The sequence below is a fragment of the Caretta caretta genome, chromosome 1 (genome assembly GCF_965140235.1).
Source record: "Caretta caretta isolate rCarCar2 chromosome 1, rCarCar1.hap1, whole genome shotgun sequence".
NCBI lineage: Eukaryota > Metazoa > Chordata > Testudines > Cheloniidae > Caretta > Caretta caretta.
Window position 1 is genome coordinate 218,345,653 of NC_134206.1, and position 254,810 is coordinate 218,600,462.

Below are 254,810 nucleotides of genomic sequence, written 5' to 3' on the forward strand. Positions count from 1 at the left end.
TGTGATGCTTTTGCCGGGGACAGAACAGGAATGGAGTCTTAGAACTTAGTAAGTAATCTAGCTAGATATGCGTTAGATTATGATTTCTTTAAAATGGTTGAGAAAACAAGCTGTACTGAATGGGATGTAGATTCCTGTTTTTGTGTCTTTTTGTAACTTAAGGTTTTGCCGAGAGGGATTCTCTATGTTTTGAATCTGATTACCCTGTAAGGTATTTACCATCCTGATTTCACAGAGGTGATTCTTTTACTTCTATTAAAATTATTCGTTTAAGAATCTGAATGCTTTTTCATTGTTCTTAAGATCCAAGGGTTTGAGTCTGTGTTCACCTATGCAAATTGGTGAGGATTTTTATCAAACCTTCCCCAGGAAAGGGGGTGTAAGGTTTGGGAGGATTTTGGGGCGAAAGACATTTCCAAATGGGCTCTTTCCCAGTTATATACCTGTTAGATGTTTGGTGGTGGCAGCGATCAAGTCCAAGAGCAAAAGGTAAAATAGTTTGTACCTTGGGGAAGTTTTAACCTAAGCTGGTAAAAATAAGCTGAGGGGTTTTTTCATGAAGGTCCCCACATCTGTACCCTAGAGTTTAGAGTGGGGAAGGAACCTTGTGAAAACCGTAAACTAGGATGTGGTACAGCTCTGTAGGCAAAGAGCAACTGCTGCAACGCTAGTTCCCAATCGTTGGAGTGCTCTTTTACAAATTTACGTATCATGGCTCCCAAAGTTCCATTAAACTTCTTACCACCATCAAACAAATGGCATGGTGGAGGAGTGGCAACCAAGTGATTTGCCCCATGAGCTTCCCAAAGGCTTTCCATAGTTCCTGCCAGAAAATTAGTTCCTGCGTCTGTGAGGATGTCGGAGGGCCAACCTACAAAACACCCTCCGAACCTCTCTGGCCCTTGCTAAAGAAAACATGTCAAGGTTCCTTCCCCACTCTGAACTCTAGGGTACAGATGTGGGGACCTGCATGAAAACCTCCTAAGCTTACTTTTTCCAGCTTAGGCTAAAACGTCCCCTGGGTACAAACTATTTTACCCTTTGCCCTTGGACTTTATCGCTGCCACCACCAAACATCTAACAGGTATATAACTGGGAAAGAGCCCATTTGGAAACGTCTTTCACCCCAAAATCCTCCCAAACCCTACACCCCCTTTCCTGGGGAAGGTTTGATTAAAAATCCTCACCAATTTGCATAGGTGAGTACAGACTCAAACCCTTGGATCTTAAGAACAATGAAAAAGCATTCAGATTCTTAAACGAATAATTTTAATAGAAGAAAAAGTAAAAGAATCACCTCTGTGAAATCAGGATGGTAAATACCTTACATGGTAATCAGATTCAAAACATAGAGAATCCCTCTAGGCAAAACCTTAAGTTACAAAAAAGACACACAGATAGGAATATTCATTCTATTCAGCACAGCTTATTTTCTCAGCCATTTAAAGAAATCAGAATCTAGCTAGATTACTTACTAAATTCTAAGACTCTATTCCTGTTCTGTCCCCGGCACAAGCATCACACAGACAGAGAGAGAGGCTCTATTTCTCCCTCCCCCCAGCTTTTGAAAGTATCTTGTCTCCTCATTGGTCATTTTGGTCAGGTGCCAGCGAGGTTATCCTAGCTTCTTAACCCTTTACAGGTGAAATGGGTCTTTTCTCTAGCCAGGAGGGATTTTAAAGGTGTTTACCCTTCCCTTTATATTTATGATAAGGCTGCATCGAGGTTCATAGGAATTGTTGTTCAGGCTCCATATGCCCCCATTCTCCCTATGGGGCAAGAACCCTTGACCGATTATATCTTCCATAATGCATCATGGTGACCATCTTACTGAGCCATGTGATGCATCATTAGAGTCATATGACTGCAGATGCATTATGAGATATGTAGTCCTGCCGGAAGCCTGACCTGGGGTGGGGAGAATGGGGGCATATGCAACCCAAATTGCATCTCTTGAGGCACCATGCACCTTACGCAGATGTAGTTCAAAGGGGGACTGATTCAAAGCTAGACATTTAGATTCAGTTCAACAACCAAGCACAAAATGTGTTGTTTTGAGAATATGGAAACATTCCATTTCACTAGAAAAGATTGAAACAAAATATTTTGTCATTTCTGAATCAATTGTTTTTTTGCAACTTTTTATTCTGCAAAAAATGTTATTTCTAATGTTCATCTCATTTTCTCTCAGCTCTCATTTAAACCCAGTTCATTTTATAGACAAAGTCTTTTTAAAAGCAAAGTGCAGATGGGACCGTTAGTGAGTGATAATGGGGAATCACAGCAGGAGACAAAGCACTTATCTTCATGTAAAGCACTGCAGCAGTGCAAATGTAGCACTTCAGTAAAGACAGTACTATGCCAAAGAGAGAACTTCTCCTGACATGTGGTTAATCCACCTCCCCAAGAGGCATTAGCTATGTCAACAGGAGAAGCTCCCTTGTCAACATAGAGCTGTCTACACTGCAGGTTAGGTCAGTATAACTACAGCGCGAGGGGAGTAGACCTAGTCAAGGACACGTGAAATAAGGTGAAAAGCCAGAGAATCGGATGCAGGGTTTTCTTTGTTCAGAGAGAACACTCCTAGGACAGGTTTCAGAGGAACAGCCGTGTTAGTCTGTATTCGCAAAAAGAAAAGGAGTACTTGTGGCACCTTAGAGACTAACCAATTTATTTGAGCATGAGCTTTCGTGAGCCACAGCTCACTTGAGCTGTGGCTCACGAAAGCTCATGCTCAAATAAATTGGTTAGTCTCTAAGGTGCCACAAGTACTCCTAGGACAGACATGCTGAGAGAGGGCTGAATAAAGTAATTTACAAAGAGACTTTGAAAGAATTAAATATGCATAGTTTGGATAAATAATGAATAACTAGAAGGCATAATAATTCACTACATGCATTTAAAAAGGGTAAATACCAAAAGAAGAGGCGACATTATTTAGGGGACTTGAACAGATAAAATTAGGTGTAAATGGGCTGAAACCAAGAAAAGGGGAGCATTTCAGGAAACTTTTTCTGTGAAGGGGCTCCCAGACTGTGGAGTAGTTTCCCAAAGGGAAGGGGGTCAGAAGTCCCATTAGCTGAGGCACTTACAACTAGTATTATATAAATCCCTGGAACATGCCCTTCAATTCTAGGACAAACCACTTGTCACAATGCTACATGCTGTGGCCGGTGGCACTTCATGGAAGCAGCAGGGATGGAACTTACAGGCTGGTGTTCCAAACCCCCAGGCCTCGACCACTTCATCCAAAGGAGACCCCGTTACATGTTAGCCGTATCAGGCCCTGGCACACAGCTGAGTATTTCTGTTTCCATCCCGTAGCGGGCAGAGAACATCTACAGTCCCACAGTTCATGTTTACAAGTAAGGAACAATCCCACACTAGTCGCTAACTGGAAAAGGTGAGGGCTACTGGACACAATGGTGCTTAGCAGATCTTTTCCCACAGACCCTTTCCCCCTGGCTGGCTGTGCAGGGCAGAGCCCTAGCTGGATGGGACACATGTTGGCCTGAGAAGTCCTGGGGCTGAGCAGGGATAAGGGGGTTGGGAACAGAGAGGCCAGGAGCCATTGGTCAGGTTGGTGAATTCATTTATTTGTAATGTTTGTTTCCCTCTTGTTGCGGCTGTTTTCTCTCTGTTGCTACCTCCAACCACCTCAGCCTGCGCAGAGGCTAAGTGGGTGGGACGAAGGAGGCTCAGAACACGACTCCATCCCTCACACATTGCTCTGCTCGGCTCCCACTGTGAGGGGGAAAGGAGCGGGAACAGGAGGGGTTTAGAAAAGAGATTGGCTAGGCCTCCCCTGGACTTGGGCACAGAGCCAGCAACACACATCCAGGGTTGGGCACAACTGCTCTGCCGCAGGGAGCAGAGCCCTGCCAGGGCCCCAGGCAGGAGATTCCGTGGCCCTGATCTCTCCCTCCCAGGGACAGGGCCTTGCCTCATCTGCCTCCACACGGAGCGTCTCATAGCGCCGGGGAGTTGCAGCACAGGATCCAGCGCAGGCTGTGTCAGCCTAGGGTCTGTCTGGAACCATCTCTGCCGTGTCTGACACTGCAGAGCAGGGATGGACCTGGGGCCACAGGATGCATAGGCTCAGCTCGGACATTTGCTTTAGGAGCGAGGTGCAATGTTCCCTCTAATTTTTGACAGGCCGTGTGCACAAAAAATTTCTTCTGTGCAAATTTGTGCGCACAGTGTTTCGCCATGTGCGCGGGGTTTAGGATCTGTGGGTGCGCGCACACGCGCACAGCTTAGAGGGAACAGCGGCGAGGTGCTGATCTGGGGAGCACGGCCTCTCCCTGACCCTTTGTTCCTATGGGACCCGGCCCAGAATGGAGTTAATCCATTTACACCAGAGCCATCAGTGCCCACGGGAGGGAAGGGAGCTCTCTGTATTGGGACTGAGCACCTGCCTGTGGATCAGCACCAGGGGCATGAAGTCCAGAGAAGCCCTTGGATGCTGAGATCCTTCCCTGGGCCTCTCAGTCCTGCAGAACAAGGGCTGGGAGAAGGAGGCTTCTGCTGAGTCCTGCTGCTGGGAGACCCTCCTTTCCTCTGTCTGCCTCGCTTTCCTGTGCTTTGGTTCTTTCATTCACTCTCTGATCCTCCCTGTCACAGATATTTTGGCTCCTCTGATCCTAGCCTGAAGCAGGAAGCTCAGACCCAACTGCTGGGGAGAGGGGTAAAGAATCTGAGCTTACAGGACAGGCTGAGAGGCCTAAAGTTCTTATTTGATCCGAGCCCAGACAGCCCATCTCTGAAAGCTTCACAGAAACAAGCTGCCCAGTGAGATGGCAGGGACTTGTTGGCTCTGATTGGGCTGGAGCCCTCGCCCTGCCCCAGGAAGAGCCTCTCACAAACCATTGCAATGGCCCAATTTCCATAGGGCTCACGAGGCAGAGGCTGCGGGGTGAATGGAGCATCTATCCCCCGGAATAAGCAAAGACGCCATCAATGCAGGCAACAAACCCCTGTGCAGGGGAAAAAAGCCACCAGCTCCGAGTGCACGGGGGATGCACTGCCTGGAGCTGAGCTCTCGCAGCGGGGAGTAGATCTGGGGGTGCTGTGGGCAGGACGAGGGGAGGAAATGGCTCTTCATACGCTACCTTTGCTGCAGGGGGCACTGTACTCGGCGATGGCAAATTCATCTGGAAGGCACAAGGGAAGGGAGATGTGACCAGGGCTGTGTGAGACCCAACCAGGACTCCTCACACTTCCACCAGGCCCGCGGCAGAGAGCTGGCACCGCACCAGAGATCTCAGGGAGGAGGGGAGGGAGCCCTCTCTCCAGGGGCACTGGGGGAACCTTGCTGGGCTCCATGGGAGGAAGGCAACGGTTACCCCAAGGTACAGCGCAACAGGCATCTCCAGAGGGTCTGTGCCAGGTGCCCTATGTCCGTTTGCACCTTGCCTGACTCACGACCAGAGCCCAACGGCACCCCGGCGGTTTTGTCACCCAATGTCCTAGCTGGGAGCGGAGGAGCGAATGTGCCTCCCCCAGGTCAGCTGGGATCTCAGGGCAGGATCTGAACCCAAGACCCTCCCAGATCCCTGGGTTGGCACCTTCCCTCTACAGTGCGGGAGGGGTCTGGGCTCATGGTGTGAGCATGAGGCCAGTGGAATATGATCCCTCGCCCATAATCCCTGTGTGTCCCACATTCTCATCTGGGAGAGGGGAGACACTGCTGAGATGGGCCTGTTGTGTCCAGAGATGAGAGGGGGACGCTGTCTGCGTGGGGCAAACCAGTGTCAGGGATGGTGGCGGCAGGGCCGTTCAGGTTGGAAGCAGGAGGAGAAGGGAATGGGGTTTGCCCTTGAACCTGCACGGGCAGTCGCTGAGCAGGCACCGCTGGCGTGAGGTTCTCAGCTCAGCCCCAGGCCTGTCCCCACCCTCAGGAGGCAGCCCAGGGGTGGGGAGGTGGATCATCAAGAGAACGAGGCCAAACACAACCCTGAGCCCAGCGGGTCCCCCTGTGGCTGTGACTGTGGCCTCTCCCCTCCCTATGACAGGCCCATGGTGGCTAACGTCCCCCCAGCCCTGCCCCCACACACACCTGTCTCGTAGTAATCATAGACTTTCACCAGCGCCGGCTTCAGGCTCTGCACGGAGAAGTCCTGCTCCACCGTGAAGGAGAAACTCTGAGTCACATTGCTCACCTGAGGTGTGGGGGGGAAACAGACAAGACTCAGGAGGACGCTCTGAGCCACCTCACCCACTCCTTCCCCATCTCTCCCATGTACCCCCATTGCTCCCCCCCCCCCCATGATCTTGCAGGTCCAGCATCTGCCCCCCTTGGCTGCAGGGCCTGGCAGGGATCAGGCCCTGGGGGAGGAGGGAGAAGCCCTGCCCCCTAACCCCCGGGTACGTGCCGCTCTCCCTGGTACCCGTAGGCTCTGTATGTTGGGGGAGCAGAAAGTGCTGAAGGGAAATACTGAGGAGCAGCAGCAGCTGGCGGGGGATACATGGGTTTGTCTTTCCTTGCCCTGGCCTGGGAGATTTCCTCCATTCAGTGCCTCTATCGCGGGTATGTTGTGGGTGGCTCTCTCCTTGGCCCATCCTGGCCCCATGTGGCCGCTTACCTGCTCCATGTAGAGCAGCACGTGGTTGGTGCTCAGTTCTGTGCGGTGGATGTGGTGATGTCCTTCCAGCTGCCAGCAGCCAAGGGAGAGAAGCAGGATGTTACTGGGCCCCTCTTCAAACTACCCCAGAGCCCTAAGGAATGGGATGCTGGTGCATTAAAGGAATGAGTGGAGTCTCTCGTGTGGCCCTACCCACCTAGTGGACTGAGGTGTAAAGTGCCTCAGATTGAGAGCATCTGATTTCCAAAACCTGACCCAGGGACCATGCTGCCACCATCCACCATGCTGCCCACCATGTGGCACCCTGTCCGCGGCTGGCCAGTGGCAACAAGAAGACTGTGACCATGGCAGAAAGCCAGGATGGATTGGGAGACAGCTCAGCAGACAGAGAGGACTTAGAGGAGCAGTAGCCTGGACTCCCAGAACTCTGATATTCCAGGTAAGACTCAGGACCCCAGCCAGCAAAAACCAGACTCCCTCCGTGCCTCACTGGCACTTGGAGTCACCCTTATCCATGCCAGAGTCCTCCTACAATGACTGGGCACAGGGGGTTGTGTTAGGAGGTTCTTGCTTAGAGATGCTGGCAGCTGTATGGCTGGACCTGGGGCCAATGTCCTGACCAGGCAGTCCATCCCCATGGGTGGGTGCACGGCTCTTCTAATGAGTCAGCCCCATGGTGGGCAGGTCCCGACTGGGCCACCTGCCACCGGGGATCATCCGGTTTGGCTAAGAGTGTGGAGGGTGTCGCAGAGTGTGTGTGGGGATGTTATGTGGGGGAAGGTAGGAGAAATACACCCTCAGTGCTTATGGTTGGTTGTTCAAGGAGTGGTGCATTTGCAGCTTGTTTTGAGACTCATTTGGGCTTGTCATTTTGAAATATCTGGCAACCCTAAGTCACCCTGAGTCTCTATCAAGTGCAGCATCAGCTCAGTGTCTGACCTGTGCCCAGAGTGGAGGGTTGTGGCTGTGAGCACTGCCTTCCCTGTTCTCACAGGCTTCATTAAGATGGTGAGATCTCACCTCAGGGCCCCTGAAGGGGCACCTCCCACCATCTGGGTCTCCCTGAGGAGATGTAGGGCCTGGGGTGGGCTCAGGAGTTTCAGTGTGTGTGGGGGGGGGGGTGTTAGAGCTGGGGGAGCAGAGAGGGGCACAGGGAGATGGAGGCTCCTCACTCTCTCCCCCAAGCACCCTGCAAGCCCAGCCTGACTTCCCCTTACAGGAACACTGCCCCCTCCAGGGGAGAGTGTGAGGTGCCTCCAGCCGGGCCTGCTCCCCCTGTGCGTAACAGTTTACCAGGGAATCACTGAGTGGGAGCTCAGGGGGATGGGACAGGATGGGGAAGGAGTGGGGGATCAGGGGAGGGTCAGAAAGAAGAGATGGGGTCAGAGAGACGGAGACAAGGGCCGAGGGGGGGGGGAGCCTGATGCTGGAGAAGGGACTAGGGAGTGGCCAGGCTGCAAATGAGGGGTTGGGGTTTGGAGTTGACCTAGGGCCAGATACCCCTCAAGTGGGGTTGGAGGCAAAGTGCCCTGGATGCCCACTGGTTGGGGTTGTGGGGAGCTGGATTCCACTTGGGTGTGGGGCAGATACCCTTGGCTGTGGCCCATACACAGAATGGGCCGTTACCTTCCTCACTGATGTCTTCACAGGGATGAATCCTGAGAGCATCTTAACGTCAACGATGACCATGTTGGAGACAGGGCGTTTCCCTGTGTATCTGGGAGACCAAGCGGGAAATGAAACAAAGTTTAATACATCTCAGCACAGAGCTGATGCACCTCAACCCTGAGCTGCAGCACCTCACACCCTCACTGGCCCCCTGTCCTGCCACTACCTTTCATCGCTGCCCTGCAGCCCCCTGCTATTCCAGTCCTGTTTTCCCCACACAGCTCTGCCAATGTCCCTCAGTTCTGCCCTGGAGCATGTAAGTTTGCTGAAAGTCCCTCAAGCACAAGGCTTCCCATCCAATAAGGGGTTTAGTTAAAATACGCCCATCATTGGTGGGGGCAGGAAGAGGGAGCAATTTAAATAACTTGATTTTTTAAAAATATAATTGATTTATAAGTGAGTCAGGTTTTGAAAAATCAGTGTAAAGGTTTGCGCAATTAAAACTTTAGATTACAGTGTGTGCTGAACTAACTTATAAAGCTGGTGTTTCTAAATGCTGCTACTGCTAGGGGATCCTATTTGAATTTTACAAAAATTCTGCACACAAAAACCAAAATGTTGGAAGTGAAGGTGCTGTTCCTACAAACTTTTTAGCAGGTACCTACTTCCAGTCACATGAACAGAGGCACAGGTGAGGAAACTGGAGCATGTGCAGAAATGTTTGCAGCATCAGGGGCTAAAACTGTATTAATTATTATTATTATTAAAAACATTGGTTTTATTGGGATAGAATTTCTGTCACTTCAGATCCAAACTGGTTTAGTGTTAGCCCTGGGAAGTTATTTCAATACAAAGCAACTGTGAGCTTCTTTATATACACTCCTAAGCCCATATTTTGGCATCTAAGGGTGGGCTTTGTAAAAGCACCAAACTGATTTAGGAGCACAAGTCTGATTGAACTCAGACTGCAAATCCCGCTGAAGAATAATGGCCAGGTCAAAGCATTCAGCTCCTGTGACTGGGGGCAGTTCACTCAATGGGAGGGTAGTGGTGGTTGCAGATACAGAAAGGGCTACTGGCCGGGCAGTTTTGTGTCTGAGTTTGTGTTTCTCCCATACTAAGGATGTTACTGAAGTTCTTAGCCCTGGTCTACACTAGGACTTTAGGTCGAATTTAGCAGCGTTAAATCAATGTAAACCTGCACCCGTCCACTCGATGAAGCCCTTTTTTTCGACTTAAAGGGTTCTTAAAATCAATTTCCTTACTCCACCCCTGACAAGTGGATTAGCGCTTAAATCGGCCTTGCTGGGTCGAATTTGGGGTACTGTGGACACAATTCGACGGTATTGGCCTCCGGGAGCTATCCCAGAGTGCTCCATTGTGACTGCTCTGGACAGCACTCTCAACTCAGATGCACGATTGTTTGCCGTTGCTCTGACGCAGGGAGGGGCGACTGACGACACGGCTTACAGGGTTGGCTTACAGGGAGCTAAAATCAACAAAGGGGGTGTCTTTACATCAAGCAGTATTTCAGGCAGGACTTCACGGAGGGTTCCAATAGGAAATGGTGCACCTAAGTTATTGTTCTTATTGGAACAAGGAGGTTAGTCTGGCCTCTGATTGATAACATGGCTAGATTTACCTCGCTGCACCTTCTCTGTGAGTGACTGCAGTGTGACCTAGAGGAATGAGTCCCCTAGACGGGGGGCGGGGGGTTTGCAAATGAGTACAAAACAAATCTGGTCTATTTCTTGTTTTGATCCACTCCATCTATCTTTTACATCTTTGGCTGGCAGCAGACGGTGCAGAAGGACTGCATGCCATCCACATCTCATGGCTGCTCGGCGGAAGATGGTACAATAGGACTGCTAGCCATCCTCATCTCTTGCCTGCCCGGCAGAAGATGATGCAATAGGACTGCTAGCAATCCGTATCACCTGCCTGCTCACCATAAGATAGTTCAATAGGACTGACTGCAGGACTAAAGAGAATGACTTGATCAAGTCACTCCAAATTTAGTCCCTGCGCCCGTGTCTGCCCAGGCGCTCCTGATCGACCTCACACAGGCAACCAGGAGCACCTCGGACATGACGATGACAGCTACCAGTCCTATTGCACTGTCTGCTGCCACACGGCAATGGGTTGCTGCTGCTGTGTAGCAATGCAGTACCACGTCTGCCAGCACCCAGGAGACATATGGTGACAGTGAGCTGAGCGGGCTCCATGCTTGCCGTGGCATGGCGTCTGCACAGGTAACTCAGGAAAAAAGGCACGAAACGATTGTCTGCCCTTGCTTTCACGGAGGGAGGGAGGGAGTGGGGGCCTGACGATATGTACCCAGAACCACCCGCGACAATGTTTTAGCCTCATCAGGCATTGGGATCTCAACCCAGAATTCCAATGGGCAGCGGAGACTGCGGGAACTGTGGGATAGCTACCCACAGTGCAACACTCCGGAAGTCGACTCTAGCCACGGTACTGTGGAAGCACTCCGCCGAGTTAATGCACTTAGAGCATTTTCTGTGGGGACACACACTCGAATATATAAAACCGATTTCTAAAAAACCGACTTCTATAAATTCGACCTAATTTCGTAGTGTAGACATACTCTTAGAGTAACAAGCACAAAACAATCACTGTAACAATTTACGGGGGGAGAGCTGGCAATACAGAAGTACAAAATCTGATTGACATTGAAAAGAGCAATTGCAATTAAGAAAATACCATGATTTAATGTAAAAATCCATTTTTAATTTTTGGAAAAATATTGATTTGTATCTACTTTTCTGGGGTTTCCCCTCCCCTTTGGGAGCTCTTGGAGTGACTTGTCCCCAGCCCTAAGGCTGCTCAGGAAGGCCTGGCCCTGTGAGGGGAGTTACCTGATGCTTATGGCGATGTCAAAGGTCCTCTGAGCCCTGGTGCTGTCACACGTCTCAGGGACCGTGTGCACCTCCAGCGCGAATGGCGCCTCACCCGGCTTGGGGAGCACATTGTACCTCAGGCTGGTCTGGAAGAGAATACACAGTTCTCTGTGTCTGTCCATCTGTCCATTTCCTCTGTCTCCTTCCCTCTGCTCAGTTTCATTCTTTTCTTTATCTCTTTTCTCTCTCTCTCCCCATTCCCCAACTCTCTCTGTCAACTCTCTCTCCTCCTCACACCTCTTTCCTATTTTCTCCTCCTCTCCCCCATCTCTTCCTCTCTTTTCCTTCCCTCCCTCCCTCCCCAGCCCACGCACCGTGCCATCTCCATGGGAATGAGACAGGATCCCCGCAGCAGCAGCGTCTCCCTCTCTCTCTGCCCCAAGGCCCTCACCTGCACATAGACACATCCTTCTCCTGTCACCCCTGTGCTGTAGTCCCCTGGCACCTCTGGCAGTGCCATACGCTGGAGCAGCAGACGGTTCGTGTGATCCACCTGGAACTGGGCCTGGAAATTCCCTGTGGACTGCAGGGTCACTGTGGACGCTCCTCCGCTCTTGGCATAGGTAGATGCTCCGTATAGGGACAGGGCCTGGAGCGCCACCACTGTGTCCTGCCAGACAAGAGATGGGCCCAGGCACCCAAGGGGATAAGTTAGCCGTTTCCATGGGCCTGGAGTCCCATCCCGCCAGCTCCTCCAACACACTAATGCCCTGCTCAGGTGGAGAAGGGAGACAGAAAGGTCGGCTTTTCCCATTTCCACCCATTCTCTCCCCATCACCAGCACGTGCCATGCTCCCTATTCCCTTGGGCTCAGATCCTCCAAGGTATTTAGGCACCTATCTCCCATTGAAAGCAGCCAGGTGTCTAACCTGGGAACCTTGGGGATCTGGTATCTCTGATACTCCACTGAAAGGAGCTGGGGGAAGATATCACCCACTCTCCCCTGAAGACACCCTGCCTGAAGGGGCAGCTCACGACAGACAGACCAAGTGAAATGGCTCAGAGAGGACCATGGCGAGGCAGCCAGGAGGCTCAGTAATGGAGTATGAGAAAGCCCTGTGGGTATCAAGCCAACCAGGGAAATGGTGGAACATGGGGCCAATGACTGGTCAGAGAGGTCACTCCGAGAGGTCCCAGCCTCCAAGCACCAGCATGGCCTGCACCTGCTCAAAGCAGGAGTGGCGCCTCCTGTTTGGTTGTCACTCAGGATGGTGCTTCCCCCGGGGTGTGTCCGGAAGTGACTGGCTGCTACTGCTTCTCTGGAGAGGCCTCAGCTCTCAAGATGAATTGACCTGGCTGGATGGGGTCAGTGCTGGGGATGGCACTGCACGCGTAGGTGCTCAGGGCGAATCTTCTGCTTTCCGTACACAGGAGCATCATTTGTCCAGTCTCCAGCATCATTAGCCTGCCGGAACCTGTGGGGATCGGATGTAACTATGCTCCATGCTGTGCCTAACCCATGATCTAAACTGTACAGTGAGGGGACTGCCCGCTCCTCAGGGCAGCCTCCCACGTCTCCCGGGTAGCTTATCTGTCTCCTGCCCTCTCCTGTCTGCCTCTCCCTCCTGCCCTGGGTGTCTCAGGCTGGGGATGGGAACAGCTCACCTGGGTGGAGGAGAAGCCCCCATTGGGATTCTGCTGTTTGCTGATCCACTTTACAATTTGAGCTGCTAATGACACATCTCCTTGGGATGGTGCCGGCCGCGTGGTGAGGTAAGCGAGGAGCACATAGGACGTCATCTCCACCTCGGCAGAAGGAGCACGGGGGTGATAGAAGGGGAGATCTGCCTCCGGCTCCTTCCCGGGCCTCTGCCAGTGAATGGAGCCATCTGCAATGGGAGAAGGGAGAGAAGGAAATACAGATGCTTAGTACATGCCATTTCTAAGGGGGTTATTGACCTGCTGCTGCTGCGGGTGGGAGAACAGAGCCCCCCGTGCTAGTCTGGCATATTGGTATGAGACGTGAAAGGATTAAATAGTCCCTCACTTGCTGGTCTAGTGCATTTATACAAATCTTGTGGTATGAACACTCAGCAACTAATCAGGCTGCCACCTCTGTGCCTACATCCCCTTTATCTTATAAAGGGACATCCCAGGAATGGACAGTAGCAGCCTTTATTGGGCTTTTTGATCCAAAAAATGTGAGGTCACTAAGTGGCCCCAGGCGCTCAAGGCCAAAGGGTTACAGCAGTGACGGTCACACCCCACTCCAGCGGCGTGAAGAGCCCATAAATCCTTCTCTTACCAGCACAGTCCCAGTTCTTCCTGGGATTTCCTGGGACACCAGGACCCTTTTTTGGGGCCCCCCGGAATGATGTATTTTTTTCATTTGATCAGTCCAAACATCAGGCTTCTCCTCTTCGTTTGTCTCTTGCTGTAGGGAGCAGATGTCACTCTGTGCGGACCAGGGGCCATCGCTCCCAGGGAACGAGTGTCCAGAGCGAGGAGCAGCGCTTGGAGTGAGGAGTGGAGCGGAGCCAGCGAAGACACCGGCAGAGCTATGCTATTGCTCAGTGGGAATGGTACCATTTATTCAGGGGTTCAGGATATGCTCACTCACAGCACTGAGGTGTCGGGGGACCCCCCAGATACACCTGTGTCACTGCAAAGTCAGGCACCGGCAGCCCTGGCCCCAACTCATGTTTTTTAAAAGTTTCCTTTGTCTTTACATGAATATTTCAACGCCTTTTTTTTAAAAAAAGCCACCATCAAACCGTCCCCCAGGAACTAGCCCTAGGGAAAGGGGACTCAGCCCCAACTCGCTGTGCCCTGGTGATGCCCCCTCTGTCTGGGGAGCTGTAAGGCATCTGCTAGTATCCTAAAATGTGCCCCTTGATGCTTCTCACCACGTAATGCTCCTTGGACCAAACCATCCTCTGCCTCACCTACTGCCCCCTGAGCTGCTCTCAGTGCTGGCCCACTCCTGGGCTACTGTAGACAGCAGAGCCTGCGGGGGGTGGAGGAAGCTAGATGCCACTGAGATGCTTCCTCCCCCTGCAACAGACTCCCTCCTCAAAATGGGCAACAGTCCGTTGGTGGTGGTGGGGGGAACAGGAATCCTCCTGAGGCAAAGGGGGAGAGGAGGGTAGAGACGGCCTGGACCCAAAGGAGTGGGGAGAGGGAGAGGGAAGGAGAAACCAGGGGAGAAGGAAAGAAAAACCTTGGATGAGAGATCCTAGGGAGGAGGGCAGGAAAGGGAGGGAGAGACATTCAAGGAGGGTGGAAGGGAGAGAAGACGCCTCTAAGACCTGGCCAGATTCTGTGCCACGACAACTATTTTGGCTAGGGCTGTGACTTTTCTACTAGTACCTCTAGTCTGGGCACGGTTATACCAGCATAAAGGTTCCTTTTGTAAGCAGAGTCAGAATGAGCTCTACCCTGACATCTGGTGGTGAGCTGTAGAAAACGACTTCAGGGGCTGATCTCATTTGCATGGGCACACCCACCCCGCCTAGCATGATGGACTGCTTGCCCAAATGGTCACTTTGGCTGCTGTGGGATCCCCAGTCTCTTTATAATTCGGGCAGAAATAATAAAGTGTTGTTATCCTGGTTATGTAAATCAAGGACAGTAGAACTGTACTTGGCATTTTAGGATGGAGGGATGAGCCCTCAACTAAGGAGCACTTGCTAGGCAAGGGACATGGGTTCCAAAGCCCAGTACATGGATAGAGATTGGGGACAGGAATTTGTGCCTAGCAGTGTAGGCCCTGTTTAAGGGCCCCAAAGACCATTTTTCTCTCCACTGTGTAATAACAGAGCTAATTTTGACTCTATTAGGAGTTTTGTTACATACTGCAATTGATGACACCTAGGTCTAAGCATTAGACTTACTTTGGGCTAGTAGTTCTGAGTACACCAGCACTGAGGATCCTCTACCAACAGTAAAATCACTGAGAGCTGTGTTATGTAAGGGGGCCTAAAGACATATTGGTCAGCAGATGGCTGGTTGTGAAGACTGCAACAGAACCCCACAGAGGTGTGGCAATTGGCCATCAACCAAGCAGCAGAGCATGTAAGGTTCCTCCATACCTATCCTCCCTTCCACCCAGGCTGGGAGGTAAACTCTGCAGATGAACTTCTGAACTCTGGGGGCTGCAGTGACTAAGGACAGAAACTGTGAGTGGGGTGACTTTTGGGTTGCCAAAAGGACACTACCAAAACTTACCTGGGGGTGGGTCTTTTGCTCATGGTTTGTTATGAATCCTGTTTCATGCCGCATTGTTTCCCTCCTTTATTAAAAGGCTTTTGCTACACTCAGACTCTGTGCTTGCGAGAGGGGAAGTATTGCCTCTTAGAGGAGCCCAGGGGGGTGGTATGTAATTGTCCCAGGTCACTGGGTGGGGGCTCGAGCCAGTTTTGCATTGTGTTATTGAAAAGGAACCTCTAGATATTGAACCTGGCCCTTGTTGCTGCCAAGTCTGATGGGCAGAAGGGTTACACTTATACTGATAAAAGAAAAGGAGTACTTGTGGCACCTTAGAGACTAACCAATTTATTTGAGCATAAGCTTTCATGAGCTACGGCTCACTTATACTGATAGAATCATAGAAAATTAGGGTTGGAAGAGACCTCAGGAGGTCGTCTAGTCCAACCCCCTGCTCAAAGCAGGATAGATCTCAACAGGAACAGTTCTATCAGTATAAACACCTTCACACTGCTATAACTGTGTCCACACTGGGGGAGTCACACCGCTTTAACTATACCAGTACAGATACAGCAGTAAGACATGTGCGTAGACAAGGCCTGAAGCTCCATCTACCCTGGAGAAATGCTCTGTGTTAGAAAAGAAAATGCATTAAGCAGCACACTGGTAAACATGACTTGGCACCTAGCATAGACAGGGATGGCTGGACTTGTAAATTCATTTGCTGTTTGTAAACTTAAGCTATGGGGTGCCCTCAGGTGAGCCACAGACAGCTAATGTGATTGGGTTGGCCACAACCAGCTGCTGTTTTTCACCCCATCTGACCCTGTGTAGACTAGGTACTGAGTCATCTTTAGCAGTGTATGAGCTAATGCATTTTCTAACACAGTGAGTTTCCTCACCTGCATAAGGCCTATGAGTGTGGTGCTGGGGGAGGAGAAAATTGTGGGGGAGACTCTGTGTTTGTGGGGGCTAAGGCAGGGGACAGAGAACCCAAGTGTCTGTTGTGAGGGGAAGGGAACTTGGAGTGTGCGTGTGCTGGGACCCTGCATGACAAGTCCCATGTGCACTAGGATTGTGGGCAGCTTGCGAGTATGTGTGAATGGCTTTCGGGTGGCGGAGAAGGAGCCTGTGTGTGTGAGTGGATCCTGGGGCAACCTTGCACGTGCTTGTGCATTACTTTGTGCCTGGGGCAGGCTGCAGTGTGTGTGGGGGGAGAGAGATTTGGGGGGTGCAAGGCAGCGGGACAGTATGCCTGTGATTTTGTGGGCTGGGAAGTAGGGAGTATGTGAGAACTTTTGGTGTGGGAGGCAGGAGAAAGATTTGGAGACTTGGGGGAAGGAGGAAAAGAGCATGAGGAAAAGAAAGGAGAGACCAGCTATTTCACGGTATAGAAAAGGGGAAAACAGACTGAAACAAACAGAGGAAAAGCTAACAAGCTCCGGAGTAGAGGAAGGGGGCAAATGGAGGGAAGGCAGGGACAAGGAAAACGGCAAATGCAAAGGGAATGTTGACATTTTACCTAATAGATTGGTTGCACCCTTCCATATCCAACCTATGACCCAGTTTAAAAGGGCAGGGATACAACATGCTGTGAGTAGAAATGTGTTGCGGGCCGGCCCTGGGTGCCTCTCTCTCAATCTTGTTTCTTCATGTCAAATAACATTCTCCCACCTGGTCCTGGTCCCTCCTAACTTTCCTCTGCTGTGGTTTCCCCTCTGATCACCTGTATATGATTCTCAACACATGGTCACCATACAAATGGGGGATGTAGGGCCAGTAGGATGCAGGAGAAGGGCCTGTCAGGAATTCTCACCCTCTTTCACAGCTTCCTTGTCAAGCGAGTCCAGCAGTACCCTGCGGTTCTCCTCCTTCCCCGCCAGGGCGAAGGCATAGGCCAGCAGCGCCCTGGTGTACACGTGGTTTCCTCCCTGCTCTGTAGCCGTCTCCAGACAGAACAGAGCATTACGGACCACAGAGTGCTGTATGGGGAGAGAGACATGAGCTGAGGGAGGAGAGAAGTCGCCCACTGCAGTCCCACAGTGCAACATTGCCTTTAGCAGAGATGGTCTGGCAGCTCTTTTGAACCAAAGGGTCCCAATGTTGGGAAGCCCGCCTGGCTTTTACACAGTCAGCACATTCTCCACAGCCACAGCTATTCCTGCTACTTGCTACCTTTTCCCACATGCTGAATGAACATTTCCCATAAGCACAGAAAAAGCTACGCAGCAAAATTTCCCCACAAGGCAGTGCCACTGAAAGCGGCACAGAGGACACTGGGATGCCTATCCACAATGCACCACACTTTTGCCAATCTGGCCTGATAGTAGGTGAACACAACACACTGGCACAAGTGGTCAGTGTGAACTCACTGCACCAATATAGTCTTTTTGGTTGCTCGCTGGTGATAAAACTTTTAGCAGTGCGACTTCTGGGTGTGGAGCAGACCTAACTGAAGGAGAACAGAAATCAGCCCTCAATGGGGACCCATTTGGCTGGTGCCAACTGCCAAGGGGTTAAGTGTTATTTACCCAAGTGTTAAATATCTGTAAAACTCGGACCTGTAGGCTTGTAAGAGAGGATCAAGCAAACACCAACTCAAAAGTTTTTAAATAAAGATCATATAAAAGGATTAGAGATGAGAGAGAACCAGTGCCCTGGACTGGAAGGGAAGCTGCAGGGAAATCCAATCCCAGATTTGGACCTCAATTTAAAGTCTTTTCTGACTGGATTTCCCCCTTTTTTAAAGGCTTCTCTCTCAAGATGGGAGCTGGGGACCCCCAAGTTGGCAGCCTATGTCTGGCTTGAGGGGTTACAGGTACGTACAGTGACGGGCAGAGGAATCTCCAGCAGTGCGATGGTGATGTAGGCAGAGAGCGTGAACTCATCGTCCACCCCGCCCTGCAGGGAACCACAGAGAGAGACATTAACCCTGAAACCCTGCCCACTGGCCCCTCCTCCCAGGGGTGTTCTACATCCCTGTTCTTCCCACACTATGGTAGCTTCCATGTATCTGCTCCTCTTCTCCCTTCCCCTGCCCATGGTCGCTCCATGTATAGTATTGTACCCCCTGCTCTTGCCTCCCTTAGTAGATCCCATCTGCCCCAACCCCATGTGCGGCAGTGGCTGAGCTGTTCCCATGAGGAGTTGCACGCTCTCTCTGTGTCACTGGAATCCTGTATGGGTCCCATGAGGCCCATGGGAAGCCGGCTGGGCAGATACGTCACCTTTATGGCGTTATTCAGGAGTGTCCCAGAGCTGCGGAAGCAGCCGTTGTCCTTCTGCTTGCCAGCAAGCCAGGCCAGGGCGTCCTGGATGTGCTTCTCCTCGATGAAGATGTGAGAGCGGGCCTGCGCGAAGGACTTGAGGACGAAGGCCGTCAGCCTGCGACAGAGAGTGGGCAGCAGTGAGAGCTCCTTCCCATGCCCTCTGCTCGCTGGAGGGGTGGGGTCCTGGGGCATCGACATCCTGAGGGGAAGCAGCAGGGGCCGGAGAGCTGGTGGCCATCGGTCAGGGAACCATTAGCTCACTCAGCCACCTACTGACGTGCAGCAGAGCCTGGCGGCAAGACCCAGCAGTCGTCTGACAGGGCACAGCTAAACTGCCCGTTTTAGGACAGGAAGTGAGCCAGCTTCCTGTGCTGGTTTCAAATGGCTGGGGCACAGTTTAGGGGTGGGTTTAGGGGGTGGTTGTCCAGAACCCTTGGGAGAACAGACCTCAGAATCTTCAGTGACCAGGAATGGCCAGGACGCTGGCTCTGCACTTTCTTATGATAAAAACAGCAGCACAGCGCCCCCTAGCATCAGACTGGGGTCAGCACTCAGAGGGAGAATGCCCCTTACTGAGCCACCCACCCCGCTCCCTGCAGCACAGCGCCCCCTAGCACCACACTGGGGCAATAGAGTCAGTAGTGGCAGAGGGAAGAGCAACCCCTACAGAGCTGCCCACTGCCACTGCCTGCAGAACCTGTTTGTTCACCCGGCAAGGCATTCACTAAGCATTGAGGGGCTGTGATGGCTCCACCCTCAGTTACCAGCCTCTTCATTATCCTGAGGGCAGTGGTGGCCAAATTTTCTGGCTGAGGATCAAACCCATAATTAAAGAAAGGTCAAGTATCCACAGTCTGGACTTTGGGATGGATTCTCTGCCCTGTTCTGATCCCTGCACCTTACTCAGGTAACATAAAGGGAGCTGAAACTACCAACAAGTCACCCAGCAGGGGAATCTTTGGCTGGCACTTTTATGCCATCCTCCCTATAGCCCCTGGTACAGAAAGTGAGTGGCTGGAGTGTGCAGTGTTCTGGATACACCTAGCTGATGTATGGTCCTCAAGGAATTGTGACCAACTGGAGCAAGTTAGAACAGCCCCGAGGCTGCTCTGAGCTGAGCAGGGAATGAGGAGGCTGTAAATGGTTATTAATCCAAAATCAAAGGCCTCTAGCATAAGAACTAAAGGAGATCTCCCTTCCCTACCACCTCTCATAGTTGCCTTATCCCACATCATCAGCTCTAGAGCTCCTCCCCTTTCCTCCACACCTTCATGATCAGCACCTGTTAACAGTGGGCAAGCTCCAGGTTATAACAAGAGGAGGGAAAGAATTCAGCAACACTGAAATCTTACCAGGTGTTCCCTGATTGCCCATAACGTGGCCCAAATGTGCTGTAGGAGCCGTCCAAGTGTTTGTACTTCAGCTGTGTCTGGTAACCTGAAAGGGAGAATGCAGTTGTGTTTTACTGCAATAAAGTCCAGCTGTAGACGTCAGCCAGGAAAAGAGAATTTTCAGCCCTGTCTACACACAAACATTCTGCTTGAATTATACCAGTAGTGTTAAAATGCTGCAAATACCCCACTGTGGATATAGTTACGATAGTATAAAAATGCTAATACCAGTACAGCTTGTTCCCAGATCGGAAAGGGGTAGAGCTGCATCCACACTGCGGGTTGTACTGATTAAATTATTTTGGTAAAATATTACCTCCTAACTGAAATAGTTACACTGGAACAAAGCTGGGTTTAGATCAAGTCTGAGACCCAGAAGCAGGTCCGATGTAGAGTACACAAGCCAGGCAGGCCTCCCATTCCTAAAAATAGCCTCAGTCTCTCAGCAGAGAGGCCTTGGTCTTCTATTAGGTGTTAAATGAAAGTACAGGGAACAGGGTTATGATGTGCATCTACAAGCCACCAGGTTCAAGGATCCCTTTGCAGCACCTAAAATAAATGGGAAGACTGTCTCTGAAAGATTGCTGAACCTCATTAAAAACAGGGTGGAGCAGAAATGGAGAATGAGGAATATCAAAGGTGTGACCCAAAGTGGGGCTGTTGTGAAAAGTGACTATGTGCAAAGGGCCCCTGGTCACTCAGCAGCTCTGCCCTGCATGTGTTCAGAGTCATGGCTACTGGCTTTACTGGCAAAGGTCATGTCCACATTAGGAATAAAGGAGCATTACCAACATTGCTAGCTAACACGTGTTTAAATCCTAACACAGACAAGGTACATGTAGTTTCACACATTAGCTGGTCAAGTTAACCTTAGCGAGGAGCCTAGAGTTTACCTTGATCAACATGTATTAAAACTACAAGTCAGCTAAATGTGTTACAAATAGACAAATCTCCACTAGTGAAAACAAGGCTTAAACCCACGTGTCATAAACATACAGCAAAGGGCAGCATAAAATCCCTCCTTTACCTGTAAAGGGTTAAGAAGCTCAGCTAACCTGGTTGGCACCTGATCAAAAGGACCATTAAGGGGAGAAGATACTTTCAATTCTAAGGGGGAAGGTTTTTGTTTTGGGCTTTTGTTGTTCTCTCCGGAGACAAAGAGAGAGATCAAGCAAGTAATCCAGCTCCTACTGAACAATACTTCCAAAATTACAGAAACTGTAAGTAATAGCAAGGAAATGCGTTAGAGTATCTTTTGTTTTAGCTTGTGAATTTTCCCTATGCTAAGAGGAAGGTTTCTTCCTGTTTTTTTATAACTTAAAAGTTTTGCCTAGAGGGGAATCCTCTGTGTTTTAAATCTTATTACCCTATACAATTATTTTCCATCCTGATTTTACAGAGGCATTTCTTTTACTTTTTCTCCTTATAATAAAAGTTCGGTTTTTAAGAATCTGTCCTAAAAACCCAAGGGTCTGGTCTGTGCTCGCCTTGTTTATGCTCAAGCCTTCCCAGGAAAGGGAGTGAAGGAACTTGGGGGGACATTTTGGGGAAACAGGAACTCCAAGTGGTCCTTTTCCTAAATCTTTTTCTAACTCACTTGGTGGTGGCAGTGATACCGATCCAAGGACGGGAAGAATTTGTGCCTTGGGGAAGTTTTTAACCTAAGCTGGTAGAGATAAGCTTAGGGGGTCTTTCATGCAGGTCCCCACATCTGTACCCTAGAGTTCAGAGTGGGGAGGGAACCCTGACACCAGGTTTTGCTCCATTTACTGCTGCCAGAGCTGCAGAACCAACCCAGCTCTTCTTCTCTGCCTTGCATGTCATCAGCAGAAATGCACCCAGTGCACCCTGTGCAGTTCACCCAGTGCAGTGCAGCACCCAGGCTGTGTCATTCAGTCATTCATCCACTTGGACCCATCTTCTCCCATCAAGCACTTCCAGAGAGTAGAGTTCTCTACATTCCTAGATGTCACCCTAGATCTAAGCATGCTACTGTGCTATGGCACCCCCTGTTGGGAAGTGATCTATTGTAACACCAACCATTAAAGGAGTAACTCCTCAGCGTAGCTCCTGGGAAAGGGAACCGCTTTCCTCTGGTGCGGGAGGGGGGTGGGGGGGTGTCAGAGGCCCTGGTTCAAAGGTGTGTGTGTGATGAGGGGTCAGCTGTGACAGTGCTGCCAATACACTGGTGGCTAGGAAAGGCTTATAGGCCACCTGGGAAGCCGAGTCTGGTTTGCTGGGGTAAGAGTGAATTACCACTGGGCTACACACTGGGGAGCAATGGGATGACAGGGCTGAGAAGGTTCAAGTGGGCTCCGCCCGAGAGACAGGTGGTCCCCTCAGTCCATCCATCCTTCCCAGTGGAAGCATTATCTGAGCAAGGCGGACACAAAAAGCTCCCAGCACGACCTTGGAAGGGAGTAAGTGAAGAAATAAAAGCCCCGTCCCTCCTCACCGCTGACTAAGTATCCGACAGCCTTGGATTTGGTCTCCTCGCTCAGCTGCCCTGTCTTATTCAGATAGTCCAGGATGTAGATGTTGGGGGCAAACAGGACCATGTTCTGCTCCCCGCAGCCGAAGGGCATTTGGAGAAGCTGCTGCAGGTTCTGCATGGCTGTGCCGAGGATATCGCCTGGGGATGGAGACACAGGGAGTCAGTGTGGCCCAGCCGCCTGCCTGCGGAGGCAGAGTGCACCGCAGAGCAAGGATGCTAATGTGAGACATCCGTAACAGGCTTGTGAGATCACAGGCAATAGGAGGGAAAGAGAGACACACACACAACCCAGAGAAAGGAGGAGACAGAGAAATATGCTCTGAGAGAGAAGGGACACATGAAAGGCAAAGTGAAGGGCACCTTAGAGACTAACCAATTTATTTGAGCATGAGCTTTCGTGAGCTACAGCTCACTTCATCGGATGCATCCGATGAAGTGAGCTGTAGCTCACGAAAGCTCATGCTCAAATAAATTGGTTAGTCTCTAAGGTGCCACAAGTCCTCCTTTTCTTTTTGCGAAGACAGACTAACACGGCTGTTACTCTGAAAAGTGAAGGGCGTGCTGCTGGAAGGACAGATGGGAGCACTAGGCTGGATGAATAGCTAGAGACGTGGGCCCAGAGGTAGGGGGAAGGAGAGAGAAAAAGGGGTGAAGTGCTAGCAAGAGACTACAGCAGTGGGCAGCTGGGGGATAAGTGGAGGGGCTGTGATGGGTGCACAAAGGGGTGAGGAGTGGAACGGGTAGAGAGACCAGAACCGTCAGGAAGGGGGAGAGAACGGCAGCAGCACCCCCAGCTGGGCTCCTCGGACTGCCTCACTTACCCAGCACTGAGAAATAGGCTCTGGCCGAGCCCTGCACCACGTTCTCTGGGAGCTTCAGGGGCATTAGCTGCGGCACTGTTTTTCCTGGGGAAAAGTGACATAGATGGGCTTGTAGTAAAATCCCCCCCTGTGTAGCAGTGAGCAGACCCCAGCACAGGAGCTAGGATACTGCCCCTGCTGCTGTCTTTCCCCTGGCACTGCACAGGGGCTCCCTGCCTTTAGCAGCTCCATTCCTCCATAGCTTTATAGTGAACCCATCTCCAACTCCCCTCTCAGGAGTGGATCCCCTCTCCTGCCACCCCAGCCCTCCACATGGAGCGAGGTGTCACCACCTGGCGAGACACGGGAACTGTAGTCTCCAGCTCTTTCTCTGGCACCTTCCAGTTTGTAATTTCACTCCATGGAATCACAGAGTGAGAGAAGGGGAAAGCCCCATTAAATCCCATCTAGCCCATCTTCCCAGCACCCGGGTCAGGAACGTTCCCTAAGACCTACGCTTCCAGCCCTTCCCTTGGGCACCATTCTAGACCTTCAGTGTTAGGAAATGTTTCCTCGTTATCCAGCTGGAGGTGTCCCACTTTCTTCAGTCCCATATTACTACTCTCGTTAGCTCTTCCCCTCGGACACCCGGGGTTTCCACCCTTCCCTTTGCAGAAGCAGGTCAGGAGGGGTAGGGCTCTTACCAGCTGCACAGAGCAGGAAGTTGTAGGTCGTTTCCTTCTCAAGCCCTTCAGGCTTTCGGTTGGGGAGGAAAAGGGAAGGGGAAGAAAAATCAGAAAGGTGAGAACCTGCAGAGATATTGAGCACCTGGTTTCAGAAACATCTGGGCAGGGGTGATGGAGAGAGATGGGGAGGAGGAAAAAGTTGGGGAGAAGAAAAAGAAAGAAAGAAAGAAAAGGAAGTGAATCAGAGAAAGAGGGAGACTTGCAAATTCTCATGTAACAATAATTCTCATAAAGCCAGCAGATAATAGTTGGAAATCAGCTACTAAGAAGTTATTGCCTCCTCACTCCTAAGGGGAGGATATTGCAGTGATCTACCATGGGTGATTAGTTGCTGTTAGCACACTGTAAAACATGGGCTTTGCTTGTGATACAGAGAGAACTTCCAGCTTTACACCAGGTGCTGGTGCTGATAATATGCTGTGATGCTAATGAAGTATTGTAGGGGCTGAATCCTGCCAAGTGTTTAACTTTAAGCCTGTTTGAGATCAATGGGACAACTCATGTGCCTAAAGTAAAGCAAGCTTTGCAGAGTCAGGGCCAAAGCGCTCAGTGCCCTGAAATGACATATTGTAATGACTGCAGGGCCACCTAGAAATTCACCATTACACACTGTGGCCGATTAGTCCTGTAGGGCTACAGTAGGGATAGAACTCAGCTCCTCTTGCTCCAAAGGCCTAGACCCCCATGGCTTGAGCTAAGGAAGAAGCCCTGTTATTTATTGAGATGACGAGAACAGTTTTGACTAAAACTCATGAACTAAATGTTGTGAAAAAAAAGAGGGTTTAATCAAAACAATTTTTGGTTTTGGAACACACCCCTCCCCCGCAAATTTTTATTCTGAGACTAGTCGGTTTTCCCCCTTTTTATAACTGTTTTCCAACTTTTGCCAGGTGGAAAACAGTAGCCAAGTGTGAAAAGGGGCTTTCCCTCTCTTTCAAAAAACCTTTCCCTCTCTTTCTTCAGTCGAAAAAGGTTAAAACTTTTTAAAAGTGTGTGTGTGTGTGTGTGTGTGTGTGTGTGTGTGTGTGTATGGCAGGGGGAAGGGTGAATCCAAAAGTTGAACACCCCCCCCCACACACACACACACTAAAACAACATTTGAGGTTAATATGAACATTTTTGTTTTGTTTCAAAATGTCTTTTCAAAATTAATCTCAGTGACAAATCTGCTGTTGAGTTTCACAGGAAATTCAAATGCAGTGATCAAATATTTTTTAGACTTTTTTTTTCTGGTGAAAGATTCACTGGGGAAAAAAATCCTGTTTTTCAACCAGCTCTAACTTTTTGTTAGCCTAGCAAACGCAGATGAGCATTTCTGATTCCATCAGGTAGAGGGCAGTGGTGCTCTAGTCAGTTCTTTAAAATAATAGGGCAAGACTGTAGAATCTCAGGGTTGGAAGGGATCTAGTCCAACCCCCTGCTCAAAGCAGGGCCAATCCCCAATTTTTACCCCAGATCCCTAAATGGCCCCCTCAAGGGCTGAACTCACAACCCTGGGTTTAGCAGGCCAATGCACCAACCACTGAGCTATTCCTCCCCCCAGTACACTCCCTAAAGTTGCTACTAGTCTCCTATTATTTTAAGCCCAATTTTCATCTCCTTCATAATTCTGAGAAAAATAATCTGTGTTTACAGAACTGTCAGATCAGCCCAAGATAAAGTTGGACATTTCCACTAATGCGACGGAAGCAAAGTGAATACTTCTTCAGCTGAAGCCATTTAGAAATCACTTATTTCAAATTTTTTTGTGAAGTGTTTCACAGTTCTTTGTGTCCCTATGTATTGAAAAAGGAGCCAAGTTAGAATTCAAATTTCACTTGGCACATAGGATAACTTTAAAGCAAAAGCCAAAACAGATTCACTGTAACAGGACAGAATCATAGAAATGTAGGGCTAGACGGGACCTTGAGAGGTCATCTAATCCACCCCCCTCAGAATGTGGCAGAGCCAAGTACACCTAGACTATCCTGGACAGGTGTTTGTCCAAACTGTTCTTAAACCTGCAATAATGGGGAATCCGCAGCCTTCCTAGGTAACCTGTGCCAGAGCTTATCTACCCTTACAGTTAGAAAGTTATTCCTGGTATCACACCTCTCTTGCCAATTTCTTCTTGTTTTACCCTTGGTGGACATGGAGAACAACTGATCACCATTCCCTTTGTAGCACATATTTGAAGACTGTTATCTTGTACTCCACTCAGCCATCTCTTCTCTAGACTAAATATGCCCAATTCTTTCAACCTTTCCTCATACGTCAGGTTTTTTCATTTTTGTTGCTCTCCTTTGGACTCTCTCCAATTTACTCATGTCTTTCCTAAAGCGTGGCACCCAGAACTGGCAACAGGACTCACTCCTACCTTGAAGCTTACAGAGTTGTTTTTTCTGGGTTGATACAATAATGTGAATTGTATCTTACTGAAAAAGGTGGGATCCATTTCTGTAACTCAGAGAGGAGCTGCAGTATTAGATCATGTGTTACAGCTTACATCAAACAATTTAAAAATGATTAGTGCTTTCCTATAATGGAGAGAGGAGTGGCTACCTTCTATCACGTGATATTGCTCTGATCAGACTACGTAACAAATTATCACTACTTCCCTATTACATAGAATAGCTGTGGAGGTTTATATTATGAATTATTATTAAGTCTCGTTGGGCGTCATTTTTAAAAAAAATGGGAAAAGCCAGGGGTTCCTCATCACAAAATACTGAAAGAGACAAATTTATAGAAAACTATACAAAAAAAAATTGGCTCACATTACCTTGAGATTTTTTTTTAAATTATGAAGCTAAATGATTTAAAATAAATAATGATAATTCACAAATAATTCAAAAATGTTCTAAATGCAGTCACTCTCCCATATTCCACTACACTGGTCACATACAGCACAAGATTTGTTACAGGTCCTGGAAGTGTCCTATTTGGGGATGGGCTGGCAGGGTTTACAAGAAAAGAAGTAAATTTTTGGAAAAGCTTTTCTTCGCTGTAAAATGAAGATTCAGGTTAACCAAAACATTTCTCATATTTGTGCTGCATTCACCAAATTGTTTCAATGAAAAAAATCAAAACATTTTATTTGGACATTTTCGAAATAAAATGTTTTGATTTTTCAATTCAAAATTGCTTTTTTCATTTTAATTTTAGTTCAACACTATTTTTTTTAAAATGGTAAAAAAGATTGAAAAAGAAAGAGCATTTCATGTCAGGTCAAATCAAACATTTTGTTGGACTTCAAACTACATTTTTTGACTGTTTCGGTTCACCAAAAAACCCTGAAACATTTCTATTTGGGTTGGCCCAAAACGATTCTTTTTTTGATTTTTCAGTTGGCCAGCAAACCAAAAAATCAGTTATTCGCACAGCTCAATTTACAAGGACCACGGTCCACATTCACAGCTGGTGTAAATCCGCAGAGCTGCATTGAATTGAATGGAGCTATGCCAATCTACACTGCTGAGGGCTTGATCCCATGACTTGTTATAGACAAAACCGAAAAGTCATGGTTTCTGTCCCAAAAGACATGGCTGTGGCAAACGTATCACCTTTGCTCATTATTTCAGTCACACGGTGCAACAAGGTACCAGTATTTTCCTGTAAGAAGTGATGCAGTATTACAGTTTATATTGGCCAATGTAGTGACTTATCGCTGCTTCCCTTTACAGCATTAGACAGTGTGTGATCATATGAAGTCATCAAGGTTTCTGTAAGTGGGGGAATAGTCCCGCTCTTGTGGGGAACTTTCCTGGCTTCTGCACTACCCCGGTGAAGTGGGCTAGCAAAAGAATCTGAGTCCTCGCTCCCATTTCCTTTACCCAGTGGCCTCCCTGCCCTTGAGGACTCCCCTTCCACTCTTCTGTCTGGCAGAGTCCTCGTAACCCCAACAAGGCTGGGCCCAGGATTCCTGGGGGGCTCGACCCCCAACCCTGCTGTGGTCACCTAGGACAGGGGCTAGGGTGTCCCCACTCCGGGGTACTCTCTCTGCACTGGGCACTTCTCTGACCCACTGACCATTACATACATGTTAAAGCAAATCCAAGTTATTTAATCAACAATTAATTTTAAAAAGAATAAGGGAAAATGGGAAAGGTGAAAGGAAACACATCAACCCGCTCTGTGGCAGGGAACATCACAAACAGTGTCTCTGGAATGTCAGGACAGTTCACAGTCTGTTCCTTGTAAGTCCCAGGCCTTCTTCTCAGGCCCTGGTTGTGCTGCAGGGATGCTGTGGTTTGGACACTTGCTCTAGTGGTGGCCACACACTCTCAGGCTCTAAGTGGTAGGACCCTTCTTCCCAGTGTCGCCCCCGCCCTGTCAGGGTTACGATCCAAGCCTGGCCTGCAGAGCCCCTTGGCTGAGGCGTCTCCCTGTGCTGGGCCTGCTGCCCAGGGTCCCCCTCACTCTCCCCAGCTGCTCACTGCACCCAGCTCCGGACTGCTCCAGCCCCAGCAGCACCACTCGGTCTCTGCACTGCTGCTGCCTCCAGCTCCCTGGGCTGCTTCTTTGGCCCCTCTGCCTCTGGTTGCTGCAGCTCTGCTCCCAGGACAGGTCTGCTCTGCAGGCTGCTTCTGTGACTCTGCTCCCAGCACTGACCTGCTTCGTGGGCTGCTTTTCTGGCCCCTCTGGCTCTGGTTGCTGCAGCTCTGCTCCCAGGGCAAGTCTGCTCTCTCTGGGCTGTGCCTCTGGCTTTGGGGCTGCAGCTCTGCTCCCAGGACAGGGTCTGCTCTCTCTGGATCTAGCACAGCTCAGCTTGGACCCCTGCTTTCTCCTTAGCTTGGCCCCACTCTGTCTGACCCAGGCAAATCCAGCTCACACGGAAGATGGGACCTCCCTGGCCTCCTGACTCTTTGATTAGCCTGCTCACCCTGTCATTCAGGCTGACCTGGAGCACTGGCCTCTCTCCATTGTACCTGGAGGCTGTCAGTCTCAGGGTCCTGATTCCCCATCGACCCTTCCCCCTTTTAGTACTGGGAGCTAGCAACTAAAACACCCCCACTGAATGTTAGTAAGGGGGCAACAGTCCCCTTACATTTCCCAATAAAACCAAGAAGACCTGCAGCATTATATCAGTTGTCACTACACAGCAGTAAGTTATCATGGCTTCTCTATTCCACAGGGACTAAACAGCCCACCTACCTCCACTAACAGCTGTTTGATCACCGTGTCCCTCCGCCCTTTGTCCAGGGACTCCACTACCTCGTTCCCGCAGGGCAGATCTGTCTTCAGGGCCTCAGCGCTCACTGAGAAATTCACAGTACCTGGAACAAAGAAGGATAAGTGTTCTGCCAGGCACTGCAGCTACAGGGGTGTCAGAGTCATTCGCTTGATGTTGTGCTTTGCAGCACCACGGATTACATGGAAACCTCTCTAAAGAGGGCAGAGCTCAAGTCACATGTAGTTAGCACTATAGCACAGCTCTGCAGAAGCCTTAGTTCCAACCCCTCGGCTCCAACAGCTACGCTGAATGGGGCTGGGCAAGATGGAGAGGAGGGGAGTGCAGGGGCAGGCCTTCAGATTCTGACACTCAGACCCCTGCATGGTGTCAGAGCCATCATCTTTCTTTTCCAGAAATTTCAGACCCAACCAGTCTGTCAGTCCAGGTATTTATATGGCCCTCATCGCAGTCGTGTACTGCACCTCCCATACATGGATGAATGTATTATTCCAATTTTACAGATGGGGAAACTGAGGCACCGGGACATTGACTTTCCCAAGCGCTGGACACTGAGTCTAGGTCTCCTGAGTCCAGTCCAGTGCCTCAGCCATAAGGCCAGCCTTCCTCCTTTCACAGCAGATCAGTCCCTTCCAGAGAGGTTGGAAACGCCAGAAATCTTATCCAGAAATTTCGGTGCCATTTGGTCCCTTTCAAAGAGGTTTTGGACCCATCCATTAGTCCCTGATCCTGAGATTTTGAAGTTTCCAGGTCCCTTACCCAGAGATTTTGGGGTCACAGTCCAAGACACTGTTTTCCGTCCGTTCACACAGAGACAATAAGATTCTTCTTCCTTCTCCACAGGGGTAGCCCGGAAGTCATTAGATGAAACCAGTGAGATGCTGACCTGTCCATTGTACAGAAAGGTGCCATCAGGCAGGGAGAGAGAAGGGTTCAAGGGGGTTGTGGGTAAATGGAGATGAGACAAGGCAGGGGAGGAGAGGGGGCAGGGAGTTTGGGGGCCACAGGGATTTGGTGGGGCAGGGATTGAGGTGGGGAAAGCTGAGGGGTACCGTGGTTTGGGGAGGTGCAGGAGACTGAGGAGGGGCAGAGAATTGGGCGCATGGCTCTGAAGAAACAGGAGATTGCAGGGCCTGAGGGACTCAGGACCAGTTGTGGGAATAAAGACAAAATGGTGACCTCAAATTTACCACCTTGGCATGAGTCTGAGACCCCTCTGATGTCTTGTTAGGGGAGGAGGTGAAGTGCTGGCTGTGGGGGGCGGGGGGCTATCTGGGAGTAGCTGAGAGAGAACAGAATTGGGGACCATCAGTGAGCGTAGCGAAGGGCAGGAAAGGGATGGGGAAGAGGATGAGAGTGCCTTGGGGGCTCTTAACACCATAGAGCTTGTTCCCGCTTCACTTTATCTAGAATGAAACCCATTTAAATAAAAGCTGAGAGAAAAGTCACCACAATTTTGCAGGGACCCCCTTCCTGAGTCCCCTCCAGTCCCTTGTGCTGGAGCAGGAATACACTGCAGGCCAGTGGGGCTAGAGAGTCAGTGCCGTTTCCATGGATGCAACAGGCCAGTGAGTTTCCCAGCAGCCGTAGTGCAGCTGGGGGGCTTGTGTGGCATGAGGCCAAAGGCCAAGCACATAATGGATGGTGTCCATTCCAGGAAGCCGGGAGTCTCTGCTAGAGTAAGGGGTGATGCACAGTGTGTGGTCACGCCAGGTACCTTGCTTGCCATGGGGTCATGAGATAGGCACAGGAGGTCTAAGGTCAGGTGCCTTCAGCCACACAGGAAGTTGGTCTCAGGTATATCTGCAGCTCGCAAACCTTTGTCAGCCAAACAGATTCCTTCTTTCCTAATGCCCACTCTGTACCCCAGTAGTAACACACACCTAGGAGCCAATCAGATTCCTCCTTTCCATCACCCATTTCTTACCACTGTAATAAGACAATTTGCTAGAGGCCAATCAGCTGCCTCCCCTGGATGGGAAACCATGTTGCAACTGGCCCATGTGGTCTCCTCCCTGCCCCCTGCTGAGGAAAGCTGCAAACGTCCCTTACTCTGATGCAGCGGGTCAGGTAGTTGAAGACAGTGGCCTTTAGTGTGAAGGCCTCGCCGCGCACCACAGAGTAGGGCAGGGTGAGCTCCACGAAGAAGGGCTGGAAGGCTCTGAGGCACACGGTCGGGGACAGGCCAAAGCCAGTATCACTTGAAGTGCAGAACACATTGGCTTTCCATTCTGTGATGGTGTCGGGGATGGTCACGGCCAAATCAGCACTTCCATCAGACCTGGTGACCAAACAAGGAGATGGGGGGAGCTTTCCTACCTTTGCGGGAAACAACCGTGCCCCGCACAGCATCCTGAATGAACCCCCACCCCCCATTTGTAACTGCAGGGTCCTTTGGGAGCACTGGGGTGTGCATGCCGGTTGGTTATTGTAGGCTCACTGCAGAGCACTTCCTCCCATCCCATCCTACATCCAGCTCCACAGAAGAATCATTCAAGTAACAAGACAAGGGGTGGGGTTCCACGGTGAACAGAAAATCCCTCAGACACACGGCTATAGAAAAGGATGAGATGCATAGCTAATAGTGACTTCTGTACCAGAGCTGGGACCAAAAAGAAATTACACCTCCTCCGACACACACACACACTTCCCAGGCAGGTCACCTCGTGCTGGATCACTTAACAGGGGATTGTCCATTGTGATCCACACAATTAATTGTCTCCCAGTTACTGAGAGGAGAAGGAGTGGCTGTGGTGTTTTAGTAGAACTAGTTAACTTACTTCCTGCCTTTCCTCTACCTGCCTATCCATCCCTCATGCTTGTCTCTCTCTAGTCTATCTACAACAGGTACTGCATCTATGACAGAAGGATATAAGCACATCTCATGGTGTCAGAGCAACTTCTTCTGAGTGTCTGTGTAATCCAGTTGACCGCATTCACCACATCCCATAAACATCACTTACTTCACTGGAACTAAATCCCAAATCCACGTCTCAGGGAAATACTTCCGGATGGTCTCCACTGGGCCATGATCGATGATGTAATCCAAAAGGGATGAAGACATCCGCGCAGATGTAAGAGCTTCTTTCAGACATTAGGGGTACAGGGTGTGGCGAGGGCAGAGAGGACATAATATGTTAGACCTTATTCTAAACCATGGCATTTTGTTTCCAGTTAGTGATAGGCCTGATCCTAAACTCTAGATCTAATAACCCTTCCTCACAAACTTCAGCCATGTTCAGACCCAAACTTAGACTATCTCTGCTTGCAACCAGTCATTCTTTTCCCCACCCCACTCTCCCAGCGTCATCATCTTTTTAGAACCTCTTTCAAAGCCCCTGAAAAAATATCTGTATTGCCCGATTGTAATATCAAACTGTCTGCTTTCTAAAGACTTCAGCACCCCTTACAGGGGCGGGATAGATGGACATATTTATTCCCACACCTCCAATCCCAGAGTGTATGGGAAGCCCAGCTGTAATGACTGTGTTGAAGCAGCCCCTAGAGCCCTGCCTATATCCATATCAATGTGGAATTATCCTGTGGAACTCACTGCCCCAAGACATTATAGATGCAGTAGCGGAGTCAGAGTCACAGGAAAAAAATTGTATCTGTATATGACAAAGAGTAGCAGCAACACTAGTGACACCAGCTAGGATTCAAATGATCACGGGTATCAGTTCTCGTGCATCAGGATACAAGCTGATAAGAAGCCCATAGGCAGGAAGAAATTTACCCCACAGTACTGCACCGTGAGGTGTATTACCAAGGTTTTCCACCTTACTCTGAGGCAGCCACCATTGACCACTGTCTGAAGAGGGATCCTGCACTAAAAAGACGACAGTGTTGATCCAATATGGTCAGGAGGCAGGACATGCCATATATAGACCAGTAGTCTGATGTTCTACAGTAGGAACAGGGACATTGGATTAGAGGGTCAGTGATCTGATCTGGTTACTTTTCATTTCCACTGGTATAACTGAGAGCATAATTAACATGAATATTTAGCCATCTAATCTCAGAGCTCTTCACAAGGCTGTGTAAGTATCATTAATCCCCTTTTACAGATAGGAATATTAAGGCACAAAGAATTGAAATGATTCACCCAAGTTCAAGTTGATGGGAGAGCTAAGAATGGAGTACAGATTTCCTGATTCCCAGTCCTAAACTCTCCCCATGGGTTCACACTCCCTCCCCATTGAACCTGGCTCTCTTTCTGCATAGTTTTTTCTCTAGCACTTGCTGAAAGGTGAAAACAAGGGAGTGGAAATTATCCTGTTCCAGGTTGAGAGAGCTGTAACCAAATTCAACAAGATTTAGCAGCCAATTTGTGCCAGTGCAGCACATCTACACTGGGGGGGGTGCAAGGTGCCACTGCATCAGTGTAGTTACAACAGTGCACATTTTCTTAGCTGGTGAGCAAGCAGGTGGAAATGGACCAGATTCCTATTTCAGGCCTGACTTTCTTGGATTTTGGCCAGCATAGCTGAGAACAGAGTCTGGTCCTACTGGTCTAGTTTCCATGCAGAGGAGAGGGTGAAAGGGAGGGGAGCAGGAAAAGCACCTAACAGGGGGGTATCAGCAGGGCAAAACAAAGCAGGCTCATTTACCAGCAACACCATATGCTTCAGGTGCACCGTACATTCTCTCTATGCAGAGTTTGGGCTTATGGACCTTGGTGCTGGTGAAGACTTTTAAACCCATCTCCTGTAAAAAGATAACCCAGACAGACATGTGGTAAAGTAAACCATACGTCGGGAGATAAACATGCCATCTGGACTGGATCGGGATGTGACGGGCTTATCACAGTGCAGGGATGGGTCATTGCAAGAGCAGATACTAAGGCCTGAGGGGTCAATGCCTGTGTGGCTGGTGGGAAGCCAAGGGCAAGGTCTATGTCAGTGAAAGGCGCCGGACCAGCGGCTGGAGACGGACGTCCTGTGTGTCCTCAGAGCAGGTTCATCAGAGGCATCAGCCATGCAAGCTTCCGCCATGCACTCAGCCCCTGCCGGCTTGCCTCAGCCCTGCCCTGGAGGGAGATCAGCCTCTCTGGCCCAGTCCATCCCCTGCCTCTCTGCTGAGATGCCTAACAAGTCATTGTCAGATGTGCTGGGGATTGGGTGATTTGGGAGTGAGTCCCACCGGCAACAAACCTGAGATCCCGCAGGACACCAAACCTTCACCAGCTGGGGTTGGGTAATTACCCTGGGTGCTGGCTCAGAGCAGCACTCCGCACATGTGTGTATGTGCGTGCGTGTGTGGATAAAATGGGGACTGGCACTTCACAGAGACCTACATAGATGGGAGAGAGAGCGTGTGGGACAGGATCTCTTTGACAAAATGGCTGCAGAGGCTGAGTCGCTCATTTCTGCGCTCTATTTCTTTGCCCCAGCTATTAGGACGTCTCCTTGTCATGTTTAAATTAGTGATGGGAAACCTCTAGAGTTCAGTGGTTGAGAGAGGCATTCAGTCCTCAATGCTGGGGGATTTCCATCTGGGGTCTTCTGGGCCAGGTTTAATTATTACCTTGAATGAGCTAGCTAACAAGCACCCAACTAAGTATGCTCAGACAGCACCTATGAGATATGACAGGAGTTTGCTCCGCCAAGAACACGGTGGGGAAATCTTCTAAACTAACAGCGATTTCACACACTAAAGGGAGACGTGGCGCTACCTTGAGAACGTTGTAGGCATCCCCTTCACCGTCAGGAGAAATGGGTCCGTAGATGAATCCATTTAAAATGACGTTCTTGAGTGTCACACAAGGGTTATCGTCTTCTTCCTCCAAATGGTGCTCCCGGTAATTATAACCCCTGATCTCCTTCACCGGGAGCAAATCATACACCTGCGGGTATGACATGTCTCGATGTCAGTGACCACAGGCCCAATAATAATAAACCAGCGTGTGCCACCCTAGTGATCACAGACAACTTTAAGCTAACACATCTGTGCGTGCAATCCCAGTGACCAAGGGTGATCCTACAATAACAAAACCCTACAGTAACAGAGCAGAATGTCTGACTCCACGGCTCAGCACTGACTTTTCAATAATCATAGGATCATAGAATATCAGGGTTGGAAGGGACCTCAAGAGGTCATCTAATCCAACCCCCTGCTCAAAGCAGGACCAATCCCCAGCTAAATCATCCCAGCCAGAGCTTTGTCAAGCCTGACCTTAAAAACTTTGAAGGAAGGAGATGATCTTGTCTCCCTAGGTAACGCATTCCAGTGTTTCACCACCCTCCTAGTGAAAAAGTTTTTCCTAATATCCAGCCTAAACCTCCCCCACTGCAACTTGAGACCATTACTCCTTGTTCTATCATCTGCTACCGCTGAGAACAGTCTAGATCCATCCTCTTTGGAACCCCCTTTCAGGTAGTTGAAAACAGCTATCAAATCCCCCCTCATTCTTCTCTTCCACAGTCTAAACAATCCCAGTTCCCTCAGCCTCTCCTCATAAGTCATGTGTTCCAGTCTCCTAATCATTTTTGTTGCCCTCTGCTGGACATTTTCCAATTTTTCCACATCCTTCTTGTAGTGTGGGGCCCAAAACTGGACATAGTACTCCAGATGAGGCCTCACCAATGTCGAATAGAGGAGAACGATCACGTCCCTCCGTCTGCTGGCAATGCCCCTACTTATACAGCCCAAAACGCCATTGGCCTTCTTGGCAACAAGGGCACACTGTTGACTCAGATCCAGCTTCTTGTCCACTGTAACCCCTAGGTCCTTTTCTGCAGAATAATAATAACCCAGTGTGTGCTGACCAATGCTCACCAGCGGCCCTCCAGTAATAAATCAGTATGTGTGGTTGTGTCCTCACAAGCAGCCCCAGAACTATAAATCACTGGGTGCAGCAACAGTTTTCATGAGCGCCCTACATAGATCAAGCAGTGGGCGCAGACCTTGTGCTGACGCAGGACCCTACAATAACAGGCAGACTGCTCTGCCCTAGCTCCCACGAGTGATTCTCTGCACTTTCCAGACAAGATCATCTCTTGTGCCTGTTCATCACCAGGCCAGGCTGGCACTTACAGAGCTGGGTGAGAGCTCAGCTTCAGGCTTCATGAGGAGGACACTCTTGTCCACAGCACGGACGGCGCACAGGGAGCCCGGGGAGGCTTCGACCTGAAGGTGAGTGTTGGAGGCGGGGAGGCCCTCAGCCAGTGAGAAATGCAAGTCAACCTGCAACCCCAGGAAAGGTGTTAGAGGAGCTACTTCTCCAGATACCTTCACATGCTGCCCCACAGCTCTGCCAATGCCCATCAGTCCTGCCCTACAACCCCCCTGCTATTCCAGCCCTGAGCTCCCCCCACAGCCTTGCCAATGCCCCTCTGTCCTGCCCTGCAGCCCCCTGCTATTACAATGCTGGGGTCCCACACAGCTCTGCCAAAGCCCCTCAGCCCTGACCAGTGCAATTCAAACATGATCAGCAGCGCCCCCTATATGTCAGTTCTGTTTCTACCCTCCATAATTCTGCCTATGGAAATTAGTCCTGATGTGCACTCTTCTCTCATATTCAATTGCTGATCTATGGTCAGTGCCTGATGGGTCATGAAGCCATTGAACATTTCCTGAGTCTCCCTTGAAATTTGCTATTCCAGGTTCCACAGGTGGGCCATTGTCTATGGGGTGAATGCGAGTTATAGAAACCGGATGCTCACCTTATTGGCAAAGCAGTTTTCAATCTTGAAATCTTCGGAATTGGCGATAACTTCCCCGCTGGGTAAAGTGGTGTATACGAGTACCCGGGCCAGGGGGGCAATATCAGGCCTCACGGGGAGCCTCAGCTCAAATACTTGGATAACTGGGAAACAGAGATGGGGGTGGCTAAGCTATAGAGAAGCAGCTCCAGGGCCACACATTTCCTTAGGCTCCCTCATGATGGCTGCAATATCAGCCACCCTGAAAAATGCGCTACCCAAGGGTAAGAGTTTTGGCACATAGTTGAGGCTTTTGACTCTTACTGCAGACACTTGGTGTGGGATATTCAGGTGAGATGGGTTTGGTGGATCTCAGCATGTCCTCTAAATTCATGTCAGCTAGAGTCTAGCACTGTCCTCCATCAGTGCAGGATGCCCCTGCCCATGCAATAATGAAGGCGAGGAAAGAAGTGCGTGTTGTACAGTGGCTCTGTGCGGAGGGTTGTGCACACAGGGCTGCAGAGGGGGTGGGATTCCACACTCCTGCTCCTCAAGGTGGAATTTGCCCAGCCAGCCTGAATCAGTCAAACTGGGAATCCCTTGAGACTGCCATTAATGAAATGAAATCGGTCAGGGGAACTGTGTGTGTGTCAAAGGGAGAGAGAGACCATGACTAGTGAGACAAGGAGGAGAGAGAGAAAGTGAAGAGGAGAGAAGGGTGCTGTTCTCGTCACCTCCTTCAGACACAGCAGGTCAGTCTCCCAGGACAGACAGAGAAAGGCGTGGGGAGAGCTCACAATGAGAATGGGCCGAAATTTTTCAGATGATTTTTTGTTGTTGAAAAATGTAGACTTGGATAAACCAAAAAACATTTCACAAATTTGTGTGAAATTCACCAAATGGTTTTGTTCAGAAAAAAAATTGGCAACAAATCAGAAAGTTTTGTTTCGACATTTCCTCAATGAATGGTTCCATTTTTCAATTCAAAACAACTCCTCATTTACAATTTCCCTTCAATTCTATTTAAAAAAGATGAAAGCAGCTCAAAAGTGAAATGGTTCAGCTGCTCCCAAACAATTATTTTTTGAGATTTCTGGTTCGGCCAGCAAACCGCAAGGTCAGTTATTCACACAGCTCTACTCACGTTCTCCATCCCGCATGGGATGCACCTCGGTGCTTGCCCTCACAATGCCTCCCTTGGCCATCACCTGCCAGGAAGAAGAAACCCACCTGTTACAGAGGTCCTGGTGGGAGGTGCGGGATGCTCCTGGGGGAATGCTGGGGTTGAGGGGGTGTCTATACCGATGCCTTCCTGTGGGGAAGGAGCAGAAAATCCCGCAGAGCCATACAGAGCGTCCCAGACCCAGACTGGAGTTTACTGGGACCTCGAGCAAGTCAGAAATTCTCTCTCCCAGCAGAAACCATCCACTTGCCAGCCAATTCTGCATTTCCTTCACTGGCTTTTACATGTAAATGTCAAGGTCAAGTGAACCTGGCCTCAGGGCAGTTTGGTGGCCTGGGACATATATGGGTGTCTGGCCTCCAGTGCTGTGTCATGTGTACGGAAGTAGAGGTCATGAGGGCTTACCAAATAGTAAAAGACGATTTCCTTCTGCTCCCCCACGGCCTCTGGCTTCAGGATGTAGTGCACCCGGACCACCACGTTGGAGCCACAGCTTAAAGTCTGAGACATGGGCTCAATTTTGAGAAAGCTCTTACTCAGGGAGTAAAAGCGTGTTGCTCTGTGAACGACGTTACCATACACAGGGGTGACCCAGTCTGTGTCATAACAGTTCAGTTCAGATTTATGGTTTGCCTGATAAAGAAGAACATTTTTACATCAGATCAAAAAGTGAGTAACAAGTCTACTAGCATTTCAGAAGGAAAAAGTGGGTAATTTTAAAAACATGTTCTTGGCAGATTTTTCAGTGCACAGTGCATTGATCTGCATTTTCCATGCTCGTGTGGAGAGAGAGAGATGGAGAATCAGAGGGAGAGCGACAGTGTGTGTGAAAGACACAGAGAACAAGGGACAGAGAGAAAGAGAGCAAGACAGAGAGGAGGAGACTGAAATTCCCAGCCAACAAACTCTTTGTTTTATCTCCCGATGGGCAGAGAGATCAATAAACCCACGGACATCTCCTCTGGAGCTCAGCCAGTGACACCTCCCATCCCCTAGCTCCCTGGATTCAGCTACTCACGGTGATGTGAATGGAGGTGTCTGTGAAGTTGACAGTGTCTATGGAAAACCAGATTCGGCCCTCTTCATTTGTTGTGTAGTTGGCTTTGTATTTGTTTCCCCCTATGGAAATCCGGATTGTTTCATTGGTGATTGGAGCATCGGTCCCGTCCACCAGCTTCACCTAAAGGAACAAATCCAATCTCCGTTGCTTATATACCAGGCAGGGAAAGCAGTCCCCACAGTCCTAATGACACTTTGCCCACATTATTCCCCTGAGGCAGCTCCAGAGGGTGTTTCCTACAGAGCTGACCACGGGGCAGGTATATGTGAACATGCTGGGTGAGTCTGAACCACCTGAGGAGGTGGCTTGTCCTCCGAGAGTGTGTGATTGGGAACATGGGAAGGACTGTGCCAGCCACACCAATGGGCCTTTTCCTCTGTATCCCGTCTCTGACAGCACCAGGGGGTCAGAGGAAGGTGCTGCAATTCCCACTAATGGCAAGGATACCACAGCATGTGTAGAGGCAGAGGGAGATGGCTCCTGTTCCCATGGTTTGTGATCGTCCCACATTTTCCCTTTTCCATTTGCACGTTCTCATTCTCCACAGACAAGCACACTCGTGTCAGGTAATTTCCTGGGCTCTCAGAGGTTCCCTACCTGCCCAGAGAAGGGGATCCCTGGTATGTAATGAGAGTCCACCTGCTCAAAGCTGATTTTGCTCATGGTGCCTGTGATCTCACTGGAGCCTGTCCCAGTTAACTCCACCCCTGCAAAAAAACACGGCAAAGAGGGGTTTGAACTAATGCACTGACCTGCAGCTCCTCTAGATGCTCCAATGCTGCCCCCCACGTTGTCCAGCTCTGCCAGTGCCCTTCAGTGCTGGCTTGCAACACCCACTTCTATCGCAGTGCGGCCCCACAGCTCCACCAGGTCAGCATGATGCATACCTGTACCCTCTTCCGTGATCTTGCCTTGCACCTCAATTTTCATCTCATAACCCTTTCGCTTGAGCTGGAATATTTTAGTCTTCACCACATTGGAGACACAGCCTCGAACGTCCGCCTGAGCCAAAGCCCAAAGAGGAAATTACCATGGAAATCCCTGTACAATTCAGGTCTGTGTGGAACAGGAACAGAGACCCCAGTACCCAAGACATTTGCCTGCTGCTTAGTTTGCCTTAATCCCATCCTCTTACTGGCTTGATCCGGCCTGACTCCCTCTCTTCCCTTCTTCCTCAACAAACCAATCAAGGCGTCTCTCGTCTCAGTGACTTATCCAATATGCAGCCCTCTCTGATGCATTTCACCACAAATTCTCCTAGTTACATGCCTGGTTCCCTGATTGTTCAGATCACACCCCCTAGAACTGCAACTTCCCATCAGTGTGATAAATCTCCTTGTGTCTTTTATCCACCCTTGGAATCCTCTCTCGTTCTCCATGCACAATCTTGCTCTCTTCTTCCTTCTCTCGTTCTTGCTCTCATTCTTCTCCTCCTCCTATCTCTGTCTAACCTACTTCTATTTTCTCTCTCTTACTTTCTTCTCCTTCATAGTCTCCCTCTCTCTCTTTATTGCTCTACCCCTATTCTCTCTACCTCCTTGCCCTGTCTCTCTCTTTCTTCTTCCTCTTGAGTTCTCTCTCTCTCCCAGATCTTAAAGTTCCCTCTTGCTTTCTCCTCTGCTCTGCTCCCCTCCCCATCTCAATCCCATTCACAGACACAAAAACCTCTCAGGGTCTTTTCTTTCCCAGTTAGAAGAAACATCCATCCAGGGGTAAATCCTGACCTGACAGATGTCAATGGGAGTTTTGCCATTGAGTTCAATGGGGCCAGGATTTCACCCGAGGGGTTTTTCTTCATAATTTATATCCCCCAGCCCTGGCCTCACCTCCTAACCAATACCTCCCTCCTGTGAGACAGAGCCCAACCCAGAACACAGAATCCCAGCTGAGGTCTAACAATCCCCTTTGACAGACACAGATCACCCTCCTCAAGACAGTCACCTCCTGCCTATGGGATGGGCCTTGGACTTACTTGTCTGGTGAATTCCTCACACACAGCCTCGGCCTCTCTTCCATAGCAGTGTGACCTGGACTGGGAGAATCTCCGGCACACACGGACATTCACCAGGCCGGGGACAGGGGTCCCATAGGTGTATCTGTAACCAGAGAGGTGTTAAAGAGACACAAGGTGCTTAGACGGGGAGACAGTCAGGCAGAAGAGGCCTTTTGGGGCCCTTTATACCATTACCCCTGAGGACTCTGTTGCTGGTTTCCTAATGTCTATTCTCCAGAGCTTCATCTAGTCCTGTTTTCCAATGACTCAGGTGACGGGGTTCCAGCCATTTCCCGGGGGAGATTATTCCATTACCCAGCAGGCCTCCCCATTAGGAAATGTTGCCCGATAGTCAGGCTCTTCTGCCCCTTAAATCAGTTGTGTTTCCCTTCTCCCAGCTCCCTCCCATTTGGCCACACCTTTCTGGTACGGAAGAGCCCAGACCTGCAGACAGTATTCCAGGTGCAGTCTCCTCAGAGCTGTGGGGCCCAGAGCTGAACACTGTCTTCCAGGTGGGGTCGCACTTTAAGGCTGTATAGAGAGGGATTATCATCTCCCGTCAACGCTACACGACACCTCTGGAGCACTGTTTTCAGCTCCGGACACCTCTTTACCCAAAAGCCATTGACAAATTGGAGGGAGTTCAGAGAAGAGCAAGAAATACGAGCAGGGAGCTGGAGGGAGGGATTTATGAGGAGGGAAGGAAGAGTTAAATCTGGCAAGTCTGGTTACGGGATGTCTAAGAAGGGACGTAATTTCTACCTACAAGTGTCTGAAGGAGGCATCACCAAGGGGCGCCGGGATAATTTACGGAGGCACTTGGGGGTCTGATTAGGAAGGATGGAATGATGTCAAGAAAGGGGAAATTTGTGTTGAATAATGGAGAAAACCTTTCTGAGAGGGAGCTGTACGGGGCTGAGGCATCGTTTCCCGGGGCAGGGGAGGAGCCCCATTGCTTGGGATGTTTAAAACTTGGGCTAGATGCAGACTAGACAGTAGGGAACAATCCTGCCCAGGGCCCTTGGGGATGGAGAGAAAGTGACCCAAGGGGCCTTCTCCAGCTCTGGTTTCTGGGGGTAGCAGCAGGAAGGCAACGGTGGATGAGCACAAAAAACGGTGACTCAAACCCTGAAACTCACAGACCACAGACGGCCACTTTCAGCTCCTCATCCTGGATGGTGATTTTCTTGGGCAGCTTCACAGATACCTCGTACTTGGGCAGCACTGAGGGAGAGAGACGGGCCAGACGTTGAGCAGAGCAGAGGGATCACGTGTACATCACTGTCACTACCCCATTGAGTGACAGACACAGCCTCTCCCCATCCCCCCCGCAACGCATGGTGCCAGATCCTCAGCCTGCTATAAATCACCACAGCTCCATGCCCCTCAGTGCAGCTGAGCCAGTTTACACCAGCTGAGGATCTGGCCAGGGACTGTGGAACTGAAGAGAAAGACACCGTAACCCCTGCTCCCCTCCCCTTCGCTCCCCTTGCCCAACCCTGCCCGCCGGGCTGTCGTTGCTTCAGAGACTGTATTCCAAACTATGCAACGCAAGTGATACCTAGTGAGGGCCGGACTCCCCAGTGCACCATCATCACTCATCAGATTTAAAGGGCCACATTCACTGTGTGCTCTGGCTCTTGTGCTGCTCCGGTGAAGCAAAGCAGCCATAAGCCCGCTTACTTTGCATCCCTGCTGGAGTGGTACAAAGCAGACGGACTGCACCAGTGAATGTGACCCTGAAAGTTCAGCCATTTTAAACTTATCCCTGCATGAAAAGAGTTGGATAAAAGCTGTTTCATAACACGGTAAAAGCAAATATTGTTTCCTGCTGGCTGAGTTCACAGACTGCATTCCCCTTCTGGCTGGGCACTTCAATGTCAAGTTTCAGCCCCAAAGTGAATTTTCTCAGGAGTTCTGAACTAACTGAATGAGGGGGTAATAATGGAAGAGAGACACTGACTGGGGGTGTGTGGAGGGGAGTGGAGAGCAAACTCCATAAAACAATGGTTCTCAAACTTTTGTACTGATGACCCCTTTCACATAGCAAGCCTCTGAGTGCGACCCCCCCCTTATAAATTAAAAACCCTTTGAAATATATTTAACACCATTATAAATGCTGGAGGCAAAGTGGGGTTTGGGGTGGAGGCTGACAGCTTGCGACCCCCCATGTAATAACCTTGTAACCCCCTGAGGGGTCCCGACCCCCAAGTTTGAGAACCCCTGCAATAAGAGCTGCTGTAGGTATAAGGCTCAGGCAAAAGCCAGCTTGGCTCGGAGTGGCACACGCAGAGGCACCCCAAGCAAGGAGGTGGCAGACTGTCCAGAGCCAGGTCACACTGGAACCAGTGAGATCGGCCCAGCTGGAGCACAGGCTGGTCACAGTGCCCGCACTGCCATGCTGACTGGTGTTCGGAGCTCTGCGGGTTTGCCTACAAGAGCACTGCTTTAAAGCCCTTCAGTTGCGATGCCGTGTGGTACCTATCTTGCAGTTCCCAGCACAGACCCCAGAAGCAGTGGATTCTGGGAAGTTTCAGAATGCCCTGTCGGACAGCAGCGAGAGGCCTCGTGGAGCCACTGTTACTAAGCCGTTCAGAATGAGCTGGCTCTTAGGCTTGCTGAGAGTAAGCTCTTGGAATGCATGTAAGTGGCTGGAGCATTTCTGTGGGACAATTCACAAGTGGTCGGGGTGGGGGCTGGAGTGGTACATTTCCCTAGACTAGACAGAGCTGTACTTTCTCTCTCCTTGGGTGATTCGTGGCAACCACTGTAATTAAGGTTGCAAAATGTGTTCTCTGAGAATCTACCACTCCTGCTGGCCTCATTTTCCTTTCCTCATAAACCTTCCAAAAGTTTGCCCTTTGAGGCTGATGTTTTCCAGGCTTGATCTCCAGCCAAAGTGTCTTTATTTATTTATTTTGAATGTTTGAAGATGTTCTGGGTGCCAGGGGCTGCAAGGACAAAGGTGTGAAGACCAGAGTGGGAGAAGGGGAGAAAGGAGAGGTGAGTTAAGCCAGTTTCATTGGCAGAGCACAGGGGAAGCAAACTGTGCCACTGTAATATAGCATTCACATAGTTTGTTCTGCATCCGTACCATATACTGCACACAACTGGTAGGAAAGACCCTACACAAAAATAAAGCTGCATTGTACTGAGACTGGAATCACAGCCCAAATCCAGTAGGCCCAAGGGATGGGCTTTTGTATTCAGACCCAGATACGCCCAGGCTTACAGTGAACAGTGACCCTGACAGTTCAGGTGCTGAAGAGAAAGCTACACACCACTGGATGTGGGCTCAGATCCTGATCCCTTAAAGTATCCAGTGTTTTCCTGGCCCATTCCTCAGATCACTCTTCACACATCTATACCCCAGACAATCCTGAACTGGATTTTTGTGCCTGGAATGGATGAATCCCAGACAGTTGCTTCTGCTTCCAACACCCCTCGCCCCAGCACGAGTGGAACCCTTCCTTACCGTATTCCTCCACAGTAAAGGAGTGTTCTAGATTGGTCCCTGTCTCTTTTTGTACCACCACGTTGTAGGTGCCTTGAATGGGCTCGGAGGTGAGGGGGAAGGAGAGCTGGGTGAGGCCCCCATTTAACTCCACCTCTCGCCACTGGTACACGCGGTTCCTCTGCGGGTCCTAGAGGTGAGAAGAGCATAAGGTCATAAGACAGGATGACTCTTAACCTTTCATTTACAGGCAGGGTGTCTACACAGCATGAGGCTGCAGAACAGGGCAGTTGCAGTCCAATGTTTGGCAGAGATACAGGATATATACGATTATCTCCCTCTCCTATAGCTGAGGTTAGGGCACCTGGTGGCCAGCTCTGTACTTTCCCAGTAGCCTGTAAGGATTAACCAGTCAAATCCTGTGCAAACAGTGTGTAATTAAACAGCCAGATACCAGCACCGAATCTATTCCATTGTCTGCCCACCTGATCAACATGCCCACATCCATATGGAGTGGGCAAGGAGGGTGGGAGAGAGCAAGGCTAAGAGACCAATGCACAGACAGCAGGATGTGATGAGTTTCTAAAGCCTGGAAGCTTTAATGTTTATATTTGCAGTTCGAGAACTGGCAACTGGTCTGGCTGAGGATTGAAATATTCAGGTTACCTATGGGGCTGAGAAAACCCACCCCATGCAGGTATGTGGAAGAAAATGGGCCATGGAAATACTAATCTGGACTTAAATATGTTGTTTTGGGCTGCTACTCAATGCACAATATGTATGGGGGGTGGGGAATGTGGGAAGCCAATCTGAATAAATTAGACAAGGTCCTGAGTATGGTTTTGGGCAAGTTTGAAGGCAGGTCCAGAGGCTGGATCTGAAACTTCATCTCTGTAAAAGCTGAGTATTATTAATTACAAATTGATTATTAACAGGCCAAAGCAATGGACCAAACCAGGTCTGACGTGACTAGATCCTAACCTGGTTCTGAATTCTGCAGCTCAGGCCCAACTCTAGTAGAAACCATCAAAGAGATTAAACTAAAAGCAATATATAGTTTGATGTGCTCTTTCCAGACTGCTCAGGAACATGTTTAATCTTCACACTCTTTCATTTTCTATCTGTTTTCTCCTCTGTATCTTGGCTACCATCAAAAGTCTATTTACTTCAGATAGCCCCAGGTGACTGACTGACTGGAGAGGATTTATTTCATTCCCACTTTATCCCTGAGCCAAGTAACGGGGGATGTGAAAAGAAAAGGAGTACTTGTGGCACCTTAGAGACTAAAAAATTTATTTGAGCATAAGCTTTTGTGAGCTACAGCTCACTTCATCGGATGCATGTAGTGGAAAATACAGTGGGGAGATTTTATATACACAGAGAACATGAAACAGTGGGTGTTACCATACACACTGTAACCAGAGTGATCACTTAAGGTGAGCTATTACCAGCAGGAGATGGGGGGGGGGGGGGAGGGCGGGGAAGGGCGTACATTTTGCAGTGATATTTAAGGTGGACCATTTCCAGCAGTTGACAAGAACGTCTGAGGAACAGTGGGGGGTGGGGGGGATAAACATGGGGAAATAGTTTTACTTTGTGTAATGACCCATCCATTCCCAGTCTCTATTCAAGCCTAAGTTAATTGTATCCAGTTTGCAAATTAATTCCAATTCAGCAGTCTCTCCCTGGAGTCTGGTTTTGAAGTTTTTTTGTTGAAGTATTGCCACTTTTAGGTCTGTAATCGAGTGACCAGAGAGATTGAAGTGTTCTCCAACTGGTTTTTGAATTCTTGACGTCTGATTTGTGTCAATTTATTCTTTTACGTAGAGACTGTCCAGTTTGGCCAATGTACATGGCAGAGGGGAGTGACCTCTCATGGCTGACGGGGAGAGAGCAGGCCCTGTTTCCAAGAGACCCCACTAGGTGACACCGAAGGCAGAGTGGGTGAAAGGACCTTCAGCTGACAAGTCCCACTGCGCTGTCGCAGTTATTGAGAGTTGGCCCCACACTTAAGTCAAGTCAAAAGCGGGTAGCCTAGTGTGAGGCGGATCTGGAGATGAAATGACTATATGACTCAGAGGAGGCTGGGAAAGAAGGTTTATCATTGGGCTTGTGCTGCCTTTGCCATCTTTATGATGGATATAGACAGAAGGCCTGAAAGCTTTTTCCACATGAAAAAAAAAAGTGTTTTTTCGCCCCCCTGCTTATTGTTTTAACTTCAGAAATAGCAGGAATGCCACGTCTGATCTCCCCTGGTTTCTCACCAGATCTCAGATGTATTTATTGTGAGCGGCCACATCTTAACTGAAGGGGTGGGAGTTGGAAACAATTATAACAATAAAAAAAATACCTAGCACTTTGCATCCATAGACCTCAACCTGCTTTACAAAGGAGGTCAGAATCATTATCCCTGTTTCACATCTGGGGAAACTGAGGTAGAGAGAAGTGAGCTTACTTCTTAAAGTCACCAGTAGAAGGGTGGGAGAGTTACCAATAGAACCCAGGTCTCCTGAGTCCCACCACAGTTGTCTATCTAGGTCACACTGTCTCAACAGAGACAGCCTTTATCCCAACAGTTTTTTAATCATTGGAATTAAACAGCTGGCCACAAAAACAAAACAAACAACCCTAAATAATATTAGAGTCCTAAAGATCCCTTCCCATCTGAGGGGTTCAGTTTTCCTGCCACGGACTCGTATCATATCATCAACTCTCTAGTTCTCTTGTGCCCGCAGAGACTTCCAGAGTGGACAAGATCTGAATTTCTAATGGAAAAAGAGGCAGAAATAACAAACATAGGGCCCGTCTACATATAAAAGTTGTACTGCTTGAGCTATACTGGTGTAATGACACCAGTTCAATCCCCTAGTGTGGACACAGTTATACCAGGATAAAGGTGCCTTTGACCAGTATAGCTTATTTCTGTATGAGAAAGGGAATGAGCTATGCCAGTATAAGGCACCTCTATGTTGGTATAACCGGGCCCATGCTAGTGGCTGCACTGGTTTAACTATTTTGGTATAAAATCCCACCCCTGACTGACACAGTTAAACTGGAATGAAATCTGTGTGCAGACCAGGGCTCACTTTCACAAAAGACCCTTTTCAGGCTCCTTTAAGCAACCTAAAGAAGCAGAAAAGGTCACGGGCCCATTTTCCCCCTTTGCAGGTCACGTTCCAATGCTGCACTGCAGCTGAGGACTGAAATCTCTAGGGTGATCCAATGCTGAGATGATCCAATGATCACCCAGGGTGTGTGGGGTGAATGCAGGACTCTTATTTCCTGTTCCCACAAACTCACCCTTACTTCCTTGCTCTGAGCCCCCTAGTGGCCGCACTACCCATTCACAATGAATACCGCACTACACACCCCCTTTGCTGTGGAGCACGGGAGTCTCCCCGGCCCCGCAGCAGCCCCAGGTTTCAGCTAGCGGCCGTGAGAGTAAAAATCAACGTGCCACTTACCTTGATGAAGACCAGTGGAAACTGTGGGGAAAACAGGGAAAAGCAGAGTTAGAAATACAGGTCAGACATGCACTGAGCTCATCTACCCTGTTCAGGGGACTTCTGTGTCTCTGCATTTCCCTCTGCCCCTTGCTCTGTTACTCAATGAGAAACTCCAGCGGGGCCTTTTAATGTTTTAGAGCCTGAACTGGTCAGTTTAACACAGCTGTGAAATTAAACACTTTGTTTTGCATTTAGAGGATTCAGGATAAAAATGTCAAACCCACCCAAGTGACTTAGGAGCTGTCAAGGTTGATTCACCACTCTGGCACTTTGAGTGCAGAAGGTGAGGGCCTGCAAGGATTGCAAAAATTAATACTGGCCACTCCAGGCTGGTATTAAACTCCCAAGGTTATAGCTTCTCTGTGACCTTGGATGGGTAGATGTTGCCATGACCCAAATGCAAAAAATGCCTTTGAACCCAGGAAGGCACACTTGGGAATTCCTCCCTATCGGGGACCCTCAAGCCCTTTCACCTCCGCCCCTGTCCAGGGAAGAGCTGAGAAGGAAAACAAAGGAAATCAGTAGTTGCCACCAGCTAATTAAACAATATATGCACAAACCTCTTAGGACACAAAAACCCAATCCTGTTCTTAAAAAAGGTAAATTTTATTAAAAAACGAAAAGAAAGAAAATACATCTGGAACATAGGCTATGGCTAGATTTTAAAAAAAGCAAATATAATAATAAGCATCAAGATTGGTTTTCTTGAGGTGCTGCTTAAAGGTTACAAGCAAAACAAAAGCACCTGGGGTTAGCACAGAGGAGTCCACAAGCCATAAAGAAATAAACCTAATCCTAGACATTCCCTGATCTACTTACATATCTGGGTTTTCAGATAAGTAGTTTCAAGGTATGATTTGATGATTTTTCATAATGGGTTTAAAGCTTCTTACAGCATTGCTGCTCTGTGTCTGCTCTCTCCGGAGAACAACAACAGACAGACAAAGGGAAAGTTTTTTCCCAATTTTAAGAAGTTCTAGCCTTCCCATTGGCTCTTTTGCTCAGGTGCCCACTCCCTTCCTTTTATTTATGGGCTTTTTTAACCCTTTACAGGTAAAGCAAGTAGAGAACAGCTACTAACGGATTTTGTACCTAACTGGCTGGCTGGGTGCCCATAAAAGGGAGCTACTCCCCTCCCCCCGCTTCATTTATCATAGGAGCCTTTTTCAAAAGTGATTTAGGCACTTTAGGCCAGATCCACAAATGGACTTATGTATCTACCTCCCGTTGATTTCAATGGGAGTCAGGCACCTATGTACCTTTCAAGTTCTGTGGCTTAGGAGCCAAAGAGCCACTGACTTTCAGTGAGACTTGGGGCAGATCTGTAAAAGTGTTTAGGTGCCTAACAATGCAGACAGGTACCTAGAGGAGTTTCCAAGAGCTGAGGTACCTAGTTCCCACCACAGCCAATGGGAGTTAGGCTCCTAATTGCCTACGTGCTTCTGAAAATCCACTATGCGCCTATCTGCAACTTTAGGCATCTAAATCCCTTTGGCAATCTGGCCCTGTCATAAACATACAGCTAAGGGTAGCATAAAATCCCTCCTTTACCTGTAAGGGATTAATCAGTTCCATTAACCTAGTTGGCACCTGACCAGAAGGACCAATGGGGAAAGAAGATACTTTCAAATTGGGGGCGGGGGGTTGTTTGTGCTCTTTGTTGTTCTCTCCGAGACAAAGAGAGAGATCAAGCAAGTAATCCAGCTTCTACTGAAATGATAATCTAAAATTACAGAAATTGTAAGTAATAGCAAGGAAATGTATTAGAGTATCTTTTGTTTTAGCTTGTGAATTTTCCCTGTGCTAAGAGAGAGGTTTATTCCTTTTTTTTTTTTTTTTTTTTTTTTGGTAACTTTGAAGTTTTGCCTAGAGGGGAATCCTCTGTGTTTTTAAATCTTATTACCCTGTAAAATTACCTTCCATCCTGATTTTACAGAGGTGCTTCTTCTACTTTTTTCTTTATAATAAAGTTCTGCTTTTAAGAATCTGATTGGGTTTTTAGTGTCCTAAAAACCCAAGGGTCTGGTCTGTGTTCACCTTGTTTACCTATTTGGTTGCTATATTATTCTCAAGCCTCCCCAGGAAAGGGGGTGAAGGGGTTTGGGGGGGATATTTTGGGGAAACAGGAACTCCAAGTAGTCCTTTTCCTGAAACTTTGTCTAACTCACTTGGTGGTGGCAGCGATACCGTCCAAAGACAAGGAATTTGTGCCTTGGGGAAACTTTTAATCTAAGTTGGTGGAATATAAATTTAGGGGGTCTTTCATGTGGGTCCCCACATCTGTACCCCAGAGTTCAGAGTGGGGAGGGAACTTAAGTTTCTAAGTCACTGAGGCCCTTTGGAAAGTTGCTGGTTTTCAGGGCTTTCAGGTGGCAACTCAATTCTCTGTGTCCTGCTCTGCAGCATCAGGCGGGGCCTGCTGCTGGGATGTCTCCTGAGGGACCCCTGCTCCTGCACATGCAAACTTGCAGTGAGGTTGTGGAGGCGGGTCAGCTAGGTCACAGTGTACGATGTGCAGAAAGGTGTGACAGAGCCAGGTATAGGGGTCTTGAGGCCCAGTCACATGCCTTCCCACAAGACAGAAGTGATCTCCTCAGGGCCTGACTCACTGCTGGCCCACCCCTGGTGCTGTCACTCACACCAGTGCAAAGTAAGGCACACAGAACAAGCCTCATTTGACGTTTTATGGCCACTTTGCTCTGGTGTTAATGATGCCGCAAGGTGCACGGCACTGGGGAATCAGGCCCTTAGGATGTTCCTAAAGCCACTACTGAAAGTCTCTGATTTGATCAAATGGAGAAGCCCAGTGCTTAATTTGTGCCAGGGCTGAGCCCCAGTATCTCCAGGCTTGGCAGTTCATAGCCCCGCACCTCTAGCTTGGCAGTAAATAGCCCCGGCATCTCTACGCTTGCCGCGTCACGTAAAAAAAAATTGTTTGAGCCCCCAGCACCTTTACAAATTAAGCACTGGAGAAACCAGTTATTCCAATCTTGCTCTGCATGTTAAGACCAATGGTTTCTTCTTTGACAGTTATTCTTTACAATTCTGTTCAAAGAACTAACTTCTCCGGTAGAGTTTTATGTTTCCTTGTGATCAGATGAAGTGATCAGAATCTCCTTGTTACACTAGCATGCTCCTTCACCTTCAGAATAATGATAATCTTTTGCCTCTGGAGATTCGTCTGCCCTGCTGCTCATTCCCTCTGCCCCGAATTCCTGTTCCCTATAGTCAGAGGGCCCATAAGGATGCCACAAACAGAGGATTATGATTTTTAAGATGTAACACAGAAGATAGAGGGAGGTTCTTAGCTCCACCAACTGTGAGCAATTTATCATGTAGGACAGAATTGTAGAATCACAGAAATGTAGGGCCAGAAGGGACCTCCAGAGATCATCTAGTCCATTCCCTGCACTGAGGCAGGACCAAGTTAACCTAGACCATCCCTGAGAGTTGTTTGTCCAACCTGTTCTTACAAACCTCCAATGATGGGGATTCCACAACCTCCCTTAGTAACCTGTTCCAGTGCATAACTATCCTTAGAGTTAGAAAGGTTTTCCTACTTTATAGTCTAAATCTCTCTTGTTGCCAACAAAATCAATTACTTCTTGGACATGGAGAACAACTGATCACTGTCTCCTTTATAACAATGTTTTACATATCTGATTATTATTGTCAGGTCCCCCCTCAGCTGTCTCTTCTCTACACTAAACAGGCCCAATTCTTTCAACCTTTCCTTATAGATCAGGTTTTTGAAACATCTTATTATTTTTTGCTCTCCTCTGGACTTTTTCCAATTTACTTACTTCTGGCAACATGATCCTAACAGGACAATTTCCATTCCCTGCTCCAGGGGAAAGATGAACATCCTCCCCAAGATCTTTGCCAAGACAATCTCAGAATCAGCTTAGCCTCACAAGCCAAATTTTGCTCCCAGTAACTGGTCTTAGTCTAAGGCATTACTAATGCACTAATGCACAATTTAGGCTCTCACATCAACTCCAGTTCCCATGAAGTCAGCGGAGTTGTTCCAGATTGACAGTGGTACAAATGAGATCAGAATGTGGCCCAGCATCTCAGAGCAAGGATCATCCCATCTAAACATTTCTTTAACCCTACTTCCTCTTGGGGTATTTCCAAGAGGCAGGAAGCAGACAGGAAGCAACCCCATAATCTCCTCTGTAGCTGGGCTGCTTGTGGAGAGGATCCCATTTGGGAGCCAGGATTACTGGCTATTTTAGTAGATGTCCATAAATCCACTTCAGAGGGATTTAGTCTCTGAACAGTCACTCTGGAAAAACATTGTGGGGTTCCACATTATAGCAACTTTGTGACCATCTCTGATGTCATGACTGTCACTCTACCATACACCATGGCCTTTCAAAACTCATGGCAACAGCAGAAGGCACAGAACTCTGATCCATTTGCCCAGGCCTCAACCATGGAATCCAAAGAAGAATCTATGTTAGCTGTTCGCAACATAAGGCCTATGGCTAACGCTACGATTTCAGCACAGAAATTTTTAGTAAATTTCACAACAGCGGTGTGGGAGAAAAAACAGTAAGTTATGGCAAGGTTACCAAATAATGTAGTTTGCACTACATCAACATGAAAAGAGTATAGTGAGGGTGCTGAAAGGGGAGGCCCGGGGTGGTGATGGGGGGCATGCTGTGCTCACCCTGCAGCGGCAGCTCCTGTCCTGCAGTACTTAGCCCGACTCCCCATTTTGGGCATTGGGACCTGGTGCATGGGGTCACAGTTCCACTCAGGTTTGGCCCGTCCACGCCTCCACAGATGGAGAAGGAGGGTCAGACGGGCCCAACCTGAGTGGGGCTGCATTCCCATGTGCCAGGTCACAACACCACTTGGTTTGGGGGCTAATCAAATGAGTTTTTACAGCCATATCCAAGATTTCATGGATTTTATTGAAATTCACAATTTCTGTGACCACTGTGGCAACAAAGTAGTAGCCTTATGACACACAATTGTGCATTTCAGATTCCAACCAGTAGAGGGCAGTGGTGCATTTACACACTAGCCAGCTTTATAGTATTGTAATATAATATAATAATTCATATTGTGCCATAAAGGGACATATTCTGTCCTATGTACACGCTGTCAAAGAAGGAGAATGGAGTGTAAATCATGGCAGAAACTGATCCCCACATAGAAGATGTGGGGAGTCAGATGGGATTATTTGATTTACCGAGTTGCTTTTACGGCTCTAGAAGGATGTTTATAGAAATAAGTTCCTCAGGACTCACAAAGGACTTTAACGGGGTCATCATCAGCGCTCACCAAGTCAGCCATGGAAACTGATCAGTGATCTGACCTACCTTCACATTCAGAGGACGGAAGTCTTCGTCCAGAGAGACGATCCGAAACAGAACTGCAGAGGGCATGATTGAGAGAGGAAGAGATTTTCACTGTTACACCTGCAGCCACTCACACAGGGACCATCAGTCATTGAGGCAGCTGCTGTGTGCATGCCTGGCCCAGATACAATGATCCATGGACACATGGCAAGGTTGGACGCATGCACCACACTCCCCTCTGTGACTAGCGGGGAGGCGGTGGGAAGGCAGGTTTACTGCCAGCCGTACTAACTTGGTGATGAGTTGTGGGGTCTCTGGGGAGGCAGGGAGGATTTCCTGCCTTGTATATAATTCCCCACCCAACTCCTTGTACCTGTTTGTCCCGGTTTGTAGATGGGTTTGTCCGTCTGGACAAAGACCAGGCTCTCTGAGTTCTTGACCAGCACCGATTTCCGGCTCCTGAACTCCAGTGTCGGCCCCTTCACCAGCACCGTGAGAAACGCTGCTGATGAGCTGCTGGACTTTGGAACCTGGAGAACAGCAAAAGAGCCGCTGCCTTAGAGGCTCCCCCTTCTGCACTGAGCCTTTGGAGGCTGGAGTTGTACATGAAACCCAACCAAAAAGGTCACCACATACCTACCAGAATCAGGGATTGTGGGGTCTGGGGAAAGAAAGCCAGGCTCTGCCAGTCTCACCTCACCCTGGTTTTGCAGGACTCTTCTCCTCCATCCCCACTAATGTCTCCTTTATGCTGCCAGAATCTTTGCAGTGATGGGGCCTCCACCATCTCCTCCAGAGGAGACGGTGCCTGCCACCCACTGCCATCCCCTCCCAACCAGGAGTCTCTGACTCCTCCACCCCAGTAGCTCATATCTTAAGAACTTCCCCCAGTGTCTTAGTCTCAGCTTTTCCTTCTGCCCATCACCCCTTGTGCTGCCTCTTGCCAAGATTGGGGGTCATTTCTCTTCCCTCATTATGCTCCTTCCTCAAAGGGATTGATGGACTGTGATCGTGTCCCCCCAGCTGTGGATCCCAGTGATGGAGGAAAATGGGAAGCTACATCTGATTCATTACTTCTGTGCTGGGTCCATTTTCTTCTACTGTCCCCGCAGCCAGCCTTGAGAGCTGCAGGGAGAAATCCTGGACTGGCCCCCGGGAGAGGCACCAGATGAGCTCAAGGACGTTGATGGTCTGGAGGAAGTTCTGTAACCTCCTCCGTCCATGGCTTTCTTTCCAGTCTCACTCAGAGGCTTGTGGAGCCCCCTGAGAAATGGGAGGCCAGCTGCAGCCATAAGGTTAGCACTGACTCAGAGAGAAAACCACCCAACAAAGCCAGCCACACCACAGCCTGTAGCAGAGCCTCTCCCAGCATTGTGCCAGGCACTGAGCTCAGCACCGACTGAAAATCACTCCTCTGAGTCACCCACAGCACTGCCGGCAGGAACTGTGGGGTTTTCCGTGAATGTCTCCTACCTGAGCCTGTCTCCGTTTGTGATTTCTGATGGTGTCAGGCCTTGCAGAGGTTGGTCCCAGGCTGTCACTATCTTACAGACTCAGGTAATAAACCCTGTGGGAGTCAGAGACTCACCGTGAATGGGATGCACTTGAACACGTCCTTCTCCGACACCACGTCTGCGATCAGGCTCCTGTTCGCCCCTGCGTATTCCAGCGTGGCGCTCAGCGTCACAGACTCGTTCAGGTGGGTCAGCTGGATACAGACCTTTTCAGGAACGTTGGTGTGGATCAGAAAGGGCACTAGCACCATGTACTGCCTGGGAAGGGGAAGGGCACAGGTCAGAGAGGCGGGGATGGGGAATGGAGAAGGTATTGATGAAAGGGCATGGGCTAGTGTGACAGCCGAATCCCCGACCATCCATCCACACTGTAATTTGTACATACAGGATGGTGAATTTCGTTTTGTTTTTGTAACATACTAGCTGGTCTGCTCAGTCAGCCAGGAACCTAGGACACCACCTGGAGCGAAGGAACTAGTTCTGTGCTAGCAGCGATTGCTGTCCAAGGGCTGTTTGTTCAGGCTCCCAGCAGGGCGTGGAGATGGCTTGAAAAGTTCCAGGCTGTTAACTGATGTTTGTGTATCCCACAGCCCCTCGCTGTATTATCTGAACAGCGGGGAGGGAGCTCAGATGAAATGCTTGTTGTACCTCCATGGAGACTGGCAGGCAGTTACAGAGGAGTGCGGATCAGGGCTTTTAATCTAACCCCCTCTCTAGCTGTCTGTGGATCTAGGTGTCACCAGCTGCCCTCAGTAATGGAGAGATACAAATGTAGGGATGGCTGTGTGCGATGACATCTGAATGTAGGGAATGGCCATTCTGCTAAAGGGGCAGAGTGACCTACTGTACAGGGATTTGGCCAGAAAACTCATTGCTATTGCTGGGTCTGTCAGTGATCTGCTGTGTGCTACTGGGCTTCACTTCTCTGTGCCTCAGTTTCCCCATTTCTCATATGGGGATCCTGAAGATGCTGCTTATGCCCCCCTTTAATGTACATGTAGATCTCTGGATGAAAAGTGCTAGCTTACAAGTTCAAATGTTAATGAGGACTTTACCCAGGTTGGCTCGCCCCTCACCAGCAATGACAACAACAGAGTAATTTGGGCTACAGAATAAGGTTGCCAACTTTCTATTTGGCAGAAAACCTAACACCCTTGCCATACCTCCTACCCCGCCCCTTCTCCGAGGCCCCACCGCTGCTCACTCCATCCCCCCTCCCTCCATTGCTTGCTCTCCCCCACCCTCACTCATTTTCACCAGTCTGGGGCAGGTGGTTGGGGTGTGGGCTCAGGGGTGGAGACAGAGTTGAGGGGTTCAGAGTGCAGGAGGGGACTCTGGGCTGGGGCAGGGGATTGGGGTGTGGGAGGGAGTGAGGGCTCCAGCTGGGGGTGTGGGCTTTGGGGTGGGGATGAGGGGTTTGGGGTGCAGGAGGGGGCTCAGGGCTGGGGCAGGGGGCTGGTGTGTGGGAGGGGGTTTGGGATGCAGGCTCTGGGCGGTGCTTACTTCAGGAGGCTCCCAGAAAGCTGCCAGCCTGTCTGGCTCCTAGGCAGAGGTACAGCCAAGTGGCTCTGCAGTCTCCATGCTGCCCCTGCATGCAGGTGCCACTCCGCAGTTTCCATTGGCCGCAATTCCTGGCCAATGGGAGATGCGGACCCAGTGCTGGGAGGAGGGAGGGAAGCAGCGTGCAGAGCTCCCCTGGCCACCCCTAAGCCTAGGAGCCAGATGGAGATGCCGGCAGCTTTCTGGGAGCTGATTCTTCCCTGCCTGGCACCTGGTGCAGAGTGAGTGCAAAGGGGGCCTGAAATCAGCCCTTCTGCTCTGATAGCATTTGACACCCACTCTGCCAGACACTGCATGGCACACACACTTCTCCCTCTGGGGTGAGGATGACAGAAGGAACAACATGTGACAGTCGTCTGGCTTAACACTCTAGTGGCAGGCTCGCTGGTACTGCAGTGATTAGCACACTATGAGAACCTACATAGAATAGAGACCAACGGCTGAGCCGTAAGAAGGCAGCAGGCAGTTTCCTGCAGTTGCACCTTATGGCTGCTAGAGGCAGCTGTGGCATTTGCTGAGCAGGTAGCCAGGTGCCTCCTCTGTCCCTGCTGGATCAGAGCAAGCGGCCTCGAGGTGATGGCAGAGGCTGTTAGGATATAGATATTCAGGCCTGTCTGCAAAGGCCTGTACTTTAAGAATTTAGGGGTATTCTTATCACTTGGCTAGTTCTAGAGGTATAAAAGAAAGAATCAAAATCACTGTCTGCTGGTGTAAGGGCCTTCTCTTACTGTGACAGTTTGAGGCCCTGTTCTTAGGCTAAGGCCTTTGGCTAAGCAACAGAGGCAGCCATAAGCTGTGAAGCGAACGGTCACATCCTCACATTCCAAACTAGTCACATTGAAAGAAGGTGCTATTGGGCTGTTAGGAATACACTCCTGTCCTGGTAATGCCTATCGCCTCCAGAGAAAGGGAAGTGCCTAGAAGATGTAAAAGGAAACTTAGTTTGATAGCATCCTGTCTGGCAAGAACTCACTTATCAATAGCTGGGATGTGAAATCCTCACTTCTGTATTGTTTTGTCATTATAGTTCCCACTTTGCTATTGTTTGTCTGTATAATCTCTGTCTGGTTCTGTGATTGTTTCTGTTTGCTGTATAATTAATTTTGCTGGGTGTAAACTAATTAAGGGGGTGGGATATAATTGGTTAGCTAATCATGTTACAGTATGTTAGGATTGGTTAGTTAAATTTCAGTAGAATGATTGGTTAAGGTATAGCTAAGAATATTACTATATAAATTAGGGGCAAACAGGAAGTAAGTTGGGATTCGAACATAAGGAAAAAGGAACTTGTATTTAAGCTTGCTGGAAGTTCACCCCAATAAACATCGAATTGTTTGCACCTTCGGACTTCGGGTATTGTTGCTCTCTGTTCATGCGAGAAGGACCAAGTGGGAGAGTGAAGGAATAAGCTCTCTAACAGAGGCTGCAGAAGCTGACTGGGGCAAAAGCACAATGTGAATAGGGTTACCATATTTGAACATTCAAAAAAGAGGACAGTCCACAGGGTGGCGGGGTAACCTTCGCTGTTGCAGCTGCCCTCCCGGATGTTTTTAAATATTTAAATAGGTCCATATTTTCCCGGGAGGAATTTTTAAAATTTAAAAATTCCTCCCGGATGCTGATTTAAGAACCAAAAAGCCGGACATATCCGGGAAAATATGGACGTATGGTAACCCTAAATGTGAGGGGTCTGATATTGGCCGCCACCACCCCCCTGTACAACCCCTCAGCCCCCATCAATCTGTACAGCCCAATGCATTGCAGGAGTTCCAGCCCCAGCAGCCTTACCACTCCAGCAGCTCTGCCCCCAGAGACCTTTCAGCACTGACCTTCCATAGCGGCCATGTGTTGTTGAGCTCCTTGGCCAGCCCTCCCCCCCTCTGCTTGGGGCAGGGTTTGTCGACCATGAGCTTAAATTTATGCTCATATGCAAAGTATTCACAAATATGCAAATTATTTCATTAAAATGTGCATAAAATGCCTCACACAGAGCAGAATAGACTTGGTGACAGTGCCTCATATTGTGTTCTTCCTCTGCCCTTTCAGCAAGAACAAATTTTCGTCTAGACTAAGAGAATGAGATAGGACAAAAGGCAGGTCTTGGTAAGACAGATGGAGAGAGAAGAGCGGGGCCTCTCCTGTAGGATGCAACTGAACACAAAATGGCAGCTGCTTCTGCAGCACAGAGGGGGGTCTTCTCTCCATTTAAAGGTGCAAGACGCAGACAAGTCTGACCAGATGAAACTACATGCTCAGAGTGGAACAGAGCGAGGCAAAAGAATTCAGAGGGAACCATTTTCTGTCAGAAAATGCAGTTTCATCATAATGGAGACAATTTGCAGGAGCGTGTCAATTTTGACAATATTTTGAATGGGAAAATGTCTAAATGAATTGTTTTGACATTCTTATTTAAATAACGTAAAAATGTTTTGACTTTTATATTATAATATGAATGTTATAGAATATTAAATATAATACATTATGATGTGCAACATTTTATATTACAGGTTTCAGAGTAGCAGCTGTGTTAGTCTGTATTCGCAAAAAGAAAAGCACCTTGTGGCACCTTGGAGACTAACCAATTTATTTGAGCATGAGCTTTCGTGAGCTACAGCTCACTGTGAGCTGTAGCTCACGAAAGCTTATGCTCAAGTCTCTAAGGTGCCACAAGTACTCCTTTTCATTTTATATTACAGTACAATGTTTTGACATTATCAAAAGGTAAGTGTTTAGATTTTCTGAATAAAATTTTTCTGGGATTTCCATTCCATGAAAAATTTGGACTGTGTGTTCCAATTTGCAATGAGACCAATTTTTGAAATGTCAGAATTTCTGGCAGGGTGGCAATTCAAAACAATATGGAGTGAATTGGATTAAGAGATCTGACATTGGAGTTATGGGTCTAGATCTATCTAGAGTGACCAGGTGACCGGAACACCTGGTCGAAAAGGCATACTGGTGGCTCCGGTCAACACTGCTGACCGGGCTGCTGACTGTCTGGTTGGCGGCGCCACGCAGCGGGGCTGGCAGGCTCCATGCTAACCTCCACTCCACACGGCTCCCAGGGAGCAGCCAGCATGTCCCCACTCTGGCTCCTACGTGTAAGTGCAGCCACGGGGCTCTGCACTCTGCCTCCGCCCCAAGCACCGCCCCCAGAGCTTCCATGGGCCAGGAACCATGGCCAATGGGAACGGCAGGGGCGGTGCCTGCAGATGGAGTAGTGCTCAGAGCTGCCTGGCCGAGCCTCTGCGTAGGAGCCGGAGGGGGGACATGCTGCTGCTTCCAGAAGCTACTTGAGATAAGCGCTGCCCGGAGCCTGCACCCCCAACCCCCGCCCCAGACTCGATCCTCCTCCTGCCCTCTGAACCCCTCAATCCCAGCCCGGAGCACCATCCTTCACCCCACCCCATCATCCTCAGCCCCACCCCAGAGTCCGCACCCCCAGCTGAAGCCCTCACTTCCCCCCACATTCCCCAACCTCCTGACCCAGCCCTCCCGCTCTCCAAACCCCTCCCACTCTCCAAACTCCAAAACTCAGTCCCAGCCCGGAGCACCCTCCTGCACCCCAAAACCCCTCATGCCCAGCCCCACCCAGAGCCTTACCCCGCATGCCTCAACCCCAGCCCAGAGTCCCCTCCTGCACTCTGAACCCCTCAGCCCGGAGCCCCTTCCTGCACCCCAAATCCCTCATCTCCAGCCCCACATCAGAGCCCTCACCCCCAGCCGAAGCCCTCACCCCCCCCACACCCCAACCCCTACCCAGGCCTGGAGTCCCTTCCTGCACCCTGAACCCCTAATTTCTGGCCCCACCCCAGAGCCTGCACCCCCAGCTGCAGCCGTCACCCCCTCCTGTACCCCAGTCCCCTGAGCCAGCCTGGTGAAAATGAGCAAGTGAGTGAGGGTGGGGAGAGCGAAGGAGAAAGGGAGGGGGGATGGAGTGAGCAGGGGGCGGGACATGGTTGGGGCCTTGGAGGAGGGGGAAGGGCAGAGGTCAGGGCAAGGGTGTTCAGTTTTGTGCAAATAGAAAGTTATCAACCCTAGATCCATCGCCTGCTGAATCAGGGCATTGTAAATTGTACCTGCTCATGTACACCAGCGAGGAGGGGTGCTGCCCCCAGGACAGGGCAGTGCCCACTGGAGGGCAAATGTTCTAATCTATGCCGGGCTCCAAGAGAAGTCTCTGCCAGTCGACACTGCCAAAGGGATACCCTGAGTCTGCCCAGCTCCTGGCTGAGCTTGGCCACGCGCCCTCTTCAGGCCCCTCAATGGAGGCGAGGTTGCAGCCAAGTTGCTAGTTTGCAGTGCCCCAGGTGGATATTCCGGCAGAATGTGCCACAGCCAGGGTCTGTGCTGACAGACAGGAATCTAGGTCACTGACTCTCTTTGGGAACAAGCACAGTCTGTGGCTGCCAAGGGAAGCAAACTGGCTTTAAAGAAGAGGAGAAAAGATCAACACTTTTCTGAGCTCTCCCTCACAGGCAAGGAAACTGGAATAACAGGGGGGCTGCAGGGCAGGACTGAGGGGCATTGGCAGAGCTGTGTGGGGAGCCCAGGACTGGAATGGCAGGGGGGCTGCAGGGCAGGTCTGAGTGGCATTGGCAGCGCTGTGAGGGGGATGAAGGAAAGAAAAGAGAAGACAGCACGAGCCCCCTCTGCGTGTGCAGCTTACGGTTCGGTGGTGGGTGACGTGTCTACAGGGAGGAGGAAGAGGAGCAGGAGGAAGATGTTCGGGCCTCCGGGCAGCCTGTCCTTCCCCATGGTGCAGAGCGAGGATGGTGAGTGAGGCAGACACACAGCCTTGTCCGCTGGCTCCCTGCACCCTGGCTGTCCGCTGGGTCCGCCCCTTTATACCTCTCTCTGCAAACAGCCCCCGGGAGGGGCGAGACAAGGGCAGGGGACCAGGACCATTTGGGCAATGGAGAGAGGTACGTGAGGAGGAGCCAGAGCCAATCTTAACTCATGGCACAGAAAATATCCCTGGCCAGACCCTGAGAAACTGATCACTCTGGTTACAGTGTGTATGGTAACACCCATTGTTTCATGTTCTCTGTGTATATAAAATCTCCCCACTGCATTTTCCACTACATACATCCGATGAAGTGAGCTGTAGCTCACAAAAGCTTATGCTCAAATAAATTTGTTCGTCTCTAAGGTGCCACAAGTCCTGCTTTTCTTTTTTTGGGGAGAAGAGTATTTATTGGAGGTGTTCATGTGAGACACTGTCCTGTGTCTGAACCATTCACCCCCATCCCCTCTTTGTATCCCTCCAGCAGCACTCTGCGGTGGTTGGAGAAGCCCTTTAGCTCATTACTGGGCCAGTCCAGCATTCTGTGGGGACTGGAACAAACTCCCCAAATCCTGCCCAGCGTTTCCAGAGAAACCTTTTCCGTCCCCATTCCCAGTACTACCAACCACAAGAGATCAAAAAGCGCAAGTCAGACCCTCAACATCATCAGATTGGCCTCCCCAAAATCTAAGGTTCTATATAAAGAAAGACACCATTGTGGTTTTGGTCTTTTGAACTCCCCGTGCCCCTCCCCCGTGTGTGTGTGCAACTGTCAGTCTGACCCACTCTACCAGAGGTTTGGGTTAAGGGGATTTGGGGCCCTGCTGCAGGAGCTCTCACCCCCACATCTGCCTGTCCCATGTCCAGGCATTAATCCTGTTCCCCAGCCCCCATCAGTTCCCCAAGCAGCCCCCTTCAGCCTCATGTCAGTTCTTACTGGGTCTCTTCACCCCTCTTTCTCCAAGGCCTGAGGGGGAGGGGCTTGCAGTGGGGTCCCCACCCCTTCTCCCAGGCTGGAGGGGTACCAGGGCTCTTCCCCCCTCCCCCTTCCCAGACCAGATGCAGAAGGGAGGGAAGGGGAGTGGGGAGGAGCAGAGGAGCCATCTGGAGCGGCTGGGCTCTTTGCTCCCCTCTCCCCGTTCCCCTCCTGTGAGAATGGCGATGGGAGGGGAGAGTCTCCAGACCTCTGGCCCCAGGTGGGTGCCTTGTGTCAGTGTGAGGCGAGCTCCAGCCCCTCTCCCCCTGCTCCCCCCCCCCCCCGAAGTCCCATCACTCACAAAAAAAATCTCAAGTGTTGGCAATATTGCATATCACATTCCACTGGCAGCTTAGCCAGTTACCTCTAATAATAGCCCCCTGGCACACATGCAGGCAGGCCCGTTGAGAGAAATTGGGGCCCTGGGACATCACGTGTGTGGGGGCCCCTCCCCTTCCCATTTACTTTATTTATGCAGATGTTACCAAAGTTTTGGGGACCCCTGAGTCTGGGGACCCCGTACAATTGTCTCCGTACAATTGTCTTTCCTGCCTCTAGTCAGTCCTGTCTGTAGGGAATGACAGTGAGAGACCATTTTGTGTACCATTGCCCCCTGCTGCATGGTGAGTGTCAGAGCTGGCCATGGGTTTAAAAGTGCCCTTTGCTGGCTGAATGAGTGGAGCTGCCCCTGTAGGGGTGTGTTTGTGCCACTGCCCTTGCAGGAGTGCATAGAGCACACTTGCTCACGTCCACAGTACTTGCCTATCCTCGCTGAACAGCTGTGCTAGAGTAGGAGCTGGGATGCACCATATTCCAACCAGTGGGAGGCAACATCAGACTAGCTCTGTGCATATCAGCGCCCTCAGTTGTTCAAGGGAGTGGGACTGCTTCTTTAGCTCCCCAGGAAGCTGGTGCTAGTTGTGAATGGTCTCTTTGGAACACAGTAAGACTGGCACACTGGGGCTCTAAATGGAGAAAGGAGAGTCTTGTGAGCAAAGACATTGGAGTTTGGAGAAGTGGGTTCATTTCTCAGCCCTGCCACCGATTTACTGTTTGACCTTGGGCACATCTGTTCCCCTCTGTATCTGACTTTACCCATCTGAAAAATGGAGGTAATGATCCTGACCCACCTGGCAGGGGCGTGTTGGGCTCAACTGATTAATGGTTGTCAAGTGGTTTAGGATCTTCTGGTGGGAGGTGCAATAGAAAGGCAAAGGAAGAAGCCCTTTTTGTGGCACATCGGAAAACAGAAGTCAGACATTCTGATGGTTAATCCCTTACCCCATTAGTGAATTAAGGTCATTCAAGGAGTGTGGGAAGCCCCTGCCCTGCTTCCACGAAACGGAGATCTGAAATACAAGGGGAAGCCTTAGTCAGGAGAAGGATGGATCCTATTTAGACCAATAGACCTAGGAGAATAAGTAATTTTTTGATTTGCTGACAATTGCAAATTTTTTTTAATTGGTTTGGATTGAACCAAAACCAAAAGTTTTCTAAACACTTAGTGAATCAAAAGGTTGAAAAAAAAATTGGGGTCAATTGAAACATTTCATTCAACCTGAAAGAAAAAAATTCATTTTGATTTTGAGTCTTTTTTAATGTATTTGAGTATTTTTAAAATACAATTAAAAGAACTGTTGCAAGGAAAAGCAATTTTGAACCAAAAAAATCAAAACATTTTATTTGAAAATGTCAGAACAAAATGTTCTGGGGGTTTTTTGGAATTTGGTTTAAGGGTTTTTTTTAACCAAAATAATTTGCAAAAGTTTTGCTGTTGCCCAATCTTCATTTTTCACCAAAAAGGAGTTTTGTGTAAACAATGTCACTCTGCTGTAAACCCCAACCTGCACGGGCCTAGCTCTAGTCACTTCCAGTACAAACAGTTGGAAAAGGTTATGCAATTGGCTGTGGATGATAACCCAGCCTTCACCTCCCTGTGGTCCTGGCCAAGACGTGGGAAGTGAAAACATGTGAAGAGTTAGCACTTGAATAGTCCTTGGAGCATGGACTCAAAGTGCCCTGTTAACAGTGGGTTAATACCCTGCTGCACCCTATTTCCTCTCAAAGGAGATTTTTTAATTCCCCAGCTGTCAGTTTGTGTGAGATCGACCTTGCTTCCACTATCCAACTCCTGAAGTCATTGGCTGATTTTTTTACGGTACCTGAGGGAAGCACTTGCACTCCTTGAGTCCCAAAACATAAACAGCAGACATGTGAATCCAACACACCAAATACAGAGCTGCAGGGGCCACAAAAATGTGGAATAGAAACTTTTAACATCATAATTGACCCTGACATAATTGAAAATGCCCCTGCAAAGTCGTCTGGAAGCTTATTGTGATGGATTCCCCCCCAGGGTGCCACCTGGAACTGGGGTACCACTTAGCCCTGTGACACACCAGCTGGGGCTCCCTCTCACACTGTGCTGCTGTGACAAGCTGCAGACACGCTCCTGATTTTACAGTTCCACCAGCAAACACACAGGTAGGGACACACCCAGCTGCAGTTACATGCAGGCTCTCTGACCAGCCACTGCGTGTGAACAAACAATAGAGGGGCTACCGCCAAAATAACCCCCAGATCCCCAGCCTAGGACCCCAGAGCGGTACCATGCTATCCTGGTCCAAACCCCAAACAGTATGAATTTATTATCCAGTTCACTTCCCACCTGCTCAATGTGGAGAGGAAATGCAACAGCCCCTGCCCCTTGAGCTAAGATTTCCAGGCACTTCACTCTAAACTCACTGGTTTAGATTGAAACAAGTTTATTAACTACAAAAGATAGATTTTAAGTGATTATAAATGATAGCAAACAGATCAAAGCAGATTACCTAGTAAATAAACAAAAAATGAAAACTAAGCTTAATATACTATATAGATTGTATATGAATAGCAGATTCTCACCTAAGAGATGATACAAGCAGACGTGTAGATTCTTAAGGCACAAGCTGCATTAGCTTTACAGCTTGGGTTTCTCAGGTCTTCATATACAGGCTAAAAATCCCTTTAGCCTGGGTCCAGCAATTCCCCCAATTCAGTCTTTTTCCTCAGGTGTTTACAGGAGTCTTCTTGTGTGGGGAGTGAAGACCGTAGATGATGTCACTCCCTCCTTTATATAACTTTAGCATATGGTGGGAACCCTTTGTTTCAAAACTTGGTTCCCAGACCGATTTGTGGAAAAATACTGATATCCGAAGATAGAGTCCAGAATCATATGACCTGATCACATGTCCTTGTAGAGTCTTAGCAGCCATTACTTACAGGCTGTCTGGAGTGTTCTCAGGAAGGCATACCAGGTAGGAGATAAGCTTCTCCTAAGGCCTATTGTTTTGCATAATGGTTCATTGCCCTGAATAGGCCCTTCCCAACCAGCTATCTAGACTGAAAGCATCTTGTCTAGTGGGTGTTACCCAAGTGTAACAACAATTGAAGTACCAATACATAGTCAGTATTTATAACTTCAGATATAAAAATTATATCTGCATACAAATAGGATAATCATATTCAGCAAATCATAACTTTTCCAATGACACCTCACACGATATCTTATACAAAATGCATCATAATTATGCCATAACCATATTATAATAATATTACTTTGATGAATATGGGGTGCAGTGTCACACTTATTTTCATTTATTTAAGGATTTTGGCTCCCTAAACAACTTCAACAATATGCCGCACACTGAGATTTCTTCTGCAGCTGCAGCTTTGTTTGCAAAATATGCATCTGATCCCGAAGCAACTTTTGAAGATGAGTTTGAACAGTTTTGTTCTTTTGCAAACAATGAAGATTGTTACTTGCCAGCTAACCTACTAGAGCAGCTGAAGGCTCCCTACCCAGAATCCACTTTTCCAAATGTGGGCATCACTCTTCGTATTTACCTCACATTGCCGGTTACAAATGCTGAAGCGGAACAGTCATTCTCCAGGATGAGGAGAATTAAAACCTCAGACCGCGCAACAATGGGGACAGGCCAGAATAAACACCCTAGCCTTAATGTCTGTTCAGAGTGATGTGACGTGAACCCTGGATTACAGTGACATAATTGAAAATTTTGCAAGCCACTGATCTGGGAAGAAGCCTCTGCAGTACTATAGTTAAGGCCATGTTTCTGTTGTGCATTTATATAGTCAGTTTGAGTTGTTTGGATTTAATGATCTAAGAATTCAATAAACCAGCAGTTCTCAAACTGTGGGGCAGGACCGCATTTTAATGGGGTCGCTAGGGCTGGCTCAGACTTGTTGGCGCTAGGGGCCAGGGCCAAAGCCCGAGCCCCATCACCCGGGACTGAAGCCAAAGTGCAAGGGCTTCAGCCCTGGGTGGTGGGGCTCAGGTTACAGGCCCCCTGCCTGGGGCTGAAGCCCCTAGCCTTCGGCTTCGGCTTTGGCCCCTCCACCTGGGACAGTGGGGCTTGGGCTTTGGCCTCACCACCCGGGGCAGCTGAGCTCAGGTTTCGGTCCCCCCTCCTCGTGTCATGTAATAATTGTTGTTGTCAGAAGGGGGTCGCGGTGCAATGAAGTTTGAGAACCTCTGCAATAAACCAATTTAATGAAGTACACTAGGTGCATGTTATGTTCTGAAGCTATGCATCCTATAAAAATAATTATTTGTTGAAAAAATGTAACAAAGTGAACTATATTGTGATTGTAAGGTTAACAAAAACCCCAAACAAACAAAACATTTTAAAATATATTAAACATACATGTTTTCTTCTGGTTCATGAATGTGCAGCTCTACACACTGTAATGCTTGTTCTCACTCAGTGAGGCACTATACAATTTTTATTCTTATATTCAAATTCTGCTTGTATTCTTTCTCATACTCAGAATACAGTACTGCTCAAGTTACCATAGGAGCAAACTCTTTTCACTGCCAGTGGAGCTTCTGTGTTTTCTGCTCAGAAAGATCTAGAAATAATAATAATGAATGAAGGCGTTCTCATATTTACAGATGTTGGTTCACATGCGCGGTCTAATTTCCATAGTGCACAGGGCCGCAAAATTCTTTAACCCATCGTTGAATATGCCAGACTCCTAGGGTGCTAACAGTTGTACCACAGCTCGGAGGCAAACCATGTAGGTGCTTCAGCAGCTAGGCCTTTGCATGCTAGCCCTGGTGAGTCCCACTAACCACTCAGACACGTGGCTAAGGGAAAGGGTATTTTACTCGGGCTGGCAGGAAAGGGGAAGATTGTAGATGCCCTAGGTCCAGATGCTTAAACAGTTACAGCTCCCAGTGAGCAATAGTGATAAATGTTTGAGTCTCTGGGGCTGGCCAGTTGAGAGTCAGGGCTCTTCTTGCCTAGTGCCTGGGGTGACCTCTTTCAGTCCATTCTCTATTCAAGAAAATGAGTGAGTGAGTGAGGTTGGGGAGAGCAAGCGATGGAGGGAGCGGGGTGGGGCCTTGGAGACGGGGCGGGGCAAGGGTGTTTGGTTTTGTTCAGTCAGGAGGTTAGCAACCCTAGCAGGTTTCCAGGCCAGGTTTACTTAGTGTCTCTCATTGGGGCCACTCTGCACTAGCTCTCTGCTGCTGCTCCCTCATAAGCCCCACACAGACCTGCACCCATCTGTAACCTCCTGCAAACACAGACTGTTCCATATGCAGCTCTGCATCTGTTCCTGGGGACTGCCCTCTGCATCCAGCTTCCTTTAGCTCCTGGCTAGCCAAGCAGCCACCACTTCCCAGGCAGATTCTGGTCCTTTTCCTGCACCTGGCCGGGAGGAAGGGGAAGTGCAGTGTGGAGGTGGCTGATGGGAGTTACAGTCCCCTGCTGAGCAGAGCCATCACAAGAGAAAGGTTCCATTGGAGATTTTCACCAGCTTTAGCCAATAGCTGGCTGGTCCACCTGGACACCTTGTACTTGTTGAGCATATTGACGGTGTGGGAGTTTAGGAGAAGACAGGAAAGCAGTGAGCAGATATCAGAGGATTTGGAAAGTGGGACAGGACAGAATTTGCTGGTTCATCACTTAATTACTTGGCTTTGTTACAACAGGGGCCACGGGGAGCACAGTGGATTTGAGCCAAGCAACAGAGCAGCCAGCTGCATATTTACAACTGAGGCATTGACTTGCTGTAGGGCCCTGGCCCACATAACCTGACTTTGTTCTAACAGGAGGGACATGGAGTAAACAACCAGGAGACTCAGCAAGGACATGCAGGCTGCCTTTGTGCCAGCTTCCCTGGGGCCAGACATTATGCCAGTGGGTCCTGCAGCCCTTTCATTCTGGTGCCCACATTGGGAGGAAGAGAGGCCCACGCAGAACTCCCGTCCCTCACCATGTGGCTCTCAGCACATTCCATCCTGCACAACACTGGGATGGGCTCCGTGATGCAAGCCTACGGCCCAAACCGAGGTATAAATAAGAGTAGTTACAGCCATCATTAGAATTTGGGCCAGAATCTGGGTTACTGGCAGCAGTTTGTAATGCTGAGAAGAGTCCCCTCCAGTGAGGCAGTAGGGTTAATGGATAGGAAGTTCAGAAGTAGATTTATGATCTACTGTTACATTCCCCAGTGGGGATACTGCTAGTGGAGGTGGCAAGGGCCAGTGTGGTTCCTATTAGCCCTCTCCGCCATGCCTCTAGCATGTAGAGCTCTGGCTCAGTTACACCTTTGAGAAGGAAAAGCCGGACTAACTCCTGAGTGTGTGGAAGAGGGATAGTGATGATCTTTAGAGACACCTCAGAGACAAGGGGAAGGGAAAAGGTTCTTTGGACATGGGCAGTGGTGGATTTAATCCATGGAAGGATTCTATAGTCCTGTGGGTTTTGTCCTGCCTCTGTAACCTCAAAAAATCGGCTGCTTTTTAGTCGTACAAGCCCATATCTCAGTGCCTCATCTTGGCACTTCTAAAGAAGTTTTGGGCAGAGCTGTGGGGGGGACTGGACTAGCAGGGGCTGCAGGGCAGGACTGAGTGGCATTGGCAGAGCTGTGTGAGGAGCCCAGGACTGGAATAGCAGGGGGGGGGGTGTGCAGGGCAGGACTGAAGGGCATTGGCAGGGCTGTGTGGGAAGGACCGGAATAGAAGGGGGGTGGGGGAATACAGGTCAGGATTCAGGTGCAGTTAGCAATTTAGCAGATTTTTGCACTTCAGTGTGTCAGTAGTATTGCTGTCAGCCCAAGAACCTTGGGCAACTCTTCTGCCCTTTTGTGACTGCCTGGGTTGCTGTCTCTTTGAGATGGCCTCTAGCTCTAACTAGAAGTCGCACGTTTTGCTGTGTTTGTAGGCAGAGGTGTACACCCACTGAAGATATGGCGACACTTGCAGCCATGGGCAGAGTACAAACAGTGCACACCGTGCTAGCACGGGTATAAACAGCAGCATACACAGGGAGGCATGGCTTGGACGGGTAGAGTGGAGTGCTCTACGTACCTGAACCTGCAAGGTGTATAATCCACACAGATCTCTACACACCCGAGCTGTGCCTCCTATGTCTACACTGCTACTTTTAGTCGTATAGTTCCTGCTGCTTCCCCGCTTGCCAGGGCCTTTCACTGCAGTGTATATGCCAAGAGACTCCAGCAGATCAAACCTGTGACCCCTGGAGCTTAATGCATGAGGTTCTATTTCTGAGCTAAAAGATACTGCTCTCTTAGCCAAGGCTGCAGCAGGCTCATCAATCTCTAGCTGGTCTAGCCTCCACTAGAACGGGGCAGAGTGTCACACCACACAAGCATTACAACTACCCTTGCAATGCATGTACTCTACGTGCCACCATAAGCAGACAGCCTGTGAGCAGCACATTAAGCTGCTGTCTCTGATGTGGGTATGCAGCAGCAGGGGGCACTCCAGATATTCCTCTGCCTGCAGCACCAAATGGGGCGTGCTGTTAGTTGATTTTTCCCACACACTGGTGGAAATCAGGATTTTCTGGTTTTCTGAGTATCACCAAAATTAAATAGGCCTCTTCTCATTGATGCCTCGAACAGTTCCAGAAGTTCTGGAATTGATCAGCTGTGGTGTTCAAAAGTTATCCTGTTACAGACAAAAAGGGAAGTGCCACTGAGTTACGTGCAGGGCCCCACTTTGCTTAGTCAACGAGTGATAAATGTGCTTCAGTTGCAGGTTTGTGCTGCTAAAAAGTGTGTAAATAACTAGGGCCCAGGCACTTGGAATTTGAGGATTGGGGTGCAGGCTCTGGGAGGGAGTTTGGGTGAGGGAGGAGGTCTGGGGTGCAGGCTCTGGGATGGAGTTTGGGTGCTGGGTGCAGACTCTGGGATGAAGCAGGGGGTGGGGTTTCAGGAGGAGGGGGTGGGGGTGGAGGCTCTGGGAAGGAGTTTGGGTGCAGAAGGGGTGAGAGGTTGGACTCTGGGAGGGAGTTTGGGTGGGGGAGGAGGTCTGGGGAGCAGGCTCTGGGATGGAATTTGGGTGCTGGGTGCAGACTCTGGGCTGAGGCAGGGGGTGGGGGTGCAGGAGGAGGGGGTGGGGGTGCAGGCTCAGGGAGGGAGTTTGGGGCTGGGGTGTGTGGGGTGGGGGTGCAGGCTCTGGGAGGGAGTTTGGGGGCCGGGGGGGTACGTGGGGAAGGGGTGGGGATGCAAGTTCTTGGAGGGGGTGGAGGGGTGCAAACCCCGCAGCTTCCCATTGGCCACAGGGGCGCTTGGGGCAGCATGCAGAAGAACAGCCCCACCCCGGGGCCGCAGGGAGGGACCAGCAGACAGGTGGAGCAAGCAGGCAGATGCCACTCAGCTCCGCTGCGCTGCCAGGACCCCGGGCCACTGTAAATCACAGGCGGTGGCAGTGGGAGCTCCCGGGGGCGGCAGGTGGGGCCAAGGGAGAGACCCGGCCCCAAAACTGCTGGAGCCCAGCGGGCCACATTGGGGAGGTTCGCGGGTCACAGATGGCCCAGGGGCCGGGAGTTTGAGACCCCGATCTATGTAGATGTAAGGGGACTTTTGGCCACTTACTGAAACTTAGTGGGGTTTATTGGTTGGCTAGCTCCCAGTACAGAAAGAAAGGGGAAGGGCCAATGAGAAATCAGGACCCTGAGACAGTCCCCAAGACCAAAGGGGAGAAGCCAGTGCTCCAGGTCAGCCTGATTGACAGGGCAGGCAGGCTGCTGAGGGAGTCAAGAGGCTGGGGGTCCTGTCCTCTATGTGAGTGGGAGCTGCCTGGGCCAGAGCGGGCGGAGCTATGGGGAGAGCAGGAACCCAAGCTGAGCTGGGGAGCAGAGCCGCACCAGCCAGAGAGAACCAGAGAAGCAGCCTGAGCTGAGCAGAGCAGCAGCAGCCAGAGGGGCCAGAGAAGCAGCCCAGGGAGCTGTGCTGAAGGCAGAGCAGCAGCAGTGCTGAGGCAGAGCGGAGCTGGAACAGTCGGGAGCTGAGTGCAGTGAGCAGCTGGGGAGAGTGAACGGGCTCTGGGCAGAGGGCCCAGCACAGGGAGATGCCACCAGCCAAGAGGGCTTGCAGGCTGGATTGGGAGGGAGATTGTGACCCTCACGGGGAGGGAGAGGGAAGGGCGGGGCTGATGCCGAGGAGAAGGTCCTTCATTAGCTTCGACATAAATGGGGTACTTTGGTCTGTTAATATCTCCTTTGGTAGCCCCACTCGGGAAAAGATCCCCACCAACTCTTTCGCTATCATTTTATAGGCCGTCTTCCACAGGGGGACGGCTTCTGGGTAGTGAGTAGCATAATTCAGAACGACAAGTATATATTGGTGGCCCCGGGCTGTCTTCTCCAGGGGTCCCACTAGATCCATGGCTATTCGCTCGAAGGGGACCTCTATGATGGGAAGGGGTACTAAAGGTGCCCTCAAGTGGGGACAGGGACTGTGCAGCTGACACTGCGGGCAGGATGCACAGGACCTCCGCACTTCTTCATATACTCCGGGCCAGAAGAATCGTCGCAGGACCCGTGCCAGGGTCTTCTCTACCCCCAAATGCCCCCCAAAAAGATGACTATGGGCCAGACTTAATACAGCATTCTGGTGTTTTTGAGGTACTCGGATCTGCTGTACCTTCTGCCCCTGTACTGGTGCAACCCAGTATAAGAGATTCTTCTTCGTTATGAAGTAGGGTCCTGGTCCCTGGGTTTTCCCTTCTGCGGGGACCCCATCTATTTCGGTCACCTCCTTCCTAATGTTGTCGTACCTTGGGTCTTCAGCCTGGTCCTGTCCAAAATTTCCTTTCCCGGGGCTAATCTGCCCGAGATCTACGGGGCCAGTCTCTGTTGCCTCTACTGGTTCAGAGGCGTTAGGGTGTGGGTCAGACTTGGGTGCTTCTCCCTCCTGGATGGCCTCCTTTTCAGCTGCTCGGGTCCGCCTACCTACGAGAGCGACCCTCTGGCTTTGGGCCAGTATTCGGGTTCCCAAGGCCTTAGCTGCCCTTCTTTCTCTTTTTGTCTTTCTACACTGTCTGGGAGTGGAGAACAAATCTGGGGATATTTCAGAGAAGGTTGGGGGTTGACAGTCTACTGTGGATGCCTCACTACTTTCAGGGCTTCCCCCTTTCTCCAATTCCCCTACCGGGAGTAAGTCTCCAAACCCTGGGAAGTCCCTCCCTATGAGCACTGGGTATGGGAGTTTAGGGACTACACCTGCTGCTACCTCAGTAGTGTTCCCCTGAATCTCGATTTTTACTGGGATGGTGGGGTAATAACCAACTGTCCCATGGACACGTTATCCCCGTATGCTAAGCCCACAGCAGCTGCCTATGCTTCACGAGCTTCCCCGAGACAAGCATGATAGCACTCCCTGAATCAACCAGTGCTGTTGTCTCTACCCCATTTAGCTTCACTGGTCTAGTGTACATATGTGGGGTTAGTGAGACCCCCACAAGGTGGATTACGGAGCATGGGTCTGCCCAGTTCCCCAGGTTACACTGCATAGGCTCCTCGGCATTGGGACACTGTGCAGCTATGTGTCCCCACTCCCCGCAGGCGTAACATCTGAATGGAGCCCTAGGCATTCCCCGGTCTCTTGGTTTGGGTAGTCTAACATCACGATCCTCTTCCCCCTCAATGCTCCGACTCTTTGTGGCTTCTGGTGGGCCTTCAGCTCCGCTCTTTTTCCACCTGGGTTCTTCCTGGAGGCCCAGTCACCCGAGCTCTAAGGCTTGGTGCTGCTAGTCTAACCTGGGGTGCTTCTTCCTTAACTGGTCCGATCAGCTCCCTCACCATCCTTTGCCTTTCTACAAGTGCAACAACCTCTTCATAGGTCGAGGGTTCATTCTGGCCTACCCAGGCGCGAAGGTCTGGCGGTAGTCCTCTCATGTACCGGTCGATGACCAGAACCTCTAGAATCTCCTCCGGACTCCGGGACTCAGTTCGTAACCACTTTCATGCGAGATGGATGAGGTCATATAATTGGGACCGCAAGGTTTTGTTTTCCTGGTACCTCCACTCATGATATCGCTGGGCCCGCACTGCGGTCGTTACCCCAGATCTGGCCAGGATCTCTGCTTTCAGCTGGGGTAGTCTGCTGCAGCCTCTTCAGGCAAATCATAGTAGGCCTTCTGGGCCTCCCCACACAGGAATGAAGCGAGGATGCCAGACCACTGTTCTTGGGGCCGAGCCTCCCGCAGGGCTGTCCTCTCAAAGGCCAGGAGGTATGCCTCTACATCATCCTTCTGCATCATTTTCTGCAGCCAATTGCTGGCCCGCATGATCTGCGTCCCATCATGGCTGCGGTTCAGCTCTGTAAGAGCCTTTACCTGGTATAACAGTTCCTGCAACATAGCCTGGTCTTGAGCAGCATGGTCCATCAGCAGGTGATTAGTCTCTTGCTACAGCCACACTGCCTCCTGTTGGGCGGCTGCCTGGACACAGGTAGCCTCCTGCTGGGCAGCTGTGGCTTGTATCAGTGCCCGCAGTACCTCCTCCATTGTGGTGAAAAAAAATAAAAATAGACCCTCTTCCCTTTTTTTTTCTTTCTTTTTCCCTTCCAAACACCCTCCTTCTTCTGCCACGCTGTGGACACCAGATCCCACTTCCGACACCAGTTGTGACAAAGTTCCTGCTCTACCTTGGTGGGTCTTGCGCTTATTGGCGGATTTGCTCACCTTGGAGCTTCACGGCAGCCCGCAGCTTGGCCGTTTTTCTGAATTCACAGTCCAGGTTGACTCCTCCTGTGTCTGACCAGGAGTTGGGAGGAACCTGGGCCCGCCCTCTACTCCAGGTTCCAGCGCAGGGCCCTGTGGAATGCAGCTGTCTAGAGCGCCTCCTGGAACAGCTGTGTGACAGCTACAACTCCCTGGGCTACTTCCCCATGGCCTCCTCCCAACACCTTCTTTATCCTCACCATAGGACCTTCTTCCTGGTGTCTGATGATGCTTGTACACCTCAGTCCTCCAACAGTCCATGTTCTCACTCTCAGCTCCTAGTGCCTCTTGCTCCCAGCTCCTCAAATGCACACCACAAACTGAAGTGAGCTCCTTTTTAAAACCCAGGTGCCCTGAATAGCCTGCCTTAATTAATTCTAGCAGCTTCTTGATTGGCTGCAGGTGTTCTAATCAGCCTGTCTTAATTGTCTCCAGAAGGTTCCTGATTGTTCTGGAACCTTCCCTGTTCCCTTACCCAGGGAAAAGGGAACTACTTAGCCTGGGGCTAATATATCTGCCTTCTATTACTCTCCTATAGCCATCTGGCCCGACCCTGTCACAGTAGTTATATAGTAATATATATGCTACATTAGAAAATTTTAACCGTAGGCCTAATATAATGGCAGAGGGCAAGCGTCAGTATTCCTACACTGTAGAAGAAAAGCTAGCTGCAATAGATCGAGTAAATAGCGGAGAAACTCAGGCCAAAGTTTCAAAAGATATTGGGATTGCCGAATCTACTCTCTGAGGATGGCTAAAAAACTAATCTAAACTGAATGGCTTTGTACAAAATATCGATTCTGCCACGGGGCTTAAGCGAAAACATATGCGCTATTCAGCAAAACCCACAATAGACAAAGCCATGCGCACGTGGTTTGCTGAGGAAAGGCTGAAAGGAATGCCGCTAAGTGGGCCAGTTCTTCAAGCCCAAGTGATAAAATTCGGAAATTTAACGGGGGATGAATCATTCCAAGCCAGCAAGGGGTTTATAAGTCGTTTTAAAAAGTGTCATGGCATAGCGCAGGTATCGATTTCTGGAGAAAGCCGATCAGCCGACGAATCGGCCGCAAACACGTTTCCCGCCAAGTTAAAATCTATTTTACAAAATGAAGACTACCACGAAGAACAACTTTATAATTGTGATGAAACAGCTTTATTTGCAAAACTGCTACCTGATAAGACTTTAACCTTTAATTATGAGACACAGAAAACAGCTGGATTTATAAAGATAAAAGTTCGTGTGGCTCTTCTTTTTTGTAGTAATAAGACGGGCAGCCATTAGCTTGCCCCTCTTCTCGTTGGCTGCTTTCATAACCCTCGCTGCTTTAATCACCTCATTAGAGCCAAATTGCCAGTAATATATGCTAACAGCAAAAATGCTTGGATGAGGAGACACATTTTTGATGACTGGTTCTACAACAGCTTTGTTCCAGCTGTTGGTAAGCATCTGCGGTCAAAGAAACTCAAAGCCCTCAAAGCCAAAGCACTTTTGCTACTTGACAATTGTCCAGCCCATCCTCCAGCCAAATCACTGGTATCAAGCGATGGAAAAATTCGAGTGCTATACCTACCATTCAACATAACATCAAAAATTCAACCTTTAGACCAGGGCATTATTCAGAATTTTAAAAACAATTATCGACGGGAGCTGATTTTGGTGATCGTGTCATGCTCGTCTTCAGGCATTTCTGAATTCCTGAAACAGTTAAACATGAAGGAAATTATTTATTTAGTTAAAAAAGCTTGGGACGGAGTAAAACAAAAGTCCATTGAAAACTGCTGGATGAAGGCTCTCGGTGATGCCTTTTCTGTCAAAGATGGCTCAGGCTCAGAAAACTCCAGCAGTGGCACTGATTCAGAGCCAGACTTTGAAGGATTTTCAGAAGAAGACATCGCTACAAACACGCATGCAGACAAAAGAGGATAACGGTAAACTTCTCTTTCAAATGATAAAAGATTTTAGTTTGTATACGTCTCTGGAAATCATTACCGAGTGGCTGGAGATGGATGAAGATTGCCCGACTTCAGATTTCTGTCCGAGGAAGAAATATTAACGGGCTGCGAGGCTACGTCGGACCACGAAAGTGATGGCGAGGATGTCATTGAAAAGGTCAAAATTTCGCCCACCAAAGCCCTTAGTGCTGTAGAAACTGTTGTAAGATTTATGGAGGAGCAAAATGCGGAAAATATTGAAATAGTTCATCTGCGGCGAATGACAGACTTCATAAGAAAGAAAAAAATGCGAGCCAGAAAGAACAGAAAATAAGGGTGTTTTTTTCTAAGTGAATCATAGACACTTTTTTCAGCATGGCCCTCTTAACCCGCGGTCCATTAACATGCGGTCGTGACGGCTTGACTCCTGACATCTGTGTGTAAACAGGTCTGTACTGTAAATTGTATTTGCTTATAAGTATATCTAATGATCAGTGGATCAGGGAAGTGTCCAGATTGGAGAAAGTACCCCGGAGTGGGGATACTCTAGTCTGTGTCCTAACCGACCACGACAACGTTGGGGCTTGTCAGGGTTCCCTCCCCACTCTGAACTCTGGGGTACAGATGTGGGGACCTACATGAAAGACCCCCTAAGCTTTTTTCTACTAGCTTAGGTTAAAAACGTCCCAAGGCACAAATCCTTCCTTGTCCTTGGATGGGTACTGCTGCCACCACCAAGTGAGTTAGACAAAGATTCAGGAAATGGACCACTTGGAGTTCCTGTTTCCCTAAAATATCCCCCCCAACCCCCTTCACCCCCTTTCCTGGGGCGGCTTGAATATAATCTACCAACCAAATAGGTAAACCAGGTGAGCACAGACCAGACCCTTGGGTTTTTAGGACACTAAAAACCATTCAGGTTCTTAAAAACAAAACTTTATTATACAGAAAAAAAGTAAAAGAAGCACCTCTGTAAAATCAGGATGGAAGGTAACTTTACAAGGTATTCAGATTCAAAACACAGAGGATTCCCCTCTAGACAAAACTTTAAAGTTATAAAAAACAGGAATAAACCTCCCTCTTAGCATAGGGAAAATTCACAAGCTAAAACAAAAAATACTCTAATGCATTTCCTTGCTATTACTTACAATTTCTGTAATATTAGATGTATCATTTCAGTAGGAGCTGGATTACTTGCTTGGTCTCTCCCTTTGTCTCGGAGAGAGGCCCCCCCCCCCCAGCACAAAGCAAAAACCTTCCCCTTTAGATTTGAAAGTATCTCTCCCCTTATTGGTCCTTTTGGTCAGGTGCCAACCAGGTTATCTGAGCTTCTTAACCCTTTACAGGTAAAGGAGGGATTTTATGCAACCCATAGCTGTATGTTTGTCAAGGTTCCTTCCCCACTCTGAACTCTAGGGTACAGATGTGGGGATCTGCATGAAAACCTTCTAAGCTTACTTTTACCAGCTTAGGTTAAAACTTCCCCAAGGTACAAATTAATTTTACCCTTTGCCCTTGGAATTTCCACTGCCACCACCAAACTTTAACTGGGTTTACTGGGAAATGTAGTTTGGACATGTCCTTCCCCCCAAAATCCTCCCAACCCTTGCACCCCACTTCCTGGGGAAGGTTTGGTAAAAATCCTCACCAATTTGCATAGGTGACCACAGACCTAAACCCTTGGATCTTAGAACAATGAAAAAGCATTCAGTTTTCTTACAAGAAGACTTTTAATAGAAGTAAAGGAATCACCTCTGTAAAATCAGGATGGTAGATACCTTACAGGGTAATTAGATTCAAAACATAGAGAATCCCTCTAGGCAAAATCTTAAGTTACAAAAAAGACACACAGACAGGAATAGTCATTCTATTCAGCATAGTTCTTTTCTCAGCCATTTAAAGAAATCATAATCTAACACATACCTAGCTAGATTACTTACTAAAAGTTCTAAGACTCCATTCCTGTTCTATCCCCGGCAAAAGCAGCATACAGACAGCCACAGACCCTTTGTTTCTCTCCCTCCTCCCAGCTTTTAAAGTATCTTGTCTCCTCATTGGTCATTTTGGTCAGGTGCCAGCGAGGTTACCTTTAGCTTCTTAACCCTTTACAGGTGAGAAGATTTTTCCTCTGGCCAGGAGGGATTTTAAAGGGGTTTACCCTTCCCTTTATATCTATGACAATGTTTATGACAGGGCTCAAGCACCCAGGAATCCTGGGTCCAGCCTTGTCAGAGTTACAAGGACAGGAGAGTCCTCGAGGTCAGGCAGGCTTCTGGGTAAAGGAAGTGCAAGCAAGGACTCAGATTCTTTCACTAGCCAATTCCACCAGGATAGTGTATTAACTAGGAAAGTTCCCCACAATAACAGGACCATTCTCCCCCTTATATAGCGTATCACTTGCAAGTAACGCCACCTGGAGACTTGTAGCAGGTTTCAGGTGGGACGCCTGACCACAGGCTGTATTGTGCTCTTCAAGACATGCTCGTCCTCAAAAGAAGAAACCCAAACATCACATTCAGTCAAACCATTGCTGTATCTACCACATAAATATCTTCTGCCCCCTTACAGAATATTCCCAACTCACAAACACCTTTGAGAACCTGAAGCCTCCCTGAGAAAGATTTCCTTTTGCGAGTCCTGGAAATGGCAGGACAGAGGAAGGTGTCATATTTTCCTTTAATATCAATTTCTCTCCACCAAAGACCCACAGTGGTGGATTCCAAACACATGGAGCTCCCGCCTTGACACAATCCAGCAAGAGAGTCCCAGTTCACCTAACTCGGTTGCTTTACAGTTGCTTTATTTGGATTTTTGATCTTCAGGAAAAATTTTAAAAATATGTACAAAATCAAAAAAAAAATCCCTAAAACACACCTTTCCTTGAACTTATGTTGTCCACAAAGAAGAGGAGATGGTTTGTTCTTAGTTTCCACCTGCATCACTGTACAATCATCCTGGAGCTTTAAACACAGAAATGGGAAAGAGGTTCCATTATTAACACGTGACATCCCAGAACCTGCAGAAATGGGGACCTGGTGGCACCAAGAGACATCACATTCTTAGCCCGACTATTGGCAGCTCTGTTCTTATGGGATTACAGTGGCATCTAGTGGCCAACATTGGAACTGCAAAACAATCACTGGGGGCAGATTTCCAAAGGTGTTGTGTAGGGGTTATAGACACTGCAAAGACCCCCCTGCGTAGAGAGACTGAAATCATACTATGCACACAGCAAACAGATTCCAATACACAACGACAGCCCGCAACTCATCCCTCTCCCACTAGGAGGAGAGGGGTCATACTGCAGCCCCAATAGCCCCATACCCCCCCCCAAGGACTCCAAAGAATCTCCTTGAATCACCTCCTGACTGGAGCTGGCTTTTCAGCCCCTGGACACCCTAGAGCAGTGGCTCTCAACCTTTCCAGACTACTGTACCCCTTTCAGGAGTCTGATTTGTCTTGCGTACCATACCTCCAAGTTTCACCTCACTTGCTTACAAAATCAGACATAAAAATACAGAAGTGTCACAGCACACTATTACTGAAAAACGGCTTACTGTCTCATTTTACCATGTAATTATAAAATACATCAGCTGGAATATAGATATTGCACTTACATTTCAGTGTATGATATGTAGAGCAGTATAAACTAGTCATTGTCTGTATGAAATGTTAGTTTGTACTGACTTTGCTAGTGCTTTTCTTGTAGCCTGTTGTAAAACTAGGCAAATATCTAGATGAGTTGATGTATTCCCGTGGAAGACCTCTGCGTACCCCCAGGGTACATGTACCCCTAATTGAGACCCACTGCACTAGAGAGCCCAAGAATGTGTCCCCAGAATCCCTTGCAACTGCCCAACCCCTTGCCAGCAGAGAGAAAGTACTGTCCCAACCCTCTCCTCCTTCACTGTGTTGCCGGCACCCAGTGCCGAGAGGCTAAACAACAGCTTGGGTTGGTTCGCTACCCGGTGTGCTACACCCAATGATCACAACGGGGTGGAGAAGCAGAAAAGTTTATTTGCAGCTGCAAAAAGGTACAGGGAGAATAGAATTTTAAATCCTGCATATAGAGCAGGAAGTTACACAGGCTTTTATACATTCTTTTTTTTAGCATACTTATTGAATAGAAAGCTGCCTTAAGTATTTATATAGCTAGCCAATCCAGTTCCCAGCTAGTTTTTTTGTTTTTTGTATTATTTGTTAAACCATACATAAACCTGCTTTATTTAGCATTGTTTTTTTATATTTGCCCTGTTTGGCCTTGCTTAGTTTTAGGCAGTCTGACTCTGCAACATATTGTTGCAGATTCTCAGCATAACTGCTGTGAGTGCCTCCAGGCGGGAGGGGGGGCCAAGGACACCTGGGCCTAGTGCGAGGGGGCTTCATCGACACTCATGGTCTTCCATTCCCTCAAGTTACCTAGTGGCCATGCCCCAGTGTCCCCAACAATTCCCTTCTTTGAGAACACTTAAGAGCCTTGGCTTTGAGTTTTTTTATTTGGGCTATTTATTTTTTAATAATAGGATTTTGCATAAGCACTTTGTGATAGCCCTGAAGAGAATGACTTATTAACTTTTGCAAAAGGGCCCTGACACATGATACTGCAGAGCATAATACCAGTAATACAAGCAATACAGGAAAAAGAAGTTTTAATAACAGGCTAAATAAACCACCAAGCCAAAACGACAAACCCCAGCCTGAAAACAAGGTTTGCAACCAATCGCTCTCTGGGGCAGTATAGGCAAACTGTGCTCCGGCTCGGGCATGGGCCTTAGCCTGTACCACTTTTTTATAGATTTTATAATTGGTACTATTTACATATATACAATATTGGGGCCCGACGAGGGCACAAACCCCTTCTTGGGATGCCAAGAGATAGTTCAAAGCCAGCCTGTTTTGGAGGGAAAACGTCCTGAGCTGCTGTACTTTTTTATTTAATGTTTTTATTGCTGATTTTAAATTATTAACTGATTTTTTTAACTTTAAGGCTATTTTTTTAAGTATCATTTGCAGCCTTACAGTATAGCGGCCTATGCATGCCATGGCTGGCCTGGTAAACAGTGGCGCTATTTTTAGTACAGAGCACCCTACAAGCTTCTTGGTTGTGAGGGAATTTTTTATAATGCCCTCCAATGCCGTAGTCAGTCGCCGCAGGGTTTTTTTTTTTGTGACGTAACAGAGGTGTCCTGGGCATTTCTAATTTTTTTTTGGGCAGTGTGGCAATTATGGAAAGATGAGGAACTCCATGAGCTATATAACAGCTACCTGTCCAGTTGGCTGGCAGCACCTTGTAAGCCTTTCGGCCACATACAAAATAGTGACCCTGTAGGGCCCAGTAAGGACTGTTTTTTAAGAGGATTTTTGGGATATTTAAGGCTGCTTTGGCTGCTTTTTTAAACAGTTTATATGCCCCTAAGGGGGCATCCCAGTTTTTTGATTGGGTACAAGTGGGGGCGTTTTTAATTGTGCCGTTTAAATTACACTTGCCATAGGGACCACTATAAACCCACCGTTGGCTTGCTACGTTGGAGATATTAATTGGACGGCAAGTTATATTTTTAGACCTTTTTTTTTGTGGTAAGATTATTTGTAAGAGTTTTTTTAAAAGGGAAGGAACCATTACACCCACACTACTGGCCTCCCCTTTTGGTCTTTATCCAATACCCATCAGCCCACTGTGTAATAACACAGGAGCTTTTTTTTACAGGACGCTCATAGTGATTAGATTGGTTTTGGGTAAAACATAATACTCCCTCAGTGAGTACTGCAACTGAATACTCCTGGTCCTGATAGGTGGCTTGCTGTAAAGAGGTCTTATTTTAGAATGGCGAGTCCGTTCTTTCCTGCTCTTTGGTGGCGGCTAATTCTGCTAGGATCAAGGGCTGCATGTCAAGGGGCATTCCCGTTTTGGGGGACAGTGGAGTAGGAGCACATACCCAGCAATCAGTCTGGTTTGTTAAAGTAGCAACATGGTGTGCAAGCGAAACAAAGGAGTTACGCTCCCGATATGCACAGTTTGGAAATACCAATACAGAGAATAACAATGTTACCCAATTAATTATCACCAGAGTTTTTTTAACCCAGGGTCTCCAGTACCTGGGTGGGCCCATTTTAACGTTAAGGTGCTTGCTATTTGTGTCTTTTAAACAGTAGCTTTAGCCCGAGATCGTTACTAGATGAGGAGTCAGCAGGTTGGACGGTCCACTGTCCTGCTGACGAGGGGGCGGGTACTGCCTTCAGACGAGAGTGATGGATCCAGTTTTTGTGTCCCTTGATTTTTGCGGCTGTATGGGAGATCAGCAGGATGGTATAGAGTTTTTTCTACTTTTTTTTGGAGAGGCTTGTCTTTCCAGGTACGAACAAGCACAGAGTCACCGGGCTGTAAGGAGTGGATGGGAGAGTCCAAGGGGAGAGGCTGGGAATCCTTGGTATACCTGTGAAGAGATAAGAGAACAGCAGACAGGGAACACATATACTGTGACAAAAAAACATTACCCAGCTCCCATTCCCGTGACAGAACTGGGGTGCCATTCATAGGCCATGCCCTTTTAATCATAATTTTAAAGGGACTAAGCCCTAATTTACCCTTAGGGAGAACATGGATACGAAGTAGGACAAGGGGCAAAGCATCAGGCCATCGCAGTGAGGCTTCTTGGCACACTTTTGAGAGATGCCGTTTAAGGGTCTGATTGGTACGCTTCACTACCCTACTGGCTTGCGGTCTCCAGGGCATATGGAGTTTCCAGGGGATCTGTAAGGCATGCGAGATGCTTTGAATGATTTTTGATGTGAAATGTGTCCCGTTGTCAGATTCCATTCACAGGGGGAGTCCAAAGCGAGGAATGATCTCCTTAACAAACTTGAGGGCCACTGTTCTGGAAATGCAATTACGGCATGGGAAGGCTTCTGGCCACCCGCTGAACTGATCCACTATGACAAGGAGATATTTGAACCCTTGAGTCCGGGGAAACTCAGTAAAGACTATTTGCCACACTCGTCCGGGGCCTGGAGTGGGTTCTAGGGCAACTGGTGGCACAGGATGTCCTGGTCGGGGGTTATTTTTTTGGCAGACTAAGCAGTCCGCTTGTACCTGGGCAGCCAGGGGTCGGACTCCGGAAGTGATAAAGTATTTTTCCATTAGCTGGATAAGTGCTTCCCTGCCAGCATGAGTGGTTTGATGTAGTTTCTGCAGTACCGGCCGGATTAGGCCCTTTGGTAAGAGGACCTTCCCTTCTGGGGAATGGAGCCATTTCTTCTTTTCCCGGAGACTGAGTTTGTCAGTTATCTGTCTTTTCTCCCCAGAGTATTGAGGGGTTGGAAGCTCTCCTACTGATGGGATAAGGGCATGCATATGGGCGTTCTTAGTCTGAGGGGATGGCAGGGTGGCAGCATGCTTAGCCTCTCTATCTGCCCGGGCGTTACCTCTGGCCACATCTTGATCCTCCCTTTGATGGGCTTTACAGTGAACCACCGCCACTTCCGAGGGAAGTTGTACGGCATCTAGGAGCCAGAGGATTTGGGGCCCGTACTTGACTGGGGAGCCTTGGGCTGTCAGCATTCCCCTTTGCTTCCATAGGCCAGCATGAGCATGCAGCACACCAAAAGCATACTTTGAATCAGTAAAAACGTTGACCCGCTTTCCTTTTGACAGTTCAAGCGCATGGGTCAGGGCTATTAGTTCGGCAAGCTGGGCAGAGGTCCCAGCAGGCAAACCTTCAGCTTCCACAGTGTCATGGAGGGTCACAACAGCATAACCCGTCCTCCTTTGCCCATCTATTACAGTACTGCTACCATCAGTGTACCACTCACAATCTGCATTTGGGAGAGGTACATCCTTTAAATCCGGACGGCTGGAGTACTGGGCATCTATGATTTCTAAACAGTCATGCTTTTGTTCCTTTATTTTTGGCAAGAGAGTGGCTGGGTTAAGGGAGGGGCCAGGCTGTAAGGTGACTTCAGAGTTCTCTAAGAGCTTAGCCTGGTATGGAGCAATCCGAGCCTGGGTGAGCCAAAGCCCTCCCTTTGCATCCAATAAGGCTCGGACCATACGGGGAGTTTAGATTTGCATAACCCCTCCCAATGTTAGCTTCTCGGCTTCCTCAAGCACTAGGGCAGTAGCTGCGACCGCCCGTAATCATGCCGGCCAACCCTTTGCAACCTGATCCAGTTGCTTAGAAAAATAAGCCACTGGACGTCTCCATGCTCCTAACAGCTGTGTGAGCACTCCTAGGGCCACCCCCTTTCGTTCATGTACATACAACTGAAATGGCTTAGAGAGATCCGGCAGGCCCACTGCCGGGGCTTCCATCAATTTTCTTTTTAGGATTTTAAATGCCCTGTCAGCCTCTGGGGTCCAATAGAAGGGGTCATGATCTGCTCCTTTTACACAGTCGTACAGGGGTTTAGCCCACAGTCCAAACTTTGGGATTCATATCCTGCAAAAGCCTGCCATACCCAGAAATGCCCTGAGCCGCTTACAATTACTTGGGGTAGGAACTTAGAATCATAGAATCATAGAATCATAGAATATAAGGGTTGGAAGGGACCCCAGAAGGTCATCTAGTCCAACCCCCTGCTCGAAGCAGGACCAATTCCCAGTTAAATCATCCCAGCCAGGGCTTTGTCAAGCCTGACCTTAAAAACCTCTAAGGAAGGAGATTCTACCACCTCCCTAGGTAACGCATTCCAGTGTTTCACCACCCTCTTAGTGAAAAAGTTTTTCCTAATATCCAATCTAAACATCCCCCACTGCAGCTTGAGACCATTACTCCTCGTTCTGTCATCTGATACCATTGAGAACAGTCTAGAGCCATCCTCTTTGGAACCCCCTTTCAGGTAGTTGAAAGCAGCTATCAAATCCCCCCTCATTCTTCTCTTCTGCAGGCTAAACAATCCCAGCTCCCTCAGCCTCTCCTCATAACTCATGTGTTCCAGACCCCTAATCATTTTTGTTGCCCTTCGCTGGACTCTCTCCAATTTATCCACATCCTTCTTGAAGTGTGGGGCCCAAAACTGGACACAGTACTCCAGATGAGGCCTCACCAATGTCGAATAGAGGGGAACGATCACGTCCCTCGATCTGCTCGCTATGCCCCTACTTATACATCCCAAAATGCCATTGGCCTTCTTGGCAACAAGGGCACACTGCTGACTCATATCCAGCTTCTCGTCCACTGTCACCCCTAGGTCCTTTTCCGCAGAACTGCTGCCTAGCCATTCGGTCCCTAGTCTGTAGCTGTGCATTGGGTTCTTCCGTCCTAAGTGCAGGACCCTGCACTTATCCTTATTGAACCTCATCAGATTTCTTTTGGCCCAATCCTCCAATTTGTCTAGGTGTCAGATAGCTTGACAGATAGCTTTTTTTTTTTTTTTTTTGCTTGAACGCTGACGCTCCCCTTGCCTTAGCTGTAACCTGATTCCTTTACCTCAGACAACAGAGTTCTTATGAGGATATTACAGTCGTCTCAATCCGGCTTGTGACTACTGAGGCACCCCTCAAAGACTGAAATAAACCTGCTTGGGTTCGTTGAGAATTCCCCAGCCTGTGTTTTAAAAGCTGCTAAGTCTATGGGATTGAATGGCACATGGGTGTAAACTTGCATAGTGGTAGCCTGACATCCGTCTGCCCCTGGGCAAGCCACAACAGTCTCGGTAATCAAAGGATAGAGTCCCACCGAGGGGGCAATCTCTGTAACCCGAGGCATACTACCCTTATAAGGTGGGGGTGTGGAGGCTGAAGGGGACACCGGCTCTGCCATTACAGTGGGGGTGGGGGTCTGGGGACTAACATTAGCTACTACTGAACCAGTCGGAGTCAGATTACAGCTCTGCAGAATTACAGCTCTGTTCTATTTCTTAAAGCCATAAACACTTGTGCATACAAATATTCATTCCATTTACCCATTCGCTGACAAAACAAAACTAATTGGAGGATCGTGTTGTAATTAATTGACCATCCTGGTGGCCACCACTCCTGGTCCTCTAGTTGATATTGAGGCCAGTCAACTGTACAGAATCGTTTTAATTGGCTCTTAGCTATCGGATCCGCACCAGATACCTTCCAGTTTGCTAGAATGCATTCTAGGGGCGTACACCGTGCCCTAACCCCCAAGCTCTGTCCCTGTCCCATACCTACAGGGTAACTCTGGACGTCCCCAGGTTCCAACAGAGCATACAATCCGGATTTCAAAAGGTTCCTACCTTATCCAAGGGACCGGTTCCTCACCGTCATCCGCAGCTGCTCCTCCCCCATGTCCAAGGGACTGGTTCCTCACCGTCGTCCACAACTGCTTCTCCACTATATGAGTGCATTGCACCGTTGTGCCCTCCGGGGTCGATCAAATCGCGTCTCCTCCAAGGCCCCCGATGAACTCACCGGTGCGCGCTGGGCATTGGTTCTCGCCGCAATCCTCGACCTCCAGGAGGGGTCCGGGCAAGGCTAAATTGCAGCCTCGTCGCTCACCCAGGGATGCCAAAAGCTGTTGCCGGCATCCAGTGCCGAGAGGCTAAAAAACAACTTGGGTTGGTTTGCTACCTGGTGTGCTACACCCAATAATTACAACGGGGTGGAGAAGCAGAAAAGTTTATTTGCAGCTGCAAAAAGGTACAAAAAAAAATAAAATTTTAAATCCTGCATACAGGGCAGGAAGTTACACAGGCTTTTATACATTCTTTTTTTTTTAGCATACTTATTTAATAGCAAGCTGCCTTAAGTATTTATATAGCTAGCCAATCCAGTTCCCAGCTAGTTTTTTTGTTTTTTGTATTATTTATTAAACCATACATAAAGCTGCTTTATTTAGCATTATTTTTTTATATTTGCCCTGTTTGGCCTTGCTTAGTTTTAGGCAGTCTAACTCTGCAACATATTGTTGCAGATCCTCAGCATAACTGCTGTGAGTGCCTCCAGGCGGGGGGGGGGGGGGGGGGGGGCAAGGACACTTGGGCCTAGTACGCAGAGCTGCTGCAAGTGCCTCCAGGCAAAAAGGGGAGCCAAAAACACCTGGGCCTAGTGCGAGGGGGCTTCATCAACACTCGTGGTCTTCCATTCCCTCGAGTTACCTAGTGGTCATGCCAACACTAGGCATACAGTGTCCCCAACAACTGTATGCAGCACAGCTGCTGGTACCTGTCCAAGGGTGGCGAGGCTGCTGCAGCCAGTCCTCTTTGGGTCAGGCAGAGACCCCCTTTGCTTATGTGGGTCTGGAAAGTCCTCACACAAAGACCCAGTGGCGTTCTGAGACCATTGCTCTAACAAAATATTAGTCAGGGGGATGGGAATACACCAACCAGCCAACCGGCAATCGGGGAATTCACAGCAACAGTGAAACATAGCCCAGTCCCTCCCTCCATCTCTGGAGGTGGCCAAAACCTTCACCCGCCCTCTGAAGCCTCTAACTCCACATAAAGCTGGATGTGCTAGCCTGGCGAGGTAGCAGCTTGCTGGCTGCTCAGTCAGAACTCCAGGTTAGCGGGGTATGTTGCTCCCTAGCCTCTGCCTTCCCTCAGGACACAAACGAATCTGAGCCCAAAGGATTCACTCCCGGTCCGCAGCCCCAGTCTAGCAGCATCCATCACAGCCCTTTCCCCAGGATTGCACATCCCCACACCCAGGCCAACACAGTCCTTAGTCCCTCCACAAAGGCTCCCCCCACACACACACACACACTACACCTAGAGCCCCACCCTCCGACTCCTCCCAGCTGTCCTGGAGTCCTGCTGCTTCTTGCCCCTCTCAGCTGCTGCTCGTCCAGGGCTTCGTTGCTCCCTCTGACATCATCTGCTGCCTGATGACACTGCCACTAGGAAACAGTAGGGCCCATGCTGGGCAGTGACCAGTGCGGTGCCCACAGACAGTTTCAGGCCCCTTTTCAGTTCTCATCTCCATTCCCGAGTTCTGCTCCCGTGGGACCCAAGAGACCCCTCCATGCAGAGCTCTTGCCCCACTGAGGCCTGCTCCTAGGAGGCTCAGGAGCCCTGGATGATAGCTGTCTCCCCCTGCTGCCTCCCAGCAGTGCTTAAACCCTTCTGCAGCTCACACGCCATCGCTAGGGTTGCCAGGCGTCCAGTTTATGACCAGAACGCCCAGTCGAAAAGGGACCCTGGCGGCTCCGGTTGGCACCGCCAACTGGGCCGTTAAAAGTCCAGTTGGTGGCACAGCAGGGACTCAGGGCTAAGGCAGGCTCCCTACCTGCCCTGGCTCCGTGCTGCTCCCGGAAGCGGCCACCAGGTTCCTGTGGCCCCTAGACACTGTGGCGGCCAGTGACTGGGAAGCTCAGCGCACTGCCCATACCCCAAGTGCCAGCTCCACAGCTCCCATTGGCTGGGAACCGCTACCAATGGGAGCTGTGGTGAGGGGTGCCTGTGGGCGTGAAGGCAGCATGCACCACGTAGAGCCACCTGGCTGCCCATGCGCCTAGAGGCTGCAGGGGCCTGGCGGCTGCTTCCTCAGAGCTGCAGTAAGCACCGCCAGGACCCAGCACCCCAACCCCCTGGCCCAGCCCGGAGCCCCCTCCTGCACCCCAAACCCCTCATCCCTGGCCCCACCCCTGAGTAACAGAGAACGGGGGGAATGGAGCGAGTGGGTGGAAGGGGCAGGGCATGGGCGGGGCCTCGGAGAAGGGGCAGGCAGGGTGTTTGGTTTTGTGTGATTAGAAAGTTGGTAACCCTAACCATCGCCTGGCTTCTCCTCCACCAGTCCCTGCCAGATGAACCCTCCCCCAGCAGTGGGGCTCTGTAAACAGAGGAGGGCCACGCTGAGGAGCTGAGAGAGGGAAATGCTCATTTCTGGGACTGTGTTGTACATGGCTCTGTGATGGGGAGTAAAAACCCTACACGGGAGAGGAAGGGGTTAAGGAACACCTCTGGGCCCACTCCACCTGCAGTGCAGGGCCAAGCAGGAGCTGAAAAGGGGCAGAGAAGGAAGCAGAGTAGCTCATTGGCAGGAAGCCAGGGGAGATGAGCTGACACATGCTCTGCAAAGGAGCACAATGGGAGGCCCAGCGGCTGGGGTCCTGACTATTGATGGTCTAGCCGACCTGCTGAGGGGAAAGAATTCTGGACATTTGTAACGTTGGAGATTTATTCTTTGATTTATTTCATTTACTGGCTTTTGCTTTTCCTTCTTGTGTGGGTAGGCTGGGAGGAAGTGATCCAGGGAGGCAGCACATAGCACTCCAGGGGGCAGGACTTCGCTGCCTAACTTTGGGCCCTGGATTGGAACTTGGTGGAGAGGGTGGGGCTGGGTTCCCCTACTCACCAGGGCTGGAGGTGAAAAGCCTATCCCTGGTACCAGAGACCCAGCACTAGGGAGCCCCCATATCCCAGAGACTCCAACTCTGGGTCTTTGGCTGGGTGAGGCCTGAAGCCCCTGGCTGGACAGCAGAACCAGCCTTTGTTGGACTCTTTAGATATCCTGGAAGGGTGGAAACAACTTGTGGCCCAGCTGGAGGTCCGAGTCACAGAAGAGGAAAGCCCATTGCAGGACAGGGATGGCTATCAACAGTGGGTGCCAAGACAGAAGAGCACCCACCACTCCTTTGCCTTACCACTAGGTGGCACCTGTGGGGAGCAGACCCCTTCACAAGCATCTAGACAGATTTACGCAGCCCTTAGTGAAAGGTGAACTCTGCAAACATTTGCACAACCCCTGCTCTCTTTGGACACAGGGCCCAGACCCACGGAAGCTGGGGGAAGCACCCCTGTTTGAATTGCTCAGAATTGGAATAAACAAACCTGCTTTCACCACCAGGGGCAGGGCACAAAGGGGCAGGATAAAACCCTCTGGGCCCAGCCCATCTCCAGCGGCTGTGGAATCGCCAATTCCCAAGGTTCAGAAATCAGGAGTCCAATCAAAACTCATGGCATTGGCTCAAAATTCATGAGATTTTTAAAAGTTATATTGTATTTTGCACTCCCTAGTCCCCACATCAGTTCTGCCTCCCAGTCCCGGTGCCACATTGGCCATCCCCGCCACCCAGGTCCCAGGAATTAGTGCCATGGCCTACCCAGCCCCATCTCTACCCATTGCCCCTCGGTGCACCTCTGCTCCTCCTGCAGTAACACAGGGTCTTCACTTCCCTCTGACTCTTCCCGCGTTGGGTGCTGCAGGGACGCAGAGGGGAGGAGCAGGGAGCAAGCTGACCCATTGTTCACAAGAAGGGGGAGCAGGTTCATCCTGAGCTGCTCTTCCCCACCCCCCTTCTGTGAGGATGGTGTCAGTGCTTCCTCTCCCACTCCCCTACCTGAAAACAGCTCTGTCCCTGATGGGAAGGGGCAGGGCCTGTGCAAGGAGGTTTCACGCCCTAGGCGAAACTTCCACCTTGTGCTCCCTCTCTCCCCTCGACCCAGGGAGCACCCCCTGCGGCAGCTCTCCGCCGCCCCCTCCCTCCCCTCCCCTCAGCCCGGGGAGCCTCCCCTGTAGCACGGAGAGAAGCAGATCGGGGCGGTGCTCAGGGGAGGAGGTGGAGCAGAGATGACCTGGGGCAGGGACCGGTTCCCCGGTGCACCACCCCCTCACCCCCCGTTACTTGCTGCAGGCGGCCCTCCCCGCGCCCCCCTGCCCCAGCTCACCTCCTCTCCATTGCCGCCCCCAATCCACTTGGCGGCCTAGGCGACTGCCTAGTTCGCCTAGTGGTTGCACCGGCCCTGGGAGGGGGGACAGCTTTGTCTGCAGCAGCCCTGGTTGGCTGCTATTCCCCAGGAGGCGGGCAAGTGGGGAAGGCAGCCAATCAGAGGGATTTCCCCTGGGCAGGATTTGAAATTCATGGGAGCTGGAACCTTGAGTCACTCCCAGACTGGCTCCAGCTGGGGCTAAGATTGTGTCACTGGCCATGAAATCCCAGGCATTGGGTGCTGTGCTAGGAGCGCTGCAGTGGTGGAGCAGCAGCCCCGGCTGCAGATCCCAGGATGGGTGACTGAGGGTGGCAGCACCTACAGGAGGAGCAGGAGACATCTCCCTCCAGGACTGGAGTGATGTGGGTGCAAGGGGGGAGGAGGGGTAGCACTATCGCATAGGCTCCAAGGGAGATGGGGCCCAAGCAGGAGAGAAAAGAGAGCTAAATAGCTAAACGTACTGCATGACAATAGCTACCAAGGATTATTAGATGTGGCAGCATTTCCCTTTCTGACATGGTGCCATGGGCAGGAAAAGGCTATTGCAGTAAAATGCTGCTGAAACAGAATCTCCTTGCTGTCAGGTGGAGGCTGAGCAGAGGCAGTTGATGATGTGACCATTTCAGGTGGTCCCCAGAGGCCGGATAGAGCTGACTGCCAAAGCCCCTCAATCCTGATCTGCAACCCCCTTCTATTCCAGTCCTGAGCTCCCCACACAGCTCTGCCAATGCCCCTCAGTCCTGCTCTGCAGCCCCCCTGGCCCAGCCCGGAGCCTCCTCCTACACCCCAAAGCCCAGGAGACCCCAGTTCCACAGGTGCACAGCACACAGGCATCCACAATGTAAGCAGAGTCAGGATGAGCTCCACCCTGACATCTGGTGGTGAGGTGTGGCAAGTTGTGGAAAAGAACTTCAGGGGCCGATCTCATTTGCATAGGCACACCCACCCCGCCTAGCATGAGGCCATAGCTGCCCAAATGGTCACTTTGGCTGCTGTGGGATCCCCAGTGTCTCTGTTATTGGGGCAGGAAGAATAAATTGCTATTACCCTGACTATGGGAACTGTGCTTGGAACTGTACTGGGCCTTTTGTTATGATGGAGAGACTCGCCATCAACTAAGCAGCACTCGCTAGGCAAGGGACATGGGTTCCAGAACTCTGTTAATAGAGAGAGGTTGGGGATAAGTATTAATACTTGGTGGCATGGGCCTCTTAGTGAGGGCCTTACAAGCTAATTGCACTTCCTTCTCTCTCCACTGTGGAATATCAGAGCTAATTTTGATTCTATTGGGAGTCTAGTTACAGGCTGCTGAGCTCACTTTGGGCTAATGGTGCACCAGCACTGAGGCTCCCCTACTACAAGCTGAATTCACCTAAGAGCTGAAATCACTGAGTGTTAAGTAGTGGTGGAGCCTGAAGATATATTGTGGAGCAATTTGCGGGATAGCTGGAGTGCCTCGTGGACAGGCTGGTGAAGCAATTCATAAGATGGCGGGAGCTGCTTGTGGGACGCGGAGCAGTTTGTGGACCAGCTGGTGGAGCAGTTCGTGGGACAGCGGGAGCTGCTTGTGGGCCGCCGAACCGAGCCGAGTGAAGCAGTTCGTGGGGCGGCTGGTGGAGCGGAGTGAAGGCCTATGGAGCTGTGGGGCGGTCAGCTTCAGATCGTGTAAGGTGCCCCTTACCTCTCTCTCTCCCCCCCGCCCCATCTCCACCCAGGTTGGGAAGTAAAGCTCTGCAGATAAACTTTCGAACTCTAAGGCTGCCCTGACCAGGGACAGAGACTTTTGGGCCACTGATCTTTTGGGACTTCGAGTGATTTGGAGTTGCTGGACTCAAGAACCAAAGGGAAAGGGCATGCCCCAATTTGCTTGGGGTAGGTTTTTTGCTCATGTGTTGTGTTATGAATCCTGTTGGTGGTATTTCCCCAACATAATGCCACATTGTTTCTCTCTGTTATTAAAAGGCTTTTTGCTACACTCAGACTATGTGCTTGCGAGAGGGGAAGTATTGCCTCTTGGAGGCGCCCAGCGGGGGTGGTATATATTTGTCCCAGGTCACTGGGTGGGGGCTCGAGTCGGTTTGCATTGTGTTATTGGAATGGATCCCCTAGATATTGAACCCAGCCCTTGTTGCTGCCAACTCTGACGGGCAGAAGGGTTATAACAATACAGTTTATTCATTCTGATTTTAATACAGTAGGGACTGAACCAAAATGATAGAAGCAAACTCCTTGCTGCTCTGGGGGAATCAGGATCCAAATCTGAACTCTGCAGCTCAGGCCTTTCCTTGATTCCTAAAGAATTCCCACTCAAAGGAAGAAACCAAGGCAAGGAAGCTAAACGTACTGCATGACAGCTCCCAGCGCATCTTGAGGGGACTGTTTTCTCCCTCCTTCTTTCTTATCTCCTTGCTTCCAGAAGACGGATCCCACCTGGATGTGACCCCCAATGGCTTTGCTCTCCTCTTCGCATGCCCTGACCCATTAATTTGGCTCTCCTGGGTTACAGCCCAGTTCCACACTATTGTACCTCAAGCCAGGTTTCCCCTTGAGAAGATGGGTGCAGATCAAAAGAAGGAGAGAAAGCAAAGGGGACCAGAAATGAGCCTCGCAGGAAAAGGAGACCAAAGCAGAAAAGTTCTTCCCCTATCAGCGGTGATGCCCAGGTTGAGGAATTCAGGGCCCAGAGCCAGAGGGCTTTACTGGGAATCCTCCTTCTTGACATCTGCAGAACAAAAGAATAAAAACATCCACGATGCTGAATGAATTTAAAGGACTCGGGGAATGAAATACTCTGTCTTCACTAATATCCATCTGGTCAGTTCCAGTCCTGGGCTAAGTTGGGATGGTGTGAGACTGCATCATTAAAGCTGATTGGAAATGGGGGACAGAGTCTTTCATCTCTAGGTGGCATGTTCAGATCCAGCCCATTAACCAGGTCTCAGGGGCTTGGATACAGATCCCACAACCTCTCCATCACTGGTTGAAATTCAGTCCAACATCAGAGAGGACTGAATGGCTAGGGTCATGCAGGAATGAGATGTGGAGCTTTGCACCACTAGGGTACACAGCATATGGGGAAACTGAGCAAAAGGAAGTGCAGTGATGTGTCCAGTGGCAGAGCAAGGAATAGTACACATCTGTTCTACTTCCGGTCCCCTGCTCTAACCACTCAATGTGCTGCCCCTGTGGGGGTGTATCCATGCCATACCTACCTGAGCTGCAGGGGGCGTTGTATTCTGTAATCACACTGTCACCTGTACGACGGAGGATAATTTGCTGTGAAATGCAGAACTGCTCAAGACCCCAGGCTTGCACCCCTTTAGGACAGCAATCCCTAGTGACTTCAGTTCCCTGCCACATTCTCTTCAGTGCCTAGATGGCAGGACAAGCATCTTCCCAACATCCCTTGGGAAAGGAGACTAATCAATCATCACTGGGGTGACGACAATACTCATGAGAGGCATAAATTTAAATTCTGCCTCCTGATTGGTCAGGGTTTGCAAGGTTAAAGGCCCCTTTAAATGTAAAGTCCCATTCCTGTCTCATTAAACAAAAGCTGAATATTGCCAGGAGACCTGAGGAGCTGGAGGTGACCGAGCAGATTAACGAAGAAGCTCCATTTGTACAGAGACCTGAGTTAAGAGCCAGAGCAGGCCACAATTGCATCAAGTTTGGTTTTCTCCACATCACAAAACCAACATGGTGACAGCCTGCCTGCGCTCAAGAGAGGAACAGGACATGATCAAGGCATTATGCAAGTCAAGTCTGGGAGGTTGTATGTGAGGGCCCCAGGACTGGAATAACAGCAGGGCTGCAAGGCAGGATGGAGAGGAAGGGACAGAGCTGTGTGTGTGGGAAGAGGAAAGGGTGGTGACTTATATCTGATAGAAAGATCCTACCTGGTTGGTAATAATCATAGACCGTCACTGTTGCTGGCTTCAGGTTCTGCACTTCGATCTCTTGTTTCACTGAGATGGTGAAGCTGAGCGGAGACTTGTCCAGCTACAGAAGGACAGTGAAGGGAATGGGAAGATTATGATCATGCTCACCCCATCCCCAATCCCAACTGTATCTCTCCCACCCCCAAGAAATTCCCCTCCGCAGAGTCAGGTCTCCCATTCATTCTTTCCTGCTCGCCCTTAGATCAAGCTGTACCCACCACCCTGTGCACCCTGGTTGTCTCATGGGCACCTGCCGACTCCAGGTTGAACTGATAGAGCCTGCACTGCACTCACCTCCTCCAGGTAGATGGTGACCTCACCGGGCTGGACCTCTGTCTTCTTCACCAGGGGCATCTTCTCCAGCTGCCAGGGAGCAGGAGAGATGAGTGCAGTTTAGCATCAGCTCATTGGGCTTTATTGTGAGCCCACACACGCCAGTGTGAATGAGGTGTCCATGGTGTTACATATGTGTAAAACTGCGATGAGTGACATCACAGCCAGTGAATGAATGACAATGAATCTCATGGTCCTGGCCTATGGAGGGTGTGACACTTTAGAGCCTCTCCTTCCTCCATGCCCCCCGGCCTCCCATGACTGTATTTCGCAGATCCCTTTGCTCCATTAGATAAACAAATTTTGCCTCATAGATGGGGGAGGAGAGTGTGCTGGAAAACTTGCTGCCCCCCCCCCCATCCATAAGGCAGAATGTGGCCTCCCTGATTACAACAGCACTGGGTTTGCAGGGAGAACACAGGATACAAGATGCGAGCCTCTGTCAGGTTTAGAACATACCCCCATAAATAAATGCAGCCCAGCTCGATCTCTTCAGCAGGAGCACACAACAGAGCTTCCTGGTTTCCTTCTGGTATAGTGTAACTGCCTTGGACTCAGTGTTGCCTTAGGATAAATCCCTAGACATCGTGACAGACCGCATGGCAATGCTGACTTTCGGAGATACACTGGGACGTGTCATGCTGCAACTCCTTTGGACTCAATGTTGCCTCATGATGTAACTGAGAATATGGCCCCTCTCTGTGTTTAGTGGGGTCTCAATACACAGTAGATATCATGGGTGTAAATCTCTCCATAAACCGTCCTGAAGGGCTGGTGGTTTCTGACTGAGCCATGCACGGAACATAGGGTCCTCATATGATCAGGGAAGGACTGTTGGGGTAGGGACATCTCACCTTCTTCACGGACTTCTTCAAGGGGACGAACCCCGAGAGCATCGTCACCTCTATCAGGGCGATGTTGCTGCTCTCTCGATCTCCGACGTAGCTGAAGGAAGATGGGAGAGAAGGTGCAATGAGGAGGACGGTCAGTGTAGCAGTCCTTGGAGTGGGTGATGAACATCCCCTATCACACAGTTCCGGAAAAGGTGAGTCTGGTTACCGGGTAAAAATGGGATCCCTGCACCAGACACAGGCTGTGCACCAGACACAGGCTGGTTCCACCCTGACATGGCAACCAATCGTCCCCTCCAGCCAATGGAAGAGAGAGCGAGAAACCCCTCCCTCCTACTCTCTACCCTGCCTGATCAGTGTGGGAGAGGGTTTGTTCATCTTGAAGTAACATTGGTCAGACAGGGTTCGTGTTTCACTCTCCCCTGTCCCAGTCTCCATTTTCCAGGGACGGGGTCACCAAGCAAGAGGTGATAAGAGATCTTAGGCTCCATAGCTGGTGACAGGCCTGGTCCCCAGCCCCTTGCCTCTTGCCATCTGGCCTCAGGAGGGAGAACGGTTGAAGCTGTTTGAGGTCAGAGCAGCCAGTAGTCTCAGGAGCATGGGAAATACGGACCAGGATACTCCCCGTCCAACAGATTGAGGGCGGGGGGAACTGGACTTCCCCCTCCCTCCATGTGTTTTCTCTCTTCCCCAACGCTCTCATGGTTCTCAGACAGCAGCGGGGTTGCATAAGGACTCCCCTGAACAGCAGTGTCCTCCCTATAGACTCTGGGCTGCTCCAGCCCGTGCTGCCATAAGCTTGCAGCAGGAGGGGAGCTCCTGCTCCTAGAGGCCCATTACAAGCGTGATGCTCATTGCTCAGGGCCCCAAGAGCTGCTTCATGCTGACTGAAATCTCTGGGAGGTTACTTGAGACCCTCAGCATGATGCAAATTGCCGCCTTCTCCTAAGTAAAAGGAAATCTGCAGCTGCTGTCCCCTACGCCCTTCCCCCCCCACACACACACACCAGTTCTGAACACATTACAAGGGCTGACGTGATATGGGAGAAGCAGGGGAAGAGGAGACAGGCAGTGCATCTCAGGCCCCACTGCCATAGAGTTCCATTGGGTAGCTTTTCACAGGGTTGCCAATGTGCTGGCCCCAGCCCTGTTGCAGAAAAGGGAGCCAGGGGAGAGACCCTCAGGAAGCAGTGCAGGCAGGGATCCCATACCTGACTTGCACATTGAGGTCAAAGTATTTCCTGGCAGCATGGTTGCACTCCTCAGGTGCCGTCTTCACATTCAGGACAAAGGTCGCTTTGCTCTCTGGGGGAGGGACATTATAGTGCAGCGTCGTCTGGGGGGAAGAATATGTCTATGTAGTGCCCTGGGGGCTCGCTACGTAAACAGACCCATCTACACCACAGGCTTCTCACTGGTTTGTGCCAGCTGGTACCTGGCTGACCCCACACAAGGGTTTGTGTCCATATACAACATGGTTAACCTATGGAGCCAAATACATCCCTGGCATAAGGCTTTTGACTTCAATGATTACACCAAGGATAACTCTGTGGTGAAGCTGCCCATGAGCCTGGCTTTGCACAGCTGTCAGATGGTAGCCGGGTCGAGGGAGATAGGCAGGACTAACTGTGTTAGTGGATCAGGCATTGTTGCAGCCATGTTGGTCCCAGGATATTAGAGACAAGGTGGGTGAGGTAATATCTTTTATAGGATATTAGGTTGGTATCATTAGGTTGCTCAGGGGTGTGAAAAATCCACACCCCTGAGCAATGCAGGCAAACCGATCTAAGCCCCGGTGTAGACAGTGCTACACCAATGGGAGAATGCTCCTGTTGACATAGGTACTGCATCTCAGGGAGAAGGAGTACCTACGCTGACAGGGGAACCTTTCCTGTCCATGTAGGTAGCGTCTTCACTGACACGCTACAGCAACGCAGCTGCAGTGTTTTAAGTGTAGACAAGCCCTCATAGTGTCAGCTAAATACAAGAAGGAATTGATAGTTTAGCATAAGTAGTTAACACATATTTCAAGGGACCATTCAAGGTGAAGCAGCCAGTGAACACCTCTCCAGTCATAGGTGGGAAAGGAGAAGAAAAAAACGGAGTGGGGGGAGGAATTAAGGATTATAGATTGTTGTAATAAGGCATAAATCTAGTATTTGGATTCAATGTTTGTTTTTTTAGCATCTAGCAAAGTTATGAATTTCAGCTCCCAGGCTCATCTTCAGAACGTGTTGTGCAAGTTTCCTTTGAGGACAAGGACTGAGAGGTCAGATACGGAGTGACTGCTTTGTGAAAAATGGTTTCCCACGAGTGTTAGGGTGTTTTGACTTTTATCGTTTTCCTTGTGAGTTCATTCGAGAGTGTAGTGATTGACTGGTTTCACCCACATAGTTGTTATTGGGGCATTTAGTGCACTGGATGAGGTACAAAACGTGTTGTGATAGCCATATGTAGGACCCCGGGATCTTGAAAGGTGTGTTGTGGGAGTGCTACACAACTAAAGATATTATCTCACCCACCTGGTCTCTCTCAGTGTATCAGGGTTAGACAGCATTCCTCCATTCCCCATCTCTGTAAGGGATGACATCCCCAAGGGCCATGCATCATGGGAAAGGTAGCCACAGTCCTCAGCCTCATCGGCAGTTACAAGGATTACTGGGACTTGATGCAGGACCCACGGGTGAAATTATATGGCCTGTGTTCTTCAGGAGGTTTATCATAGCTGCATAGAATCGAGGAACAAAGAACTGCTCATATTCACCCAGAACACACTAGGGCACAACACAATAGTTGTGGATAGGCCAGCAGGGCTGACACATGCTCCTGCAGGGAAATGCTGTCGTGTGGAGGCACTCAAGCCATGTTCGCTGTAACTACCTCAAGTGAGCATGCCAAAGCCCCCTGAGGCTCAACCTTTAGCATAGACAGGTTCAAAGGCAGACCCAGACACAGAATAAAGACCGAGAGATACAGAGAGTGAGTTGGGCCAAATCCTGCTCCCTTGGGAGTCAGTGGCAAAACTCCTATTGACTCCAATGGGCCATCACTCACCTGCACATACACACAGCCATTCCCGACTGCTTGCACCACGTACTCCCCTGGGACTTGCTGGAGAGATGCCTGCTGCAGCACCAGCTGGTTATTCTTATCGACATGGAACTCCTGCTGGGAGCCCTCCTTGGATTTCACCATCACCTTTACCCCTTCTGCCTCGTGGTATGTCAGGGCTGCATATCTGGCCAAGGCCTGAAGGGCAACCACTGTGTCCTGGGGAAAGAGAGACAGGCACCTTGCTGTGTGTGTTGCTTCTTTGCAATCAAGAGTCAAAGCTTTGGAGTGAGGGGGTCTGTGCGCTGTGGGGCACTCACACCAGCATCCACACTCCAGCCCTGCCGTGTGGTGAGATCCGCACCCCTCTCAGCACCAGTACCAAGATTCCAACTCTCAGCTCCCAAACAAACAAGATCTACATCATCCAGGCCACAAGCTGCCAGATTCCCACCCCCAGCCCTCATTACAGCGTGATCTTCACCACAGGTCACCAGCATGGGGATTGACACTCCAATCCTCCAAGCACTGCAAGTTACTTGTAACCCCCCCCCCCACCTTTAGGGTTTCATTGCCAGGTTAGACTCATGGCCCCTGATTCCCCAAGCATGCAGTGTCTCTCTCTCCCTCCATTTCTGAGGGAGCTGGGTGGTACCTGAGTGGAGATAAAGCCCCCATAGGGGTTCCGTTGATTGGTGAGCCAGCGCACAATCTGGGAGGTAGCTGTGATTTCTGCAGCTGACACCTCTGGTTTGGAAATGTGAGCTAGGAGGATGTAGGCCATGGTCTCAATTGATGACAAAGAATCTTCCATCACCTCTTCAGAGGAGTCCTCATCTTTTGCCTGGGACAAGTACCCTCCTGAGGGGGGAGGGAAAGAGTGACAGAGAATATACGTCTGACAGAACAGCAGCTCACTATGTTCTGGAGCCCCCCAGGGGCTGAGAGTCCACTTCCCACTTGCCTGGGGCACTTCCTATTGCAGTGACTGTAGCTCCTCCTGAACCTCTTGTTATTACATTGCACACTGCTGGGCCTGGTTTCACTTGTCCCTTGAGAGCACCGATCCCTTCACTTCCAGGGCCACACAGGTAGCTGCTCTGGACCCAAATCCAGATGATAGTGGCCTTTCAACAGAGGGTGGTTTGTATTTAAAGTGCAGTTCTCTGAACAGTGACTACGTGAAAATGGCCCCTTCTCACTCAGGAGCTTTGCTCCATGACTTCAGTGGTAACAACAACACGTTTTTCATCCCCATCGGCCCTGCAGAGCCAGCATGGCTCAGACAGAGAGAGCAGGATTCCAGTCCTTCTCAGGCAGCCATGGAATTATTGAGTAAGGTCCCTTCAGGGACACGAGAGCAAACCCACAAAAGACTAGGGAACTGCCCTGGCATCAGCGAGGGCAGAGTTTGTCTCACTGGACCTTCGTAGCAGATGATGATGTGGGAGAAGGAAAGGGCCCAGCTAGACTCTCAGAGCCAAGAGGGTGTTTGCAGGGCTGGCAGCTCAAAACAAAAACTTTGACATGGAACCCATTTAATGCTTAATCACTGAGAGACAGACATGGGAACCTACAAGGCGAACAGTAGAGTCATTATTCAGAGCAGGCCATGCACTTTAAGAAAGAGAGAAAAAAGAATAAAAAAGCTTTTACAGTGACTCGTTTAGGTGAAGGCTGTGCAGACCTCATGACGACAAGCTAGAAAACAGAGCTAGAAAGGGCGGAAGCTGGTAGCTCTCTGGGCCACATTGTGGTCTCAGGGTACGTCTGCACCACAATTAAACATGGGCGGCTTGCCTGGGTCAGCTGACTCGAGCTCGCAGGGCTCAGAGTGTGGGGCTGTAAAACTATTGTGTAAATGTTTGGGCTTGGGCTGGAGCCCAGGCTCTGGGACCCTCTCACCTTGTGGGGTCCCAGAGCTCAGGCTGGCTGTTTTATTGTAAAGCCCAGTAGCCTAAGTCCCTCTTACCAGCTCTCCCCTCACTTCTAAGGAACGCTTCAAGAACTCCATGTAGGTAAGGTAAGAATATATGGAATCTGGTAACACCTATATCTGGACATCGTTAACTGGAGGGTCTTTGGGGTCAGTAACTATAGTCACACCTCGGCCAAGACATGGAATTTGATTTTAAACTAACAGAACCCACCAGAGATTTTAATCGGCCTGTAGTCCATATAACAACACATCCCCAGAGTGATTTCCATGTGGTCTTTGTTCACATGGAAAGGACAGAATCCTAAGGAACTGACCCTGCAATGCGCAGAGTACCCTGGCCACCATTAAAGTTGATGGAAGTTGAGGGCCCTCTCTACTTTCTAATCTCCACTTTCTAACCTGACGTTTTCATTCAGGCAAACCTCCCGCTGGCTTCACTGAGCATTTGACGGAGCAAAGACTAAGTAAAAACCAAGTAAAGACAATAGGGTTTGGCCCACTGACTCTAGGTACTGTAATTTGCTTAATTATATTTATATGGGATATTTACCATGGCAACAAATAATGTTCTGGCATGAAAGATTAGTGATTAGTTACTTCCAAGGTGACACAAGCAGAACAGTCTTTCCAAGAAGCAGCAAAGGGTTTTCTGGAGCCGATACAACTCATCTGACCCACAGTTTATCTCTGAGGTCTTTCAGTAAGAGGCTCTGGCTTCAACTACTTGGGTGCCAATTGTAATTATAGTCATTAAGTGAACAGAAACCACCAGCGAGTGAAACCAAGGGAGGAAGAGAAAAAAGGTTCGGTTTCATGACAGCAGAGGATACAGCCCTCAAATGTAGTCTAAGGTCTCTAAAAATTACCCGGGGAGCACTAAAATGCTTGGATAGACTAGGCAGTATACACAGTCAGAGAGCTAGGATTTTCTCCTCTCACATCTGTTTGACTCTAGTGTAACTCCATTGTTCTCAGTGGAGGTACTCCCAATTTAGTTCAGTCCAAATGAAGCTGAATATGCCTGTCGCTCTTTAATTATATGGTGTATATTTACAGTGTGCCACATCCTGTAAATTCAGTTCTTTATTTGGTTCTTACTGGGTGGGATTTTCAGAAGAGCCTAATCAGGAACACAGAAGTCTAACTGAAATTCTCCAGGTCTTAGCCCTTACTCAGGCAGAACTCTCACTGACTTCACCTCAATGGGGGGCTTGCCCAACGAATAGCAGAACAAACTGAATAACGACCTCAGGATTTGGCCAACTGACACCCCAGGAAGTTGCCAGTGCTCAGAACTTGTCAGGATCAGGTGTTACCAACAGCCAGAGTAATTTTCTTTGGGAACAAGTAGCTACTAAAAGAAGCCACCATACCAGGTTTGCCAGCCTGTTGATCTAATGGTTCCAGGAGCTGCTGCCTTGTCTCCATGTCCTTGGCCAGTGTGAAGACATAAGCCATCAAGGCCTGGGCGTAGGTGCTGTTCACATCATGTGATGCCTTCTTGAGGCAGAGTAAAGCGTCATCCACCATGGTGCCCTTAGAAAGGAACATGAAGGCGGTTAGGCCACGTATAGCTTCCAGGAATTGTTCTCAATCCCCCAGTCACGCTAGTACATCTAAGGAACATGTCGTGGAAGGATCTCCCCTCACGGCCCTGAGTAAAGCTTGGAAACAACTGAAGCAGAGTATGTCTTTGTTGGAGTTGGAGGTGTAATTTCCTATTTGGGTAGACATACTCTTACTAGCTCTCATTGAGCGAGCACACCAAAAATAGCAGTGTCGTAGCCACAGAGGCATGAGTGGTGTCCAAGTCCGTATCTTGGGTTTCAGGTGGGATCACATGTGGAGCATACGCAGAGTGCTGCCCATGTCGCCACGGCAACACTTCCACTTTTAGCGCACTAGCTTGATCAGAGCCAGCCAGGTATGTCTGCTCGAGCTGGGAATCATACCCCAGCCCCACGTAGACATACCCAGAGACACTGCAGACAAAGAATCATCCTGGGTTTTCCACGAGAAGCACTGTAACCTGGGACAGGACTCTAGCCGTGTGTGGTCACTTCTGTACAGCATTCATGTCAGGTGGATGTACCCAGTAATGCTCCTGGAAAAAAGTTTTCAAACCTGCATGTCTAAGATGAGGCTCCTAAATAGAAATGATCTTATTTTCAGAGGCACTGAGCACTCACTGTTCCCTTTGAAGTCAATGGGAGTGATGGGAGTACTGTAGCTTGGAAAACTGAGCCTTTTTTTTATTAAGGACCCTAACTTTCAGCACCCAGGTTTGGAAGTTCTGTTGGCTGGCTCTTTAATATTGAGTCAGAGGGCCAGATTTTCACGCCAGCATTAACTGAGTTTCAGGTTTTGTATCTGCAGTTTTACGGGCACATTTGAAGATCTGAGCACCTGACTGAAGCCAGTAGCTAGATGTTTAAATGATAGCCGAACACGCACCCCCACATAACTGTAGGTAAAAACTATACTTCTGATTATTTACACTACAATTTACAGGTGCGAGAATGAAGGCCAGTGCTTGACAATCTGGCCCATGGCCTATTAATTCCAGCCTCCCAATAATGGAGGATACTAACAGTTCCCATATTTAATTAAGGTATTTCTCAAGGAAGCGTGGCTCAGATATTGCATCTTGCATTGGGTAGGTGGATGCTATTTGTATGTTATTTCCCAAGGAAGTTTGACTCACACACAGAGTCTGCTTTCCAGTGAGGGCCCTGCTGTTTATTAGGGATAGGGGGATTTCTTTTGGCTAAAGCACAGGACTATGAGATAAGGCCATTGCAGTCATGTCCTGACTCTGATCAGATTATCTTGGTCCTCCAGTCCCATGGTAACAATCAGCAGCTTTGGGGGGAAATGAGAACCTGGGACTTTGAATTTCACACAAAATCCACCAAGCAGGGGATTGGCAGATTCTTCCCCAAAGAGATGCTCTTCAGGTCTGGATCACCAGCCCTTTGCTTTCTCCATACTGGTGACGTACAAAGCAGAAATGAAGTGGCAGTGGATTTTTCTAACTCGGGCCGACCATTCCCTGTACTCTGGGGCTCTGGAAGGAGGACGGGTGGAGGGTTCCCCCAACGCCTGTGAATGTTCAGGAGCTACTCACATTCTTCTCCAGGTGGAGCTCCAGCAGCGCAGCAGTGATGTAAGCTGTCAGCGAGATCTCATCGTCCACGCCACCCTGTGGGGTGCACAGAGAGGCAGGAGAAAGAGGTGAAACAAGAGCAGAGGGGGCATGCATTACTTCCTTGCCATGTGGAAAGTGCTTCCAGACATTCCTCAGTAAGACACAGGGAAAGCTCTGTCAGATTAACGGTAGTGCAGAGGATGTGTCTCAGAGCTTTGGCTTCTTCTTTACTCATCCTAGGTGCATAGACAGCCCCAGGCACATATTAGAGGAGGAGGAAATTCTTTCAGATCTGCTTCCCAGGAGGGGGAGTTGGGGAGGCTCAGTTAGATGGAGAAAGAAGGTTTAAGGCTCAGCTCTATTGTTTATGAGCCTAGCAAATCTCCAAGCTGCAACTGATGGAGCATTGTGTGACTCTTTGGAGCCAAATCCTTTCTGGGATCCCAGAGACCAAGAAAATCCAAAGGGCTCATGATTCAGGGAGATCAGGACCTAGTATTGAGATAAGGCCTCTGCACCCCCTCTCATTAACCTCTCTGGCTAAAGATTTCTCTAGCCCAATTTGCAGAGCATGAAAATGTGGCCACAGTGCAGGTTGCTTCTCACTGTTCGCACTTAGGACGGAAGAATCCCATGCACCGCTACAGACTAGGGACCGAATGGCTAGGCAGCAGTTCTGCAGAAAAGGACCTAGGGGTTACAGTGGACGAGAAGCTGGATATGAGTCAACAGTGTGCCGTTGTTGCCAAGAAGGCCAATGGCATTTTGGGATGTATAAGTAGGGGCATTGCCAGCAGATCAAGGGACGTTATCATTCCCCTCTATTGGACATTGGTGAGGCCTCATCTGGAGTACTGTGTCCAGTTTTGGGCCCCACACTACAAGAAGGATATGAACAAGTTGGAAAGCATCCAGCGGAGGGCAACAAAAATGTTTAGGGGACTGGAACACATGACTTATGAGGAGAGGCTGAGGGAACTGGGATTGTTTAGTCTGCGGAAGAGAAGAATGAGGGGGGATTTGATAGCTGCTTGCAACTACCTGAAAGGGGGTTCCAAAGAGGATGAATCTAGACTGTTCTCAGTGGTAGCAGATGACAGAATGAGGAGTAATGGTCTCAAGTTGCAGTGGGGGAAGTTTAGGTTGGATATTAGGAAAAACTTTTTCACTAGGAGGGTGGTGAAGCACTGGAATGTGTTACCTAGAGAGATGGTGGAATCTCCTTCCTTAGAGGTTTTTAAGGTTAGGCTTGACAAAGCCCTGGCTGGGATGATTTAGTTGGGGATTGGTCCTGCTTTGAGCAGGGGTTGGACTAGATGACCTCCTGAGGTCTCTTCCAACCCTGATATTCTAGGATTCTATGCTCGGTGGGCTGGTGTGTGCCTATCTCTAACCTGTAGAGTGACAATGAGCCTTGCAAAGCCTAAAGGGGAATACTCGTGTTGCCAGTGGAGTTGGGAGCTGACCCATGGCAGGCACAGACAAGGTTTCCTCACACTAAGGGCAGGTGGTAGAGAGATGCCTCACAACCCTGTATACTCCGGGAAGCGTCACAGCAATATATGCCTTACAGGAGTTTCTGCTTCCTCTTGGGGACATATTGGGAAAGGAGATTGGAGACTTAGATCTCTTTGTGGCTGGGTGCAGCCACCCTACCTGAAACACCAGACAGCAGACAGGGAACTTCCCGCTCAGGTCTCTCCCAGTGTAAAGGAACAAGGCAGGGCTGAGCCTGCAGGGCCAATCTGGCATTCAGAGGAAAGCCAGGGAATGTGACAGTTACAGCTCCATGGTACTCAGAGAGGGAGAGTGGAGCTCCCCATCTTGTTGATAGAAAGCTGGCTTGGAGCCTGAGCTGCACCTTTTCTCTCTGACAGACTCAAGGAACTCTAGCTGATTAGAAAAAACTTTCGCATCTTTTGTTACAAGCTGCGCACAGTAAGGGCCAGATTCTCCTCTCAGTGAGACCGGCACGAATCTGCAGTAACTCACTCCACTAATATCAATGCAGGGGCTCCACACTCACCCGGGAGTAAACGAGAGTAAAACCCAGGTTTAAGGCTCAGGCAGTACTGCCTCAGGGAGGAAAAACTCACTTCACACAAGGTTTATTTGCTGCTTCACTCCACCAATTTGCAGTCAGTTGTTCTACTGCAAGTGCAGTTCTACTCTGAAAAGTGACTGTGTAAAAATGTCCCTTTCTTCGACCGGCTTCCTGTGTGTCCTCAGTCAGAACTGCTGGCTTTGATGCCTTCTTCTGCTAGCCCTGCAGAGCTAGCATAGCCCAGAGAGAGAACTGGGCTCTATTCCTGCCTGTGTGTCATCAGCAGAATGGTTTTTCTCAGTCTCTATCATTTACAGCCATGCAAACTTAATGAAAAGGGTCTGCACAGGTGTCAAAGAGAATTCAATGTGCTCTGCAGAACCTTTATGGCAGGTGATGATGTGAGAGAAGAAAAAAGCCCAGATTGACTCTCTGAGCCTAGGTTGGGCTTTCTGAGGTATTAGTTAGAAAAAGTATCTTTATTTTGTAAACAGAGCCCATTTGATGTGGATTCTCCCAGAGACAATGAACATGGTACCCCATGGTGCCATTCTGATAGTCACTTTTCAGATTCAGAGGTGATCCCCTGAGGAGATCCAGAGGAGATCAAAGCAGTAAGGGAGAGGACACTGATGTTATAACACACTCATTTCAATTACCATTCATTCTAGCTAGCAATGTGGTGGGAGAGTGTTTCCCTGTGGCGAGTGGGAGCAAAGAGCTGTTCTGTGGGCACTGCCGGGGATCCAGCTCTCCTCCCCACTACTAGGGCTTCTCCCACTCCTCCAGTGTCCATACCTTCAGGGCATTGTTGAAGAGCTTCCCCACACTCTGGAAGCAGCCGCTGGGCAGCTGGTTCTGTCCCAGCCAGCGGACAGCATCCTGTATGTGCTGCTCATCGATGTACAGGTAGGAGCTGGCCTGGCCGAAGGACCGGGCCACAAAAGCTGTCAGCCTGCAAACAGAGAGCAGAGGAGAGAGGATTTTTGTATCTATTGGCCTCAGAAGCAGGAAGGTTCATACCATTCATACTCCTGGCCATGGGTGTGGCTGGATGGCCCCAGTTCTGCTCACTTACCAGGTGTTGCCCTTGGCATCGCGCTTCCCAAAGGCACTGTAGGAGCCATTGTCATGTTTGTAGAGCAGCTGGCGCTGGTAACCTGGGGAGACAGGAGAAATGGGGATGGTCTCTCAATCCTGAGGTTCTTTCAGCACCCCCTGGATTATAGCCCGGCTGTGGAATGGCACCGGATTGCCCCACACCTATAGCAAGCAGCTCATTCCCTATCAGATCCTGGCAGCTTGAACAGGTGCCTGAGCCTTAGCACACCTCACTGGAGAAGCAAACTCTTTTTCAAAACGCATTTAAATCTGATTTCCCCCAAAGGGCTGGTCGGTATCATTCACTGTTGAGGTAACCCTTGGGTGTGGAAGACCCTGGTGCAACGATCTAAGCCCTGGTTTGAGCTCTAGCTATGAGCAAAAAAATGTTGCCAGAACGTGTGAATTTTCAGAAAAGCTGATTTTCTTCCTGGTGGCTGTATCTCAGGAACCCCTTGGTCAAATGGCCCCAAATTTGGATCTCTGCCCTTACACCAAATCCCCAAGATGTACACCAGTTTTCAAGGCAATCTGCTTAACTGTATGGATTTTAGAGCACTTAGAACAGTCAAGCTTTAAGCAGGAAGCTGGTCTTAATTTTAACTATAGAGGACTTGTCATTCTGTATAACGGCTGCTTGTTAGAAAGCATGGTCTTTCCTTCCATGAGGCTTATTCCTTGTGGCATCTTGTCATGGAACAGATCCCCACAGTTCTCCCAATGCCCCTCAGTCCTGCCCTGCAGCCCTGCTATTCCAGTCTTGGGCTCCCCACACAGCTCAGCCAATGCCCCTCAGCCATGATGTAGAGCATCTTCCTTATACCACAGGAGGAGAAAGAAGGGCACTCCTTACCAGTCTTCATGAATTCCAGTGCCTTGTTTCTGATCTCTGGTGTAGCCTGTTTTGTCTTCTCCAAGTATTGGAGTACAAAGATGTTTGGAGCAAACATGACTATGTTCTGTTCACCACAGCCAAAGGGCAAACGAAGTAGCTGGTGTAAGTTCTGTAAGGCTGTGCCCATGATATCTCCTGGAGGTTGAGGATGGAGAGAAAACCTGTGAGATCAGCTCTATCACCCAGTGTTATTCCTCACACTTCTAAACCATGAAGGGAATCTGGATATGCCCTGACATACCATCACGGAACTGGGAGTTGATAATTGCTCTCTCTATGGACCTGGTGCGGCTCTCCCCTGGAATACTGAGTTTAGCTCTGGACACCATGGCCCAGGTCCTCAGAGGTACATGGGCTCCCAACTTCCACTGATTTTGAAGCAAGTTAGGGGCCTAAATACCTTTGAGAATCTGGGCCCAGAGCACAAATAATACACCAATACTCTGCAGGGAATTCAGTGAAAAGCAGGGGTGGATGCAGCCTCTGGTTGAGGTGATGCACTATCCTAAACTGCTGAGAGGCAGAACACCCCACTCTGGCACCCCAATCCTAATGCCAGCCTGGTGCAGAGGGGAGGCCCCCAGAGGGAGCGGGGCTGGAGCCCAAGCCAGCCCTGCACTCCTCCCACAGTGGCAACTCTTGCCCAGCTCTCTGCTTGGGGTGTCGTGACCTGGGAGTGGGCCCAGCTTCGTGGGACAGCAGCTACCACTGCAGGATGAGTGTGGGGCAACTCGCTCTCCAAACCACATCCCACCCCAGGACCCCCCACTCCAGACCAGGCCAGGAGAAGTGTATGTTTGCCTGTTTTCCCACCCTGGTTTTCATGATTTCTGTGGGTGCAGTTGAACCCATGAACCCACACGAGAGCAGCCCCTGGAGAAAGAAATACACTAATTATGGGGCTTGAGGGATTATTTATAAGGAGATACTAAAAGAACTAAATCGGTTTCCTTTGGCTAAGCAATAACTAAGGAGAGTGGGCAGATGAAAACCCTCTACAGTTATCTGCAGGGTGAGAGGATTTATTTGTGGCAGGGATTGCCAGAGACTGAAACTGGGATGAAATTTGAGCAAAGGGTGGATTTCTCAGGCTTGGTTTCAAGAAGTCTTTCCTAATGTTAAGATCTGTGGCATGGTCTCCCCAAAAGACTGCCTTTCCCGGTCCAACCATTGGGGGTTCTTTTCATTCTGAATAGTTCTTCTGGGAGGGCGGTGGCTCCAGAAAAGGATTTTGGTTTTTTGTATAGCTTTCAGGGGCAATAAGCTTCAGCCATGTCTGACAGAGGCTTGGGTTGGTGCAGCATTAGTGCCAGAGGCTGCATGAAATCTTCCCCCTGGGAGCGAGGAAATAGGGAAAGGGTCTTCACCAATGACAGAGACAGTGGCTCGGCCTGATCCTTCCAAGACTCCTTCTGGTAGCTTCAGGGAAACTTCATCAGTAACTGGATCCTCTGAGAGAGGCAAAACCCAAGAATTAACATTGTGGGAGATTGGGGAAAGTGGGAATCATGGGCCCAACACAGCAAGAGGAGGCGCCACTCAGAGTGTGTGAAGAAGGAAGAGACTAAACGTGATAGTGAAGACCCTGGCAGCATGATCTGCCCATACAAACAGCATGCGCTTCTCACCCCGGGCAGTTGCTCCTCACAGCACTGAGTGCAATGGCAACATGGGCATGGTACTCATGCCCGAGAGCGCCTCTCTCTCGGAAAGGGATGGTGCTCTCAGTGCTTTCTTTCTGAACAGTTGTCTCCACTATTTGAGGCCCTGAAATAATACAGAAGACTCCATTACAAGCCTTAGCAATCAGGGGACTAGTCCATCCATACCTGTAGCACACAGGAAGACATTGTGAGTCTTCTCTTCGAGGACACCACCCGGCTATGGAAGGAAAAGGAGTGTGAGTCTGAAAGGAGATGATAGAAAGGCAAACCGCTGTCCCAGTGCCAGCCTGTCTGTGCCTGCGGGGGGGCTACTCACCCCCGATATCTCATTTCCCCTCCGTAATCCCGCTGCCTGAGTGTCGTTGTACCAGTGCCAGAGGGGAACTAATCTCTCCCCACCGCCTCATTTCTCCTCCCTGAACATGCTGCCCTGTGCTGGTCTATCTGTGCTTGAGGGGCTGAGGTCCCCCTGGAGCCTCTCTGACCATACTGTCCCAGGGCTGGACGAGTTGCATCCGAGAGTGCTGAAGGAACTGGCGGCTGTGATTGCAGAGCCATTGGCCATTATCTTTGAAAACTCGTGGCGAACCGGGGAAGTCCCGGATGACTGGAAAAAGGCTAATGTTGTGCCAATCTTTAAAAAAGGGAAGGAGGAGGATCCTGGGAACTACAGGCCAGTCAGCCTCACTTCAGTCCCTGGAAAAATCATGGAGCAGGTCCTCAAAGAATCAATCCTGAAGCACTTGCATGAGAGGAAAGTGATCAGGAACAGCCAGCATGGATTCACCAAGGGAAGGTCATGCCTGACTAATCTAATCGCCTTCTATGATGAGATTACTGGTTCTGTGGATGAAGGGAAAGCAGTGGATGTATTGTTTCTTGACTTTAGCAAAGCTTTTGACACGGTCTCCCACAGTATTCTTGTCAGCAAGTTAAGGAAGTATGGGCTGGATGAATGCACTACAAGGTGGGTAGAAAGCTGGCTAGATTGTCGGGCTCAACGGGTAGTGATCAATGGCTCCATGTCTAGTTGGCAGCCGGTATCAAGTGGAGTGCCCCAAGGGTCGGTCCTGGGGCCGGTTTTGTTCAATATCTTCATAAATGATCTGGAGGATGGTGTGGATTGCACTCTCAGCAAATTTGCGGATGATACTAAACTGGGAGGAGTGGTAGATACGCTGGAGGGGAGGGATAGGATACAGAAGGACCTAGACAAATTGGAGGATTGGGCCAAAAGAAATCTGATGAGGTTCAATAAGGATAAGTGCAGGGTCCTGCACTTAGGACGGAAGAACCCAATGCAGAGCTACAGACTAGGGACCGAATGGCTAGGCAGCAGTTCTGCGGAAAAGGACCTAGGGGTGACAGTGGACGAGAAGCTGGATATGAGTCAGCAGTGTGCCCTTGTTGCCAAGAAGGCCAATGGCATTTTGGGATGTATAAGTAGGGGCATAGCGAGCAGATCGAGGGACGTGATCGTTCCCCTCTATTCGACATTGGTGAGGCCTCATCTGGAGTACTGTGTCCAGTTTTGGGCCCCACACTTCAAGAAGGATGTGGATAAATTGGAGAGAGTCCAGCGAAGGGCAACAAAAATGATTAGGGGTCTGGAACACATGAGTTATGAGGAGAGGCTGAGGGAGCTGGGATTGTTTAGCCTGCAGAAGAGAAGAATGAGGGGGGATTTGATAGCTGCTTTCAACTACCTGAAAGGGGGTTCCAAAGAGGATGGCTCTAGACTGTTCTCAATGGTATCAGATGACAGAACGAGGAGTAATGGTCTCAAGCTGCAGTGGGGGAGGTTTAGATTAGATATTAGGAAAAACTTTTTCACTAAGAGGGTGGTGAAACACTGGAATGCGTTACCTAGGGAGGTGGTAGAATCTCCTTCCTTCGAGGTTTTTAAGGTCAGGCTTGACAAAGCCCTGGCTGGGATGATTTAACTGGGAATTGGTCCTGCTTCGAGCAGGGGGTTGGACTAGATGACCTTCTGGGGTCCCTTCCAACCCTTATATTCTATGATTCTATGATTCCTGTTGCCTTTGAAGCCTGACTGACCTTCACGAGCAGGGCTTGTATCACCGTGTCGGTCCGTCCCCGTGGGGGGGTCACAGCGATCTCATTGCCGCACAGCTCATGTGACTCCAGTGCCTCGGTGCTCACGGTGACATTCCCCTTGCCTGGGGAGGCGACAGGAGAGCATCACTGAGGGCTCACAGCCGAGACTGGCAAAGAGGAGGGGGCAGGAGAGATACATGGAGAAACAGATGGACATTCAAATTTCCCACCGCCCTCTCAACTGCCTCACCCAGTTTGGTGGCTGTCACGTTCCAGGAGAAGGTCTTAGCTTCATTGGCGCAGAGGCAGCTGATGTATTGGCAGCCTGTGCAAGACTCCACCTGGAGCTCCAGAGACTCTGCCAGGCTGGTGTGCACCTGAGCATGAGGGGAACAAACGTACGGGCAGCATGTTAGTACTGGGCACACATAGGTGCAGGAAGTAGGGGCGCGGGGGATGCTGCAGCACCCCCAGATTTTGCGCCCAGGGTCCCAGCTGCTGGCCCTGTGTCCCAGCCGCCCAGGTTCCCAGCCACCGACCCCGCACCCCTGCTGCTTGGGATCCTGGCTGCCGACCCCGCTACTGCCTGGGGGTCACTGCCAACCCTGGGTCCTGCTTGGCCACTGGTCCCGCTCGGCCGCCAGCCCCATGCCCCGGGGCTTGCTGCTGGCCTAGGGTCCTGCTCAGCCACAGCTCCCCAGCCGCCGGCCCCACATGCAGGATCCTGGCCGCCTTACTCCTGGCCGACTTACCCCTTCCCAGAGCCACGGCCTTGCTCCCTGTGCCAGCTCTAGGGGGATGTGAGGGCGTGGATAGGGGTAAGAGGGGTGCATCTCAGCACCCCCACTCCAAAAAGTGTTCCAGCACCATTGTGGGAACCTGGCAGCTGTTTAAGGGAGAAGGAACCTCTGGTACTATGAGACATCAGTCTGCATGGTGTGAACCAGATGTGCAGGACCAGGGCACTTCAGAGCCTAGTGTACTCAGTCTCTGGACGAAGAGCTGTGGGTACGTCCTTGTCAGGGCACATGGGGTGGTGTAGGGTGGAGAGCACTCACCTGGATACAGTCCTTCAGGTAGTTGAAGACGGTGGCCTTCAGGGTGAAGGTCTCTTCCCGGACCACAGAGTATGGCAGCGTCACATCCACAAAGAAGGGCTGGAAGACCCTGAACTTGGCTGGCTCTGAGAGTCCAAAGCCACTATCCGCAATGCAGAACATGTCGGCTTGCCACTCTGTGATGGTGTCAGGAGCAGTGGCCTGGAGAGATGCCTTTCCTTCCTCACTGCAGAATGGACAGAGACAGCAGATCCTTCAGCATCACCACAAACCAGACTGGGGCAGCCAGTGCACTGGAGAATGGGGCATGGAGCCTTTCACCTCTAGGGCACTGGTTTCCATCCAGTGCCAGCTCAGGGGCATTGGCCGACTCAGGGGGATAGGGCAATTGGGTACAAAACCTTTCATCTCTAGGGCACCAGTTTCTTTAATGCAAATTATTTCACATAGATCTCTTCATAAACCCCCAAATAAAAGACAGGGAGCAGAGACTGGGGGGGGGAGGAACTGAATTGTTTCCCCCATTTTGAAGACTCAAAGAGGTCACTAAATGTTTCAGTCAAATTTTGGGTGCCTATTGTGTACGTGTGACTATGATATATTGCTTGGGAAACATGAGCAGCCCGCTGGGTATAGACAGAAGCTTCCACTTCCTACAGTGGCACCGTACAAATAATGAAGATAGGGATTTTCCAACAAAGGCTTCTCCTCAGCCCCTATGCTGGAGGAGTATTTGAATCCCACCATGAGGCACTGCGAAGTGAGGCACAGTACCCTCTGGAGATGGCAGAGGGTTTCATGCTCAGGGATCACCAGTGATTTTCTTCCGAGGTGGACTTGTGGGAGGTCACTCACCCAACAGGGACCAGATCCCAGATCCAGGTCTCTTGAAAACGTGTCCGTGGTTTTGTCTTCTTTTCCTTCTCGGGGCTTGGCGCCACACCAGCATGTGGCTGAGGAACAGGCAAGGGAATGACTGTGGAGAGTAAAGGGGCGGGTCAGTAAAGATGTACGGGCTACTGTGTTTAGTGTTTCAGGGGGAGATTTTCTCCTCAGTCACAGACAGCCCAGCACTTGGACATCAAGTTCTGGCAGAGGAGAGGGGTGTGCGAGGGCATCAGCCCCTCAGTAGGACAGTCTGACACCAGGACAATGAGTTCAAGGGTTGGTCACAAAGAGATTGGCATATCGGGGAGCCATTCTAGTACCTATCGCTGTTTGCGTGGTTTGGACAAAGTGTTTGTTGTTGGATGTAAAATTGTTATGGGTGAGGATGAAATGGATGAGTTTGGAGATGTGTTGGAGGTGGATATCTGAGCAGTGTCCATTGTCCTGTAAATATTTGAGGAAGTCTGCTATGCTGTCATTGTGAGGAATGCTGGTGTGTAGGGAGGTGACATCCATGGCGACAAGGATGCTGTTCTGAGGGATGTAGTTAATGTTGTTGAGTTTCTGGAGGAAGTCACAGAATCATAGAATATCAGGGCTGGAAGGGACCTCAGGAGGTCATCTAGTCCAACCCCCTGCTCAAAGCAGGACCAATCCCCAACTAAATCATCCCAGCTAGGGCTTTGTCAAGCCTGACCTTAAAAACTTCAAAGGAAGGAGATTCCATCACCTCCCTAGGTAATGCATTCCAGTGCTTCACCACCCTCCTAGTGAAAAAGTTTTTCCTAATATCCAGCCTAAACCTCCCCCACTGCAACTTGAGACCATTTCTCCTTGTTCTGTCATCTGCTACCACTGAGAACAGTCTAGATTCATCCTCTTTGGAACCCCCTTTCAGGTAGTTGAAAGCAGCTATCAAATCCCCCCTCATTCTTCTCTTCCGCAGACTAAACAATCCCAGTTCCCTCAGCCTCTCCTCATAAGTCATGTGTTCCAGTCCCCTAATCATTTTTGTTGCCCTTCGCTGGACGTTTTCCAATTTTTCCACATCCTTCTTGTAGTGTGGGGCCCAAAACTGGACACAGTACTCCAGATGAGGCCTCACCAATGTCGAATAGAGGGGCACGATCACGTCCCTCAATCTGCTGGCAATGCCCCTACTTATACAGCCCAAAACGCCATTGGCCTTCTTGGCAACAAGGGCACACTGTTGACTCAGATCCAGCTTCTCATCCTCTGTAACCCCGAGGTCCTTTTCTGCAGAACTGCTGCCTAGCCATTCGGTCCCTAGTCTGTAGCAGTGCATGGGATTCTTCCGTCCTAAGTACAGGACTCTGCACTTGTCCTTGTTGAACCTCATCAGATTTCTTTTGGCCCAATCTGCTAATTTGTCTAGATCCCTCTGTATCCTATCCCTACCCTCCAGTGTATCTACCACTCCTCTCAGTTTAGTGTCATCTACAAACTTGCTGAGGGTGCAATCCACACCATCCTCCAGATAATTTATGAAGATACTGAACAAAACCAGGCCCCAGGACCGACCCTTGGGGCACTCCACTTGATACCAGCTGCCAACTAGACATGGAGCCTTTGATCACTACCCGTTGAGCCCGACAATCTAGCCAGCTTTCTATCCACCTTATAGTCCATTCACCTGGCCCATAGTTCTTTAACTTGCTGGCAAGAATATTGTGGGAGACCATGTCAAAAGCTTTGCTAAAGTCAAGGAATAACATGTCCACTGCTTTCCCCTCATCCACAGAGCCAGTTATCTCATCATAGAAGGCAATTAGATTAGTCAGGCATGACTAGCCCTTGGTGAATCCATGCTGACCCTTCCTGATCACTTTCCTCTCCTCTAAGTGCTTCAGAATTGATTCCTTGAGGACCTGCTCCATGATTCTTCCAGGGACTGAGGTGAGGCTGACTGGCCTGTAGTTCCCTGGATCCTCCTTCTTCCCTTTTTTAAAGATGGGCACTACATTAGCCTTTTTCCAGTCGCCCGGGACCTCCCCCGATCGCCATGAGTTTTCAAAGATAATGGCCAATGGCTCTGCAATCACATCTGCCAACTCCTTTAGCACTCTTGGATGCAGCGCATCCAGCCCCATGGTTTTGTGCTCGTCCAGCTTTTCTAAATAATCCCGAACCACTTCTTTCTCCACAGCGGGCTGGTCACCTCCTCCCCATGCTGTGCTGCACAGTGCAATAGTCTGGGAGCTGACCTTGTTCGTGAAGACGGAGGCAAAAAAAGCATTGAGTACATTCGCTTTTTCCACATCCTCTGTCACTAAGTTGCTTTCCTCACTCAGTAAGGGGCCCACACTTTCCTTGACTTTCTTGTTGCTAACATACCTGAAGAAATCCTTCTTGTTATTCTTAACAGCTGTTGCTAGCTGCAACTCCAAGTGTGATTTGGCCTTCCTGATTTCAGTCCTGCATCCCCGAGCAATATTTTTATACTTTTCCCTGGTCATTTGTCCAATCTTCCACTTCTTGTAAGCTTCTTTTTTGTGTTCAAGATCAGCAAGGATTTCACTGTTAAGCCAAGCTGGTCGCCTGCCATATTTACTATTCTTTCTACACATAGGGATGGTTTGTCCCTGTAACCTCAATAAGGATTCTTTAAAATACAGCCAGCTGTTAAGTCGGTTGTGTCCTGGAGGAAGGTGGCCCTTTGAGTGGTTTGAGGATGGTTTCTATGAGTCCCGATATTCCATCAGGAATAAGAGTGCCATGGCCACATATAATGGGTCTGCCTTGGTTCCCTTGTTCGTGTACCTTGGGAAGCACGTAGAACATCCCTGGGGTGGGTTTGTGCGGGGATGGAGTTTGTAGAGTTTTTCTTGGAGTTGTCTGGGGAAGGATTTAATGATATCCTTAAATTCATGGGTACATTGTGGTGTGAGGTGTTCTTTGAGTTCATAATAGTAGATAGTGTCAGAGAGTTGTTGGTTGGCCTTGTTAACATAATGAATAGGGCCCTCCCAAATTAACGGACATGAAAAATGCATCACAGACCATGAAATCTGGTCTCCCCCGGTGAAATCTGTTTTTTTTTGTGTGCTTTTACCCTGTACTATGCAGATTTCACGGGGCAGACCAGTATTTATCAAATTGGGGATCCTGACCCAAAAGGGAGTTGCAAGAGGGGTCAGAAGGTTATTTTAGGGGGACCGCAGTATTGCCACCCTTATTTCTGTGCTACTGGTGGTGGGGCGCCGCCTTCAGAGCTGAGTGCCCGGCCACCAGCTGCTGCTCTCTGGCCACCCAGCTCTGAAGGCGGCGCCCCACCAGCAGCAGCACAGAAGTAAGGGTGGCAATACCAGACCAGGCCACCCTTACTTCTGCGCTGCTGCCTTCAGAGCTGGGCGGCCGGAGAGTGGTGGCTGCTGACTGAGGGCCCAGCTCTGCAGGCAACAGCGCAGAAGTAAGGGTGGCAAAACCACCCCATGACATCCTTACTTCTGCCCTGCTACTGGTGACAGCTCTGCCTTCAGAGCTGGGCTCCCGGCCAGCAACTGCCGTTCTTCAGCTGCCCAGCTCTGAAGGCAGAGCCGACACCAGCAGCAGCGCAGAAGTAAGGGTAGCAGCACTTGCAACCCCCGCCCCCGAACCTTGCTACTCCTCCAACTCCTTTCTGGGTCAGGACCCCTACAATTACTCCACCATGAAATTTCAGATTTCAATATCTGAACCATGACATTTACGATGTTTAAAATCCTATGACTGTGAAATTGACCAAAATGGACCCTGAATTTGATAGGGCCCTAATAATCAACATGGTTAAGGCCTATGCTGGCTTCCTCTTTGTCTGCCTGTTCATCCACTATCTGGTGGTTAGATTTCAGATACTGTATAGCTTTCCTCTTGATGGTAGAGACATTGTGGTGGATGTGATGTTTGTTAAGTACTTCACAGTCATTTTTTTCCTGGAACAATCAATGTCATGATCAAGAGTATGGTTTTGTCTGCTCTGTGGTGTCCAGTCAGATGATTCTTTTTTCTTACAGTTGTTGGAGGGGACATGGTAATTGTGAGTTGTGTCATCATTATTATGAAGGAATTCTTCGAGGTGGAGTTGGCAGAAGAAGTCTTCTAAATCTCCACATGTTAGTATGGTATCAGATTCTGTGATGGTGCAGAAGTTCAGTCCCTTAGAGAGAACAGATAATTCAGCTTTAGTTAAGGGCAGTCTTGATAAATTGATGATATTCAGGTAGAGTTCATGTGGTGGGTACTGGTGCCATGGTTTCTCCCGGAGGTGGTGTTCTGTGTGTTGTGGAGTAGTTGTAATTGGTTCCACTTTTTTGTGTTGGATAGAGTTTGTTAGGCTTCTGGTGGTGTTCATGGTGTTGTGTGATTCAGAAGCCACAAGAACCCACGCAGAGCAGCAATGTGTATACGTAGTTGGCCTTGCATGTTGCACATAGTTAATAAACATAGTTAGCTGGACCCCTCTTTGCCCATATGGGTCCTTCATAATATGTTTTTTTGTGTATAGAACAAAAGATGCAAGAGGCAAGGCTGTGGCAGCAGGTTCAGAGAGGAGAAAGGGGAGTGTGAGGTGGGGATTAGCCTCCCTCAGTCAGACACATTCTGGCAGGGAGTCGGCAGAAGACTATTCAGTTCTCACCATTATCACTGTCCTGGGTTCTGGCAGTGTGCAAAATTCTTCTCTTGTAGGTTGGCCGTTCACAGGAAACGGGCTTCTTCACTTTGGTGTTAGTTAAAATTTTCATTCTCAATTGCTGTAGAAAATGGAGAGAACAAAAAAATGACCAATAGGAGGGAAGGGGGAACAATGAAAGAAAAACCACCCCAGCAAATTCTAATTAGTGAGACTGTGGCAGCCAAAGTGTTGCAAAATTCTGTATGTTCAGATAGAATCCAAATTTCACATGGTCAGGCCCAGGAAAACGTATGACAAAGTGCAGACAAATTTGTGATAAATATTGGAGCTGATTCTTCTCTCTCATGGGAGTAAATCAAGTTCAGCTCTACCTAAGTCAATGGAATTACCCAGGTTTTACCCTGATAACAATGAGCTCAGAATCAGCTCCACTAAATCTATTAAAAAACAATTCATGAACAAAATCAACTTTACTATGTTATAAATCTGTTCAAAAGTTGGACCGTGCAGTATCGGAACACCAGGCCAGACTCTAGGATTTTTATGCAATTTATTACTCAGTCCTAACTCATGGAAAACTCCCATGGAAGTTACTGGCAACTTATCTGAATAGGGGCTTAACTAAACATGTGGCGCAATGGTTGGAATAAGGATTCCAGGGTTTGACCCCAGGAGAGGATGAAATGTTGGGCTGAATGCACACCTGGTGTAAGTCCAATGGACATGGATGTGACTCCACTGGATGTGACATCCCTTCAGGAGGGATGAATTTCACTCTTTATGTGTAACAGTCGCTTTTATACATGACAAAACCAAGTAGTTATTGCACAACTCCTCTAGTTATGTAATAACCTTTTGAGAAGTGCCTTAACCATTCATGTAAGGTATAAGCATCTGTAGAGTATATACGTTCCTGCCGAGTTAGAGTCTTGCCATTTGGTACACAATCATTCATTATGGGTCACTGTGAACAGAGAAAAATCCTCGATTTGAAAGGTCATTTTCCCACCACTACTCCCCCAAAGATCATTATTCTTGGGTTGTTTGTTTTTTCTTGTTATTGAGGATTCTGGGTAGCGTAGTCCAAAGGCATTTCCAGTATTATAAATCTTAGACTGTCCTGTGAAGCCTTTGGTATAAGTCACTATCACAAGTGGGATTCTGCTTTTGCTGAAGTCACCTGCAAAACTCATTTACTGCAATGGGCATATTGCCCTTGTAAAAGACCACTCACACATCACTGGAAAAACACAGCAAGATTTGGGAGAAGAATCCCTTGCAATGAAACCATAATTCCCATCCCTGTTCTCTCCTCATGTTCCGAACCTCACCTCTGACAGTGGCGTAGGCTGTAGAGGTCATAGAATCATAGAAAAGTAGGACTGGAAGGGACCTTGAAAGGTCATCTAGTCCAGCCCCCTGTGCCGAGGCAGGACCAAGTAAACCTAGATCATCCCTGACACATGTTTGTCTAACCTGTTCTTAAAAACCTCCAATGATGGAGATTCCACAACCTCCCTTGGAAGCCTATTCCAGGGCTTAACTATCCTTAGAGTTAGGAAGTTTGCAGAAAGCCCATTACTTTTTTCCCTTCCTTAAGGGGACATGGAGAACAACTCATCACCATTCTCTTTGCAACAGCCCTTAACATATTTGAAGACTGATCAGTTCCCGCCTCAGTCTTCTCGTTCCTACAATAAACATGCCCAAGTCTTTTGACCTTTTCTCACAGGTCAGGTTTTCTAAACCTTTTCTCATTTTTGCTGCTCTCCTCTGGACTCCCTCCAATTTGTCCACATCTTTCCTAAAGTGTGGTGCCCAGAATCAAACACAGTGCTCCAGCTGAAGCCTCACCAGTGCTACGTAGAGCGGGACAATTGCTTCCTGTGTCTGACCTACCACACTGCTCTTGATACACCCCAGAATGATATTAGCCTTTTTAGCAACTGCATCATAGCTTTGACTCATATTCAGCTTGTGATCCACTGTAGCTTCCCCCACCACTTGAAAGGGTAAGAGGGGGACCCTGCTGCAGCCCCCACAACCCAGGCTGGGGGTGAAGAGCCCCAGTAGCAGCAGAGGTGAGGCTAGGAGAGGCACCGCTGATGGGCAGATTGGAAAGCAAGAGGCAGAACTGATTTGAGGTCTGAGCCAATGGGAGGTGGGGGCTACAGGGCAGAACTGAAGAGGACTGGGGGACTGAATTGACGGGGGCTGGGCAGATGCACTTCAGTTTATTTTCCCTCTGTTTACCATTGTGCCATGTCTTTAGCTTAGAAACTTTTCATTTACGTTTAAACACACTGGAGCTAGACTGGATTGACGCATTTCAATGTACAGTGGTACACTTCTAATCAGGCACTTGATCAGATCCTTATGCAACATAAAGTGATCCAGTAACTGAGTGCGGCACCGTACTTTTCCGGGGGGAAAAAATAGTGTGAGCGAGTGTCAAATACATTTCTGGCAATGAGAAAGGAAAATTAGAGGGCTGTTCATTTCTTTTGAGTTTAAACTTCTAATTTTAATGGCATAGTTTGTACAGAATTAATATTAAAAGCATGCTGTTTTAATAGCACAACAGCGTATTTGTATAGCTATTTGTTTGCCATATTGTGTTGGAATATTTTCTTCTAGCACTCTTAACCTTTTATTCTGCGATTAATAAATACGATCTGGCACATCACTCTTGGAAGGTTGCGACCCCTGTCTGGTGGCAGGCTCACTAAAGAGCAAACACCTGACGGGCCCTTTGGCCCTGGAGATCACCCTTTTCCTGCCAAGATTTGGACACAGCCTTATCCGGCCCACTGGAAAACGTAAGTGAATACCACTGCTGTAGGGAATTCACTATTTAAAGACATACATCACCATGTGTATTACTACCAATAGGTGACAGGTTTCAGAGTAGCAGCCATGTTAGTCTGTATCCGTAAAAAGAAAAGCAGGACTTGCGGCACCTTAGAGACTAACAAATTTATTTGAGCATAAGCTTTCGTGGGCTACAGCTCACTTCATCGGATGCATTCAGTGGAAAATACAGTGGGGAGATTTATATACATAGAGAACATGAAACAATGGGTGTTACCATACACACTGTAACAAGAGTGATCAGGTAAGGTGAGCTATTACCAGCAGGAGAGCGGGGCCGGGGGGGGGGGGGGGGGGACTTTTGTAGTGATAATCAAGATGAGCCATTTCCAGCAGTTGACAAGAACATGTGAGGAACAGTGCGGGGGGGGGGGGGAGCGGAAGGGGGAATAAACATGGGGAAATAGTTTTACTTTGTGTAGTGACCCATCCACTCCCAGTCTTTATTCAAGCCTAAGTTAATTGTATCCAGTTTGCAAATTAATTCCAATTCAGCAGTCGCTCGTTGGAGTTTGTTTTTGAAGTTTTTTTTGTTGAAGAACTGCCACTTTTAAGTCTGTAATCGAGTGACCAAAGAGATTGAAGTGTTCTCCAACTGGTTTTTGAATGTTATAATTCTTGACATCTGATTTGTGTCCATTTATTCATCACCAATAGGTGATGGACTTAAAATGGTTTAGTTTGTTTTAACTTTCATTCAGCTTTACAACTGATATACCACCTTTCAAAACCGGGCCTGAAATAACCACAGGAATTTAAAAATAGAGTGTTTGGCTTTGAGCAGTGGTAAAACAGCAAAGGGAAGGACCCCCAATCTACAAGAACCCTGGGCCCCCATCAAACTTAATTTGGTCCTGGGAACAGAGGATTGTTAGCAAATCTCACAATTCTAGTTTTCCTTACAAACTCCCATGTATGTACAATACGCCATACCAGTGACCAATACAGGCTTAGGAGAAGTTTTGTGCAGGAGCAAAGAAGGTACCCACCTTAAACAGACTATAGACATCAGCTTCACTTTGATACCAGGGAGCTCCCATCAAGGAGCGTCTGTTCCGGGGAGTAGGGAGGAGGGGAAAGACAGGGAGCAGACAAGGATATGGCTCAAAGTCTTCCAAACGATAAGGAAATCCTCGGCCGCCAATCATATAATCCTCTTCAGATCCCAGCTCATACACCTGGAATGGGAAAACAGAGGTTACTGCACTGAACTGATTAGTTAGTGTGTGTGTGTGTGTGTGTGTGTGTGTGTGTGTGTGTGTGTGTGAGAGAGAGAAAACCATACACTGAACTGATTAGTGTGTGTGTGTGTGTGTGTGTGTGTGTGTGTGAGAGAGAGAAAACCATACACTGAACTGATTAGTGTGTGTGTGTGTGTGTGTGTGTGTGTGTGAGAGAGAGAGAGAGAGAGAGAGAAAACCATACACTGAACTGATTAGTGTGTGTGTGTGTGTGTGTGTGTGTGTGTGTGTGTGAGAGAGAGAGAGAGAGAGAGAGAGAGAGAAAACCATAGTCCTTTACCGGCAAGGAGCAGGACAGCTCAACTTTTGCATCATAGGCCCCATACTACTAAAAGCTCATGGCGATTCTCTTTTCCCTCAAGACCTCTTGGAGCAGGGAGATCTAAATTCTACCCCTGCTATCAGCATGAAGTTTTGAGTAGCCACAGTCTGCAGCACAGTGCCAAAGAAAGTCGTGGGTAGCACAGGTTTGTTACTCTAGGATACTATTTTGCCCATCTCCAAAGCTTTTCACACATGGGCCTCACAGAAGCATATGAGCATCAGTGAATTAAGTCTCACAACCCGCATACCAGATGAAAGGGAAACTGACGCACAGAGTGGTGTAGTGACCCAAGGGCCAAGGTCACCCAGCAAGTCAGTGGCAGAACTTGGACTAGAACCCAAGAGTCCTGGCTCCCAGCCCCTTGATATAACCATTGGCCCAAACCCCCTCATGGCAGAGAAATGTGGCATAGGTGAAATAGCAGGAGATGCCACATTGGGCAAGCAGAGGGCCAGCAGCAAACCCACTGCCAAACCACACCTTCCCTGGAGGGAGCTCCCACTGCTCCTGTGAAGCTACCCCTTCCATCTCTCTGCCTGCTGCCCCCACAGCCTTCGTTCCAAGGGTGGCCCCTGGAGCAGCCATTGTGGGAACAAGGAGGAATCAGCCACCTGCCTGGCAAGGGGACAGAGTGAGATAAAGGTCTGTTGGCAACCAGTGCATAATGTAAGGGGTCGGAGAAGCTGGTGGTGGCTGGGTGCACCCACCTCATGTGACTGCCCTGTTCCAGTACCTCAGAGTTCTCCTCTGGCCTGGTACCTCCTGCGGGGTTAGTCTGGCCAGGGTGTGGCTGGGACAGAGCAGGTTTACTCACACTCTTTGGTGTCATGACTCTATCATCCTTCAAGAGGACGCTCCTGTCCACGGCACGGATGGAGCACAGGGAGCCAGGGTCGGCCTTCAGGTACAGATTGACCTTCGACCCTGGGAGGTCCTCCTCCTCCGAGAAACCCCAGTGTCACCTATGGGAGGAGACAGGATGGGTTTATCAAATGGAAGAGGGGCACAAGACAATGAAGGTGTATGAGCCACGAGCGACAGAGAGGGAGAGAGAGACTGGGAGAGGGAGGGAGAGGTGGAAAGAGCCTGCTAGAAACACAGACAGAAGGGCACAGGGATTGTCGAGTGTATGTCATCCCAGCCAGATCGCCCCTCTGCCACATATCCCATTTCCTCCACTTCCTGGGTGACACTCACCTTGTGTTTGAAGCATCTGCTGACTGTGAACACGTCCACATCGGCTGCCACCTCTCCATCAGCGAATATGGCGTAAAGCAAAAGCCTGGCAGAGGGTGCAAGTTCAGAGCTGATGGGCAGAGTCAATGAGAAGGAGCCCTTCAGTGCTGTATGAAGGAGTGGGAAGCAAAGGAAATGCTTATTTAGACCCATGTGAAACATAAAAAAAGGGTGGAACTTACTGTTGCTGGATGTTATTGAGGCAGAGGATTTCATGGTTCCTGCATGTGGTTTGACACTGGCAGACCAGTGCCAACTAATGCCAAGGCCACAGGTCTCACTGAACACTGACAAATGCACAGCTGGAAACTAATTTGGCTTACCTGAGGGTTAGTATTGTTAAAATAGATACTAGAGTTATAAGAATGTGTTTAATGTTTAGATTTTATGGAATGTTCGTAGGATCCTGCATGTATTAATCCTACTTATAATATCTGTATTCCATGGTATAAAGTTAGATTGCATTATAAACCTCTCTAATTGTGTAACTCACTGTGATGGGGCATCTGCCCCACATTGGCAGAAAGGGGTTTAAAAGCAGCCCTAGGGAGGCTGCGCAGGAGGTAGCCAATCATAGAAGGGCTAATAAGAGAAGCCAATCAGGGCCGGGCTGGCCTGTATAAGAAGGGCTGCAGAACAGCACAGGGTCAGTTACTCCCTGGAACTTGAGAAGGGAAGAGGACTGACTGCCTTGCAGGCACAGGGTAGCAAGCACCCTGGGCAAAGCAGTGCTGCAGACAAAGACCTAGGAACCTAAAGGCAGCTCCTGGCAGGCTGCACAGATCTGCAGACTGAGGCCCTGATACAAGGGCAAGGAGGGTGCTGGGGCCACTGAAGGAAGTGGCTAGACAGTGGACTGCAGGTCCCCTGGAAGGGGGGAACATGGACAGTGGACTGCAGGTCCCCTGGAAGGGACGTGATCGTTCCCCTCTATTCGACATTGGTGAGGCCTCATCTGGAGTACTGTGTCCAGTTTTGGGCCCCACACTTCAAGAAGGATGTGGATAAATTGGAGAGAGTCCAGCGAAGGGCAACAAAAATGATTAGGGGTCTGGAACACATGAGTTATGAGGAGAGGCTGAGGGAGCTGGGATTGTTTAGCCTGCAGAAGAGAAGAATGAGGGGGGATTTGATAGCTGCTTTCAACTACCTGAAAGGGGGTTCCAAAGAGGATGGCTCTAGACTGTTCTCAATGGTAGCAGATGACAGAACGAGGAGTAATGGTCTCAAGTTGCAGTGGGGGAGGTTTAGATTGGATATTAGGAAAAACTTTTTCACTAAGAGGGTGGTGAAACACTGGAATGCGTTACCTAGGGAGGTGGTAGAATCTCCTTCCTTAGAGGTTTTTAAGGTCAGGCTTGACAAAGCCCTGGCTGGGATGATTTAACTGGGAATTGGTCCTGCTTTGAGCAGGGGGTTGGACTAGATGACCTCCTGAGGTCCCTTCCAACCCTGATATTCTATGATTCTATGATAACATGGAGTGTGACACAGCTGGAGGGCAGTGTTATGAAGAAGATGCCTCACTCCTGGGAGTGACATGGGTCCAGGAACAGAGATGACAGTGGGCGAGACACCACTAGCAGAGAGTGTAGTGCTAGTTCCCCAGAGAGCCAGCAGGAGGCACTGCAGGGGTGAGTTGCACCCTGTCACACTCACCAAACAGGAAAAGAAGCACTAATTAAGGTAAATTGCTTGTCCTGCACACAGTATGGCCCACTGAAGTCAAATGAGGCATTGTGTAGCACCAAAGGACAGAGACCTTGTTGATTCCATTTCTTACTCCCTCCAGGAAGAGGAAACTTGCATATGAACTCATCCCATCAGCTTGGATTCTGGCACAAAGGGGATAAAAATCCTTGACAAGGAGAAACCAGTCCTTTTATGCTCTCTGGGTTCAGAGAGGCAAAGATTCCTAAACATTAGCAAGAGATCCCCATGCTGCTTGGCATGGGTCAGCCCTAGCGAACATCTAAAGCTGTTTATTATAGAAGATATTACCTTTTTAAATTTAAGATTAAAACTCGTGTGTGTTTCCAGTTTTAACCTAGTAAATAACTCATTTCATTTCTTAATACATTTAAGTTCATCTATGACAGGATTAGCTATAGACATTGTCTTTGGTATGAGATCTGATCACAACTGATGTGGGGTAAGTGACTACTCCTTTGGGACTAGGAGTAATCTGAATATTATTGTGATTTTTGGTGTAAAGTGACCATCTATCAGATAGTCCAGCTTGCCTAGGTGGCAAGATAGTCTAAGGGGACTGTCTGACTCCATGGTCAGACTATTACAGGGATTTGGGAGTTCACACCTGCTACTGGCTTGGTGAAATCTAATCACAGAACATACTACCAGTTTGGGGTGTTTGCCCTGTTTTTTGGCAGTCTGCCCTGAGGTTGGCACTCATGGTTGTGAGCCACACTCAGGGCCGGTGCAACCACTAGGTGAACTAGGCAGTCACCTAGGGCACCAAGTGGTTGGGGGCAGCCAAAAGTGCGCTCCAGGGAGGTGGTGGAGCGGAGGTGAGCTGGGGCAGAGGGGCGCAGGGAGGGCCCACTGCAGCAAGTAACTGGGGGTGGGAGTGGCGCTCCCTGCCTCAGCTCACCTCTTCTCCACCTCCTCCTCTGAGCGTGCTGCCCCACTCTGCTTCTCTCCCTCCCAGGCTTGTGTGCCAAACAGCTGATTGGTGTTGCAAGCCTGGGAGGTGGAAGAAGCGGTGGCATGCTCGGGGAGGAGGTGGAGCAGAGGTGAGCTGGGGCGGGGAGTTGCTGCACGGCTCCCCAGGCTGAGCGGGTCGGGGGGGGAGCCTTGAGGCGGGGGGGGGTGGGGGTGCAATGTGGAAGTTTCTCCTAGGGCAAAAACATCCTTGCACTGGCCCTGGACACACTAGACAGTGTGACATGTGGATAAGAACAGAGACCTTCACCAGGATAAAATAGACACCTTCCCCTCCCCCCCCGATATACTGACCCCTCATTGTCTCAGGGTCAGTAAACCTTCCTCCCTCATTGAAGACTGCTGAACAGGCGAGGTGTGAGTTTTATGCCTCTCTATGACAGCATCTGCCATGGGCCAGTCAAGGAATCATAGAAACATAGGATGGGAAGGGACCTCAAGAAGTCATTTAGTCCATCCCCCTGCACCAAGGCAGGGCCAAGTATACCTAGACCATCCCTGACGGGTGTTTGTCCAACCTGTTCTTAAAAACCTCCCATAATGAGGAGGATACTACACTAGAAAGACCAAGGCAGCAGGTGGGACGCTGGACTAGATTGCCCATAGCCTGGCATGGCTGGAGCCTGCCTAACCATACTAAGATGTCCCAATAGCCTGATCCATTATGATGACTTCCATGGAGTTTATTTCATGTGCATCTTGGGTTTTTCCACTTACTCTCATCCTGGCCAACTGGCACCTGCGTCTGTCCACTGAGAACGATCCTGCCTCCTGAGACAACCTGCGGAAGAGATACAACAGCCTGTCAGGGGGCCAGGGTTCTGAGAAGAGAAAATGCAGAGAGAGAGACTGGAAGAGACAGTCACAGGTGCTTTACCTTTAAACTGTTAATGGACAAGGGACCAGCTGCCTCAGATTTCCTCTGAACAATGGGAGCCGTGGGAAATCCAAGGCCAGGCTGCCAAGGTGCTCACTGGCAGCCATGCCTTTCGGTACTACACACAGAGTCAGGCCAGACTGGCAACAGGGGAAAATAACCTGTCCCCCAAGGCTGGCTCAAGACATTCCTAGCTGGATGAGCTACCTGGGGTGGCGGTCAAAATGCTGGGAGGCTGGCGAGGGGGATTTCAGAGACATGTATTCCAGGTAGCGAGACATCTACAAAGACAAGCGTAAAATGGAACCCGCAAATTGGCCTATAGACCCATAAATAGTTACCCCTCTTGCATGCCACTGTTGTAGAAATATCATGTGATCCAATTGCCCTGGCTGCTCACCAAATAATAGAAATCCACATGATCTGCCCCAGGGTCCAGCTCATTCCGGTCCAAGATATAATCCACCCGCACTTCCTGTTCCTGGTCACAGGGCAGCTCCTCCTCCACCTGCTGGATCTCTAGGAAGCTGTTGCTCTCGGAGTAGAAAGGTTTCAGCCAGTTGAAACCAGTTGAAACCTCCTGGTGCACTATTGCAACGGTGTAGAGATCCCCCTCGGTTATGTTCACAATGGAGTATCTGCCCTTCAGAGCAAAAATGCATGGCAAGCTGTCAGAATTAACCAATGGAGGCGCCTACAAATGCGGGAAATACTCAGTGCGATCACCAGAGTTATATGTCCAGGGCCCCATGTAATCCACAGAGGCAGAAATTACAGCAGAATCTACCCCCAGCTGCAGAATTGAACTCCAGGATATGAGCTTCCTTTTTCTTTTCAACTCTGTTTTGAACACTCATGATTTCAGAGAACTTAAATGTGAACTGCATGCAGTCAGTAATGCCTGCCTGAGTCTGCAGACAGCCAGAGAGGTATGAACTGCCCATTCATTGCAATAATGTGTTATCTTGGAAACCTACTGATAACAGTTACAGGACAACATTGTTAGCTGGATATTTCTGCAGTGAAATAGTTAATGTACTTGTCCCAGAATCCCAGCCTGCCTTCTGCACTTCCCCAGGTGCCAAAAGTCCCAGTTATCCCCTGCTCAAATGCCCAAACCTCTAGCTTTCTCTAACATCTATAATGCAACTATGTGTCCTCAGTACCAAAATATGCAGCAGATTGAAAAATGAAAGTTATGAGCCAGAGTAAAATAAATTGAATTTAATATGAAAACAATGTTACCCCTTTTGACCCAAGCAGCTAGCCAAAAATGTGGAGTCTTGTAGTGTATTCCGGTGGGGAGCAGAAACTAGAGTCAGGCATTTCTTTGATGCAATGTTTTGTGTTTACAAGGAATGTACAAAGTCCAGTTTCTCTGAGCACAGGAGGAACCAAACCACGGGAGATACTTTCCTTGCTCACAGCCCCAAACCTTTTAGCCAGAATCCAACCCAACACCTTTCTCTAAACTTCTCCCAGGGCTGCCACTCCATGATCGGTCCAAGCTACATCTGTAGCCTCCTTCTCTGCCTGTTTCTATCAGTTTCTTGGCTCTTGTTCCTGCTTCTCTCTCCCACACACACACGTCTCCCCAAAACCGTACCCAGCAAAGCTCTCCATCCACATAGTTGTAATTCCTGGGCAAAGTGATAGATGCCTTTGTTTTGGGGGTGATGTGGGCCTGCATTTTGGGTTAGGCCCACTATTGTTTCTTCTTTGAACCCAAACAAAGGGCATCCATTAACCTCACCAGTTTCAGCAAGGCTATAACAATGAATGACATGGGCTACTCCAGGGGTTGCATTATTCATCCTCAATATTTATGTCAAGCAAAGCTTCCATGTCTAAAAATGACCTGCAGCTGCCCTGATATTTCCAGCTGTCTGCCCCAAAGTGCTGGAGGAAGCAAAGGGGCCTCGCCACAGAATTTAGGCCCAGTTTGCTGCAGAGCACTTGATGCTTTGCACATAGAATACATAGCCATGGTACTGGGAACAGGCTATGGAGACTTTCACTGGGAAGTCAATCACTGGTTGCAGTGTCAGGGGAACAGAACAGAGCCAGAGTGTCAGGGAAGACAATGTTGAGCACTTCAGTTGTAGAGCACTGGTTCCAATCCAGCTCCCAGGCTGTGGGGAATGGATGGCAGTGGGGGATCAGGAAAGGGGCTTTGGCACATATACCTCTGGAACACTGGTGCCCATTCAGTGACAGGTATGTAGGTGATAGCATTTCTTAAAATACATCTTAAAATCTGCCTCAGAAGCAATGAGAATAAAAGATATTGCCAAGGTTACAAATAGTGGAGGGAAACGGGAGACTGCAGAGGGAGATATAATTGTACTTAAGGAGGCTCCTCCTGCCCAAGGGAAGCACTTCCTTTGTTGGGACATTGGACATTGGGCTGAATTGTTGCGATGGAGCTATGAGTCTTCCTGGTCAAGGCAGGCAGCTAACAGGAAGGGCTCATTGAAGCTGCCAAGGCAGGCAGAGCAATGTGCAGTACTGGGAGCCAGGAGTCCAAGGTTCCACAGCCTGCTTCCACTTCCTCTGATCTTTCTTCAGATCCCCCCCCTAGCTCTGACCCTGCTTTGTCCACCTCTGTGACTCACCCTCAGAGAAACCAGAGTATTGTTCCATTTCGCAGTGTCTAGTGAGAAGTGGACTTCACCCTTCTCATCTGTGATGTATGGCAGGTGCGTCTCCACATCATTGACATCCACAGTCAAGTAGACAGTGTGGTTTTTGACGGGAACATCATTGATGGTAAAGCACATCTGCAGAGAAGAAAGGGAAATAAACACCACCTGTTCCAATAATCGCTGTGCTTGGGGGGTTGGGAGACATGATACCCTCTACGTGCTGGAAATCAGGTGAGTTCTGGCACTTAATACTAACCCTTTCCACATAAAGGCTCAAAGTGCTTGATAGGTTACAGGCAGAATATAGGGGTCCTAATGTCCATTGCTGAAACAACATCAGCAGCAGAGTAACAATATGCAGGAGTTTTGGACAAGAAGGAAAGGGAGAGACTACTGGGGGCATTTTAAGGACAAGAAAGATAATTATCTTGGCTACAGAGTTTAACACATCTTTTCCTTTACATAATAGTACAGAGTTAGTCCTTAAAGATTGGAAATGGTTAGGACTTCAATTTTAAATCTCATCTGAAACTCCAGCAGCGCAATTCTTCCTAGCCCACACTGGGGCATTAGGTCCGTACTGACCCAGAGGGGAAAGTATCCCCTATTGAGCCACTTGCTGCAGTACCATGCTCTCTAGCACTGCACTAGGGCATTGGGATCAGACGTGATTGCTGTCAAATCACTACACAGTCGTCTATGCTAGGCCTGACGTGACTGTGCAAAGACCTTTCTAAAGATAACACCATCCCCTGCATGCATGTCCTTACAGAGACAGATCTTTAAGAGCAGAAGAGTACATCGCTCTTGGAGAATGTTGAGAAATGCTCCTACAAGCACTCCAAAGACCACAGAATCCATCTTCCAAACAGTTAACTCCCCATACTTGGTGACTAGGCTAGGAGAGAGGAGGGAATGTGGGGGGGGGAGGGGTGTCAGAATTTCTCATAAAGGTGGACAGAGAGGATCCAATCCTCAGCTGGCATAAATCAGCATAGCGCCATTGACTTCAATGGAGCAACACCAATTTACACCAGCTGAGCATTTTCCACATAGTTTATTCCCAGCAATATTATTCTTGCCTCTCCCCCATGCCTGCCTCCCAAGTATGAAGAGAGGTCACTGCCTTGGGAAGGGAAGGGGGGAACGTGTGTTACCTTTCCCATGTATGGAAATCCAAGTTTGTAAAAGGGGTTGAGATTGACAAAGTTCACCTCCACCATCTTGGTAGCGATAGCAGCTGAGACTATTCCCATGTTCGTGGCTCCTGGGTGGAGAGAGGAGACATCTGTTAAATGCTGACTCATTTGTTAAGCACTCCGCACTAGAGGAGACAAAAAATAAGGCAAGTGTCCTCCCCATGAAGCAAAAAGAAAAGGAGGACTTATGACACCTTAGAGACTAACCAATTTATTTGAGCATAAGCTTTCGTGAGCTACAGCTCACTTCATCGGATGCAGCTCATGAAAGCTTATGCTCAGATAAATTGGTTAGTCTCTAAGGTGCCACAAGTACTCCTTTTCTTTTTGCGAATACAGACTAACACGGCTGTTACTCTGAAACCTCCCCTTGAAGCTTACAGTCAAAATGTTAGCTACATAACAAGCCTGAGCCACATCCATATGGACACTGAGGCTTGAACCCACAACTTTCAGCACCAGCCACTGTTACTAGAGCCAAAGGAGCAGCTCTGTTACTTGGGGGTAGGGAGGAGGCTGCTCTGGTTACTGCAGCCAGTCACTATGGGGAGACTTTGTCACACCAACTAAGGCAGTTGATTACTGGCTGATAAGATGCACTGGGAGAGCCAAGGGACTGTGTTACTTTAGTAAAATATGTCAAGCTCTGTTTACTCTCCCATGTCTTCCCTCCCATGTGCAGTTGGCCTGGAGAGGACTTATGACTGATGAAGGTTAGTGTTTGAAGACCATGCAGAAGAAGCAAGTCTTCAGGAGGGACCTGACTGAGGAGAGGGTTGGGAGGCAATCAGACTGGGATTGGGATGTTATTCCAAGCACAGAGGACAGCACGGAGAAAGGCATAGAGATGGCAGAGGGGGGACGTGGAGGGCTCAGACAGAACAAAGAAGGACACAATAGGAGATGATGTCAGAGATGTAGGCTGGGGTGGAGCTGTATCAAGCCCTAAAGGCAGGGGAGAAAAGCTAGCGCTCGATACAGTGCGCAAGGGGCAGCTGGTGGGGGTTTGGAGCGTGGCGTGTTATGGTCTGATTGATGGATGAGGAGGCATTTGGGGCAGATTAGGAGAAAACAGTGTTGGTATTGGGGATGCCAGAGAGCAGAAGAAGGACAGGAATATGTGAACAAGACTACATAGTCCTTAGCATAAGAACTTATCAAAGAGACTGTGGTGAGGGACTAATTGTGGGGGAAAGACTCTTATGCCTGACTGGGGACATAAGGATAAGAGGCTGCTTAGCCTACGGCTAGCTATGGTTCTGTGGCTGATTGAGAGTCACGTTTTGTGGAGCTGGAGCTTACTTTAGTGACTGGCTGGTGACTGTTGTTGGACACTATTTGGGGAACTAAGAAATCTAGTGAGCAGGGAACCTAGAAAGAGGAATTCTAATCAGGGGTATGGCAGAAGACTAGTGAGCCCTAATACACAACATAACCAAGACACAATGGAATTCAGTCCCCCTGAAGATACCAGAAACTGGAAGTGGCTGAGGCTTGGCTGAAAGATACGAGGTTAAAACACAATCTGTACTGGAAATGGAGAAGTGTGGAGGGAACCAAACACAAATGCAGTTAGTCAAGGGTTTCACAGCAAAAGAGTAGCAGAGGCCGCTGGCTATGTCTCCCCTCTCCTCTTCCCCTCCTGGCGTCCTCCCCTCCCCCGCACCTGTTCCTTCTTCTTCCAGTTCTGCTGCAATGAAAAAAGAGCTCCTGTAGGCAGTGCTGTTTACTTCTAGGTCATCCATATCTACTGTAAAATTGGCACAACCTTTCTTGTTCATCTGGGGACATAGATGGAGAGAGAGAAAGAAAGATGCATGAGTGAGGCTGTGGTTTATAGATGTTGGGTAGACTTAAAAATCCTCCCCTCTGTCCCATGACTGCTTAAAAGTTCAAAACCATGTACATCTTATCAAACCCCTGGTGGACTCCTCACTTAGGGAGAGGAGAAATGACATTGATTAGACAGGCACCGATGAATGATATATCCATGGCTGCAGACAAAAGGTATGTTTATTAGAGAAATCACACACATCCCTAGAGAGAACTGGGACTAAACCCCATGACCTTAGCTGTAAAAACACAGGCTTTGACAACTTGAGCTAGGCCGAGCTCAGCCAGCTAGTATTGGTAGAGGGTCTTTCCTATTCTCTGCCTGTTGTACATAATAGTTTAGTCTTTTAAGGCCAAAATACTTTGGTTCCAGTACAGTTGTTGAGCTTAGTGTGTGTGTGCTGGGTGGTGTTGGTGGCCTTTGATATACAGGACATCAGACTAAATGATCTGGTGATCCCGTCTGGCTTTGGAAATCTCTGACCCTCTCTGAGGGTATGTTCAGCCCCTCCGATGCAGAAGAGAGGTAGTAGTATTGTTATTGTGCTCTGTGTCTAACACACATGGTTTTGCTCCTGTTAACCCTGCAGAGCTGATACAGCAGAGAGCTGGAATCCAACCTGCCTTGTGCCTCTCTGGCAGAATTGTGATGGGGTTCCAGCTGCAGAGCCTTTACAGCTGGTTGGGTTGTTAGTGCTGCAAAGACCCAGTTGGACTTTCAGGTCTCAGCTTTGAGTACTGACATTTAGAAAATCCTCGTTTGACTTGTAGATTGAGTGAGGAGGATCTGGAGTCATTGGGAGAAGAAGAATATGGAACAAATTGTGTATGGGGGTTAGCTATGAAGCATCCAGTGCTGGCCCCTGTCAGAACCAGGATACCAGAAATTAGATCAATAATCTGTTTGATTATGGGAGGAAACACCCCTGGAATAGATGGAATAATTGGTGGTCTGATCTGGTTTAATGAGAAGTGAGCTGCGAGAGACCAGTGATCTGCTTCCATGGGATATGACGGAGGGTACTGGAAGAAGAAATTCCTCCTGTGGGATACTGCTGCACATTCTAGAGGGCTTAGCAAACACAGACATTCTGTTTCCAGGCTGTTGGTCCATTTACTTCCCTAATCCTGTCTCCCAAGAAATGAGACCTCACCCATGTCCAATTACTCAGGTCAAGCCAGCCCTACAATACTTCCCCCCGCCAACCATTCAGCATTGGCTTCTGTCAGTTATGGGAGACAGGAGGAGCAGGACCAGTGCTTTAATGTAGTAATTCAGGTGGCAAGATAACAGGACAGATCTATTTATGATCTGCTTCGGTGAGGCAGGAGAAATAATAATCAGACTAGCTGGACCAGGGCACATTAGAAATGCCTAGATACATTATATGGACTGACATTCTGTTCTTGGAGGTGACTGTCATCTCTCCTTCCTCATCTGCTCACCTGGCTCATATACTCCCCAATTCTCGTAGACAATATCCTGTTTTCTTCTTGTTTAGGGAGATCCATCAGGCTCCAAATCAAAGTGACCTTTATCTTCCCCTGAACAGGTTTCCCATAGGTGTACCTGGATCAGAAGGACAGAAAACACTGACAGATGTATCAGAGAGTTCAGCAAAAAGAGTAGAATGAAGGGCACTAGCAACCCCTTCCGAGGGAGAAGATGGATATTAAAAGTGTCTACCTCTCCAGCCACTGCACCCCCTTTGAAATAAGGAAGAGGGCCTGAGATGTCTGCAGGATATACACCCCTGGAAGTCACCTCACTTGCACTGTATCCTCTTTAAATGGGGAGCAGGATCTGTATGAAAGGATCCTCCCCAATCAGTATCTCCACTGAGGTCTGGGCTTTCCCCACGTAGCCCTTGTGGCAGAGCTAGTCGGCAGTTCTGTCAGAATGTTTTGTTGATGGAAAATTCACTTTCTGCAAATAAAGGCATTTTCTGTGGAAAATTTTCAATTGTCAGGAAAATTTTGATTTTTCCACTGGAAAGTCATTCCCAACATTTTGGCTCCCACACTTCTTTGCAGCCCCCCTGGCAAGCTGCCAGGGGCAGCCTTACAGGCTCCTACTCCCCAGCTCCAGAGACACCTGCTAGGTGGACTGCTGCAGACCTGGGGTTACCAGGGTTTCCAAGTTTCTGGCTTGTCAGAAGCCCTGGGAGACCCAATTTCCAAGCTCCCAGCATCTCCAAGCTGTCTGGCTCCCTATCTGGCAGGTTGTCAGGGCTCAGGGCAGCGTGAGGAGTCTTGGAAATGTTTCAAAATGGTCAAAACCACATTTGGAAGCTGTGGTTCTGTGATAAATTCAGATTGTTTTTGTTCTGTTTTGGAACAATGGTGTGGGGTTTTTTTTGTTTTTTGAAATTCAGGAATTCCAGGTTCCGAACACTTCTACTTTGTGCCTCTTCAGACATATCTAATGATTGGGTGTTGGAGGAATCTTTTCCTTGCTGTGATTTGGGCCCCACCACTAGGAGAGAGAAGACACCACTGGAGGACCTTACGCTCCTGCCAGTACATTGGCAGCAAGAGGCCACTCTCTGATGTGGGGGATGGGACAGCGACAGAGCAGTGCCACTCACCTGCCACAAACCGTGAACTGAAATTCCTCTTCTGAAGTGGTGACCAGTGGCGGAACGTTAAACACCAGCTCAAACTTGGGCAGCTCTGCAGAAGAGAGTTGGGAAGGGGGGCAGGTTGAGAGCATAAGCCAAATAGGGGAACTCACCCTCTGCATCCACAGCATAATCTCTGAAACACTGACCCAGCACTAGATGGATATGGAGAGTAACTCACCCTTAGGAGGGAATGGGTACCATCAGGCCAGGGGTCCCGTGGAGAGAGCAGTTGAGGGGTGGAAGGGAGCAGGAAGTCAGGACTGAGTTAACATGGTGACTGAATTCTGCCTCACTCCCAGGAGACTGGGATCCCTCCACACTAGGGGAGCACCGATTTTGTGAAAGCAAAGCCCTGGCCTGAATGAACATGGAGACTAAATTGCTGGAGGAGCTGTCAGCACAGGGCTAGGGCCCCATGGTGAAGGTCTGTGCACTGGTACATATGTGTAGTTGGAGCTCAGGACTGAATGCACATTGGAGCTGAATTCCACTCTCTCCCTCCAGGGTGGGACTGGGGTGCCACCAGGGGAGCAGTGTGTGGCTGGGTGAGTGAAGCACAGGATGGAAAGCACTAAGGACTGGATCAGGGGAGGGGGCTCTGTACCCCAAAACTGAAGTTTACCTAAGTGGAGAAATCCAATGAATAGAAACATGGACTCTAGCAGGGAGGCTCCCATTACAGACTTCATTCCCCAGCTCCTAATGCTGTCTCACACTTCCTTCCAAGACTAACCATATTCCTCCATCTTGAAGGTTGCCTCAAGCCCTCGAGGCATATCCTTGTCCACTTTGATGGTGTATTTCCCCATGGCTGCTTCAGAGGCCAAGGGGAAGGACAGATCCACAATGCCTTGTCTTGGCTTCACGTCCACCCACTGGCTAATCCAGTTCCCTTTGGGATCCTGTGCAGGAACACACATGCATAATCACATGTGTTCAGATATGCACTGCTGCGAACAGTCATGTATGCATGCACAGCCTCTCAGAAGCACAGTCACACACACACAGAATGAGTGAGGACAGTACCAGGGATCACAGCCCCATGCATTGCCCCGATGCACAGGCTGTCTGAGGCGGTCACAGCCCACCCTGAGTCTCCTCATCCTCTTTGGGTTTTTTTTGGATAGCTGGACATTCCCCTCATTTACTGTTGCTTCAAGTCATGCCTCTACTTTCGCCCTGGGCCATTAACTGCTGGTAACACTGCAGGGGCAGGGTGTTGGGGCAGGGTACAGCCAAGATGCAGATATCTTATCTCTGATATAGCAATTTAGGGCATGGCGCCCTCCTGGAGTACAAAGGGCATGATGGAGCAGAGAAGAAAGCTCCCAGATGTCAGCTCCTGGTCACTCACCTGCAACAGCACCAGGGGATACTGCAAAACACAAGAGAGAAACAACATCACTGTTACGTAGAGAGCAACAACGTCCACGTGCCCCAGCATCATTAACACCCAGCCACTGGCCCCACCTCAGGAGAGCCTGCCCCTAAACTCAGACCCAAACAGTCCCCATTTCACACCAAGGTCTCTGCTCCCTTTGCCACAGGAATGGAGGGGCTGGGGAGGTGACCCCCAGAGGTGTGTTCCCCATGGAGTCCCAGGCCCTGTTGTGGTCATTGCACTGACAAATGTACCCTAATTGTGAGCTCAACTGTGAAGTCATTCAGGCACTGTGTTAAGATCATGCTTGGTAAACAAGACAGTGAGACCGAAAATCAATGAACCAAAATTGGTATGTTGGAAATTGGACCTAACTGGTGGACAGAATAATAGGGGAGAGGCTATTCTACCCCTTGCTCCCTTTTGGAGAGAAAAATTGGTGACTGGAGTGAGCTTCACCATCATGGCTGCCATCCTCACGGTCTCCTGGGACCCTGGACATTCTTTATTCTAATCCTGAGAGAAGTCCTAACCAGACTGGGACAAAAAGGGAAGCCAGATGACACTGTCACATCTACCAGCATCAGCTAAATCCCAAACACAACTTAGGATGTGAGACTTTGTCACACAACCCCCACCCCCAGTGCCCCGCCCCCTTTGTGTGCTCTTTTCCTTGCCTACCTTATTTCTTCTCTTTCCTACCCCTCTCCTCATGGCACTGAGTCACAGAACACAGGTCAGCTGACTCAGGCTTGCAAGACTCCGGCTCATGGGCTAAAAATAGCAATGTAGACATTCAGCTCAGGCTGTAGCCTCATCCTCTACACAGGGTCTCAAAGCCTGGGCTCTAGCCCAAGCCTGGTGTCTACATTGCAGTTTTATGACCCCACAGGCCAAGCCCTGTGAGCCTGAATCAGCTGACCCGGGCCAGCTGTGGCTGTTTCACGGGTCTTTTATTGCAGCATAGACACACCCTCAGAGTCTGGCTTAACTGGCCAAGACTGTATCTTTTGCAGCACTGCTGTAAGCCTGTGACCAGAAAGAGGCAACTAAAAGCCTGATGTTGATAAAAGTTTGCCAGGTCTTGGGAGTGGCTGACAAACCCATGTGCCAGGCCTGTGTTTTTCTAGCAGTGAGGTTGCAAGTGAAAATCAACCTCGGAGACAGAAGCTGCATTTTCTGTCGTTGCTGGTCTTTTCTCTTCTTAACAACAGCAGCAGCAACAGCTCCAGCCCATTTCAACTAACTTCTCTTTTCCCCCCAAAAGAACAGCTATTACCATCTTTGATGCTACCTAAAAGCCTGTCAGAAGGGGGGTTTCCTTCTAAAAACTCTCTACAGCTAAAGGGAAAGGGAACAAGGGATATTATTTAAATGAAAGCCTTACTTAATACTTTACATTTAAAATGCATTAACTGTCTTTCCTTCTTTTCTGGATCTTTAATGAAAGGTTAGCTGGATTTTTAATGGTGTGTGCCTTGGTAATAAGCAAGGTGTCCGTATGCCAAACTCTGAACCTTGTTTGACACTGTTTACACTAACACCTTCGACTCTCTGGGCCCCTTTATTCCAGTTAAATTAAAACAATAGGAGCTCTCCCAGCCCTGTTCTCTGTTAATAGTGAGCACACGGGGCAGGTTAGGTGTCTCTCACAAGTGTAATTCCTGTGGGTATCACTCTGTTTATCTGCTGAGACTTGGCACATTCAGCACATTGATGGCCCCTACTTCCTGGAAAGCCAGAGAGATACTCACCACTTTATCTATGGCCTTAAAACCTCATCAAGGGTCACAATTCGAAACTTCACTGAAGAAATACAGAAAGCACAGCAAGTTACTCAGTGTGCAACAGACCCCTGGATAGCTCTGTACCTCCCTTCCTATTCTCAGATATCCTCTCCCTGTTCTTATCCTCAGAGCTACTGACCCTTTCCTGAAGACCCCCTGCAGTAACACACTTCTGCCTATGATGGTTTATACGCAGATGAGGCTTGGTAAACTCATTACATGTGTCCTGGCATAATAATAATAATAATTTAATTTATTTAATTATTATTATAAAAGAGCAACTCTTCTTGGCCCCTCCCACCTGTTTTCTGTCTGGTCTATTTAAACTGTAAACTTTTGAGGGCAGGGACTGTCTCTCACTGTGTGTTTCCCCAGCAGCCAATACAATGACATCTGGTGTGGTGTTTCTAGGTGCTGCTCTAATACAGACCATAATAATACTCTGGTAAAAGCTCTAGGGGTTGTCCCATGACCTGAGTAGCCATGGCCTTTCTTTCAGGTCCCACCTGAGAGATAGTACTTCCACCACCATAGTGCCCCTGAGCACCACACTGGGGCACTGGGGACACTGCTGACTCAGAGGGGAGAGCATCTTGTAGTGACACACCCACCCCACTCCCTGCAGCACCTGGTGACTTAGGGATCTGTTTTCCCTCAGGCCCTATCCAGCATAGCTTGTTATATCTGAGGAGATCACCATCCCCTGCTGTGGACAGCCACCGAGTCCCCACCCCCAAGCTCCATGTGCCTCTTGCCGTTTGTTCCTGTCTCTCCAGGTTTATAGAAGGGCTTGTCTGTGTCTATGACAATCCTTGCATTCTGTCCTCTCACCAGCACCTTCTTGCGGCCCTCGTAGTTCACCCTCTCCCCCCTGTGGATCACTGCATGCACAGAGGCCACTTCATCTGCCTGAGAGATGCAAAAGAAACTGGCGCCTCAGTGGCAGGACTGAGATCTGGAGGCCACTTTGTGTGGGGAAGCTACTCTGCCTACCCACCCAGGGTAGGTCCTAGGAGACAGGCCTTTATCTGCCATCTCCTGTGTTCCCAGGAGATGATGGATTAAAACAAATCCCCATTCCTCCTATCTCTCTCATCCTCCCCCTCCATAGGCTTTTTCCTCCTCTTCTCCCTGCCATACCCATTCTTGGGCTCCCCTTCTTCCCCTTTGCCCCTCCTCTGCCCATCCTTCTCCTATTGTCAAGGTCCCCATTTTCCCTCCTCCTCCTTTTCCCCTGTCTCATGCCAGCCTCCATATCTCCTCCTCCCTCCATTTAGCTGTGCTAGTCCCCGGGAGTGTGTGTGTGTGGGGGGGGGGGGGGGGGATTGGAGCCCTCTGGTTTGTGGGAACAAAGAGGGTTGGGAGATGTGAGACTTACTGGTTCGTTAAACTGTTTTTCCCTAGGAACGAAGGCTGGCACCTGCAGAATGGGGGTGGGGTGGGTGAGTTGAGGCAAGAGGAAAAAAGAAAACAAATACATCAGTGAGATTTTATTTCTCACACACCAGGATGGTAAATGGCCCCAGAGCTAAACAACCCCAAAACTGCAGGACATTGGAGATCTGGATCCAAATTCTGTGGCTGGAGCCCATTTCTAGCCAACCTGATCCTAAAGGAAACATTTGGAAGGATAAGGAGCAGGAGGGGGCATGGTGGGAGGTGAGTAGCATCGCACACAGCAGTGGAGTGTAGCATAGAGTGCACTAGGGGCAGAGGACTCATTTCTGACTTGGAGGCAAGAGTGCTCCCTATAGAATCAGGAGCAGCACCTGAGCTCACCTTGAAGCTGATGCACTCAAAGATTCCTGGCTTCTCCACATCCTTCTCCACCAGGGTGTGATTCTGGGTTTGCATCTCCAAGGTGACAGCCACGTGGACAGTCTCAGGGAGGGAGCTGAGGTGGATGCAGACCTTCTCATGGCCAGGATGGTGAATGATGGCTGGGATTACTACCACATAGTAAGTAGGAGGAGAGAGAGGAGATGGGGAAATGGGGGATGGGGAATTCAGTGTCTCAGGTGGGCAGGCCAAGGGAGGACCTCTCTACTTCTCCAGCATGGATCAGAGAGATTTTATAGACCCTGAGTGGAGGAACTTGTGGTACACTTTCCTTCCCATCCCAGCAGGAGGCAGTGTGCCAAGTATGGAATCAGAGCATGGCACAATACACTGGCATAGATCTATCATACCCAGGAGATGGGTGTCTGATTCAGGGCAGGAGCAGTCTAGCCCAGTGTGTGCAGACTTTTCCAGTTGCACCCCCCTTACCATTCACAGAATTTGTCATGCCCCCCCCCCACTTGTAATTTGAAGTAGTCCCTTACTTCTGTGCTGCTGCTGGCGGCAGTGCTGCCTTCAGATATGGGTGAACGGAGAGCAGCTGCTGCCGGCCAGGGCATTCACGTTGTTTGCGGTGTGGGAGGACTATTGTTTTAATCCCACTCCCGTCCCGTCCTCACAATACCCACTCTAATTTTAGCCTGCTCCTGCTATTATGGCACTGGGTCCTGTGGGACCCACGGGATCCCAGTTTCTTCCTCCTCCCACCCCCCAAGAACTTCTTGCCACTCCACCCTCCTCCCCCAGTTTACACATCACTGCTCTAGTCCATTCCTTAGGTCCTCATAAAAAAAAAGTAAGAGGACCAAAAAATGCTACCATGCTTAAGCAGCAGAGTTAAAGAGGGGATTAGAGGCAAAAATGCATCATTTAAAAATTGGAAATCAAATCCTAATGAGAAAAATAGAAAGGAACGGTGGCAAGTCAAGTGTAAAAGTATAATTAGGTGAGCCAAGAAAGAAATTGAAGAACAGCTAGCTAAGAACACAAAATCTAACAGCAAAACAATTTTTCAGTAGATCAGAAGCAGGAAGCCTGGGGGCCACTGGATGATCACAGGTGCTAAAGGAGCACTCAAGGAAGACAAGACCATTGCAGGGAAGCTAAATGAATTTTTTGCATCAGTCTTCACAGCAGAGGATGTGAGGGAGATTGCCACACCTTAGCCATTCTTTTTAGGTGACAAATCTGAGGAACTGTCCCAGATTGAGGTGTTGATAGAGGAGGTTTTGAAACAAATTGATAAATTAAACAGAAATAAGACACCAGGACTAGGTGGTATTCACCCAAGAGTTCTGAAGGAATTCAAATATGAAATTGCAGAACTACTAACTGTGGTATGTAACCTATTCCTTAAATCAGCCTCTGTACCAAATGACTAGAGGATACATTAACACTTATTTTTAAAGAAGGCTCCAGAAGTGATCCTGGCAATTACAGACTGGTAAGCCTAACTTCAGTACCGGGTAAACTGGTTAAAATTACAGTAAAGAAGAAAGTTATCAGACACATAGATGAACATAGGGGCACAAAGCTCTACAGATATAGAGCAGGTTGCACAGAGGAGCCAAGAGGCCAGTGAAGAAGCTTGGCAACATGTGACCTCCAGAAGAGGTAAGTGGAATGTCCGGGTTCCAGTAACACAGACACAGGTAACTAACCGCTTTCATGTTCTCTCCACAGGTATCGTTGCGGAGAGTGGACCAGATGATATGTCTGGGGCGAGAAAGCAGAAGGAGACTCCGCTGGTTGGAAGATGAGATGCTATGTCCTGAGGTTGGGAGTTCCACGACCACCACTCCCAAGAGGAGAAGGCGGGTGGTGGTGGTCGGGGACTCTCTCCTCCGGGGGACTGAGTCATCTATCTGCCGCCCTGACCGGGAAAACCGAGAAGTTTGCTGCTTGCCAGGGGCTAAGATTCGCGATGTGACGGAGAGACTGCCGAGAGTCATCAAGCCCTCGGATCGCTACCCCTTCCTGCTTCTCCACGTGGGCACCAATGATACTGCCAAGAATGACCTTGAGCGGATCACTGCGGACTATGTGGCTCTAGGAAGAAGGATAAAGGAGTTGGAGGCGCAAGTGGTGTTCTCGTCCATCCTCCCCGTGGAAGGAAAAGGCCTAGGTAGGGAGCGTCGAATCGTGGAAGTCAACGAATGGCTACGCAGGTGGTGTCAGAGAGAAGGCTTTGGATTCTTCGACCATGGGATGGTGTTCCAAGAAGGAGGAGTGCTAGGCAGAGACGGGCTCCACTTAACGAAGAGAGGGAAGAGCATCTTCGCGAGCAGGCTGGCTAACCTAGTGAGGAGGGCTTTAAACTAGGTTCACCGGGGGAAGGAGACCAAAGCCCTGAGGTAAGTGGGAAAGCGGGATACCGGGAGGAAGCACAGGCAGGAATGTCTGTGAGGGGAGGGCTCCTGCCTCCTACTGGGAATGAGGGGCGATCAACAGGTTATCTCAAGTGTTTATATACAAATGCACAAAGCCTTGGAAACAAGCAGGGAGAACTGGAGGTCCTGGTGATGTCAAGGAACTATGACGTGATCGGAATAACAGAGACTTGGTGGGATAACTCACATGACTGGAGTACTGTCATGGATGGTTATAAACTGTTCAGGAAGGACAGGCAGGGCAGAAAAGGTGGGGGAGTAGCACTGTATGTAAGGGAGCAGTATGACTGCTCAGAGCTCCGGTACGAAACTGCAGAAAAACCTGAGTGTCTCTGGATTAAGTTTAGAAGTGTGTGCAACAAGAGTGATGTAGTGGTGGGAGTCTGCTATAGACCACCGGACCAGGGGGATGAGGTAGATGAGGCTTTCTTCCGGCAGCTCACGGAAGCTACTAGATCGCATGCCCTGATTCTCATGGGTGACTTTAATTTTCCTGATATCTGCTGGGAGAGCAATACAGCGGTGCATAGACAATCCAGGAAGTTTTTGGAAAGCGTAGGGGACAATTTCCTGGCGCAAGTGCTAGAGGAGCCAACTAGGGGGGGTGCTTTTCTTGACCTGCTGCTCACAAACCGGGTAGAATTAGTGGGGGAAGCAAAAGTGGATGGGAATCTGGGAGGCAGTGACCATGAGTTGGTTGAGTTCAGGATCCTGACGCAGGGAAGAAAGGTAAGCAGCACGATACGGACCCTGGACTTCAGGAAAGCAGACTTCGACTCCCTCAGGGAACGGATGGCCAGGATCCCCTGGGGGACTAACTTGAAGGGGAAAGGAGTCCAGGAGAGCTGGCTGTATTTCAAGGAATCCCTGTTGAGGTTACAGGGACAAACCATCCCGATGAGTCGAAAGAATAGTAAATATGGCAGGCGACCAGCTTGGCTTAATGGTGAAATCTTAGCGGATCTTAAACATAAAAAAGAAGCTTACAAGAAGTGGAAGGTTGGACATATGACCAGGGAAGAGTATAAAAATATTGCTCGGGCATGCAGGAGTGAAATCAGGAGGGCCAAATCGCACCTGGAGCTGCAGCTAGCCAGAGATGTCAAGAGTAACAAGAAGGGTTCCTTCAGGTATGTTGGCAACAAGAAGAAAGCCAAGGAATGTGTGGGCCCCTTACTGAATGAGGGAGGCAAACTAGTGACAGAGGATGTGGAAAAAGCTAATGTACTCAATGCTTTTTTTGCCTCTGTTTTCACTAACAATGTCAGCTCCCAGACTGCTACGCTGGGCATCACAAAATGGGGAAGAGATGGCCAGCCCTCTGTGGAGATAGAGGTGGTTAGGGACTATTTAGAAAAGCTAGACGTGCACAAGTCCATGGGGCCGGACGAGTTGCATCCGAGAGTACTGAAGGAATTGGCGGCTGTGATTGCAGAGCCATTGGCCATTATCTTTGAAAACTCGTGGCGAACCGGGGAAGTCCCGGATGACTGGAAAAAGGCTAATGTAGTGCCAATCTTTAAAAAAGGGAAGAAGGAGGATCCTGGGAACTACAGGCCAGTCAGCCTCACTTCAGTCCCTGGAAAAATCATGGAGCAGGTCCTCAAAGAATCAATCCTGAAGCACTTGCATGAGAGGAAAGTGATCAGGAACAGCCAGCATGGATTCACCAAGGGAAGGTCATGCCTGACTAATCTAATCGCCTTTTATGATGAGATTACTGGTTCTGTGGATGAAGGGAAAGCAGTGGATGTATTGTTTCTTGACTTTAGCAAAGCTTTTGACACGGTCTCCCACAGTATTCTTGTCAGCAAGTTAAGGAAGTATGGGCTGGATGAATGCACTACAAGGTGGGTAGGAAGCTGGCTAGATTGTCGGGCTCAACGGGTAGTGATCAATGGCTCCATATCTAGTTGGCAGCCGGTATCAAGTGGAGTACCCCAAGGGTCGGTCCTGGGGCCGGTTTTGTTCAATATCTTCATAAATGATCTGGAGGATGGTGTGGATTGCACCCTCAGCAAGTTTGCAGATGACACTAAACTGGGAGGAGAGGTAGATATGCTGGAGGGGAGGGATAGGATACAGAAAGACCTAGACAAATTGGAGGATTGGGCCAAAAGAAATCTGATGAGGTTCAATAAGGATAAGTGCAGGGTCCTGCACTTAGGACAGAAGAACCCAATGCACAGCTACAGACTAGGGACCGAATGGCTAGGCAGCAGTTCTGCGGAAAAGGACCTAGGGGTGACAGTGGACGAGAAGCTGGATATGAGTCAGCAGTGTGCCCTTGTTGCCAAGAAGGCCAATGGCATTTTGGGATGTATAAGTAGGGGCATAGCGAGCAGATCGAGGGACGTGATCGTTCCCCTCTATTCGACATTGGTGAGGCCTCATCTGGAGTACTGTGTCCAGTTTTGGGCCCCACACTTCAAGAAGGATGTGGATAAATTGGAGAGAGTCCAGCGAAGGGCAACAAAAATGATTAGGGGACTGGAACACATGAGTTATGAGGAGAGGCTGAGGGAGCTGGGATTGTTTAGCCTGCAGAAGAGAAGAATGAGGGGGGATCTGATAGCTGCTTTCAACTACCTGAAAGGGGGTTCCAAAGAGGATGGCTCTAGACTGTTCTCAATGGTAGCAGATGACAGAACGAGGAGTAATGGTCTCAAGTTGCAGTGGGGGAGGTTTAGATTGGATATTAGGAAAAACTTTTTCACTAAGAGGGTGGTGAAACACTGGAATGCGTTACCTAGGGAGGTGGTAGAATCTCCTTCCTTAGAGGTTTTTAAGGTCAGGCTTGACAAAGCCCTGGCTGGGATGATTTAACTGGGAATTGGTCCTGCTTTGAGCAGGGGGTTGGACTAGATGACCTTCTGGGGTCCCTTCCAACCCTGATATTCTATGATTCTATGATTCTAACACAATATGTTGGGGAAGAGTCAATACGGCTTTTGTAAAGGGAAAAAATGCCTCATCAATCTATTAGAATGCTTTGAGGGACAACAAGCATGTGGACAAGGGTGATCCAGTCAATATAGTGTATTTGGACTTTCAGAAAGATTTTGACAAGGTCCCAAACCAAAGGTTCTTAAGCAAAGTAAGCTGTCATGGGATAAGAGGGAAGGTCATTTCATGGATCAGTAGCTGGTTAAAAGATAGGAATCAAAGGGTAGGAATAATTGCTCAGTTTTCAGAAGGGAGAGGGGAATGGAGCTGGGTCCCCCAAGGGTCTGTACTGGGGCCAGTGCTGTTCAACATATTCATAAATGATCTGGAAAAGGGGTGAACTGTGAGGTGGCAAAATTTTCAGATGATATAAAATTACTCAAGATAGTTAAGTTCAAAGCTGACTGTAAGCTGGGTGATGAGGTGACAAAATGGCAAATTAAATTAAATATTGATAAGTGCAAAGTAGTGCACATTGGAAAATAATCCCAACTATATATACAAAATAATGGGGTCTAAATTAGCTATTAACACTCAAGAAAGAGATTGGCATCATTGTGGATAGTTCCCTGAAAACATCCACTCAGTGTGCAGCAGCATTCAAAAAAAGCTAACAGTGTTAGGAACCATTAGGAAAGGGATAAATAATAAAACAGAAAATATCATAATGCCACTATATAAATCCCTGGTACACCCACATCTTGAATACGGCATGTAGATCTGGTTGCCCCATCTCAAAAAAGATAAACTAGAATTGGAAAGGTGCAAAGAAGGACAATGAAAATGATTAAGGGAATGGAACTGGTTCCATGTGAGGAAAGATTAATAAGACTGGGACTTTTCAGCTTAGAAAAGAGACAGCTAAGGGGGGATATGATAGAGGTCTATAAAATCATGAATGGTGTGAAAAGAGGGAACAAGGCCAACACCAAAGATCTCATTTTCAGGGCCATGACCAGGGTAGGGCAAGTGGGGCAGCCACCCAGGGTACAAGGCTGCGGGGGTGGAAAAATGACCAAAAAAACCCCCCAAAACCCCCAAAAGGTGGTGCAAATATGCTTGCTTGCCCTGGATGCTAAAATGCCTAGTTACAGCTGTGCTCATTTTCATAGGTGCTAAGCATCCACAACTCCTATTAAAGTCACTGGGAGCTGCAGATGCTTGGCACCTCGGAAAATAAGGCCCCCAGTAGCTCAGCACCTGGAATCTAGCCAATTCAGCCACTTCCCCTCCTCTCCCCACAATGACTTTTTTGTCTACTGAGCCCCAGCAAACAAAAGTGGAAAACCTTACGGATTCAGAGTTTCTGGAGCTGCAATTGGGAGCAGAGCCAGGGCCCAGAGGAGCGATACTCCCTGCATTGCTTGGGCTGGGACGCACAGCTGGTGAGATCCACACTTAAATTTAGAGCAGCTGGTTATCGACTCCAGGGGTTGAGTTCTAAATATCACCACACAGACTCCTAAGTCCAAAGGGTGCTTGACCCATAGGGTATAGGGATCTCATCTCCCCTGGGCTAATTACATTGACAATATTTACCCACCTCCACTAGGAACTTGGCAAAGGCCACATATGACCAGACCTCCTCCTACCCCATTCTGGAATGTGTCTGTGACCAAGTGTGTAAAAAGTCTTTGATAATGACTTATGGATCTCATCCCTGAGCTGGTGAGCTGTAATACAGAGTGAGTAGGTATAATGGGAGTAAGAATCTTCACATGTGTCTGGCACGGCACGTGACTATAGCATGCAGTGAAAGTTAAGGTTGTACACCAGTCCCTATCCCCTGTTCTCAGCTCTTCTACAGGGGGAAGTGCAACCACTGTCCGTTCACCTCCACAACAATCCACCTCATCCCCACCTCAGGGAGATAGCACCTTTAGATCCGCTGCAGGCTGTCATCCATCTCGCCACTCCCCTCTGTCACAGATCTGATCAGGCTGCCTCTGTTGGCAGCCCACCAGGTTGCTGTGAGGAGACAGTGGCTGCATCCCTGGGTGTTTTAATCCCCCAGAGGCTGAACAGAAGCCCAAGCACTATTGCAGTTTTGGGTCCCTAGGCACATTCTCAGTAAGGGATTCCCCCTCCTGCAGTGTATTCCGGGAGGTTTTTTATCTCTTTCCTCTGAAGCATCTGGCCATGGCTGGTGATGGGACACTGGGCAGGGTGGGCCAGTGACTCTGAGGTGGCACCGAGCATTCTCTCTCTCAGGTACTGGGCTGGCTGGGTCTTGCTCACATGCTCAGGGTCTAACCACTGACCATGTGTGGAGTTGGGAAGGAATTTCCCCCCAGATTAGTGGGGACCTTGCATGGGAGGAAGTTTGCCTTCCTCTGCAGGGCGTGAGAGTGCTGGTCAATTGCTGGGATTATTTGGGTATATCTCACTTAGTCATTTCCCTGCCACAGCCTCAGTCCCTCCTATTCTCTGCCTGTAGCACATAATAGTCTAGTCTCCTGTGGGTCTCATTTATTTGGGTCTCATTTCAGTTTTGGGGCTTAGTGTGCGGGTGCTGGGTGGTGTCAGTGGCCTGCGTGGTGCAGGAGGTCAGACTCAGTGATCTAATGGTCCCTTCTGGCCTTAAACTCTGTGACTCAGTAGCCCTCTGTCTAGCACCCCATCCTGAGAGCTAGAAACACGTGGACCAGCTGCCATCCCTGAGCTCAGTGTTGCCTCCTCAGATGCCCCACAGCTTAAACGCATCCTCATTCAGAATCTTGCCCAAAGGTGTGAGCCTTCTGCGTTACCTCTTCAGGGGGCATTGCACAGGTGTGGCACATAGCGCATGGACACTCTACATCGGGTTCTAACACCGTTGCTCTTCACTTCTGCAATAAAGCATGAGAGTAGAGCTCACTTAGAAAACAACACACACACTGAAGACAGTGTCCCTCGCTAGCTCACCCTTCCCTGGGGAGTCCTTGGGGAACTCCCTGTATTCAGGTAGGCGGGGTACCCCCGGCCTCATCTGGTTCCTGTACCTGCTTCCCTCAACTTAAACTGGTGGAAAATGGCCAAATTGTCACTACCCTGTGACGTTGCACCCCATAAGGCTTTATGGAAATATGCTTATGAATGTATATATAACATACCTGGGATATGTTTTATGCTACATATACCATGTAACATATCTTTGTAAAGGTTGTAATCTACTGGATCTATTCATCCTATTTGTATGCATGTATCATTTTTGTATTCGAAGTTATGAATATTGGCTGAGTACTGGTTTGATTTTAAGTAGCCTTGGGCAGCTTCTTTAGAAAGGAATTTGCAAGTTAAGTGCCCAATCAAGAAGCACATAATGGACAATGGATCTTGGAAGGCTCCAATCCACATAAGAAGTCTGCTTGAGGACGTTCAAGGTAGCATGTGAACCATGGCTGCTACCTGTAAGTTCTGAGTCATGCATGGACATGTGACTCGCCCATGTGACTCCAAAACTCTATATTGTAGCTGGGATTATACACAGGGGGAGGGAGGGGTGTCCACCCACAAGAGAAAGTCTATTTAAACCCCTGAGAGACCCCTCAATTTTGTCTTCAGCTGGCTCAAGAGATAGCCTCTCCACCGCCAAAGGATACCTGAAGGAAACTGGAACAAAGGACAGTAACCACGGGGGTGTGACTGATTGCTGGACCCGGACAAGAGGGAGACTAGTCTGTAAAAGGAAGCTTACTGGAACACCTCTGAAGGTGAGGTTTTATCTGTATTCAGTTTTCTTACTGTATTAGGCATAGACTTGTGTGTTTTATTTTGTTTTGCTTGGTAATTCACTTTGTTCTCTCTATCACTTGAAACCACTTAAATCCTACTTTTTGTATTTAATAAAATCATTTTTACTTATTAATTAACCCAGAGTATGTATTAATACCGGGGGGGTGGGGGCAACAGCTGTGCATATCTCTCTATCAATGTTATAGAGGGCAAACATTTTATAAGTTTACCCTGTATAAGCTTTATACAGGGTAAAATGGATTTATTTGGGGTTTGGACCCCATTGGGAGTTGGGCATCTGAGTCTTGGAGACAGGAACACTTCTTACGCTGCTTTCAGTAAAGCCTGCAGTTTGTGGGATGTGGTTCAGACCTGGGTCTGTGTTTGTAGCCGGCAAGCATGTCTGGCACAACCAGGCAGGGCTCTGGAGTCCCAAATTGGCAGGGAAAGCCAGAGCAGAAGTAGTCTTGGCACATCAGTTGGCAGTTTCCAAGAGGGTTTCTGTGATCCAACCTGTCACATCCCCCCCATGCACAAGGCTGCTCCAATCCTTTATAACCTTCCAGTCTCCTCTGTCAGACCACTTCTTGATCAGCCTCGACAAGTCTCCTACCAGTAGCTTTGTTACTAGGTGACCTCTCCCCGTGAAGCGAGTGAGTCTCTTATCTAGCCTGTTTGTATTTCAATGGACTTAATGACCCTCTTTTCTCAGCCCTATGCCACTGCCCTGTTGGGACATTAGTCCAAAATGGAGGTGAAGAGGCAACAGAGTGGGTAAAGAACCGCACATCCAAAATGGAGTTCTGCCGTCTGTCACAGATACCAGGGTCTAGGTGGGCTCTCCCCTGACACCTAGTGATAAGCTGAGGGGAAAGACTTCAAGAGCAGACTGTATTTGCATAGACACACTTACTCTGCCTAGATGTGCAGCAGAGGAAGCTGCTTTGCCAAAGTGATCAATTTTGGCTGGTTATGGGTTACAAATCACTGAAGCATTTGAATGCAAGGGTAATGAAATGTTGTTATCCTTATTGTATGAGTAAAGGACAGTGGAACTACACTTAGCATATATGGATGGAAGGGGGTCACCTTACACTGACCCTTACTTGGTAAGGAGGGGGGTAGGGGTGCCAAAGCCCAGTGAGGCTGGCCGTGGTGTTGCTGAATGAGTTTTGGGGGTACTATTTGACACACACCTCTCTTTAGTGTTTAAAGACAGCTGATCAGACTCACTTGTGAGTCCTTGTTGCTGTTTAGTGATTACTAGAGCTGATAGTCCTGGTGAGCAAGTCTAGCAGGGTTAAGCCTCAGGCCAGGTCTGGAGACACTGTTGCAGTGAAAGGCACTGCAGAGCCTGTACGAGTGGTGAGGTTTCCTGTTATCTGCTGAGCTCACGAGCAGTGGGGTTAAGTGGTAGAACCTCAGGCTGGGTGCTGCAGAAGTAGAAGCAAGCAGTAGTGATAATAATGGCAGAGAGACTGCGCCAGTGGCCACCGAGAAAATAGCAGTAGTTGCGAGCCATTTGCAGACGGCATTACTTGATCCCTGCCCCCTCAGGGGTGGGAGGTGAATCCAGGGGAACACATCTCTGAACTCTGGGTCTTCGTTGACCAAGGACAGACAACTGGGAGTGGGGCATAGTGCAGGGAGTGGCATGTTAAAGGAACCTTTGTTCCTTGGACTTTCACACCACAAGGTGAGAAACTGAGGCAAAGGACACTGCCCAGTGTACGGTGGGATGGATGTTGCTTATGGTCACATGCTTTTGAATGATTGTTGTGGTGTTTTCCCAGATTAATGCTGGCTCCCCTTTTCCCTTTTAATCAAAGTTTTCTTTCGTTACACAGACTCAGTGCTTGTGAGAGGGGAAGTATTGCCTCTTAGAGGTGCCCGGGAATGCTGTTTAGTTTCCCCAGGGTACTGGGTGAGGCTCGAGCCGGTTCTGGTTTGTGTTGGAAAGAGGAACCCAGCCCTTGTTGCTGCGGACTGCATCTGGCAGAATGGTTCCAAAAAGAATAATTCATATGTCATACAGATTCCCCAAATCATCACACCAATTCATCACCACTCGTCCACCTAGACTAGTTTCACTGCTGCCTCCCTCTGCCCATCCACAAGAGCCACTCCCATGGTGTGGCCTGCCTATCCTTCCATATCAGTCAAACTTTCAACTGCACTGCAGGGCCTTTCCACCAACCCCACTCTAAGAGACTGAGGGACTTAGTTCTCTGCCTTCTATTTACTCCTGGTTAAATCAGTGTCTAAGCTTTACTCTGACATAGTGTGTGTGTGCGTGTAGTAACCACTCACTATACCCATGGCCTGATATAGCAGACCCACACTGATGTTTAAACCAGCTCAGAAGGGCAGATCAATATATGGGCTCAAAGCACTGTACGTCCGTGACCCTGAGGCATATCAGTGTCCTGGCATCATTTTATGCAGACTCGGATGATTCTAGACTTCATGCTTCCCTCAATGAGTGGCTGAACTAGTGGGATAGGGTGGACAGTCATCAGCCCTTGATCTGCTGCAGAAACCTTCCCCCTGGCTCCCTTTCTCTGGTTAGTCACTCTGCTATCAGGGTGTGACGTTAGGAGTGTAATATATCACATTGAAAGGTGACAGGGCCAGAAAGAGTTAATTAACTCACCCACCCATGGCCGAACTTCTGAGACTGGTTAGGAAGAGATGTAAATGAATAGAGCTTTGAAATGCAGCCTGTATAATTAGAGATAGAAGAGTAGCTGTTTGCTCAGGTCTTGTGATGTAAGCAAACAAGTCTTGTCTATGGCTATAGCTTTGATTCAAAGATCAAAAAAGGAATATTAACATTTAAGAAGACACTTGAGTGAAATAGTATTATTGTCTATGTCTCTTTGAAGGTTGTGATAACCTGTATCAGAACTGTTTAATGGATAAATTATCCTGTGCTAATTGCCATGATGTTTGGGAGAAGGAAAGTTAAGCCTATTGTTTTCTCAAGCCAAAAGGCTGCTGGAAATGTATAAAAACCTTGGGATACTATCCTTCTTCATCTCAGATCTGCTTTGGGTTTCAAGAAGGGGAAACCTTAAGCCATAAGGATTGAGATCCCCAGTCACTGACTGGAGTCACCTGAATATGGACATTGGACTATAACCTATGGACTATTTCTAAAAGGACTTCTGGCAAATACAGGCTCCTCTCTGCTATGTACCTGAACCTCAAGAATTGAATTCAAGTCTGTCTGGATACTGATCTTTTAACCAGCACACTCTCTCTTTTCTAATAAATTTTAGTTTAGTTAATAAGGATTGACTATAAGCATGTATTTGGGGTAAGATCTAAGTTATTATTTGACCTGGGTCTGGGGCTTGGTCCTTTGGGGTCAGGAGAACCTTTTCTTTTATATGATGAAATAAGATTTTCAGAATTTATCATCATACGTTTGACATGTGTGTCTGGATGGAGGCCTGAGGCTGGGTACTTTAAGGGAAGTGCATTATTTGGACTTCTGAGTAACCAGTGAGATAATACAGAAGTTGTTTTGTGCTGGCTTGGTAGATCTAAGTATTGGAATATCTACCAGCGTTTGGGATTTGTCTGCCCCATTTTGTTTACAGTTCACCCTAATTGAGTGACCTCAGCTGGCTCCCACAGGCAGCACCATCACACTGGGGGAAAGAGAAAGGAAGTATAATAAGAAGGTAAACTCCCTTCTTCCTTCTGGTCAGGACTGAGGGGTGTCAGCAGAGCTGTGTAGGGAGCCAGGACTGGAATAGCTGGGGGGCTGAAGGGCAGGATTGGGGGTTTCATTAAGACATAAAAACTTTACCCCTTTATTTCCATTTGTCTGAGCTTTCACTTGTGTTAATTTTCTTTAGAAAGAAAAATAGTACTGAACCAATTCAGCTCTGGATGAATTTTCCCCACTGTTCTTTTAATAAATACACCCTTTAATAACACTAGTGGAGCTCCTCTGTGTCTCCAGCTGCCTTTAATGGTGCAAGGAAGTAAAGAACAGAGCAGACATCTTCCCACAGAAGCATTAGCAAACCCAGCAAAAGCCTTGAAGTGAGTGAGCCTAGGATGTGGGTTTGTAAATATTGTCCTAGCAGTGTTCACCTGGCCACTTCCCAGTGGCAGTCATATGCCACCTGATTTCTACCCTTTGGATTAAAAGCAAAGAGCCAGATACAGATACCATAACAGGGAGGGACATGGGTGGTGCTTCAGTATAGACTGAGAGCAGGGGAAGAAGTAGAAGAGCCAGAGAAGGAGAGGTGTAGAGCAGGAACACATCCCTGTAGTCTGATTCCTCCAGAACTCAGATATGAAAAGCACAGCTCTCCTGTGGAGCTGTGTCCTCCTCCTGCCTCTCACTGCTGGAACCTCTGCAATGACGTAAGAGCCCTGGTTGTTTCATGTCTATATGCTAATTAGTGGGGAATGCGTCCGAGCGGGGGGATTCTATAGTGGCAAATGCTTGTTATGGGATTCGTGGGACCAAAGGGGTATTTCCATAGGGTGTTTGATCTACTCTGTTTCATTCAGTCCTGGGCCTCCGTTTGCTGCATTGCTCTGGCTCACTGGAGTTTCTTTGGCTTCCTGTGTCCTGGGAAACCTCGCATAGACAGCAATTCTGCAGGAAGATCCAAGTCAGCGCCTGTCCTGTCAGGTGTCTGTTTCACTCAGACCTGCCAACATTCCACACACTTTACTGTGGTCCAGGAAACATTTTATTCTGGGTTGTGCTATTCTCCCGAGCCACAAGTCACCATTTAAATCTCCAACCGGGACACTTAGATGTCGCAGCTCAGCAAGTCTCTTAGCCAACTTCAATGGGAACACAAAGCTTAATTCTGCCTGCTTTTCATGATCCTGCTATAATTGATTGGGTTTGTGTAGCTGAGGTCACCCTCTGGAGAGCTCTGAGAGGGAGACTTTTGTGTAAATCTGAACAGAAACACCGCTCTGCTTGCATTACAGAAGAAAAAAAACACATTGGGTCTCAGCCAGTGCAGGATCATTTCCTACTGTGCGTCATCTGGTATATTGGCCAGTTTAGTATTAAATGTTCCAAGCACTGCTATCCCTTCCCCTGGGAGACTATCCCACAACCTGCTGTACCTCACTGTTCGATAAGATTCTGCTGTCATTCAGTCTAAAATCTCCTTTAATACAGTCTTGCATGCTTCTAATACTCTTAGCTTTGACAAGTTGCCAGCTGTCCTTTATGAGTGCTAATGCTCGCTTCATCAAAGCAGGATTCAGATTGACTGGTGAAACACGCTTACTAAGAACATAAGAACGGCCATACTGGGTCAGACCAAAGGTCCATCTAGCCCCGTATCCTCTCTTCCAACAGTGGCCAATACCAGGTGCCCCAGAGGGAATGAACAGAACAGGTAATCATCCAGTGATCCATCCCCTGTCACCCATTCCCATCTTCTGGCAAACAGAGGCTAGGGACACCGTCCCTGCCCATCCTAATAGACATTGATGGGCCTATCCTCCATGAATGTATCTAGTTCTTTTTTGAACCCTGTTATAGTCTTGGCCTTCACAACATCCTCTGGCAAAGAGTTCCACAGACTATATGTTGTGTGAAGAAATACTTCCTTTTGTTTAAAACCTGCTGCCTATTAATTTCATTGGGTGACCCCGAGTTCATGTGTTATGAGAAGGAGTAAATAACACTTCCTTATTTACTTTCTCCACACCAGTCATGATTTTACAGACTGCAATCATATCCCCCCTTAGTCGTCTCTTTTCCAAGCTGAAGTCCCAGTCTTATTAATCTCTCCTCATATGGAAGCTGCTCCATATCCCTAATCATTTTTGTTTCCCTTTTCTGAACCTTTTCCAATTCCAATATATCTTTTTTGAGATGGGACAACCACATCTGCATGCAGTATTCAAGATGTGGGTGTACCATGGATTTATAATTCTCTTGGGGAAAATGCCATGCAATCTTTGAATGACCTAGGTAGCCAAGAGTAGGACTTTGGTTTTACATCTCATGCTAAGGACTGATTCAGTAATGATTGGGGGTGGGGGAGGGGGAGATTCCAATAAACAGAGGTCACAAAGGGATTATGTGATCCAGTAAATCAATGCAATAGCTCCTGTTTGCACATCTGCTTCCCACAGCCCAGAGAGAAGAGGACCATGAATGCCACCACTGTAGCAGAACAAAAAAAAAAAACAACCCATCACAAACAGAGAAAGCCATTCTCAGTTCATCTCTGTAGATACTGGTAATAACTGGATGCCAGTTCCTGAGGCTGATGCCACACAGGATACCAGCTCACTCCTGCTTGGGTATTAAGCCACAATGTAAAAGCTGCCATATTCAAACTGACCAATGGTCCAGCTTCTCATATACCTGGCCTTCTCTAGTACAAGCTGGGGCCAGTATCTCTCCTACTGCCCCAAATCTATCTATTGGCCCATCTAGTCTGATAGAGGTAACTGGGAGGCATTAAGGCTAAGAGAAGCGTCATCAAATCTGATTCTTTTTGTGAAATGTGGCCCAGTTTTAGGTACGACAGATCTAACAATGGCATTCAATACTGGTTGAATTAAACCTATGAATGGTTTATGCAGGATTGTGTCCTACGCCATGGGGAGGGTTACCACAGCTCCTCCAAGAACTAAAAACGGTGGGAGGTGATTAAGGCAAATCACTGCGAGAGAGTTGCCGCTCCCTAAAGTGGTTTGCATAGACTGGTTCAGGCTGCGTTTTCCAGAGACTAGAGACAAAGAAGGGCCTTTTGGTATAAGAGAATGAGCTTGAAATGAGCTTGGACCTTCTTAGCTTGGACCTTCTTTCCAGTCCAGCAAACAGGGCCTTCTGTCCACGGGGAAGGGTTGGAAAGACTGTTGCCTATTAGTGCCCCATAAGGCTGATGAGTGACCTCTGGTGAGCTGTTAGCATGTCTATAGGAACTTTGATTGTTTCTGAGTTTTCTCAGTGTGACAGGAGGCCAGACACCAAACCAAACAAGCCAGTGATGAAAGGCAAGCATGGTCCAGAGGATAAGGCACTGGACTGGGACTCTGCAGACCTGTGTTGTATTCCAAGCTTTGCCACCGACCTGCTGTGTGACCTTGGACAAGTCTCTTCCCCTCGGTCAGTTTCTGTTTGCCCTCCCACCCTGTGCCTGTCTTGTCTGTTCAGATGGTAAGCTTTTTGGGGTAGGGATTGTCTCTTACTATAAGTTTGTGCAGGGCCTAGCACAATGCCCCCCACTGACTGGGGCCTTCTAGGCACTACTACTATAGTACAAATAAATAAAATAATAATTAAGAGCAGGGGTTTAGGTTTATTAGGAGCTAGGGGAAACTTCTGGGAAAGGGGGAGCCTATACAGGAAGGATGGGCTCCACTAAACGAAAATGGAACCAGATTGCTGGCATTTAAAAGTAAAAAGGTTGTTGAGCAGTTTTTAAACTAAGGGCTGGGGGGAAAGCCGACAGGTGCGGAGGAGCACGTGGTTCGGACAGAGACATCCCTTAGGGGAGGATCTATTAATGGAGATTCTCTATGTCCTAGTAAGGAGGAGAGGATGGAAGGTGATAAAATACGGGTAGGATCTGATGAGAAACAGTCAAATGAAAAAAAGACCCATTCAATTACATCGTGTAATGGCAGACAGCTACAAAGTGACAAGTTTTTAAAGTGCTTATATACAAATGCTAGAAGTCTAAATAATAAGATAGGTGAACTAGAGTGCCTCATATTAAATGAGGAGATTGATATAATAGGCATCACAGAAACTTGTTGGAATACTCAATGGGACACAGTAATACCAAGGTACAAAATATATCAGAAGGACAGAACAGGTCATGCTGGTAGGGGAGTCGCACTATATATGAAAGAAAACATAGAATCAAATGAAAAATCTTAAATGAACCAAACAGTACCATAGAAGCTCTATGGATAGTAATTCCATGCTCTAATAAGAAGAATATAACAGTAGGGATATATTACCGATCACCTGACCAGGATGGTGATAGTGACTGTGAAATGCTCAGGGAGATTAGAGAGGCTATAAAAATAAAAAACTCAATAATAATGGGGGATTTCAACTAGAAACCGTAGAACAGGATGCAGAGATAAAGTTTCTTGGCACCTTAAATGACTGCTTCTTGGAGCAGCTAGTCCTGGAATCCACAATAGGAGAGGCAATTCTTCATTTAGTCCTAATTGGAGCACCAGATCTGGTCCAAGAAGTGATTATAGCTGGACCGCTTGGTAATAGTGACCATAATATAATTAAATTTAACATCCCTGTGGCGGGGAAAACACCACAGTGGCCCAACACCTTAGCATTTAATTTCAGAAAGGGGGACTACACAAAAATGAAGTTAGTTAATCAGAAATTAAAAGGTACAGTGCCAAAAGTGAAATCCCTGCAAGCTGCATGGAAACTTTTTAAAGACACCATAATATAGGCTCAACTTAAATGTATACCCCAAATTAAAAAATAACATAGTAAGAGAACAAAAAAGTGCCACCGTGGCTAAACAAAGTAAAAGAAGCAGTGAGAGGCAAAAAGGCATCCTTTAAAAAGTGGAAATTAAATCCTAGTAAGGAAAATAGAACGGAGCATAAACTCTGGCAAATGAAGTATAAAAATATAATTAGGAAGGCCAAAAAAGAATTTGAAGAACAACAAAGACTCAAAAAGTAATAATTCTTTTAAGTACATCAGAAGCAGGAAGCCTGCTAAACAACCAGTGGGGCCACTAGATGATTGAGATGCTAAAGGAGAACTCAAGGACGATAAGGCCATTGCAGAGAAACTAAACTAATTCTTTTCATCGGTCTTCACGGCTGAGGATGTGAGGGAGATTCCCAAACCTGAGCCACTCTTTTTAGGTGACAAATCTAAGGAACTTTCCCAGATTGAGCTCTCATTAGAGGAGGTTTTGGAACAAATTAATAAACTAAACAGTAATAAGTCACCGGGACCAGAGAGTATTCACCCAAGAGATTCTGAAGGAACTCAAATGTGAAATTACAGAGCTACTAACTGTAGTTTGTAACCTATCATTTAAATCAGCTTCTGTACCAAATGACTGGAAGATAGCTAATGTGACACCAATTTTTAAAAAGGGCTCCCGAAGTGATCCCAGCGCTTACAGGCTGGAGAGCCTGCCTTCAGTACTGGGCAAACTGGTTGAAACATATAGTAAAGACAGGGCCGGCTCCAGGCACCAGCGAAGGAAGCAGGTGCCTGGGGCGGCCAATAGTAAGGGGCGGCACTCCGTCCGTCATCGGGGTGGCACGTCCGGTTCTTCGGCGGCAATTCGGCGACAAGCCCTGCAGTCCCTCTCTTCCTCTTCGGCGGCAGCTCAACCAGGATTGGTTTTTTGTTTTTTTTTCCCTTCGCCGCATGGGGCAGCAAAAAAGTTGGAGCCGGCCCTGAGTAAAGAACAAAATTGTCAGACACATAGATGAACATAATTTGTTGGGGAAGAGTCAACATGGTTTTTGTAAAGGGAAATCATGCATCGCCAGTCTCCTCGAATTCTTTGAGGGGGTCAACAAGCATGTAGACAAGGGGGATCCAAGGGAAATAGTGTACTTAGATTTTCAGAAAGCCTTTGACAGTGTCCCTCACGAAAGGCTCTTAAAGTAAGCTGTCATGGGATAAGAGGGAAGGTGCTCTCATGGATCGGTAACTAGTCAAAAGGTAGAAAACAAAGAGTTGGAATAAATGGTCAGTTTTCAGAATGAAGAGAGGTAAATAGTGGTTTCCTCCATGGGCCTGCACTGGGGACGAGTCCTATTCAACATATTCATAATTGATCTGGAAAAAGGGGTAAACAGCGTGGTGGCAAAATTTGCAAATGATATGAAACTACTCAAGATAGTTTTCAGAGTAACAGCCGTGTTAGTCTGTATTCGCAAAAAGAAAAGGAGGACTTGTGGCACCTTAGAGACTAACCAATTTATTTGAGCATAAGCTTTCGTGAGCTACAGCTCACTTCATCGGATGCATACTGTGGAAACTGCAGAAGACATTATATACACAGAGACCATGAAACAATACCTCCTCCCATCCCACTCTCCTGCTGGTAATAGATTATCTAAAGTGATCACTCTCTTTACAACGTGTATGATAATCAAGGTGGGCCATTTCCAGCACAAATCCAGGTTTTCTCACTCCCCACCCCCCCTCCAAAAACCCCACACACAAACTCACTCTCCTGCTGGTAATAGCTCATCCAAAGTGACCACTCTCCCTACAAAAAGAAAAGGAGTACTTGTGGCACCTTAGAGACTAACCAATTTATTTGAGCATGAGCTTTCGTGAGCTACAGCTGAGCTCACGAAAGCTCATGCTCAAATAAATTGGTTAGTCTCTAAGGTGCCACAAGTACTCCTTTTCTTTTTGCGAATACAGACTAACACGGCTGTTACTCTGAAATCTCCCTACAATGTGCATGATAATCAAGGTGGGCCATTTCCAGCACAAATCCAGGTTCTCTCACCCCTCCCCCCCCCACACACAAACTCACTCTCCTGCTATCCAAACTGACCACTCTCCTTACAATGTGTATGATTATCAAGGTGGGCCATTTCCAGCATAAATCCAAGTTTAACCAGAACGTCTGGGGGGGGGGGTAGGAAAAAACAAGGGGAAATAGGCTACCTTGCATAATGACTTAGCCACTCCCAGTCTCTATTTAAGCCTAAATTAATAGTATCCAATTTGCAAATGAATTCCAATTCAGCAGTTTCTCGCTGGAGTCTGGATTTGAAGTTTTTTTGTTTTAAGATAGCGACCTTCATGTCTGTAATTGCGTGACCAGAGTGGGGGGTGAGAAAACCTGGATTTGTGCTGGAAATGGCCCACCTTGATTATCATACACATTGTAAAGAGAGTGGTCACTTTGGATGGGCTATTACCAGCAGCAGAGTGAGTTTGTGTGTGGGGGGGCGGAGGGTGAGAAAACATGGATTTGTGCTGGAAATGGCCCAACTTGATTATCATACACATTGTAAGGAGAGTGATCACTTTAGATAAGCTATTACCAGCAGGAGAGTGGGATGGGAGGTTCATGGTCTCTGTGTATATAATGTCTTCTGCAGTTTCCACAGTATGCATCCGATGAAGTGAGCTGTAGCTCACGAAAGCTTATGCTCAAATAAATTGGTTAGTCTCTAAGGTGCCACAAGTCCTCCTTTTCTTCAAGATAGTTAAGTCCCAGGCAGACTGCGAAGAGCTACAAAAGAAGTCTGCTGCAGTTTCCACGGTAAACATCTGATGAAGTGAGCTGTAGCTCACGAAAGCTCATGCTCAAATAAATTGGTTAGTCTCTAAGGTGCCACAAGTACTCCTTTTCTTTTTGCGAATACAGACTAACACGGCTGTTCCTCTGAAACCTCTCAGAACTGGGTGACTGGGTAACAAAATGGCAGATGAAATTCAATGTTGATATATGTAAAGTAATGTATATTGGAAAGCATAGTCTCAACTATACGTATAAAATGATGGGGTCTAAATTAGCTGTTACCATTCAAGAAAGAGATCTTGGTGTCATTGTGGATAGTTCTCTGAAAACATCCACTCAACGTGCAGCGGCAGTCACAAAAGCAAACAATGTTGGGACTCATTAAGAAAGGGATAGATAATAAGACAGAAAATATCACGTTGCCTCTATATAAATCCATGGTACGCCCACATCTTGACTACTGTGTGTAGATGTGGTTGTCCCATCTCAAAAAAGATATACTGGAGTTGAAAAAGGTTCAGAAAAGGGCAACAAAAATTATTAGGGATATTGAACGGCTGCCATATGAGGAGATATTAAGAAGACTGGGAATTTTCAGCTTGGAAAAGAGATGACTAAGGGGGGATATGACAGAGGTCTATAAAATCATGACTGGCGAGGAGAAAGTAAATCAGAAAGTGTTATTTATTCCTTCTCATAACACAAGAACTAGGGGTCACCCAATGAAATTAATAGGCAGCAGGTTTAAACAAACAAAAGGAAGTATTTTTTTCATACAATGCACAGTAAACTGGTGGAACTCCTTGCCAGAGGATGTTGTGAAGGCCAAGACTATAACATGATTCAATAAATAACTAGCTAAGTTCATGGAGGATAGGTCCATCAGTTGCTATTAGCCAGGATGGGCAGGGATGGTGTCCCTAGCCTCTGTTTGCCAGAAGCTGGGAATGGGCGACAGGGGATGGATCATTTGATGATTATCTGTTCTGTTCATTCCCTCTGGGGCACCTAGCACTGATCACTGTCAGAAGACAGGATACTGGGCTAGTTAGACCTTTGATCTGACCCAGTATGGCCGTTCTTATGAAAGCTAATCACAGGTAGGGCCTTTCTCTCTGATAGAAACTATGCAGTGGCGATACCAGCTCAACTCTTCTACCCCTCCTCAGAGACAGTCTGCATCCAGGTCAGCAGAGGTCAAGGGGTCCCAGTCCAGGTGACTGTAACTCTACAAACCAAAACGGGAATCAGACACTGATCACACACTCTGTCTACCAGCCCAGCTTCTTTGACTGCACCAGCTTCCAAGTGAGCAACAGAGAGACCATGTACTGGAGCTGCAAACACAGTAACATGGGGTTGGGAGAACACCTACTAAGTTCTCCTATTGCTGAAGCAGGTAGGCAAGGATTGTGTATGCAGATACCTCAGCCTTCCCCATGCACTCCTGCTTTTCAAGTACTGAGCCTCCCAGCTCCTCTTGACAGCTGTACAAATGCACATCAGTCCTGCACTGCAGTCCCCTGCTATTACAGTCCTGAGCTCCCGACCCACCACTGCCAACACCCCTTGATCCTGCTCTGAAGCGCTGTAGTGGTGTAGCGGCCGTCCCTCCCCCCAGGTCGGAGGGAGACCACACCGCCTCACGAGGTCGCTGGGATCACTGCCTTGTATAAGGGAAATTAGAACACCAGGTGTTAGTATCCCACCCCAACAATCCTAATGGGGTGAAATCCCAAACAGTCTATAGACTCTGGCCCTCAGGCAGGGCAGAGTTAAGGAGCAGTCTAGGGGCTCAGGCCCTCAGGCAGGGAAGAGCACCACATAGTCCGGCATCATAGCTTTGGCGGACAGCAGATCAAGGCAGGCCTTTGGCCTTTTGTGGGGAGGCTGCCACCCCAAGGGTGGGGTTGGCAGCAGCAGCGTAGGGGGACCTGGGCCCCCCTGACTCCACCAGGTCCCAGACCAGGGCCCAAACAGTGGAGGCGTGTTCTACCACTGGGTCAGCGGGGAATTTAGCCACAACGTGCTAACTTGGATTCAGGCAGCAATGCAGCCAGACTAGAGTTGGCTGTCCCTGGGCTACTTCCTACTACCCCAGCATTTGGTACTCAGCTCCGTGGATGTCCTCTGCCTCCTCGGGGTAGGTAGGCAACAGCAGTCCCAGCAGCTCACCTGGGAACGCAGGCTCCTCTGGGGCAGGGTGTCCCTTGGCTCAGCAATGAGGTCAGCAGCAAGCAGGATGCACCTGTCTCCCTCACGGTCTCAGCCCCAACTGAGACGGAGGCTTCACCTTTTATACTGTCTGTTCTCCCAGCCCACTTCCAGTAGGAGGGGCGAGTCTGGTCTGGCTCCAGCCACAAGGAGCAGCCCCTCCTCCTCTGGGTCGGAGGGATGCTACCTACAAGCACTTCCTTATTTTTCTTCTCTTCTTAATAAAAGACTTTGTAAATGTAAACAGGGGAATAGTCCCGCTCTTGTGGGGAACTTTCCTGGCTTCTGCACTACCTCGGTGAAGTGGACTAGTGAAAGGATCTGAGTCCTTGCTCCCACTTCCTTTACCCAGTGGCCTCCCTGCCCTTGAGGACTCCCCTTCCACTCTCCTGTCTGGCAGAGTCCTCGTAACCCCAACAAGGCTGGGCCCAGGATTCCTGGGGGGCTCAACCCCCAACCCTGCTGTGGTCACCTAGGACAGGGGCTAGGGTGTCCCCACTCCGGGGTACTCTCTCTGCACTGGGCACTTCTCTGACCCACTGACCATTACACACAAGTTAAAGCAAATGCAAGTTATTTAATCAACAATTAATTTTAAAAAGAATAAGGGAAAATGGGAAAGATGAAAGGAAACACATCAACCTGCTGTGGCAGGGAACATCACAAACAGTGTCTCTGGAATGTCAGGACAGTTCACAGTCTGTTCCTTGTAAGTCCCAGGCCTTCTTCTCAGGCCCTGGCTGTGCTGCAGGGATGCAGTGGATTGGACACTTGCTCTGGTGGTGGCCACACGCTCTCAGGCTCTAAGTGGTAGGACCCTTCTTCCCAGTGTCGCTCCCGCCCTGTCAGGGTTATGATCCAAGCATGGCCTGCAGAGCCTCTTGGCTGAGGCGTCTCCCTGTGCTGGGCCGCCAGGGTCCCCCTCGCTCTCCCCAGCTGCTCACTGCACCCAGCTCCGGACTGCTCCAGCCCCAGCAGCACCACTCAGTCTCAGCGCTGCTGCTGCCTCCAGCTCCCTGGGCTGCTTCTTTGGCCCCTCTGCCTCTGCCTCCTGCAGCTCTGCTCCCAGGACAGGTCTGCTCTGCAGGCTGCTTCTGTGACTCTGCTCCCAGCACTGACCTGCTTCGTGGGCTGCTTTTCTGGCCCCTCTGGCTCCGGTTGCTGCAGCTCTGCTCCCAGGACAGGTCTGCTCTGTCTGTGCTGTGCCTCTGGCTTTGGGGCTGCAGCTCTGCTCCCAGGACAGGGTCTGCTCTCTCTGGCCTGCTTTTCTGGTCCCTCTGGGTCTGGCACAGTTCCGTTCCCCAGCTCAGCTCAGGCCCCTGCTTTCTCCTTAGCTTGGCCCCACTCTGTCTGACCCAGGCAAATCCAGCTCACAGGGAGGATGGGACCTCCCTGGCCTCCTGACTCCCTGATTAGCCTACCCGCCCTGTCATTCAGGCTGACCTGGAGCATTGGCCTCTCCCCATTGTTCCTGGGGGCTGTCAGTCTCAGGGTCCTGATTCCCATCGACCCTTCCCCCTTTTTAGTACTGGGAGCTAGCAACTAAAACACCCCCACTGAATGTTAGTGTTGCCGGCACCCAGTGCCGACAGGCTAAACAACAGCTGGAGTTGGTTCGCTGCCCCGTGTGCTACACCCAATAATTACAACAGGGTGGAGAAGCAGAAAAGTTTATTTGCAGCTGCAAAAAGGTACAGGGAGAATAAGATCTCAAATCCTGCACACAGAGCAGCAAGTTACACAGGCTTTTATACATTTTTTTTTAGCATACTTATTTAATAGCAAGCTGCCCTAAGTATCCATATAGCCAGCCAATCCAGTTCCCAGCTAGTGCCCTTGTGCTCTGTATTATTTCTTAAACCATACATAAAGCTGCTTTATTCAGCATTGTTCTTCCATATCTGCCCTGTTTGGCCTTGCTTAGTTTCAGGCAGTCTGACTCTGCAACATATTGTTGCAGATCCTCAGCATAACTGCTGCAAGTGCCTCCAGGCGGGGGGCCAAGGACACTTGGGCCAAGTATGCAGAGCTGCTGCGAGTGCCTCCAGGCGGGAGGGGGGGCCAAGGACACTTGGGCCTAGTGCAAGGGGGCTTCATCGACACTCGTGGTCTTCCATCCCCTCGAGTTACCTAGTGGCCAAGCCCCAGTGTCCCCAACAACTCCCTTCTTTGAGATGAAGTGAGCTGTAGCTCACGAAAGCTTATGCTCAAATAAATTGGTTAGTCTCTAAGGTGCCACAAGTACTCCTTTTCTTTTTGCGAATACAGACTAACACAGCTGTTACTCTGAAACTTAACAACCTTGGCTCTGAGTTTTTTTACTTGGGCTATTTATTTTTTTATAATAGGACTTTGCATAAGCACTTTGTGATAGCCCTGAAGAGAATGACTTATTAACTTTTGCAAAAGGGCCCTGACACATGATACTGCAGAGCATAATACCAGTAATACAAGCAATACAGGAAAAAGAAGTTTTAATAACAGGCTAAATAAACCACCAAGCCAAAACGACAAACTCCAGCCTGAAAACAAGGTTTGCAACCAATCGCTCTCTGGGGCAGTATAGGCAACCTGTGCTTCGGCTTGGGCATGGGCCTTAGCCTGTACCACTTTTTTATAGATTTTATAACTGCTATTATTTATATATATACAATATTGGGGCCCGACGAGGGCACAAACCCCTCCTTGGGATGCCAAGAGATAGTCCAAAGCCAGCCTGTTTTGGAGGGAAAACATCCTGAGCTGCTGTACCTTTTTATTTAATGTTTTTATTGCTGATTTTAAATTACTAACCGAGTTTTTTAACTTTAAGGCAATTTTTTTAAGTATCATTTGCAGCCTTACAGCACAGAGGCCTATGCATGCCATGGCTGGCCCGGTAAACAGTGGCGCTATTCCCAGTACAGAGCACCCTACAAGCTTCTCGGTTGTGAGGGAATTTTTTATATTGCCCTCCAATGCTGTAGTCAGTTGCCACAGAGTTTTTTTTTGTGACTCAACAGAGGTGTCTCGGGCATTTCTAATCTTTCCTTTGGGCAGTGTGGCAGTTATTGACAGATGAGGAACTCCATGAGCTATATAACAGCTACCTGTCCAGTTGGCTGGCAGCACCTTGTAAGCCTTTTGGCCACATACAAAATAGTGACCCTGTAGGGCCCAGTAAGGACTGTTTCTTAAGGGGATTCCTGGGATATTTAAGGCTGCTTTTTTAAACAGTTCATATGCCTCTAAGGGGGCATTTTATTTTCCTGATTGGGTACAAGTGGGGGCGTTTCTAATTGTGCCGTTTAAATTACACTCACCATAGGGACCACTAGAAACCCACCATTGGCTTGCTACATTGGAGATATTAACTGGACGCCAAGTTATATTTTCAAACCCTTTTTTTGTGGTAGGAGTATTTGCAAGAGTTTCCCTAAAAGGGGAGGAACCATTACACCCATGCTGTTGGCCTCCCCTTTTGGTCTTTATTTAATATTTATTAGCCTATTGTGTAATAACACAGGAGCTTTTTCCCACAGGACGCCCATAGTGATTAGATTGGTTTCGGGTAAAACATAATACTCCCTCAGTGAGTACTGCAACTGAATACTCCTGGTCCTGATAGGTGGCTTGCTGTAAAGAGGTCTTATTTCAGAACGGCGAGTCTGTTTTTTTTTTTTTTTGCTTTTTGGTGGCGGCTAATTCTGCTAGGATCAAGGGCTGCATGTCAAGGGGCATTCCCATTTTGGGGGACAGTGGAGTAGGAGCACATACCCAGCAATCAGTCTGGTTTGTTAAAGTAGCAACATGGTGCGCAAGCGAAACAAAGGAGTTATGCTCCCGATATGCACAGTTTGGAAATACCAATACAGAGAATAACAATGTTACCAAATTAATTATTACCAGAGTTTTTTTAACCCAGGGTCTTTAGTACCTGGGTGGGCTCATTTTAGCGTTAAGGTGCCCACTATTTGTGTTTTTTAAATAGTAGCTTTAGCCCAAGATCGTCACTAGATGAGGAGTCAGCAGCTTGGACGGTCCACTGTTCTGCTGACGAGGGGGCGGGTACTGCCTTCAGACAAGAGTGATGGATTCAGTTCTTGTGTTCCTTGATTTTTGCCGCTGTATGGGAGATCAGCAGGACGGTATAGGGTCCTTTCCACTTTTTTTTGGAGAGGCTTGTTTTTCCAGGTATGAACAAGCACAGAGTCACCGGGCTGTAAGGAGTGGACGGGAGAGTCCAAGGGGAGAGGCTGGGAATCCTTGGTATACCTGTGAAGAGACAAGAGAACAGCAGACTGGGAACACATATACTGTGATAAAAAAACATTACACAACTTTTATTTCCCTGACAGAACTGGGGTGCCATTCATAGGCCATGCCCTTTCAAACATAATTTTAAAGGGACTAAGCCCTAATCTACCCTTAGGGAGAACGTGGATACGGAGTAGGACGAGGGGCAAAGCATCAGGCCATCACAGTGAGACTTCTTGGTACATTTTTGAGAGATGCCGTTTAAGGGTCTGATTGGTACGCTTCTCTACCCCACTGGCTTGTGGTCTCCAGGGTGAATGGAGTTTCCAAGGGATCTGTAAGGCATGTGAGATGCTTTGAATGATTTTTGACGTAAAATGTGTCCCGTTGTCAGATTCCATCCACAGGGGGAGTCCAAAGTGAGGAATGATCTCCTTAACAAACTTGAGGGCCACTGTTCTGGCAGTGCAATTACGGTATGGGAAGGCTTCTGGCCATCCGCTGAACCGATCCACTATGACAAGGAGATATTTGAACCCTTGGGTCCTAGGAAATTCAGTAAAGTCTATTTGCCACACTTGTCCGGGGCCTGGAGTGGGTTCTAGGGCAGCTGGTGGCATAGGATGTCCCGGTTGGGGGTTATTCTTTTGGCAGACTAAGCAGTCCGCTTGTACCTGGGCAGCCAGGGGTCAGAGTCCGGAAGTGATAAAGTATTTTCCCATTAGCTGGATAAGTGCTTCCCTGCCAGCATGAGTGGTTTGATGTAGTTTCTGCAGCACTGGCCGGATCAGGCCCTTTGGTAAGAGGACCTTCCCTTCCGGGGAATGGAGCCATCCCTCCTTTTCCCGGAGACCGAGTTTGTTTGTTAGCTGTTTCTCCTCCCCAGAGTATTGAGGGGTTGGAAGCTCCCCTACTGATGGGATAAGGGCATGCATATGGGTGTTTTTAGTCTGAGGGGATGGCAGGGTGGCAGCATGCTTAGCCTCTCTATCTGTCCGGGCGTTACCTCTGGCCACATTTTGATCCTCCCTTTGATGGGCTTTACAGTGAACCACCGCCACTTCCGAGGGAAGTTGTATGGCATCTAGGAGCCAGAGGATTTGGGGCCCGTACTTGACTGGGGAGCCTTGGGCTGTCAGCATTCCCCTTTGCTTCCATAGGCCAGCATGAGCATGCAGCACACCAAAAGCATACTTTGAATTAGTAAAAACGTTGACCCGCTTTCCTTTTGGCAGTTCAAGTGCACGGGTCAGGGCTATTAGTTCAGCAAGCTGGGCAGAGGTCCCAGCAGGCAAACCTTCAGCTTCCACAGTGTCATGGAGGGTCACAACAGCATAACCTGCCCTCCTTTGCCCATTTATTACAGTACTGCTACCATCAGTGTACCATTTATAATCTGCATTTGGGAAGGGTACATCCTTTAAATCCGGACGGCTGGAGTACTGGGCATCTATGATTTTTAAACAGTCATGTTTTTGTTCCTCTGTTTCTGGCAAGAGAGTGGCTGGGTTAAGGGAGGGGCAAGGCTGTAAGGTGACTTCAGAGTTCTTTAACAGCTTAGCCTGGTACCGAGCAATCCGAGCCTGGGTGAGCCAAAGCCCTCCCTTTGCATCCAATAAGGCTCGGACCAATAAGGCTCGGAGTTTAGATTTGCATAACCCCTCCCAATGTTAGCTTCTCGGCTTCCTCAAGCACTAGGGCAGTAGCTGCGACCGCCTGTAAACATGCCGGCCAACCCTTTGCAACCTGATCCAGTTGCTTAGAAAAATAAGCCACTGGACGTCTCCATGCTCCTAACAGCTGTGTAAGCACTCCTAGGGCCACCCCCCTTCATTCATGTACATACAACTGAAACAGCGTAGAGAGATCCGGCAGGCCCAGAGCCGGGGCTTCCATTAATTTTTTTTTAGGATTTTAAATGCCCTGTCAGCCTCTGGGGTCCAATAGAAGGGGTCATGATCTGCTCCTTTTACACAGTCGTACAGGGGTTTAGCCCACAGTTCAAACTCTGGGATCCATATCCTGCAAAAGCCTGCCATACCCAGAAATGCCCTGAGCCGCTTACAATTACTTGGGGTGAGAACTTGACAGATAGCTTTTTTTTTTTTTTTTTTTTTGCTTGAACGCTGACGCTCTCCTTGCCTTAGCTGTAACCTGATCCCTCTCCACCTCAGACAACAGGGTTCTCAGGAGGATATTACAGTCGTCTCAATCCAGCTTGTGACTACTGAGGCACCCCTCAAAGACTGAAATAAACCGGCTTGGATTCGTTGAGAATTCCCCAGCCTGTGTTTTAAAAGCTACTAAGTCTATTGGATTGAATGGCACATGGGTGTAAACTTGCATAGTGGTAGCCTGACGTCCATCTGTCCCTGGGCAAGCCACAACAGTCTTGGTAATCAAGGATGGAGTCCCACCGAGGGGGCAATCTCTGTAACCCGAGGCATCCTACCCTTATAAGGTGGGGGCCGAAGGGGACACCAGCTCTGCCATTACAGAGGGGGTGGGGGTCTGGGGACTAACAGCTACTACCGAACCAGTCGGAGTCAAATTACAACTCTGCAGAATTACAGCTCTATTCTATTTTTAAAGCTATAAATGCTTGTGCATACAAATGTTTATTCCATTTACCCATTTACTGACAAAACAAAACTAATTGGAGGATCATGTTGTAATTAATTGACCCTCCCTGTGGCCACCATTCCTGGTCCTCTACTTGATATTGAGGCCAGTCAACTGTACAGAATTGTTTTAATTGGCTCTTAGTTATCGAATTCGCACCAAATACTTTCCAGTTTGCTAGAATGCATTCTAGGGGCGTACACTGTGCCCTAACCCCCGAGCTCTGTCCCTGTCCCATACCTACAGGTAACTCTGGGCGTCCCCAGGTTCCAACAGAGCATACAATCCGGATTTCAAAAGGTTCCTACCTTATCCAAGGGACCGGTTCTTCACCGTCGTCCACAACTGCTTCTCCACTATATGAGTGCGTTGCACCGTTGTGCCCTCCAGGGTCGATCAAATTGCGTCTCCTCCGAGGCCCCGATGAACTCACCGGCGCGCCCTAGGCATCGGTTCTCGCCGCAATCCTTGACCTCCAGGAGGGGTCCGGGCAAGGCTAAATTGCAGCCTTGTGGCCCACCCAGGGACGCCAAAGCTGTTGCCGGCACCCAGTGCCGAGAGGCTAAACAACAGCAGGGGTTGGTTCGCTACCCGGTGTGCTACACCCAATAATTACAACGGGGTGGAGAAGCAGAAAAGTTTATTTGCAGCTGCAAAAAGGTACAGGGAGAATAAAATCTCAAGTCCTGCACACAGAGCAGGAACTTACACAGGCTTTTATACATTTTTTTTTTTGAGCATACTTATTTAATTGCAAGCTGCCCTAAGTATCCATATAGCCAGCCAATCCAGTTCCCAGCTAGTGCCCTTGTGCTCTGTATTATTTCTTAAATCATACATAAAGCTGCTTTATTCAGCATTGTTCTTCCATATCTGCCCTGTTTGGCCTTGCTTAGTTTCAGGCAGTCTAACTCTGCAACATATTGTTGCAGATCCTCAGCATAACTGCTGCGAGTGCCTCCTGGCGGGGGGCCAAGGACACTTGGGCCTAGTACGCAGAGCTGCTGCGAGTGCCTCCAGGCGGGAGGGAGGGCCAAGGACACTTGGGCCTAATGCGAGGGGGCTTCATCGACACTCGTGGTCTTCCATCCCCTCGAGTTACCTAATGGCCATGCCCCAGTGTCCCCAACATTAGTAAGGGGGCAACAGTCCCCTTACATAAAGAGTGTTGAGCTCCAGGATGAGACCAGCTGGAGCAAAAAAAGTCCTCCTCGTCATTATTATTATGTTTATTACCGAAACCCCTAGAGTTCTGCCCATTAGCTATGATTGGTTTGTGACTCTGTCTGCAGGTGCCTTCACCTGTGGGTAGTTCAGAGGAAGTGACCTTTGTTGAGGTCACAGGCTTCGGGGCTGTCTCAGAGTTTCAGGAGAGACAGAATGTCCTGATCAAGCCTGTGGTGAAGAGGACCTTTGTACAGACGGACAAACCTGTGTACAAACCTGGACAGATAGGTAAGGACAGGTGTGGCCAGGGGCCTGGGAAAGAAAGCAGGAAATTTACCCTACCATCATGGCATATCCACCATCTCCCTGGACATGCAGCTAAGATGGGCCTGGGTCACAGGCCAGGCTGATGTGCTGTCAGCACAGGCCACAACAGAGATGTCTCCCTCAGGTCCTCCAATGCCATATCTGCTCTGAGGATATTTGGGAACTCCCTCTGCTCCCCACCCCCACTGTTGCTGTAGCACTTGTTCAGCTCCATCAGTGCTAGCAATGATAAGAGTGCTAGTGTGGACAGGGCTTGGGTGTCTCTACTGATGTGTCAGGACAGATGACATGGTGATAGCAATGTAAGTGGTCTGTCTATACTCGAGCTGCATAATTGCTAGCACTGGCAGAGCTGGACCAGGGCTTGAGCCACAGTGCAAGGTTTCCCTAAGGCCCTCAGTGGAGGCAAGATCCAAATGACTCTCTCTGCAACAAAGAATTATGGCATTGCAACCCCCACCGTCGCAGCTCTCAGCACACCTCTAACCCATTCCGCAGTCCCACCCGCAACTGCTGTCAATGGGGCAAAGTCGGTCACCCCAATATTGGGATTGCCTTTGCTCTGAGCAAGCTAACTGTTGTGTTACTCTGCAGCATTGCAGTGCCAGCATGAACAGCAAGTGGTGGCCTAGCAGATGCAATTAGTCCTGCCAGAGCAGCTTGGACAGCTCAGAGCACTGGCTCTGTCACCTGTCAGGTTACCTGCATGCACGCTGGAGAGCAGGTGAGGTGGGCCTTGGCTCTGCCACTCCCTCTTCGATAAGCCAGGCATGCATCTTGATGTTCAGGATCCTTCTTTATTAGTCATTAATAACTATTATTAATAATTTGCTTGATGAAATTTCACCCAATCCCTCTTTTTTTCCTTTGATTTGCAGTCAAGGCGTGAATTGTAACCTTGGATCAGAACTTTATTGCCAGCAATGAATCGGCAAGACTGGGAGGAAAGAACCTTTAGAAGCATGAAACTGACCAGAGGCCAGGTCCAGGACCCCCCAGGGGTTAGTGTTCTGCACTGCCAGGAGAGCTCAGTAGCTCCAGTCCCTTGCTCATAGTTCAGTGATTCCAACCTCTCATCAGGCATGCCCAGCTCAGCCACGAAGCTGAGTCGCTCAGAACCAGAAAGAATTCAAGGGAGACTTCTGGGTGTTCAGTAGATCTGAAAATTTGGGGATGGGAATTTATTTCAGAAGCATCTAATCAATTGCTTTGTTGTTTCCTTTCCATAGCACCACCTGGTGGAGCTGCAGGTAAGCTATGTTATTCTGAAAGATTTTAATGATCACATTTTACCTTGAGGAAACAGGTGTTTTGGTGAGGAGGGAAGGAAGGAGCTACATGGGGACAGCCTCTTATGCCAAGATGCACAGTGACAGCCCCTGATTTCTTTCAGTTCCTCCCCTTGTCACCCACAACTTTGCAGGGAGGGTCTGGTATCCATTGAGGCATCTCTTCTTGATCTCTGTCATTCAGGCATCTCTTCGTGAACCATGTCAATGACTGGTGAGTCTCACTGCACGGCAGCCAATTGGTTGGCAAGCATTTCAAGAGTACCATGTACATTTTATCCTGGAGTATGTTGTGAAGTGGGGAATCATGAACCCCTCCCGCACTTGAGTTTCCTTAAGAAAATGGTGAACTTTATTTAACACAGAAACAGTTTCTTCTGAAACCTGTTTGAACATTTTAGAGCAATTTCTACAGACGTGGAGTTGTAACTAACTTTGCCCTTTCAGTAAGCATGGGAATCTGGAACACAGCTGCTTCCAGTTTAGTCCAGGTGCTTCCAAACCAGAACCTGGTAGCCCCTTAGTTGCTGGACTACGTTATTGCACGAAGCATGTAATACAGAGAACAATGGTGTAATAAACTGGCTCTATGTATGTGTGTGGGAGTGAGCTGGAGAGAGAGAATCCTACCTTCTGTTGGATGGAACAAGAACTCATTTGTGTCATAGGCCCTGCACTGCTAGCAGCTAATGGAGATTTTCCTTTAGCTCATATTGGAGCAGGAGAATATGATTTCTATCCCTGATGCTTCTGTGAAGTTCCAAGGGCCCTGGTGTACGTCATAATGATGACTGTTATTGGCAATAACCATCCCTTATTCCCATCTCTGCAGGACCCCAAAGGGAATCGCATTGGTCAGTGGTTGAACGTGACCCCATATTGAGGCATTGTGGATCTATCCTTCCCATTGGCTGCAGAAGCACCTTTAGGAGAATACACCATCAATATGCCTGGCCTCAAGAACACCTTCAATGTAGAGGAATATGGTAAGGGCCATTGTGGCAGGTATTTGAAGGGAGTAGGGAATGAGTGTGTTTCTTACAGACTCCTCCACCCTCAGAGGGCTGGTACCCAATGTCTGACTAGTGGCATCTCAGTGAACATGTAGGACATGAGCTAAGCATGTGGGATTGTGTCTCCCACTAGTGACTGGACCAGATAGAGCATGTGGACAAGGGGGATCCAGTGGAGATAGTGTATTTCAGAAAGCCTTTGACAATGTCCCTCACGAAAGGCTCTTAAGCAAAGTAAGCTGTCATGGGATAAGAGGGAAGGTCCTCTCACAGATAGGAAACATAGGGTAGGAATAAATGGTCAGTTTTCAGAATGGAGTGAGGCAAATAGTGGTGTCCCCCAGGGGTCTATACTGGGCCCAGTCCTATTTGACATATTCATAAATGATCTGGAAAAGGGGGTAAACAGTGTGGTGGCAAAATTTGCAGATGATACAAAACTGCTCAAGATAGTGTGACAGGGCAAGGCCAGATGGCTATAGAAAAGTAGTGGGAGATAGATATATTAGCTCCAGGCTAAACAAATCCCTGGTACCAGGTTAAGTGAAATGGAAGCTGCTCCAGGTCAATTAAGACACCTGGGGCCAATTAAGAACTTTCCAGAAGCCAGGGAGAAGGCTAGGTTGATTGGGACACCTGAAACCAATCAGGGGCTGGCTGAAACTAATTAAAAGCCTCCCAGCCAGTCAGGTGGGTGTGCATGTCAGGAGCTGTGGAAGGAAGTTGTGGTGTTGGAGAGACTGAGGAGTACACACCATATCAGGCACAAGGAAGGAGGCCCTGAGGTGAGGGTGAAGTGGAGCTTCAGGAAGTGAGGGCTGCTGTGGGGGAAGTAGCCCAGGGAATTGTACATGTCCTGTTTCTAAAAGGTCAGCTATCATAGCTGATACAATTAGGGTCCCTGGGCTGGAGCCTGGAGTAGAGGGTGGGCCTGGGCTCCTCCCCCACCCACCTTTGCCCCTGATTAATCACAGAGACTGGGAGACAACAGAGACTGTGCAAAGAAGGTTAACTTCTCCTCACCTCCCTCGCTGGCTTAAGATGAAAATGGCTCAGTAGACTGTGACCCTTGTCTCTAGGGGAAAAAGGGTTATGTGGAGGGTCACAGTGAACCTCTGAGGCTAGCAAAATCTGCCAGGAAATGCAGGACCTATGGAGGCAAGGACAGAGCTTTGTCACAATAGTTAAGTCCCAGGCAGACTGCAAAGAGCTATAAAAGGATCTCTCAAAACTGGGTGACTGGGCAACAAAATGGCACATGAAATTTAGTGTTGATAAATGCAAAGTAATGCACATTGGAAAACATAATCCCAACTATACGTATAAAATGATGGGGTGTAAATTAGCTGTTATCACTCAAGAAAGAGATCTTGGAGTTGTTGTGGATAGTTCTCTGAAAACATCCACTCAATATGCAGCGGCAGTCAAGAAAGCAAACAGAATGTTGGGAATCATTAAGAAAGGGATAGATAATAAGACAGAAAATATCACGTTGCCTCTATATAAATCCATGGTTTGCCCACATCTTGAATATGTGAGATGTGATCGCCCCATCTCAAAAAAGATATATTGGAAAAGGTTCAGAAAAGGGCAACAAAAATGATTAGGGTAATGGAGCATCTGCCATATTAGGAGAGATTAATAAGACTGGGACTTTTCATCTAGGAAAAAAGATGACAAAGGGGGGGGGGATATGATAGAGGTCTATAAAATCATGACTGGTGTGGAAGTAAAGTAAATAAGGAAGTGTTATTTACTCCTTCTCATAACACAGAACTAGGGGTCCCCCAATGACATTAATAGGCAGCAGGTTCAGAACAAACGAAAGGAAGTATTTTTTCACACAATGCACAATCAACTGGTGGAACTCCTTGCCAGAGGATGTTGTGAAGGCCAAGAATATAACAGGGTTAAAAAAAGAACTAGATACATTCATGGAGGATAGGCCCATCAATGGCTATTAGCCAGGATGGGCAGGGATAGTGTCACTAACCTCTGTTTTCCAGAAGCTGGGAATGGGTGACGGGATGGATCACTTGATGATTACCTGTTCTGTTCATTCCCTCTGGGGCACCTGGCATTGGCCACTGTTGGAAGACAGGATACTGGGCTAGATGGACCTTTGGTCTGACCCAATATGGCCATTTTTATGCTCTTATAAGAGTGTGTTAGTTTCAAACAATGAAAGTGTCTCTGCAATAACTCAAGTGGTTGGGGCTAGGGCTTGGGCTTTTGGTACTCTAGCCCCTGGATTCAGTCACAGCTGGTGAGCCATTCTGGGATTGTTGCACTCGTGGCTGGTTCATTAGGGCACTCTCCTGTCTCCCAGATGAACAGGGATGGCTGCCTCGCTACGGTGGTGGACACTGAAGTCTATAACCTGACTCTTCAGAACAGTTACCAGTTCAGTCTAGATGCTGTGGCTTCCCTGGAAGAAAGTGGAACAGGTACGAGAAGGATTCCAGACTCGGAGGAAGTGCTCTGATTCTCCACTGATGGTCTCTTCACCTAATGTTTTTCCTTGCCCTGCATATTCTCCCACAAGGCTCCCCAGGGAACCAAGCTTGTTCCCATTAAAGCCAATGGGAGTTTTGCCATTGACTCCCTGGTGAGTCAGACTGGATCAAAGCCTGCAAATCGAGAGGATGTTTCTGCTTGGACAGAGGTGTTGGTTCTTTTACTTTGGGTGCATTAGAAATGTGCAGGAAGCTAGGTCACACCTGGTTGGATTCTTTTGTTCTTTACTGTAATCTGGGAAAGGTCATTCGGCATGGGAGAGGGAGGGAATAGGTCAGGAGACCCATGATATTTTCAGCAGTCCCACAAACTCCGCAGGCATTGGCTGTGCGTTATTTGGGAGCTTGCATTTTGTCTGTCCCTCCCTCCCCTCCCCCAACACAAACAATGCAGGATTGTTCCATACCGGCTGTTCTCCGGGGCTTTGTGTGCTAGTTCTACATGTCCCTAGCAATGGGGTGTCCACCCCTTCCCTTGGGGAGGCTCTTTCTCCACCTCATAGACTCCCTCACTGATCGAAAATGTTTCCTGATTATCCAGCCTAGAATCTTCCCTATTTGCTCAATTTCATCACATTCCATCTAACTCCCCTGCTTTGAGCCCCACTGATGAACTCCCCGTCCTCCTCGAGGCTTACACCCTACAGATCCATGTCACTATCCCAGCTCTACATAGAGCAGGCTCTAGCTCTGCTGCCTTGTGAAAATGGCTCTCAGGTGTGAATGGAGAAGCCCACAGACCATCTCATAAACCATGAGACCGTGTGCATCTAATCTGACTGCCTTCTCTCAGTCACACTATGCACACCCCCACATTCTCTGTTCTCAGGGTTGGAGTTCAATGCCACTCAGAGCTGCAGGGTAACTTCATCCGTCACTACGCTCCAGGTTTTGGATAATAACATCTACTACCTGCCAGGAGTGCCATACCATGGGAGGGTAAGTGAGCTGGGAAGATACTAGGAAAGAAGGGGAAAGTCCAACCTCAGGGGCTAAGGGAATGCAGTTGTCGTGAGGCCCTTAAAGGGGGTGACCTTGCTCTGAGCTGCCACAGCCGCCTTGTGTGTAGCTTCTCTCTTTATATCTTACTCTTTCCCTCTGTGAGGATATTAAGGCTGGTCACACTGTTCAGAACTGGTGGGGGTGGGTTAGGGGATTTGTTCATGGAGTAGCACGTGGGGTTGTCAGCCTGGCGGGGGATATGGGGGGAGAGGGAGAGATCAGTTGTTGGGAAGGGTTATGGGGCTTGTTGCAGGGTGATTCGTTAGCTGGGAGGGGATGGCTGGTCAAATCTATGCATTTATATGTCCTGCCTCCTTTCTCTCTTCTTGCAGCTGAAGCTCAGCAGTGCCACTGGGATGCCCTTGAAGAACGCAGAGGTTTTTCTCACTGTATACCACAGGAGCAAAATGCAGACTGAGACCTACCTCACGGATGACACAGGGGTGGCCTCTTTCACCTTGGACACTTCACCGTGGAAGGACAGCGACAAGGTCTCACTACAGGTGAAGCCCGACTTTTGAAGAATAATGTTTTGCATTTATATTGGGCTGTGCAAGAATTAACCAGTGATCCACACAGTGAGGCAGGCCAGTGTCATTAGCCCCTTTATACAGAGGAGGAAACTGCAGGGCAGAGCGGTGAAGTGACTTGCTGGAGGCTACAGAGGCAGTCCATGGCAGAGCCAGCATTAGCACTGAGTAATTCCTGGTCTCTAGTTCCATGTGTAGTGCCGTAGGCCAAGCTGTCTCTAAATGGGACGGCATCACTAAAACTAGGGTTTGGGGTAATGTGTCATGGGGGGAGGGGAAGACACCACACCTCTCTCCTGCAAGTCAGTGATTTGGGGGCATCCAGGTGGTGACTTCTCCTGGGCTGGCATGGAAGGACTCTGTGGGTTTGGCCAGCTGGCGAGATTAGAGGGAGCCGGACTATCTTGCATGGGAAGGGGAGACAGGGTAGCTGATGACAGAACAATGAGTAATGATCTCAAGTTGCAGTGGGGGAGGTCTAGGTTGGATATTAGGAAAAATGTTTTCACTCGGTGGGTGGTGAAACAATGGAATGCGTTACCTAGGGTGGTGGTGGAATCTCCATCCTTAGATATTTTTAAGGTCAGGCTTGACAAAGCCCTGGCTGGGACAATTTAGTTGGGGATTGGTCCTGCTTTGAGCAGGGGGTGGGACTAGATGACCTCCTCAGGGCCCTTCCAAGCCTGAGATTCTATGGTTCTATGATTCTAAGTGTGTGAAATGATGAACGGGGTAGAGGAGGCCCATGGGGGGTACAGCCTATGCTGTCCTTGTAACAGCAGAACAAGGAGGCCCTTGGGACGTAAGAAGCAGAAGGTGTAGAACACAGCAGAGACAATGCTTTTCTTGGAATGTCTGGTCAGACTGGGGAACCTGCTGCTGCAGAGTAGACTTGAGGTAAAGAGCTCCGAAGCTATCAGTGAAGGAGAGGGAAGGTGGCCCTGTGGGTACAGTTCTGTTTCAGGATTCAGGAGACGGGTGCAGTTCCTGACTCTGCTGCAGACTCCTTCTGTGGCTTTGGGGAAGGCACTAAGGCATCTAAATACTTTCAAGGTTCTGAGCCTAAGTATCTTCAAGGCATCTGGTCCTTAACCACTCTGTGCCTTGCTTCCCCATCTGTAAAAAGTGGTAATAATACTTCCTTTCTCCAATCTTTTGGCTGTTTCGATGGTAGGCTCTCAAAGGCAGGGACTGTCTCTTATTCTCTGCGTGCTCAGTGCCCAGCACAATGGGGCCCTGATCTTGGTTTGGGGCCCTGCTAGGTGCTACTGTAATACAAATATTTATAGTCTCCAGCAGGTAAGAACATTGGAAGAGCTGCCACTAGGACAAAGGCTACCAGGGCAGTCACTCATAATAACATAAGAGCAGCCATACTGGGTCCTCCAAGCCCAGTATCTTGTCCTCTGACAGTGGCCAATGGCAGCTGCCCCGAAGGGAATGAACAGACAGGTTATCATCAAGTGATCCATGCCCTGCCACCCAATCAAAGCTTCTGGCAAACAGAGGCTAGGGACACCCTTTCTGCCCATCCTGGCTAATAGCCATTGATGGACCTATCTTCCATGAATCTATCTAGCTCCCTTTTGAACCCCGTTATAGTACTGGCCTTCACAACACCCTCTGGCAAGGAGTTCCAGAGGTTGACATGCCATTGCGTGAAAAATTACTTTCTTGTGTTTGTTTTAAACCTGCTACCTCCTCCCTGTTAAGGAAGGTAAGGTATTACCTACACTCCTCATGCTTTAGTTTGTAAAGTGATCCCCAGCTGATTCTGCTGGAGTGATGAGGTCAGTGTTTGTCCAGGTGAAAGAGCATTGCACAGAGACATGCATTATGGGTGGCTTATACCTTCCCCATAAGCATCTAGCCTTGGCCTCTATACACAAGACAGGAGTAGAAGGACAAGAGGTCTTATCTAGTAACTCAGGAGACAGGATACCAGAGTCCAGAGGTCTGATCTGTTCCAGTGAGAGGAGGGACACTGCCATGGTGCAACCCATTGTGGCAGTAGGCTAGATACCAGCCAGATGTGGATCAGCTCATGTCTTGTTGAACAGTGTTGTGTGGGAAATGCCAGCTCTATGCAGAAGGGCGGCGATAGACCCACAGCTCTCCATCCAGCCTTGTCAGGTGGACATCTAGCCCCGATACTTGAGACAGTGCAGAGTCCACCCTGTGGACAGCATCAGGCCGGGCTGGGCAAGAACTGGGAGGGACCTTCAAAGCACACCGCTGCCCTTTCTCTGTCCCAGGCGAAGTCCACGCTGGAGATCCAAGGTACAGCTTTAAGAAGGTGGTCCCATCTTATGGCATGGCCTTCCGCTCACTGAGGCCCTTCTATTCGTCCACCAATAACGCAGTGAAGATCCACCCTGCACAGGGCATGCCGCCTTACGGGGGCATGCAGCAGATCACCGGTCACTAGCCTGTCCTGGCAAAGGAGCTGGAAGAGGGGGCTGCCCCGGTGAAGTTCTACCACCTGGTGAGCACACAGAGTGGCAGTGAGCACAGGGGGCGACACATCCCTCCCCTGGGGATTTCCCAGCTACTGCCTCAGCGAAACATGGAGACGTGAAACCCTCAGCCCACTTCTGTGTATGTTTCTTCTCAGGTCTTGGCCAGAGGCTCCCTTGTTCTTGATGCCCAGTTAGGTAAGGTCCCAGCTACTTTCTGGGTAACAGAATAGGGAGCTTATAGAAAATAACTCTCCATCTGTGCCTTCTTAGTTATTTGTAAGGAGAGGGCAGAGAGCCTGAGAGGAACAAAAGAGAGCAGGGAGGGCATAGAAGTACAGGAGTGAACAGCAAGTTACAGGTGCGTGCAGTGCCCCAGGGCAGCAGAAATATTCTGTCTGTCTTGTTTCCTTTTGTTCTCTTCCCCCCCCCCGACCAACTTGTGGGACTTTGATCCTGTTAGATCGCACATTCGAAGCAGCCGTGGCCTGGGTCAGCTCTTGGCTGGTAGACCTCCCGGGGAAAGCCAGGGTGATGTAGAAACTAGTGAGGGTGACTCCTTAGGGAGCACTCTCCTATCAAGTCTGTGCTGACCCCAATGCCTCAATGTGGCGCTAGGGGGTGCGGTGCTGCAGGGTGGGGGGACTCAATATGGGGAGCTCTCCCCTCTGAGTCAGTATTGACTCTAGTGCCTAAATGTGGTTCGCCATTTGGCGTAGCAATAGCCCTTCAAGGAGCAGTGCACAGCCTTGTACAGGAGGAAATTGAATTAGGTTTGGCTGGATCATTAGCATGTGGAAAATGCATATTATACATGCACAGCAGATGCTTTTGCTAACCTAGTTGGGTTCACACTTAAGGAAGACCCCAGTGTGCATTTGCATGCAGCAATCTGAGCTGCGTAGTGAACAGCCTACTCCCTGAATTGCCCCAACTTGGCAGGACAACAGGGATTCTCCTCCTGTGGGTTTCTCCATCTAAAGACATTCCCTTTGCCCTGGGGAAACGTGCCTGTAGCTGGTAGCTAGGAGGGCCAGCCAGTATGCTCCTAATCTCCTCAGGAGCAGAGTTCGTCTGCAGCTCCACAGCAGTTCGGTCAGTCAGGAGCACTGCATGTTAGGAGATCCCTGCTGAGATCCTAAGCTCTGCAGGAGCAGTGCTAACCTGCAACTTTGTGTGACAAAGTGGGAATTTTCTGTAATATTTTTATGAAGCTTATGCGTGCCTCAGTTTCCCCTATGTGCTGCAGTCACCTACTGGGTGAAAAGAGACTGTTTGTTCTCAAGGCAGCTAAGGCCAGGTGTAAGTGGTGCCTACGGTTCCATATCAGTGGCGCTCTTGAGAAGACAATGGCAAATCCAATTGCCTGGACATGGACACCTAACAAGCAACACCATGGAGGGATATGGATTCCCCACCTCTCTGCCAGGAGGCTGAGCCGCATCTCCCAGCTCAGGATCAAAGGACTGTGGGGGTATAAGGAGGAAGTTAAGTGTTGGCGGTGGGAAGCAGTCCTGGCACAACTGAACTGGGACAAAGAGGTCACAGGGACAGGGCTTTGGGCTCAGTGCTGACCAGGATGGACTGTGCTGTAACTTTCTTGCTTGCTGGGACATTCACTTGTGTTTTTTTAATTAATTAGTTTCAGCTGTTCACATGCCCCTGTTTGTGTTCACGTCCCATGAATGTCCCAGTAAGTGAGTTTCAAAAGCAAATTTTAAACAAATGCAGCAAAATTTGTCATTTCAAGCATTTGCGCCCCAGCAGAGTTACTCATGCAGTCAAGCGACAGACACATACCATGTAACTTATGTGTCCAATCAAAATAGCTCCGATTTCGAATGTCTAACATTTCCAGTGGGTTGTCACAAATGCCCTGCAGGCCATTTGGAGTAAAAGTAAAATCAAGAAAATTTTGATCTCTGTGGACAGAAAAAGGTGACACTTGTTGAATAAATTATTATTTATGAATTCCTTGCTCAGCTCTAATTATGGCAAGTAAATCAGAGTAAGCATACACGAGCTAAAACAATTCCTACAAGATTCTACATGTATCTGTTTATAATAAAAATGGTGCGATGGTATATTGTATTGGAAATCATGCATGATTCTGTTAGTAAAGACTGCATTAACATATATGTGGAATGAGGCAGATCTCCAGCTTCAGCCAGTCACCTGGAGGGAGGGGGTCAGGAAGGGAACTTTTCAACCCCATGGATTCTGGGGGAGGGGGATTTTCCTTCCTTTGAAGAATCAGAAATGGTCACAGCTGGAGGTGGGACACTGGATGGGATGGGCTGGTGCTTGGAGTGGCACTGAGCATTCTCTCTCTCATAGGAGCTTGGCTGGTTCTTGCTCACATGCTGAGGGTCATACTGATGGCCATATGTGGGGTTGGGAAGGAATTGTCCCCCAGCTCAGATTGGCAGTCACCCTCAGGTTTTTTGCCTTCCTCTGCAGTGTGTGGGTACAGGTCACTCGCCAGGATCATCTGGGTATATTACACTAAATCATGTCTCCACTATTTCTGGGCCCTGGGGCCCTGGTGCACCTAAGCCCCTCGTATTCTCTGCCTGTCACACAATAGTTAGTCTCCTGAGGGCTGTGGTACTTTGGTTTAATTGCGGTTGTTGAGCTTGGTGTGTGGGTGCTGGCTGGCATTTAGTGGCTTATGATATACAGAAGGTCAGACTGGATGGTCTCATTGTCCCTTCTGGGAACTTGAACTCTCTGCATACAACGGTAGTGCTGGCATTTCCTGACTTTTGCACACTCGTGTCAACTTAATGGTCCCTCAACCTAGTTTTCTGCCTGTGTATTCAAGTAAGCAGCATATAAGGCTGAAGATTCCATGGACCAAGTCCAGGGGTGTTAGGACCATTTGCACCAGCTATGTGCTGAGACCTGAGCTACAAACAATGTTGGAGCCATAACTGACTTCCCAGCAGGATAATGGTTTCCTTAAACTTCCCTCTCTCTTTTGGATCTCCTTCTTCACGCAGCTCAATATAAAGGGACCTTCAACGTCAGCCTTCCTGTCAATGCCATCTTGCCCTCAGCTACCATATTTGTTTACTCTGTTTTCCACCAAGGCCGGGTGGCTGCCGACAGCACCAGTGTGAAGGTCTCCAAGTGCTTCAGGAACAACGTAAGTTGGGAGTGCAACATGGGGAAGGGAAGCACGTGGAATGGACAATTCGTTGCCTGTCACCTGCCTGGGAAAGAGGGTCACCACAGGGAAGATCCAAACAGCCTCTCTCCTCCGTGGTCTCTCTCTCTCCATTTGCTGAGTGCCTCCCCCTTGTGCCATTCTAGGTGAAGCTATCCTTCTCAGAGAAGATGGTTCTCCCACGATCGGCTGTCCGCCTCCAGGTGAAGGCCACCCCAGGCTCCCTGTGCAGCATCTGTGCCATGGACCAGAGTGTCCTTCTGATGAGGCCAGAGGCAGAGCTGTCCAAGGCCAGTGTGAGTCACTCCAATGCTGGGAAGGCTGAACTGCGCCAACATTAGAAATATTTCAGTGTCGCCTCTGGCTGCAGGCACTGGGGATTCTGGGGCAATATACGTTACTAGGCATGTGACTAGGGACGTGGTACCGCCTGATCAGACTGAAAAAAATGCTACGCCCAACCTTCAACCCAAATCCAACCCCCCAGCCTACTCCTGTGGAGAGCTCTTATAAAAGAACCATCCTATGGGATTTACTTAGCATTCTGCAGAGAGGTTGTCACCCTGTTACATTCTGTAGGCCTTTAGCAGAAGGACTGACCCCTATTCTGTTTCACCCTTATTAAATGCTGTAGGACCTGGCCATTAAAGCACAGCCAGAGTAGGACCCTAAAGGTGGAAAACTCTGTATCCTGTTCCATTGAGGTGCCCCCAGCCTGGGCTGGATTGGAAACAATGCCTTAAACAGGCAAGGCCTCATACACCAATCTCCAGCTCTCCTGAGCCTGGATTGCAACCAGGGCCCTGCCGAACTTGAGACTGGGTTGGATCTAGTGGTGACAGCTGTGTATCCTATTCCCTGATCTCCCGGAGCCAGGCCATCCCCTGGCCTTGGCTTTGGGGATTCTGGATGAGTTGTCAGTTAAATTTGAATGCCTTCTATGGAGTCCGAGCTCATGCATTGGCCATAGGAAAGATCAGCTTCTCTTGGTTTGCATTAAGGTCTCGGCTTTGACCTATGAACTCGATGTGATCATTGTTACCATAGCCTGGTCCTAGATGGACTCCCCCACCCTATTCTGCCTCTCCACCCTAATATTCTCTGTTTCCACCTGCCTGTGTGTGTGTCCATCCCGGTCTCCAGGTATACAGTATGTTCAGTTATCCCAGGGAGTACCCCTACATCATCAGAGACACTTACAATGACCCCTGTAATGGCCACAGGCGTCACAGGGGGAGTCTTGAGGCTTCTGCATCTCCAGGGACCTCTAGTTCTCCTTATCAGATGGCTGAGACTCCTACAACTACTACTCCACCCTTCATGCATCAATATTATCACACCTATTCCTATGCTGTATCGCTACCTGATCTATATGAACTTTTGAAGGTAAAGTCTCTTCCCAACCCTCAACCGGTGTCCTAGGACCCCAGAATCTCAGACTCCAGACTCCCAGCTTGTGGTCCTTCCTGACCCCCAGACATCCAAATTCCCAGATCACTTGCCTCCCAAGTACTTAGAACTTCAGATTCCCAAATTCCCAGTACCCTGGATCCCAAGCTTCTGGACTAAGATCGCTGGAGCCCCACACTCTCAGCTCCCTAATACCCCAGAACTCCAGACCTCTTGAACCTTAGATCCCCAGTTCCCCTTTACTTCAGTCTCCTGGGCCACCAGAACTCAAAGTGCCAGACCTTCAGACTTCTGGACAGGAGGGAGGGAAGCAGGGAAGCCTAGGGGAAAGAAGGATGAGAGAGACAGAGAGAGAGAAAGAAGAAGGTTGGGGAAAGGAGGGAGAGAAGCAGAGGAGAAGAGAGGTGAGAGGTAGTAATGGGAAGAAGGGATGGAGGTAAGTGAAACAGATAAGGGAGGGTAATAACAATTGAAGGATTGATCAAGTGAGAAACCACAAGTCTGTGAGGTCATATGAGAAACAGATTACAAAGGTCAGGCTCTTGCAATGAACATGTATGAGTTTGTGTGAGCCACTGCACTCTGTTGACTGCAATGAGAACTATTCATCTGTGTATCATAGGCACTATACAGCTGACAACTGATGGGGATTCTCCTTCATTTTGAATGGTCAGGGCCTGGGTTTTTGGTGCCAAAGGATCTGAGTTCTACCCTAGATGTTTCTGTAAAGCTCTGAGTGGCCCTGGGGTGCAGCAGAGGGACAGCCATGACATCCTAAGAGGTCATTGTCACTGACTGGGATGTGGGCAGTCACATCTAGTGGTTAGAGCAGGACTCAGTAGCCAGGACTTAGAGCCCAGAGTCAAGGTCAGGGCCAAAATCAGAGATCAAGAATCAGAGCCAAGGGGTCAGACCCGGGTTACCTGGAGTGAGGCAGAGTAGGCGCAAGGCTGGGGAAAAGGCTAGAAACAAGCAGGCACCCTCACAACCATGGGCAATTGGCTTGAGCTACTGCTGAGCAGCTGTTGCTGCTGGGCTCAAGAGCCGGTCTGCTGATTGCTGACCCTTCCCACCCATCGGGCAGCCTGCTATGAGCCAGCTGTGCTTGTTTGGTTGCCTAGGCACTGGCTCCGACGCAGGCCCTGCTTCCAGACAGTCGTTACAACACAAACCAAGCAGGTTTGTGCCCCAGTGATACTGGCCACCCACCCCTCCAGTTCCCTTCTCTTCCTTTACACCCAGAACGCAGTGCTGAAACTTTTAACCAACCTTAAAATCAAGTCTCCCATTGAGTGCCGCACTGGGACCACTTACCATGGAGTCTTCATGAGTACGTCTTGTTTTATCACTATTACTGTCAAGGTTCCTTCCCCACTCTGAACTCTAGGGTACAGATGTGGGGACCTGCATGAAAACCCCCTAAGCTTACTTTTACCAGCTTAGGTTAAAGCTTCCCCAAGGTACAAACTATTTTACCCTTGGACTTCCACTGCCACCACCAAACTTTATCTGGGTTCCTGAGAAAACGTAGTTTGGAAACATCTTTCCCCCCAAAATCCTCCCAACCCTTGCACCCCACTTCCTGGGGAAGGTTTGGTAAAAATCCTCACCAATTTGCATAGGTGACCACAGACCCAAACCCTTGGATCTTAGAACAATGAAAAAGCATTCAGTTTTCTTACAAGAAGACTTAATAGAAGTAAAAAAAGAATCACCTCTGTAAAATCAGGATGGTGAATACCTTACAGGGTAATTAGATTCAAAACATAGAGAATCCCTCTAGGCAAAACCTTAAGTTACAAAGAAGATACACGGAGAGGAATATTCATTCTATTCAGCACAGCTATTTTCTCAGCCATTTAAAGAAATCATAATCTAACACATACCTAGCTAGATTACTTACTAAGTTCTAAGACTCCATTCCTGTTCTGTCCCCGGCAAAAGCATCACACAGAGACATAGACCCTTTGTTTTTCTCCCTCCTCCCAGCTTTTGAAAGTATCTTGTCTCCTCATTGGTCATTTTGGTCAGGTGCCAGCAAGGTTACCTTTAGCTTCTTAACCCTTTACAAGTGAGAGGACTTTTCCTCTGGCCAGGAGGGATTTTAAAGGGGTTTACCCTTCCCTTTATATTTATGACAATTGTCTTTGATAATAATGAGCTGCTGGGTAGCCCAAGGAAAGGGAGAGTAGGAAAGAGGCTTAGGATGTTGGTCATGTGGGACCATGTCCAGGGTATTGGAGAGGGCTTCCAGAAATGGACAGGTGGGATTCATGGGATGCATGCAGCTGGGAAGGGGCGGGGTAAGTTTCTGGTGATGTGGAAGTGGATGGCATGGGATACACATGTCTGAGGAACTGGGGCAGGGCTCCAGCAGCAGGGAGGAGGATCACCTGGTGAGTGCGTGGCCAAGGGAGGAGAGTCTGAGAGAAGTGGCAGAAAAGGGAAGGGTCTGGTTAAACGACTGGGAGGTGGGAGGGGTCAGGATCCTCTGTCTAGAAAAGAGAGAATAAGGAAAGATCAGCACTTGGTGGGAGTCTGGGCTCCTTTGGGGGAGGCAGAACACAAAGCAGCGGTAAGGAGGCTGGGTCCCTCAGAAGGGAGTATGGGCATGTGTTTGGGTGCTGTGAGAGGTCCCAGAAGCTGGGTTAGGATCAGGTGTCTTGTTGAGGGAGACAAGGTTGGAGGGGGTGCGGAGTGCTTTCAGGGGTTTCTTGCTCAAGAGGGAAGGGCCTATGAAGAGATCAGAATGGGAAGAGGGAGAGATTGGGAGCTGACTACAGGTCACTAGCACCTCCAGGGTTAGGGTGTGGCATGCCCAGTGCATGTGATGTGGGATGTGGGACAGCGCCATTGGCCCTAGAAAGAGCAGTGACTTTATTTTCCCCATCTGATGTGCCCTTGGCCCTAGTGATGCCTTCTAGCACTGACTAGTTTGGGTACCTCACCTTAGCTATGGTGGTACCTGTGAGCCACGCTTTTGGCACTGAGGAGGATGTGGTTAAGAACAGTAACGAGCCAGAAGGCAACGAGGCTGTGCAGGCATGTGCCGGGGTCCCGGAGACCTTCCTGTGGAGTCTGGTCCCCATCAAGTAAGTAGCTGTACTGTCACAGACCTCACAACCCCACCCCACCCCCACTGGGCGAGGGCTAATAGGGCTTGGATGGGAGCAGAGGCAGGGGAATGCTGCTGCTCTGTCTCCTGAGAGGAAGGGTGGCCTTGTGGTTTAGGGAGTAGCTGGGGCTCAGGAGGTCTGGGCTCAGTTCCCGTCTGCACAAGGGGGCTAACAGCACTTCTCTGCTGGATCTGTTTAGATTGTGAGCACTTCAGGACAGGTGCTGTCTCCCGCTCTGTGTGCTCCAGTGCCCAGCACCGTGGGCCGGGCTGAGGTTGCACTTGTCGTCTGCACGTATCCCAGGGAGCGAGCCTGAGTGGGGAGACTGCTCCCAGCCAGGATTTTCAGCTGGGGCCTTGGCTGGACGCAAATTTCTATTTGCAAAACGTTTGCATGTGTCTCCCATTCAATGTCCCTCCCAGTCCTTTCCCCTACCTCTGTGCCCCCCATGCACAGTCCCGGATTCCTAGCCCTCCGCGTTTCTCTCAGCCTCCTATCCCCCTCCTCCAGAGCTCCACCTCTGCTCAGGCCAGGAGCCTGGGCTGAGCATCAGCTCAGTTTTTGTGTAACTGTTAAATATTGCTCTATGTACATAGGCTATCAGGTCTGTGGGCATCTGGCCCAGGCCACAATCTCAGCGATATGGTCCTTGCTGGGTGGACCCTCCTTGCTGAGAGCCTTTCCACTCCCAATCTGCCAGTGGGGATGCCTGCACTGGAGCTGGAGGTGTAATTCCCCACTCAAGGAGACAGCTCCACACTAGCTCTGATGGAGCTACTGTGATAAAATGGGCAGCACCAGAAGGGGCTAGCCAACATGAGTACATACCTAGGGCTCAACGGGCTGGCTGCTCCTGCTGCTTGCTCTGTGACGGCCACGCTGTTTTAGTGCACTGGCTTGATCAGAGCTAGCATGGGTACGTCTCTTCAAGCGCCAACTCCAGTGTAGACAGACCTTCTGGCTTCTCTTTACACCCCTGCTCTGTGTTAGTGTGGAGTATGTACACTCCATCACAAGCTCCTTACTCTGTCATTTCCCCACTGAAAAAACAACCAGCTCAGAATACTTAAATGCACCTCTTCTCAGTGAGGCCAACAAAACAAATGTGGAGTTTGTAGCCAGGTCATTTTGGAGATATCATGAGCCAGTAAAAGTCAGGGATATTTTCCAAAAAGTCAACTCCAGGAGTGGTTTTTTTTTTTGTTTGTTTGTTTTTGAAACACCATCACTTCCTTTCTGAGTCCCCTCCAGCCCCTATCAGATCACCCAGAAAACCCTAGGATGAGATATAGCACGTGAAATTTCAGGGTAGCTGGTTCTTTCGGGTGAAGTGAAGGAGGTGTTGAAAATCAAGCGTATAATGGAGCACTAGCCTCAGTCTTAATTATCCAGTGGCAACTCATAACCTTAAGTTCCCCCCCCCCACCGCCCACTGTAGTGTGTTGGCAACAGTGGGGTGCTGATGGGACCCAGGGTTGCACAGTCCCATTCTGAAACAGCACCTCTCCCTGTCTCCCCAATGACTCAGGAGCTGCCGAGCTGCCACTCACAGTCCCTGACACAATCACCGACTGGAAAGCCATGACTTTCTATACCTCAGAGCACAGTGGTTTGGGAATCTCTGAGACTGTCAGCCTGCGGACCTTCAAGCCCTTCTTTGTGGAACCGGCCTTGCCCTACTCTGTGATTCGGGGGGAGTCATTCCCCCTAAAGGTCAAAGTCTTCAGCTACCTAACACAGTGCATGGGGGTAAGTGGCTTATCTGGGGGGAAGGGCCCTCTAATAGTCTTTCCCCATTAACAGAGATCCAGACAAGGTGTTACCGCAGTGAAGGGTAGAACTCATCAATCACCTTGGAACAGGATCTCTGGGGATCCAGCCAGCTCTTCACAACCCCATCCCACCCCAGTCTCCCACATTGCCCCATTCCAGCAGGGCTGAACCCCACAAGAATTGTGGTGTCAGCTGAGGATTGATTGCTCCCAGGTTATTTGCCATACTAGGTGCCAATGACCCCTGACCTGGGACTAGGGGCCTGACTAACATCCAGATCAGAAGTTTGAGGGGAAGAGGCAGAAGCAAATCTCACCCCAGTTCCCCTTTTGTCTCACCCCAGATCCAGCTTAGCCTAAAGGACTCTGCGGATTTTGAGTTTGTGCAATCGAATGTCGAGTTCACTGCCTGCCTCTGCCCTGATTTGGCAAAAACCTTCTCCTGGGACGAGAAGGCTACAAAACTGGGTAAGGAGGGGTGAGTGACTGGAACTGCAGGGCAGGGCTGAGGGGCACTGGCAGGGTGTGTGGGGAGCCCAGGGCTGGGATAGCAGGCGGGCTGCAGGGCAGGACTGAGAGGCCTGGGTGAACTGGAGGAAAGGATCCAGCTGACCAAATTCCAGGGCGGGTTTTCGATGGTCTAGTCAATATATTTACAATTGGTTTTACAGGGGAGGTGAATTTCACCATCGCTGCTGGGGCAATTGAACGTGAGGATGTTTGCACAGAGAACATGACTGTTGTGCTAGAGACAGGAGGGAAAGATACAGTGAATAAACCCCTGCTGGTCAAGGTCAGGTCCTGCTGTGGGGCCCGCTGAGGATGCGGTTTGAAAAACTTTGTGTCAGTCACAGCCTTACACTGAACCATTGACTTATGTGGGGGAGTGGAGATAACCCCTGGTTAACCCCCGCGGGGGCAATCCAGGCCTGCCCAATGCCTCGTGGTGAGGCTGACTAGGGTGTCTTGATGAGCACAGATTGGTCTAAAACAGATACCTGGCCACTCTGAGAGGCATTTTGGGGGTCCCAGGAGGGTTACTGGGTAAAGGCGCTCCAGGGACCTGGTGGTGTTTATGTTGCCTTATTATCTGTCAGTATTTCCCCTTCTGAGCCTGTTTGCACTCTCCCGCCAGGGACTGCCAGAGGAGAACACCCACACCTCCCTCCTGTGCCCGAAAGGTAGGGGGGGCGCTCCTGGGGAATGTGGGGGAGGTGGCTGATGTTCTACTGGACACCTATGTGTGCATGGAGGTGGGAGGTGAAACAGAAATAATGTCATCTACCAGCAACCCCCATGATATCGGGCTGGGCAAGAGGAGCCCTGATGAGAGGGGACAGACAGGGGCTGTGGGACCTTTGCGGGAAGGGGGCCGCTGTCAGACAAGAAGGTCTTTCATGGCAGCACAAGCTCCTGGTACCACTGAACAATTGAATAACCATGTCACAGAGCCACTATGCCACTCTGTCACTGACAGCTTGGGCCACCCTGCCTCGAAGGGTATGTCCACACTGCAGGGTAAACCCAGGATTAGTAGAACTCGAGTTAGCAGACCCTGGGTTCGTTAACCTAGGCTTGAGCATCTACACTTTCTTGTAATCCCAGGTTAGGAATTCTTGAATCCTGGGTCCCAACCTGGGGCTCCAGCATCTACTCTGTATTATGAGGGCCCAAGTCCAACCATCCCTATCCCAGACTTCCTAGCACCTTCCCAAAATATGCCCTCTCTAGCCTATTGTTCTTGAGCAGAGTGGGGAAAAGTTGATTGTCTAGAACACAAAGAAAGTCAGTCCATAGGATTGTGGGATACTTTTGGCTGACTCCCAGAGCATGATTCCAATGGGGCCGTCTCTACACTGCAAAGCCGCAGGGCTTGAACCCTGAGTCCCAGCTTGACGCAGGGCTTGGACCCTCCACCTCGGGGCGGGGGTGGGGGGTCCTGGGACCCTGGATCCAAGCCCTGGGTTAATGCGATTTGTGTGTAGATGGAGGGTGGTTAGGCTTGAGCCTGAGTTCAAACCTTGGACTTACATTGCAGTGTAGACATGTCTGGCCATATTATTCTGCCAGTAAGCCCCAGCACAACCGTATCCACTCTATCAGGCCATCATGATACCATGTTACGAGGCCCCAGCAACACTATGCAGCTCTACTATTGATCCACTGCATTTACCCACATGAGCATAACGAACAAACCCCCACACCCCATTCCATGGCCTGGAAGAAGACAAACCCTCCACCTTCGTCTCCCCATCAATATGGCTTCAGGGAAGGTGCGGGGAGTTCCCGTGCGGGCCTGTCAGTGTAACTTGCTGTAATGTTCACCATTCCTTTCGTGTCCCAGGAGACCATCGGTGTCCAGGGAATCTTTTGAATCCTGATGTCAATTATTGGCACGTTCAGATCCAGAGGATCCCACATCTCATTTGCCCCATGGGGATGCTTAGTGCAGGCTGGGCTTCCATGTCACTCCACCATGCTGACAGGCCAGTGCTTTTGTCGTTCGCAGGGAACACCACTTCAGAGACCATCACTCTGGCTGTGCCGGGGGATGTGGTGCCAGGGTCAGAGAGAGCGGACATTTCCACTCTAGGTGAGGAGCGTCTGTCTGTCTGTCTGAGCCAGGGCTTCCTTGGAAAACAGGATTCTCCATGTAGGAGACTTTCTCCTTCTAATGCCCTCTTCTCATGGAGGATCAAATTCACCCCTGGTGGAACTCCACTTACTGTGATGATCAGTTTGTATAGAATTGTATGAGCTAAAGGTGGAAGATTTCTGTTACCACAGCCCCCTTCTTGTCTATCCACCTGCCCTGAATCCCCTTAGCCAATGCAAGATTGTTCCCTACAGGATCACTGCCCAGTCAGTGCGCCTCTTTCTCACACACTCTTTGTATATTTAAAATATACACATGTCCTTTGGAGGCATCTGAATGGGAGAAGCCCCATTATGAAGCTACTCCTAAAAGAGCAGGATAAAATGGATGACAACACTGCTCAAATACTTTTTTCATACAAAGCATAATTAACCTGTGCAACTCCCTGCTGCAGGATTTAGAGGAAAATGGCTTTGGGGGGTTAAAAAGGAGACCTATGAATGAGAACAGCATCTGCAGTGCCATTAGCTAGCATAAGAATGACCAGGGCTCTGAAACCTCATGCTCTAGTGAATAAAGTGATCTCCACCTGGGAATCAATTGAAAATTCCCCCAACCAGTCCCCCCAAGAGGAAGTATTGCACAGTGATATGCATTATGGGGAATTTTTGCCTTCCTGTGACTCATCCTGCATTGGCCCCTCTGTTATAGAACTAGTAGGATTTGTCGTCTGGTTCAGCACAGTAGGAGGTAGGGTGACCAGACAGCAAGTGTGAAAAATCAGGATGGGGATGGGGAGATAATAGGAGCCTATATAAGAAAAAGACCCCAAAATTGGGACTGTCCCTGTAAAATTGGGACATCTGGTCACCCTAGTAGGAGGTGTGACATTGGACTTCTGAATGGGTCCTTAATCTGGACCAGTAATGATATCTCCTATGTCCCGGGTTCTCCTGTCACACCAACTTTACCCTGCCGTAACTCCATTGGCTTGACTCCTGATTCACACCAGAGTAGGGGAGAGGTGAATCAGACCCTATGTTTCTAGGTTATTTCACAGGCTATGTCAGCAAAAAGGATTTTTATGTACATCAATCTATAAAGCCCTCTATGGCGTGGTTTGGTCCCACAGGAGACATCATGGGAACAGCACTGCAGAACATCGACGGCCTCCTGCAGATGTCCGCTGGATGCAGAGAGCAGAACATATGGTGCGTTTCGCCCCCAATGTCTTCATCACACGGTACCTGGAGGAGACAGGCCAGAGATCAAACAGAAAGCTGCTGGCTTCCTTGAAAGCGGTGAGCGGATCTGAATTTAGGTTGTGGTGCTAGCTGTGAGAGGTCACTGCGGGCTTGTCTACACCAGAAATTCTGCAGCGGTGTAGCTGTAGTGCTTCAGTGTAGATGCTACCTATGCTGCTGGGAGAGGCTCTCCCACTGGCAGAGGTAATCCACCTCCCCAAAAGGCGGCAGCTAGGCCAATGGACGAATTCTTCTGTCGACCTAGTGCTGTCTACACAGGGGCCTTAGATTGGCTTAACTACGTTGATCAGAGGCATGGACTTTTCACACCTCAGAGCAACATAAACTGGGTCAAGCTACTAAGCTGATCACATGATGAAGCTGTAAGGAGAGTCCTGCTCCTGGATTCCTAGCTGGGTGAATCCAGCATAACTCTACTGATGTCACAAGAGTTACTCCAGATTGACGTTGGTGTAAATGAGTGCAGAATCCTCTTTTATCCCATATCTGTACAAGGGGGACAATAATGCTTACATACCTCTGCCAATCCCTTTGGTGGAGCTGCTCAGGTGCAAAACTCTGAACATTATTATTATAAAGATGAACTGGGAGGGAGATCACTCACCCAAAGAATGGGATGGCTGCAAAACATCTTCACTGTCTGGCTGGCTCTCCGGAGGATACCAGCGACAGCTCCGGTATAAGCACATTGATGGCTCATACAGCACCTTTGGAGAAGGCCATGGTCCAGAGAACACCTGGTAAGCAGAGATCCCCAGAGCATGAGCTGAGAGCTGGCTGAGCTCAGGTCAGGCATGGCAAAGAGGAACAGATCTGGCCAGGGAAGCACTGCCCTAAGTATAGGGAACCTGAGAAGGTTCGGAGCATCTGATGCTACTCTGAACTGACACTGGGGCTGGGAAATCTGACTCGGGAGCTGATGTACTGATTTGGGGGGGTCTCCATGTTTGGGTGTCCAAAGTTGGGCATCCCAACATAAGATGCCACCTTTTTGAAAATCTGACTGCAAAAGCTTTCTCCTCTCACAAGACTCCCGTGGCTCTTTGGGTAAGTCTATGCTGCACACCGAGCCTGGATCTGTGGGACCCCAGCTTGCGGACTTGGTTTTTTCAAACTAAGTGTCCGTGCTGCATTGCACACCTGGGTTTGCAGGTAGGTCCCTCAGTCATGCTGACACATCCTTACTGCACTACATAGAGCTTCTGACTCAGGTCTGCAGCTGGGATTTCAGCCCTGCTGTCCCCACCCGCACTTGGGGAATGAGGTGAGAATAGCAGGGACCAGAGGGGAGAAACAACACTGAATTATCAGAAGCTCCAAAATGTCCTGGTGGGAGGGGGTGAGTCCGAGCTCAGGGCTGAAAACTTCAGATCTTTTTTATTTTGTGTGTTGCTTCTGTTTGCCCCCTCCTACTCTCCTAATACTACATCGGGAGGCAGCCCATTTGTTTCACCCCACGCGCAAAATACAATGGGAGATACCATGATGTTTGTGTCCTTTTAGAAACCGTTCTTCTGGGACTAGCAACCCTCGCGTTCTCTGTCCCCCACCCATCTCTTCCCTGGCCTCAGGCTGACCGCTCTTGTCCTCAAGACATTTTGCCAAGCCCAGCACTCCATCCACATATGTAAGCAGTGTCAGGATGAGCTCCACCCTGACATCTGGTGGTGAGGTGTGGCAAGTTGTGGAAAAGAACTTCAGGGGCCGATCTCATTTGCATAGGCACACCCACCACGCCTAGAATGAGGCCATAGCTGCCCAAATGGTCACTTTGGCTGCTGTGGGATCCCTAGTGTCTCTGTTATTGGGGCAGGAAGAATAAATTGTTATTACCCTGATTATGGGAACTGTGCTTGGAACTGTACTTGGCCTTTTGTTATGATGGAGGGACTCGCCATCAACTAAGTAGCACTCGCTAGGCAAGGGTCATGGGTTCCAAAATTCTGTGAATTGAGAGAGGTTGGGTACAAGTATTAATACTTGGTGGTATAGGCCCCTTGGTGAGGGCCTTACATGCTAATTGCACTTCCTTCTCTCTCTACTGTGGAATATCAGAGTTAATTTTGATTCCATTAGGAGTCTAGTTACAGGCTTCTGAGCTCATTTTGGGCTAATGGTGCACCAGCACTGAGGCTCCCTTACTACAAGCTGAATTCACCAAGGAGCTGAACTGACTAAGAGCTGAAATCACTGAGCATTGTGTTAAGTAGTGGGGGAGCCTGAAGGTATATTGTGGAGCAGTTTGTGGGATGGCTGGAGTGCCTTGTGGACAGGCTGGTGGAGCAGTTCATAGGACAGCAGGAGCTGCTTGTGGGAGGTGGAGTGGAGCAGTTTGTGGACCGGCTGGTGGAGCAGCGGAGTGGAGCCGAGCGAAGCAGTTCGTGAGGTGGCTGGTGGAGCGAAGGCCTATGGAGCTGTGGGGCGGTCAGCTTCAGATCATGTAAGGTGCCCTTTACCTCTCCCCTCCCCCCCCCCCATCTCCACCCAGGTTGGGAGGTAAAGCTCTGCAGATAAACTTTCGAACTCTGGGGCTGCCAGGGACAGAGACTTTTGGGTCATTGGACTTTTGGGACTTTGGGTGATTTGGGGTTGCTGGACTCAAGAAACAAAGGGAAAGGGACATGCCCCAATTTGCTTGGGGGTGGCTTTTTTTGCTCATGGGTTGTGTTACGAATCCTGTTGGTGGTGTTTCCCCAACATAATGCCACATTGTTTCTCTCTGTTATTAAAAAGCTTTTTGCTACACTCGGACTATGTGCTTGCGAGAGGGGAAGTATTGCCTCTTGGAGGCGCCCAGCGGGAGTGGTATATATTTGTCCCAGGTCACTGGGTGGGGGCTCGAGCCGGTTTGCATTGTGTTATTGGAATGAATCCCCTAGATATTGAACCCGGCCCTTGTTGCTGCCAACTCTGACGGGCAGAAGGGTTACACATAGACGAGCAGAACATAAAGGATGCTGCCAGGGCCCTGACCTGGAGCCAGATGCCATCCGGCTGCTTCCAGATCATGGGGAAGCTCTTCAGCAACGGCTTGATGGTACAATGCATCCCCCGCTGCTTTCCAGACTCCCCAGTTTTGCCTCCCACTCTGTCTCCTGAGCTGTGTGTCAGGAGCAAAGCCCAGCTACACTGCTGGGGAAGCCATGTCACTGGACAGCCTGCCCTATGGAGCCAGGATCTCCCCTGATCCAGGGCTGTGCTTGGTCGGGGCCATATTTATCTGGGGTGGTGAATGTAGAGCTAGGCCAAAAATTTTGGCTGAAACTTTTTTGGTGAAAAATGCAAATTGAGCAGCACCGAAACAGTTTGCAAATTTGGGTCGGCCTTGCTGAATTGTTTTGGCCAAAAAAAAGGTGATAAAACATTTTGATTTTTTGGGGGGGGCTTCAAAACAACTTTTTGTTTCAAAGTTTCTTTCCATTTAATTTTTAAACCAATGCAAGCGTTACAGAGAGACTCAAAATCAGAACAAAACATTTTGTTCAAACCAAAAGGAAATATTTTTCCATGTTTCGATTTCCAAAAAAATTTCATTTTCAGTTTAATGCGAAGTGATTCCCCCCCTCCCCCCCCGGCATGTTTTGGAATTGGCAGACAACCAAAAAACTTGGTTATTTTCCCTGCTCTCTAACTGCGGCTGTGAAGATCCCCACTCCTCTGGGAAAGGGACAGCCCACAAGTGCCCTGAGCCAACCCCATCTCCAACCAATCCTGCCTGCTACCCCTGCAGGAACCGCCCCTGCTGCCAGACTGTCCCATGACCCCTTAGCAAGCAGCCTGGTCTGCCTTCCCCAGTACCGAATGCTACTCAGAAGGCAGAGAGTGACAGAAAGGAAATGGGGAGGGGGCTGCATCACCAACATGTGGTGCATCTTGATATAAATCCATGGTATATTCACATTTTGAATACTGCGTGCAGATGTGGTCACCCCATCTCAAAAAAGACATATTGGAAAAGGTTCAGAAAAGGGCAACAAAAATTATTAGGGGTATGGAACGGCTGCCATTTGAGGAGAGATTAATCAGACTGGGACTTTTCAGCTTGGAAAGGGGGCCTAAGATAGAGGTCTATAAAATCATGACTGGTGTAGAGAAAGTGAATAAGTGTTGTTTACTCCTTCTCATAACACAAGAACTAGGGGTCACCCAATGAAATTAATAGGCAGCAGGTTTAAAACAAACAGAAGTATTTCTTCACACAACACACAGTCAACCTGTGGAACTCCTTGCCAGAGGATGTTGTGAAGGCCAAGGCTATAACAGGTTCAAAAAAGATCTAGCTAAGTTCATGGAGGATAGGTCAATCCATGGCTATTAGCCAGGATGGGCAGGGATGGTGTCCCTAGCCTCTGTTTGCCAGAAGCTGGGAATCGGCGACTGGGCACACTGGGAGACAAAGTGGTCGGGGAAGGGAAATCAGCCCAGTGCTCTCTGGAAGAAGAGAGCAGTTTGTGCTAGGAAGGTGTGTGCTGTGAGGGGAAAGCTGCTTCATCAGAGGTGGAAGCTCCAACACCCTTCCCAGACCACCTCCTCCCAAGTAAATGGTACCATGGCTGTGGTAGGTGCAGCTGTGTTCCATTTAGGGAGGTGGCTTAGGGAGAGCTGGGCTGGGGAAGCAAAGACTGGAAACCTCCCGGTGCTCTGATCTCATTGTGTTTCCTTTCCTCTTCTCTAGCTGTTGGGGAATTATACGGTGCAGTGGAGGAAGGACTTGGGCTGAGCGCTGTCATCACCACAGCCCTCATTCGCTCTGGGCTGCTGCAGTCGGTGAGTATCAGCAGCAGGAACATGCTCTCTGAAAACAGTGTGCTCTGCATGTACTCTCCCTCATGGCAGCATGATCTGTATGTGCTCCAGGTGCTCGCCGACTGCCTAATCAGAGCACACGCGGCCTATACACTCCGCATATCTGCGCACATTCTGTCGGCACTGCCCTCCGTTAGGTACCTCGATAATGTGTGTCACTCCCTTGTTTGCATTCTAGGACCCAGTCTTGCAGAAAGCTCTGAAGTGCAGAAAGGATCTAGTCAATGCTGATCTTGGCAGTTCCAGCCTCTACAGCCAGGCACGAGCAGCAAATGCCTTTGCTCTGGTTGGGGATGAGGTAATGAGGAAAGAAATAGTAAACGGATTGGACCAATCAGCCATCCTAGCAGGTATGACAATCCGCAGGTCAGGATGGAGACACTGACACAGCTGTGAGGGGAACCCAGGACAGGAATAGCAGGGGGGTTGCAGGGCAGGGACAAGAGGCATTGGCAGAGCTGGGTGAGGAGCCCAGCACTGGAATAGCAAGGGGGCTGCAGGACAGGACTGAGGGACATTGGGAGGGCCAGTAGCTGTTGGCCAAGCCCTCACTGAAGACAATATACACTAGGTGTCTTTCCCATCCACTTCTCCTCAGATGGGCAAATGTATTGGATCCAGCAGCCCAAACCGAAGGAGGGATCCATGTACTGGTATCGGGCTCCATCCGTTGATGTGGAGCTGACATCTAGCATCCTCATGGTTCATTTTTTGAAGCCAAACTTGTCTTCTGCTGACATCGGAAAAGCATACCAGATTGTGAGCTGGCTCACCAAGCTGCAGAACCCCTATGGAGGCTTTGCCTCAACCCAGGTAACCTGCTGCTTCCCTCACAGGCAGAGAACCCACCTTGATCTGGGGGCTGTAAGAGTAATGGGCTGTAGGCCATAATGCTGTCCTGGGGGGAACAAACCACCTAGCCTGGAAGGCTGTGTGGAGCTACCTGCATGTGGGGGCTGAGGGGAAATCCTTTCTCCAGCTCATGCTATCTATTCTAGGGGAAGCCTCAATCTCTTTCTACGTTGCCCCTCACTGTGGTGTGAGGGGTGGGGCAGGAGGAGGGATGGGAGTTCACAGACTCTGTTTTCCCCATCATATGTCTGATCCCCAGGACACTGTGGTTGCCCTTGTAGCCTTAGCCTTGTATGCCCTCAAGACCTACAGCAAAGATGGTCCTGACCTCCCTGCTTCCATCTCCTCTGAGGGCTTCAGCCATGAGATCCTGGTGGACACCACCAACCGGCTTCTGCTGCAGACGGCGCAGCTGCCAGCCATCCCCAGCAGCTACACAGTGCAGGCTCAGGGCCACGGGTGCCTGTTCCTCCAGGTCAGTCTGGGCAAGGGAGAGGGGTCCTCTCTGGGGGAAGACCCCATTGAGCCAGCCATGGGTACAGGAAGGAGATGAGCATACTCCCTGGTATTCAGCCTGGACTGGAGAGCAAGCAGTTGGGAACTACCCTGCCCCAGGTCCCCAGGGCTGGGTGGATGGGGTAGCTGTGGGTTTAAGGGGTTTTTTTTGTTTCTCAGTCAGTGATGAGGGAGTCCCTCCCCACCAGGCCAGAGGAGCTGCTGTCTTCCAGGAGGCCTGGTGGCCAATTGCCAGACACAGCGGGACAGTGCAGCCACCCAACCTACCCAGTCCTCAGTATGGTCCTTTCCCCCGGCTGTGTGAGACAGCAGAAGGCCTGGAGAGCGCAGTTTGCTCTGTGACATCTGCCCCTGCACTGGGGCTCTCTGTCCATGTCTGCTTCTCTCTGTGTCTCCTGACAGACCACCCTGCGATACAACATCCCTCCTCCAAGGAGCGACTTCACCTTTGCGCTGTCTGTGAGGACAGAGTGCATCGGCCTGAATGCTGCCCGCTTTCCTGTCACCATTCAAAGCCGGTAGGAGACCCACGGCTGCCACTCGCCATCCCTGTGCATGGGGGCTTCTGGCTCTGTTAGCCTCCAGCTCTGTAGCAATCTCCAGCCAGCCAGGGTCCCCCTTTCCCACTCCTCTTGGGAGCCTAAGTGCTGCTGCGGACCCAGTCTTCCTAGGACAGGGTCCTCCCCCATCCTCCCAAGCACCATGGATATTACTAGCCCTGGGGTGAGCGGTGCAGGCTGTGGCCCTGACCTGAGCAGTGCTGATCACCCCCAGCTCCCCATGAAGTGTTCAGCATCTTGCAGGATTAGGCCCTGAAACGCTAATGTGGAGGGACATGCACAACACACGGGCTGAACCAGCCCTGACACTCAGCTCAGACCTCCCCCGCCCCAGCAGTTTGTCACTCCAGCCTCCTCTGCCTTTCCCAGGCCTGGTTAGGGTCAGAATCGCTGGCATGCCAGCGAGAGGGTGAGATCTCCCTGCTGTGAATCTCCAGCCCCAACTGGAAGCAATAAATACCAGGAACTCCTGAGGAATTTGTTCTCTTGTAACTTTGGACACAGTTGGTAGGGGAGGTGCTATGGAGAGTAAATGGGGGGCACATATCCGGGGTGTGTGTATTTATTACACTGCAGTTATGGAGAGGGAGAGGGATGCTGGCAGGAGAATGCCTATAGAGAGAAGCAGATCTCTCTGTCTGGCTCCCAACGGCCAAACTGGAATCTGTCTGCTCCATGGATCACAGTCTCACAGGGTGATGTTCCTCTCTTCTATCCCTGGGCTCTTGCTGCAGCTACACTGGGAACCGTGTGTCCACCAACATGGTGCTGATCAAGGTGAAGATGCTGTCTGGCTACAGCCCTGTGACAGAGTCCTTGGAAGAGGTGAGCGTGCACACAGCTGCCTACAGCCCTCCATAAAGTCTGTGTGCCGGGAAAACTGGTTTGTAGCCACAAGGAGGCTTATCCGCAAAGCAGTAAGAAGAAATGTATGTGTGCATTCCAGTGGGCGGAGAAATCCAGTTCTAGCTCTTCTCCTCCCAGGGGCCACAGCACCCACAGTCCATCCCAGGACTCTAGGAGTGGGATTCTGGTCACCCAGGACAATCACTACCCACCCCTTCCCTTGAACGTATCACATTTGCCTGCATGCAGGCAAGACTCCCTGGAGACAGATGTTCCATGCTGGAGTTTTTGGGTTTGTTTTCTGTTCTCAGTTAAAGAAAATGCCCGTGGTGAAGAAAATTGAAAGAGAAGTTGAGCAAGTCACCCTCTACGTGGATGAAGTGAGTTCAACTCAAACTTCCTTTTAGCTCTAAAATAAACTAGTCTCTAATTTCAAGCGCCCAGCCTGAGACACCTATAGCCTGGTTCGCAAGGATGTTGAGCACCAACAGCACCGCTGATTTCACCTGGAGCAGTGAGTGCTTGGCACCTCTGAGAACCAGGCCCAACTAACCCAGTGCAGCTCCTTGTTCCCCTCTCGTGATTGGACCACGTGGAGAGTTAGTCTTTTGCTACCTTCGTGTTACCTGACCTGATCCTGTAGCTGAAGCAGTAGAGGCTCATGCTTTTAGATCCAGAGATGCCAGAGATTCAGTCCCCACAGACAATCCAACCAGGGTGTCATTGCCAACAAGAGGGGATACAATTTTAGACTTGGTTTTAGTAGGTGGTGAGGACATTGTAGAGGAAATAACCTTGGATCGAGTGATCATGAGTTGATTCAGTTTAAATGAAACGGAAGGGTAATCAATACCAGGTCATCCCGAGCTGTGTTTTTTTATTTCAAAAGGGCAGCCCTTGGGAAATGAAGGGAGTTAGTTAAAGAAGTCAGCTGGACTGGCGAGCTCAAGGACTTAAATGCGGAGGAGGCTTGGAGTTTCTTCAAATCAACTATACAAAACCTATCTGACATTTTTGCATCCCAAGTAAGGGGAAGAAACTTGTAGGAAATGGCTCCAGACCCAGTTGGATGAATAACCACCTCACCAGGGTGATTAGGAGTAAGCAGAGAGCTTATAGGGAATGGAAAAAGGGGTTGACTAGCAAAGAAAGCTACAGCTTGGAAGATAGAAAATGTTGGCATAAAGTAAAAATTGCTAAAAGTCAAGCTCTTACCATGAAAAATTTAAAAAAACCCTCTTATTAATTTTGTTATATAAATAAAAAGAGAATAAGGAAGGATGAGGTTGGGCCACTATGCAGTGTGGATGGGAAGAATATTAAAGCTAATCTAGATGTGGCCCAAAAACTAGATGAATACTTTGCCTCGGTTTTCAGTAAGGATGATAATGTGGAACCTGGGCATGAAAGCAGGACAGTTGTTGGAAATGACCACATCTGAGGTGGAAAGAAAATTTAAAGAGCTTAATGTGCTCAAATCTGGGGGACTGGATAATATCCATCCCAAAATACTGAAACTTACATCTGAGATTGCTAGGCTCATAGCAATGATTTTTAATAAATCCACCTATTTGGGAGTAGTCCCATATGACTGGAGAATAACTAACATCATACCTCTAGTTAAGAAAGGGAAGAAAAGTGATCTGGGCAATTACAGCCTGATCTCAGTAGTATGCAAGGTTTTAGAGCAAATTGTGAAGGCAAGAATAATTATATTCGTAGAGGTAAAGGGGATGCAATGCAACATGGGTGTACCAAAGGTAGGGCATCCCAGACTAGCCTGATTTCTTTCTTTGGAAAAGGAACTGGTATTTTAGATAAGGGAAGTACGGTAGATCTAATATACTTGGACTGCAGTAAAGCATTTGACACAGTACCACATGGGAAGTTATTAGTTAAATTAGGGAAGACAGGGTCAGTACAAGCATTGTATGGTGGAAAAAGAACTGGCTAAAGAGGAGAAGGAAATGGTTGTGCTGAAAGGTGGATTATTGGACTCGAGCGAGGTTACTAGCAGAGCTCCTCAAGGATCAGATTGGGGCCAATCTTATGCAATATTTTTATTAATGACCTTAGCACAGAAAAGGAAATTTCCTGATGATACACAGTTAGGAGGCATCGTCAATAGAGAGGAGGATCGGAATATTACACAGGAACATGTGGATGACTTTGAAGACTGGAGTGGAATCCAGAAATGGAATAAAATTCAATAGTACAAAGTGCAAGGTCATGCACTTAGGTTCTAATAATAAGAATTTCTGCTTCAAGCTGGGGGCTCATCAGTTAAAAGGACAGAGAAAGAGGGAGACCTGGGTGTTAAGGCTGACCATAGGATGACTATGAGACACAAGTGTGATGTGGTTGAGAAAAGAGCAAATGCGATCCTTGAATGTATCAGATATTACACTCAGGGAGGTGATGTATCAGGCGAGTCATTTCCAGTAGAGAGAGAAATATTAATGCCATTATTCAAGGCACTGGTAAGACCTCATCTGGAATACTGTGTACAATTTCTGGTTGTCCACGTTCAGGAAAGATGAATTTAAACTGAAACAGATGCAGACAAGCTGTTAGTATGATCAGGGGAACGAAGGGCCTATTTTATGAGAAGAGACTGGAAGGGCTTGGCTCATTCAATCTAGCAAAAGGAAGGGTGATTGTTCACTATAAATACATCGGGGAAATGACAGGGAGGGTGAAGAGCTACTTAAGCTAAAGGATAATGCTGGCACAAGAACAAATGAATGTAAATTAGTCATGAACAAATTCAGGGTGGAAATTAGAAGTTTTCTTACCATCAGACAGCTGAGGTTCTGGAACAACCACCCTGTGGGGGGAAACCACTGAATTTGTTTCAAGAGAGCTGGATGAATGTATGAGTGTGATTGTGTGACAGAGGTGCATGTGATGGTGGGAGCAGGGCTCAGCAGCCCCACGGCTCGCTTCTGGTTTATGTCCTGTGTTCCTAAAGCTCATGCTTCAGGGCTTCAGCCGACCACCTGCCAGGGCCAGGAAGGGATTTTTCCCCCCCAGTGTATTTTGGGAGTTTTTTTTTCTTTTTTTAATCGCCTTCCTCTGAAGCAGCAGGGATGGCTGGGGCTGGAGATGGGACTGAGGGAGGGTGGGCCAGGGGCTCTGAGGTGGCACCGAGCATTTTCTCTCTCAGATGCTGGGCTGGCTGGGTCTTGCTCACAAGCTTAGGGTCTAACATCACCATGTCTGGGGTTGGAAAGAAATTTTCCGCCCTGTCAGACTGGCAGAGACCCTGGGTTTTTTCTCCTTTCTGTGCAGTGTGAGTCATATGCCAGGATCACCTGGGTATATCTCACTTAATTATTTCCCTGTCATTGCAGGGGCCTCAGTCACTGGTGCACCTTGGTCCCTCCTAGTCTCTGCCTGTGGCACATAATAGTGTAGTCTCCTGAGGACTGTAATACTCGGTGTCATTTTGGTTGGGTTTAGTGTGCGGGTGCTGGGTGGTGGTGGTGATGAACTGTGATATACAGCAGGTCAGACTAGGTGATCGGGCAGGAAACATCCCTTCTGGCCTTAAAACGCTGTCTCTCTCTGTCTTGGTTTTACACCAGTCCACAGTATGTGACATGCTGCCAGATCAGAATTCTCCACTCATCCACGCTGGTGCTAACATTCTGACTGCACATTGCACTGGTGGACACAACTGCACAAGGCGCATGGCAGGGGACAGTCAGGCCCCAGGTGTCTAAAGAGTGGCACAGATGGAGGCACCCACAGTTCAAGGTCACATTTGAGCATCAAGCTATAAAGAAAGGGGAAATCTCCCGTGGGCCTACAGCTGGGATCAGGGCTGACCGTGGTGTACAGTGAAAAGAGGACTCTCAAAATGGGACTAGGATGATAGTGCATTTCCATGGTGGGTAACCCCCCCTCCCTACAGAGGCTGGCTGTAGGCGAACATTATCACACAAGATCTTGGTTCTGGCTGTAATGTCTGCCTTTGCATCTCTGCTCTTTAGCTGACTCGGGACTCAGTACTTTACCCTTGTGGTGCAGCAAGAAATCCAAGTGAAGGACCTGAAGCCTGCCAACGCGAAGGACTCTGATTACTACATGCCGGGTGAGCTCAGAACTGCTGACCAGTGGCTATACTATTTCAGAAGTCTGGGGCCCGATCCTGCAAGGCGCTGGGCACTCACAGCACCCCTTGAAATCGATGCCTGTCATGGTAGCGCAGCACCTCTCAGGATGAGCAATTTGTAGCGGCAGCTCAGAACCTCCGATTCCTTCAAATCGAAGCTGATGGAGAGACCTGTCTGATAGCGAATATCTGGCCAATCCCTCCCTCGGCCCTGCGTCCTGCCCCCTGCTGTACACGTGCTAGCTGAGCTTGCTCTCCGGTGTCCTAGTGAGCAGTCTGTTCACTGCAGCGGAGCGAGCGCTAGGGTGAAGCAGACAGGGGCCGGGGGCAGAGATTTCCCTGCAGAGAGCCAGGGCTGTAGAACTTGCTCTTCAGGCAGATCCAGCTGAGCCCGGAGCCTGCGAACTTTAGGGCATGCTGCAAGTGCCAGTGTTTTCATAATGGATGGACTGATGTCTCCTCTGGGAGCCTGACCCTTCTGACAAAAGAAGAGGACAGAACCCAAAAGAGCTTTCCTTTTGTGTGAGGGAATGTAGACAGAGAGGCACAATGGTGGGTGGTTTAGGTAATAGGGAAAATAATATCCCGTCTGCCCTGGGATCTTCAAGAGGTGAGGAGCTAGAGACATGTCAAGGAGTGGTGTTGTTCTGGGCCAACTCTGAGGCTGCCAAGGACGTCACTGTTCTTGGAATGCACTGCTCCAAAAGCCAAGGCCCTGACCACTTGAGCTAAAGGAGAATCCCCCATAGCTGTTACCAGTGCAGGGCCTATGACACACAGATCAGCAATTCTGAGTCTAGCCAGGCTAGGGTATGCTCTCTCTTTACTATGAGCAAATGTGCTGGCACTGCATTCGGCTCTGCTTTCATGGTTTCTGACAAATGTGTTTCATGGTCAATTTCCCTGCCTCTTACAGAAGAAAATGCTGTGACAGACTATGGCGCCCCCTGCCTATGAGGTGAGTAGATGGTGCATCCTCTCATGCTTTGTGTGTGACTGTCTGGTGCACACTGGGAGGCCTGAAAGTTTCATTCAAGAAAAACACCAAGCTGGGACAAGCATGCTGAGGGTGGGAGGGGACTTGCATACAGCAGAACCTCGTTTATCTGATCTAATTGGGACCAGAGCCGGATCAGATCAACATAAATCCAGACAACTGCAGAATGGGAAAGCGCAATGCTGCGGCACCCTCTAGTGGCCACAGGAGAGATGGCCCCTTTCTGGACTTGAGTGCGCTGGTTGTCCGGTTAGCCTGGACAGATGGTTAATGGAGGGTCGGATAAATGGGGTTCGACTGTAGTTAAGGGGAATGCATCTGCCAGTATTTAAATTGGGGTGATGAGAGAATCTGTATTGCTGATCCCCCGAACCATCCAGTTACGCAGCTTGGGGCTGGCTGGAAATGGGGCTGGAACGACACAAGGCTGCAGAGCCGTCCTCCGGGGTCCCTGAGTGCTCAAGCCCTGCGGCGTCTGTTAGTCAGGCCAGTAGGAGTCAGACACCTCCTGTTGTCATAAGAGTGGCTCTACTCTGTGGCTGAACAGAACACAGTAGCAAGTTAACTGACTGGTTAGGGGCCCATGTCATTATTGCAAGGATTTTACTGAGCCCCAGAATGGATCCTGATCACTCTGTATTTAGACAGAGATCAACGTCTGTTTCAATAGAGCTACAGGCTCCTCCTCGTGAGGCAGGGCTGTGTATGAGCAGAGCACTAGACTTGGATTTTGGACATCTAGACTCTGTTCTTGGCTCCGCTGGATGACCCTGGACAAATAATTTGATCTGAGCACTTTCCTTTCCCCTTATCTGTACAAGGGGTATGGGAGTGGGAAGATACCTGTCTCCAAAGGGTGTGGTGATGTTCAGCTTATTCATATGTGCAAAGCGCTTTAACATTCCCAGATGAAAGATGCTAGGGGGGGAAATGTTATTGTAATGAACAGTCTGGTGTGCATCTGCAATACTGCCTTCTGCTGGATGGAATCAGCACTACCCGAAACTTACTGTCACAGACCCTACACTGTCAGTGGAGTGAGATTCTCCTCTGGCTTTAGCTCAAGTGGCTGCGGCCTGGGATGTTGAAGCAGCAGGCGGGGATTGCTATCCTTGCTGTTGCTGTGAAGTTCCATGTGGCCAAAGTGTCCTAAATCTCCATCAGCTGCTTGTATTGTTTTTTCTCAGGGTTGTGTGTGTCTTTCTTTTCCCCTCCTCTCCTCAGTCATGGACACTTTAAGTCCTTTTCTTTCCTCTTCACAGGATTGGGACAGTCAGTTGCTGACAGCTTTCCAACAGGCCTTTGTCAATCGTGCCCCGCTGATGTCTGATACCATAGTGAGAGATTATGGGTGACGGGACTAATCAATTGCCAGAACCAGGGAACTCACATCTGCTGGTGATGCACTAACATCATCCCTGCGGGATCCCATCATTCTGCAGTGACCATCAAACCAACCTTGCATGCAATTGTTTTAATTCTTTTCCTTGGGCAAGTCCCCAGATTAAATTGACTTGAAGCCAAAGACACCCTCCCCCTGGAAAGGAAAGTCAGACAGGGACTGTGAGCAGGGAAGGAAGCCATAATCCAGTCTCCCCAGCCAGAAGCTCCTCCGTGAATCCCTCACAGCTTCCCCACACTGTAGCACAGCCATTGCCTTCCCCACTTCCCAGCAGGAGGCTGCAGGAATCTCACTGAGCTGTGGTGGGAGTCACTGCTGGATGCCTCGCTTCCATCCAGCCTCCTCCCCCTGCACTGAAAGACAGGGCAGAGCCATTACCCAGCAGACAGGGGGCAGCAGTTCACCCCAAACACCTGGCGATTCTGTCCCCCTTGGTATCATCTGGGAAAGCAGCTGGGCTGCTGTGTTAGAGCCAGGAGAGACAGGCAGGACGGGTGTGAGCCAGCCCGACCACTCCCCTTGGCCTCAGTGGGCTTTGGGGCAGGCCCTGCCTTCGCCAGCAGTAGGTGGGCTCCTGAGCTCCTTGGTCAGAGTTCTGTCTTAGATCCAGCCCCAGTGAAGTGCTTCCTGGAGTGAGGCTCCATTTTATTCCTTCAGAGGCAGCTTGCACAGAGCCAGCTACAGCTGCCTGGCATGTGCACTGCTTGCAGGAACCACCAGGAGGCGGGGACAAATACCTCAGCCCCACTCCAAAGGCCGGATCCCTCCTTCTCCCCCTAGACAAGGTGGCACCATCCCAGCTGCTGCTCCCTATTTGCCCCATGACAAGCAGGGCTCCTGCCTCCCCACAACTCCTCCCTCCCACCACAAGGGTTTCAACTCCAAGCACAACAGAGAGGTTCTTCCAACCCTCACTCAGCCCCTCTTCCCCAGTCCCCTGCAGTGGCTTCCTCACTGTGTCCTGACCAGTGCTCCCCACTACCTAGCAGCCACCCCACTGTCTCCTGGGGCATCTCCTGCCCTCTGGATTCCCATCATACCCCACCCCAGACATCCACTCTCACCCACCCCGCCCCCAGCTGTCAGCTCCCGAGCCACTGGTTAGCCTCACTGTGGGCCAGAGCTCACACCTACCTCAGCTGCAGACAGCATTATAGTCAGCCAGGGCTCGCTCCTCTGCAATGGGAAACAAGAAAGCCAGAATTACACCCAGGGGAGAGGGTGCAGAGTCTCACACCAGCTCCCTTCAGCCACAGCCTGGAGGCCAGGAAGAGCCTCAGCTCCCTGCCTGGATACACAGCAGCCACCACCACCCACCTGGCTGGTAGTAGTCATAGACTTTGATGTTGGCTGGTTTCAGGCCCTTCACCTCGATCTCTTGTTCCAATTGCAGGATGAAGGTCTGTGACTCATCACTCAGCTTGTGGAGGTAGGAGGGAGACCAGCAGGGAAAGGGAGGGATAGAGAGAAAGAAGTTACATAGCTGCTTTGGTCAGGGCTTGACGTGACTTTCTCCACTTGCAGCGCTCCAGGCTATTAGAGGGTCAGGACTGTAGAAAAGGAGCAACTACTAGGATTGGCAAACACCCGACAGAGTGACAGGGCTATACAAGCTTCCCCACTGCACAGCTCTCCCAATGCCCCTCAGTCCTGCCCTGCAGCCCCCCTGCTATTCCAGTCCTGGGCTCCCCACACAGCTCTACCAGTGCCCCTCAGTCCTTCCCTGCAGCTCAGCTACCCCCACTTCTTGTCCAAACCAAAAGCTCTTGCTCAAATTTACCTTCTCTAGATAAATGAAGATTGCATCAATTTTCACCTCCGTTTTCCTAACGAGGGGTCTCTGCTGCAGCTGAGACAGGAGATAAGAGAATTTCTGAGCTCCTCTTCCTCACCGCAGGGAAGAGAGTGTGACCGGGTCTATAGGTTCGGAGGAATGGTGTGAGAAGTGCCCCGCCCCTGCCCTTATGTCAGGTTTCATTTCCTCAGACGTCCCCTCATGGAGAGTTTATTCATAGATTCCGAGGCTGGAAGGTACCACTGTGACCTCAACACAGACCATAGAACATCCCCAAAATAATTCCTAGAGCAGATCTTGATTTAAACATTGTCAGTGATTGAGACCCCATCATGACTGCCGGTAACTTGTTCTAGTGGTTCATTATTGTCACTGTTAAAAATGTGTGCTTTATTCATGATAATTCTTGCAGGCCTAGGGAAGAGCAGGGTCCTGCCTGGATGCTTTCCAAATGAGCTGGGACAATCTCCCCATCCCAGCAGCGAAGGGCATGGATATGCTGTACGTGACCGACCCTGTCTTGGGTGTCAGTCTGTAAATCCTCTCAGCAGCAGCTGGAGCAGTTCTGGGTCTGCCTGCTGGACTTGAGCTCTGATTCACAATCAGGCCAGCTACTGTTTGGTCTGACTCCTCGCCCAGCTCATGAATGCTAGTACTGCTCCAGACACAGGGGAGGGGAGGCTCTAGATTCCCGGATGCTAGGCAGCCTGGGAGTAGTGTGTAGAGAGAGATCAGTGGTGGCCCAAGGTGGTTCAAAGGCTCCAAGTCTTACAGGAGGTTGCAGGGGCAGCTGAGTGAGGGTCCTCACAGCTGTCTAAGAGCCTCTGTCTGTGGAAGCTCCCTCCCCTCTCAGCAAGGACAGATCCCACCAGTGATTCACCACCTCACCCTTTGCCATGGCCCCCATTCTGATGCCAAGATTCCTTACCGATGTGTGGGAGCCTGAAGCCAGACTGAATCCAGACAACAGGGAGACCTCCAGAATCACCATGTTGGAAGTGACTCTGCTCCCGATGTAGCTGGGAGTGGGGAGATGGTCAGACTGTGAGCCGGGGCTAAATGAGGCTGTAACATTTCCTCCCCATCAGTCCTCACCAGCACTAGCCCTCGTGTGCACAGGGACTGGTGCCCAGCGTCCTGGCAGGGAGATGAGGCCTTGGCATTCGAAGATCTGGGGGCTAATGGGATCAAACTGCTCTGAGCTGCCCCAGCCTCTTGGGTATCCCTCAGAGATTCCCTTTTCTGTACCTATCAGGCTCCTCCCCCAGCTGGATAAAGCTACAGGACCCTCACACTGTCCCACCCCATTGCCAGGCACCTGGTCCTGACCTTCCTCCCCATCCCTCCCTGCTGTCCTTTCCCCACACGGATGAGCACCCCAGCCCTTTGGCTTGCCTTGTTCCCAGCTGCCAAAGCTCTCTGTATCCCCCCCGCCCCCCCAGGTGGCCTGAACCCCTGCCCAGCTCTGACACTCCCTGCTCTGCTCCAGGCAGGGGCTGCGTCCCAGGTGAGTGATGTATACATGGGGGGAATCGCAGGGTCACCTGACGTGGATGCGGACGGTGAGGAAACGTGCATTGCCCTGGGCGCAGTCCATCAGCTGCGTGGTGACGCGCAGAGAGAATGTCATGGAGACCCGTGGAGGAGGCTCGTTGTATCTCAGCACCGTCTGCAGAGGAGCGAGAGAAGGGGAAGTGACAGATCCGAAATTCCATGCAGAGGGAAGCGGCAGAATTCCCAAACCCCACCAGTAACACTTCCCCCTTGTCTCAGACACACTTCCCTGTGACTCACCTGGGCATAGACGCAGCCGCTGCCCTGGGCCTGCACTGAGAACTCCCCGGGGATTTCCGTCAGCAGCGCGTGCTGTAGTAGCAGCCGGTTCTTGTGGGTGACCTGGAACTTCCTCTCTAAGCTCCTCTGAGACTTCACCGTCACTGTCACCTGTGCCAATGCGCTGAACGTCCGGGCTGCGTACTTAGCCAGGGCCTGCAGCGCGACCACCGTGTCCTGGCGAGGGAGAGACAGCTACCTCACTGTTTGTGTCAAACCCTGCGGGCACAGGGAGGGATCAGTGCACCTGGGGAATCCCCCTCTCCAGCCCCCAAGTGCAGTGGGATCTGCACCCCTGGGTACGAGCGCTAGGCTTCTCCTCCCTCTGCCTGAGTACAGGAGCGCTCCCCAAAGGATTCTCTGTTCCTGAGTGCAGCAGGGGCCACAGCCTGCCCAATGCCCGGGAGGGAGGGGGGCTCTGTCTCTGATGGGAGCCAGTCATCACCTGTGTGGAAGCAAACCCTCCGCGGGCGTTCTGCTGCCGGGCCAGCCAGGCCACGATGCCGGCAGCAGTGGCCATGTCCCTCGCGTTTATGCGTGGTTTGGAGAGGTAAGCCAGGAGCACGTAGGCTGTCAGCTCAACATCCACTGACTGAGTCCTAGGCCAGAAATCTGTGGCAGCTGGGGAGCTGGGCTTGGGGCTCCAGTGGATTTGGCCTCCTAGGGAAGGAAAAAATAACACACGAGTTACATGGGGGAAAACACATCTCCAGAGATGGGGAAAGCCATAAAGGAATCATCCCAGTAGTCCGCAGGGGCCCAACCCAAGATTGCTCCCTACAGTCTTTGCTCTGGGGATTTGTCCAATCCTAGATCTCAGTGTTCCACTCCTTCCCTTGAAGAAAGTTGCTCATTCTCACAGACTCCTCTGTGTTAGGAAGTGTTTCCTGAATGTCCAACCTGGAATGCCCCCAGTTGCTCTATGGCAGCCCGTGAGATCCACCCCCACAATCCACTTCCTCTTCATTCTTCATGATCACACCCTTCACGTACGGTAGCCTGTTACCATATTCACTGTGACTGGATAGCCAGCCAGCAGGAGACCAGCTCCTGGGGGGGGGGGGGGTTCAAAAGCACTCGGCCCTGGCTTACCTCTGCTCCCATTGAAGTCGGTGAGAGTTTTGCCATTTGCGTGTGCATGTTAGGTTTTAGTGCTGAGTATGTCTGACCAGGACTAACTCCTTGATCCTGCAGTGCAGTTACTGCCCCTGTATAAAGGCCATGAAAGCAGCCTTCTAAGTCCCTGTTCAGTCCCTCACAAAGCAGCCTGCCTGGCTTTACAGACTTCAAACCCCACGGAGCTTGACCAGAGCTGCTGCTGCCGAATGACCACACCGTGCTGGGCAGGTGTATGCTGCTTTTGCTCCCAGCAAATCAGACAACAATCCCTGCCCTAAAGAGCTGCCAGTTGAACCCAGTACCTGATTTGATGGCCTGTTCATCCAGCCTGTACAGCAGCTCCTGGGTCACCTCATAGTCCCCAGCCAGGGCGAAGGCGTAGGCCAACACGGCTTCCGTGTAAACACTGGTGACATTGTGAACGGCGTGAATGAGGCAACGTAAGGCCGCCTGCACCATGCTGCCCTGTGCGTGAGAAGTTGCCCACACAGAGGTCACATCTCAGACAGCTGGTATGCCTTTATCTGCAGGCTAGCTAGGGCCAGGTATGAATGTGAGGACAATTGCACCAACTTCAGCGGGCTTACACCGGGGATGAATGAGACCCCTTGAGACTGCACTGACAGAGTAACACTATGAGCCAGACTCTGATCCCTGGGAAACGGGTGCAACTCCACGAATGCCAGTAGAGTTACTCCAGATACACTTGTGTAACAGAGCAGAATCTGCCCCACCGACCGGACTTTAACTCTACACTGCAACAGCTCTACAATGCGCCTGCCCTGGAGATGCACAGGGATGCCTGTGTTACTAGCCCCCACTGCTCTGTCATGCCATGCCAATTATGCTGCGTGTGAGCTTCCTCCAGGCAGTGCCTTATCAACACCTGGCCTGGCAGATGCCAGCAGGGGAACACCCTCAGAGCCCTGCCCTCTTGGTGCCCAGCCACGGAAACGGTTGCAGCAGTGCGAGCTTCTCTAAAGCAGTGCCCCACCAGTGCCCGCCCAGAGGGAGTCCAGCCTGCTCAGCTTCCTCACAGCAGCGCCCAGCTGGGGCCCTAGAGGAGGAAAGTGAGAGATGGGGGATGAGGCTGACGGGCTCACCTTGAGTGGCTGCCCCAGCTCCAGCAGTGCTGCAGTGATGTAGGCCCCCAGAGAGATCTCATCATTCACACCGCCCTGCGGGAAGTACCAGCACACAGAGAGATGGGAGAGCGGACACACAGCACAGTTAGCAATCAAATGGCATTCTAATGGCGTGCCCAGGGGCTTAGCCAAAACCCATTTTCCTATTTAAAGGGGTTTCTAGGGTTGGGGAGGTGACTCCTTGGGGTGTGTTCCCTGTAAGAATCCTAAGGGATCTACCCCAGACTCTGTTCACTATAGTGCTGGTGAGAGGAATCCCAGGGCTGATCTCCCAGGATTCTCCTTGGCCCCCACACTCCTTTGCATCTGCCCATGTGTGCTCAGTTCCCCAGCTCTCCTGTCTGGCTTGGCTGCTATTTACCTTCATGGAAGAGTGGAAGAACCTCCCTTTGTTGGTAAAGCAGCCGCTGGGGAGCTGGTGAAGCTCCAGCCATTTCAGGGCATCTTGAATGTTCTTGTCATCTATGAAGACGGATTTTTTGGCTTGTCCAAAACTCTTAACCACAAATGCCGTCAGCCTAGGAAGGTGAGGATGGGGGGGCATGGGGAGAGACAGACAGACACACAGATGCAAATGCTTAAATTCCTCCCCAGCAGAATTTAACTCAGCACCATTATACCAAGAATGACTTTGGCCCATCTGATTCATACAGTATTGAAAGTGAGAGGTAGAAGTTCCCCATTTGGGCCTATCCAGCCCTTCTCTGTAGGACCAACTCAGCATGGCCTCCCTATAGCACATGTTCTAGGACTTTGTCCAGTCTAGTTGGAAAAGTCCGATGTGATGGGCCCTTGCTTTCCTCTCCTGGGAATCAGTTCCCCCCTCTCACTACCAGGAAGAGTTCCTAATCTTCAATCTATATTCCCCCTTTCTTAATTCCATCCCATGATCTCCAGGTAGCCTGTCATGCCTCCAACCACTAATCCCTCTCTCTCCTTCTTGTTTATGTCTTGCAGATACCTGTGGGCAGTTGTCTAAGGGGGCTGGGGGCGGGGAGTGATTATGGCATCACAGAGCCAAGCCAGGCAGATTCAGCAATTTCCATTTCTCCTCCACCCACCTGATCAGTCTGGTTTCTCTTCTCTGAGCTCTCTAAGTCAGTCAATGACTTCCAGCCCCTGGGATGCCCAGAGCTATAGAGAGGGGCACTAGCTTTCCCTACGCCCGCCCTGCTCCATGGGGCGATGCCTTTGTGTGTGCCACCCAAAACCACACTGCCCATCTAGCAGCCATATCACATTGCCAACTCCTATCTAATCTGCTCTCACTAGGTCTTTCTCAGCGTCACTGCTCCCAGTGAAGGCATGTGTGTATCAGAGGATCTTTCCCCAGTGGTAGTAGCTCGCATCTGTTCAGGCTGAGCATCGGAAGCAAGGGAAGGCACCAGCTCTTACCACATGTTCCCCTCTCTATCGTGCTCCCCGAAGGCGCTGTATGCACCATGGCTGTGCTTGTATAGGAGCTGCCTCTGGTACCCTGGGGAGAGGGGAAAGAAAACTCATATACTGCACAGCTGTGCCAGGGTGAAGGCCGGTAGTTCCAGGGGAGGTGCAGGAGAGGGGCTATTGGCGTGGCCGGTGCCAGATTGGACACTATTGGAGCTGGGCTCAGGATACTTGCCGCTGCGCAGGAATCCTGTCGCCCTCTCCCTGATCTCCGGGGTCAGCTGCCCCGTCTTCTCCAGATACTGCAGCACGTAGATGATGGGGGCGAACAGCACCATGTTCTGCTCCCCGCAGCCACTGGGCATCTGCACCAGCCGGTCCAGGTTCTGCAGCGCCGTCCCCATGATGTCCCCTGCCGGGGGGGGGAGGCAAAAAAAGAGCCTTCAGTGCAATCTTAAATGCTTTCTTGCAGCTGATCATTCAAAACGACCTGGGGTGCCCAGTCCGGATCTGACAGCTCAATCTTTAATTACCAGGATGAGCGCTATGGCTGCGGGGATGGAGGAGGGGGACTCAGTCACGGGACGTTATGGGTGTTTGGCAAATGCCTAACCTGGGGAGAACAACACAGGTTGGATAGAGTGCGAACCGACTGGAAACCTTTGCCTCAATCCTCCAGTTAAAAAAGCTGAGCTGAACGCTAATGACAATGAGCCCTGCTTGTAAAAGGACACCAGTGGGGCTGTTTCTCTGGCTGTGCTGACAGGTGACCACGTTACACAGGGAGAGTAACCCAGAGGCATTCTTGCAGGGCCTGAGATTTTCCTGGCCTTTGAGGCAAGCAGATAGTGTTAGTAGGTCAGTGGCAGCTCGGGTGTCATTCTGTTTCATCACTGCAGTTGCCTCAATCTTATCTGGCCAGATGAGAAGACTGAAATCCAAACAGGACGGTAGCTGTTCTCACCTCACGGGAAGTGAAAAATGCTGTAAATATGAGGGGGAAAAGCCTTGTTCTCTGTAATATCTCAGGGGCTTTCTGAAGTTAAGTCTCTTCTAGTGCAGTCAGGAGCCCGGGCCATGACTGCCTGGTCCAGGCCAGGCCCTGTAGTAGTCCTGCTACACTAGGCAGCATAGTCTATGAATGAATCCACAAGTCAGAGCCAGAGAGAACCTTAGGGTCTGGCTGCGTCCAGCAGCCTCAGTAAAGAATCCCCTTTTTCTTCATTCCAGCCAAGGCCAGTCTGTTCTCCACCGCAAGGCTGCACTATAGCTGTGAAACTCAGCAGTGTGGTACACGGCTGTGAGCATTATTGAGTATATCCCAGCCAGGCTCCCAAAGTCCTGCTCCAGCCAGCACTGGGCTCAGTGTAGGCCTTGGCCTGGATTCTCTGCGGGCAGCCTCTTTGTTCCAAAGTCCTGCTCAGGAAGGTGCAGGGGATCTTCCCCCAGGACATTCCCTTCCCCTTTAAAGCTGGGGTGCCAATCTAGAACTTCTGAAACAAGGTGGTTGGAAAATCTTGCAGAGATTCACTAATAAACAAGCATCAAATCTTTTGAGGCTTCCCCTGTCACTAATGGGACATGGCTGCCCAGCTCAGCACCTGTTTGTCTGTAACAGGAGTCAGTGAGCTCACACCCTAGGGCAACTTACCCAGGACAGAGATGGTAGCTCTGGCTGATCCTTTCACGACATTAGCAGGGAGGGTGAGGGACACAAGGTCTTTGACTGTATTTCCTGATGATCACACATTAAAGAAACAGCATTAGAAATCAAGCTGTATGACTCCAACCAAGGAGACAAGGTGGTAAGCAATACATCGATCTCCCCCATCATCCTGGCCAGTGCAGTCCACCCTCCAGGGCTCTGCCTAGTCCCAGTTTTAAAAATTCCCCAGTGATGGAGCTCCCAACATTCCTCTAAGGGAGACTCTCCCAGCTTTGTTATCACCCTGTCTATCTTAGAATCATAGAATATCAGGGTTGGAAGAGACCTCAGGAGGTCATCTAGTCCAACCCCCTGCTCAAAGCAGGACCAATCCCCAACTAAATCATCCCAGCCCAGGCTTTGTCAAGACCGACCTTAAAAACCTCTAAAAACTTACCTCCCTTTGCTCATTTTCACCTGGCTAGCCCCACCTATTCCATCAGATCCCTCACCAACAGCCCTTAGTGATCCCCTTTACAGCAGTAAATCCTGTACTAACTCTTCACAAGGCACTGGCAGAGTGATTACGGAGATAAAATGGCATCCGAATACGAAAGCCATTACCCCAAACTCCAAGCATATAGATTTAAGTTTGGTCACCACTTGGCTGGGCATCTTCCTGGGGAAAACCTAGAATGCTGCAGGGAGGGATGGGGGGGACTCGAGGGGTGGGGGGTTCTTCCCTCTGAGTCAGTGTGGAGCTAGAGGGCGCTGTGCTAGAGGAAGCCGCGTGGGTGGCTCAGCAGAGGGTGCTCTCTCCCAGGCTGCGTGGTAGACGCAGTGGGATGCCAATGAGAGGGATTATTTTTTGTCTTTTCCTGTCCCGATACACCACGCCGAATAAGAAATACATTTTTACATATTCCTTTATCTGCCATCCCTGCACACCAGTCCCATTCCCTGCCACCAATCAAAGCAGGGACAAGGCTCCTGAGACCCCTCCGGTGCAGCTCTCCTACCTCCTCTAGGGCACAGCCGGCAGCTGTGAGCCTTCTCCACGAGCACTCCCTCTGGCTGTTGGAGCAGAGACAGGTGCATTGGAGGGGACAAACAGGGTTACAAACAAGATTTCCAAACAGCTGCAAAATCCATGTGTGATTTCAGGTCTCAAGGGGTTGTGCCCAAGCTGTCAGGAGCTTTACCCCCATTAGCCTTGGGCTGGGGTGTCTCTCCTTTTATCCCTATAGGGCTGGGCTGGAGTCCCCCTCCACAAGGAGCCCAGTGTTCCAGTCACAGTCCGGTCAGGGGAGGAGGAGGAACAAACCTAGAAGGAGGCACCACCCTGGTCTGTGATCACATGCCGGAGCTGGGGTCTGATGGAGAATGGCACAGACGGGAGTGTGGGTATGGCGTGCAGGGTGGCATGGGAAATGGTGCAGCGGGGAGGGTATAAGCAGGAGCGTTAGAGGAGCGCGGGCGACAGCAGTGACTGGTGCAAAGGCTTTGGGATGCTGGCTCCAGCTAATGGCACAGAATGAGAACTTTGTTCTCCAAACTCTCCCCCCTCCCTTCAACGATGGAGATGGGGTGACCCACGATCCTAAATCGTAAGGGACAGAGGGAAGCCTGGCCTCATACTGACCCGGATTAACAGGGGCTTGATCAGTGTATCTTTCCGTGGCATTGCTGGGGGGAAGGTTCTCCTGCCTCCACACTGTGGCGTGTTGTCCATCACTACTGTGCTGACCTTAATATTCGCCGTCCCTGTCAATCATATTGAACAGTGTCTGTTTCTCACAACCAGTGCCAGGCTGAGGCCATGTGCTCCAGCTGACATTTTGCTGACGCTGATCAGGCGGAGGCTAGAAGGTCTTGGGCTAGAAGGTCTTACTCTAGTTGGTCCTGATAGTCTGAATGGTCTCTTTGGTCTGGATCGGCCAGCTGGTCTAGCTGACTAGTCAGCATCACTGACCCCTGGTGTAAGTGACTCAGTGATGTTACACCAGGAGTGATTTTGGCCCATTAAGAATATCACTATAAAGGGTAAGTGCACTTTAATGCAGGTGGAGAGGGAAGACTCAGCAGCTCCTTGGAAACTGGAGACCCTCTTTATTGACAGGCTGTGTCCAGAATGGCAGCAACAATGCGAGCTTGCCCTGCATGTACCTGTGCGCCTCTCCCTACCCCAGGCCAATAAGAGTCTGCCTCGCCTTTGAGGGGCATAAGAGAGGGACTCCAAACCCTATCCATCCTGTCAACAGATGGGGGAGGCAATTAGTGTCAAGGTGGTTTTGTGTCTTGTCCCACTAGGGACTGGACTGAGAGCCAAGTGGGGACCTATATAAAGGCTCCATATAACACTCCCCAATCTCCGTGTGCCACCCAGGCCCTCTTTGTCACAGTCCAGTGGTCATGGACTTACCCGCCCCTCCACCACTGTCCCTGCCTTACCCAGTGTTGTGGCTGTCACACTCCATGAGAAGGTTCTGGATTCTTCTACACACAGGCAGTGGACGTACCTGCAGCTCCTGCACAAGTCCACCCGGAAGTCTGGGGATTTAGCCAGGGATACTTGGATCTGAGCGAGTGACAGAGGTAGGCAAGTGATTAGCGCAGCCTTGGAAAGCCCAGCTTCTGGATGCATGGACTGCTACATCGGGCATGCTGCCACGTGTCGTGCCGGGGCACTCACCTGGATGCACTGCCTCAGGTAGTTGAAGACGGTGGCCTTTAGGGTGAAGGTCTCTCCCCGGACCAGAGAGTATGGCAGCGTCACATCCACGAAGAAGGGCTGGAATGTCACAAGGCTTGTGGTTGAGGCGAGTCCAAAGCCCAGCCTGGCCATGCAGAACATCCCGGCTTTCCACTCGGTGATGGTGTCAGGCACCGTAACTGGGATGTCCCTGTTTCCAGTGGGACTGAGAGGGGGAGAGCCATCACATAAAGCAATTTAACCCACCACCCTACAATGGGGAAAAAGCAGGGTCCCAGGCTTAGTGTGTGCAGTCGCAATCCTGATATTATGGAGCAGCCAGTAACCCTAATCTCTAGTCCATTGGCTCTAGTCCATTGATATTAGCCCTCCCTAGGAATGAAAAAGAGATGGAAAGAGACTTTGTACTGGGCCATCTTTGGGCCATCCCCCAGGCCAGGACAGTTCCCTACAGTCTGTTCTCCAAGGCTTTGTCCAGGGCTCGTTTTAAATGTCCTCAGTGACGGAGCTTCCATCCCCTCCCTTGAGGAGACTCTGCTATAGTCCAGCAGACCCTCATTGTTAGAAAGGTTTCCTGGCACACTCCAGATTTGTAGGTTCCAACCCAAAGATACTGGGAGTGGGAGCCACACTTTGAATTCAGCTGGGAGTGTCTACCGAGTTGAGAACTTGGTGTTGAACCAAGTAGAGGATGTGCACTGAGTGGGGATGCTTGGTCTTGAACCAAAAGCAGTGTTTTTCTGTGCTAAGCGCGGTAAGAGCTGAACCCTGCTCCCCAAGTTCTGAGCTGGATTTTGGTTTGGCACATTACAAATATAGGGTTCAGCTACAAAATTCAGACCCAAGTGGGGGGAATTCAGGCCCCTCTCCACAAAGATCTTTGGGGAATCTTTGGATTTGGGCTTTTGCTTCCTCTGCAGTGGGTCTAATCATGTGATCCACACTCAGCAAACCCTTCTGTTTCAAAGAGAAAGACCAAAGGAGACAACCCCTTGCTCTGGTACAAAAATAGGTGTTTAGTGTCAGTATAAATACATTTGATCTACTCTCAAGAGTCAACAGTGACTCCTTTGCTACATCTGGTATATGGATAGAAGGGACCTGCCATGAGAGTTATGAGCAATGTGTCTTGCTTGACTAAGGACAACAAAGGGGTGATAACTGTCTGTGATCATGGAGGTGTGTAAAGACCAGATAGGTTCAGGAGGCTACAGAGAGATTATGTAGGAGGAAATGTGATAGAAACTGAGCAAAGCAAGAGATTCTGGATGTAGATCAGGAAATATTCCCTAACACTTAGGATCTACTGATTGGGAGAAAACTTCCCCAAATGGAGCAGTGGAAACTCCATTGCTTGAATCACCATCAACCAGGACTAGACAATGCCCTGGAGAATGTGTTGTGAGAACTAACCTGTACTGGCTGGGACAATGGAGGGACTGGTAAATCTTTTCCATTTGGGGTTTTTAGAATTCCTAGGTCTGGCTTTTAATACAAACACTGGGGAGAAATCACCCAGACTTAACAAGAAAGGGCACAGTTTCCCTTCAGCCCCCATGGCATTCATCCAGCTGCCAATACCTACCCGACAGAGATCAAATCCCAGAGCCAGGTTTCAGGGAAATACTGGCGAACTCTCCCTGGGATAGCGGGTTCTGGAGGAGCCCCTGAAACAAAGAATACAGATTTCCCGTCAGGATTTGGGCAGGTTAGCCCCCTCAGCCACAGACTGTCCAGCACTGGGACGGCCAGTTCAGCTGGCTGAGGGAGGGTGCCAGGGCTGATACTCTGTGAGTGAGGGGTTAGTCTGACACTGGAGATGGAAGATTCAGGACAAAGCCACACTTGGTCCTGGGGACTGGCCCTCCATTAGTCTCTACGCAATGCCCCCAAAAGGATTATATGGCCTGTTACTTGGAGCTGCTTCTGACTCTTTAAGTGCCAAAGCTGAGAAGGAGCCCTGCCCCTCACTGACAAGTGGGTGGGTGCTGCACCCATTAGGGGCAGTGGGTGTTCCCAGCATGGGGCACATGGTGAGAGATAGCTGGCAGCTAGGCTGTGCCTGGGACCTGGAAAGAAGAGCCTGGCAGAGGGATGCACTTGGGATTGGGCTGGGGTGATGGAAGCTCCTATGGGAAAGGAGGGGAAATGGGGAAAGGAAAGCAGCATTGTCCTAGGGAGGCTAGGGCCTTGGGGAAAGGGGAGAACGGGAGGCCTCCGCAGGGTGGCCTTAGTAGTGGTTGCTTATGCTGTGCCTACCCAACAGCACCAGGGCACTGTCGGTGCGGCTAGGCTTTCCTCCCTTCATGCTGGGGGAACTGCAAGTGCCACGGTGATCCTCTGGTGGGCCCCGCTGCCTCAATGCACAGCCAGTCACATCACTGCTCTCCTGCCATTGGCAGCCTACTGTGTTTGAATTGTGGGCCTGATCCAAAGGCCACTGAAGTGTCACCGGGGCCTTAACGCAGTGTCCCAGATGCACTAGGGAGGGAACATGGAGACAAATCCACCCAACCCTAATCTCCACCTCTTGGCATCACGCTTCTCCATAGTGCTCCCCCCACAATGGATCTGTGGTTTAAGTTTGTCCTAGGTCAACGGGATCTGTGCTCAATCTGTCTTGGTTCTGGATGGCTCTTTTGCTGGGAGTTGACTGCTGGGATGTCCCCCCCCCCTCCATCCCAGACTGCTGAAGGAGCAGAAAGAAAAAAAAGCAAAAGAGAAAGGAAAAAGGGAGAGTGAAGGATCTGTTTAGCAGCTTGGAGAAGAGGAAGGAAATACTGAAAAGAAAGAGCAGAGACAGACAGCCATGAAATATTTGAAGAAGCCAGAAGATTTAGAGAGTGCAAAGTGAATAGCTACAAAGGAAATCACTGTTACCTTGGCCAGAGAGGGCAAAGTTTTGAGAATAGTTTGATAGCAACTCAGAAGATCAGGTAAACTTAATTATAATTATAAATTATAACACTTTGCATTGCTCAGCACCAAGGGGCTCAAAGCACTTTGCAACAATGATTTAAGTCTTATAATCCCACTGTGAGGCAGCGCAGTATCATTATGCCCCTTTTACAGATGGGGAAACTGAGGCACACAGAGGGAGTGACTTGCTCAGGGCAACACAGCAGGCCAGTGGCACAGATGCGAAGAGAACCCAGGTCTCAGAACTCCCTGTGCTGAGGACTAAGCACTGGGCAACTTCCACTTCCGGATTTTGGCCTCAGCCCTGGTTTTCTCTCAGTATCCATTGGCCAGGCAGAGGCAGGGATACCCATCCAGCAGCTGGAGGGAGGGAATAAATAAAGCTTACCCAGGATGCTGATGGGCCTTAGTGGGGGTGCTGTTGGCCTGTTGTCCACTGGATAATAGCACTGAGTCCGCTTCTTTATCATGAGATTGGAAAAGATTTTCAGGCCTATGCTCTGTTACGAAGAAAAAGAGAGCAGCAGCTGCAAGATGGCAAGGCTAGATTAATTAATAACAGTGATCTAATCTGAGCTGATGGGATCAGCCTTGTGTCCAGGGTGGTACGGGGCTGCTCTGCCCCAGGAGGGGATACGCCTCAGACTCCTGTTCCCTCCTTGTGCTGGGAGGGCGGCACATCACTGCATCTCTTTTTGGGGTGCAGTTTACTTCCCCGTAGGTCCTTTGTGGCTGTTCAGAGGTCTGAGCCTCATTGTCCGTGATTCCCCTGCATGGCCTCGTAGGATCATGGCACAGCCCTGCCTGCTGTGACAAATCTATGAGCACCTGGGGCTGCATTGCACATAATGGGAGAGCGCCCTGTACTGAGTCACCCAGACAATCTCCTGAAGGTCCCATTTGATTCTCAGCCCCAAGCACTGACTGAAGTCACCTGCCCAATGTGGTGGCACTGCCAAGGAGTGCTGGGTTCTACTGCCACCGCTCAGAGGTGCCCACCTCGCCTGCCCTGCCCCAGCCAGCGAGCGTTACTGCCTGGCTATTGGTTGGGAAGGAGTAAAGGGGATAACACTTATCCCTGGAGGAAAATGATCTAGAAATCGGGAGCGTCTTGTAATGATGAATTCTAGGAGCTTGTGGCACAGTCTCCCCAAGGGATGAGGTGGAAACCACACACCACTTGGGACACTAAAGCTAAGACTGGACAAAGCACAGGGGAATAAACTGCAGAGAGTCAACCTGTTGGGGGAGGGCACTTTCCCACTGGCTTGTGTTTTCCCAGGTGCCATTTCCATGCAGATTCCAGGAAAGGATCAGAGACAATTACCCTGAAGAGGTTAAAGACATCCGGCTGATAGGGATACCAAGGCCTCCGTGACACCACTGGTAATAAAGGTGGAAGTCGCACACATAGATCTGGGTATTCCTCAACTTGGTAGGGGTACCCATGGCGGTGTATGAAAGGGAATAACTCATAGACCTAGGGAAACCAACAGAATGGAAAGAACCAGGCAGGGAGGAGCAGGTATCTATCACCCTCACACCATCCCAGAGACAAATGTCCCACACTTGCCCCTCCCTAGCACAGAAACACCCTTCACCCCACAGCCCCAGCTTTCAACTCCAGCCCATTCCCCTGCAGACCTGCTGGTTCACAAGTCACTCCCCCTTTGTGTCTCCTCAATCCATCCCTGGTCCTTGGTGAGCATGACTCTGAGGGACAGACAGTCACTCACTGTGTGGTTGGTGAGCTCTTTCTCTGGCCTCATGAGGAGCACGCTCTTGTCCACTGCCCGGACTGCACACACCGAGCCGGAAGCTGCCTGAAGCTGGAGCTGGACTGTCGATCCTGGGAGAGTTTCTTTAGCTGAGAAGCCCATCTTCACCTTGATCAGCACATGGGGAAAGCAAGCAACAGTGGAAGAGAAAAAGAGATGTTACCTTTATGGGCCTTCCCACCCCTCCATCTCCACCCCTTCTTTTTCTCATCCCCACTCGCCAACGGCAAACACCCTCTCCAGCTCTTTCCTCTGTTCACTCACTCTCTGTGCCTCTGCTCTGTCTGGCAGTGGGGCCAGTGGATCTTTCCTTTCAGCCCTACCCAGTGTTTTGGTTGGGAAGACATGGTGGCTGGGTCTTTTTAGTGGAGCTCACCCAGACCTTTGGTCTTCTAACTCTGCCCCAAGGCTAGGCACAGCTAGCAGAGCACTGCTCAGTGCATGGAGACAGCAGCTGATTCCCACTTCACACTCTGAACTGTCCCACAGAGGCCTCCTCCCCCCAGGATTCACTGACTCCCTTCGACGCAGATTCTGTGGGCCCCAAAAGCCATCTCTGACAGCAAGAGATCGCTGGGACAGGCAAAGCAGTGATAAGTCCAGGGGTAAATGGCATTACAGCACTGGACAACTGACCACATGCATCCTGGTGCCTCACTTTCCTCTGTGACAGCAGGTAGTGGCCATGGCTGGATGAAGGAAACCAGACTTGATGATCCAGCGCTGTGGAAGGTGGGATACTGCATTAGGCAGACTTATGGTCTGATCTGGTATAGGAAAAGGAGTGAGACCAGACTAGATGAAGCTGGTGCCTTGCCCACTCTAAATACTCTCATGCAGACCAGTCACTGTGGAAGCTCTGTGCCCCTGGGACCTGCATTTTCACACAATGCTTGCACCCATTTTCTCCTCTCTGAAGACTCTGGGGCTCCGGTTTACCCAAGGTGCACCAATCCCTCCCGGCTCTTCCTCCTCAGCACCACCCCCAGTTTTCCCCTCAGTTGCAAGCCTCACCTGGTTTTTGAAGCACATGGCAACATCAAACTGGATGCTGTCGGCTGCCACTCCTTTGCTGGGGAAGATGGCGTACACCACTAATGAAGGGGTGGGCGTGAAGTCAGAGGTGAAGGTCAGAGGGATGGAGAAGGAGCCTTTCAGTGCTTGATGGAAAGAGAAAAAGTGTTACCATCACAACTCCACCAAGATCTCCTCCTATCCCCTCTGCCTCCCTGAATGTCTAACGCACCCTTCCTTGTGGTATTGAAGCATCTCCCACTATCCTTCCACTTTCTTTTCCATGTCCTCCTCTCTGCTCTATCCTTCCCTCAATCCTTTTCAGTCTCTCCTCCCTTCTCTCCCTCCCTACTCCATCATTCCATCCTCAATTTCCTTTGTCCCAGAGGCTATGATTTCTTCCCACAAGCCTCTCATCTATTGCCCATGTGTTATAACTCAGCCATGGAACCAGGTTACTCAGAACCAAGGGAGATTTTAAGGGAAACCTATGACCATTGGCCTCCAGGAGCCCTTTAGGAACTCCACCCTCTAAATCAGCCCTGGGACCAAGTGTCAGAACTCACTGCTCAGTTTCCCAATCCGTATGTTCTTCTGGCCCCTGACGACAATCCCGACTTTCCCAGTGACCTAAGAGAGGAGAAAAACTAGATGAATTTGCATGCTGTTATCCTCAGAATGCAATCAACCCCACCCCATGCACCCAAGTATAGCACACAGGTTGCACCCTTGATGGAACTGAGGCTCTAAGATAAGGGTCTTTTCACCTCTAGGATACTGGCTGATTCAGGGAGACCAGGGAATGGGATGAGGAGTCTTCCCCCCCAAGGGAACCAGTTATGAGTTGACCCCAGGTCAGGGGCAACGGATGGATGATGAGTGTGTCAACGGATCAGGGTGTGGGAGATGGGGTCTTTCACCTCCAGAGAACAGACTCTAATCAAGCCTGGATGAACAGTGACCAGAAGTCATTCCCACTGGGTGGCTTTTTGGCAGCCTGTCTAAAAGGAATGAGGGGTTCTCAGTCCAGTTCCTAGTGAGAGAAGCGTGTGCATCAGAAAAACCCACCATCCCTATTGACGCTGAGTGGCCTACTGTTGGCAGCCTCAGCAGAGGCCAAGGATGGAATAAACCACACAGACTGAACTCCTCTCTCACCCATGGAGATGTCCCTAGGGCCCAGCTGAGGGTCATGTTGTGGAGAAGTTTGAACTGCCACTCCACATACAGCACCCAGAGTGCCTGCCCATCTGGCACTTTCCCTCAGTGTGAAATTAAGCGACAGCTACAGTGTTTCCCTGTAGGCTTCAGCTCAGCATCCCACCCCAATGTGGGCTGCTCTCCCCTTCCCCATTCATGATTATCCCTCCACTGTGACTCACATAGTAGGTGAAATCCATGCAGCTGGCTCCTTCTCCCAGGTCCTTCCGGCTGAGGGCAAATGTAACCTGGACATTCTGCTTCAGCCCGCAGGGCAGCGTTCCCGGCAGTGGGTGTATCTTCAGGAAGCTCTTGGTTGTGACATGGAATGGCTGCAGGTACTGGTAAGTGTTCACATAACCAACGTTGATCTTCCCAGGTTCCTGCACCAGATCCTCCAGTTTGAATCTTCCCTAGGATAAGGTCACAGACACACAGAAATTAGGGATGAAGACCTGTACAGTCACATTTTATCTCCTCCTTCTCCCCAACCCACACCAAGGCAGTCTATGCTCTAGGCCATTGTTCGTGACCAGCTATAAATGTCTCAAGAGATAGGGCTTCCACCACTTCCCTTGGGAAAGGCTATTCCTAATAAGCCAGAGCCGTGTAGGGAGCCCAGGACTGGAATAGCAGAGGGGCTGCAGGGGCAAGACTCGGGGGTGTTGGCTGGGCTGTTTGGTTCCAGGTCTTCACGTTCATGAACACAAGTGTTGAATCTTCTGGACTTACCTCCAAAGAGACCGACGAGCTATTCCAGGCAGTTGTGTCCATGTTGAATGAAGCTCTCCCAGTGCCATCTGTGATGTATGTTTTGTTAAACCGTCGCCCCATGTAGCTTATCACGAGGTAAACTTTTGCGCTTTTCATAATATCCCCAAGATGATCCTGTAGTTTAATCTGGTTGCACCACAGAGGGACATAAAAACTAAGATCTCTCATCTCCTTTAGTGTCCTACGCATCCGGCCCATGATTAATGCACCTCCAGAGCACTGATTGCAAACTAGCCCTAGAGCAGGGGCACTGGCTGGCTCAGGGGAATTGGAGCTGGCTCTTTTCACCTCTAGGGCACTGGTTCCAGTCTGAAGCCATGTCAGGCAAAAGGGATATTAAGCTTTCCTACCTCTAAAGCCAAGTATTCAGTATCAGCCAAGCTGAGAGTGGTTGAAAATTGTCCACCCTCAGCTATATGGTGGCCTGTGTGAAAAGAGTTGGTGGGGGTCAGTCCAGTTCCTATTGGACAGGGGTCCAATTACATCTGCTAATGGCATTAATTAACCCCTTTGATTGACTCTCAGCAGAAATCAGAGGTGAAACTACCTAAGAAAACTGGGGAAGGAGGGTGGATGTGGTGTGAAAATGCCCAACTCTTGCAGAGTGCAGAGAGCAAAAAGAGCACTGGAAAACCTTGGGGTGAGGGGACATGTCCCCCACAGGTGGCTGTACCTCGAACAGATGCTGAATGAACTTCTCTGCCAGCCTAGTGGGAGTACATCTAAAGCAAGACTAAGGCCCATTGACACGGGGGAGAGGGAGGGAAGCTGTATACATAGTGGGGACAAAGAGATCTTGTCAGCTCTCCACCAGGTGTTGGTTCAGCACAATTTATCAGCCACTAAATTCACTTGCAAACTAGGGGAAGGGAAGAGATGGGGAGAATCACCTTCCCTCTGTAGGGGACTCCAGGGATGTAGTAATCATCCAGCTTCTCAAAAGTGGCAGTCCCAGCTGTCCTGGAGATGAGGAATTGGCCAGAGGCATTGATTTGCACCCCTAAGTGAAAGGGAGAGAGGGTGGGGTGAGGGATGAAAGCTAGTGAAGCTGGCACCAGGGAATGACTCCACCTAGAGAATGGCCCCTGGTTATCCAGCCTTTGTTTGATTTCATTTCATTATTCCTGTAACCCCCAGTGGGAACCTGCTAAACAGTTCCTGCTTGGCATCTGTACCCTTCAGAGACACAGAGACTGTTAGCATGGCATGTTTCCCCAGAGTTGTCAAACGCACCTCTGTAAAATCACTCCCTACATTCACAGCTACTCCCAACCCCATTGTGAAGCAACACTGCCTCAGAGCAGAGATCTCTGCAGGACACACGCAGCCCAGAAAGCTCTCTGGCTCTCCTGATGCCTTGACGCAGCGCTCTGAAAGGAATGGACAAAAAGAGGGATGAAGAGCTCCTGATCCCCTCCCACGCCATTGGTGTGACCAGTCTGGAAATACCTTCCATCTCGGCCCCTTCCCTGTACCATGTGGTTCCACGTGTCTCATGCATCTGTGCTCACCTGTGCCGTCTTCCACCAGAGAGGCGTCTGCACTGAGCTTGCTGTCATACTCGTAGGAGGTGAGGTTAAAGACTGCCATGCTCACAGAAGTGGAGAAGCAGCCCCTGCTGGTGGTCTGGAAGTGGAAAGGGAGCATGCATTAGCTGTGCCTGAGTGGAGGGACAGTGGAGACAGGAAGGAGTTACTGGGCTACACAAGCTTTGTGCAACTATTTCCCATGCTACCGAATGGGCAGTGCTGCTGCCCTCTCCTGTCCCTCCCTTTCCCTGACACCTCTGTCTCCACAGTGCTCCCTTCCTACCCACTTACCCTCTCCGATCTGGCTAACCAGCTCACCTGGCCACTGTACTCCTCACAGATATCTGTGCCAAAGTGTCTTGGGGGCCGCTTGGATCGCCAAGCTTTCTGACACAGGGTCACTCGGACGGTGCCCTGCACTGCTCTCCCATAGGTGTACCTGTGAGGGGCAGGGCAGAGGAGAAAGAAAACCAGGAGAGAAACACTAAGGAAAGAGAGAAATATCGTAGAGTGTGGGGTGGCATGCGCACTGTGCTCCTCTATGGGTGCCTCCCTCCTCAGGATCTCAAACACTCACAAATGAAACCTCCACTGTGAGGGAGGTCAGTACCAGTATCCCCATGTGACAGTCTCTTCTTCAGAGCTTTGCCCAGTTTGATTTCAAATAACCTAAGCTGGGGCTTCCACACTTCTGAGTGGGGGGATGATGTCACAGTCTAGCAAATCAGTGATAAGAATGTTTCCCCATAACGCAGCCTGAAATTTACCCCTTCGCTCCTGGCTCTCCCCATTCAGTGTCTTCTTGAACATTTTCTCCGCTCTGTGGAGTTTACACCATCCAAGTAGCAGTAGAGCATTCGCTCATCCTCCTTCCCCACCCTCCCCCACCCCCGCATTAGCCATTGCTAACAGTTGTGGCTCCAGTGAAATCCACCCACTCTGCCTATGAAGCAAATACGGTCAGCAGAGTTTAAGCAATGAGAAGTGGTGTGTTCTTCCCAAAAGTGATGGTGCGTGTTCCTTCGCGTCAAGAAGGGTCTCTCCAGCCTGGTATGTGTACCTCACCCTACCCCAGCTCTTTTCAGGTGGGCATGTGTATCTTCCAAGGAGACAGTCTCTCCAGCCTAGCACAGGGCTCCCCTCTCTGAGCGAGAGCCACTCTCTAGCTGGATTTATGTAGATCTTCCACAGGGAAAGACAATGGCTTGGATCTTGCATTACCCAGTGAATCTCTTGGTATCTGAAGAGGAACCCAACGTTTGCCCCTTCTCCTTTCCCATTTCTTTCCTTTGATGGATTCAGGGGAAGGGCAGGGGCTTGGGGAAGGGGTGCGTGACCACTGATTAGCAGCTCCCTCCCCGCAAAGCAGCCTCCTCACCTGCCACACACGTGGAGCGGGAAGGTTTTATCCAATGCATAAATCTGAGTTGGCCCCTCAAAGAAAACCTCAAATTTTGGCAGCACTAGAAGGAAAAGCCAGAGAGAGCAGGTGAAGAGCAGGCTGCCAGGATATAGGCTCAGGGAGGGGTCTCACAAGAGAACAGGGTGTGTGGGTGTATAGGGGGGGTGTAGGCCAGGAGTGAATGAACAAGGGGAGGAGTGTATCCTATAGGTCACTGCTGGGATCCCTCAATGAAATGGTGTTGGAGGAATTTCCAGCACTGCTGTCATACTATTCCAGCCCAAGTATTAACTAGGCATCTTGGTGAAGTGACATTTCAACTTGTCCTGACTGTGATTCCCGCATCACCCCATCAGGTGCGATCCTCCCCAGGTGTGGACTCCTCCACTGGCATGTGATTAATCTTGGCTCTCAGATGGTATATGATCATTAACCCACTACTCGGACGAAAATGTTTTGCCGTCACATTTTTTTGGACCATTAGAAACCCGATTGATTGATAGGAGTTTCCTCTCCTCAGATCTCTCCCCTCCACGTTTCATCATACCATACTCCTCAACACTAAAGGTACTGGAAGCTTTTGTGCTGGCCACGTTGATGGTGTAAGTCCCCAGGGAAGGTTCATCAGCTAACTGGAAGGAGAGATCCACAATGCCCTGCCTCGGTCGCACATCCAGCCATTGACCAATCCGGTTACGGTTGGGGTCCTGCTCTCAGAGAGAAAAAAAGGCAGCCACCATTAGCACTGGCCCTACTTCCTTATTTAGAAAGGCTGCGGCCAGAACCGTCTAACAATTCTAGCTACTTTTGCTCCTTAAGTTCTAAAATGGTCCGAGTTGTCAAACTCATAAAGTTTTAAGTCTACTAGCTTCTCTTTCTCGTCAAGGCCTATCCAACCGCAGGTCATAACCCAAAAATCTCTTCAGGTTCCACGTTTCTAGATCCCAGAACCCACAAAGTTATAAAGGTTTTCGTTTCTTTGCCCATTAAGTCCTAAAGAGGCCGAAAATAAAGTTCTACCTTATTGTTGCCCTCAAATTTTAAAGAGCCTGGACCTTATACTATATGAAGTTTTAAATGCTGGAGTCTTCAAAGCTTCAGAACTCTGTTCCATAGTATAGCTTAAAAGGAGACTATAAAGGGTCCTGACTTCTAGAACCTCCCCTTTTATCTAGGAATGAAATTCAAGAATCAACATAGGTTGCTTGAAGCTCTAGAACCTGCCCATTCATAAAAGATTGATCATGAGGTTTTGGGATGTCTGCTGTGAAAAGTGACTGGACAAAACACACACACACAACCCTGTCCAAAGGGAATATCTTTAACATAATGCTCAAATTATCTCTGTATGTATCCTGGAGCATCCATCACCATAGCATCTAGGTGTTATGAGATACCCACCTGGAGTTCTATCACAGAGTACTGAAAAATAAATAGACAGCAGTATTAGAAAATAGAATGACCCAGCAGACAGATATGTAAAAGATGCCATTGTCACCTAGCTAGTTACACATGCTGCAGCAGCATTGCCACCCCCAAAAGTTAAAAAATTAGTCCAGCCCTCCCCCCAAAAAATCACGAGATCAACTTTAAAATTCATGAGATATTAAAAAATAATAATAAATGTTGGGTTCTTTTTCTTTGGCTTCTGGTTTCTGAGCCTTTGGTGTGCACATGCTTCACATTGTCAAGCTTTTCCCTGCAACGAGGAGGGCTAGAAACTTACTTTTTTAAAACAAAATGAAAGCTGATGTTCTCCTACAATATCATTCCAGCAACTGAGGCTTTGAGAGAAGCACTCAGAGACCACGAGACTCACAATAAAATCATGAGTGTTGGCAACACAGCATCAGTAATGGGAGAGAACACCTGGCTCTGAAATCACTGGCCTCACAGGGAAGGGTTATAGTGGGTCTTTACTCTTCCAGCCACTAGTGAAGGGAAGCAGTTACAGGATTAAAAACACAGGAGCAGGTGCGAATTACTGGTTTTGGATCCGATTTCTCACTGCCTTGCGCCATCATTTACACCTGTGCAAAATGCGTATTCATGTGGAAATGACTACAAAGGATGCAAAGGACTACACAATGTGCAAGGCACAGGAGATTCAGGCTCTATCTGTATGTATGAATGAGCATGTGATAGCAGCCTTGAGTGGGTGGCTCAAAAAGGAAATTTACTCCTTTTCGGATCTGTGTTTGTACAGAACCTAGCACAATGGGATCCTGCCCCATGACAATAATACAAATAAATATTAGTAATGTCGTTAGCAGAAACAGAAGGAACTCTCCTTGAGCTCAGGTGATAGAAGCCAGAGCTGCAAGGCAAGAATTCTAGTCCCAGCTTGCTGTGCATGTGATTTGTGGCTGTAGTCTGCAGATGCTTACACAGGCTGGCATGTCCTCTTTGGTAGGGGATTGTGGTGCAGATCTCTGGACTATCCCTCAACCAGCCAGAAAAGGAGCTGGGATACACTTAATAGAGAATTGGTATTTCTGAACCACCTGCTGGGGAGTGGCCATGTAGTGATTTAGACAGCACTGGGCCTCAGCATTAGCAATCGGACACCAGCTCCCATCCAATTTTAATAACAGTTTAGCAACTGTTACCTTGAGGGGTAGGGCCTCTTAGACCTTGTCTACATTCATGGGGAAAGAGACAGACATGACTTGGAATTGCCAGGGACCAGGTGACTGGAGGGGGGTGAGGGATGTGGAGTCAGGAAACTTCCCTTTTTCCACTTGAATATGCCTTACTTTGCTGTTAAGGGGAACAAACTTCTCATTCAGAGTCAAAATCCGAAACTTCACTGAGGGGAGAAAAGAATATTGAAAGAAAAGTTATGAAGATGGAACACATTCAGAAATGGACTTCAGTCCTGCCCTGCAGCCCCCCTGCTATTCCAGTGCTGGGCTCTCCACCCAGTCCCGCCAATGCCCCTCAGTCCTGCCCTGCAGCCCCCTTGCTATTCCAGTGTTGGATTCCCCACCCAGCCCTGCCAATGCCCCTCAGTCCTGCCTTGCAGCCCCCCTTGCTATTCCAGTGCTGGGCTCCCCACCCAGCCCTGCCAATGCCCCTCAGTCCTGCCCTGCAGCCCCCCTGCTATTCCAGTGCTGGATTCCCCACCCAGCCCTGCCAATGACCCTTAGCCCTTCCCTGCAGCCCCCCTGCTATTCCAGTGCTGGGCTCCCCACCCAGCCCTGCCAATGCCCCTCAGTCCTGTCTTGCAGCCCCCCTGCTATTCCAGCCCTGGACTCCCCATCCAGCCCTGCCAGACCCCGGAAATTCTACCATTTGTACCCCACACCCAACATTTTTGTCCCACTTCCTCTGACAGGTTGCGAGGCTTATGGGTCGCAGGCTGTCTCTGTTATATTTTCTTCTCAGTGAAGCCTATAAACAGCTATAAGCTAAGCTCATGTGGAGGCCTCCAAGCTCCTCCATTTGGGAGGTGAATAAGACTGGGTTTTCCCCAATCCTTAGGCCCTTGCATGTCCTCATCTCCAACTTAATTCCTGCCTAGACCCTAGTGTTCCCCATCGCTCACTGTCTGTATCTCCAGACTTTGTTCCCTCACGCCCAGGCACCAGTGTGTTCCCTGGTGGTCCTGAGGCCCTGCACTGTGTCCTCCATCCTTGTGTGTCTGTCTCCCCACACTGTATGTCCTCCAGTGTGGTCTGTCCTCCCTCCCACCCATGTGCTCCTATCACATGCATGAGCCCCCCAAAAATCCCCCGGCCCCCACTGCCAATCACAGGGGCTGACCACACAGCTGATGCTTTGTGGCCAGAGTCCCCAGAAGAGGGTGGAGCTGCTCAGGCATGGATTGAGGAAGGACCAGCAAGCTCAAGCCTCCCGCCCACCTGCTCCCCACCTTTGCTTCTTCCAGCAAGCAATACGTACAGCAGCTGCCTCAGGCCTGTGGGGACAAATGCGGGGCAGCCCTGACCAAGCCTGGAGAGCTGCCAGGTGAGATACGCTCACAGCTCTCACCTTTCTGCCCTGGCGTGTAAATGGGTTTGTCCGTCTGGACGAAGGTGCTGTTGTCACCCCTGCGGATCAGGACCTTCTTCTCCTCCTTCACATTGAAGTAGCGGCCGTTGGAGATGGTCAGCTGGACGGTGCAAACCTCCTCCCGGCCCCCAGCGGGAGACGGGACCTGCACACGGAGAGAGGGAGCCATCGTTTGCTCGCTGGGGAGAACTGGGGGATGGGAAAGGAGCGCAGTGCATTCTCCCCTGTCCCAATGGCATCAAAGCAGACACTCTTCTCCCCTGCTCCCTGGCATCTTGCGTCCAACTAATTCCCTTCCTGCCAGGAAGGACACCTGCTACCGATGCAATCTGTTCTCTCAGCGGCCAGGCAGCTCCGTCTGCTGGAACAATGAATGGTGCCTTTGTTCTGCTCTTGGGTTTGGGCTGTGGAGCCCTGGCAGGTATGTGAACAGCAGAGATGTTAGCAAGAGGGGGGAAGGTGTTTGCCCTAGTGCAGGAGCAGCCTGTATGGTGGCCTGTGCACTGCCTGGTCTCACCAGTGTAATGAGTTGGGCGGGGCTCACTCCAATCCTTAGCAGGGCATCACAAATCAGCACTAACTGGTGTCCCTCACTGGCCATCTCTGTGTGGAGGTCAGTGACTGAATGGCTCATGGGGGCTGAAATCCCCCCTCACTCGTAGAGATGGTTTAGGACAGAGGCACATGGGTGGTGTACATGATATGTAGGAAGCACCATGCTGTGCCTACTCAGGGATAACCAGAGGACACCACTCCCCAGGGCTGCCGGTTCAGCACCTTTTAAGGCCAATAAATTCCATCAAGGGAGAAATCAGGGAGAGACAAGAACATAAGGCAAGACATTTGGAGAGGGAAATGAAGAAACACAGTGGGGAAAAGCCAAGATGGCCAGAGGTTCCCTAACAGGCAGCATGCCAGGGGAATGCTGCTGTTTCCAGGTCATGTATCTGGTACTTAGGGCAGCATGTCAGACACATTTTACCTCACCAGACAGGAGCTTTACGATGAAGCCACGCAGATAAATGCAGAAAAAGAGAAGAGACTATGCAGGCTGCCATTTACCTGGCTTTTTTCTGTCTCACTTTCCCTCCTCCTCCTTTCTCACCCTTCCGCATCAGTCTCATTTTTCTCATTCTCTATATCTTTTCCTTTCTCTCTCTCTGGTGAGCGAACCTACGATGTGACACAGCAGCCTGGGAGCCGTCAGCAATGGGAGCCTGGCTCGTCCCCGGGAGAGCTGCTCACCCAAAACTTGGAGCATTCCAAGATCCTGTTGTTCCGGATGACCCTTCGGAAGAGGACAAGGCTCCTGGACGCATGCACAAGAGTCAAGGCCACTCGAATGGGCTTCTCCACCCCTCTCAGGTCCAAGCACACTCTCTGGACAGATGGGAAGGTTAGTGCGGCTGGGATGACAATCAGGTATCTCCTGCAGGGGGCACAAAGAACAGAAGAACAATGCAGTTTATATTAGGAGGCTCACCCTCATGGGAACAAATGGGACTAATGCTATAGAATCCATGTGACAACTTTTATAGGGATGGGGGAATAGGGGTGACAACATCTATCAGATTGGCTGGGAGAGAGTGTAACAATGTCTATAGGATCAGGGAGTGGATTTGACAAATTCTGTAGGATCGTGAGGGGAACATGTGATAAATTCAATAATTTCAATGGGGAGCAAAAGCTGCCAATGGAAAGGAAACAGGATCTCGCCCTGATCGCTGCACCCATAGGTGCCGTTTTTATGAATTTCCGGAGGGTACTCAACCCCTATTCTGCCCCAGGCCCTGTTCCCACTCCACCCCTTCCCCTAAGTTCCCAACCCCGCCGCATCTCTTCCTACCCGCCCCTGCCCTGATCCACCCCCAAGTGTGCCCCACCCTCACTCCTCCCCCTCCCCCCAGTGCTTCCTGAATGCGGATGAACAGCTGATCCACAGCAGGCAGGAGCGCTGGGAGGGAGGGGGAGGTGCTGATCACCAGCTCTCTCCAGACTCCCAGGCTATGTGTTAACCACAAACCCACAGGCTGAAGTCCTGTGTTTATCCCTCAGGAAAGGCAGCTCCACCACCCTGGGACTTGATTCTGCCCTGGGGGCAGAGGGGAGTCTCCAGGCCCCATGCAGTCCATGGCCTCTCTGCTGAGACTGCCACCCAGGGCACCAATCAGTAACAGCGGTATTGCTGGGTTTACAATGCAGATCTCTCCCCTGCTCAGAGCAAGACTGAGAGTCACCAGCGCATGTCACACAGGGGCTACTGCTGTGTCCCTTTGGGGCACAGTACAGTAGCACAGGTGAGGGGCCTGCATAGCTCTCCTGGCATAGAGAAAAATCACCTCCACCTGGGACAAGGGAACCATCGCCAGTGGGGCCCCCTCCCTGGTGGATTCCTAGAAATCAGAGCTGGGGACAGCCCTGCTGGGCTTGACTGCAATGTTCAGGTCTGCATCTAGATCCAAACCAGCCAAAGTTCAGGGGACACTTAGACCTGGGGCCTTGGCTCTGCCCTTATAGAGATAAGGACCAGCTGTGTACTTCCAATCCAAACCAGTCCCAGAGCTCTGGGTCATTCCAATCTCAGGTCTGATTAGGACCCATCTCTAACATCTGGACTATTCTCCCAGGAGCCAGCTCGGGATTGTTCGGTCTATTCTGCAGGGCTTTGTCCAGTCCTAGTTCTCAATGTCCCAAGTTGCAATGCAATGTCTCATCCCTTCCCTGGAGAGATTCTTTCACAGTCTCACAGGCCCTGCTCTTGGGAAGTATCTTCTGGTCATCCAGACCCAAATCCTCCATCCCCCTTCCTTTGTTCAATGTCATCCCCTTTACTCCTTGGTCCTCCCCCCTCAAGCTGCCAACCCCTCACTCCTTGGTGTTGCAACTTACCATATACCCAGATGATCACCACATTTCTCAGATATATTTTAGTGGGGCTTTCTCAGGTTGGTAGGATTTGGTCCTATAAGATGGGGCTTGTAGGATTTTGCAAACCACCCCCAAGTCTGATAGGCATGGTTGCTGCCTCCCTCCTGTGACATCCTGGTCCCATTGAACCCCTCAATGTTACCTCTACTGATCAAGTATTTCAACATCTCTTACGGTTGTGCCACTGTCACCATGGTGTAGAACACGCAGCTAAGGATGATGGGAGCCCACATCTTCATGGGAGACCCGTGGGGAGCACAGGGAGGTGGAGTGTCTCAGGACGGAGGCCAGGAGAGAAGGGAGGCTGGTGATGAAGCTTGTTCTCTCACTCGGAGAACTCCAGCCCTCCCGTGTTCTGCTGTTTCTCCCTGGGGACGGGCAAGCGGAACAAGAGTCCAAGGGATCACCTGTCTCTCACTCGCTCCAGTGTTTATAGTCCCCCAGATTCAGGGGTGTATCATACAGGATGCTCCCCAGCCAATCCAAGCCTTCCTGGACTCTGTCCATTAGTCACTGGCCCCATCTGTTTCCCATGCCCGCTCCCCACATCAATTAGTGTCAGTCAGACAAATTGGCTTTTCACCCCGTTGAGCAGCTGCAGACTTCACGTTTGCTAAGCTGACCCCACTAGCTGTTCCGCTTGCAACTTCTGTCCCATTGTTTTGCCTTGAGATGGATCATCATGAGTCCCCTCTTGCATGCACACTTGGCTGGATTTCATAGTGAATGCTTCTGACCATATCACCCTCAAATCCTGTGATCCCATCAGCTCTCACGTGCCTGCTCAGGATTTGTATGGGCGACCAGGTGTTGCAGAAAATGGGCAGCCAAGTCCCTAGGTGCTCCCTGAGTCCTGGAGCAGGGAGTTACCCGTTTTCCCAATTTTGCACCAGTCTGGGGGATGAGACTGGAAGACAGAGCAGAGCCCTCCCTTGCAGATCACGTTATTTTCTAAGGGCACAGTGCAGAGTCCATGAGCTCACCTTTCACCTCATCTACTGAGCGCTTCTAACACTTCTGCACACATCAGACTTGATTATTGAGCAGGGCTCCATCTCTCTCCCAAGACACAGGCCTTCAATGGATAAAGTAACTCCTAGCAGAGTTGGGTACAGAATCCTGAGCTCTAATACAACAAAGCTCAGCCATGCTGCCTTTTCCAAAGAAACAGCCAAATCCACCACTTGTGCTTTTCTAGTCTGTCTAGCATCACTACTCGACACTCCCCTCTGAGAGCTACGAACAGAACCCAAGAACCCTGATCCCCAACATTCCCCTGCTATGTAACAAGGCATCTAACCCACTGGCAAAATGGGTCACACTCTTCTCTAGTGGCTGGTTACCACAGAGGCATCTATTTGGGGACTGAAGCCCAAGTCCTCAAAGGTATTTAGACACCTAACTTCCATTCCATAGATGCCTAAATACGCATGGGGTCTGAATGTTTCAGGACATCACTAATGGCCTTTCAGCTATAAGTCACCAGTTTGAATCCAGCCCAACAACTGACGGGTGTTCCCATGGATGTTTAATGGCCACTTTATGAGATGAGTTTGGCGGGTCTCAGTTCCAGTTCCCACACTGCACACTCAGCACCACGTGGCACTGATTGTCTGACTCAGCAGAGAGACTGACCTACCTGTTACCCGTTGGGCAGACTCCAGCTGTCAGGACTGAGGAAAGCTGGCAGGGTGGTGTGCGTGGGAAGCTTGCCTTGTAGACACACAGAGGGCTTTCTTCGCCAAGGTTGCCCATTTGCTGCCTCCGTCAGTATTTAATCTACATAATTTTTAAATGGAGATTACTACATGCAATTTATGTCCCTGTATGCAAATTAGCTTATTACATACTTTTTCACTCAATAACAGCATCCCGAATTTTTTGCCCATAAGGTGGCAACACTGTTTGGTATCCTTCAGCATGAAAATTTGGTGATAGAGCTGGACCAGGACCAAATTCCCAGCCCAACCACTCCCAAATTTTCAGATGCCAGAAATTCCAACCCCAGCAGTAGGATTTGGGCGCCATCTCTGCTTTATGTGTCTGAATTGCCTTCTGAGCAGCTTTCAAAATACTCTTGTTATATAAATTCCTAAGCATCAGGCAAAACTCTTACAGTGTGCAGGGATTAGAATACCTAAGGGTCACAAAATCTTCATCCATAAACTTCTCCACTGGGCAGCTGTTGAATCTAATCTTGTATATTAGCCTAACATGTTTGAAATGTATCACAAAACTACCTCAAGCCACCAACTGAGCTCTTGAGTGAATTAGCCACTGGGAACATTTTTTTTTTCTTTTAAATATAGGATAGGGGAGACTGCCACATGACAAAGGAAATTGGCACATTTTTGCCCTGCTGCCTAATTTGGTCATAAAAGCAAGATAGACAGGAGTCAAGTCCTGTCTAGCTGCATATCACTTTGCCCAGCTGAAGCTCTGGCTCTGATAACTGAGGAAAAGGAGGGAAAATGCACCTGGATAAACAAAAAAGCAGAAACAGGAGCAGGAACAGAATCTTTCTCCCTGGCGCTGACCCAAACTTAAGGTACTGTACATGGTCCTCACTCAGCACTGGCAGTTCCTGCCGAACATCCCCAGCTGGCATTTGGGGTGGTTTTTTTGCAACAGATCCACACCAACAGTTTCCATGGGAAAAGCCTGAATCGCTCACAAAGATACTAGCTACAATGATACTAGATGCCCTAGAAATATTGTGGAGAGAGAGAGATGTTCTCAAGAGCTGACCAGATAATGTGCATTCTGAGATCACTACCCATCATGCTGACCAGTATTGTCTCATTGTTTCCTTGTGCTCCCCATTGGTCTGTCAGCCTGTACCCATCTGTTGGCAGCACAGAGCATATATTTGAGCAGCTCTGGTTTCATCCATTTGAGGCCAGGGAGAATATATAAATTACAATACTGCATTGTCACAGACAGAAGCAATGTTAGCTGAGTGGTTTTGCAGGAAAAGCTGTGAAATATTTTTAAGTGTAAGCAAAAAGCAGAAGAGGAGAATCCCAGAGTGCTGGATTTGCCTCTGCATTGCTCAGAGGCTGGCTCTGGGGCTGAGTCAAGAGTGGAGAACACACCTGGGTAAACAAAGAAGCAGGAACAGGATCAGGAAGAGAGCTCCCTCTGGACCTGAGCCAACCTTCTGCCTTTCCCTTCCTGGGTTTTATGGGGCACTTACCCCAGGACTGGCAGCCCCCAGCTGTTGTTTATTTGCATGCAGGGTGGAATCCTGGGCTTAGTGGCTTGTGTCTGAAAGAATAGGAAGATTTTCAATAGTTGCTCCAACAGTGTATCCTGCCAATGGATCTCTCCACTACATTACAAACAGCAAAGCTAAAACTTACCTCTGACTACAGGATTTAGCAATCCCTCTTCATTTGCTTCATGATGGGGAAAGTAGGAACTGGAATTTGACTCTGAAACTTTCCACCCAAAACTGGATTTTAACGCAGAACTGAAATCCTAACCCGAAACTCCAGCCTAGGACCTTTAGCTCAAAACTAGACCTTGGAGCCCCAGATTTTTAATCCAAGAGTGGACCCCACAAACTCTCAACACAAAATTTCAACACAAAATTCAAATCCCAACTCTGAGCCTTTGAACCAACTCTCCAATCCAAAGCCTGATCCCGGACTTCACACCCTTTCAACCAGCACTCATGTTTGGGGGCAGGTGGTTGGGGAAAGGGAAACAGAGAAGCTCTGAGGTGCAGGGGCTGTGTCTTCACAGCCAGCTCAGTGGGCCCCCAATCCTGACTGGGTCTGTGGATGTTACTGCAATACACATAATTGGCTGAGAGAAGTGAAGCCCAACACTCAACTCAGTGGCATTTCTCAGTCTGTCTGTAACCTGATTTCCACTAAAATCACCCTTTAGCCACTCTGGATACAGGGGTGAGCAGTGACTGCAGGGTTAGGATTCTGGAAGAGGGTTAGGCTAGTGTTAGTAGGCTGCTGCATGGCTTGTTAGTTCTGTCATAAAAAACAAAGTGTCTCTTGCACATAGGGGGGTGGGGTGTAAGTGCCCCAGCCAGCCTGGGTCACCATTCCTGACAGACAGTCATCCCTTATTCCACCCCTCCAATCTACCCCACCCACCCAAATAACAAAATTTAAAAAGGAAGTGAAAAGAGACGGTTACTGCCCTGGCCTGTAGCTGTTGTTCTTTGAGATGTGGGTACAGACATGTGTATCACTCAGGTGTGTGCATGCCCAGTGCACCAAAGCCAGAAAATTTTGGTGGGCAGTGCTTTGCTCATGCCCTGTGGCCCTTAGCCCCTCTCCGGGCTATTGAAAGGCAGCGCCGCTGTGACTGAACATCAAAAGTAGAGACTCTGATGCAGACGGTGGGTCGTGGAATGCACGTCTGCACCCACATCTTAAAGGACAGTTACAATACAGGGAAGTGTGACCCTAAGACCAACCCAGTGCCAGATGGCAAGGGACTCCCTGGGTAGGTACCAGTGAGTTTCAGCTGGCCTGACAAGCACAGTGTACCCCCACTCACTCTTGTCATAATCTGTGTCTAAAATGAGTTATGTAAGGTGCCATATGTGAACTGGTGACACACTGGTGATTATCATTGTGAAATGTCTGTATTAACACTATATGACACATTATGGATACTCAATGTTACACGTTAAAGTCAGTGAACAAACAAAAGGAGAGAAATCGGTTTTCTCCAGAGGGAAGGCAGCTATCTACCTGCCTCCCATGTAAATTAAGCATGGTGGAATCAAAACAACGGAAGCCTCATTTGCATAGAAATCAGCAGTGGGATGGAAAGGCCACAGGAGGGGAAGCACATCATGATGTCACCCTGCCTCTTGCAAGAGCTACAGTGAACTTTGAGAGATAAAAGCAGAGACAGAAAGCCATCTTGGCATCTTTCACCTAAGATGACAAAGGAATTGAGCACCCAAGGGGGTGGTCAGCCATTTTCCTGGGAGGAAGTGTGGTAAGAATCTAATCTTGAAGCAAAACTGTAATTTTGTTAAATCTTAGTCCCAATGCACAGGGGTCCACTCATCACTAGGGCACTACCTCCTGGCTGTACAGGGGATTAGCTCTGCCCAGTTCTGACCCCACCCTTTCCATTGTTTGCTCTTCTGGGATTTAGTGTTGCTAACTGTCTAATCACACAAACCCAAACACCATTGCCCCGCCCCTTCCCCAAGGCCCCACCCCTTCTCTGAGGCCCCGCCCTGCTCACTCAATCCCCCCTCCCTCCATCACTCACTCTCCCCCACCCTCACTCACTTTCATCAGGCTGGGGCAGGGGTAGGGAGGTGACAGATGCGGGCTCTGGCCAGGCGGCACTTATCTCAGGTGGCTCCCGGTCAGCAGCGCAGTGGTGCTAAGGCAGGCTCACTGCCTGCCCTGACCCTGCGCCTCTCCTGGAAGTGACCGGCAAATCCCTGTAGCCTCTGGGGAGGGGGCCCAGGAGTCTCTGCACGCTGCCTGCACCCTGAGAGCTGACTCTGCAGCTCCAATTGGCCAGGAATTGTGGCCAATGGGAGCTACAGGGGCGGAGCCTGCCTTCGACCTGCTGCACCACAGACTGGGAGCCTCCCGAGGTATGTGATGCAAGGGGGATCCATACGCTGCCCCCTCCACACACCGCTCCAGAAGCGGCTAGCATGTCCCTGCGGCCCCTGGTGGGGGGGGGCAGGTGGCTCTGCATGCTGCCCCTGCCTGCAGGAACCCCCCCCTGCATCTCCCATTGGCTGCAGTTCCTGGACAATGGGAGTTGCGGAGTCAGCAAGGTGGAGTGGCCTCCCTCTGATGCTGACATGGAGAATCCACCCCCTAACCCCTGGTGGGCAGTGCCAAGCTGGGCCTGCCCCTCACCCCAGAAGCAGAGGGGTAGAACAGAAAATATAAGAGGCAGGGCCTCCGGCTCAGTTGAGAGGGAATCAGGGAAGAAGTTGGATGCTGCTGGCCCCTGAACAAGTGACCTAGCTGCATCAACCCCTACTGCTGGAGGAATACTCTGAGATGCTGCTGGAACTTCCGGCTGCCGAGTACCCTGGGGGCCCGTGAGTAACAAACCCCTATGAACAGGTAGGGGTAGAAAGTAGCCGAAGGAAACCAGACATTAGTCTGGTTGTGGTTGCTGAAGCTATGGTCAGCGTGTTTCGGTAGGATCCATGATGACCCAATGGTAGGATTCTCTGCCATTGGGACCTGGTGGAGTAATGTGGGCCAGGTCCCCCTACTCCCTGTTGCCAACCCCACCCCTGGGGTGGCAGCCTTCCCACCTTACGCTGGATGGCCTGCATTTTCCTGCTTCTGCTCTGCTCTACCCAGAGGGCTTGAACCTGACTGTTTGTTGTCTGCCCAGCCAGGGACCTGGGCCACAGCCTGCTTTTGCTCTGCCCCACCCTGAGGGCTGAGCCTGACCATGCTAATTCCTTGTTAATCGGCTCTCAGCTGTTAGGTGGCATAGCAAGATGGAGTGGCTCCCTTCTGATGCTGACAGGAAGGAACGACTCCAAGCCACTACTGTCACTATATGTGTTTCCCCTTCCAGGCATATCCAGGTCTCTCCGGATTGACTGTCCAGTTGCCTTTCCAGGCCATTCTCTAATTCAAGACTATGCCACTTTCCTCAGTGGTGGCTAGGGGAACCCAGGTCCGCCCACTACTCCAAGTTCCAGCACAGGGACCCTCTGTTCAGCAAACACAATCTGCTTACTCCTAGATCCCGTTGCTCTTTCCCTATGCTCCAGCCTACTTTTCTCCTCTACCTCCCTCCCCAGGTTACCAGTCAGGCACCCTCTGCTCCCTGTGGCTATTTCACCCTTTTTTTCAGGTTCTTGCCAGAGTCTTTATTGCAAACACACCTCCTGTCTCCCAGGCAGTGATTGCAGATTACTTCCTCTGCAGCCCTTTTCTGCTGCCAACTTCCTGGCTTTATACCAACCCTGCCTGTTCCTTCTCAGGTGAGCTCCGTTTTCAATCAACCATTCAATCCCTAGCTCTCCAGTATGTGAGCCTATCCAGTTAATTAACCTAATTTAACTTGTTCTGCCTTGTGTGGGGCGAACACCCCACCACACATTAGAAATATTTTTCACTTTTATTTGCTTGTAACCATTTCTGTCTTTATCCCTTATGCATGAACTCTCTTAAAACCTCCCTTTTTGGTTAAACTTGTTTTACTTTTATTTTAAATCCACCTAGTGTTGTGTTTGCCTTGAAGTAATTATTAACACTAGTTAAAGCAACAAACTGCTCTGCTTTTGTCTCTTTATAGGAGCAACGGACCTTTTTACTCCTCTGAATGTTCCAGACATTTCAGGGCAGATGGCGTTGGGAACGTTTGGGACTGGGAGCATGCTGGGATCACTTGGCTAGTAGTAACGAAGGCTGGTGGATACCAGAGTGTGACTTTGGTGTAAAAACTAGGCTGTGGGAGTCAGAACTGCTGAATCAGAGCTGTGCAAGAGAGAGACACCCTGTGCATGCTTGTCTGCTAGCGGGGAGTGTCCATACAAGGAGCTACAACAGCAGAACATTTTAAAGCACTCAGGGTTACAGGACAAGCAGTGACACAACCTCTCACTGGTCTGAATTGCATCCCAGAATATGACAGTAAGTAACCATCTTTTCTTCTTCGAATGGTTACAAATCTGTTTTCCATTCAGATGACTGACAAACGGTATCAGAAGGAGGTGGGACTAGAGCAACTGCAAGACTGCCTTCCCAAAATTCGCATCTGAGCTGGACACAGACGTAATAGCAGAGTTTTGGGTAAAAGTATGTGGGGAAAACCAAGCAGCAGCCTTGCAAATGTCCACTGTCGTACTCTATTAAGGGCTTGATCCTGTGAGGGACTAAGGGCTTTGCTGTTGGGTGCAAGAGACAGGCAAAGTCACCACAGGCAATGGGCCTCGGACTCCAGGAAATACCATCACGTCATCAGGATCATCACTGAGCCCAGCTGGGTGGTCTCATTCTACTATTTTATAGCTTCTCAATACCTGAGCTCTGATTGACTCAGTTATCAAATTACGACCATTTATGGCTCCGCTTACTATGGAAACTTACCCTCCAGCTCATGGAAGAACACAGATCTGCCCAGTAACTACCAGCATTTGCTTCTGGATGGTTCTGGGCACTTCAGGTAAATGGCTTTGCCTAGTCTCCTTGCATGAGAGATACAAACAGAAATCCAATATTTTCTCATGTCTCTCTCTCTCTCTCTAAAAAAAATCAAATACTGCAGTGCAAAAGCACGTGGGTTACATGAGCAGAAGTCTTGGATTGTTAGTTCTTTTGTTTTTCTGGGGGTAGGCATCGGGGGTTATGGAACGAGGGAGAAGAAGCAGAGTGTGCAACCAGAAAGGAATAACCCTGGTGTCAAAGCAGGCCCCTGTGGGCAGAAGAGCCAACATCCTTCAAAGAGCAGCCACTAGTGTTGCTTTTAACACCTGGGAACTGGAGGGAAAAAACTGTGATGGCTGCAGGTCATAAAAAAGAACCTATCTGGGAACACTTTCAGGAAATTCCTGTACCTCTGAGCAAACAAGGAACATGTGCCAAATGTAAACAGTTCGACAAAGAGATGCAAGGCCTGGGTGTCAGCATGAAACATCATGAAAAATGCTTCTCAGAAGGCAGACTTTGAAGATGATGATGTGGACATGTCTGAGCAATCTGGATCAACTGATTAGCAAACTTGTTTTTGCACCGTTCTTGTGGATGGTCTGCAATGTCTTACTATATTAGTAAATAATAGATTTGTTTTGGGTGGATTGCTTATGAATTTGAAATGTTTGTGTTCAAAATATAATGGGTATGTGTAACATTACGCAGGGTGTCCCCTCAGTTCTCCAACCTGGGGTGCCTTTTACACTGCTTTGCTGTGAGAGCAACCACGCCTCACCAGTTCACACACAGCCTCGAGCATGTAAATTACCCCCAGCTATACTGCAAGAGTGCTCCAGCCAGCCACCCTTGAATTACACCGTAGAGCAACTCCAGCAAACTCCTGGTCTCAGACTTTCCCCCAGAAATGTGTATCTTGTACGGTCCAGCCCCTCCTGGATAACACAAGCTCATATAAAGTCTGGCATTTTATTAATAGAAAATGATATGCACAAATCCTGTTATCCCAAATGGAGTATCCCAAACACTTCAATCCAAACACACACTGGTTAAGATAAAAAAATAAAACAAGTTTATTAACTACCTAAAGATAGATTTGAAGTGATTACAAGTAATGAGGCATAAATGTCAGAACTGGTTACGAAGAAATAGGTAAAATAGGGAAGAATAGCAGCCTTCCTTCTCCACTATGTCCCGGCCAAGGGCTCAAGAGGGAAGAGGTGAGGAGAGTCACAGTCCCTTCTGGCTGGTACAACAGACCAGCCTCCCCTGGGCCACTTCCTACCTTCCCTGTTCTCGCCTCAGTTTGGGGCATGGTCACGGCACTCTGCCTCCCTTCCCATGGAGGGTTGCTCAAGCAGTCTCAACTATTCAGATAATCAGTCGGGACTTCCCTGCTCCCTTCTCGCTGTCCAGTGATTTCTCCTTGTCAGGGAGAAGGGGAAAGAAAAAGGGGTCAAACCCCTGGCAGCCCTTCCTCTGTGGATTTCTCTGTCTCAGATTATACTAACTGGCTTCCTTTCTGCAGAGAGCCTCTCCTTCACTTTCCCGCTGCTTGATTGCCAATGTCCCATTTTAAGCAGGCCCTCTATTGGAGCATGCTCTGCAGCTCCTGAGGGATGCAGCCTTTTTGGCCCAAGTTTGCTCCATCCCCCGACCCCTTTAGTCTTAATGAGGAGATCAGTTAACCCCAGCACCTAGTATTTATCAGTTACATTTTTACTGTTACTGCTGGACTTCTGAAATGACTTTTTATTGCTCAGTATTACCAAACATTCCAGGTGAAGATTTTCAGTTTTGTTTTATAAGCCATTTATGAATGTTAACATTTAATAAAATGTCAGGCTACCTGGTATGTTGCTAGAGATAAGGGTTTAATTACATTTAGGCAATCTTTATGATTTATTAATTATTTTCCCATAAAACTGGTACAAACAGCAGCAGCAGGAGGAATCTTTCAGTTACAATCTCATTTTTAAAGCAGTGCACTGAGTAATAAGCAGTGAAAGAGAGTGACTTTTTTACCATTTTGTTTCAGGGTCCATCTTAGACATAAGGGGTTATGAATGTCCCTCATCAGCAATGCCTACAACTTCAGAGCCACCTGCTGGTACCAACAGCAGTGCTGCAACTTAATGTATGTCAAACAGTAAATTACCTGTATCAAAATAAAAAGATTTTTTTTCATCATCTAGTAAAACTGTAGACGAGTTCGTAGTCAGGACCAGCAAATTCCAGCAAGACTCCATAAATGAAGAGATTGCTCAGTTCATTTATGCAACAAATTCTCTCTTTCATCTTGTCCAGAACAAATATTACATTGACATGGTTCAATCATTGTGACCTGACTACACTCCATCTGGCACAGCAGACATTGCTGGGAGGTTGCTGGATACAGTGTACGAGAATGAAATTGAACAGTGTGCAAAACACATTGATGGGAAATTTGTTAATCTGAGTCTTGAGTGGTGGAGCAATATACACAATGATCCAGTAATATATGCTTGTGTGATAACAAAAGATGGGGTTCTTTATCTTGGGGAAACAACTGATACATCACGAAATGCCCATACTGCAGAATACCTAAAAGTAATAGTAGCAAAAGCTATAACAAACTGTCAACAAAAATTCAAGTGTCAAGTGTGTAGCTTTGTCACAGACAATGCTGCAAATGTAGCAAAGATGAGAAGAAATTTAGAAGAAAATGAAGGGAACCTGAAACTTATAACATATGGAATCAGTGCTCATTTGATGCATCTTTTAGCCAAAGACTTCTTAAGTACAACTCGGGGAATAAAGGAAAATGTTATTGAAACCGCAAAATACTTCCACAACAACTGCTTTGCTTCAGCTTCACTGAAAAGAGCAGGAGGATCCAAACTAATTCTCCGCCAAAACGTATGATGGAATTCAGCGGTTGACTGTTCGGAGCTATTTATTAAGAACTGTCCTGATGATAATTTATGAAGAAAATGGTGACAAAATAAGATAGAACTATCACAGCCAAACATCAGACGAAAGCAAAATGTAGCAGATATGCTGAATATACTGAAACCTATTTCCATAGCCTTGGACAAACTGTGGAAAGATTGATGCTGTTGAAATTTGGAAAGAATTTCAAGAGACATGGAAGAAAGAAATACCCAACACCACAGTTAAATTGCAGGTAGTAAAGAAGCGGATGGATCAAGCACTTACTCCACCTCATTTTCTTCCCAATATTCTCAACTCAAAGTACCAGGGTAGATGCCTAACCGCTGAAGAAGCAGCAGTCTGATGTGTTCCAGCTCCGTGTCCAACCTGGAAGATCCCAGCACTATACAAATGGGGCAGAGCCAGTGTTACTAAACCCACTTCACTGGGGGGAAAACCAAAGCCGCACAATGAGTCAGCAAGAGAGCGAGCAGAACTAGTACCGCCAACCTCAAGGGATCAAAAAATCATGAGCCAGATCCCCCCAGAATCGTGAGACTGGCCCAAAAATGAATGGGATTTTTAAAAAAATCTATACTGTGCTTTCTGGTCTGTTTCTTGATTTGCTGAACTCCTCCTTCCGGTGTATGTGTGACAATTAGTGTTACCCACTACACTAAACGCATCAGATGAGGTGCTTTTGGCTCCTGCTGCAGGTGCTCTCACCCCCACATCTGCCCAGCAATTAATTATCCCACCCATCCACCCCTCAGTTCACGCCCCCAGCCCCCAACCCATTAGTTCGGCCCTCACCCCCACAACGCAGCCCCCCCAGCCCCACCTCAGCTCCTCCTAGGGTTCTTTAGTCCGCTGTCCTTAGCCTGGGGGCTGCAGCAGGATTCCATCTCCCCCGTCCAGGCTGTGGGAGTGAATGGCTCTTTACCCTCCCTCTGCCCCTTTCTAGGCTGGTGCTGCAGAGAGGGGAGGTGCAAATGCACCATCCTATCTGCATTGTTCACAGGAGGGAGGGGAAGGAGGGAGTGGGGCTTTCCTGAGTTGCTAGGCTCTTTAGCTCCCTCCTGTGAGAGGGTGTGGCCACAGGGGGTCTTAGTGCCTTGGCCAGCCAGAGCGTGTGAACATACACTGGGCTAGTCTGCCGCACACTAACCTGTGTTTCAGACAGCAGCAGGTCAGAGCGCACTCCAGAACTTTTAGAGTGTGGTAGCAGGGTCCATGCAGCAACAGTAGGCAGCAGACGAGTGTGCTGTTGATTCACACCCTGGCTTGCCACTCAGTAAGTCTCCGTGTAGGCAAACCCAGAATGGCTTCTCTTTGCTGCATTGGGGACGGAGGGGAGCTCCGCATGCAGCTGCTTTCACTGGTTGTTCTGCCCCATGAGGTGGGCAAATGAGGCAGGCAGCCAATCAGAGGGCTCAAATTAGCTAACGGACTGAAGCTTCTGCATCATTGCCAGACTGGCTCCAGCCCAGCCAAAATCCTGCCAGTCATGAAAAAATCGCAAGACTTGGCAACACTGCAGCAGAACCCAGGAGTCCTGTTTCCCAGCCCCTGCTTGAACCTTCAGATAGGCCTGTGCCCCTTATCGGGCTCGCAAAGCACAGCACCCACAGCATTTCTGTTTGGAACACAATAACTTCTGAAGGCCGCCTCCGTCAATCCCAATATTTCAGGGAATGTTCTAGGTATCAGTGGGCAAAACCCTGTTGATTTTGGTGAAGATCAGAAGTCCAGAAAACCCGAATTGCCACTAAACTCACCATTTGGTCACTATGGATCCAGGAGTGAAGCAGTGACCCCAGGGTTCGGATGTGGGTTAGTTTGGCGTTAGGTTAGCTTCCTCTTCTTGCAGCCATAGGCACCGACTTCTACTGGTGCCGATGGGTGCTCGACCCCACTCTGCCCCCGGCCCCACCCCGGCCCCACCCCTGCTGCCCCATTCCAACCCCTTCCCCAAAGTTCCTGCCCCAACTCTACCGCCTCCCTGCCCCTATTCTGACTCCTTCCCCAAATTCCCACCCGGGCCCCGCCTCTTCCCTGCCTCCTCCCCTGAGTGTGCCACGTTCCCGCTCCTCCCCCCTCTCTCCTGGAGTTGGCTACAGCTGTTTGGGGGCAGCAAGCACTGGGAGGTAGGCAGAGGAGTGGGATCGCCCGGTGCAGTCAGGGGAGGAGGAGGTGAGGTGGGGCGGGGCGCTTGGCTGCTGGTGGGTGCAGAGCACCCACTAATTTTTCCCCATGGGTGCTCCAGCCCCAGAGTCGGCACCTATGCTTGCAGCAGCAAATGGGCACTCTGAGGGCCTAATTTTAGTGGAAATCAGGCAGCTGAAAGCTGCTCCAGCCAGCCCACCCCCTCAGCCATGTCCTCACCCACCCACTCCAGCTCCCCCCCATGTAGGCCCTTCACTCCCAGTCTGGCCAGGTCCCCACACCTGGCCCTCCCCCCTGCCAGGCAACCACCTCAGCCAGGCCCCTCTCCCCTTAACTCCAGCCACTCCCCCAGCCAGGTTTTTTGCCCCCAATCCATCCAGATACTCCCCCAGTCAAGCCCATGGTCCCCCCACTCTGATCAAAGCTCTACGGATTTTGGTTTGACCCATCTCTTCCCTTAGCCTCATGCTGGGGCCAGAGCACTGACTCAGAGAGGAGCGCACCTTTTCTGAGTAACTCATGTTACTCCCTGCAGCACTGTGGCTTTTCCGCTCACGTTTTTTACCTGAACTCTGCTTATCTTGTGAAGTGATGAGACCTCAGCCATCTGAGGATGGCACAGACATTTACTCCAAGGGATGGCCAAAAGTTGTCCCATTCAGGTAAAGGATATAACACATAGACACCAACTCTGTGGGTGCTCCGGGGCTCAAACACCCATGAAAGAAAAATAGGGGGTGCTCCGCACCCACAAGCCATAGTGGTTCCTCCCCTGATTTTCATACCTGAGTTCTGCTCACAGCACACGCCCTCGCCCCAGACGGAGCTTGAGTGGGGAATGTGATAAGTTCTGTGCTGCTCCCAGCTTCTGCCCTTGAGCAGGGAGTTTGTTTATAAACAGAGGCAGAGTGATTCTGATAACGAAAGACTTGTCATTAAATTAAAAAAGGATTGTTAGATGACCTTGAAAGCATTGCCAGGCACTCCAGTTAAAAGATAAGAAACAAAGGGTTTAGCCCACAGTCCAAACTCTGGGATCCATATCCTGCAAAAGCCTGCCATACCCAGAAATGCCCTGAGCCGCTTACGATTACTTGGGGTAGGAACTTGACAGATAGCTTCCTTTTTTTTTTTTTCCGCTTGAAAGCTGACACTCCCCTTGCCTTAGCTGTAACCTGATCCCTCTCCACCTCAGACAACAGGGTTCTCAGGAGGATATTACAGTCATCTCAATCCAGCTTGTGACTACTGAGGCACCCCTCAAAGACTGAAATAAACTGGCTTGGGTTCGTTGAGAATTCCCCAGCCTGTGTTTTAAAAGCTGCTAAGTCTATTCGATTGAATGGCACATGGGTGTAAACTTGCATAGTGGTAGCCTGACGTCCCTCTGCCCCGGGCAAGCCACAACAGTCTCGGGAATCAAAGGATAGAGTCCCACCGAGGGGGCAATCTCTGTAACCCGAGGCATCCTACCCTTATAAGGTGGAGGTGTGGGGGCCGAAGGGGACATCGGCTCTGCCATTACAGTGGGAGTGGGGGTCTGGGGACTAACATTAACTACTACCGAACCAGTCGGAGTCAGATTACAGCTCTGCAGAATTACAGCTCTGTTCTATTTCTTAAAGCCATAAGCACTTGTGCATACAAATGTTTATTTCATTTACCCATTTACTGACAAAACTAAATGGAGGATCGTGTTGTAATTAATTGACCATCCTGGTGGCCACCACTCCTGGTCCTCTAGTTGATATTGAGGCCAGTCAACTGTACGGAATCGTTTTAATTGGCTTTTAGTTATTGGATTCGCACCAAATACCTTCCAGTTTGCAAGAATGCATTCTAGGGGCGTACACTGTGCCCTAACCCTCGAGCTCTGTCCCTGTCCCATACCTACAGGGTAACTCTGGGCATCCCCAGGTTCCAACATAGCATACAATCCGGATTTCAAAAGGTTTCTACCTTATTCAAGGGACCGGTTCCTCACCGTCGTCCACAACTGCTTCTCCACTATATGAGTGCTTTGCACCGTTGTGCCCTCCGACGTCGATCAAATCGCGTCTCCTCCGAGGCCCCCGATGAACTCACCAGTGTGCGCTGGGCGTCGGTTCTCGCCACAATCCTCAACCTCCAGGAGGGGTCCGGGCAAGGCTAAATAGCAGCCTCGTCACCCACCCAGGGACGCCATAAGCTGTTGCCGACACCCAGTGCCGAGAGGCAAAACAACAGCAGGAGTTGGTTCACTACCCGGTGTGCTTCACCCAATAATTACAACGGGGTGGAGAAGCAGAAAAGTTTATGTGAAGCTTCAAAAAGGTACAAGGAGAATAGAATTTCAAATCTTGCACACAGAGCAGGAAGTTACACAGGCTTTTATACATTTTTTTTAGCATACTTATTTAATAGCAAGTTGCCCTAAGTATCCATATAGCCAGCCAATCCAATTACCAGCTAGTTCCCTTGTTTTTTGTATTATTTGTTAAACTATACATAAAGCTGTTTTATTTAGCATTTTTTTTTAATATTTACTCTGTTTGGCCTTGTTTAGTTTGAGGCAGTCTGACTCTGCAACATATTGTTGCAGATCCTCAGCATAACTGCTGTGAGTGCCTCCAGGCGGGAGGGCCAAGGACACTTGGGCCTAGTACGCAGAGCTGCTGCAAGTGCCTCCAGGCGGGAAAAAAGGGGGGCCAAGGACACTTGTGCCTAGTGCGAGGGGGCTTCATCGACACTCGTGGTCTTCCATCCCCTCGAGTTACCTAGTGGCCATGCCCCAGTATCCCCAACAAAAGGATAGGAATAAATGCTCCATTTTCAGAATGGAGAGAAATAAATAGTGGTGTCCCCCAGGGGTCTGTACTGGGCCCGGTGCTGTTCAACGTATTCATCAATGATCTGGAAAAAGGGGTAAACAGTGAGGTGGCAAAATTTGCAGATGCTACAAAACGCCTCAAGATAGTTAAGTCCAAAGCTGACTGCAAAGAGTTACAAAGGGATCTCACAAAACTGGGTGACTGGGCAACACAATGGCAGATGAAATTCAATGTTAAATGCAAAGAAATGTACATGGCAAAATATAATCCCAACTATACATACAAAATGATGGTGCTTGAATTAGCTGTTACCCCTCAAGAAAGGGATCATGGAGTCATTTGCAGTACTCTGGAAACACTATTCTTCCAGAGTACTGCAAATTTATAAGAATCCTTCTCACGGTGCCTGTGTCATCCTGAACTGCGGAACACTCATTCTCCAGCTCCAGAAAACTTAAAAATTATCTCCAGTCATCAATGGGACAGACCCAAGTGAATAATGTAGCTGTGCTTAACGTGCATCAAGACTCTACCAGGGAGCTAGATATAAATAACATTGCTGACAGTTCATCCAGAAAGCTACAGTGAGATGTAATGTCTGTAAACTGGGATGTTCGTGAAGACAGCTTGTAGGTGGATTGCAAAGATTTTACTATACTGTAATTCATGATAATGTAATTATGTAGTTCATAACAATTTCATCATTATTAAAATGGTAAAGATACCACTATAGACACCATATTCAATAACTAGAATATGAAAGAAGTGTATAAATATGCTGAAAATAGCCTCCCCCCAAAACTGTCAGAGCTGCCTCCCCACAATACACACACCTCTTCAAAAGTCAGCGCCTATGATATGGAGTGTGAGACAAGGAAGGACAGATGGCAAGCTCCCACACACACTGAGCTCTCATCTCTGTGCTCATGCAGCCTATGGGAGTTTTGGAAACCAGAATGATGCCCCTCTTATACTCACCTACCCCCTGAAACATTCCCCCTCACTCTAGCTTTCTGTTTTATGCTGGAATGAGAGCAGCTGGACCATAGGAGACACCACAGGACAGATTCAGCTTTGCACTGATGCAGGAGTGCAAAATCAGCAGGGCACTATAGCTCAGCTGGAGGATCTAACTGGATAAAAGGTTTTAACAGTTGTTTGAGGTAGATGATATTTTTATGGGATTTGCCTCAGAGCAGGGTTGGGGATCTCAGAATAACAGAAACAGGGGACTGGGCACCCAGAAGCTATATACAGTAGAACCTCAGAGTCACGGACACCTCGGGAATGGAGGTTGTCCGTAACTCTGAAATGTTCATATCTCCGAACAAAGCACAGTCCGGGCTTCAGATGCAACAGCTGACACTCCAGGCCAGGTTTCAGCAGCAGCTGAAATCCCTACTCAGCACCAGCATGCTTGCAAGCTTATCCCCTTCCCGGTGGGTGGGTGTGAAAATGAAGTGTCCCCCTGACGGGCGGGAGGGATGAAAGCAGCACACACCCCAGCGCTGCTCCTGCTCTTCTGGCTCCGGCTGCCTTGGGCTGGCAGCCCCAGCGTCTTGCTGTAAGTGGCTGCCCAGTGCGTGAGGGTTGTGGGGGGAATAGGCAGGACAGATGTGCCTATCTTTAAGATGCAGTACAGGCACAGTACAGTGTTTGCTCTTTTTTTTTTTTTT

At 49.4% G+C, this 254,810-nt stretch overlaps 5 protein-coding genes and 2 long non-coding RNA genes across 10 annotated transcripts; 2 read left to right on the top strand and 5 right to left on the bottom strand.

Annotated features, from left to right (window-relative positions):
- Positions 1–3,575: 3,575 nt before the first annotated feature.
- On the bottom strand, positions 3,576–61,149 carry LOC125623248 (alpha-2-macroglobulin-like). Of its 2 annotated transcripts, none has more exons than XM_075120420.1 (36): positions 61,024–61,149; positions 54,869–55,052; positions 53,654–53,810; positions 53,302–53,354; positions 47,927–47,947; positions 44,484–44,652; positions 42,148–42,232; positions 40,988–41,111; positions 39,903–40,017; positions 39,613–39,722; positions 38,974–39,135; positions 38,361–38,588; positions 37,917–37,980; positions 36,794–36,936; positions 36,165–36,314; positions 34,804–34,974; positions 33,740–33,836; positions 32,093–32,210; positions 31,182–31,410; positions 29,889–30,015; positions 29,093–29,214; positions 23,918–23,969; positions 23,235–23,318; positions 22,375–22,551; positions 19,881–19,965; positions 18,487–18,643; positions 18,086–18,160; positions 17,076–17,241; positions 12,719–12,942; positions 11,505–11,723; positions 11,072–11,199; positions 8,211–8,301; positions 6,585–6,653; positions 6,059–6,161; positions 5,112–5,153; positions 3,576–3,744 (listed from the first exon to the last, which is right to left on the bottom strand). In XM_075120420.1, the coding sequence occupies exons 1-36, from the start codon at positions 61,110–61,112 to the stop codon at positions 3,719–3,721; spliced, it is 4,416 nt and encodes a 1,471-aa protein (XP_074976521.1). In that variant the 5' UTR covers positions 61,113–61,149; the 3' UTR covers positions 3,576–3,718. The 2 variants fall into 2 exon arrangements, with proteins under 2 accessions (XP_074976521.1, XP_074976518.1); XM_075120417.1 differs by having other exon boundaries at positions 32,093–32,213.
- A 32,248-nt stretch (positions 61,150–93,397) lies between these two features.
- Positions 93,398–147,542, bottom strand: LOC125623360 (alpha-2-macroglobulin-like protein 1). The gene is given in 38 exon segments (XM_075120465.1): positions 93,398–93,423; positions 93,914–93,955; positions 94,601–94,703; positions 94,937–95,005; positions 95,830–95,920; positions 97,038–97,162; positions 98,881–99,096; positions 99,533–99,738; positions 102,190–102,352; positions 103,944–104,018; positions 106,807–106,963; positions 107,087–107,168; positions 107,963–108,139; positions 109,372–109,455; positions 109,834–109,885; positions 111,727–111,848; positions 111,977–112,103; positions 112,785–113,010; positions 113,640–113,760; positions 118,309–118,423; positions 122,166–122,354; positions 123,557–123,695; positions 123,932–124,085; positions 127,378–127,441; positions 127,938–128,180; positions 130,153–130,317; positions 131,340–131,449; positions 133,048–133,162; positions 134,661–134,784; positions 135,803–135,887; positions 136,572–136,740; positions 137,193–137,213; positions 138,974–138,996; positions 138,999–139,025; positions 139,762–139,915; positions 140,385–140,426; positions 140,786–140,970; positions 147,476–147,542. Coding segments are annotated over 38 exon segments (4,455 nt in total).
- Positions 147,543–157,616: 10,074 nt separating this feature from the next.
- LOC142069446 (uncharacterized) lies at positions 157,617–163,584 on the bottom strand. The gene is made up of 2 exons (XR_012665269.1): positions 163,302–163,584; positions 157,617–159,309 (listed from the first exon to the last, which is right to left on the bottom strand). It is a non-coding gene; the product is annotated as an uncharacterized LOC142069446 (long non-coding RNA).
- A 1,410-nt stretch (positions 163,585–164,994) lies between these two features.
- On the bottom strand, positions 164,995–171,318 carry LOC142069444 (uncharacterized). The gene is made up of 2 exons (XR_012665267.1): positions 170,507–171,318; positions 164,995–167,594 (listed from the first exon to the last, which is right to left on the bottom strand). It is a non-coding gene; the product is annotated as an uncharacterized LOC142069444 (long non-coding RNA).
- A 1,080-nt stretch (positions 171,319–172,398) lies between these two features.
- LOC125623372 (alpha-2-macroglobulin-like protein 1) lies at positions 172,399–198,546 on the top strand. Its single transcript, XM_075125195.1, has 13 exons — positions 172,399–172,416; positions 172,922–172,942; positions 176,324–176,441; positions 177,340–177,449; positions 177,845–178,015; positions 183,814–183,961; positions 189,722–189,942; positions 190,310–190,433; positions 190,637–190,758; positions 191,101–191,146; positions 192,475–192,529; positions 193,694–193,862; positions 198,502–198,546. The coding sequence occupies exons 1-13, from the start codon at positions 172,399–172,401 to the stop codon at positions 198,544–198,546; spliced, it is 1,368 nt and encodes a 455-aa protein (XP_074981296.1).
- LOC125623371 (alpha-2-macroglobulin-like protein 1) lies at positions 191,099–210,652 on the top strand. 3 transcript variants are annotated; one of them, XM_075120487.1, is made up of 13 exons: positions 191,099–191,146; positions 192,475–192,558; positions 193,694–196,863; positions 198,502–198,593; positions 198,811–198,982; positions 199,231–199,445; positions 199,744–199,959; positions 200,403–200,518; positions 201,295–201,385; positions 201,718–201,786; positions 205,402–205,502; positions 206,440–206,481; positions 209,316–210,652. In XM_075120487.1, the coding sequence occupies exons 5-11, from the start codon at positions 198,934–198,936 to the stop codon at positions 205,486–205,488; spliced, it is 843 nt and encodes a 280-aa protein (XP_074976588.1). In that variant the 5' UTR covers positions 191,099–191,146; positions 192,475–192,558; positions 193,694–196,863; positions 198,502–198,593; positions 198,811–198,933; the 3' UTR covers positions 205,489–205,502; positions 206,440–206,481; positions 209,316–210,652. The 3 variants fall into 3 exon arrangements, with proteins under 3 accessions (XP_074976588.1, XP_074976582.1, XP_074976583.1); XM_075120481.1 differs by lacking the exon at positions 209,316–210,652 and adding an exon at positions 207,783–208,045; XM_075120482.1 differs by lacking the exon at positions 209,316–210,652 and adding an exon at positions 207,783–208,045 and having other exon boundaries at positions 193,694–193,862.
- LOC125623365 (alpha-2-macroglobulin-like protein 1) lies at positions 209,058–230,914 on the bottom strand. Its single transcript, XM_048822583.2, is given in 30 exon segments — positions 209,058–209,098; positions 209,240–209,342; positions 209,703–209,771; positions 210,646–210,736; positions 211,262–211,386; positions 211,512–211,727; positions 211,996–212,210; positions 212,972–213,134; positions 213,773–213,847; positions 214,176–214,332; positions 215,210–215,291; positions 215,436–215,612; positions 216,852–216,935; positions 217,865–217,919; positions 218,488–218,609; positions 219,297–219,423; positions 219,538–219,763; positions 221,144–221,225; positions 222,866–222,977; positions 223,805–223,957; positions 224,214–224,363; positions 225,270–225,415; positions 225,836–225,899; positions 226,652–226,882; positions 227,202–227,369; positions 228,134–228,243; positions 228,755–228,869; positions 229,091–229,211; positions 230,151–230,235; positions 230,722–230,914. Coding segments are annotated over 30 exon segments (3,858 nt in total).
- Positions 230,915–254,810: the final 23,896 nt, after the last annotated feature.

Excerpts from the sequence above, each read along its gene's own strand:
- LOC125623372 (XM_075125195.1), top strand. Across the intron at positions 183,962-189,721 it reads GGCAGAGCTGTCCAAGGCCA|GAGCTGCCGAGCTGCCACTC; the intron begins GTGTGAGTCACT and ends CCAATGACTCAG. Across the intron at positions 193,863-198,501 it reads TGCTGGCTTCCTTGAAAGCG|CTGTTGGGGAATTATACGGT; the intron begins GTGAGCGGATCT and ends CCTCTTCTCTAG.
- LOC125623371 (XM_075120487.1), top strand. The coding sequence starts at position 198,934 with ATGAGGAAAGAAATAGTAAACGGATTGGACCAATCAGCCATCCTAGCA. Across the intron at positions 199,446-199,743 it reads GAGGCTTTGCCTCAACCCAG|GACACTGTGGTTGCCCTTGT; the intron begins GTAACCTGCTGC and ends TCTGATCCCCAG. Across the intron at positions 201,787-205,401 it reads TCACCCTCTACGTGGATGAA|CTGACTCGGGACTCAGTACT; the intron begins GTGAGTTCAACT and ends TCTGCTCTTTAG.
- LOC125623248 (XM_075120417.1), bottom strand. The coding sequence starts at position 61,112 with ATGGGGAAGGACAGGCTGCCCGGAGGCCCGAACATCTTCCTCCTGCTC. Across the intron at positions 53,811-54,868 it reads TCAAGTGCATCCCATTCACG|GTTCCAAAGTCCAGCAGCTC; the intron begins GTGAGTCTCTGA and ends GCTGTTCTCCAG. Across the intron at positions 30,016-31,181 it reads ACCTGACCCGCTGCATCAGA|GTCAGCATCTCACTGGTTTC; the intron begins GTAAGGGACGTT and ends TACAATGGACAG.